Raw genomic sequence first — 288358 nt, forward strand, 5'->3', positions numbered from 1 at the left:
TTAAAACCCATTCACACACACATTCACACACTGGTGATGGCAGCTACATTGTAGCCACAGCCACCCTGGGGCGCACTGACAGAGGCGAGGCTGCCGGACACTGGCGCCACCGGGCCCTCTGACCACCACCAGTAGGCAACGGGTGAAGTGTCTTGCCCAAGAACACAACGACCGAGACTGTCCAAGTCGGGGCTCGAACCAGCAACCTTCCGATTACAAGGCGAACTCCCAACTCTTGAGCCACGATCGCCCCCCGCATAATTCAATTATTATTATTTTATTTTTATTTCTACAGTCGTCACTTCTTTTGCTCAATTTATGTCATGTATTCACATTCATGAATGTAAGCATGTCTTCATTGCGTGTATGTTGTGTATTCACATTAATATTGAGTGTAAGCTGGTCTTTGTTGCCTCGATGTGTTTTTCTAATCAGATTTAATTCCTGCATCTTTGCGCTGAACTGTGGATTCAAACTGTCTCACTTCTGATTCTCTCCAAAAATAATTTCACATGTGACAATTTCTACATGTGTGTTTTCTATTTTTCTATTCATTTATGTATTATTAGTTTATTTATTTATTTATCTCTCTCTCTTTTCCTTTTTTTTCTTTACCTTTCTGTTGTGATGCTCTGGATGTTTCTAAACCCACAAATTCAGCTTCAATGTTCAACCCAATTTTCCTATGCTGTCACTTTAACACGTCCAGCCTTCACCTCTCACCGGTCCTCGTCCCCTCCTCTCTCAACTTCCTGTGTGGCCTCCCAAATCAAACACAGGCCCAAATCAGCTGTTTCTTCTTCTCTCTTCATTCTCTCTTCCTCTTTTCAGTCTTTTCTTGGCGCTTAACTCCCAGCATGGCAAATATGAGACTCAGACAGTCCCATCCAGTGGTTTCATACAGTCATGTCACTGGTACACTTTCCAGCTTGTAATTCAGAGTGCATGTTTCCATCAACATACACGCTGCTGGACGCTTCAGTGTTTTAGGTCAGTTTCACTGTCTTTTTGCCTGCTGTTAATTCTTCAAGTCCACGGTGTTGTTCTGTCTGTCTTCTCTCTTCATCAGGAGATTAACTGCCCTTTAAGCTTCTTCTCAGGATAAGGACAGGATGAGAGGTGAAGCTGTGAAATTTTAAACCAAAGCCTGTTTTCGTCCCAATTCTGTTAATCTATCATTGTTCTGCTGTATTCTTCCAGGAGGTTGAGCAAGTCCATGGGCACCTGTATTAACACACTAAGACATTTATTTAATATCATTTTCATTTCTATTACTTAGCACTTTCATTGTCTAATTCCTCTGTTTTCATTTTGAAACGTCTCTCACAAGCTCACAAGCTATATTCAGACTTCCTGCTTCACTTCCTGCCAGACACACACACACACACACACACACACACACACACACACACACACACACACACACTCTTCACTTTAATGGATTTTCATCCGTTTCTACAGCCTAATCGAGCTCTTATTTTATGTTCACACTCTATATACCCTCTGTAACTCTACTAATTTTAATATAAAAAGAATGCACCCTCAGCACACACACACAAACACATATAATAAGCTCTTTCCATTTGCAAACATTAACCAAACGACATCCATCAAAATCCTCAGCGTGGTTAGCAGAATTCTTGCACACTTGTACAATACACAATAATCAGACAACCCAAGTACACACAGACACAAACACCATGATCCCTACGGGGGTTTTCTGGCGCCCAATGCCCGGGTCCAACCCTTATGCCCCCTTCTACTGATACCAGACCTTCTTACATAATTTCGACAAATTTAAAAGCCTCTAAGCCCAGGTCCAACCTTGCTGGTCAATCAACCCGCTTCGGGAACGCCGTCACCGATAATGGTCAAATTTCTAGGCCCTATATTAATTTAAAAGTGCTCCCCGCAGCTTTACCGGAAACTCCACTTAACCAGCGTCTCAGTATTTAACTGGTGCCTGAAGCTTTACTTAAAGCTTTACCTGTCACCCGCATTGAAATGGTCACGCCTGAGCCAAGCTCTTTGCTCAAACAGCGTAGGAAAGAAGTGTTCCTCGACCACTTGGTTATTAACGGGAGTTCGAATCCCCGCGGGAACCACCCGAGCTAACTGGACGTCGCCAGGCCTGACTGCGCGTTGACGATCAGGAGTCGTTGCCACACGCTGAACACTGCGCTCCTAGGAGTCCAACCCCAGTCCTAGATCAATTTAAATACATTTAGAAGCACCACTGTGGACTGTAATTGCCAGTTTATTTATCTGATGCTCGGGTACAACCCTATAATCAATTTGGGAATTAAATCCCTTAACCGAATGTCCTAATCTAATCTCTTTTCTTGGCTGATGTAACACAATTGACACACATAACACATCAACTTTAAGCACACGTCACATCAACTTTAAAATTCACCCCAGCATTAACAACAATAAGCTTTCATCAAATATTCCCCAGTCTTTACTTTTTATTTATCACAAATTACCCAAAATCACCATGGACATTTCACCCGAAATCTACTTAACAGATTTTATAATTTACTTTAATTTCACCACTACTGAGCCAATTTAATGGTGAAGATCATCAGCTCGGGGAACAGATAATTTAGAATTAATCCAATGTGCACAATTGGCTTTTTTCTTTGAACAGGCTGTGCCTACCTTTAAATCTTTTTAGACCAGTCTCCTGTTCACCTCATATCAGATCCCACCATAAGACGAATTTGTCCTCTCAGCCGCAAAAGAATCCAGGTCACGGCACCAATTATTAAATTCTGTTATTTTGAATTCTTTTGGCGACAGAGAAAGACTTCTAACTCAGAGTGGTCAAAGCTCAAAAAATGATTTTATTTTTACATTTCCGGAAACGGAGAACTGCAGCCACGAGCACGTACCCCAGTACTAAAAGCATTGCCAGGCAAAATACGCGTACATAGTTCTGCTATAGGTCACACACAGACACACACAGTTTCCATCAAAACAACTCCTTCTGGTCTGACTAATGTGTGTGTGTGTTACTTAGTTCTGCTTTTTCTGTCTGGTTTCCTGTATTTTATTAATATGCCTCTGCAGCTCTGCACTAAACTTCCTATTTTTTAACCTCCCCTTACTAAAGCCTCTGTTGCTAGGCGACCTGTCACCCTCTGACCTAGTTTTTTCTCAAATCTGGGCTTGGTTTATAAAGGCCTATCTTATTAAAATACATAAAACAATCTAATCAGAAAATAAGCACTAAGAATATATATTTATCTTGTAACATTGTTTAAGTTAATGAACAATTGTGTTGAAAACTGAGATTACAAAATCAATCAAGATAATTATAATGATGGTTTTTGCTGTAATTAACAGTCATGCGGAAATGTGGCAACCACAGAACTTTAGAGGCCTTTTGTTCAGTTATGTGTGGACTGTTTCTTTAGTCTCATACACAAATTGTTCTCAGTGTCTATGAGACTGATGAAATATCCATGTGTGCTGAAAGAGACTGTGCTGGTCTGACCCCCTCAACCTAGGTATTGTGGGTAATGAAAGAGCAGATAGGTTGGCTAAAGCAGCTGTTAAAAAAGTAGACATAGATGTGCAGATACCATTGTTGAAATCTGAGGGAAAAGAATAGTTTGGACACAAAGTAAGAATTTCTGGAGAATGGCATGGGATAATGGAACAAAAGGGAGACATGGGGTACAAAACACAATAGAAGTTAAGAGGAGTAGTGGGTTAAATAGGCAGCAGGAGAATACAAACAGGTCATTGCTTTTGTCATGTAATCAATATATTCTTAGTGTTTATTTTCTGATCATATTTTTTTATGTACTTTAATAATGAAGGTTTGCAAAGCAAGGCCACTTTTGACTCATAAACTAAGTGCTCACCCAGACTGAAAAACAGGAAGTTAGTGTAGAGCTATACAAGCATATTAATAAATACAGGAAGCCAGACAGAAAAGAGGAACTTGTACCATATAAGGAGTTGTCAAAACTGTGTGATGTGTAAAGTACCAAAATAACACCTATATGAGACACATTTTTAGATTCTAATGTTAGAGATCCTGCAACTGCCGTTGGGCTGTGCAAGGCTCTCTCTTCCAGAGGATGATTGAATAAAAAGAATTATAAATGTTTTGACCACTATGAGTCAGGTTTTCTCTGTTCTATCATGGGGATCAAAGAATCGGCTTTTAATATCTGGTGTTTCCCGCCCGGTTCCCTTTGCAACAGAGAGAACAAATGTGGCCGAAGGTTGGATCTGATATGAGGCGAACAGGAGACCGGTCTAAAAAGATTTAAAAGTAGGCACAAACCTGTTCAAAGAAAAAGCAAATTTGTGCATATTGGATGAATTCTAAATTATCTGTTCGCTGAGTTGACGATCTTAACTATTAAATTGGCTCAGTAGTGGTAGAACTAAATTCTTTAGAATAAAGTAAAGGTTTGAAGTAATGATAATGAAACTTTGAGAATGACAGAACTGAGTTAAAGGTAATATGGTATTTCATGGTAAAAGCAAAAAAGAAACAATGTGTGTTTAAGAGAATATAGGACAATAGGGAATTGGTCATTGGTTTGTCCCTATTGAGTATAAAGCCGGGCTTGGACATCAATAAAATTGCTTGTGTGGTTTTGTGTGGTGTTTTCAAAGAGATTAAATTGTTTAGAACGGGGCGGGGATCCCAAAGAAGTGCATTTGCTCAGAAGGTTACGCTTCAACTCTGTGCCCGGACGCGGGTCAGAATCCTCCGGGGGAGGGTTAGTTCGGTCAGCCACCGCGAAAACTGGGGGCATTCGTTAATAGCCAGTGGTCACAGGACCCTTTCTTTTCGTCCGGGATGATTTAATGCACTTGTTTGACTGAGAGAAACCGGGTTTCAGGCGTGGAACCTCGACTTATACCTATGGGTAAAGTTTGGGTTGGTTGACGCTTTTAAATTGACTTAGAGTTTTAGAAATCGGGCCACAGTCCGGGACTGATACTGGCAAATTGGTCATAAAGAAGGTCAGACCCTAGTGGTGGACGCTTCATAAAGTAGGTCAGACTCTGGTGAAAGACGCTGCCGTAGAGCGCGTCAGATTCCAAGTGGACGCTGCTAAAATTTGTCAAAATTGAGTAGGATTTTGTGTTGAGTATGTCAGGGATCCCTGTGTTTGTTCTTATGATTATAAGACGTCTTTGTAATATTAAAATAAACATTTTTACATTTAAAGACTTTGCAATTTAACAGTGATTTAAGGCTGGAAGGATGCTGGGAGTGTGTGTTGAAATGAAAATATGCATGTTGTGAAATCCTTTTAATCATTGGTGATTCTATGAATATATTGCTGTGAACATCACTGAATTTGTGGGTTTTTAGACGCTGGCTTATTTATATTAGAACATAATAAATAAAGTTTGGGTTTCTTTAAGTGAATTTTGATGAACTGATTTATATTTTGGTCTATAGTGGATGAATTTTGCATACTGCAGATATTGTGTCGGGCCTAAACCCTGAGGCATTGAAGACAAATATCTCTATTTAAATAGCAAGTATAGGCAAGACTTTCAGTAATAAATGCTGGTGTGACTTATTTTTTGCTTTTGGTGTGTAATGTGAGAATTGATTAGAGGTTTTAATTGTTTTTCTTTCAGTTTGAGGTCGTATACGCACTTAACAGGGTGCGGTCTACTTCCTCTTTCTGAGTCTAAACAGCATGTTTGATGAAAATAGTTTATCACAATTGTGTGATTCTAAGTGTGTGAACGTTGTGGGTACTGCATCTGAGTGATTCTGTGTGATTTGTACTAAATAATAAATAAGTAATAATAACACTACTGGGGTGAAGATCGTGGGTTCATAGCAGAGTGCGTGAAAAAAGGAAGTCTGAGAGAAGAGAGTGTGTGTCTGGTAGGAAGTGAACAAAGTTCACTGAAGTTCTAATCCCCATAACATATTGATAGATTAATAAACAAAACGTGTCTGGTATTAAGATTTTTGGGGTTGTTGTTTTAGTGATGGGTTGATTCTGTCGGTTAGGTTTGGGTTGTTTTCTTATTCTAATAGAGGGAGTTTTATTAAACATGGACATGGTTAGAACTGGGCCCTTTAACATTGTAACAGTGCACTTAAGAGAAAACCTGTCAGGTGATGATGTTTTGTGCTCTGATGAGCTAATAATCAGCTCTCTTTTTCTCATTTTTGTTCTAAGCAGGCCTGAAAGATTGAATTAACAGCGCTGTAAAACATTTTGGGAGAACAAATATAAGGTGAGCTTTTCCAGATTACAACTGGCTGAGGAAAAGCTGACCTGTGGGGACCTGATCAGGTTGTAAGTCCCTGTCTAAAATGATTTCAGCGAGTCAATCCAGTCCAAGAGCATAAAGAACTCTTTTCCTAAAAAACAAAAAACAAAACAAAATAAAACAAATGAATGAGCTCATGTTGCTGAGGGTGGAGAATCTGATTATTTGTGCAGGAGTCTCCACTATCAGCAATATCTGGTGTGAATGTGTGTGACTGGACTGACGATGTGGACTAAAGGTTGGACTGACTGGACACTGAGATAAAGACTGGACCAAGGGTAGGATGAATAAATGCTGACAAACAATTCACCATGCTGGCAAGAGAAAGGGGATGCTTTGCTTTGCTTTGCTTTGCTGTGCTGTGCTGTGCTTTGCTTTTGCCATGAGCAGGAGGAGCGCAAGACTTAATTCTGGGGCTGCTGATTTTGGGTTGCTGATGTTTGCTTTGAGAAAATTCTGTTTTATTGACTGGGTGTAGATTATGGTAGTACATTATATAGTGGGGGAAATACCAAATGCTAAAGGGGAGAAAATGTTGGATGTTACTCATGTTACTATTAACAAAAGCAGGCCACTGTAGAAGTCAATTAAATTTGATAGAGGAAAATAATTACAACCAAAGTAATATTTATGAGTCAAATAGGGGATCGCTAGACTTTTCATATAAAAATGCAGTTATAGAATAACAAAGACTTGTCCAAGTGACCAAGGTTTTTTCCCTTTTAAACAGTAAATTTTTAAAAGAGCTGCTACTGGAGGGAGACAGGAGCAAAGTAACGAAAGCATATATATTTTGGGTAAGTCTGATAAAGTAAAATAAAATGTACCATTACATTAAGAGGAGCAGGAAACAAACGGGAGACCAGTCCTGACGGTGGATTACACTAGGACTGAGGACCTGATTGAGCGTGCCACCGGCTTCAGTGACAGTAACCTCTGGCTGGACTGGGTGGCTCAAAATGCTAAAGAACAACATGTATCTGATTGTGTTGCCTGTGCTTCAGCTAGACCACGTTTGTTCACGGAGCCCGCACCACTGTATCCAGAGGACAAGTGGGGCTATGACTGCATGTTACGGATGACTAGAGAAGCGGTGAGCACTGGCAACTGCACTATCTTGTCCAGCTCATTTCCCCTAATTCACAAGCAAACACAAGTAGGACCATTCATGCCCAAACAAAACAACTACACATGCTTTAAATTCTCAATGGATACGGTAAAGTACAAGTTGGGAGAGATTGACCCAAGTCGGTGCTCTGTCACACTCACAGGGAGAACCACAAACAAAGTAAGCCAAACGAACACTTTAATTGGACCATGGGCAAGAAGTGGGCTCTATTATTATTGTGGACGTAACACCCTTTTGGTTCGTGCCCATATGGGAAGTGAAGGGACGTGCGCAATGGTGCGACTCGGAGCTCCACTCATGCTAATCGGGAACAAAGTAAAAGCCATATGACAACGCAACACACGCACATTGGCGGCCAGATGTAAGAGACACATTTTGGCAAAGAGAGGGACACAGGGGATACATGCTTATGACCCTAGAATGAACTCGCCTACCTGGATTGACTCAATAGGAGTGCCCAGGGGAGTTCCAGATGAGTATAAACTAGTGGACCAACTAGCTTCAGGATTTGAAAGTATGTTCATATGGATAACTCCAAATAAGAATGTTGATCACATAAACTATGTCCATTATAATGTGCTGAGCCTCTCTAACCTGGCCAGAGATGCCATGGAGGGGTTCACAGAACAGTTGGGTCCGACCTCACTGATGGGAGTGCAAAATCGAATGGCCCTAGACATGTTGTTGGCGTGAAAGAAAGGGGGCGTGTGGTGCCATGTTTGGAGCAGTGTGTTGTACCTTTATCCCCAACAACACTGCTCCAGATGGCTCAGTAACCCGAGCTCTGGAGGGGCTGAAAACTCTGTCTAAAACCATGCATGAGCACTCGGGAATTGACAATCCGCTGGACAGCTGGATGACCTCAGTGTTAGGGAAATGGAAGGGGTTTTTCATGTCTGCAATGTTTTCTACTCCCGCTTTTTAGCGATACTGGTCACCTGCGGTTGTTGTCTCATTCCTTGTGCAACAGGACTGCTGGAAAAGGTAATATGAAAAGGTAATCACGCACCAGGGTGAGTTATAACAATGACAAACCCTGGTTTGCACTGAAGCACCGCAGCAATTTCCTAATGTTGTAAACCTGCTCAACATTTGGCAATAAACCCTTTCTGATTCTGATAACGAGGGCAGTGGACCCCGGAACGGTCGTTCCAGTGGCCATGATGCCATTGATGGACTTAGAAGCGGCCGAATGGGCCGAGGAGTGACACAACACGAAGTGTGGTGACCTTTCTTTTTGAAAGGTCAAGAGAGGGAATGTGGGAATAAAGAAAATACTTTACTGCTACAATATAGCCTTCATCATTAACACTGCATTAAAATGTTTATTAAAGCTACTGGCATTAGACTAAAACTTTTATTAAAGGTGCAGCTATAATCATTGTATACACACATTGCATATTGTGATCATGAAAGAGTTGATGCTCAGTCTATTAAAGGTCTTAAGCTTCGTTGGGCGCGATGTCCCGATGATCTATTGTGTAAGTGACTTGGGGCAGCAGAAGGTTAAACCGCATACACTCTTACAAACACAAATGATTTAAACATAGGCCAGGCCGAGGGCCTGGAATTCATTTAGCTTCTAACTGCATTTGAGCTGCCTAGTAACAAGTGCCAGAAGAAGAGTCAAGAAATTGTAAGTCCCCAGGAATCATCTGGAAGGTGAAACAAATTGCCATGTATGGAAGAATGTGACAGAAAGAGGAACGTCTCTGTCTGTTTTTATGCTGATAGGGTGATGGTGTATATCTGACCCTGGGTGTGTTTAATAAAATTAAAAGTGTTGCTCACACACATAAAGAACATAGAGATTAAGTAAATTAAGATTAAGTAAAGATTAAGTAAAGTTAATATAAAGGATAGAGCCCAGAACATGATATTTTGAACCAACTTTGAATAATTAAGGGAACAATAGATGCACACAGTAGATTATTGAGGTGTAGCAGAGAGAGGCGTTTTGTTTTCTATCCTTTACAGGAGAAGATTTCAGGACCACAGCGACCACATTGGTGGCGAGAATCCTGGAAGCCTGAGACCGAACGGAACCAACCAGAGAAAGGGGAAAAGAAGCACAGAGCACAGAGAACCATAGTTCCAGAAAATGTGTTGTTTAGGAAATTAAAAGCTTGTTAGACACAGGTTAAATGTGAGCATAAAAGTAATGAAGAGTAATGAGAGGGACTTTAGGAATAGTTGCAGGATTTCTATGTTATGTAAATTGCCCAAACACAGTATTCAGGCCGGATATGCTCTACCCGTTAAAGGGGGCAAAAAAAACAGGACTAAGTTTTGAAGATGAAACGGGTTAACTCTATAGAGGATGTTTCCAAAGATTGACAAAATAATCTAGGACCTTTTACCAGAAAAAGCTGATTGTATCTGTTTGGAGTTTACAGTGAGCACTGAGGGAAGTCAGAAGTGGGTTTAAATTGGGATTCTGGGTGAAAAAAGGGGGTGTAGGAAGTAGATTAAGGACATTTCACAGGTGCTGTGTTAGAGCTTGATTTATTTGCTGTGGATAGAAGTAATTATGCCAAAATAATAATGAAACATTGAAAACATACAACCCGTTGAGGGGACAGATAGGGTTGGGCAATTGAATGGTTTCATTTTGTTTAGCATAATCTCTTTTGTTATATTTTAGCCTTTTAACATGCACGTAAACTTAATGGGATAAATCAGGAATTATGTCGTGTTTCTTAGGAAACACGAAAAGGGAAGAACTGTCATGTAATTAATATATTCTTAGTGCTTATTTTCTGATTATATTGTTTTATGTACTTTAATAATGAAGGTTTGTAAAGCAAGGCCACTTTTGACTCACAAACTAAGTGCTCAGCCAGACTGAAAAACAGGAAGTTAGTGCAGAAATATACAAGCATATTAATAAATACAGGAAGCCAGACAGAAAAGAGGAACTTGTACCATATAAGGAGTTGTTGAAACTGTGTGATGTGTAAAGTACCAAAATAACACCTATATGAGACACATTTTTAGATTCTAATGTTAGAGATCCTGCAACTGCCGAGACCTCTTCCCTCTGACCCCTCCCCAAACCCTCAAACCCTCCTACCCACCTGTTGATGTTTACATGATCAAAATAACTTGAACACAAACACAAACAAACAAAGAGGAAGACCGCACTGGAAGGAAAAAACTACAAGTCCCAGCATCCTCTGTTTTTAGGGAGCAGCAGTGAAAGTGAAAGTATTGAGCCTCCGTTCAGAGCAGCAGGAGGAGGAAGGTGGAGGTGAGGCAGGTGAGTGTTTACATGAATATGTTTCTTCTTATGCCATAAAATAATTCCACGCTGTTCGTGTCTGTGGGTGAAATGTGAGGCCGGTCGGCTCCTCTGAGCGCTGGTTTCCTGTAAGTAGAGAGGAAGTGAGTTTAGCTGAGCCTCCGTTTAGTGTGAGAGAGCAGGAGAGTGAGAGCTGTGCTGAGGCAGGGTGAGTGTTAACATCGCTCTGACATTACTGTGTCTCTGTGGCGGGAACAACAGGCTCCGTCAGTGGAGGCAAAAATAATCAGACTTTGGTTTTTCAAAGGAAACAACTTTATGTCGGAAGTTCCCGCACGCTCATTGGATAACGATGTGTCATTCTCAAGTTATTAGCCAATGAGCGTGCGGATTCACAGAAAGACCCGCCTTTATCACGGGACTTTAAAAACAACAATGGCGACAGAATCTCTGTGAGTGGAGTTTTTTTTTTTTTTTTTTAACTTTATTGAAATTACAAAATGAACAGCCAGTCATTCCAGTTCAGCCTGAATAGTAGACATACAAGGGAAACAAAAGTAACAATATACAGTACAATGAAACAAGAAGGACAAATAAAGGAAAAAAAAAAAGAAAAAAAAAAAGGGGGGGGGGTGTGACAGACTTCATAATTTAGTACTTGTGACAGCTCATTTGTTAAACATTTCTGAATGAATTTCAATCAGTGATAAACCTTTCTTGTTAGAAGTTAAATTAAGAGAGTTTAAATAATATTCAATTTCAATCAAAAACAAATTAAACGATGGGGTTGAGTTTTGAAATTTACATTTATGTATGTATGTATGGAATGTATGGAATTTCCCTAATAAGATATAAAGATTGACAATGGCACAATTTTTTTTGTCTTTAGTTTCAAAATAAGTGATAATGTTCTTCCCTTTAATTTTGATTTCGTATGTTGTCTTGCACAGTATATAATTTTCAAGCTCTCTCCAAAATGTAGCACTATATGAACAGTCATAAAACAAATGAGTAACACTTTCAAGTTCAGTTTTACAAAAGGTACATTTTCTATCAATGTCACAGAATCTTGAAATGTACATGTTGGATGGATATATGTTATGTAATATTTTCAAATGTAATTCTCTAACTTTGTTTGTAATACAAAATCTAAAAGGAACAAGCCACGCTTTATCCCAGTTGATATTATCAAAAATAGCATTCCAAAAAAACTTCCCTCTTGGAGTTATTTTCTTCGCATTATACAAAAATTCTCTAATATGTTTATTGGTGCATTTCTTGCTTAAGAAATCAATACCATTTATATAAAGAGTGTTAACGGATGCATGTGGTGTGTTCTGTTTTTTGTAGCTTTTCATCAACTCAGTCAGTCCACTGGGAATGGACTTTACTACAGAGCTAAAATCTTTAAATTTGGTAGGGAATATTTTTTCTGTAATAAAGTCATTGTAACTAAGTAGCTGGCCTTCAGAGTCAAATAAGTCTTTTAAATAGATTATATTTTTATCAATCCAATTTTGCAAATATAGTGATTTGTTCCTCTTAGTAATACATTCGTTATTCCAGATAATAGATCTATGTGGAGAAAAGTTATGTGAATAACATAATTTCCAAGCCAACAATGCCTGTTGATGAAATGCAGACATTTTAACTGGTAACTTTGATATACTGTAACTACAAGACAATAGGAAGTGTAATCCTCCAAGATTTCTAAAAATGTTATGTGGAATGAAATGCCATAATGATCCAGGAGATTTTAAGCATTCTTTTAGCCATTTCACCTTAAATATATAGTTCAGGTCCATGAAGTCCAGAAGGCCAAAACCACCTTTATCTTTAGGTCCACAAAGCAATGATTTTTTTAGATGATGGTGCTTATTCTTCCATACAAAGTTAACAAATAAGTTATTAACATTTTTACATGTGGAATCATACACATTAAGGGAAAGGGCTGGATACACAAATCTGGAAACACCTTCAGCTTTAGTCAAAAGGATTCTACCAAAAATTGATAGGTCTCTTTGGAGCCATAAGTTCAGAATAGTTTTAGTTTTTTCCATCCTGGGAGAAAAGTTGAGTTGTTGACGCTCCGTTTCATTCTTACAGATATGAATACCAAGGTATCTAACACAGTCTTTGACAGGAATATTGTATAAGGATTTGACATTTGATTGGTACAAACATAAAATTTCACATTTAGATTTATTTAGTTTTAATCCAGAGGCAATTGAGAAATCATTTATTAATGAAATAGCATTTTCAATCTGATCTTTGTTTTTTAAGAATAAAACGGTGTCATCTGCTAGTTGAGTCACTCTGATTTCTTTACCAAAAATAGATAAACCTTTAATTACTGGGCTATTTAAAATGTGTAATGAAAGTAGTTCAGCTAAAATCAAAAATAAAAAGGGTGAAATTGGGCAACCTTGGCAAACAGATCTCATGACTGGAAATCTTTTAGTAGTATTTGGATATAGTATAACACAACTGTCAATATTTTTATAAAACATTTCGATAGTTGACACAAAGTTTGGACCAAAACCAAAGGTTTTGAGTGCTTTAAATAAGAAATAATGTTCTACTGTATCGAAAGCTTTATAAAAATCAAGAAACACAATAAGGGAATCATCATCTATATTGTCAGAGTAGTCTAATAGGTCAAAAATAAGCCTTATGTTTGAACTGATATGGCGGTTGGTCATAAATCCAGTTTGTGTTTCAGCTATGATCTCATCTAGATTTTTCTTTAATCTTTTGGCATAGACCAATGAGATAATCTTATAATCTATGTTCAAAAGTGTGATAGGTCTCCAATTTTCTATAACAAGAAGATCTTTATCAGGTTTAGGAATTAAAGTTATAATACCCTGTTTCATGCTTGTGGACATTTCTTTTCCATCAAGGCATTCCTTAAACAATTCTAATAAAGGATCAACATCAACATCCCATATCCCAGAACTGTAAATAAAATTCCACTGACGAACCATCATTGCCTGGAGATTTGCCCTTTTTCATTGATCGAATTGCCTCTGAAATTTTTGATTTTGTTATGGGACGTTCACAATTAGTTTTAAAGTTTTCCGAGATAGTTGGTGCAAAATTTTTAACAGACTCGATAAATCTATCACAATCATTGATATTACAATTTGATTTGTATATATCTTTGTAGAATGAACCAACATGTTTTGAGATATCTAAATAATTAGTGGTTATGTTATTATCAATCTTAAGAGCAGATATATTGTTTCTTCTTTGGTTTCGTTTCTCAAGAGCAAAAAAGTAACTAGAATTTCTTTCACCTAGTTCTAGCCATTTTGCTTTGGACCTTATAAAAGCCCCTTTAGCCATGTGAATATATGCATTATCTATTTCTTCCTTTAGTCTTTTCAATTTAATTTCTTCATCATCTGATAGAGCATCTTTCTTCATTAATATGTTTAATTCATTCATAATACTGATTTCTTTAGTGTCATTTCTTTTTTTTAATTTCTTTGCTTCGCCTTATTGCCGCTTCCCTTACCTTGAATTTGAAAAATTCCCATTTTAGTGTGTGATTCATATTGGTATCCCCGAATATCTGTTCTGCTGTTTTTTCCACTATACTACAAAATGTATCATCATTCAATAAATTATTATTTAGCTTCCAAAAACCACGTAGTTTACTTTGACTTTGTTTATTGCCAACTAAGTGAATTGTGATTAATTTGTGATCGGTTAATGGAGCAAAATCATGAGAAGATTCTGAAACAAAATGTAAACACGAAGAAGATATTAACCACAAATCGATTCTGGATTGTAGAGATCTATTTGCATTGCTCCAGGTAAACTCTTTTGTATCAGAGTTGAAGAATCTCCATACATCTATAACTGCAAGTTGTTCACAGAAAAATGCAGTGCTTTTAAATTTTGAGTGTTGAGATGTTCTTATTGGTACTCTTTCTATAAGATCGTCTGGAGCATCATTATAATCTCCTCCAAGAATCATGTGGGCTCCTTTATATTTTGATATTAAAAAATCAAGTTTCTCAGACAATTGTATGCACATAGATTTGGCCTGAGTTGTGTTATTATGACTGTATAAATTACAGACTATAAAGAAGGTGTTGTCCAATTTGAAAACCAGAATAATCCATCTGCCTTCATCTGAGGACAATGATTCAATAATATTACCTTTAAAGTTGTTACGGAGAATGGCTACGCCTGCCGAATGTTGAGAGGCGTGGCAAAAATAACACTGATCACCCCACTGTGCTTTCCAGAATTTTACATCATTATCACTCGAATGAGTTTCTTGTAGAAAAATCAAAACAGCATTTTTCCGTCTACAGAAAATGAAAATTGACTTTCTTTTGGTACTGTCACGAATACCTCTCTCCGTGAGTGGAGTTCAGGGTGACCTTATGAAACTGTGACGTTTGAGCCACTTCCTGTTCTCAGTCCCAGCGTCCTGATCACCGAGGTTTCTGTTGCTCTGATATCTGATATTGATTATATTGGTAAACAGGCTGTAGCATAAACATCAAACACAGCTGAAGCAGTTTTTCAATGGTTGGCTTCAAATGATCAGTCGGTTTGAAAAGTAAAAACAATTTAAAAATAGGTGAAGCTGATGCAGGGTGAGTGTTAACACCAGGACTTTAGAGGGAAGAAGAGTCACAGCTCAACATGTTGTTGACGGGTTGTTGTTCAATCTGGGGAAGACATCTGAATCATTGCAGGGGGAATGGCTTTCACAACTTTAATGAATTTACTCTGAGTACATGATATGCCATAATTATCTATGAATTTGTTATATGTTAACACATTTCCGTCATTGTCTAAAAGGTGTAAAACCGTCCAAATGCCATGATCCATCCAATCCTTATAAAAGATGGATTTTCTTTTATCGTATACATCTGTTGTTCCAAATCGAATTTGTATGTGGAGAAAAAATATGCTTGTATATCATTTTCCAGTACTGGAGAACCTGTTTGTGAAAATTGGATAATTTAATTTGGATATTTCAAAGTCGCACTTTATAAGAAATTCAATGCCACCCAGCTTCTTGAAAATTACTTTGGGGAAATAAAACCAAAATACCGTTTGAATTATTTATGAAAGATTGCAACCATTTGAGTTTGAGGGAACCATCATTGTTTCAAAATCAATCGCATTCAAACCTCCTTCTTCAAATGACTTCACTATATCTTTCTTCCTAACATAATGTTGCTCGTTTCTCCAAATGTAATTGAAATTAATTCGATTTATATTATTGATTAGACTATTGGAAACATATAACCATTGTGATGGATAAATCAATCGAGAGATACCTTCTGTTTTAGTAAGCAAGACACGTCCAAAGATGGAGAGGTGTCTTTGTAGCCAGCTGTTTAAAATCTTTTTAGATTTCTGGGTAATATGCTCAAAATTTAGATTTTCTCTATTATTTGTGTTCTTTGACATTATAATACCCAAATATTTAATGTCAGTTTTAATAGCTATGTTAAGAGAGCTACTAGGTCACAATCATGAATAGTTAATAATTCACATTTTTACTTTAGTGCGAACAACTCATATGAATTTCAAAGCTGTTCTAACAGCTTTGTCCATTTTCAGTTTGTTTAAGGCTTGATCTCAGTCATCCAGTGATATATCAGAATCACACATTTCTCTGAATACAGAATCGATTTTTGGAATATAAGATTCAATCTGATCAAAACAAGTTAATGAATCAGTGATTAAATATTTCGAGGAGTATAAATTTGAGTAAAATTTATGTTTTTCTTCCGCTATAGTCTTATAATTTGTGCATTCCTCCCCGTTTACGATTAATGTATTAATAGATTTCTTTTCTTGCCTCCATTTCTCCAAATTGTAGAAATATGAAGGACTTTTTCACCTTCTTCTATCCATTTTGCACGAGCTCTAATGTAAGCTCCATGAGCCTTTTTCTTGTATAGATCATCTAATTGAGCCTGTAAAGACAACAGGGATTTCTTATCAGCCTCTGACATAAAATGTCTATTACAATAGTTATTTATATTGACAAGTAATTTACTTTAAAATTCCTTCTGTTGTCTGCTTTTCATTTTACTAAACATAATTGAAAATTCTTTAACTTTAAATTAAAAAAAAAATCCCATCTATGTATGTAATTGCCAATTGTTACATTGTTGTACATTTTATGGAAGAGCTCTTTAACATTCTTAACATACCCATCATCATTTAACAGATCTGCATTAAATTAAATGCATTAAATATATGAACTGAATGTTTCTTTCAGGCTGTAAAAACCTTATTTATCCTCCATTACAGTCCTGCATTCAGAGCATTACTTCTGTTATATTAGTACATGTATTTTATTCTGATGAACACATGAAACTCTGAGCTGGATTGAATCCATTGAACGTACGTACGACTCTGGATACTGTAGCTCCTGTGAAAACTAAGGCCTCAAATCAGAAGTACCTGACTCCGTGGTATAATTCTCAAACACGTACCCTAAAGCAGATGACTCGTAATCTGGAGAGGAAATGGCGTGTCACAAATCTAGAGGATCATCATTTAGCCTGGAGAAATAGTTTGCTGCTTTATAAGAAAGCCCTCCGCAAAGCCAGAACATCTTACTACTCATCACTGATTGAAGAAAATAAGAACAACCCCAGGTTTCTCTTCAGCACTGTAGCCAGGCTGACAAAAAGTCAGAGCTCTTTTGCGCCAACCATCCATTTAACGTTAACTAGTAATGACTTCATGAACTTCTTCACAAATAAAATTTTTATCATTAGAGAAAAAATTACCAATAATCATCCCACAGATGTAATATTATCTACAGTTACTCTTAGTACCATTGATGTTAAGTTAGACTCTTTTTCTCCAATTGATCTTTCTGAGTTAACTTCAATAATTACTTCCTCCAAACCATCAACGTGTCTTTTAGACCCCATTCCTACAAAACTGCTCAAAGAAGTCCTGCCATTAATTAATTCTTCGATCTTAAATATGATCAACCTATCTCTAATAATCGGCTATGTACCACAGGCCTTCAAGCTGGCTGTAGTTAAACCTTTACTCAAAAAGCCATCTCTAGACCCAGCAGTCTTAGCTAATTATAGGCCAATCTCCAACCTTCCTTTCATATCAAAAGTCCTTGAAAGAGTAGTTGTCAAACAGCTAACAGATCATCTGCAGAGGAATGGTTTATTTGAAGAGTTTCAGTCAGGTTTCAGAGCTCAGCACAGCACAGAAACAGCTTTAGTGAAGGTTACAAATGATCTTCTTATGGCCTCTGACAGTGGACTCATCTCTGTGCTTGTCCTGCTAGACCTCAGTGTAGCGTTCAATACTGTTGACCATAATATCCTATTAGAGCAATTAGAACATGCTGTAGGTGTTACAGGTACTGCGCTGCAGTGGTTTGTATCATATCTATCTAATAGACTCCAATTTGTGCATGTAAATGGAGAGTCCTCTTCACATACTGAGATTAATTATGGAGTTCCACAGGGTTCAGTGCTAGGACCAATTCTGTTTACATTATACATGCTTCCCTTAGGCAGTATCATTAGAAGACATAGCATACATTTTCACTGCTAAGCAGATGACACCCAGCTCTATCTGACCATGAAGCCAGATAACACACACCAATTAGTTAAACTGCAGGAATGTCTTAAAGACATAAAGACCTGGATGGCCGCTAACTTTCTGCTTCTTAATTCAGATAAAACTGAGGTTATTGTACTCGGCCCTGAAAATCTTAGAAATATGGTATCTAATCAGATTCTTACTCTGGATGGCATTACCTTGGCCTCCAGTAACGTGGTGAGGAACCTTGGAGTCATTTTTGACCAGGACATGTCCTTCAACGCACATATTAAACAAATATGTAAGACTGCTTTCTTCCATTTGCGCAACATCTCTAAAATTAGAAATATCCTGTCTCAGAGTGACGCTGAAAAACTAGTTCATGTATTTATTACTTCCAGGCTGGACTACTGTAATTCATTATTATCAGGATGTCCAAAAAACTCCCCGAAAAGCCTTCAGCTAATCCAAAATGCTGCAGCTAGAGTCCTGACAGGGACTAGAAAGAGAGAGCATATTTCTCCTGTTTTGGCTTCCCTTCATTGGCTTCCTGTTAAATCCAGAATTGAATTCAAAATCCTGCTCCTCACATACAAGGTCTTAAATAATCAGGCCCCATCTTATCTTAATGACCTTGTAGTACCATATCACCCTATTAGAGCGCTCCGCTCTTGCTCTGCAGGCCTACTTGTTGTTCCTAGAGTATTTAAAAGTAGAATGGGAGGGAGAGCCTTCAGTTTTCAGGCCCCTCTTCTGTGGAACCAGCTTCCAGTTTGGATTCGGGAGACAGACACTATCTCTACTTTTAAGATTAGGCTTAAAACTTTCCTTTTTGCTAAAGCATATAGTTAGGGCTGGACCAGGTGACCCTGAATCCTCCCTTAGTTATGCTGCAATAGATGTAGTCTGCCGGGGGATTCCCATGATGCATTGAGTTTTTCCTTTCCAGTCACCTTTCTCACTCACTATGTATTAATAGACCTCTCTGCATTGACTCATATCTGTTATTAACCTCTGTCTCTCTTCCACAGCATGTCTTTATCCTGTCTTCCTTCTCTCACCCCAACCGGTCGCAGCAGATGGCCGCCCCGCCCTGAGCCTGGTTCTGCCGGAGGTTTCTTCCTGTTAAAAGGGAGTTTTTCCTTCCCACTGTCGCCAAAGTGCTGCTCATAGGGGGTCATATGATTGTTGGGTTTTTCTCTGTATCTATGAAGCGCCTTGAGGCGACTTTTGTTGTGATTTGGCGCTATATAAATAAAATTGAATTGAATTGAATTGAATTGAATCAGAGTCCAGGACTCAGACTAAACACACTGAATGTGTCCTGAGCTCGGCCGCTGTTCCACAGTAACTGCTGTCAGAGTCACTGTTACTGAGTTAGCTTAGCTAGCAGAGCAGCTAGCAGTTAGAGTATGAACTCTGTAAGCAGTCAGCTCGGTCCTGGATATGGTTACTGACATAAAGCTGCTCTCTGCAGCCATGTTTGACCTGCTGCTTTGTAGGACTACAGTAATGGAGGATTTGGAGGCTGAACTCGGCTCTGTGACACTTTTTGTAGTGAACTGATGAAAGCTGCGTCTCAGATGGATGTTAGTCCAACACATCAGACACGACCTCTGCAGCTCTCAGTTGATGTGCACATGAATGATTTGTGTTTCCTCTGCAGGTGAAGGTAGAAAGTGTGTGTGAGCTGATGTGGATTGAGCAGCATGGATCAGTGTGAGGACAGAGAGGAGGGAGTCCCTCCCTCTAAAAGCACTCTGTGTGGGGAACATGAGAGCCAGACCAAAGCTCAGAGGTGAGATGACCATCTCTAACTGTCCATGACTCTTCTCCATGTCACAGCTCAGCACTCACATCACTGCTCCATCATTATTCACACTCATACCTCTGTGTGTGTTGTTTTAAAGCCCAGAGCTGTGGAGCGTACCAGGCTCAGCTGGACATAACCCTGAAACTAATCCAGAACCTGGACCTGAACCCAGCTGTGTTTCCTTAAAGAGCAACGACTCGAAGGAAATTGCTGTAAACTTTAACAAAAGACTGTTATGTGACAAAGAGTAAGTACATTATTTTTATGAGATTGTTCATCATGTCTTTAATTTAATATTTCCAGTTTTTCCTTCCTGTCTCATGAAGCTGTTACATTTATTGTTTTTCTTTTAGGATCAATAAGAGGCCAGAATCTCCTGGACCCGAACCCAGCTGTGTTTCCTTAAAGAGCAACGACTCGAAGGTTTTAGGTCTAAACTTTAAAGGCTGTTCTTCTGCTGCTGAGAGGTAATGTGTGTCTAGATGTTGTTCCTGACTCTGTATTTTTGAATAAATCCTCATGTTTAATATCAGCTCAGCTCTTTTTCACACATTTCTATGTTGGTATGTGAAGCGGTGTGTGTTGGAGTGTTTCCACAAACACAGCAGTCAGAGTGGAAAGAGTGGATGTTGTAGGAGGTGTTTGTGTAGTGAAGAGGCTGAGTGTCTGTAGGACTCCAGCTGCTCCAGCAGGTGTCTCCTTTGTGCTTTGCTTCAAACACAGTGTAGGGAGGAGCTTCCACTCAGGTGTTTCAGGTGTTGCTGGACGGAGGAGGACAAATAGTTTTTCCCTTCAGTGACACTTCAGCAGCTCAATGTTCTGGGAGATGTTTGTCTTTATGAAGGTTTATGGATTCTTGTTCTTACTTTGGTTAAACTGAGCAATACATTTTCCATCTAACATTTAAAGTAAATTTCCAGGTGAATAAAAGATCTGCAGCTGCAGCCTCTGTGATGTTTCACAGTCTGAAAGTAACAAATTCAACCAGAGTTCAAACAAAGGCTTAATATACGTGTGTGTTTGATATAATGCCAACAAGTACAAACAGGTGTTCTTACAGGTCTTAATCACAGAGGTCTGATAAGTCTGGTGACTTTCACACTCAGCAATTTTGCTGCCTTTTATTTTATATTGGCCTTTTTAAAGCCCTTCAAAGTCTCCCACATTCATACAGAGCTTTTAACACCAAACTCCTTTACAGTCCTTCTCCTCTCACACACGATCACACGACTGATTTGTCTGCAGCAGCTGTGTTACTGCTAGTATTTTATTATGTGTGTAATCTCCTCATACTGTTCCTGTGGTTTAGTTTGACTTCCTTCTGCAAACTCAGCTGCTCTGTTGCTGATACACGTCTCCATGAATATGATTGATCAGATGCTGCCAACACCATGTGTTTCATGTGAGCGCTCAGCTGAAACCCTGGGTTGACTTATCGAGTTAATAACAAGCTTCACGTGACTGTGAATGCTAAAGTGAATCCAGATAAAGGAAAGAGACCCTGCTAATGTTGGACTCACTTCTTAGTGTGGATCCCAGGAGGAAGTTCAACATAGCCATTCTTTGTGCTAGCTCGACCAAACCTGAGACCACAGTGCAGGATAATGATTATCATCTGTCTCTGTCAAGGACATTTAAAATCCACAAATAACAAACATAATTATATTTGATCATTAAAAATCTCTTTTCACTTAAAAAAGCATGAGCACACTGGTGGATTACAGAAACATGAAAACTCGTTAATAGTAAAGTTAATTTAGGCGTAAACAAAGAGGCAAACATACTGAAGTAGAAGGACTGATGTTTGTGTTAAAATACCCTCTTAAAGCTTAAATACTGATTCAGCTTCTTTACTCAAGTAAAGGTAAAAGAGTACAGGCTCTGAAATGTACTCACAGTATTAAAGTAAAAGCTCCATCTTTGAAGGAAATTTCTGCCAGTTTTTGTGCAAAGTTACCTGAATTTCTACCTCCAACATTAATATGAGAAAATTATCTGAACTTTTATTCTAATAAATTTAATCAGCTTGAACATTTTGTAGCACAAAAGTAGAAAAAAGCTCCGTTTGCTGTTGCCTGCATTGTAGATGGGCGGCTTTGCCTCAACACCTAAACAGGAAAATGAGTTTAGTCAAGTATTAAAGTGGGATTGAAGAGGTCAGGAAACCAGAGATCAGGTGTTGTGGTGCAGCATGGTCACAGGAATCATTTAGAAATGGGTCGAAATATTTTCTCTTCTAGATTTTTTGCACAGTCTGATGTGCTGCTGCTCTGAGGTTTACTGCTCTCTGTGTGCTTAGAAAACTGTGAGGTACAAGTAGATTTGACACAAGTTATAATGGCTGATTTCCATATAACGGTGGAATACAGGGACTTAATCGTTAAGTAAGAAGAAAGTTTGAAGCCTAATCTTGAAAGTAGAGATCGTGTCTGTCTCCTGAATCCAAACTGGAAGCTGGTTCCACAGAAGAGGGGCCTGAAAACTGAAGGCTCTGCCTCCCATTCTACTTTTAAATACTCTAGGAACAACAAGTAGGCCTGCAGTGTGAGAGCGAAGTGCTCTAATAGGGTGATATGGTACTACAAGGTCATTAAGATAAGATGGGGCCTGATTATTTAAGACCTTGAATGTGAGGAGCAGGATTTTGAATTCTGGATTTAACAGGAAGCCAATGAAGGGAAGCCAAAACAGGAGAAATCTGCTCTCTCTTTCTAGTCCCTGTCAGCACTCTTGCTGCAGCATTTTGGATCAGCTGAAGGCTTTTCAGGGAGTTTGTTGGACATCCTGATAATAATGAATTACAGTCGTCCAGCCTGGAAGTAATAAATGCATGAACTAGTTTTTCAGCGTCACTCTGAGACAGGATATTTCTAACTTTAGAGATGTTGCACAAATGGAAGAAAGCAGTCTTACATATTTGTTTAATATGTGCGTTGAAGGACATGTCCTGGTCAAAAATGACTCCAAGGTTCCTCACCACGTTACTGGAGGCCAAGGTAATGCCATCCAGAGTAAGAATCTGATTAGATACCATATTTCTAAGATTTTCAGGGCCGAGTACAATAACCTCAGTTTGATCTGAACTAAGAAGCAGAAAGTTAGCGGCCATCCAGGTCTTTATGTCTTTAAGACATTCCTGCAGTGTGTGTTATCTGGCTTCATGGACAGATAGAGCTGGGTGTGCTATGTCTTCTGATGATGCTGCCTTGGTGATTTCAACATCCATGTCTGCTGTGACACTAAACTTCTGGTCAAGGACTTTTTAAATATTATTGACTCTTTTAACTTGACCCAGTGGGTTACTGGTCCCACTCATGAAAAAGGTCACACACTAGACTTGGAGCTTTCCCACGGGCTGGATGTGTGCGTCACTGAAATATCTGAGTTGTGCATCTCCGATCATCTTCCTGTGTTGTTCACAGAGATGGGCAGTACGCGTTACTGTAATCTGATTACTTTTTTCAAGTAACAAGTAAAGTAAGGGATTACTATTGCAAAAACGGTAATTAGATTACCGTTACTTTCCCATAGGAACGCTGCGTTACTGCGTTACTAAAAGCGTTTTTTTTCTGCGAGAATGTCTCACGACAGTGACGTAAGCGAGTGCGCCGTTAGTGACAACAGCTGTGTGCAGATCAACAGTGGATCATATATCGAGTGCGGGAGAGAGTATGAGCGTGCAGTGTTTAAAGCGTGGAAGTACTGACCTTACTTTGAGTTTGATTCCATAAAAAGTGACAAAAACATTAGTGTCCGTTGTGCGTGGGAAGAAAACTTTTTACAGCGAAAAAAACCCTAAACTTCCGAGCAAGCACCAAGTGCGCAACGACGTGATGGGAAACTCACAGAGAAACTCGCGGATTCTTCCACTGACCGCGGCACACCTGCACCAGGGTAAACCTCCGCCTACCCCACTCCTGCTTTACTGGTGAAAATAGAGCAACAGGACCGCTGAGTCTTTGACTTTATTTATTTTCTGCTGTGTTTTACTTGCATCTATTTGAAAGAGTGAGTGTAAACACAACAAATATTTTATTTTATGTGCTGGAATGTGTAGAAAATAGGTTTAAATGTTAAACTAATTTATTCAAGTCAGAGAATGTTGCATATAATTAAATTTTTGCTTGATGCATAAAGTTAAAAGATTAAAACTAATAAAACAAGTTTTAAAAGGAGACTTTTCCATTTGATTACATTTTGTATGATGGATTATGTAGAAAAAGTAGAATTGGGCTGAAAGATCTATCGCTTTATCACCTATTCAGGTTGTAAATTGTCTTTTTAAAATGTAACTAAGTAACTAAGTAATTAATTACTTTTGAAAATAAGTAATCAGTAAAGTAATGGGATTACTTTTTGGGGGAAGTAATCAGTAATTAGTTACTGATTACTTTTTTCATGTAACTTGACCAACACTGGTTGTTCACTCTAACTATGCGCTGCTCGGTAGATAAGCCGTGTGCCTCAAAAAGCGAGTGCTTAACCCTTTACAGCCGATCGGAGCGGGCACGCTCTGTTTTGCGTAACTATTTTTAAATCCCAGTAGCAGTGCAACCACGTAAGCTAGCGCAAAAATTTTTTTTGCATATGAAACCGGAGGAGTTGTACTTACATCTTATGCCATCAGCTTGTCCTAGGTCACAGTTTCCTTCCACATAAAGCTTTGCAAAAACTGCATAAAAAGCGCTTGCAGGAACAAAAACATAATATTCCAGAAACACGCTTTACTGATCCAATCATCTGTTCATAACACTTCCTACGTTGGAATAGACGTCAGCGCGAACTTTTGCATTTCCGCCATTACCTGCCCAAAACCGGAAGTTACGTCATTTTCGCGGAAATGTAGTCTTTTTTACTATCAGGGCCTCAGCTCGTCTTTTTAAAAGTTATCTTTGACTTTATGACTTTCTGTGTCTTTTCTGGGATGCTTAGGACTCATATTGCACTGCTGGAAATAGTTTATTTTGATGCATATGCTGCATTTTTGCAAATTTGCAGTATAATATTTATTTTCGTTTTTCCTGCAGTGTATAAAAATTGGTGTATGTCAAAAATAAAACTATGAAGACACTCAAAATAAATTTCCTGTGGTGGGAAACTATTTTGTGCAACTTTTTTGTATTTACAGTTTTGAAGGATAAGCCTCTTAAATTTCTCTAACTACAAATATATGTTAAAAAAGCAAAAACGATTTTCAATTTTTTTGTAGTTTATTGCACTTTTTTGCAATTTATGTGATTACTATGCACTTAATGAATACATATCATTAAAATCTGGGCTATAATGGTTGTATTGATGTATAGCAACTTGAAATGCTCCCAAAAATGGCTCCACAGCAGGTAAAAATATAATATAAGCTCTGGTGGACTTGGTTCTATGGTAGGTCTTAAAGGGTTAATGCTCTAACAGCGCCGCTTTTTCTGCTGCCTTTATGGACTCTGGAATAATGAACTCCAGCTGTTAAAGTGTTGAGGACCTTTCGGACTTTCTTCATTCTACCTGCACTGATATTTTGGACTCTATTGCTCCGTTCAGGACTCTGTGCGCTCAGCATTCATCAGACCTGTGGTTGAATGAACATAGACGTGACTGTAGATGCGCTGAAAGGAGATGGAAAAAGGACAGATTGTATGTTTCTCTACAGATTTTAAGGACTTTCTGTCTTTCTGCTCACCAAGAAGCTGTAAAACCTGCAGACACAGTTTGTTTTAAACTTAGTGTCAGTAAACAGTCACAGGCCTCAGGTACTTTTTAATGTCCTCAATCGCTTTCTTCGTTGACGTGATAATGTCGGAGTCATTTCTTCACCAAGTATTTGTGATGATTTTTTAGCATTTTTAACAACAAGCTTCTATCTATTAGGGCTCTTGTCTCGCCGACTGCTGCCTCAGATCCGAGTCTTTCTCCTGTGTGCTCAGCTGTCTTAGAGCTGTTTGATCCCGTCTCCCTTAATGACTTGACTGCAGTAGTTTGTAACCTAAGATCATCACACTGCCCCTCTGATTGTCTCCCCCCATCTACTCTTTCATTGATTGTCAGGTTGGAGATCGGCCTATAATTAGCTAAGACAGCTGGGTCTAGGGATGCTTTTTAATAAAGGTTTAACTACAGCCAGCTAAGGATGGGTACCGTTTAGAAAACCTGCTAAATCAGAATCAGTTGCTGATGATGGCTTTTTTCTTTTACATTAATCACGTATAATCTTAACTCAAAGTGAACATAGACTTGATTGAAGTAACACAGATCAGCCAATTCAAAATGCTAATTCAATCAACTCTGAGTTTATGGCTAGACTCAGTTTGTTGGCCCTGCACCTTAAAACTATTCCCTGTTTGTCCCTCATGTTTTTTGGATATTGTTTTCACATCTTATGTCACGGCTAGCGGGGCGAGCCATGTTGAATTTAATAAAGGACCCAAGATGCCGACACTGCTGTGAAGTGAGTGAGCTTTATTGAAACGGTGAAGTGCAGTGGAGATGGCCTGTGCAGAAGCTAAGATAACCTCTACTGAAAAAACTAAAAAACTAACCTGAAACCTTAAACGGAGACACGGGGAGACAACACAGACGAACCAGCAACAAGCAGGAGAAAACAAAGGGCTGATATACACAAAAGAGCCATCAAGGAATGAGAAAAGGGAGACACAGCAGGATTCATTGGACATAACCAGACAAGGGGAAGCAAAAGTAGACACACTAACATAGGACATGGCACTGTCAAAAATAAAACAGGAAGTGAACACAGAGACACAATACTAACACAGTACAGAGGGAACACAGAAACCAAAACCTCAGAACTAGAAAATCTTAATCAGAATGAAATTGTAACAAAAGACAATAACAATCAAAACAAAACTACTGAGTCCACAGACTCGGGACATACATCGGCTCAAACTGTGGTCATAAATCTTTTGTACTTGTAAATCAGACTGTGTAGTTGTGAACTGAGTTTTGTAACATTGTAAAACAAAATATCTGAAAAGTTTATGTTTTTGCGTTCATTGATTTGTGTTTGTAAAAATGTAAAAAATATAATAAATGTAAGAAACATTAGAACTACTTTTGCTGACACAAAGGTTGGCAAGCACTGCAAGTTGGCACTTTAAACCAGTCACTGATATAAGAATACACAGCAAATCCAGCATGTCCAAATTAACACTGTCGGATTTGATTTCAACACTATTAAAGTGTCTATATGGGTCCACACCAGAGAGTGTTAATTTAACTCTTTTTGGAGAGTTGGTACGTTAACTCTGATTTAGTGTTAAACACCAAATCTGTCTGGAGTTGATAATTTAACACTTGGTGTTAAGAGTTTATATATTAACTCTCAAAGAGTATTTTAGTTTAACTACGTAAGAGTTATCTTGTAATTAATTCTAAAAAGCAGGAATTTTACTGTTCTGAACTTCTAGAAATTTCTTTTGGAAATAAACATTTACTAAAAAGACGCAATGGTTTTTGAAAAACATTTATTCTGAACTGTGCACCACAATTTCAAAACATTTTCTGAAAGATGTAACAGTGTACATGTTCTCACTTTCATTAGAATTGTGTTTATCAAAAGGTCTGACATAGGTGAGCTGGTAAATGCAAATAACAGCATTCTCAACACTTATTTCTTCAATACAATATGCATGTCCTTCATTCATCCCTTTGTGGAACTGCAACGCACTTCTGCTCTCCCCCATATTCCATCTTCACAAGCATATCCTGTGCGGAGATTGAATAAAAATTAGTTGACACTAATTAATGGCACAAATAATCCAGTAAACAATTGCAGCACAGTAAAAAAAAGGAATCCTCTTTGAGCCATTACTTGTGTAAAGTATTTTCCCAAAAGACAAGGACACAGGCAACAGGTAATACTGAACTAAATGTAAAACCTCAACCTTTTTCATTTTTACCTAAACCGTGTGCACAAAACTCTGGAGGGATCTAAATGCTAACGTAGAATCCAGTCAGGACGTCTGCTACTGCTGTTTGCTCGGTTTTTTTTATGGGCGATCGTTTTCAGGCTTCAAGTAGCACCATTATACCAACATTTCACATTCTACACATTGTTTTAGGTGTATTTGACCAAAAGTTTGACTGAAAATTCACATGCAAGCTTTTTTCAAGGCTGTGGTATTTGCCCGCAAACAATACCTTTCAGCTAGCTAAAACAGAATGTTATGCTATCACCGAGCAACATGGCTAATGCCTTTCACACAGCTTTGTCTCAACTCCAAAGAGCCACAGAAGTAAAAGCTCATGATAATAATTGAAACAACCTTCGAAAAAATGACTTACCAAGCATGGCAAACAACTCAAATATGTGGAGCAAAATGTTCCGAAACGGCTTCACTTCGGCTTCGATTGGAGCCGTGCTGGGGGCGGAGTCTGTGAATTAACTCTGTTGGTGTCATAGCCCCTGTAGGAGTTCAGAGTTAAGAGGTCAAGAGTTAATGTCTCCATTGTAACACCTCCAGATTTGACATAGAAACACTCATTTTTAACACTCGATTTTAACTACTATCATTTTACTCCTCAGAGTTACATTAAAAGAATGTGACTCTGCTTAGAGTAAAATTAACTCTACTTTTGCAAGAAGACTATTAACACCAAAACATTTAACACTTTTGAATTTGCTGTGTAGAATTAGAATTCAACTTTATTGTCATTGCACATGCACAGGTACAGGGCAACGAAATGCAGTTTGCATCCATCCAGAAGTGCTTAGTGATATAGATATATTACAGTATATATTAGCAATAATGTACATATGTAAGTATATTACAGAAATGGGTTTATTATGTTATAATGTACATGGTATGAAGTATGTTGTGAATATTCTATAACTATAGTTATGTACAGGCTGTAGTGAGTACAAGCTATGTACAGGATATGAACAGGATATAAGTATGAAAAACTATACAGAATATGAAATAACTTTACAGAAATCTGAGATATACAGCTATACAGAAATGGGAACTATGCTAGTTGTAAACAGTTGTAGGGTTAAAAATTATCGTATGTACAGAATGATTATTTACACAGAGCTATACAGTAGTGCAGTTAAGATAAGTGAGGGTGTGGATAATTTCTACAGAGGCTATATAAAGTGCGAGTGGTTGTGAGCATATAAAGAGAGCACCTTGTTCCAGGGCATCTGAGCATGGAGGGAAAGCTTTATGCAGGAGATGGTAAGAGCTGTTGGGACTAAAGAAACTGAGCAGAAAACTACAGACATCTGGAAACCGAGTTGTTAATTCTCAGTGGGATCAGCAGGACTAGCAAAGCTTCACCATGACAGTCATCTGATTGACTGAACCCATCCAAACATCACTTCATGGACCTTTAGCTTGTGTCTGTGTGTGGACAGACATAACATGAGCTAATTCTACATTATTCCTCCACAGAGTGGACCAGCAGAGAGCAGAGGTTTCCACTGGTCAGTCTGCACAGCAACATCAAACACACCTGGACTCTGTGGTCATGGTTTGTAGTACTACGTTTACATTTGTTCTTTTCAGTCACCTCTATGCTGCACTTTGTGGACCAGAGGATTGTCAGTGTGTCCAACATACATCAGAGTTTGGGCTCCATGATTTCAGTCAGATTGGGGTGACTGTAGCTCAGGAGGTGAGCAGGTCAGCTACTAGTCAGAAGGTTTGTGAATCAAACCCTGGCTGGCAAATGTACTGGGTAACGTACTAAACCCAAGCTGCCCTCTGATGCATCCATCAGAGTATGAAAGAAAGTATTTAAGCATAGAACAATGTGCTTGGTTGAATGAGGCATGTTGTATAAAATGCTTTGTGTGCACAGAGTATCAAAGAGAGCTATATAAGAACCAGTCCATTTACCACTGGGTAATTCATACAGTCTTCTTTTCCAGCGGCTGGAGGACAACATCACCATGTTTGTCAAGAACGAGCTGAAGAAGATCCAGAAGCTTCTGAGTCCAGAACACCCAGAAACTTTAAAGAGCCAGATGGAGGATGAGGAGATGTTTGAAGGTGAGGATGAAGATGAAAGAAAGAGCTGCAGAGAAGCATTTCTGAAGATCACACTCCATTTCTTGAGGAGACTTAAGCAGCATGAGATGGCTGACCATCTGCAGAGCAGTAAGAGAATTTCTCTAAAGACTGAATATTGATCTTTCCTAATAGCTCAAGAAATGGACCAATAGACATTCATCCTTTCAGGGTACTGAAAGGCTATGATATTTATTGTATAATAGTTTTTTTCTGAATTTCTTACCTTCAGAAATAATTGCTTCACTCCGTAAACGAGAACTTAAAGCCCAACTGAAGAAGAAGTTCCAGTGTGTGTTTGAGGGCATCGCTAAAGCAGGAAGCCCAACCCTCCTGAATCAGATCTACACAGAGCTCTACATCACAGAGGGAGGGACTGCAGAGGTCAATGAGGAACATGAGGTCAGACAGATTGAAACAGCATCCAGGAAACCAGACAGACCAGAAACAACAATCAGACAAGAAGACATCTTTAAAGCCTCACCTTTAAGAGACGAACCAATCAGAACAGTGCTGACAAAGGGAGTGGCTGGCATTGGGAAAACAGTCTTAACACAGAAATACAGCCTGGACTGGGCTGAAGACAAAGCCAACCAGGACATCCAGTTCATATTTCCATTCACTTTCAGAGAGCTGAATGTGCTGAAAGAGGAAAAGTTCAGCTTGGTGGAACTTGTTCATCACTTCTTTAATCAAGCTAACGAATCAGGAATCTGCAGGCTTGAAGACGTCCAGGTTGTGTTCATACTTGATGGTCTGGATGAGTGTCGACTTAATTTGGACTTCAAGAAAACTAAAATCCTGACTGAAACCAGAAAGTCCACCTCATTGGATGAGCTGCTGACGAACCTCATCAGAGGGAACCTGCTCCCTTCTGCTCGCCTTTGGATAACAACACGACCTGCAGCAGCCAATCAGATCCCTCCTCAGTGTGTCGACATGGTGACAGAGGTCAGAGGGTTCACTGACCCACAGAAGGAGGAGTACTTCAGGAAGAGATTCAGAGATGAGGAGCAGGCCAGCAGGATCATCTCCCACATCAAGAAAGCTCGAAGCCTCCACATCATGTGTCACATCCCAGTCTTCTGCTGGATCACTGCTACAGTTCAGCAGGATGTGCTGGAAACCAGAGAGGGAGGACAGCTGCCCAAGACCCTGACTGAGATGTACATCCACTTCCTGGTGGTTCAGGCCAAAGTCAAGAGTATCAAATATGATGGAGGAGCTGAGACAGATCCATACTGGAGTCCAGAGAGCAGGAAGATGATTGAGTCTCTGGGAAAACTGGCTTTTGATCAGCTGCAGAAAGGAAACCTGATCTTCTATGAACCAGACCTGACAGAGTGTGGCATCGATATCAGAGCAGCCTCAGTGTACTCAGGAGTGTTCACACAGATCTTTAAAGAGGAGAAACAACTGTACCAGAACAAGGTGTTCTGCTTTGTTCATCTCAGTGTTCAGGAGTTTCTGGCTGCTCTTCATGTCCACCTGACCTTCATCAACTCTGGACTCAATCTGCTGGAAGAGCAACAAACAAGCTCTCAGACAGAGAAATACTTCTACCAGTGTGCTGTGGACAAGGCCTTACAGAGCCCCAATGGACACCTGGACTTGTTCCTTCGTTTTCTCTTGGGTCTGAAGACTAATCAAACTCGTTTGCAAGGCCTGATGACACAAACAGGAAGTAGCTCACAGACCAATCAAAAAGCAGTTCAGTACATCAAGGAGAAGCTCAGTGAGAATCTGTCTGCAGAGAAAAGCATCAATCTGTTTCACTGTCTGAATGAACTGAATGATCGTTCTCTGCTGGAGGAGATCCAACAGTCCCTGAGATCAGGACGTCTCTCCACAGATAAACTGTCTCCTGCTCAGTGGTCAGCTCTGGTCTTCATCTTACTGTCATCAGAAAAAGATCTGGATGTGTTTGACCTGCAGAAATACTCTGCTTCAGAGGAGGCTCTTCTGAGGCTGCTGCCAGTGGTCAAAGCCTCTAAAAAAGTTCTGTAAGTTATAAAGTTTTTATTATTTAATTTGGTTGGTATGTTATGGAAAAACACACTGCCATCACCTTCTGTTTTGTTTTTGTCAAAATCACTGTAATATAATCACTGTACCTTTATATACACGTGACTTGTATTAATGCTGCTGCCCTCTTGTGGCTAAAGTGTAATTATGTTATTGTTATTAGGGAGGATTTGAGAGTAACATGCCAAGTGAGTCAGCACCTTCGCTTTAGCTTAAAAAAATCCAACTTCTTATGTAATCAGTTATAGTTGCATGTATTCATTATCATAATTTAACCTTTAATATTGATGTCTTAAATTTAGTTTGAGTAAACTAGCAATAACTGAAGCAAAAACTCGGGTGTGGGAGGAGTTCGGAGAGGCCATGGAAAAAGACTTTCGGACTGCCTCGAAGAGATTCTGGCAAACCGTCAGGCGTCTCAGGAGGGGAAAGCGGTGCTCTACCTGCACTGTGTATAGTGCTGGCGGAGCGCTGCTGACGTCGACTGAGAAAATTGTCGGGCGGTGGAAGGAATACTTCGAGGACCTCCTTAATCCCACTGACACGTCTTCCGAGGAGGAAGCAGAGTCTGGGGATGAGGGGAATGACCCGCCAATTTCCGGGGGCGAGGTCACTGAGGCAGTTAAACAACTCCTTGGCGGCAGAGCCCCTGGTGTTGATGAGGTCCGCCCCGAGTTCCTGAAGGCTCTGGACGTTGTAGGGCTGTCCTGGTTGACACGCCTCTGCAATGTTGCGTGGAGATCAGGGGCAGTACCTGTGGACTGGCAGACCGGGGTGGTGGTCCCCATCTTTAAGAAGGGGGACCGGAGGGTGTGTTCCAACTACAGGGGGATCACACTCCTCAGCCTCCCTGGGAAAGTCTATGCCAGGGTGCTGGAAAGGAGAGTTCGTCCGCTAGTCGAACCTCGGATACAGGAGGAACAATGCGGTTTTCGTCCTGGTCGCGGAACACTGGACCAGCTCTTTATCCTCTCGATGATACTTGAGGGTGCATGGGAGTTTGCCCAACCAGTCTACATGTGTTTTGTGGACTTGGAGAAGGCATTCGACCGTGTCCCTCGGGGTGTCCTGTGGGAGGTGTTGCGGGAGTGTGGGGTGTCTGGCCCATTGCTACGGGCCATTCGATCCCTATACAACCGTTGCAAGAGCTTGGTTCGCATTGCCGGCAATAAGTCGGACTCGTTCCCGGTGGGTGATGGGCTCCGCCAGGGCTGCCCTTTGTCTCCGGTTCTGTTCATAATTTTTATGGACAGGATTTCTAGGCGCAGCCAAGTGGCAGAGGGCTTTCGCTTTGGTGGCCTCAGAATCTCATCTCTGATTTTTGCAGATGATGTGGTTCTGTTGGCTTCATCGGGTGAGGGCCTCCAGCTCGCACTGGAACGGTTCGCAGCCGAGTGTGAAGCAGCGGGAATGAGGATCAGCACCTCCAAATCTGAGGCCATGGTTCTCAGCCGGAAAAGGGTGGAGTGCCCACTCCGGGTCGGGGATGAGTTCCTGCCCCAAGTGGAGGAGTTCAAGTATCTCGGGGTCTTGTTCACGAGTGATGGGAGAAGGGAGCCGGAGATCGACAGACGGATTGGGGCTGCAGCTGCAGTAATGCGGACGCTGCACCGGTCAGTCGTGGTGAAGAGGGAGCTGAGTGTAAAAGCGAAGCTCTCAATTTACCAGTCGATCTACGTCCCTACCCTCACCTATGGCCACGAGCTGTGGGTAGTGACCGAAAGAACGAGATCGCGGATACAAGCGGCGGAAATGAGCTTCCTCCGAATGGTGGCTGGCCTCTCCCTTAGAGATGGGGTGAGAAGTTCGGCCATCCGGGAGGGGCTCAGAGTAGAGCAGCTGCTGCTCCACATCGAAAGGAGCCAGCTGAGGTGGTTCGGGCATCTGACAAGGATGCCCCCTGGGCGCCTCCTGGGCGAGGTGTTCCAGGCATGTCCCACCGGGAGGAGGCCCCGGGGCAGACCCAGGACACGCTGGAGAGATTATATCTCTCGGCTGGCCTGGGAACGCCTTGGTATTCCCCCGGACAAGCTGGAGGAGGTGGCTGGGGAGAGGGAGGTCTGGGCCTCTTTGCTTAGGCTGCTGCCCCCGCGACCAGGCCTCGGATAAAGCGGATGAAGATGGATGGATGGATGGATGGTAAACTAGCAATAATTTTATGGTTGTATTAAATAAATACATCATTAATGAATCATTTATTTCAGTAATTAATTAAAAAAATATATTGATAATTAATTATCAGTTAATTTCATTTAAAATAATTCATTATTTATTTATGTACAATTCAAATTAGTTAATTACATATTGAATCAATTATTGGTTTGTTTTCTATTTTAATTATTTTACTGACACATTTAATGAATTATTTAACGATGTATTTATTTAATTCACGTTGCTACTCCTGGCCCTGCATCGCTGTTCATAAATACATTTTATTTGTCAGCTTCACCCATCAAAGTCAGGGGGCGGGGTTAATGCTGATCAAGTCAAAACCATTGCTTTGGTCTGGTGGGCGTTCTTTTAGTGGGCTTTTCTCAATACTAAGTAGGCCTACAAACAGTGTTGGGAAGGTTACTTTTAAAATGTATTCCATTACAGAATACAGAATACATGCAACAAAATGTATTCTGTAACGTATTCCGTTACGTTACTCAATGACAGTAACGTATTCTGAATACTTTGGATTACCTAATATATTATCATGCTTTTTACAACAACGTGAATGTACTATTGCTGTGTGATTTATTACTATTACTGAAGGTCCGCGACTCCGAAATGTAGTAAAGGGACCTCTGACTAATACGGCGGGGTCCCTGTCGGCTCGTAGCCGAAAAATAGCTTTACTTTGTTGTGTGGGTCAACTTTTCTTGCGAGAGACAGAGAGAGGCGTTGAAAGGCTGCTCCAACGGAACTTATTGTTTTCGGAGGAAAACACGAACACGGTGTACAGTCGAGTCTTAATAGCTTACTTACAACTGGGCTCGTCAGGCACTCTTCTTGGCTGCAGTGGTTATTATTATATTTACATGCTTCCAGCTCCCGTTTTTCCTCGATGACAGCTTGTACCTTTCCACTCCCCTTTTTCTCCCTCCTCGCGCTCACAGACCCATAGCGTGTATGGCAGTCCATTCTCCCTGCAACACGGACTACACTGCCCATGATGCTACATTCTTTAGAGCTATGCTTGTAGCATTCTGCCTGTTAGCTTAGCACAACAACAACAACAACGAAAAGGCGCTCTCTCACCCAGGAAACACACAGTCGCAGAGAGAGAGAGAGCGTCGCCCTGTAACCATGGCAAACGTAACGCTGCCGCCTGGAACAACAGAACGTAGCTGTCAAACAAAACCCAAACAGTCCTGACCCGCGACAAAATGAAACAGGAAAGTACCGCAGTGTAATCCATTTATTTCAACAAAGTAACTGTATTCTGAATACCACCTTTTTAAACGGTAACTGTAACGGAATACAGTTACTCATATTTTGTATTTTAAATACGTAACGGCGGTACATGTATTCCGTTACTCCCCAACACTGCCTACAAACCAGGGTTTGGACATGTGTGGACCCAAACTATACTTAAACTTTACCCTTTTTTGTGTGTCACCAAATACACTTTTAATATTTTCTAGACAAGAATGTAGTGCCATAATCTTTAACCTTTTTTGGCTCCAAACAGAAGTGACAGACTTGAGCAGGGTTCATTTAAAGGCTGACAGAAGTGGAGTGGTGACGGGGAGATGTTTGACAGGACAGTGTTTCAGCCTCCACAGGTTCATGTTGTGCTCCATCAGTCAGTGAAGATGAAGTCAGTGCTGATGAGGCTGTAGAGTGTGTGAGGGATGTGAATGAGGATGATGAAGATCTGATGATAGCAGATAAAAACAGGCTGCAGAGACTTTGAGCCATACAGGGCACACAGTGTGTGTACAGAACAGCTGAAATCATTATGGAGGCCTCACTGGGATATGGAAGCATCACAGTACAGCTTCAGTGAAGCATTAAAGTCTCTGATATGAGATGAGAAATGAAGCAGCCAGAGCTTTTTCATGAGTGGAAATCCACTGTGACTGTGAGCTGCTGCTACAGCCTTCAGATTAGCCAGCAGCTCATCCTGCTCAACATTTCCTCACCAACTTTAATGAAAGTGTGATGTTTTCAGCTGGAGTGATGGTCAGGGTGGCCTCCCTCTCCTCTTCTTCTCCTCTTCCTCTTTCATTTGTAAAGCCACTTCTGCTGCTTTCATTCATTTGGAAGTCCTGTAGCTGAGTTTGGGAGAGACTAACAGCCTCGGCAGCAGAGGGGAGAAAGGCTGTAACACCACCACTTTACTCTGTTCTTTTTTCTTTTTGTTTTTTTTTTTGTTTTTTTTTTTGTTTTTTTTTTGTTTTTGTAATGTTTTTTTTTTGTTTTTTTTTTGTTTTTTTGTTTTTTTTTTTGTTGTTTTTTTGACATCAGAAACAGCAGCATGTGACATCACGTGATGGCGGAGCTTCAGTTCATCCTTTGTCATCTTTTTTTTTTTTTTTTTTTTTAAATAGGAGAGGGGGAAAGAATGAAAGAAAGAGGGGGAGAGAAAGAAAGAAAACCAAAGGGGAGAAGAGACGGTGAGAAGGGGGGGAAGAGAGAAAAACAAACAAACAAAAAAAAGAAAAAAAAAACAAACAAACTCCTGGGTCACCTGTATGGAGAAAAAAACAAACAAACAAACAAACAGAGGAGACAGCAAACAACAAAGAGCAACATAATAATAGGAAAAAAAAAAAAAAAAGCACCATCACAATAAACTAGCTATTCATAGATATCAATAGTTACTAAATAATAGACGATATTGTTCAGCACGCAAGATAGACAGCGCACAGTGTGCTTTGAGGTAGAAAGAAGAAAGCTTTAGTCCGCGTCTGTGAATACCCATGTGTACACCTGTGTGCATACCTGTGTGGATCAGCATGCTTGCATTCCAAAGGTTTCTCCATGTAATGATCTGTTAGGGAGTGTGGGGAGCCACAGCCCCGTCCTTTATGGTATCAAGCGGGTATGGAGGAGATCAAAACTCCAGACATCCAGAGGCCCCCAGAACACAAGAGACCAAGGAAGACCCACAGAGGGGCAGCTGCGCCACTGTCCCAGTAAGAGCTAAGGAGAGTCCCAGATGAGGGCTCATTCAGCAGCCGCGGAGCAGAAGCCAGGGGGAGTTGCAGTGATGCGCCCGTGGGCTCCGCCGGCAGCCAGCTGTGCCTGAGTGACCGAGCCCCAGGCCGAGAGGCCGGGGGCACCCCACCTCCGAAATGGCCCGAGCGACCCCCAATAAGCGGCCGCCAAGGAGTGAGCCGGTGTGTACCCGGACGCCCACCCCCAGATACAAAGAACCACCAACGCACCGACACCTGAGGGAGTCCGCCACCGGCAGGGGAAGTGGTGGTGGGTGGAGATAGGCCTCCAAACCTTGGAAGGCCCGAGATGTCCCCGGAGAGGTGGCGTCTGATACCCAAGCTGACATATAGATACAAACATACAGGCACACACAGACACAAACATCCATTCCCACCCTCATGCTCTCATATGCACTTACACCACACTCAACCGACGTGGGGACAGACATAAAGAGACACTGTATACACAATCACACTCCCCAAGCGTACTCTACAAACCGGGTCTAGGTACCCCTGCCCCTGGAGGGGGGAACTGCACCCAGACCCAGGTGGTGTTACCCTTTTCCCTGCGGTGGGGAGAGGCAGACCGCCCCGACTCCACAGCAGCAGGGAGGCCCCACACCCCAGACCGCAGCCGGACGGCCAACTCCTCCTAGCCCCCCCGCTCCAGCAGGCCGCAGAGAACGGGGGTGAGAGAAGACTCCAAACCTCCCTCCACCCGCTCATAGTAGTGTTGACGCATGTGTGTTCTAAGGTGCAATTAAAACCCAGGAGGGCATGGAGCTACCTGCCAGAGAGCAGCAGGTAAGCGCATAGTCCCTCCTGTTAGCCCTCAATGTCTACATGTATTTAAAATTGAGAGGTGGGCAACGATGCCAGGGGTGATGTGTACACCCTGATGGCGACTTGGACTCCGTGTATTGTGCCCACCCCCAAGATCCTATATGTATGTGTAGTGAGGGTGTGAGTAATGTGAATGTCTAAGTTGTGGGATAAAATTGAGGCAGAGGCAGCCAGAAGGGGACAGAGGGGGGGGGGGGGGGTAGCCTCCTCTGCATCCTGGTGACATACCCCTACTCCAAGGCCCTGCATGTGTGGGTGGTTGTGGTGGAGCGGGAGGAGGGAGGCAGCTGGAGATGGGGAGGGAAGGAAGGGAGGGGCAGTGACCCCTCCCTGGGGCCAGCTCCCCCGCTGACCCCAGTAGGCACTCCCACACTCCGCGACCCACCAGGGAAAAGGGGGCCCAGGCCCATCCAGACCGGGGCCCAGCGCGGCAGCGCCCCCCGGCCCCACAGAGCCCGGGACATTCCACCCAACCCCACCACAGAGAAAACTACACCCACCACACCATCCACTCGTCTTCCAGACTACATGAGACAATAGACGCCCAGGCTGAGATCTTCCTCCACCTCTCCTGTATCTCCCCCTCCTGCAAAGAGTTCCTGAGGGGAGGAAAGCTCCTGCAAGGTGTAACAATCTCCCCCACCGGTTGAAGAGCCCCACAGGCGACTCGACACACCGGCGGCACCCTGCGCCAGGGATGGGCTCCCATGCACCCACCCGCCCACAACCCCGGCAACACATAAACCAGGACCCACGGCCCCGAGGCCCAGCCAGGGCCCCGGCCCAGAGATGGAGCGCCCCCAGACCCTCACGCCCATCCCGGACCCACCCAGCGGCAGACAGGCTACCAGGTCAGTAACCCACGTCCATCATCACAGACCCTCCCCTAGCCCCGCTGCACGCAGCCACGAGGAAATGGTCAAAAAAGAGCCCCCAACCGGACATGACCGCTACCCCGGGTTGAGCCCCCCAAGGAAGATGCCTCCGGGAAACCCCCCGACGCCCTAAGCCTGTCCCTGCCCCCACACCAATCACAACATTGAAAGCGGGACCAAACTATGACCCCCCACCCCCACTAGGTGATGGAGCCGATCAAAGGAGCCCAGAGCAATTGATCTGATGTGGTGGCCGAGGCTGTATCAAAACTAATGTAATCTAATAGATAATTTCTATATTGGTTAGAATTAAGATTGTTTTTATTTTTCCAGTTCATGAGGACAGTTTTCTTGGCTATGCATAGGGCAGTGAAAACCATATGGGCTATATTCTTTTCTGAAGTGACATTATCTAAGCTGCCCAACAAACACACTAAGGAGGAAGTTGGAATGTTACATTTCAGACACTTTGATAAGTCTTCACATATCTCGTGCCAAAACTTCTGCACTGGTGGACAGAACCAAAGAGCGTGGATGTAATTGTCTAGTGTATTGCCTTGACAGTGTGAGCAGTTGTTGGAAGAAGCCCATCTTGAACATCCGATGACCTGTATAGTGCACTCTATGTAGTATTTTGTATTGTATTAATTGCAGACTGGGATTTTTAATCAATTTAAAAGTTTTTAAGCATACCTGAGACCAGAAGTTTGGGTCTAAACTGACTGATAAATCTGCTTCCCACTTTGCAATAGGAAGGGATATTGATTCATCTAATTTAGAAAGTGTTCTATATATTTTAGATAATAATTTGGGGGATTTAAGAGTAAGGAAATGTGCCGCACTTGGTGGTGTTTGTAATTCAACTTGACTGAGGTTAAATTTCTTTTTTATAATGGATTTAATTTGTTGATATTCTAAAAAATTTTTCTTGTTGATCCCATATTGTGCAACTAGTCTGTCAAATGGGATCAATTCTGTTCCCTCCAATATATGTTCTAAGTATTTAATTCCTTTACAACTCCATTCTGGGAAGTTCATCATATTATTGTTTTGTAATATGTCAGGGTTATTCCAGATAGGAGTACGTTTGCATGGGATTAGTGAAGACTCAGTTATTTTTAGAAACTCCCACCATGCTGTCAGAGAGGAGCTGATGTTGATACTTTTAAAGCATTCATGTCTTTTGATGTTTGAGCTAATAAATGGTAGGTCTGAAATCTCTAGATCCTTGCATAGTGCCTGTTCAACATCTAGCCAGGGCTCATCTAGGAAGGTATGTTTTGACCATTCTGAGATGAACTGAAGCCTGTTGGCTAAAAAGTATTGGTGAAAATTAGGCAGATCTAATCCTCCTCTATCCTTGGTTCTTTGTAGCGTTTTTAAGCTGATACGCGGGGGTTTATCTTTCCAAAGGAATTTGGAAAGATAAAGGAATTTACTCTGTTCTACCTGTCACATCATTTTATCAGGAAACAAATGTGCTCATGTTTTTACTATGTTTGTCTTGAAGATGTAAGAAGATCAGATAGTGCTTTTTATTATTGTGTTGGTTTGTTTGCTGTCTCTTGGATGGAGCCCAGCTGTGCATGGCCCCTGGGCCTGTGGTCAGAGTGTGTGCTGGATAATCCGGCCCAGGATGAGGCCAAAATGACATGGGATGAAATGTCTGTCACATAATTGAGCTTAGTTTAGTTTCATTTCTGCAAAATTTAAAAACAACCAGAACTTTGTTCTGTCTTTTCTATGTTATACTGTAGACTTTCTTTGATACTGTGTCCAAAAGGAGCAGCTTTTACTTTGAAGGGGAGGCATCTCTGTTTCCTCTTCAGGTTGGATGATGGAAGCAAATGAGTGTGTGATGTTCTTTCAGTGTTGCACTTTGTAGACGCTCCCTGAGCACTGGTCTCACAGCCAGCTGCACATAGTGTTGTTAGTCCAGGTCAGAAGATGACTTGTTGGAATGAAAATGAGCTTGTAGTTTGTCTGCTTTAATAATGTGACTGGAAAAAGGTGTTGGACTTCAAATATGTCCATTTCTTTCACACTTCACCTTTAAAAGTGAAGCCTTGTGGTTCCTGGAAGGAAAAACACGACTTTTTCAAGTCTTTGTCCTGTTTTTATGAGAAATGTACGACTTTAATGTGAAACATTCAGAGTTTTTTCTCTTGTTGTGTTTGTTTGAAGCTGCTTCCTGTTGGCTTCAGCTGTTTGGAGTTTCCATTTTCTAAACTTCTACATTCTGAACCTTCTTCAGCTCTGAACAGATGATGAAACACTGAATGATTTCAAGCTCACACTTTGTCTAATAAACTTACATCTTTCATTCTTTACACAGATTGGAGAACTGTGGTTTGTCAGAGATCAGCTGTGATTATCTGGCAGCAGCACTGAAGTCCAACCCCTCCCATCTGAGACAGCTGGACCTGAGCTACAACAACAAGCTGCAGGATTCAGGAGTGAAGCATCTGTGTGGTTTCCTGGAGAGTCCAGGATGTGGACTTGAAACTCTGAGGTCAGTCAGCATGTTTTAGTTGTGCTGAGATGAATATGATGTGAAAGTTGTGCTGACACTAAACTGCAGACATCTGGCTGATATTATACTGATCCACACTGAGGATCTTCATGGTAAAGTCTGTTTTCTTTTTCTCTGGTTTAGTCCATTGACTGCAGCAGAACAATGTTCACATTTCAAACTGTGAGACTAAACGTATGGCCCGCGGCCCACACGCGGCCTGCCCACCTTTCCTGATTCAGAGAGAGGGGACCCTGATTAACTGTTTAGTGTTCTTCCTCACAGTTCTAAGCATCAGACACAACAATGAATAATCCACAGCTGACTGTCTTTAGCAGGTCAAAGGTCACGGCACAAAGCAGACAGTGGGAAATATTATAATTCTGATCATTTATCAGCACATATCCATATGTATAAAAACAAAGCTGACACTGTGAGACTTGATCAGAGGTGTGATCATCACAGCAGAGGCCTTTGTGTCAAAGTCACTGAGGATCAAACAGAAACACATGAAGCAGATTTTCCTGTTCTGGCTTTTTATAGCAGATAACCTTCAAAATATTCTGCAGTCCATCAAAAACTGAAGCAAACCATGAATCAACATGTGAACATGAGCTGATGCTGCTGAAGTGAAGCAAAGTTACAGAGGTTTGATTACAGACACAGCTGAGAGTTTGTAATCTGTCATCATTTTAAAAGGTTTAAATTTCTTCAGTATTGAACAGCAGAAATGAGGCTTTGTTTTCGGAGGCCGACAGCAGTGAACACAACAGCAGACTGGTGCGTAATAAGCAGTGAATAATGCAGGAAACAGATTTTTGAAGGGAAACTGTTCTTGAAGTACACTGAGAGAGAGAGAGCTGTGCAGGAAGTAAACGTCAAAGTCATAGAGAATTCATGACGATGTTCATCAAACGTAAAGCATAGTTTGGATCTTCTTCTGCTGCTGGTTCACTCAGTTTTGGTTGGAGACAGATGAAACCTGCAGCTTCAGGATTTGTGAGCTGTCCACTTTCAGCCCCGACGGCGTGTCCGTGTACGTGCCGTCGAGTGAACGATCCACGCTCTGTGTTTCCATCTTTGTGTGTTTAGCTGCTCTCATTTACTGTTTTATCTGTTTGCTTGTTGTTGAAATACTTTTGGGAGCGTTAACCTGAGATTCTGGCAAAATACATTTATATTAAAAATTGATTCAGGATTGAATGAATCAACATCGCTTTATTCAAATTAAAACCATTTAAATAGGAAAATCCATTTTTTTACACCCGCCTCTAATGCTGGGTAATGTCAGCTGGTCCATGTGCAGCTGGCTGTGAGGCTCAGGGAGCGTCTACAAAGTGCAACATTGAAAGAACATCATCCATAAATATTGAGTAATAACTGGACTCTCATACAGCAAGACTCAAATGCCTTTAAACATCAGCTTATCCTGCTGATCCAAGTCCAACACTGAGTTTGTAAAAACATGTTTGTCAATCATTTTGTTTGGTTTCTGAGGAAAATGATTCAATAACTTGCTGCTAATACACAACATTTCATCATATTTCCTCATAACCCTCTTTTGTCTGACCATTTGATCCCATTTGAATTTGCAATAAAGGATCCACAGAGTTTGGTGACAATAATGACAGTAGATGTTTGTGTGAAAGTGCTGGAAGCAAATGAGTGTGTGATGTTCTTTCAGTGTTGCACTTTGTAGACGCTCCCTGAGCACTGGTCTCACAGCCAGCTGCACATAGAGACCAGTGTTGTTAGTCCAGGTCAGAAGATGATGTGGAGCAGGGAAATTATTTTACTGCTATTGCTAAATAATTATTATCATTACCATTGCATTAATAATATAATCTGGAGTTTATATTGCGTTTAGAGGTTGAACAGTGTGTGTCTTTCAGAAAGGCTAAAAGTCACAGGCTGACAGGAAACAAGGCTTCCAGAGAAATTGCAGAAGTGAAAGCAGGAAGTTATTTTGAGCAGCAGGCTAAGACGAGGCTTTAACAATGTAACAGATAGCTTTAAGATGGCCTTAAGATGTTTATGATGATGTTAACTTTGTATTTCAGATCCAGTTATAACTATTTTGTACACATTGCATATCTGTGCTTATTTGAGTTGATGTTCAGGTTCTTTAAAGGTTTGAAGCTTCACTGACGCGACTGTTCAGCTGATACATGTTGAGGGAAAACTAGAACATAGAAGGAAATGGCAATACAGGCTTACAAAACACTTATATCAGGTCATTTTATATTAAGCTTTTAGTAGAGGTTCTTGGTTAAAACATTTATTTAGTAGAAGACATACACATAGTCTCAGTTAGGTTGTAACACATAAGGATGAGCCTCTGTTCTGGTAAAAGGTCAGAAGTGCAACAGGTGAATTGAGAAAGAGCATTTGAGGACAAGAGACAGTCAGTGAGAGGTGACACAGAGAGCATGTGAGGTCAACACACACACACACATGAGTTAGAATTATTTATAGGAAAGAGGAACCGTTCCTTGTCATCTCGGCAAGAAAGAGGAACAAGACGAGAATTGAAAGGTAGACAGGAAGGGCCAGCCATGAAAATAGAAAAGGATGTTCTTTCAAATTGGGTGAAACAGGGTGCAATTGTGGTTAGCACACAGACACAGACACACACTCAGTTAGAGAGAATCATTTATAGGGGAAAGTTTAATTATGTTTTGCTGGGGTTGCAAAAAGCAGTTTGTCGCCGAACTGCTGCTGAGGTGTCAAGATGACAAGCGAGCATCCGGCAGTGACAGGATGCACCTGTTATGAAGATGGAAGACGATGCTCTTTTAAAAACTGTATTAAAAGGTCTTTGTGGTTTTGATCTGACGTATGTCTATATCCTGTCTGTGACGTATGAAGGGGCGTCAGTAAATTCAAGCCCTGATGCTATAAAAATCTGTGTATGTGTTGATTAAGTCGAAGATCACTTGCTGTCTGCGTACAGAGTGACTTCCCACGCGTGAATTAAAATCAATTGTTTGACCAAGAGCTTCTGGACCAATGGTTGTTTGTACTCTCCTTCCTCAATTTTTGAACCTTAACAATGACTTGTTGGAATGAAAATGAGCTTGTAGTTTGTCTGCTTTAATAATGTGACTGGAAAAAGGTGTTGGACTTCAAATATGTCCATTTCTTTCACACTTCACCTTTAAAAGTGAAGCCTTGTGGTTCCTGGAAGGAAAAACACGACTTTTTCAAGTCTTTGTCCTGTTTTTATGAGAAATGTACGACTTTAATGTGAAACATTCAGAGTTTTTTCTCTTGTTGTGTTTGTTTGAAGCTGCTTCCTGTTGGCTTCAGCTGTTTGGAGTTTCCATTTTCTAAACTTCTACATTCTGAACCTTCTTCAGCTCTGAACAGATGATGAAACACTGAATGATTTCAAGCTCACACTTTGTCTAATAAACTTACATCTTTCATTCTTTATACAGATTGAGGGGCTGTGTTTTGTCAGAGATCAGCTGTGATTATCTGGCAGCAGCACTGAAGTCCAACCCCTCCCATCTGAGAGAGCTGGACCTGAGAGGAAACAACAAGCTGCAGGATTCAGGAGTGAAGCATCTGTGTGGTTTCCTGGAGAGTCCAGGATGTGGACTTGAAACTCTGGGGTCAGTCAGCATGTTTTAGTTGTGCTGAGATGAATATGATGTGAAAGTTGTGCTGACACTAAACTGCAGATATCAGGCTGATATTATACTGATCCACACTGAGGATCTTCATGGTGAAGTCTGTTTTCTTCTTCTCTGGTTTAGTCCATTGACTGCAGCAGAACAATGTTCACATTTCAAACAGTGAGACTCAACGTATGGCCCGCGGCCCACACGCGGCCTGCCCACCTTTCCTGATTCAGAGAGAGGGGACCCTGATTAACTGTGTAGTGTTCTTCCTCACAGTTCTAAGTATCAGACACAACAATGAATAATCCACAGCTGACTGTCTTTAGCAGGTCAAAGGTCACAGCACACAGCAGACAGTGGGAAATATTATAATTCTGATCATTTATCAGCACATATCCATATGTATAAAAACAAAGCTGACACTGTGAGACTTGATCAGAGGTGTGATCATCACAGCAGAGGCCTTTGTGTCAAAGTCACTGAGGATCAAACAGAAACACATGAAGCAGATTTTCCTGTTCTGGCTTTTTATAGCAGATAACCTTCAAAATATTCTGCAGTCCATCAAAAACTGAAGCAAACCATGAATCAACATGTGAACATGAGCTGATGCTGCTGAAGTGAAGCAAAGTTACAGAGGTTTGATTACAGACACAGCTGAGAGTTTGTAATCTGTCATCATTTTAAAAGGTTTAAATTTCTTCAGTATTGAACAGCAGAAATGAGGCTTTGTTTTCGGAGGCCGACAGCAGTGAACACAACAGCAGACTGGTGCGTAATAAGCAGTGAATAATGCAGGAAACAGATTTTTGAAGGTAAACTGTTCTTGAAGTACACTGAGAGAGAGAGAGCTGTGCAGGAAGTAAACGTCAAAGTCAGAGAGAATTCATGACGATGTTCATCAAACGTAAAGCGTAGTTTGGATCTTCTTCTGCTGCTGGTTCAGTCAGTTTTGGTTGGAGACAGATGAAACCTGCAGCTTCAGGATCTGTGAGCTGTCCACTTTCAGCCCCGACGGCGTGTCCGTGTACGTGCCGTCGAGTGAACGATCCACGCTCTGTGTTTCCTTCTTTGTGTGTTTAGCTGCTCTCATTTACTGTTTTATCTGTTTGCTTGTTGTTGAAATACTTTTGGGAGCTTTAACCTGAGATTCTGGCAAAATACATTTATATTAAAAATCGATTCAGGATTGAATGAATCAACATCGCTTTATTCAAATTAAAACCATTTAATGAGGAAAATCCATTTTTTTACACCCGCCTCTAATGCTGGGTAATGTCAGCTGGTCCATGTGCAGCTGGCTGTGAGGCTCAGGGAGCGTCTACAAAGTGCAACACTGAAAGAACATCATCCATAAATATTAAGTAATAACTGGACTCTCATACAGCGAGACTCAAATGCCTTTAAACATCAGCTTATCCTGTTGATCCAAGTCCAACACTGAGTTTGTAAAAACATGTTTGTCAATCATTTTGTTTGGTTTCTGAGGAAAATGATTCAATAACTTGCTGCTAATACACAACATTTCATCATATTTCCTCATAACCCTCTTTTGTCTGAACATTTGATCCCATTTGAATTTGCAATAAAGGATCCACAAAGTTTGGTGACAATAATGACAGTAGATGTTTGTGTGAAAGTGCTGGAAGCAAATGAGTGTGTGATGTTCTTTCAGTGTTGCACTTTGTAGACGCTCCCTGAGCACTGGTCTCACAGCCAGCTGCACATAGAGACCAGTGTTGTTAGTCCAGGTCAGAAGACGACTTGTTGGAATGAAAATGAGCTTGTAGTTTGTCTGCTTTAATAATGTGACTGGAAAAAGGTGTTGGACTTCAAATATGTCCATTTCTTTCACACTTCACCTTTAAAAGTGAAGCTTTGTGGTTCCTGGAAGGAAAAACACGACTTTTTCAAGTCTTTGTCCTGTTTTTATGATAAATGTACGACTTTAATGTGAAACATTCAGAGTTTTTTCTCTTGTTGTGTTTGTTTGAAGCTGCTTCCTGTTGGCTTCAGCTGTTTGGAGTTTCCATTTTCTAAACTTCTACATTCTGAACCTTCTTCAGCTCTGAACAGATGATGAAACACTGAATGATTTCAAGCTCACACTTTGTCTAATAAACTTACATCTTTCATTCTTTATACAGATTGTGGAGCTGTGGTTTGTCAGAGATCAGCTGTGATTATCTGGCAGCAGCACTGAAGTCCAACCCCTCCCATCTGAGACAGCTGGACCTGAGCTACAACAACAAGCTGCAGGATTCAGGAGTGAAGCATCTGTGTGGTTTCCTGGAGAGTCCAGGATGTGGACTTGAAACTCTGAGGTCAGTCAGCATGTTTTAGTTGTGCTGAGATGAATATGATGTGAAAGTTGTGCTGACACTAAACTGCAGACATCAGGCTGATATTATACTGATCCACACTGAGGATCTTCATGGTAAAGTCTGTTTTCTTCTTCTCTGGTTTTTGTCCATTGACTGCAGCAGAACAATGTTCACATTTCAAACAGTGAGACTCAACGTATGGCCCGCGGCCCACACGCGGCCTGCCCACCTTTCCTGATTCAGAGAGAGGGGACCCTGATTAACTGTGTAGTGTTCTTCCCCACAGTTCTAAGTATCAGACACAACAATGAATAATCCACAGCTGACTGTCTTTAGCAGGTCAAAGGTCACGGCACACAGCAGACAGTGGGAAATATTATAATTCTGATCATTTATCAGCACATATCCATATGTATAAAAACAAAGCTGACACTGTGAGACTTGATCAGAGGTGTGATCATCACAGCAGAGGCCTTTGTGTCAAAGTCACTGAGGATCAAACAGAAACACATGAAGCAGATTTTCCTGTTCTGGCTTTTTATAGCAGATAGCCTTCAAAATATTCTGCAGTCCATCAAAAACTGAAGCAAACCATGAATCAACATGTGAACATGAGCTGATGCTGCTGAAGGGAAGCAAAGTTACAGAGGTTTGATTACAGACACAGCTGAGAGTTTGTAATCTGTCATCATTTTAAAAGGTTTAAATTTCTTCAGTATTGAACAGCAGAAATGAGGCTTTGTTTTCGGAGGCCGACAGCAGTGAACACAACAGCAGACTGGTGCGTAATAAGCAGTGAATAATGCAGGAAACAGATTTTTGAAGGGAAACTGTTCTTGAAGTACACTGAGAGAGAGAGAGCTGTGCAGGAAGTAAACGTCAAAGTCAGAGAGAATTCATGATGATGTTCATCAAACGTAAAGCGTAGTTTGGATCTTCTTCTGCTGCTGGTTCAGTCAGTTTTGGTTGGAGACAGATGAAACCTGCAGCTTCAGGATTTGTGAGCTGTCCACTTTCAGCCCCGACGGCGTGTCCGTGTACGTGCCGTCGAGTGAACGATCCACGCTCTGTGTTTCCATCTTTGTGTGTTTAGCTGCTCTCATTTACTGTTTTATCTGTTTGCTTGTTGTTGAAATACTTTTGGGAGCTTTAACCTGAGATTCTGGCAAAATACATTTATATTAAAAATTGATTCAGGATTGAATGAATCAACATCGCTTTATTCAAATTAAAACCATTTAAATAGGAAAATCCATTTTTTTACACCCGCCTCTAATGCTGGGTAATGTCAGCTGGTCCATGTGCAGCTGGCTGTGAGGCTCAGGGAGCGTCTACAAAGTGCAACACTGAAAGAACATCATCCATAAATATTGAGTAATAACTGGACTCTCATACAGCGAGACTCAAATGCCTTTAAACATCAGCTTATCCTGCTGATCCAAGTCCAACACTGAGTTTGTAAAAACATGTTTGTCAATCATTTTGTTTGGTTTCTGAGGAAAATGATTCAATAACTTGCTGCTAATACACAACATTTCATCATATTTCCTCATAACCCTCTTTTGTCTGACCATTTGATCCCATTTGAATTTGCAATAAAGGATCCACAGAGTTTGGTGACAATAATGAGTGTGGGAGCCAAGTTAAGATAGTTCATATGTTTTAGTATTTATATTTCGCTGTTGTTAAGCTTGTTTGTGTAATTAATAATTGTAGGAAATAGATGCATGTTTATGGTGGAACTAGGTTACGTAGTACCATGAATACATGTGCCTTAAAGACTCGTGTTTATAGGGCTTTGGAGTTGACGTCACGCCGCAATGCATTGTGGGAGCGCAGCACCATTTTCGGGGTCTACGAATCAAAACAAACACACTGTGTTGGAACGACGACTGCAAGAAAGATGCTTGAAAGCAGCTCAAAAGAGAGTGAACTGTATAGAGACCGATTGCGTCCAGAGGCGAAGCAGCGGTACTTGCAGAAAATAGCGTGCATTGGAAATGTGGACCCGTATGAAATACGGCCGTGGAGTAGAAACCCCGAACACCTAGCGCTACTGACGTAGCCTGATATATTTTCATACCTTGTCTGTGGAGTCAGCGCGTACAAATCGTCATTCAAACAAAGGTAAGTCAGCTCGAGTACTGCGTGTGAAATGCGTTTGATTTCCCTGCAAACATTCACATTAGTGCAACATAAATTCATTCATGAGGGGAAATTACAGTGAGAACATGTGGAGGCTGTTAGGTGGATAACATGGTGAGTTCAGTGCATTGATGTGACATTGTCCTGAAGGATTTAGTTATTCTTTATGGTTAAAGAAATTGCACTAATTAATTCACATTTATTATAAATAATCCTAATTACACATCTTGCTTCCATGTTTGTATCCTGTGTCACTAAAAATACATTTTATTTTAGTTTTATACATTGATTAATGACCTGCAGAATCTCCTTATCATATTAAGTGATTCATAATTGTCACTTTATGCTTTCTCCATCTCTAAAGTGATGACATCCTTGCATTACATGCTTTAGGTTCATTTTCTGCAGGCAGGTTTCTGACAGAACAGGCAGATTTACACTATAACATGCAGCGTTCTATAGATGGACACATAAAGAAATGAAAAATTACATGCATGTGCTAACTTTCTAAACACTTTGTTACATTTATGATAAAGTAGATCAAACATATTTACATCGGCCTTGGCTCATAGTTCTTGTCTTTAAATGAACTTTGTCTGTGTGTGTTTCAGGTGCTGCACTTTCAAAGACTGAATGAACCAGCATTGCAGCCATGGGTCACTGTGAGCATCACAGGGAAGGTTGAAGTCGCCCACTGCAGCTGCATGGCCGGAGTCGCAGAGACCTGCAGCCATGTCGCTGCTCTTCTGTTTAAAGTAGAAGCAGCAGTGTTGATCTGTGGCACAAGGACTGTTACAGATGAACCTGCATACTGGGTTTTGCTGGGTAATGTGACCAAGATACAGCCAGAGGTTGTCATAAGATGGACTTCTCTTTAGCTGCCCAAAAAAAGGCTCTTGATCAAAACATAAACAGACCATCTGTAGTGACAGGTAAAAGGAGCCGTCCTCAAAAAAGAAAAATCCCACCTGCTACTGTGGAGGAGTTGTCACTGCTATAATGCCATAATGTTTTTTCTAGGGGTCTAGATTTATGCCTGTAGTGCACTGCTGTGTAAATAATTTGCATTTACTGAATATGTACTGACTGAGTCCCACTGTTCAAATGTTGAATAAAGAAGCAAACTAAATTTTGCCTCTTTTTTTATTTTATTAAAATCACCTTATAGAACATCACATCAGTTACAGTGTAAAATCCATGTCATTTATAGTTTACAAATGACAAAATGTTTACACCAAATCATGAGTGTTTACATGATATCACCCACTACTAACATTACTTTATTTACTGTATCTTTTGAAAAAATAACAGCACAAGACTTAAGAACATTTAACAGGAGCAGGTTTAATTCTTCCCTGGTTTTATTATCACACTGTTCACCAAACGCAGCAAACCTTCACCATCTTATCCAGGAGGGTCACCTCTTCACTCTCACATGGAAGAAGTAATCTGATTGGCATGGTGGTATGTTTGAAGCAGGTCCCTTGTGTAGCGCTGGAACTCAGTCACGATGTTTCATCCATTCCATCGGCTGGTTTGCTGCAATAATGCCAAATAATTAGCAACTCTATAAATAGAAGGTAGTTCTGCAAAATCACTCAGTAGGATGTTTGTTCTAGTTTGCTATGAGCTCAGAGCGCATCGAAAATGAAACTAATAGGCTATAAAGAGAGATATGAACATATTTAGAACTTACTGTAATGAAAATGTCTGGAGCACCAACAGATATTTGGAGATGGAAGAGAACTGGATATCAGCTTGTCTCACAGCTGCTATCCAGGCTGGACGCCTTCGTTTGGTAACATTGATACACGAGCTGCCTCATGTTGCTTCCAGGTTGGGAAAGAATGAAAAGATAAACCATTTTCAAGCTTATTCTCTTGCTGGTCATGCGATCCAACATTGCAGCCGACCACACAGCAAATATGAACCATGGCTGTTGTGTGTGCCTTCGCTCCCTTTTCACTTGCGCTAGACCCCCAAAATGGCGGATCGGGCCAAAATCCTTTCCACGCCCACCCCCGTGACATCACGCTCCAAAGCCCTATAGTAAAATCCGGGCATCACGGATGTATGCAAATTAGTGCATGCGGTGCGGGAGGGGGGAGAGAGAGAGAGAAAGAGTTAACACGGCATAAGATATACGGGGCAGCAGGGTAGAACAGAGCCACACGGTTTTCCTACCGTAGTAGGTTATTTTGTTGAGGATAAGTTAAACCTGACCACTCCTGTAAGATGCAAAAACCGTGGAATAAAGTTTTTGTTACATCTTTTCACATCGGAGTCCCGTGGAGTTCTTTTTCCTCTTCAAACTGACGTACGCGAGTGAATCACGGGAAAACTGGTCTCACGGCTTACACATTTTGTAGGAAAACCCGCTCGTTGTGGAGTAATTGACGCGACTAAAGAAGGAAAAAACCCAAGCTGCTGCAGCGACAACAAATGTGAGTAAGTGGAGCTAATTCACGAGGAATAAAGTGCTGAGTCATGGTGGATGCTGAGCTGTGTGGTAGCCAACCTGCATGATTTTTGGATGATAAAATAAGGATTTTGTATTTGCTATTCGGGAAATTAATAGCATGAACAACGAAGAAGAAGTCACAGTAGCAGAATTGGAAGCTAGGGCGGTGAAAATCACACCTAAAGCTATGGAGGAAAGGCTGCAACGTGCTATTAATTTACGGAAGGCTAAGCTAGCCAAATTAACAGGCACAGTGAAACAAGTGCGCCAGCTGATGGAAAATGAATGTGATACCAGCCCTAACACAAGTAACACAGTTAATGAAGGATTTTAATGAGCGGTTTGGAGAGTTTTGTGGTTTAAACACAAATGTTAAAGAGGTGCTCCAGCAAACGCCGGAGGAGGATTTAACTAAAGACCAGGAAAATTGGTTTGAACCTAAGGCTGATTCCTTTAAGGCTTTTGCTGAGACAGCTTCGGCTTGGATTGACAAGATGGCCATGCGCGCTGTGGAGGCTGAAAAATGCAATGAAGATGTGGATCCATCTGATAGCATATCTAATTCATCTGTCTCAAAACGCAGTGATAAGGCATTGTCAGAACGCGGCTCCTGCACTTCGTCATCGGTGTCGTCCACACGCATGAAGGCAGAGGTGGAGTGAGCTACCTTATTGATTAAGGCATCGTCTTTAAGACAGAAACGCTTGCTGGAGGAAAGGGAGGCTAAGCTCCAAGCTGAAAAGGAGGAGCTAGAAATACAAACAGCTCTTGCAGCAAATGAGGCAAAGATCAAGATCTTATCTGAATACGAAAGTCGTGCATCCAAGGCATCCAGTCGCGTATCCACTCGGGATGGAATGAACTCCTACGTGGCATCGCATAAGGTTGGAGATTTATTTACTTCACAGCAGTCAAATAGCCCATCCCCCACACGAGAAAGACAAGCGCAGAAGAAGAACATTCTCCAAAACGCACAGCAAACACACACTGTTACCTCCCAGCCATCGCAGACACCAAGTGCTCTACAAGATGTGGTCGAAGTGCTAACTAAGCAACAGAAGTTAGCTACGTTGTCCCGCAGAACATTTCTGTGTTTAAAGGGGACCCATTAGAGTATCGGCTGTTCATGCGAGCTTTTGAACATGGTGTGGAGGACAGAACAGAGAGCGACAAGGATCGATTGTACTACATGGAACAATACACAAGTGGGCAACCACGAGAATTGATACAGAGTTGTCTTCATATGGAACCTACACATGGATATCAATCGGCTAAGAGACTGTTGGAGGAGCACTTTGGAAATGCCTACAAGATATCAGTGGCATACATTCACAAGGCTCTTAACTGGCCAACCATCAAGTCAGATGATGGAGAGGCTCTGCATGCTTTCGGCCTCTATCTTACTGGATGTCATGATGCAATGATGGATGTGGAGTACATGGAGGAGTTGGATAGCACGGCCAACATGCGTGCTATCGTTTCCAAGCTTCCGTACAAGCTGAGAGAAAGGTGGAGAACATATGCTTGTGGGGTCTTAGACAAGGCAAAACGCAGAGTCACGTTTGCAGATCTGGCGGAGTTTGTCAGTAAGCAGGCCAAAGAAGTTTTGCATCCATTGTTCGTGATATAAAAGACAGCACCTTAAAGGTCCAAGTTAGAGGGTTAGAGGGCAAGTGGATGAGAGGTTGCAAAGGAGAAGTGGAAACAGAAAAGGATTCACTACAGCTGCAACTATCACCACTACACAGGACGTACCCTCTAAAGAAAGGAACAAGGTCAGCGGGAAGCAGGTGTGTGCATTTTCCAAACCCTGTCTTTTCTGTCGTTGTGAAGAGCACACCAGCGGCTCAGCTGGCTGGAGTGTTCACACACATCTTCAACCTTTCCCTCTCTCTGTCTGTAGTCCCAGCCTGCTTCAAAATGGCCACCATCGTCCCTGTACCCAAATCCTCCACCATCTCCTCATTGAACGACTGGCGACCTGTAGCCCTGACCCCCATCGTGAGCAAATGCTTCGAGAAACTGGTCAGGGACTTCATCCGCTCTGCACTACCCGACTCACTGGACCCTCTACAGTTCGCATACCGCCACAACAGGTCCACTGATGATGCCATAGCCCTGACACTACATACTGCCCTGTCACACCTGGAGAAGAGAGACACGTATGTGAGAATGCTGTTTGTAGATTACAGCTCAGCATTCAATACCATTGTTCCCTCGAAGCTGGACAGGAAACTGCAGGATCTAGGACTGAGCAGCTCCCTCTGCAGCTGGATCCTTAGCTTCCTGTCTGACAGACGCCAAGTGGTCAGACTGGGCAGCATCACCTCATCCCCCATCACACTGAACACTGGTGCTCCACAGGGGTGTGTACTGAGCCCTCTCCTATACTCACTCTACACCTACGACTGCACAGCCACTAACAACTCCAACATCATTGTGAAGTTTGCGGACGACACTACAGTGGTGGGTCTTATCACCAACGGTGATGAGACGGCTTACAGGGAGGAGGTCAGCGCCCTGACCCACTGGTGTAAAGACAACCATCTCACCCTCAACGTTGCAAAGACAAAGGAGTTGATAGTGGACTTCCGGAGGTGCAGAGAAGTGCACACCCCCATCACCATCAACGGCGCTTCCGGTTCCTTGGTGTACATCTGGCTGAGGATCTTACGTGGTCAGTACACACAAACAAAACAGTGAAGAAGGCGCAGCAGCGCCTCTTCTTTCTCAGGAGACTGAAAAGATTCGGCATGAGCCCCCGCATCCTCAGGACCTTCTATCACTGTGCCATTGAGAGCATCCTCACTGGATGCATCACCACCTGGTATGGCAACAGCACCGCCTACAACTGCAAAGCTCTCCAGCGAGTAGTGCGGTGCTCTGAACGGATAATTGGAGGTGAGCTTCCCTCCCTCCAAGACATCTACAGGAAGCAGTGCCTGAGGAAAGCGGGGAGGATCATCAAGGACTCCAGTCACCCCAGCCATAAACTGTTCAGACTACTTCCATCAGGAAGGAGGTTCTGCAGGATCCGGTCCCGTACCAGCAGACTGAGAGACAGCTTCTTCCATCAGGCCATCAGACTGCTGAACACGTCATAGACACCTCACCTTCACTACTGGAACTTCAACATTATGCACTACATACCGTACAGTAATGCCACTGTTTTGCACATGTCTCAACTCTGTATATTTTATATATTTATTATTGTTTACTCTATTTAATTTGTAAAATATGTGTACACACACACACACACACACACACACACACACACACACAGGAAAATATTTAGTATACACATCCAGAAATGCATATACTATTATATATTGTACATATATTTATTAGTTTCAGATGTAGCCATTCTTGTATTTTGCTTGTTTACATTATTGTATTTTGCACACCTCTGTTGCTTGTGAAGCTCGCACACAAGAATTTCACTCACATGTGCTGTACCAATGTACCTGCACATGTGATGTGACAATAAAAAGTGATTTGATTTGATTTGATTTGACCATGTGTCAGTGGTAGACATTGTTTAAAACACAAGTAAGAGAAATGAGACAACTGCAGACCAACTCAGAGAGTAATTAGAAAACGTGCGCACGGGTGAATGTCTCTCTGAGAAGACACCACACCGAGCACAGGCTCGCTGCTTTATTTATAAGGCAAAAATGGGTTACATAGTACTTCCTCTTTTAACAGATGTTGACGAGAGGTTAAGCATTAAATCAACTTATCTGATCTTTCACACACTGGGATTAAAAATACAGAAGTATATCATGCTTTATCTGACATCACAGACATTATAGGAAAGAATGCATCATTATATCATGCTGTCAAAACATCTCAAACATTTCAGACACTTAAGTAAGGAATGCATTATGTTCTCTTTAACAATAAACTTGGTTAGCTGATTCTTCAACAATAGGCTTGGTTATGTGAAAATATATGAACACACTAAATATAAGGCACACTTGGTTATATTGTATTATAGAGATTTGGTTATAGTGTATAATGTAGAAAATCTCTTAACATTTCCCTCCTGTTGTTAATATATTTCACATGTTTAATATCAATGCATAGTCACTTGTTAAATCACATTTTCAACTTGCATATCATTCAGTGAAGTATCTAAACATCAGCTCTGTTAAGATTAAGATTATCATAGACATTCTCTTCTCTGGTCTCTCTAGTTAGCATATCATACTGGCGAAAGGGATCCTCCATATCTCTCTGGATCAAAACAAAATTTCCTAAAGTACGATTAAACATACTCATCACCATGCGTCTCAGACAAGGGATAATACAAGCAGCAAAAATGCAAAATAGGAACATCACAGTACATAGGGCCAACAGGCCTTTAATCAGCAAAGATTTCCAGGAGCCGCTCAGCAACCAGTCCCACCAGCCATGCTCATCGGTTACGTAGTCCTGTTGCTGAGCGTCTCTTAGTTGTCTCAGAACATTCAAAGCATTTGTCATGTTTAATGAGTGTATGTTGTCAGGTATGTAAGTACAACATGTCTTGTTGAACAGTACGCAAAGACCTCCTTTCTCTGCAAGAATAAGGTCCAAAGCTACTCGGTGTTGCATGACAGTGATGCGGATTGCATCAATTTCTTCATTCTGTGATTTGTCAATGCGGGTGGAAGCGTTCAAAAACAGTCCAAAGCGATAGTCTAAAGTCTCAATTCGTAGTGCGTGTTTTCCTACTCCGGTCCAGGGAAACAGAGAGTGCATTACCTTGTCGGCGGTACTCCAGAGTTTGAATTCCTCTGGCACGTCTGTTCCAAGGATTGAATCATGAGGCTTGATTTCTATATGACGCCTAACTCTGGTCTTGTTGTACACAGATATCTTAAAAGTGTGATCTGAAATGAAGATAGGTGCACAGCATCCTGACCAGTTGGGTGGCAACATAAAGTACGCACGCTGTCCGCACAGCCATGCCATACCTTGTACCCAATAGGTGCCATTTACCTGTTGATTTAGGTTGACTGTCCCATACCCTACTCCTCCATAGGTTGTGTTGCAGTTGTCGGTATGGCCCAGAGGGTGGCGTCCTTGCACTGACGCTTGGTAGAAGCACAGAGGATGCCATGTCTCTGTATGGGTCATAAAAACAGGGAAAGGGACAGAAGCATTTCTGTTTTTTACTGTCATATCTACCCAGAATTTGTCGTCACAGATTCCATCCTTCTTCAGGCCTTTTGCACCTGGGAGTGAAGCTTTCTTGCCAATTGTAAAGTGTTGTTTTCCAATGCTGGCGAAACTTGCTGCACATTCACTTTGCAAGTGACTGTCCATTTTGCGACCATATATGGTGGGGTAGACTGAAGTTGAAGGCATGTGAGAACAGACATAACATTCTTTCTCATCTATGGTGTTGTGTAGGTATCGGTACCAGGCATTGTTCATCCAAGGGTGAATGTGATCTTGGGTCATCTCAGTTAGATGGGAGTTGTCATGGGTCCACCTCTTGAGACGGGGAATAATTGGTGTTATTCTGCGGGCTCTTCCAGGTATCAGCCAGAGGAGCATCACCCCTAAGATGACACCGGCCACCAGACAGATCAGGCGGCACATGAACCGTTTCCGTTGAAAGTGACAAGCACTTAAGCATAGCAGCTTTGGGGCTGGGGCTGGTGGCTCTTCTTCTTCTAGATTCATCATGCTGGCTCTCTGCATTCTAGGCGTCCCCGGTGTTGTCGTTGGTTCCTCTCTTTGGTGGGATGGGTCACTCTTTATTATGTGTTTGTTCTTCAGGGCGACCAGGCACACCTGAGCTCCAAGTGAGGAGACCACTGGCGAGAAGGTAAAGGGCGGGGTATACCCAATCAGCCCTTCCCTTCACCAGGGGATCACTTGAGAGTCGGGGGAACCGGCGTCTTATTGTGGTGCAAACACTTTCTTCACGTGACTTTGATGGATCCAAGAAGGTCTTTCAGCGATTTTACAAGCTGTTGGTGTAGTCAGCAGCACCTGATGGGGACCCTCCCACCTCGGAGCACTCCAGTTTTTCCGCTGGAGGACTTTAATCAGAATCCAATCACCGGGGTTCAACCTGCAAGAGACTGGAGATAGATCACTCGGCAGTTGATTGTTTAAAATCACTTCTTTATTTTCAAACAGTTTTGTCATCCATTCTGCCATTGTTGTTTCTGCAATAGATTTATTAATTGGCTCGCTCGTTATGGGAAGAGGGAAGTGTCTGCCATGTACAACTTCAAATGGCGTTAGACCACCTGCTCCTTGAGTTATTCTCATCCATAACTTTACTAAGCTTAGACATTCAGGCCATGGTTTTTTAGTTTCTTCCATACATTTTCTCAATCTTTGTTTAATTGTGCCGTTAGTTCTCTCGACTAATCCTGCACTTTGTGGATGATAAGAACAATGATGTTTTATGCTGAAGCCTAAAGCTTCAGAAACTTTACTTATCACTTCATTTACAAAATGTGTGCCATTGTCTGATCTTATCAGAGACGGAATGCCATATGTTGGAATGAAATGGTTGCACAAACATTTTGCTACTGAAATTGCATCTGCTTTTTTCACTGGGTATATTTCTGGCCACTTGGAAAATACATCTATTATCACAAGTGCATACTTGGAGGATTGAGATTCATTTAGTTCTATAAAATCCATGTGGATAGTATGGAATGGGTGTGGCGGTTTAGGGAACCGGCCTCGCTTTGGTCGTAAATTACCTTGAGCATTGTGTTTTTGGCAAATCATGCATGTTCTAATAAACTCTTTTGCTGAACTTTCAAAATTTTTTGTATAGAACTGTTTATTGAGTATAGAAACCATCCCACCCGTTGACACATGCGTTCTGCCGTGTGTCACTAATGCAGCAGTTTTATGCAAATTTTTTGGAAGGACTGGTTTGCCATTACACATCATGAGATTATCTTTTAATTCTGCTCCATCTTTCAACCAAGATTTTTGTTCACTCAGCGATGCTGTTTTCTGTGCATCTGCTAGTATTTCTAATGGTATTAAATCTATGGTTTCTGTTGTTAAAACATCAATATGTTTTTCTGCAGCTGCTTTGGCTGCTTTGTCAGCAAAGTTATTTCCTCTTGTTATTTCTGTGTCATCCTTTTGATGAGCTGCACATTTGCATAGTGCTAATTCTTTTGGCAACGTTATTACTTCTAATAGCTTTTTTAGAAGGTTTGCATGTTGAACTGGGTTGCCTGAGGACGTTGTCATTCCTCTGTTATGCCATATTTTTGCGAAATGATGAACTGCTGAATAGACATATTGGCTGTCTGTGTGGATATTGACACTTTGACCTTTGTACAGTGTACATGCTCTGATGACTGCGGTCAATTCTGCGCTTTGAGCAGAGTTTGAGGAACTGAGAGCTTTCGCCTCTACCACTGCATCAACAGTTGTGACCGCGTAACCCACACAATTTCTACCGTAAATATCTTTTGACGCTGAGCCGTCCACAAAAACATTACCGAAACTGCTCTGGGGGGAACTGTGTATATCATTGCGAGGCTTTGTGTCTTCCTCTAATTTTTTAATGCAACAATGTTGTTCTCCATCCAGAGGGGTCGGCAAAAGTGTGCTTGGGTTTAGCTGGCCACACTTCTCTATTGTTATGTGTGATTGTGAAAGTAAAATCCCCACATAAGAAAGTTGTCTGGCATGTGTGAGGAAAGAGAGATTTGCTTGGAGTAAAATAGAGGTCACAGCATGTGGGACTTTAATGATCAACTTATGTCCCAAAACAATGTCTGCACATTTTTTAACTGCCTCTGCTGCTGCTGCGCACGCCTGAACACAGGTAGGTAATCCAGCAGCTACAGAGTCAAGTTTGCATGAGTAGAAAGCTAATGGACGTTGTTTTTCTCCAAAAGCTTGAGTTAACACTGCTTTCATGTACCCTCCTGCACCATCAACATGGAGAATAAACTGTCTTTCATAGTCAGGTAAAGCTAAGACGGTACATGTCTGCAATGCTATTTTTAAATCAACAAAAGCTTTTTCTGCTTCTGGGGTCCATTGTATTTTGTCTTTTAATGCTAGGTCTTTACCATAAATGAGGTTCTGTAGTGGCTGGGCCAGCAGTGCATACTCTGGAATCCAGCATCTACAGAAATTGCACAGACCTAAATAACTCATCATTTGTTGTTTAGTAATTGGCTTTGGAGCATTTTGTATAGCTACTTTTCTGCTGTCTAACAGCTGTCTGCCTTGTCCTGTTAGTTTGTGGCCAAGGTATGTCACTTCCTGGCTCCACAACTGCAATTTATGCTGTGATACCTTATGGCCTTGCTCTGCGAGATGTTGCAAAACTGTCAGTGTGTTTGTTTTGCACTCATCCTGTGTATGGCCTGTAATCAATATATCATCTACATACAGCAAGAATTGCCCTGGAGCAGGGAGGGAGCAAGATGACATTGATTTTCTCAAAGCCTCTGCATAAAGAGTGGGGCTATTCTGGAATCCTTGAGGCAACCTTGTATAAGTATACTTTTGATTGTTAAAGGTGAATCCGAATAGCTTCTGTGAGTCAGGGTGTAGAGGCACAGAGAAGAAAGCATTGGACAAGTCTATTACAGAGAACCACTGTTCTTTCGGTGTTACCTGATTTAAAATTGTGTGTGGATTTGCAACCACCGGAGGTATTTGCTCTGTTACCTCGTTTATTGCTCTTAGATCATGAACTAGGCGATATTTTCCTGTATTAGCCTTTTTTACTGGAAAAATTGGTGTATTACACGTGGCTTCATTAGTTTTCACGAGAATACCTGCTTTTTGCATATCTGCTATGACTGGTCCAATTCCTTCTCTCGCCTCTGCACTCAAAGGATATTGTGGTTTCACAGGCCTATATGTGGTTGTAGTTTTCACCACTACTGGATCTGCTTCTTTTATTAGGCCTACATCTGTGGGTCCTTGAGACCATAATGTTTGTGGTAGCTTTTCTAGTTCAGGATGTGTTTCAACTGTTAACACTTGTCATTCGTCTTGCTCTGTTGTGGCTAAATGTGTAGCCGGTGTGGCTGTCACCGGCCAACACAGCGTGAGTCTCATGCACCCTGTTCTACGGCCTTTTTGCCAGCCCTCACACTCTGTTTTGTCATATCTGTCCATTTCTACATTTCTCAGCACTGTGCCTAACTCAGACCAAGGCGTTTGGTCGTTGCATGCAACAGATACATGAGGGTTCAACATTTTATTTATGCGTTGCACTGCATCTGTCTGTAACACTGAGCATACTGCGTTGCCACTCTGTGTTACATACAGGTGTTGTAGGACTAGTTTTTGTGGTCCTAGTCTGTGCACTTGCTGATCATAAATTTTGTCTGGGCCTGGGACATGTTTATACCACAGGGTGTTGTGGTATGCTGCTGGGTCCTGCCTCTGTGAGTGTTCAGGTAAGTACACATTAGCCTTGGCTTCCAGAGGTTCAAGTTTTGGTAAATCTAAGGTCCAGTAATAATTTGGCTCACCTGAACCTTCACAAACAAAAATGTCTTCAGTTTGGCTCTGACTTTCAGAGAGTAGGAGTCTGGCTTGCATGCCACTTTCTCCAGGGATAACTCCTATTTTTAATTTTGCTAAAGCATCTCTTCCTAACAAATTTAGTGGACAAGATGGGTCATAGATGCACTGATTTTTGCAGCCACGACCACTTTCTCTATGTGACATAAAGAGGGGAACGGTTAGCTGTTGCAATGTCACATGTCCTGAAGCTGATTTCACAATTAAAGTGTCTTTTGAGAAAGTTACATTTGGGACTTCTACTGTTAAGACAGATCTACACGCTCCTGTGTCACAAAGAAATTTTACTGGGACACCATTCACGTGTACTGTAACTGTTGGCTTTGCTTCTGACCCTAGCAGTAGTTGTTCAATATTGTAAACTTCCCCTTCACTTGTTTCACTTCCTTCCTCTCGTGCTAGTCATTCATCACGGCGTCTGCGCCTGTCATCATCACTTTCTTGTTCCTGGCTTACACTTCTACAGTCTCGAGCAAAGTGCCCGTATTTACCACAGTTATAACATTGTATATCTCTTTTGTCTCTTCTTTGTCCTACTTTCTGCTTTCCCTTACGTGGCTTAAAACCTGCTGTGTGTTTTTGTTGTCCTGAGAAAGCTATGAAGCCTGTCTCTGGGTCAATCATGAAAACTCCTTCTGTTTTTTCTTTCTGTTTATGCACTTTAACTGCATGCTCAGCATATTGCAGGGCGTCAGGCAGAGTGCCTGTGTTTTGTGTCACCCAGTGTTTGTCTACGTGTGTTTTTATTTTGGGCATTAGGCCATTCAGGAAGGCATTTTTTAATTGTTGTTGAAAAGCAGACTGTGGATTTGGATCGTGATTCAGTCCTGAATTTTGCCCGAAAACAGGACGTAAGCGATCCAGATAGTCTGATGCTGTCTCTCCTTCCTTTTGTTTGCACTCTCCTATTTTTCCATAATCTGGCCTTGGGGCTAAATTGATTTCTATTCTGCCGTACAAGTCATTCATTTGTTGATCTAACTGAAGAGTGTCTGGTCCTAGTACATCACCGTTTTGGTCGTTTCCTGTGTAGGCTCCTCTGACTCTAGGAAAACGTAAACCTAATAAATCTTGAAGAACTTGTTGCATCTCATGACCATTCAAACCCCACCCTCTACGAATCAACTCTACTGCATGTCGCCACTGTTGAAAGCCTTCATTAAGGGGTGGGACATCTTTTAGCACATTCTCTCTGTCCTTATGGGACCAGGGTCTGAATGCGTATATCAGAGGTTCTCCATCTATTGGTATGATTCCTTGGGCGTCTACAGGCCCACTGGGTTGCCCATACCTAGGATTTGATAAGGCAACCATTGGAAACTGACCTACAGTTCCTTCTTTTTTGTAGTGATTATGTTTAGTCATAAGATTAAGCTGATGTTTTGCCTCAGCATAGGGATCTGGAGCAAAAGGGTTGTGAGGAGAGATTACAGGAAGCGGTGACGCAGGAGTTGGTGCAGCTGCTGCTGCTGCTGCTGTGTGTGTGGGCTGAGAGGAAGGTGCATAAGGAGGGGGGTTTTTTTCCTCTCCTGCAGCTCTCTGTTTATCTTTATTTTCTTGTTTTTGGGCACGTTTAGCACTGCGTTTATCATTTTCTGCTTCCCATGCTTTGAAAAGTCGCCATTCTGCTACACGTTTTGCTTTTTTCTTTTGACTTTTTTCCTCAAATAGTTCTTTTTGCAAAGCAGCTTTTAAAGCAGTTATTGACTCTTGATTGCATTTGCCTTGCCAGGCTGGACAATAAATTTTATGTGGATTTCTCCACCTATTTGCACTGACTTTTCCTGCATTTTGACAGTTTCTTTCAAGCTTTTCTTCATCTGCTGTTAATTTTACTTTAGTTTTAGAATTACCCATTTTGAACTAATTACGTCAGAACTGTGACACCTTCTTTGGCATGCAAAAGTGAGAATGGGTTTTCAATAACAGCCTTCTACTCACTTGCTATTCGAGTGAGCGGTTATTGATTTTACGTGATGACGCACAACCCTTTTTCCACTTTAACCAATACGTGAGTGTACACAGGAAAACAGTTTGAGAAGTGGTTCGACCGCTTATTGGGTCGTAAAAACAACTCACTCCTCTATTTCAACACAAACAAAGCGCGTTTTTATAATTTTTATTGAGATTTTCCATAGGCCTATTTCATGTAACCTTCAACCTGTTCCGTTGCAGCCACTCCTGGAGTGACCGGAACTCGTTCCGTTACAGCTGCTACCCAGAGCAACCGGAACTTTTAATAGCGATTTCTAGAATATCGCTCTTGCCTGTTGTCTCCTTAAGTCCCTCTCTGGACTATGAGATCTGTCGGCGCTCACCAGGCTTACACTATTTTAAAGGAAAATCTCAATATCAACGTATTTTAACGCTTGATGGAATGCAGTGTTTCATATTCACCTTACTGTGGCGCTGCGTTTTTGGATCCGGTGCCCATCGGTTCCTGCAGCCGTGAAGGCCGGACGCTGACCGGAGATCGAATTCACGTCTCCGGGTTTTTCTTTTGCTGTGCACAGACTCTTTTCCAGCGCAGGCGTCACGACGTCAGGATCCGATGAAGACCGCTGTGGAAAACTAGACGTTAAAAATAACAGTCAGTTCTCCGGCTACGAAGGACCAATTAAATGTCAGTGGTAGACATTGTTTAAAACACAAGTAAGAGAAATGAGACAACTGCAGACCAACTCAGAGAGTAATTAGAAAACGTGCGCACGGGTGAATGTCTCTCTGAGAAGACACCACACCGAGCACAGGCTCGCTGCTTTATTTATAAGGCAAAAATGGGTTACATAGTACTTCCTCTTTTAACAGATGTTGACGAGAGGTTAAGCATTAAATCAACTTATCTGATCTTTCACACACTGGGATTAAAAATACAGAAGTATATCATGCTTTATCTGACATCACAGACATTATAGGAAAGAATGCATCATTATATCATGCTGTCAAAACATCTCAAACATTTCAGACACTTAAGTAAGGAATGCATTATGTTCTCTTTAACAATAAACTTGGTTAGCTGATTCTTCAACAATAGGCTTGGTTATGTGAAAATATATGAACACACTAAATATAAGGCACACTTGGTTATATTGTATTATAGAGATTTGGTTATAGTGTATAATGTAGAAAATCTCTTAACACCATGGAACAGTGCAAGAGGATGAAGAAGTCACTTCATAAGGAAAAGATTGACTTCATGCGAACTAAAGGACTATGCTTCAGCTGTCTTAAGCAGGGACATATGAGTGGTTCGTGCCAAGAAAAGGCAAGTTGTCAGGTTTGTGCACAACCGCACCCCACAGTGTTACACATGAAGACTAAGCCCAGTGCTACAAGCAACAGGGTAGCTTCTGAAGTGGAATCATTAGAAAGAGAAGACCAAACAGAGTCAATCGTGAATGGATTTGTTGAAATGGAAGCACCTGCTCATGCTGCAGGGAAAACAGAGCACATTTTGGCAATAGTTCCAGTACAAGTGAAACCTAAAAGAGAACAAAAGGTGACACACACTTATGCTTTTCTGGACCCTGGCAGTACTGCCTGCTTTTGTACTGAAGAGTTATTGCATGAGCTTAACTTGTCTGGCAGGAAGACAAACATTTTGCTGAAAACAATGGGAGAGGAAAAGGTCGTCGGTAGCCACATTGTGTCTGGGTTGGAAATAAGCAGCTTAGACAGCAATGACTTCTTTGAGTTGCCAGAAATGTACAGTCACAGTGACATTCCTGCTTCTGCCGACAATGCTCCTTCTCAAGACTACGTGAACAGGTGGACCTACCTTCAGCAGGTGTCTATACCTAGGATTGAAGCAAAGATTGGACTGCTAATCGGGGCTAATGCACCTAAAGCTGTTGAACCTTGGCAAGTTATAGCCAGCGAGAATGGTGGTCCATATGCTGTGAAGACAAGGCTCGGTTGGACCATCAGCGAACCCCTCCAAGGAAGCAGTTCACAAAGGGCGACATGCGGACTGATTCAGATTGCAGCAAACCGAATATCAGTTAGCAAACTGGATGAACTCTGGGACCAGCAGTTTAAAAGTGACTTCCCTGAGCGTGAAAGAAACGAGAAACAAGAAATGTCAAGAGAGGATTTGCAGTTTCTGGAGATAGCAACAGAGTCAACTACTATTGTGGACGGACATTACAGCATCGCTCTGCCATTGCGGAGTTTACCATCCCAAGAAACACAAGCTTCAAGTGGTCTTTGACTGTGGAGCATCGTACAAAGGCACCACCTTAAATGATCAGCTGTTACAAGGACCGAATCTTACCAGTACCCTTCTGGGGGTAATTATCCGGTTCAGACAAGAAGAAGTGGTCAGCATGGCAGATGTGGAAGCAATGTTCCACCAAGTAAAGGTGCATGATGAGGATTCTGACCTTCTTTGGTTCCTGTGGTGGACATCTGGTGACATTACTCAGAATATGGTGGAGTACAAGATGGTGGTTCACATTTTTGGTGCAACTTCGTCACCAAGCTGCGCCAGCTTTGCTCTGCGTAAATGTGCTGAAGACAACAGAGATCCAGCCAACAGCCAAGCGGTTGACACAGTCCTGCACAACTTCTATGTGGATGACTGTTTGAAGGCTGTGAGCTCAGAAGAGGAAGCCATACAGTTATACCACACTCTTAGAGCTGTATGTCAGAGGGGTGGATTCAGGCTCACAAAATGGATAAGCAATAGCAGAGCAGTTCTGTCTGCTATTCCAGAAGAAGAAAGGGCATCGCAGGTTAAAGATCTCGATCTGGATCAGGACACACTTCCCATTGAGAGAGCGCTGGGAGTCTAATGGTGTATTCAATCTGACAGCTTCAGGTTCAAAATTGTAATGCCAGACAAGGCACCCACTCGGAGGAACCTCCTGTCCAGTGTGAGTTCTGTCTACGACCCACTGGGTATCTTGTCACCAGTCACGCTTCAAGCAAAGAAGATTCTGCAAGAGCTTTGCAGGAGAAAGATTGGCTGGGATGTCATCATACCTGCAGACCTAGCTCACAAGTGGCTCAAGTGGAAGACCCAGCTCCGCCAGCTAGGGAACATAAGCGTTCCAAGATGTTTTAAACCTGTGGGCTTTGAAGAGTCAGTATACAATCAGCTGCAACACTTTGCTGATGCCAGTGAAGAGGGCTATGGTACAGTAAGCTACTTGCTACAGAGGAACAGCCGTAACGAAGTCCACTGCGCATTCATGTTGGGAAAGGCAAGAGTGGCCCCACTTAAGCCCATTACAGTTCCCCGCATGGAACTTACCGCAGCAACCATGGCAGCACGCATAGACAGGGTTCTGACATCTGAATTGCAGCTTCCGCTCCAACCATCTGTATTTTGGTCAGATAGTACCACGGTACTCAAGTATATCAGCAATCAAACAAGTAGATTCCGTACCTTTGTTGCTAACCGTGTGGATGCCATCTTGAAATGCTCTAGTCCAGAGCAATGGAGGTATATCAACACCTCACTGAATCCTGCCGACTTTGCATCAAGGGGGCTCCGAGCAGAGAGCTTCATGCAATCCCACACATGGTTACAGGGGCCGGACTTTCTCACCAAACCCATGGAAGAGTGGCCAGAAAAGGTGCACCCAGTTGAAGGCTTGACTACAGATGACCCAGAGGTAAAGGGTAACCTGGTGTGTGCTAGTACAATCAAGGAATGTGAAGATGTAGTGCTGGAGTTCCTGCACTACTTCTCATCCTGGTTTAAACTTAAAAGGGCAGTGGCATGGATGCTTAAAGTCAAGAGCATTCTGCTGCAATTGTGTCGCAAAAGGAAGGAGTTGTGTGCTGTTAAAACACAACCTGAAGTCGAGAGGGATATGGAAGGTTTCAAGGACAGCCTGTTTCAAGGGGACACCAACAAGCTAACGGTAGAGAACCTTGCGAAGGCTGAAGAAGCAATCATTCGCTACTGTCAGAGGAAGACATTTCCTAAGGAGATCAGCGCACTTTCTAAAGGTCAGGGGGTGAAGAGGACTAGTAGTCTTTTCAAACTGAGTCCAGTACTTGAACAAGGCATCCTTAGGGTAGGGCGACTCAGCAGAGCAGCACTACCCGAGGAGGCTAAGCGGCCAGCAATCCTGAGCAAGGATCTTCACGTCACGAAGCTTATCCTCAGAGAAATACATGAGAACTAGGCTCATAGTGGGCGCAATCATGTTATCTCCAAGTTGAGAACAAAGTTTTGGGTACCCGGTGCCAACTCTGCAGTACGAAAAATACTCGCTAGGTGTATTGCCTGTCGGCGTGAGCATGGAGTTGCAGGACAGCAGCAAATGGCCGACTTACCCCGAGACAGAGTTCTGCCAGATGACCCTCCATTTATTAACTGCGGAGTGGACTACTTTGGTCCGTTTGAGATCAAACATGGTCGAAGTACGGTGAAGAGGTATGGAGTCATTTTCACCTGCCTAACTACTCATGCAATACACTTGGAGATGGCAGCCTCACTGGACACAGATTCCTTCATCTATGCTCTCCGTCGCTTCATAGCCAGACGAGGCCAGATAAAGACCCTTCGTTCTGACAATGGAACTAACGTCATTGGTGCAGAGCGTGAACTTAAAAGAGCCATTGCTGAATGGAATGTGTCCAAAATTGAATACCACCTAAAACAACAAGGCATTAAGTGGACGTTCAACCCTCCCTCAGGACCCCATCATGGAGGGGTCTGGGAGAGATTGATCAAGTCAGTGAAGAAAATCCTAAACGTTACCTTGAGGCTGCAGACACTGGATGAAGAGGGCCTGCATACACTTCTGTGTGAGGCGGAGGCCGTTATTAACAGTTGGCCAATAACCAAAGCGTCCAGTGATCCAAATGATCTGGAAGTACTCACTCCCAATCACCTGTTGCTGCTCAGGAACAAACCATCTCTTCCTCCCGGACTGTTCGACAGGCTAGATCTCTACGCAAGAAGAAGATGGAAGCAAGTGCAATACATGTCGGAAATATTCTGGAAACGATGGGCAAGGGAATATTTGCCGCAACTTCAAGAGAGGCAAAGGTGGACCCGTCCATCTCGCAACTCTTGGATTACAGGGAAAGTAATCCATACTATCTCAGACAAGGCTGGAATGGTGCAGCAGGTTAGGATCAAAACCAAGACGAGTGTACTGGACAGGCCCATTACGAAGATTTGCCTTCTGCAGGAATCGGACTGAAGTAATCAACTGCAGAGACTGAAGTTTGTGTACTTTGGCTCCACAAGTGTAATTTGGTAATTGTGTAATAGAGTCACAATTAGGGGCCGGTATGTGGGAGCCAAGTTAAGATAGTTCATATGTTTTAGTATTTATATTTCGCTGTTGTTAAGCTTGTTTGTGTAATTAATAATTTTAGGAAATAGATGCATGTTTATGGTGGAACTAGGTTGTGTAGTACCATGAATACATGTGCCTTAAAGACTCGTGTTTATAGTAAAATCCGGGCATCACGGATGTATGCAAATTAGTGCATGCGGTGCGGGAGGGGGGAGAGAGAGAAGAAGAGTTAACACGGCATAAGATATTCGGGGCAGCAGGGTAGAACAGAGCCACACGGTTTTCCTACCGTAGTAGGTTATTTTGTTGAGGATAAGTTAAACCTGACCACTCCTGTAAGATGCAAAAACCGTGGAATAAAGTTTTTGTTACATCTTTTCACATCGGAGTCCCGTGGAGTTCTTTTTCCTCTTCAAACTGACGTACGTGAGTGAATCGCGGAAAAACTGGTCTCACGGCTTACACAATGACAGTAGATGTTTGTGTGAAAGTGCTGGAAGCAAATGAGTGTGTGATGTTCTTTCAGTGTTGCACTTTGTAGACGGTCCCTGAGCACTGGTCTCACAGCCAGCTGCACATAGAGACCAGTGTTGTTAGTCCAGGTCAGAAGATGACTTGTTGGAATGAAAATGAGCTTGTAGTTTGTCTGCTTTAATAATGTGACTGGAAAAAGGTGTTGGACTTCAAATATGTCCATTTCTTTCACACTTCACCTTTAAAAGTGAAGCCATTGTGGTTCCTGGAAGGAAAAACATGACTTTTTCAAGTCTTTGTCCTGTTTTTATGAGAAATGTATGACTTTAATGTGAAACATTCAGAGTTTTTTCTCTTGTTGTGTTTGTTTGAAGCTGCTTCCTGTTGGCTTCAGCTGTTTGGAGTTTCCATTTTCTAAACTTCTACATTCTGAACCTTCTTCAGCTCTGAACAGATGATGAAACGCTGAATGATTTCAAGCTCACACTTTGTCTAATAAACTTACATCTTTCATTCTTTATACAGATTGAGGAGCTGTGGTTTGTCAGAGATCAGCTGTGATTATCTGGAAGCAGCACTGAAGTCCAACCCCTCCCATCTGAGACAGCTGGACCTGAGCTACAACAACAACCTGCAGGATTCAGGAGTGAAGTATCTGTGTGGTTTCCTGGAGAGCCCAGGATGTGGACTTGAAACTCTGAGGTCAGTCAGCATGTTTTAGTTGTGCTGAGATGAATATGATGTGAAAGTTGTGCTGACACTAAACTGCAGACATCAGGCTGATATTATACTGATCCACACTGAGGATCTTCATGGTAAAGTCTGTTTTCTTCCTCTCTGGTTTAGTCCATTGACTGCAGCAGAACAATGTTCACAATTCAAACAGTGAGACTCAACATATGGCCCGCGGCCCACACGCGGTATCAGACACAACAATGAATAATCCACAGCTGACTGTCTTTAGCAGGTCAAAGGTCACAGCACACAGCAGACAGTGGGAAATATTATAATTCTGATCATTTATCAGCACATATCCATATGTATAAAAACAAAGCTGACACTCTGAGACTTGATCAGAGGTGTGATCATCACAGCAGAGGCCTTTGTGTCAAAGTCACTGAGGATCAAACAGAAACACATGAAGCAGATTTTCCTGTTCTGGCTTTTTATAGCAGATAACCTTCAAAATATTCTGCAGTCCATCAAAAACTGAAGCAAACCATGAATCAACATGTGAACATGAGCTGATGCTGCTGAAGGGAAGCAAAGTTACAGAGGTTTGATTACAGACACAGCTGAGAGTTTGTACTCTGTCATCCTTTTAAAAGGTTTAAATTTCTTCAGTATTGAACAGCAGAAATGAGGCTTTGTTTTCGGAGGCCGACAGCAGTGAACACAACAGCAGACTGGTGCGTAATAAGCAGTGAATAATGCAGGAAACAGATTTTTGAAGGTAAACTGTTCTTGAAGTACACTGAGAGAGAGAGAGCTGTGCAGGAAGTAAACGTCAAAGTCAGAGAGAATTCATGACGATGTTCATCAAACGTAAAGCGTAGTTTGGATCTTCTTCTGCTGCTGGTTCAGTCAGTTTTGGTTGGAGACAGATGAAACCTGCAGCTTCAGGATCTGTGAGCTGTCCACTTTCAGCCCCGACGGCGTGTCCGTGTACGTGCCGTCGAGTGAACGATCCACGCTCTGTGTTTCCATCTTTGTGTGTTTAGCTGCTCTCATTTACTGTTTTATCTGTTTGCTTGTTGTTGAAATACTTTTGGGAGCTTTAACCTGAGATTCTGGCAAAATACATTTATATTAAAAATCGATTAGGATTGAATGAATCAACATCGCTTTATTCAAATTAAAACCATTTAAATAGGAAAATCCATTTTTTTACACCCGCCTCTAATGCTGGGTAATGTCAGCTGGTCCATGTGCAGCTGGCTGTGAGGCTCAGGGAGCGTCTACAAAGTGCAACACTGAAAGAACATCATCCATAAATATTGAGTAATAACTGGACTCTCATACAGCGAGACTCAAATGCCTTTAAACATCAGCTTATCCTGCTGATCCAAGTCCAACAATGAGTTTGTAAAAACATGTTTGTCAATCATTTTGTTTGGTTTCTGAGGAAAATGATTCAATAACTTGCTGCTAATACACAACATTTCATCATATTTCCTCATAACCCTCTTTTGTCTGACCATTTGATCCCATTTGAATTTGCAATAAAGGATCCAGAGTTTGGTGACAATAATGACAGTAGATGTTTGTGTGAAAGTGCTAGAAGCAAATGAGTGTGTGATGTTCTTTCAGTGTTGCACTTTGTAGACGCTCCCTGAGCACTGGTCTCACAGCCAGCTGCACATAGAGACCAGTGTTGTTAGTCCAGGTCAGAAGATGACTTGTTGGAATGAAAATGAGCTTGTAGTTTGTCTGCTTTAATAATGTGACTGGAAAAAGGTGTTGGACTTCAAATATGTCCATTTCTTTCACACTTCACCTTTAAAAGTGAAGCCTTGTGGTTCCTGGAAGGAAAAACATGACTTTTTCAAGTCTTTGTCCTGTTTTTTTGAGAAATGTACGACTTTAATGTGAAACATTCAGAGTTTTTTCTCTTGTTGTGTTTGTTTGAAGCTGCTTCCTGTTGGCTTCAGCTGTTTGGAGTTTCCATTTTCTAAACTTCTACATTCTGAACCTTCTTCAGCTCTGAACAGATGATGAAACGCTGAATGATTTCAAGCTCACACTTTGTCTAATAAACTTACATCTTTCATTCTTTATACAGATTGAGGGGCTGTGGTTTGTCAGAGATCAGCTGTGATTATCTGGCAGCAGCGCTGAAGTCCAACCCCTCCCATCTGAGAGAGCTGGACCTGAGTAATGACTACTGGTCTTCAACTAACAAAAACAACCTGCAGAATTCAGGAGTGAAGCATCTGTGTGGTTTCCTGGAGAGTCCAGGATGTGGACTTGAAACTCTGAGGTCAGTCAGCATGTTTTAGTTGTGCTGAGATGACTATGATGTGAAAGTTGTGCTGACACTAAACTGCAGACATCAGACTGATATTATACTGATCCACACTGAGGATCTTCATGGTAAAGTCTGTTTTCTTCTTCTCTGGTTTAGTCCATTGACTGCAGCAGAACAATGTTCACATTTCAAACCTTCAAAGAAGAAGAAAAATCCTCCACTGGATAATTCACTGTGAAACTCTCAAACTCTTCATTCCACCTTAAAGTCTGTCTGACACTGAAATCCAAAGCAAAATGTGCGTTTGCTTTACAGACAGCAGTCCAACACAAACATACACACATCATCAAAATTCTGTATATTTTTGTATATTTTATTTTATTATTTTTACTATTTAATTTGTAAAAATGTGTATACACACACACACACACACACACACACACACACACACACACACACACACACACACGTAGGAAAACATTTAGTATACACATCCAGAAATGCATACACTATTATATATTGTACATATATTTATTAGTTTCAGGTTGGCCATTCTTGTATTTTGCTCGTTTGTGTTGTTGTGTTTTGTCACATCTCTGTTGCTTGTGAAGCTCGCACACAAGAATTTCACTCACATGTACTGTACCAATGTACCTGCACATGTGATGTGACAATAAAAGTGATTTGATTTGATTTGATTTGAAAACAAAGTCCAACATCCAAATCTCCTCCACTGCCAGCATGAATGATGGGAAAGAGAAGGAGGAACACTCTGACATTCAGGGTTAGAATGAGTTTCATGAAGCAGACTGTGAAGATCAAAGCTGCATTAGAAAGCTTACATGAATGAATGAGTGGACAGAAGTGGACAGAGATCATCTGAAGCACTTCAAAGGCTTTAAATCAGCACATTTCTCTTTATTCTTTATCAACTCTGTTAGTTTCTCTCAGTTTTCTGTGGAATGAAGCTAACAGCAGGCTAATAAGATGCTGACCAATAGGTTTCTATTAAAGGTTGTAATTTGTATATGAAAAAGTGCTTTGGCTCAGCAGGGATCAGCTTACAGGTAGAATACAGCTGCTGGATGGGATTAGCATGTCATAGCTATCTACCAAACTGCTAACTGGGGGATTTCACGCCATCTATGGATCATTTTTGCTAACTGTTTATTCAGCTTAGGCTCACAGCGCTGCAGCCTGTGCCCTAGCTGTCATAGGGCAAGAGGCGTGGTCCACCTGCACAGGTGAGCAGTCCATCACAGGGCCAACAGAGAGAGACAGAGAAGCACTCTCTCACATCCACACCTACAGCCAATTTAGAAGCACCAATGAACCTAAGCAGCATTTCATTGGACTGTGGGAGAACATCCAACCTCCACAGAAAGGCCAACAAGCTTCTACCTACAACCTTCTTGCTTTAAGGCACTAGTGCTAACCACTTTTCCCCATTTCAGCCCAAATCCTGCATCTTCCTGTTTCTGACTCCGGGCCAGCTCCACTAACACTTTCTCATCAGACACTGCCACCTAGTGGAGGAAGTCTTAGTTCCATTTGAAGCTTCAGATGACAGTTAGTTCCTTTACAAAGAGGTGGAGGTGGTGGGGCCACAGCACCATCATCACTGAGTGCTATAGGACACTTAACCTTTGTTTCCATATGCTGGGAACTTCCTGTTGTTCCAAGGAGGACTGGAAAATGTGTGAAAATCTCCCAGTCAGTTCCTCACAGCAAACTTCAATCATTTCCCTCCCACAGCATCAGGACCAGGGCTTTTTCTCTCTTTGGTCCCACTAAGAGATTTCCACACAAACACCTCATCAGTGGGACTCACAGAGCTACCAGCCCTTTGCTAAAATCACAAAGCTCTTCATTGAAATCAATGATATCAAAGCTGGAATCAAATGAGTCCAAGTCTTCTGCTGATTCAGCATCACATTCATCTTTGCTCCTTGTTCTGCATCCCCAACATGGACTTCATTCCTTTCCAAGCCAGCCTTGAGTGTCCTTTATTCAGTTCATCCTCTGCTTTACTTTTACACCTGATTTTAGCTGCTTTATCTCTCTTTCAACAAGTTTCTGTGCCTCAATCTTTTTCTTCTCTCCCTCATAACAAGACAGCTTCTTCTGCCTGAGAACATGTTGGAGTGATTTACTAATCCAGGGCTGCTTATTGGGGAAAATAGTTCCTGTTTTCAAAGTAATCCCCATTTTCCCCAGAAAGAAATCTCAGTAGAAATCGATGATCTAAGTGAGAACATGAGCCTTTAAAACATCCCAGTGGGTGCAGTCAAAGCAGTCCCTCAGTCCCAGTATAGAGTCTTTGCTCCAGACTGGAACAACTGTGTGCCCAGTTTGAGCTCTCTTCAGTCCTGTGACCTGACAGACCCAGAGGGGCCATCACATCACATTTAGAAGCTCCCCTGATGGAGCCACAACACATGTCCAATACTTAGTCTGTCTTGTTGGACCAACTGGAAGAAATGATTCAAGGACTTAGTCACAGAACAGAGATTCAAATCTCCAAAATCCAACTGGCTGCATCAGGACATATAGTCTGAAACTCTGCACAGTTTCCTGTTTGAAGCTGCTTCCTGTTGGCTTCAGCTGTTTGGAGTTTCCATTTTCTAAACTTCTACATTCTGAACCTTCTTCAGCTCTGAACAGATGATGAAACACTGAATGATTTCAAGCTCACACTTTGTCTAATAAACTTACATCTTTCATTCTTTATACAGATTGAGGGACTGTGGTTTGTCAGAGATCAGCTGTGATTATCTGGCAGCAGCACTGAAGTCCAACCCCTCCCACCTGAGAGAGCTGGAGCTGAGAGGAAACAACCTGAAGGATCCAGATGTGAAGCAGCTGTCTGATCTTCAGCAGAGTCCAGACTACAGACTGGAGACTCTGCTGTAAGTAGAGTGATGGAGTGAGTGGGTGGTGCTGTCAGCAGTATTGTACTAAACACAGTCAGTATGAAACAAAGATCCAGTGTTTCCTGTAAAGCTGCAGCTTCTCAGTGAAGCTGTGAGAGGAGAATGGTGACAGGCTTCAGGATTGGACACAAACACTTCCTGTTTCTGACCTTTATGGTCACCATAGTAACGGCTGACACGCTCTGATCAAACGCTGTCAACAGCCAATCAGCTCTCTGAACAAAGCAGCACGCAGACCAATGACTGCATTCATTTCCAAGTTTAAAGCAGTGAAGAACACAGTCTGTAGGTGAGGAAGAATTTAGTGAGAGCAGATGTTTGGATGGAATTCCTCCAGTTAACAGCTGGAACCGTCCATCTGGATTGTTGGGCTTGTTGTTGGGGTTCCTACAGAGCTCAGAGTGGACACACCAAGGTTCTTCAAATGAATGAAAGTCCAAACTCAAACTAGGAGTGAAAAACATTTTCAGCAACTTCAATAAAAATCCAAATATTAGAAAAAGTGAAGCAACAATGAGTCCTAGTTAGGGACAGTAGACAGTAGGGCTGCCACAAACGATTATTTTGATAATCGACTAGTCACCGATTATTTTTGTGATTAGTCGACTAATCAGATCATCATCCATTGGACGTAAAACTACAGCTTATTGCACCAGCAGCATCTGCTCTTATATAACTATCATTAGCTTACAGCTTTAAGTGTTTAAGGTATGTGCTAACTAAAAATAAAGAAAGACAAGATGATAGTTTATTAAATTTGAATGAAATTTGTAGATTGTTTCGGTGAAGTTTAATAAACTCCTTGCTATCTAAAATATAACAGGACACCGGAGTATATTCTCCAGCATCTCACACTTCTGATAATCAGCTGTCTGCTTGACGTTTATTCAGCTGTGTAAAAACTATAACTTTAATCTCAGCCAAACCGATTTACTCAGGAACAAATAAAATACAAAAAAAGCCAAACAATAACATTTTAAGTTATCTAAGTGACTTATATATATTTAACCTGAGTAGCGAAAGACAACGGTGGGTTTGAAAACGATTAGCTGGGAGTCTGGTGTTCTCACGGCTCTAGTGGGCCTTGCCCCCGGCTCGCTATCGAGCTAGCAGGAAACAGACGTCTCCGAAAACGTCGGAGCGCTTTTGAAAATATGTGGTGTCTTGATAAACTGAGCAGATATTTGAGGTTTCCACAGCTACATTCTCGCCTGAAAATATGTTAAACGTTTATTTTGTGACCCAGAAAGAATAATAAGAGTAATATTAAAACTAAGTAGCTGCCGCCATTGTTGGAAACTGAGCTGGGCTGCGCTATGAATTCTGGGACAGAGCTACTTCTTCTTCGGGGTTTAACGGCAGCTGGCATCCTTGTACATGCAGTGCTGCCATCTTCTGTTTCAGTCCGTTATTACACTCTTAAATCCTGCTACTTATTCCTGCGTCTTTTGTGATCTTACAAAGCTTCAAACGACGCGTCGACTATTAAATCAGTCGTCGACGATTTTGACAATCGATGTAATCGTGACTAGTCGACTAATCGTGGCAGCCCTAGTCCTAGTACAGTCCCAGCACTGAAGTCCCTGCTGCTCTTTATACCGGATGTGCTGCATCACTGACTGACAGCTGATGAAGAGTCTCTGGAAACACTCGTTTATCTCCTCTGCTCTTCCTTCTTCTCTCTGCAGGTGGAACTGATGATGGTAAACAGGACGGTGTGTGTGCTGAGAGAGGAGGAGCTGTGTCCTGATGATCCAGAGAGGTTGAAGCAGCAGCAGCTTGTGTGTAGAGACGCTCTGACTGGGCCATGTTACTGGGAGGTGGAGAGGAGAGCTTCATCCAGCAGTGACTGACAGAGGAATGAGAAGAAGTGCAGATGACTGTCAGTGCTGCAGAGTGAACTGCTCTGAGAACAGCTCCACTGTCAGACACAATGTAGAGTCCAGCATCATCCCTGTGTGTCCCTCTGGATCTGACAGAGGATCATCAGTGTATCTGGACTGCTCTGCTGCTGCTCTGTCCTTCTACAGTCTCTGCACAGTCTCTGTCTGACTCTGGCTTCAGACCCTCCTGGATCAAACTCACCTGGAAAGACTTTCAAACATCACTCAATAGATTTGAATACAGAATATATTTGATATATACTGTAGATGTACTGTAGAGTTGCAGTTTGTCACTTGTAAATACAGTCTGTGAGCAGCTGTGAGCTGAAAGATCTTTCTAGAAACACGAAATGTTTTCACTCTTCTGTTGCTTTTTCATATATTTCCACAACATTAATATTGATCCCACCTGTCTCACCTGTTTCATGCTTTTATACATAATAACAGGACACGTGTGATCTGAGCGCTGCTGTGGTTGCTGTGCTGCACGTCTTCATTTAGATAACAGAGACATCTAGTGGTTCAGAGGGAGAACTGCAGGAGGTGGAGCTGTGTTTTAGCATGGAAAACTTTTTATCTTTTAGGCGCAGATACAAATATGACAAGTATCAGTGTAAGATACAAAAGGTCACATCAGTCAGCAGAGGGAACAGTGATCACACAGCAATGTAAGAATAGAAACATAACAGTGAATCTGGACATGTATACAGATGGAAGCAAACAAACAGGATGTAACACTACATTAAAGCCACAAATGGGAAGAAAACAAAGCCAAAGGAAAATATATTTGATCTCAGGAATCCAAATCAGATGCTTTAGAGCAGGGGTCGGCAACCCTGGGCACGTGTGTCACAGCTGGCAAGCGAAGGGTTAACTGATGGCACGACCATAGCTGGACTGGCCATCGGGCATACTGGTGGTAATTTTTTATGATTATTTGTTTTTGTAACAGTATAAACAATGGAAGGTGGTGGATATGCCGGATGCTGGTCGATGTGTAAAAATAAGTCAGTTGTTTGGTGGTGGCTATGGCGCTCGGAGCTTCCACAGAGGCAGCAGGTGGATGAGGGAAAGGGGAGGCAGGAGGAGCAGAGACCCGAGGCGGCCGCCGGTCCGAGTGTCAGGTGAACTTAACTTCAGGTAAGAAGTTATGACCTGCAGTCTGTCTGGGTCAGCTATAAACCAAGTTTAGGTGGAGTTTGTTTTCCTTGTGCTGACTTTTTACAGTCAGTTACAATAACTCGTACTGCTACTAGCTAGCATGATGGAGTTTCTATACAGCTGGGTGGTGCTATGATGTTACTGATAGTGAACTTTACAGTGGCTTACAAAAGTATTCGGCCCCTTGAACTTCCCACATTTTGTCACATTACAGCCACAAACATGATTCAATGTTATTGGAATTCCACATGAAAGACCAACACAAAGTGGTGAACACGTGAGAAGTGGAACAAAAATCATACATGATTCCAAACATTTTTTACAAATAAATGACTGCAAAGTGGGGTGTGCGTAATTATTCTGTCATGGAAAAACACACTGCCATCAACTTCTGTTTTGTTTTTGTCAAAATCACTGTAATATAATCACTGTACCTTTATATGCATGTGACTTGTATTAATGCTGCTGCCCTCTTGTGGCTAAAGTGTAATTATGTTATTGTTATTAGGGAAAACATTTGAGAGTAACATGAAAAATGAGTCAGCACTTTGGCTTTAGCTTAAGAAATCCTCATTTTTATGTCATCAGTTATAGTTGCATGTATTCATTATCACAATTTAACCTTTAATATTGATGTCTTAAATTTATTTTGAGTAAACTTGCAATAATTTTATGGTTGTATTAAATGAATGAATGAATGAATGAATTAACTATTTCAGTAATTAATTTAAAAAATGTACATAATCAATTAAAGAAAGATATTAATAATAAATTATCCATTAATTTCATTTAAAATGTTTCATTATTTGTTTATATACACTTCAAATGAGTTAATTACATATTTTATGTAATTGTATGTAAAGTGTTTGTCCTTTTTTGTTCCTCAGGTACAGTACGTGATATAAAGGGCAGGCGGTCAACACTGGGGAACGACAAGAAGCAGACGTACTTCCAAGAGGGAGCTGCAGTGAGGACACAGCAGGTCACTGAGGTCAGAGGTCAGAATCTGAAACAGCTCAGGTTTATATTTTAGGGGTTATAAAAAAATCAAAATGTATTTATAAAGAAACCTTTAAATAATAGTCATAATTATGATTATTATAAGAAATATCAAACATTTAAGTGGATTTTCTGTTACACATATTCTGTTAGCCCTGCGATAAACTGGCAGCCTGTCTTTGTCCTGTATCAGCTGGGATAGGCTTCATCCTCCCGCAACCTTTGTAGCTTTAGATTTGTAGCTTAAGGATGCAGGAGGAAGAACAAACAAAGAGGATGCAGGAGGAAGCAGAGATGAAGAGGAGGATGTAGGAGGAAGCAGAGACGAAGAGGAGGATGCAGGAGGAAGCAGAGATGGAGAGGAGGATGCAGGAGGAAGCAGAGATGAAGAGGAGGATGTAGGAGGAAGCAGAGATGAAGAGGAGGATGTAGGAGGAAGCAGAGACGAAGAGGAGGATGCAGGAGGAAGAACAGACGAAGAGGAGGATGCAGGAGGAAGCAGAGATGAAGAGGATGCAGGAGGAAGCAGAGATGAAGAGTGATAGGTTTGTAGCTTGAACCCATCCGCTGGAACGTTGAAGACAATATAATTACACTGCAAAGCAAGACACAAAGTAGGCAAAGTTCTTCATGGTTCTCGTGCACGGGAGAGTACCGGACAAACACCGTTCCTTCGCTTGACCCCAGTTGCTCTCTCGGTTCTCCGGTTACACTGCCCTTTTATTGAGGCTACATGAATATGCATAGGTTCAAAAGCTGGGTTAACATATGACGTCTACATACAAACAAAGAGTACCTTGCCTGTGTATGTGTGTGCGTGTGTGGTGGGTGTGTGTGTGTGTGTGATGGATGTGTGTGTGTGTGTGTGTCTGTGTGTGTGCTGATCAAAGGGTCATATACATGAAAGCACCAAGGCAAACATCCTGACCACCCTAGATAACACTGTGAGGAAGTCCTGCAGTTCATCTAAACAAAAAGCACTTAGACTAAAACAGACGTAGCTACGTTAATCCTACCATAAAACAATAAGACAAGGTACGAGCTCTCTCGTGCCCCCAGTGTGCTCTCTAATACACACAAAGTTTGCAAACTATTAAGGATCAAAACCTCTACCAATCTACAACTAATTACAAAACTCTAAGCATATATAAGTAGATATTTCTAAGCATAAATGACAATCAACAATACAAACTCTAACAATAGGCTTCATCCTCCCGCAACCCTGAATTGGATACATGAATTGTATTGAATTGTATTCCAATTATGTAATCTGATCATTTGCAAACTCAAGGTATCTAATCAAAATGTAAGTAATAATTATAAAATGGGAAAGCAGAAATAAGTGTGACATGAATGTCAATGTGTGAGCTGACATAGAGGACAGCTACATGCAGTCTGAAAAACCTTTGTTGTCAAGTTTGCAGGTCTATCAGCACGAGACATTCTTACATAGAAGAGACGTTAAAGTCTCTAACTCAGTGAAGCATTATTGGTCCCGTCTGTTTGGATAAATATAGTAAGTTGATATTTGTCCATTTATTGACACATTTTCTTAAGTGCTTATCCAGCTCAGGATCACAGTGGAGCTGCAGCTGGATATGTTCACTAAATAAACCTTAAAAAAGTTAACAATAAACCTGCATCTCTGTTCGTTGTTGTCCACAGGATGAGAAAATCAAGCTGGAAGACTGTGGAACATGTTAATAAATGTTAGTGTGTTTATCCCTGTGTCTTTCACAGGAGGCGCTGGAAGGTTTCCCTAATAGTTCCTGGTGAATCAAAGCAGAACCATAAAGGTTGCTGGACTGCATGATGGCCTTACCCCTGAGCCGTCATCCTGTTAAAGGAGGAACCAGTTAGAAGCTGTTTTCAAAGTAGCTGAGCAGATTTCATCTCAAGTAAGCAATTAACTGTTTGTTCGTCTGTTCTGCCACTTAACTCATTCACTGCCATTGACGGCTATAGACGTCAATTGAAAGCATACGTTTGAAAATGGCTGGCAGTGAATGAGTTAAAGAGCATTTAAGGACGTCTTTCGAGTGTCCAGTTGAATTACAGTGGGGCAAAAAAGTATTTAGTCAGCCACCGATTGTGCAAGTTCCCCCACCTAAAATGATGACAGAGGTCAGTAATTTGCACCAGAGGTACACTTCAACTGTGAGAGACAGAATGTGAAAAAAAAATCCATGAATTCTCATGGTAGGATTTGTAAAGAATTTATTCGTAAATCAGGGTGGAAATTAAGTATTTGGTCAATAACAAAAATACAACTCAATACTTTGTAACATAACCTTTGTTGGCAATAACAGAGGTCAAACGTTTACTATAGGTCTTTACCAGGTTTGCACACACAGTAGCTGGTATTTTGGCCCATTCCTCCATGCAGATCTTCTCGAGAGCAGTGATGTTTTGGGACTGTCGCCGAGCAACACGGACTTTCAACTCCCGCCACAGATTTTCTATGGGGTTGAGGTCTGGAGACTGGCTAGGCCACTCCAGGACTTTCAAATGCTTCTTACGGAGCCACTCCTTTGTTGCCCGGGCGGTGTGTTTTGGATCATTGTCATGTTGGAAGACCCAGCCTCGTTTCATCTTCAAAGTTCTCACTGATGGAAGGAGGTTTTGGCTCAAAATCTCACGATACATGGCCCCATTCATTCTGTCCTTAACACGGATCAGTCGTCCTGTCCCCTTGGCAGAAAAACAGCCCCATAGCATGATGTTTCCACCCCCATGCTTCACAGTAGGTATGGTGTTCTTGGGATGCAACTCAGTATTCTTCGTCCTCCAAACACAACGAGTTGAGTTTATACCAAAAAGTTCTACTTTGGTTTCATCTGACCACATGACATTCTCCCAATCCTCTGCTGTATCATCCATGTGCTCTCTGGCAAACTTCAGATGGGCCTGGACATGCACTGGCTTCAGCAGCGGAACACGTCTGGCACTGCGGGATTTGATTCCCTGCCGTTGTAGTGTGTTACTGATGGTGACCTTTGTTACTTTGGTCCCAGCTCTCTGCAGGTCATTCACCAGGTCCCCCCGTGTGGTTCTGGGATCTTTGCTTACCGTTCTCATGATCATTTTGACCCCACGGGATGATATCTTGCGTGGAGCCCCAGATCGTGGGAGATTATCTGTGGTCTTGTGTGTCTTCCATTTTCTGATGATTGCTCCCACAGTTGATTTTGTCACACCAAGCTGCTTGCCTATTGTAGATTCACTCTTCCCAGTCTGGTGCAGGTCTACAATACTTTTCCTGGTGTCCTTCAAAAGCTCTTTGGTCTTGGCCATGGTGGAGTTTGGAGTCTGACTGTTTGAGGCTGTGGACAGGTGTCTTTTATACAGATGATGAGTTCAAATTGGTGCCATTCATACAGGTAACGAGTGGGGGACAGAAAAGCGTCTTACAGAAGACGTTACAGGTCTGTGAGAGCCAGAGATTTTCCATGTTTGAGGTGACCAAATACTTATTTTCCATCCTGATTTACGAATAAATTCTTTACAAATCCTACCATGTGAATTCATGGATTTTTTTTTTTTCACATTCTGTCTCTCACAGTTGAAGTGTACCTCTGGTGCAAATTACTGACCTCTGTGATCTATAGAACGGAGGTCACAATACACGACTGCTGAATTCATTCAACCTTATAACAAAATGTCTGAAACTTATCCAAGACTACAAGCTGCAGTATACCTCGCATATCCAAGTGTGAGCTTTTGCATGCATGACGGAGAGAAAAGGACGCATTGACAAGAGGTTCCTCAGCTCAGGGCACTGCTGAGCCACGCTGGTTAAATATGGGAAATATTTACAGGCCACATCGGAGCAAAGGAACATAATATGTCCTGGGACGCTAGCTGCCAACTTCCTCTGGAGAAAAAGGGGCTAAGCAAAGATCTCCCCTTGAAACATGTTCAATGCAGCTAGGAGGACTAACAGCAAACAAACAGCTATTTCCATGCCCTCTTCATCCAACTTCCCAGTGGACTTTTTGGTCGACTCCTTTGCTGCGGTCCAAGATGAAGATCCACACAACCCTTTCCCTGGGACCTACACACTCAAAGACATGATGTGATTACGCCCTATCAGGGACAAACTTTTTAACAGTAATGCAAAAGAATTAGCTGAATTAGCTTTAAGTCACGTTCACACAACACCTCATAAAAACCATGTTTTTATTTTTTTAAATACACATGGTGACAAAATTAAGTATGCATTAAGATAAAGTCAAGTAAATAGTATTACGACAACACCAAGAGAAAAACAAAATAAATATCCACCCATCCAAATATGTATCCACACACACACACGTATGTGTATATGGTTATGGCGTTAACGTCATTTTAACAAGATTAACGCTGACAGCACTGATATATATTTGTATCTTACATCATTTGTGTGTCTCTGGATGTATTTCACAAACTCAGCAACTTCCTCATCTTTCTTAATGAAGACACCTTCAAAGTTCCCCTGCTCTGAAGTGCTGAACGAACACAGTGACAGTTGTTTGAAAAGAAACATCAAAATGCAATTTTTGTACAAATCCATATTTGATTTATGTCCACAATGCATAACGTACCTTGCATTTGATTGAAAGCGATAAAGCTTGCAGTTTCCATCAACTGACACGGCGAGCATGTCTGGAGTGCAGGCAGGGCAGCTAAAGCATGGCTCCTTGCACATCCTGTCCACCTCACACTTTACAGCACTCCACTCCAAGAAACTTTTACTGAAGGCATCAGCTGATATTCGGCCAGTCTTTTAAGTAGAGGACAAACAACAGAATATTCAAGGACAGTCATCATAAACATTGATTTGCACAATTTCCTTAAACTTGACAAATTTAGAAACTCACCCTTCCAAAATGGGCTGTTCTTTCATCCAGCACTTTGACAAACGCCTTAAGTGACATCCCTGGTGCAGCTTCTTAATGTCATAGAAAGACTGAAAGACACCCATTGAAAACAGGGTGCAGAAATTTAAGGTGCCAGGCCAATATCCACCACCCTGGAAGTCCTTAACTGAGGGGGACCACATTAGGTCACAGCTGGTGCAGCTCACCACTGGCAGTGCAAGGTTATAACGGCCTTTAGGAAGGATAAGGAGAAATCCAGTCATGGCTCAACAAAGACATTCATTTGTTTCATGTTGTGAAGATTTCATGTTGTTTTCAAAATCAAAAATCATCAAAAACCCAGAGGACTGAAAAAAGAAAAAAAAATGGTAGGTTGTCTCTGTGTGAGAGACGTTGGCATTATACTCGATATTTTTTAAAAATGCAATGCGTGGATTTCTTTTACAGACAACATCTGCCATATTGTGGACCGCTCAGAGTCCCCCCCTCCAGCACTGCTAATCCAGACCCCACCGACTCTGCCCCCTCTCCAGGATGCTCACAGGACTCTGCAGGATCACACCCGTCTGAGGAAACGGAAATCAACGTTAAACTCGCAACCTTCCACCTGCTGTCGATGGCACTGAATGAGTATGTGCAGGAGATATGTTATGGATGCCAATCTGGTCACCCCAGCCAGTTACAACACAGTTGCCTGTTTGAGCTGCCTGTGTTTTTCTTCGAGACCTACTATGATGAGGTGATGGAAAAGCTCCGGACGCCCCTACTAAACTACTGGTCTGGGAGACACAAGATTTAATGTACATCTGTTATAAAAACCTTACTGTGCACTACACAGAAAATTAAATAAAAACCTATGCTAACACTTTTTTCTGGTCATTTGTATTTGGTCAAAGTGATTATGGAAAACACGCTGAGAAAAATATATCACAACCCTGCACACCTAGGGGGTTTAGGAAGTGTAAAGAAGCTCCGTATCGCTGTCAGTGAGGCAACAGGCTTAAAGCCGTCATTACCTGACGTGGAGCGTTTTTAAAAGGAGATGACACATATACTCTTCATAAACCTGCAAGGATAGAGGATACAGAAATGCAAGGATACAGAAATAGAGTTTTGGTTAACGGGATTGACAAACAGTTTCAAGCTGATTTGGTTGACATGCGTGAATATTCTGCAGATAATGATAATGTTAGGTACTTATTGACATGCATAGATGTGTTTTCTAATGTTATTGAGGAAAACATCTTATTTTACTGTCACTATATATCGTTCATAAAGCACCGTCATTATTTCATTATTACTTCATTAGTCCGCATCAGCTTATCATCAATATTATCATGTATCACGTATCATTTAGTAAATCTGCTACAATAGAATTCTAGATACAATACTCTATCAGTTAGTAAAGCACCAGTTTAGCTGGGGGTCCAGTCAGGCCGCAGTAAAGTCATATGAGGACACTCAACTTTGGTTGGCCTGAACTCACAATATCACACAACTACACATTCTACACACTATTGGTTATGTTCCCAGAATACAGAGGAGTAGAAACATCTGGAACATGTTGTTGTTCTTAGCCATAGAAGGACATAGAAGGGAGAACTGACTGATACTTATCATGTGACTTGATGTCATCATTGCAATAAAAACCTTGTGAAGAGACTGTTCGGGGGAGATCGGCTCGAAAAGGCTTGTGACGCTCATCTTCCCCATATGTACATATGTATAATAAAATCACTATTTTGACATCTACTGAGGGACCATGCAGTCGTTTGTCTCTTCCTCAAATTCGAACCTTGACATTTTGGTGCCGAAACACCGGTTTGAGGAGGGACTAATGGAGCTCGGCTGACGGTCTAGTGGTGTCAGACGGACGGCCGGGAGGTCCACTGATTGATGGGCGCCGAAATATGAGAGGTAAGCACCGCCTGTTGATGGATCTCCAAAGGTGCTGAATTGGAAATCAAGATAATTAAATGTTCACTCAGTGGAGCTTCTGTTCTGTCCGGGGTGATTTTGGGGTAATTAGGGTTAAAAGCAGGGAATATTGGACTGATTAAGTGTCTTGCTGTTTATTTTGGGGAGTGAACTGTTGAGTTAAGAGGTTATGTTATGTGTTTAAGTCAATACGGTTTAAAAGGTTTAAAGGTTTAAATGTGGGGTGGTTGGATGCCAGCCGATCACCCGGTAGTGTAGGGAATCTGGTTTAATTGAGCAGAAAAACGCGGTTTTGGGCATCAGATAATTAATAGTTGAGGGTGGAGACCTCACTTTGATGCTTATAATATTTTAAGTAAACTAGATAAGGACGGGGGCGTGGCCCCTAAGGGCGCAGTTGCTCAGCGTGTGGCGGCGACTCCTGATTGTGGACGCATAATTAGGCTTAAAGCCAGGGTGGTCCCCTGGGGACTTTGGGCACCCCTTAAAAACTAAAGTGAACAAGGGGTTCACTTTCCTTACTGCGCTATTTTTGGCTGACAGGGTCGAGGACCCGGCTGTAACCTCTTAAACGTTGGGGACTTTTGAACTTTAAGTAAAGCCAAAAGTGTGATCTGGGATATTTCACACGGCTGGTGGAGTTCCTAGTCTCCTGACGGGAAGCAGTTATAAATTACTAGGACTTAGGAATCTGATCGTTTTCAAGGCGGCGTACTTGAAACGCTTAATTGATCAGTAAGGGCGCGGCCCTGGGCTATAGATGCTTTTAAATCAGTCTAAAGTTTAGGAACACCAGCAGAGAAATAGAGAGGATAAGCTGGTCTGGCATGTGGTGTTTTTCTTACGTTTATACGGGCCCGTCTATGTAAATAGAATGTAAATTACCTGTGTGTAAATAAGTGTAAATCAGTTGAAAAGGGTTCTGAGTGTTGTGAAAAAAGGAAAAACTCTTTTCTGCTCTCTCTGAGAAGGGATTTTGTGTGTGTATGTGTGCTGGAGGGATAAAAAAAAAAAAAGAAAGAAGAGTAGAGAAACTCCTCTCTGTGTTGGAGGAAGAAAAAGGTGGGGGCCTGTGAGAGTGTGTGTGTGACAGGAAGTGTGCATGCCTATAGAAGGGAAGAGTTAAGTTCTAGGCAGATAGGAAAAAAAAAGGAAAAGTGTGTCTCTCGCTCTGTCTCAAGCAGTTGCAAGGAGGGGGGCTTCTAACCCCGCGGTGTGTGTATGAGGAGAGAAGGAGAGAGAGGGGGGCAGCGTGCGTCCATATAATATTGAAGAAAGTGCAGAAGCTGTTTTTTCTGTTTCTTTAAGGTTGAATGGGCATGAAGCGAATGGAGGTTTTAAGAAAAGAAATGAAAATCATATTAATGCTATGTTTTAGTGTGTTAATACAGGTTACAGATGAATAAAGGTGGACTTCTCTCAACCTGGAATTTTGAGTACGGCGCCAAAACCAGTAGAGTAACAGAATTGGGAGAAAATAGGCCAGAGTTTGGCTTAAAAAGTTTTACAGTGTCATGGTTCGAATTTGAGGAAGAGACAAACGACTGCATGGTCTCTCAGTAGATGTCAAAATAGTGATTTTATTATACATATGTACATATGGGGAAGATGAGCGTCACAAGTCTTCACGAGCAAATCTCCCCCAGAACAACCCTATCACAAGGCTTTTATTGCAATGATGACGTCAAATCACATGATAAGTACAACAGTCAGTTCTCCCTTCTATGTCCTTGTATGGCTAAGAACAACAACATGTTCCAGATGTTTCTACTCCTCTGTATTCTGGGAACATAACCAAGTGTGTATCTAAGTGTGCAGTTTTGTGATATTGTGAGTTCAGGCCAACCAAAGTTGAGTGTCCTCATATGACTTACTGCGGCCTGACTGGACCCCTAGTTAAACTGGTGCTTTACTAACTGATAGAGTATTGTATCTAGAATTCTATGGTAGCAGATTTACTAAATGATAAGTGATACATGATAATATTGATGATAAGCTGATGCAGACTAATGAAGTAATAATGAAATAATGACAGTGCTTTATGAATGATATATAGTGACAGTAAAATAAGATGTTTTCTAATAACAGCTTGACCTCCCACTTGTCCCCATCCTGAGAAGAAGCTCAAAGGACAATTAATCTCCTGATGAAGACCAATAGAACATCGTGAACTTGAGAAGAATTTACAAGCAGCCAAAAGCAGTGCAACTGAACTGTTAAGCCTGAAACCAAAAAAACAAACTGACATGTACTCTGAGTTACAGGCTGGACAGTTGAACGGTGGGAAAGCACTGGACACTGATTGTCAGATTCGCCATACTTGGAGTAATCGTGAAAGAGACGATTGAAAGCATCAACAGAGAAGAAGAAACCACGTGATGGACAATGCACGGTGGACTGCTGGTAAGAACAGTGTGATATGACACTGAATGTGATATTTTGCCAGGCTGGGACTTAATCCAGAAGGAAGATACTGAAGAGAAACGGAGAAGAAACGGACTGTGTGCTGGTGAATTCAGGACAATAAATGGACACTGAGAGAAGAGGACGGGAACCTGTGTGAGGTGAAGCTTGACTGTAAGAATACGGGGTATAATTAGATTGAGACGAGAGCCTGAACTCATAATGGTGTTTAGAGATGTCCACCAGAAAACTAATAGAGGTAAACAAAAGAAGATAAAATAAAGAAAGAAAATAACTGACCGTTACATGAGTGAATGGAAAACACACATACACAAAGTGTTACAGGTGAAATTATGTTCTTATAAGGAATCAGAAGTGAGATAGTTTTGAATTAAGAAATCAGTGAAACGATGCATGAATTCACTCTGACTATAACATATAGAGGCAATGAAGAAAGCAGCTTACACGCACTGAACATTAACAAAAATACATAGGTACAGCAATGAAGACCTGCTTACACTTATATACATGACATAAGCTGGTATTTCTGACCAGAGAGAGGGAACCTGGTAGTTTAAGTGCTCATGATAGTAATAAATGTCTCAGTTGTGTTTTTTCAGGTGGATAATAAACAGACCTGGATCAATTCTCCACGTGCAGCGGTTGGAAGAAAAACCTATAGGTTAACTTGACTGGATATGATAAGGCAAGTGTCTGGTTGAATTGTTCACAGCGCCATGTCTCCATAAACCTGACAAGTGGGCCCTAATTTGTGGCTGAGGATGAGGAATGCTGTTAATAAGGTGGGAACTTAAAATTTGGGTTAGCAAATTTGGGGTAAGAAAACTGACGGCTTAAGTGGAGAAGATGTGCAAGAGTCTGACACACTGCAAAAGCAACATATGCAAATTCACATACACAAGCAGAAAATGCATTAACCTAACTTGGTTAAGAACACAAACATACGCAATAAAACACAGCTTGCTGTTTGTATGAGTGATAGAATGGGGTGAATGTTTAATGAAAACATTTGAGTATGTTGAATCTAGGCATGTTAAAGTGCATAAGGGGGTGATTGTTGTGTGCAAATTGTGTGGTTTTAACTAGACTTTCGGTGGATTGAGGAGGTGGAATTATGTGGTGACAATACTTGTGTCTTTAAGGGGTTTGAGGTTGTAGTGGTGATGGGCTGATTTTGTCAGCTAGGGTGGAATTGTTTTTGTTTTTTGTTTTTAATAGAGGGAGTTGTAGGACACATGGTCATGTTTGAAAGGGGCCCATTATTTTTGTAACAGTGCACTCAAAGAAAACCTGTCAGGTGATTTTGTTTTGTGTTCTCATGAGCTAATAATCAGCTCTCTTTTTCTCATTTTTGTTCTAAGCAGGCCTGCAACAGTGAATAACAGCACAAATTCTCGGGAAGAGCAAATATAAGGTGGGCTTTCCAGATTACAACTGGCTGAGGAGAAAGCTACCTGTGGGGATCTGATTAGGTCGTAAGTCCCTGTCTAAAGGATTGTTGCGATTCAATCCAGTCCAAAACCTAAGGAACTATTTTCCTATGGAAAATAAAAATGAAGGAGCTCAGTTTGAATAAATCTGGACAAACAATTTGCTTTTACTAGGGAAAGTTTCTGTTTTATTGAGTGGGGTTATATTATGGGATTATAGTATATTGTTGGGAGAATGCCAAATGCTAAAGGGGGTAGGTGTCAAAATAAAGGAAATGTGCCAAATGCTAAAGGGGGAAAATTAGTGAGGGTTGAAGAAGGAGAATAGGTTTGATTTCTTTTTTGATTTTTAGAAGTAGTAGCAATATTGTAGGCGTACACATACAGTTATTACATAGATTTATTTTTGGGATGAAGGGGAGAGCTTAAAAATAGAGATGATTTTTATACATATTGCATTTTGTGCCTTTAAAGGAGTTGTGGCTCAATTCGTCTCTTGAGGGTCACGAGCCTTTGGCTAGCGCTATGATTGGCCAATCTACTGTGAGGAGGATATGAGTCATTGTAGGATTGCACGCGCTTACAGACACAGAGTCCAGAAACACACATGAGAGCAGTGATTCCAGGCAAAAGGCCTCAAATTCGTTTAGCTTTTAACTGAACTTAAAGACGGACCGAAGAGGAAGGAGAGCATAGATTTTGGTTGAGTCTGATAAACTAGAATTAGAATGTATTGTTACATTAAAAGGAGCCAAATGAAATAAAAAGAGTTATATCAAAACAGGTTATGAAATTTAGGCAGGAGCAATTGCTTATATGCTTCGACTCAATTGATTAAAGTGGAAATGGGGTTTTGTTTCCTTTGCAGTAGATCTCGGGACCACAAGAGAGGGTCAGAGCGAGGACACAATCTATGGCGCTAAATAATAAAACATCATCACCATTGCATTAATAATATAATTGACAGCACAGATATAATTTAATTCGGAGGTTTAAACAGGGTGTGTTTTTCAGAAAGACTAAGGTGCATTCTTTTACTAAGCTCTTAGTAAGGGTTCTTGATGAAAACATTTATTCAGCCTCTGGTCTGGTAAAAAGGTCAGAAGGGCAACGGGTGAATTGATTGGGAGACCATTTGAGGACGACACATGCAATGGAGTAATGAAAGTCAGTAGGATTAGCTCATTAGGATCAAACACAATTTTAAGTAGGTAATACTGTTACCATCATCATGTCTGGTTTATTGAGGGAGTGGGTGGAGAACTGATACATAGATGACTGAGTTAGTATTGTTTTGGGGAACGTGATAGCAGGAGTAAATAGGATCCTGCAGCCAGAGTCTAAATGACTGAAATTAAATGAGGGAAACTAGGAGAGTTTTGTTTTGTTTTATTTTGGGGTTTCTGAACTATGGGGAAGGTTTTACCATGGCACCAAGTTTTAGAGTTGGTATTTTTCACCTATAAGAGAAAGAATATTCAGTAACAAGTCCTAAGACCCAGGCTTCTTTTTGTTTACTTTTGGTTTTTGATTTATATTTTGAACAGTGCACTGATTTTTGTTTGTGAATCTTTTCTTTAAGCAGATCTGCATATCGGAAATTACAGGCGTTACAAGTCGGCAAGAAAAAGTGTTGTAAGTGGTTTTCTCCACATCCGATCTCAACTTTTTGTTTTTCTTTTTGAAATGAGCTCATTTTGCTGAGGGCGGAAATCTAAATGCGGCGATGGTTTCCACTATCAGCAAAGAAAGAATGGATGAATGAATGAATGGATGAAAGACTGGAAATAAAACAAACGGACTGACTGGTAAAAGATGACAAGACTTGACCATGACTCAAGGTTAACCACTTCCACCTAGATAGGATAAAAGGGTGGAATAATTTATGTGTTTCTTTCTACAGGAGCAGGAAGAGGACAGCGACATCTGAGGTTGCATGGCAATTTAACTTTAAATGTTACTTTCTGTGTATGTGAAAGTGTGTGTACACACCTGCGCAGCGTTAACACTTTTTTTTCTCTTTTAAGTTGACAAGTGGTTGATGTTTGCCAATAATGTTTTCCTACTACAGGATTTCTGGGCTTATGTGTGAAGAAACGGTGTCTATGGGTTATGATTTGGTAAGGCGATTAAACGGCGGGAGACACATCCTGTCTTGAAAACAGTGTGATTCTTTTTACAGGAAATCTTTTATTGCATCTCTGGTATGTAGATGGCTGACCGCGGTCAATGTGCTGCTAATGTTTGCTTTGCTTTTGTTAAGAATGCGTGAGGAGGGTGAAGTAGAAAACAGACAAGTGACATGAAAACAAAAGAATAATAATAAAACAAGTAATAATAACAAATAACAGGTTTGGGGACAGTTTGTCGTAGAGCTCACTAACTGGCCATTAGGGGGCTCTGAGTGATAAACCAGTGGAGTAGCATTGCCCCAGTGTGAATAAAACAAATTGCGGCAATAATAGTGATTTAATGATCGGAGAAAACCTCAACATGATACTTGTCTGTTGTGCTGAATCTTTTATTACTCTTATGATTTACAGGTGGTTGTAAATAAGCTGTTTGATTGAACAGATTTGCTTTGTAGGTGGACTGGGAGTTAAAGGAGGTTAACAGGTGACTGCTGACTAATGTTTTTACACAGGGTTACTGGTTGGCGGGAGAGTGTTTTAGAGAGGATGTGTAATGTTCTTGTGCAGTTTGCAGTAGGGAGATTGCAAATACAACTAGAACTATTAACGGAGACTAATTAAAACTAACCTGAAACTGAGGAGGTTCTATATAAGGAAGAATTAAAACAGATATAAAATGCATCCGATCTTTAATTGCAGGTGTGACCATGAAGATTTTTGGTACATATTCATACAGCGTACAGCTTCATAAGGCAAAATGCTATATCAGGGGTCTATGATTTCGTTTGTGTTTTAATGATTTAGGTATGGCAAAATTAAAGGTTTTAGACAATTTAGGGAACCAGTGAGAAGCGTAATTAGATGATCAGAAACTGAGTACTAGACTTAAACTTAAGTTAGAATTAAGAATGCCCAATTGGTTTGAGGTCTGTGGTTCACTTTTATACACACATAGGCATAGCATAGGATTGGAATAAACAAAGTCAACATTAGGTTAGGAGAGCCAGCGAGGGAGATGTGTTGGCTTTCTGTCTCTTGCAGAGAGAGGAACAGACACCAGACGAGGTCACAGATAGGCGAGGATCCTTCGCAGCAGAGATAGACACAGTGACGGCCGAGACACCAACTGGGTCCAAGGGTCATGGCGTTTGGGCTCCGGGTAGTCACCTCAAAAGGATGGATCCCATAAACACAGCAATAACCATGAAGGGGTGGCGGAAATCCAGGAACACCAGACCAATGAGGTTCGAGAGGCTCTGGGGCTAAAGGGGGACACGTTCCGGTTTCTTTTTCTGGAGGATACATAGGACCTGAGGATACACAGATCGTTGTTCGAGACCGGGGCAGAATAATCCCCTGATCTGTGCCACGACTGAAGGGTTGTCTAACCCCTGAGGTTGAAGAATGAAGAGGAACGTCGCGCCAAGCAGCATTTGATTAATTCATTCCAGGCTCCTAATAGGCTAGGGCTCTAGACTGAAGTAATTGATAGTTTAAAGGAATCGTGATCGTTTTGTACGTTAATTGCATATTTTATACTCATAACTTGTTACTCTTATCACGAAGTTTAAAGTAAAAGTAAAAGAGCCTGGGAACAGGGATCATGAAACTGTGGGGAAAATTAGAAACTAATGAGGATGTTGGGGTTGATAAGTGCTGTAACGTGTCGGTTGAAGTTGTGCTGGGTAAGCCAGCACAAAAGGGGGAGTGTTATTGAGGAAAACATCTTATTTTACTGTCACTGTATATCATTCATAAAGCACCGTCATTATTTCATTATTACTTCATTAGTCCGCATCAGCTTATCATCAATATTATCATGTATCACTTATCATTTAGTAAATCTGCTACAATAGAATTCTAGATACAATACTCTATCAGTTAGTAAAGCACCAGTTTAGCTGGGGGTCCAGTCAGGCCGCAGTAAAGTCATATGAGGACACTCAACTTTGGTTGGCCTGAACTCACAATATCACACAACTACACATTCTACACACTATTGGTTATGTTCCCAGAATACAGAGGAGTAGAAACATCTGGAACATGTTGTTGTTCTTAGCCATAGAAGGACACAGAAGGGAGAACTGACTGATACTTATCATGTGACTTGACGTCATCATTGCAATAAAAACCTTGTGAAGAGACTGTTCGGGGGAGATCGGCTCGAAAAGGCTTGTGACGCTCATCTTCCCCATATGTACATATGTATAATAAAATCACTATTTTGACATCTACTGAGGGACCATGCAGTCGTTTGTCTCTTCCTCAAATTCGAACCTTGACACTAAGTATGCATGGGTTAGGTGCCTTGAAACCAAGACAGGACAGGCTGTTGCTGAGGCTTTTGGTGATATTCTGAGAGAGGGCCGTGTGCCTGAAAAGCTCCAAACAGATTTAGGGAAGGACTTTTATAATAAACATTTTAAAAAACTAATGGAGCAGCATAACATCACACATTTTTCAACCTTTAGTGAAATGAAATCATGTGTGGTAGAGCGTTTTAACCGCACCTTAAAGGGGAAAATGTGGAAATACTTAACATCAGTTAACTCGCCAAGATATGTTAATGTGATCCAAGATCTTGTACAGTCCTATGACCTGTCTTATCACAGCTCTATCAAAATGACCCCCACCGAGGTGTGCAAAGATAATGAGAAAGCAGTCTTTAACACCCTGTACAAAATGAAACCCCAAAAACCGGTGACTTTTAAATTTAATGTGGGCGATACAGAGAGAATATCTAAACTACGAGGCATATTCTGAAAGGGTTACCATCAGACCTACACAGACGAGTACTTTACCATAAAGGAGCGTTTAGGAAGAGACCCTCCCGTATACAAACTAGAGGATCTCACAGGAGCTGCAGTGAAAGGTGTATTTTATGAACCTGAGATACAGCAGGTGACTATTGACAAAAACAAAAGGTTTAAAATAGAGAAAATACTTGGCAGAAAAAAAGAGGACCGAAAAAAGTTAGCGCTGGTCAAATGGCTCGGTTGGCCTTCTCATTTGAATTCATGGATCCCTGAAAAAGACATCGTTGAAGTGTGATTAACAGAGACGCCGCAGCTCTGCATACTTTCATTCTGCACTAGACAAAGACTGAGGAAGGAAGGAAGGAATGGATAAAATGAACAACAACAACGCAGGATTTTATGTGAGCCTCTTCTCGAATGCTTCAGCACATGTTTATCCAGGCAATAAGAAATCTAATTTTAGGACAAAGCTAGCAAAACCTATTGTTTTAAATGAACCGTATGAGGTCGGTGTTATAGAATTTCAATACCCAAGACTATGGTTGTCTTTTCCACAATCAGATTCGCGAGTGGAAATTTATGATCCAGTCAAAGATGGAGCATTGTCCATAACCGTGATTGAGCTGTCTGTGGGGCATTATGCATCTGTGGCGCAGATAATAAAACATTAAAACATAACACCGACATTAAAACACAATACAGTGAAGTTAGTAACTATGTTAGTGTTATGGGCCCTAGGGGCACAGTTCTCACATTTAGAGGGAGACTGGCAGGAATCTTAGGATTCAAATCAGAAGACCCGTTTGTACTTCATTATAAAAACACATACGCACCACATCCTGCAGACATATACGGCAGAAAATAGAACATTTTTATTTATGCAGATATCGTTGATTACCAGCTTGTGGGTGACGCCCATGCGCGGCTATTAAGAGCAATAAATATAACAGACGATGACTGTCGGGTAGCCATTCTTCAATTTGACAGCCCACACTACACACCGGTCTCCAAATCCTTAATCCATGACATAGAAATTGATTTGATAGACGACCAAAATCAACACATACCCTTTTTATACGGGAAGGTGTTTGTCAAGCTCCACTTCCGACCCATAAGACACCATTTTTAAAAAATAAGGATGTCTGTCTACAACACAGATGAAGCAAAATATGTAAGATGTTATTTAAATCAGGCTGGTGGCGAATTGAATGGTTATATTGGGACCAGCACGCAATGTGGCGCAGGTCTGGGAGGTTTGTTCCGCAGCCTGTTTAGAATTGCTGTACTGTTGTTTAAAAAAGGAGTCAGCATAGTCAAACCCCACCTAAAAACAGCAGCATCAGGCATAGTGTCTGATGTGATATCCAACATAACCAAGCCAACATCTACTAAACAGGATGGCAACGGCTTGTATGTGTATACACCCAAACCTTCTAAGACCCCTCCCACTGCACACATGCGTGATACACCGCTGCCTAAAAAGCGTAAAATGACAAAACCTGCCAGGAAAGCCACCAAACGGAGACAACCACGCGGAGTGAAAAGACCCAGAACCAGTCGTTCAAAAACTACAGCATGTGACATCTTCTAAATGGCTCTGTTACACAACCAATCAGGAGAATGTCTAAAAACAGAGCTCGATCTTTTTACTGTCCCATACACACAAACGTCCATAGAGAAAACGACCTTTATTGAAATTCCACCAGTTTCTGCAATCACAGACGGAGGTCCAATCGAGTTTAAATCTCATCGTCCGGAGAGGATTACCTGGATCTAAACGATTCCTATATCTACACACGAGTAAGAATCACAGATGCTGACGGCACAAACTTAGGCAGGGATGCAAACGTGGGACTTGTTAATTATCCAGGTTGCACCTTATTTAGTCAGGTAGATGTAAATTTGGGGGATCGCTTGATGAGCCAATCATCCAACACGTATCCATACAGAGGCATAATAGAATGTCTTATCAATTATAATAAGGAGACTTTAGACACACAGTTCAGCAGCGCTTTATTCTGTACAGACACAGCCTCACACATGAATGATACATGTATAGAAGGGGAGAGCCAGGGTCTGGTGACCAGAGGTACTTATACAGCGAATAGCAGTATTGTTGAATTGATTGCTCCAGCACACGCAGACCTGTTTTTTCTAGAAAAATTATTACTTAATGGAATCGATCTGTCGCTGAAATTTGTGCGCTCTAAAGACGAATTTGCTCTCATGACTGGAGCTAACACCGCGTATCAAGTTAAAATCGTCTCTGCCAGCTTATTTGTGAAAAGAATCAGTGTCTCACCAAGTGTCAGGCTGGCACACGGCAAGGCGCTGCATCATGCAAATGCAAAATATGCTGTAGACAGAGTTTCTTTAAAGACCTTCTCCACACCTGCTGGGGCAAGAATATCAACTAATGACAACTTATTTATGGGCAGGTTGCCTAAATTTGTCATCATCGCCTTCGTGGATAACGAAGCTTATCCTGGTTCTTTTACATGTAATCCATTTCATTTTAAAACTGTGATATAGAATTCATGTGTTTATGCGCTGATGGACAGTCGTATCCGGCCAAACAATTCCAGCCAAATTTTCAGAGAAAACACTACACCAGAGAATTTTATCAGCTGATACAAACCACTGGAAGACATTTATAGGATAGACCATTGGCCATAACACGTGAGGACTTTGGCTACACATTATTCTGTTTCAATCTGGAAGCTGATGAAGGACATTCAGGGAATGTATCATTAGTTAAAACAGGGAACGTGAGGCTGGAAACCCGTTTCAGAAATCCGCTACCCCGAACAACGAACCTGGTGTGTTACTCTGTATCTGATTCAGTCATCCAAATATCTAATATGAGACAAGTGCTGCTGGACGACTACTAAACATTCAAAATGAATACAATAGAACTAACCAGCATTGTTAAAAGGATTAGTAACAGGGCTCATCTTCTAGGCGTCTTAGCATGTGACCAGCTGCCAACAAAGCCCATCAGATATCCATGCATGGGCATTGTGAATACAGATCCATCAGACTTACCTGGGAAGCACTGGTTGGCGTTCTATATCACAAAGACAAGCAAGGGTACTTTTTTGACAGCTTCGGTAACTCACCTGATACGTTTTCACCCGAGATAAAAGTTTTTCTTTTAAAAAACACCGCTCGGATATTGTATTCTGGGAGACAGGTTCAGAAGGACTTTTCGGTAACCTGCGGACAACACTGTGTGTTTTTTCTATATCATGTCCAAAAAGGAGCGTCTTATTCAAGACTAATTAATATGTACAGTGATAACCTTGTTTGTTATGGAACGCCAGGACTGCCATAATGAATTAATTAAATACACCATTAAATAATTAATTAAATGTGTCAATAATTAATTAAAATTGGAATTAATTAATTAAATAAATAGTTATGACACATGTAATTAATTAATTATTGACACATTTAATTAATTATTTATGTATTTCACATTTTAATTAATTATTGACACATTTAATTAAATATTGACACGTTTAATTAATTATTTAATGATATATTTATTTATTTCATTTTGGCAGTCCTGGCGCCTGGCTCTCATCTTGAAATAATTTTATCTGTCAGCCTCACCCATCAAACTCAGGGGGCGGGGTTAACGCTGATCGAGTCAAAACCATTGCTTTGGCCTGGTGGCCATTGTTTCTAGCACACAACAACCGACATGTGGAAGCTAACAGAACTGAACTTTGAAAAACCCTGTTTGTGTGTCACCAAATACCGTTTTAATGTTTTTTTAGCCGAGAATGTAGTGGTTTAATCTTCATATGTCTGGTCGGTTTGTCAAGATACAGCCTCTTTGCAAAAGTGCTTCGATGATTTCGGAGATGTCTGCCCAGTCTCACGGCAAAGCGTGGGACAGACCCGCTCGCCTCGCAAGCATCCCACCGACAAAGCGCAGGCCCCGGTACACAGCTGTAGTAACCCCCGCTGACTGAGGTTATATTTATCGGTGTTTTATTTCCTGATGTTCTTATGTGTCCTACGTGTTTCAGTCGCCAATTCTGAATTATAACTAACATTAAAAACATGTTTAAGGAGGAGAGAGAGCAAATAAACCTGTTTGACATCTGATCTTTGGGTTTTTGTTCAGTAATCAGCGTGACCTGTGTATAAACGCATAAAAGAGATAACATTGGTGTTTCCGTCATGTACTGCTGGCTTTAACTGTACAAAGGTTGTTTGACATTATGAAACACATACAGACTTCATGATGTTCGGCTGATATTTTTATTGTGAATATTAATCATGCTGACCTCGCTCTGTACACCACGCAGCGAGGTCAGCATATCCACGATATCCACGATATCCTCAGCTCCATGAGTTAACACAGAGTTTCCCAGCTGACTATCTAACTTCCAACTATTCCAGAGACGTGAAAATATACAGCATAAAGAAAAGTGTAAGAGACTCAGCAGCAGATTAGAATAACAGTTATACATTTAATAAATCACCAAATGAATCCAAGAAATGAGCAAACCTGAGTTTGTATTCCCTCAGCTGCAGACTCGCTGCTGTTTAAATGTTTGAAAAGGAAGATTAGATATAAACAAACGTCAAACATAGACTCAGTCTGCCTTCACATTTGATATGAGGCCAGCACGTATAGTGGCTGTGTCCTGTTTTAAGATCATACATGTAAAATTGTTGTCTGACCTCTGTCGATCCAGCCGCTCAGAGTCCGTGGTTACCATGGTTACTGCATAAGCAGCTATAATGTTAACAGCTGGCACTGAGGAAACCTACCGGCAGCATGGGTGTTTATGTTTTTCATTGCAAAAGAACCGTCTGAATGGTTAACTGAAGTTAACTTGGATAAATTATAGTTAAGGAGTATCACAGATAACGCCTACGTGAGCTGTGCGACTGTTCACCACTACACTGAAATCAGCAGGCTATTACTGAAATACACGTGCTATATCATAAACTATGATATAAATAGGGAGGTCCTATTAACATGTTTAGTTTTAAAGGACACCTTCCTGCCTTTAGTCTCCTTCATGAGCAGTATTAGTTTTCTAACATCCAGAAGTCTGCACGATGTGTTTCATAGTTTGTAACAAGCCTTTGACAGGTAAACATAACATGACCGAAAAAGCAAAAAAAAAATTAAAAAAAAGAGAGAGAGAGTGTTGACATAAGAAGAGAAAATGCTCTCAATTATGGAGACAGGCAAATGGTTCATTTATGTTTGATGTGTGTTTATTCCTCCCTAAATATCGTCGGTGAAGTTTGCCATGCACGTCAGATTTTCCTGCGCATTTTTATACCTCTGCCAACAGAGAGAGAGAAAAAATCACATTCTAACAGACAGCTGGTGCTTAGAATACAGTTGAATAACTATTAAAAAACAGATGATATAATATTTCTGTCCAGGTTGCAGACTTCATGATGAACATGCTGTTGCAAACCCTGCTCCTCTCGGTGGAAATGCGCCTTCTCTTTCCTCTTTGTATAAAAACATTTTAAAAGTCAGTTTAATCTCAAAATTCACTGTTAAATCCAAAACACACCAGATAAAGAAAAGCGAATAGTTCAGTCTAACACATGTGCCAGTGAACCATTAAACGTCTGTGAAACTATGCAGTTATGAAACGTAACTTTAACCTCAGCCAAACCGATTTGCTCAGTTGTAAATAAAACAGTGAAGTAAACGTGACCCGACAGACAGAACCTGAGTGAATGAAGTCCAGCGTTTAACCACTGAGAGCTAAAACTCAGCTGAGGTTTCAAAGCTGTGTGCCGGTGATTGGACATCAGCCGCTGATGAAGCTGGTTCGCCTATAAAGTGCTCTGTAAGGAAACAAGCTCCAGCAGCTCTGCGCTCGGGGCAAACACTATATTTACTTACCTTGTGCAGAAAAATGCGCTGACATTGCTTTATATCGAGCACCGGCTGCCCAGTTAAACTGTGACTATCACCAGGTAACGTAGGCGTGTTTCTTGAATTAGCAGCAGGTGTTAAACAGCTGACAGGTGAGGAGGAGGATGCATGCAGGTAAACTGAGGGTCTGTTGAGCTGATCGCTGGTTTCGTGAGAAAAATGTCAGCTCATTCTTTATGTTACAGAAGCACAGAGACACAAGACCAGGCGGAAAGAGACGATCGTTCGGTGAAAATGAGAATCTGCGAATGCAACATGTGGAACACGGAGAGTGGAATATGTAAACAAACCGGTTAACTAACCCCCTGGGTGCACTCTGCATGCTAACTGTTAGCAGAGCTAGTGAAATCTCTGAAAACATCTGAGCACTTTTGCAAACATGTTCTATGTTGACAACCTGACCAGACATACGGCGCGACATTCGCGGCTAAAACACTGTTAAAAGTGTAGCTGGTGACAGAAAAACGGGGTATTTTAAAACTACACCACCACCATTGCTGCCTGTGATTTGATCTGCATTCTGCGATACCTGGCTGCCCCAAGACTACACAAGCAATCGATTATCTAGGATCGACCTGTTTTGACTTACTTTGCACGGCAACCAATTAAATGTTAGAGAAGCTGCATGGGCAGCGTTAACCCCGCCCCCTGAGTTTGATGGGTGAGGCTGACAGATAAAATTATTTCAAGATGAGAGCCAGGCACCAGGACTGCCAAAATGAAATAAATAAATATATCATTAAATAATTAATTAAATGTGTCAATAATTAATTAAATGTGTCAATAATTAATTAAAATGTGAAATACATAAATAATTAATTAAATGTGTCAATAATTAATTAATTACACGTGTCATAACTATTTACTTAATTAATTAATTCCAATTTTAGTGGGAACAGTTCAAAGTTATTTACTGATTGAAACAAGCTGAATGTTTCTGTGCACGATGAAGAAGATCAGCAGCAGGAGCTCAGCTGATCAATGAATTGACATCTATCAGTCGTTTCATGAGATGAAGTCATCAGCAGACATTTGTTCTAACTGTGTGATAAATGTCAGAACGTCAGGGCTCTGTGACATGACTGTCTGAGAGGCGGAGTTAAACTGTGGCAGGTAAGCATGTGGAGGAGGAGCAACAACATGACGCTGGAACATCATCATTGCATTATACAGTTTCCTCTCTAACTGGACGCAGCTGTGAACAAGAACAGCTGTGGAACCAGGGTCCTGAGTGGCATCTATGGATGAATGCAGGTCAGTGTGTTGCTGGTGGAGGTGATGAATCACAGGGTCCATCTCACGTTGGAGTCACAGCTTCTCTTCAGCTGCTCTGCTCTTCAAATGTAAGGAATCGACGGCTCTCCTTTTCAGCTCTGTTGGAATATCACCTTCTTCTGTCTGAGAAATGTTAATGAAACAAACCTGACAAAACACAAACAGCAGCAGTAACAGTAAATTGCACTTATACATTCACTGAAAACCCACATTTGAACTGTACCTACTTGTTCATCGAGGCATGAGCCCAAGGGCAAGGAGACTTCACAGACATGTTGAAATTGTGATGTGAAGACGGTGGACTGTGGTGGCCACTGCAGACTGTTGGACTCTGTTACAATCTTCTTCAGTCTCTGTTACAGACGTGGATTTGATTGGACAGCTTTATAGTGACTCCCTGTCTGTCTCAAACAAAGCATTTACATTCAAAAAGACATTTACATAAAACACCAACAACACATGATATTATTTATTATATATTATAATCATTTATTCATATTTATTTTTCAATGAAGATGACAACCAACTGGAGCTTGAATCATTGAATTTACACCAAGCACTTCAGATATATTTGAAGATTTCTACATTTTATGAATAGTGACAAAAAATCTTTGTGTTGTCAATAGAGACAAATTAAAGCAAACTTTGCTTGATGACAATAAGCTCAGTTAAATCAGTACAATAAGTGTGGAGCCCTTCCCTGAGAACGTGTCTGCGTAGGTTCTCAGTCATCCAGGTCATGGTAGTCGAAAGAAGCAACCACAACCTCCCTGCAGAACATTTTGCAAAGTGAAATTTGTTTATTGTCCCATCAACAGTTTACCTGCAGAATGGGTACAAATATCTTTTCTGTGAGGAAGTGACGCAGAAAATACAATGTTTCCCTCTGTGACAATGAAAAAGTGCTTGAGATTGAGTAGAGCGATCCTTCTTCCTTGCTTCATTTCTTGCTTGCAGTCTCTCAGCGTTGACTGGAAAATCAAATCAGACTCACACCATCTGCTTGTAATGTGGGCGTGTCTGTCAGTAGTTTGAAGAGCACTCTCTGGCCTAAACACAATAGGAAGATCAGCACCGCCCCAAAACAAACATTTCCAGATTAGATGAATGGCACCGTAATTGGAAATGGTAACATTAACACGTTAACTTCCTGTGTTTGGTCTGCAGTGGGTGACTCGTGATTCAGGGATCTACATTTAAAAACGCACATGTAAAACTGACAGCAAGGTTTTCCCATCATATAGTCGACATAACTAAGCACAACTGTTAACCTTTATGTTTGCTAACATTTGAACTCTTACGATTGGAATATCAACAAAACGCTAAATATAGTTTAATTCAATCCTACCTGAGCTGGTTGAATTGAACCAGTTTCAAATTCAAGTTCAAATTGTATTTATCACACACACAAAACCATACACAGTATGACATGAGGTGAAATGCTTGTAGCTGTGCAATGCCCGACCAGTTTCATGACATACTTCCTCTTCCATCTGGGAACAGAATCTAAAGACAGGAAGTAGCCACTGTCAGCTTCCTGAGTACACAATAAGAAACAAATTAGGCAAAATCAACAAACCTTTGGGTCTCGTTTTCAAAAGTGCATGTTTGTCAGCTTCTGTCTCTCTTTCCATCCACTGTTGGATGTCTTGTTCTGAAATAGTCACTTGGACAAACATAGAAGAGAAAAGATTCACTTGCGACTACAAGCATACGTTCCATTAAAGTCGGGTTTCTCGGGGACTCTTTCAGGATGGCAGAAATCTCCTCCTCAGCAGACTTGTGACCTTCTCCTCTTTGTCCCATCTCTGAAGGAGCTGCACTTCTATCAGTAGGAACTGTCAGCTCTCTCAGTTTGAATGTAAATGAGTCATTTTAACTACTAATACAGAAACATGTGTACCTAGATCCGATGACTTCCTCCTCCCATAATGCAATAATGCATCAGTCAGAATTTTCAGTCGATCTGATGGAGTCATCTCTTTGTGACTCCTGCAGATCTTCTGAGGAAGGAGCAGAACCTCTCCATGCCTTCTCCATCGTTCAGCCCAAACCCAGGAAGCCGTCGTGTGCTCTAAAAGATTTCTGATTAACACATATTTACTGTATACTGTACAAGAGTTTATCAAAGTATGGACTGAATAGTGTGTGCATGTGCTTAGGATGACATGTGTGTCAGTTTGTGTACATTGACCAATAAATCATAGCTGGCACTGCAGTTTATGTCCATAAACATGGACAGCCAGGGAAATACCTCGAGGTGTTCCTCCTCCATTTGTCTGATAAACACCAAACAGTGTTTTATAAACAGGAAATGTTGTTCTTGTGTCATATAGTAAAAGAAAATACTCACATGTATATGTGAGGACGGCACACACACGGTGTCGTATATGAAATTCAGCTTGATGTTCTTGTCCTGGTATCTTTTCACCAGCTCACTGATGACATACGTTGGATCTGCTCGCCTGTTTAAAAAAAAGATCATCTCAATGGTTTCGCAAGCTGCATCCAGTTCAAGGTGTCAAAATAGTGATCTTTATTACATACTTCCAAAAGAAGCATGGGAAGACAAAACATACAGCACACAAAGCAAACAACAATCTTCTTCGGGCGGAAGCCCCCTCTTTCCTTTATATTATCCTGATGACGTCACACAGTTAGATCTTACTGGAAATGATATCAACTCTCCTCACTGACCAAGATTACCTTATATAGACATCAGAATAAGACTTTTAGAGAAAAACAAGTGTGTTCTTATGTGTATTTTGTGAAGCTGTGAGTCCTTAGACGACAGGATGTCCTAACACGACCCCTTCTTATTAATACATGTGTATGTGAACGTGCGTCTTACATAAAGTGTTGTGCAAGTTACTTTTGGGCCTGCCTACGTGCAGAACTGAACATAGAACTAAAGCAGGGTCCAGCAGGACCCACAGGCTTCTAAGTGGTTACAGAACTGTGAAACAGCTTTAAACAAATATCGAGTATAATACAGAACAACAATGGACTGATTAAAGTACTGATAATCTGTGTAGATTAATAATCTAGTCAGAGTAACCTATATGTGGTTCAAACATTATTCTGTCAACTGGTTCAACAATGGTAAATGATTAATCAATGATGGTTATGATTATAAACTTTCATCAGAAGAGTACAAAATAAAATATCTCTTTTCCACACTCCTCCTCTTTGGCCATCGGCCAACCTTTACCCAATATTGTGTCACTCCTCCGTCCAGGCGGCCTCCCTCAAGGGCATCATATACCCCGGACCAGCTGAAGCAGCTGAACCAGAGTCTAGAGCTCTGCTCACCAGTCTTACCAATACCCGCCTTACCAGAGGAATGAGACAACATCCGATCATCAATATACCTAGAAAAACTACAAGAGAAAACATGGCAGACATAAACACTCCACGCCATTGCCCAAAAGTCGAAGTGATCCAGTCTCCCAGCCCCGTATCCACGCCAGATTGCTCATGCATCTCCCACCTGAACCAACCGCCCGCTCGAAGCGCGTGGATCGACCTCGGCGTCTGGGCAATTCACCTGTCTGCCAAAAAATAAACAAACATATTATAACACTTATCACTGCCAACACCCCCGTTAATTTCCAATTTTCCCACAACTTCATGGTCAAAGTTCCCAGGCTCTTTTTACTTTTACTTTAAACTTTGTGATAAAAATATAAGGTTATAAGAATGAGAGTATAAACTTCTGAGTATAAAAATATGTGGTTAACATACAAAACTATTACGATTCCTTTGAACTATCAAATTTTCAGACTAGAGCCCTAGCCTATTAGGAGCCTGGAATCAATTACTGCTTGGCGTGTGTCGCTCCTCTTCTTTCTTCACCTCACCCTAGGTTAGACTACTAGGGAGGATCGTGGCACAGGGGGAGAGGATTATTCTGCCTCTATGTTCCCCCCTGTGTTTGTTGGGGTGGAGCTTAGCTCCAGCAAGCTCTCGTCCGCGACTGCACACTGAGACCAATGAAACCAGGTCTCTCCTTTTCCCTTCAAACGGACTGCACTGGTGGTACGGGCAATTACTTCGAATGGTCCGGTCCACCTCGGGTCTCGCCACTTCCGCTTAATGACCTTCAGCCACACCGCCTTGGCGTCGGGGACGGATTGGTCCTCTGCTTTCACCCCCTCTCCAACCTGTTGTGTGAAACTAGACACAAGAGCTTTTAATTCTTTCCAACATTCAATATGTTTTCTGTTACTCTTTATACTTTCTTCCGCCGGGACTGTTGTCCAAGGACCTGGAAACTGTCGTCCTGTCAACAGCTCATATGGTGTGAAACCTGTGGATTGGTTAACACAACATCTTATTATCATCAATGCAATGGGCAGGGCTGCCACCCAATTTAGCCCCGTCTGAGCAGAAATTTTAGCAATCTTATTCTTCAGGTTTAGGTTCATTCTTTCTACCTTTCCCTGCGACTGAGGATGATACACAGTGCCAAATCTATGTTGCAATCCCAGCTTCTGCTCTACCTCTGCCAAATCTGTATTTTTGAAATGAGTACCATTGTCTGACCTAATTCTCTTAGGAAAACCATGCCGGGGGATGTAATGATTGATTAAACACTTAATCACACTTTTTGCATCCTCCCTCTTTGTTGGCCAGGCTTCAGGCCATCCTGTCAAAGCATCCACACTTACCAGTAGATATCGAACTCCTCCTGGTCCCACATCGATCATGTCAGTGAAATCAATGACAATCTCTTCCCCTGGTCTTTCTGGAATGGGGAACTTACCTGCCTCCGGTTTAATTACTGGCTTTGGATTGTGCCTCCCACAGATCAGACACGTCCTGGCTTTCTCCTTAATCATATCCCTCAAAAAGGGATGCCACCAATGGCACAGATGTCTTCCCATCTGGGCCACACCTACATGACCAAGCCCATGCGCTTCGGCAATCTTCTGTTTTGCCAGTTTGGCCGTCAACACTGGTCGTCCGTCAGGTCCTCGCCAGAGACCTCCTTCTGCCCAGGCTCCTCGACTCTTCCAGATCCCCTTCTCTTCTGGGGCCGCCTCCTCTTGAGCCTTCCTGGCCTCCTCTAACATGTTAACCCCTTGTTCTTCTTCCACGGTTATTTGCACCATCTGTCGTAGTGCTTTGTAGCCTGCTGCCTCTTTCGCCGCTCGATCGGCTTCCTGATTTCCTCTGGCCACCATGCCTGTCCCCGAGGAGTGACCTTTACATTTTATGATACTCACCTCCTCTGGATCTCCCAAGGCCTGCTCAAGTTCCTCCATTTCCTTTTTGTGGCAGATTGGTGCATTCTCAGCTGTCCTGAATCCTGCTCTTCTCCATTGGGCCAGTTCCACATGCGCTGCTCCAAAGGCATAAGCTGAGTCCGTGTAAATGTTGACTCTTCTTACTTTTGCAAGTCTTAGTGCTCGACTTAGAGCAATTACTTCTGCTCTTTGGGCTGACTGTTGCCCTTCAAGTCTTCCAGCCTCCTTCACTTCAAATTCGGCCTCTCTTCTGCAAACTACCGCGTAGCCTGCTTTCAATCCTTCCTCATCTCTGTAGCAGCATCCATCTGTGAACCAATCTTCAGCTCCTGTCAGAGGTTCTGCTTTCAAGTCTTCTCTTATCTTCTCTTCAACTTCAGCTCTCTTTGTGCAATCGTGGGGTTCTCCTGCTCCTCCCATTAAATCTGCCATGTTAATCCCTTCATGTGTGAAGGTCAAGTTGGGAGCCTCTAAAACTTTACAGACTCTCTGCTGTGTAAGTGGTGTCATGGTGAAGGCTTGTGAGTTAACATATGCCACCACACCATGAGTGGTCAGCACCTTCAACGGATGGTCCCTGACTACATGTGCTGTCTTTTGTATAATCTTTGACACCCCAATGGCATGCTGAGTGCATCCCGGATGCCTTGTCTCTAATGGATTCAGTCTGATGCTGACGTACATCAGTACATCTCTCCCTCCTCCTTTTTTCTGAAACAACACCCCATTAACTATCCCGTGTGTTTCTGAAACATCAAGATAGAAGGGTTCATCATAATTAGGAATGGCAAGATCAGCCGACCTTGACAAGTCCTGTTTCAATGCGATAAACGCCGACTCAGTGGCGGATGTCCATGGCAGCTCAGCCTTTAAGTTTCGGACACCTACCGTTTTCACCAAATCCCTCAAAAGGGCTGTTTTTCCTGCATAATTTGGAATGAAGTGACGGCTGTATCCTGTTAACCCTAAGAATGAGAGCAACTCCTTAACCGTACGCGGTTTTGGATGTGTCAAAATCTGATCACGATGGGTGTTTAGCAAACCCACTGATTTGTGAGCAATGACTCGGCCCAGAAATGTCACTTCTGATCGGACCAACTGTAACTTGTCTTTACTGACTTTGAACCCGCACTCCGCGAGTCTCTTCAGTATGGTAAATGAAGCTGCCGTGCATGCCGAAGCAGACGGAGCTGCAATGAGCAAATCATCAACATATTGCACCAATGAACATCCCTCTGGGAGATGGCATGGCGATAAAGCTTCTTTCAACACTTGGTTGAAAATGCCAGGGGAGAGTGCAAAGCCTTGTGGCAACCGTGTGTATCTGTATTGTTGCCCCCTATATGTGAATGAAAAAACGTCCCTCAGAGACTCATGTAACGGGAGACAGAAAAACGCATTCGCTAGATCAATACATGTAAACCACTTCTGGTCTGGTGTTAATGCCGTCAGTGCTGTGTATGGATTTGGGACAGGTGCTGTGTCAGTACGCAAAATGGCATTAATGGCTCTTAAGTCATGTGCCATTCTGTACTTTCCTGTCCCATGCTTCTCCACTGGCAAAATAGGAGTGTTCCAGTAGGAATGAGAGGGCTCAAGCACCCCTACTTGCAATAGCCCTTCAATTGTTTCTGCAATTCCCTCCTCAGCTTCCCTTTTTTGCCTATACTGCGGTTTCCAAATTGGCATTTGCGACTTCAGCTGGAACACAACAGGCGAGCAAGTTGCCAAGCCCACATCCGTAGGCCCTGAGGACCACAAGGTGTCAGGAAGAGTCGCAAGTGCGGCAACTGCATCCGCATGGTCTATTCTTTCTCTTCCATGGATTCTTGAGATTTGTTGATGCTCCAAAATCACAGTGTCCTCTGATTGACAAGTGATACGGTAAATTTTGCATTTTGGCGAGTACCAAACATCTGGAATCTGAGTAGCTTGCCAGCCAGGTTCCTCAAGGGCTCTCTTGACCATTGTTCCCAGCTCTTTCGCCTGATGACCCTCATGGACCGCCAATGTAATGTGGGGCACTGAATCAGGTCCCATTTTGAACCAAGGCCGTTGCTCATCGGTTAATTTTACTGCTGCAGCGACGCCTTCAGGACCAACATAGATGTTTTGAGAGCACACAGTCCAGGTCTGACCCTCAAGGTCAGACTGGAACAGGTCCCTATAAATTTCCTCCTCGTTCCTATCATAGAAGAGTGTCACGTGGAATGGATCGCGGGGGGGAGAATAGACTGCCAAGGCCATAATCCAAGGTTTCCACAACTGATATTGTCTCAGAATGTCTTCTTCCACCAACCGACCCCAGTATATATCCGCTGTAGATGGTTCACAGTCCTGCAGCAAATACTGGTTCTTTGAAGAAGTCCCCAGGCAAAGGAATTCTTTTCCTCCTGGAAGTGTCACAGTTAGTCCATCTGCTGAACACATGATAGTGGCCCCCCGTTTAATGAGCAGATCCCTGCCCATCAAGTTCACAGGCACATGGGGAGATACCACATAGCTGTGCTTCAATGTCTGTTTTCCCAGCACCGTCAGGGCTGGATTGGTTGTTGGCAGAGTCATCGGTACCCCAGAGAAGCCCACAACACTGACCACGTGATTGGAAAACGTGGCACTGCTTGGTTTGTGTCTCAGTGTTGAGTAAGTTGCTCCAGTGTCTACAAGAAAGGTCATTTCAGTACCTTCCACAGTCATCGGCAACAGAGGTTCCGCCATATCTCTGCCGCCGGATCTCTGCGGGTCCCGTCAGTACAGCTCCTCCTCTCCGCCCCAATAGGCCAGAGGATACTGAGCCGCTGGCGCCATGCCTGGGTTTGGAGCTTGATGCCCCCTTGTCTGGACTGCCCTGCCTCGCGGAGTTCTTTGTCCCTGGGGTGGTGGTTGATAACTTGTTTCTGATGGCCATGGCGTAGGACAATTACGAGCCCAATGTCCTCGTCCTCCACACCTTCTGCATACATTTGGGTCCAGCATAGGTCCCCCCAGACCACGACCCCTTGGTCCACCTCCCCTTTGAGATCCACCACGCCCCCTCCACGGCCTAGTAACCCCCCAATTCCCTGCGGGTCTTCCTGGCCTTGATCCATTGGCGGGCCACCGGTCATCAGGGTACAGAACCGGATCCAAATCTGGCCAATCTGGCCCTGGGTCGCCCTGTAGCTGTGCCACCAGCATCTTTTTAGCTCCATCTTTGTTTTCCTTTCTCTTTTCATTTAGTTTGTCTCTCGCCTCAGCCAATTTCAATTTTACTAAGTGCCCTTGCGCCTCCTCCAGCTCCTGTTTTTTCCTGCTCGCCTCGTCTCTTTCCAGCTCAAGTCGATGTATTATATGCCTCTCCCATTTTGCTGAATCCGCCACCGCAAAGTCTGGATTCTTCTGTAGATCTGCTCTCACTCGTTCTGGCAGACCGGCTAAAACCGCACATCGGAACCACGCCCTCGGTTCTCCATCCTGCCCAGGATGCTCTCCAGTTTGGAGAATCCACTGTTCTTTGGCATGTTCTATAAATTCTCTAGGGGAATGTTCTGGGCTCCAAGAAATCCTAGGGATAGTGCCAGTATTATGGGTTGGATACTTCTCACGTACTGCATCAGAGAGAGCATTTCGCACCCTTGCATAGGGGACATCATTTGGTTGGCATGCAGTTCTTGCTATCTCTTCCACATCTGCGAGGCCTCCACCTCTGAAGGTCCTCCCACCGATAGCTCTAAAATCACCCAAGGCCATCTCCTCTCCTTCTGTTAGACTCGCTAGTCTTCTCAACCAAGCCGCTCCTCCCTCCGTGATCGGAGGCAGCTGCTTCACCAGAGCCTCAAGATCTCTGATATTATAGGGGTGGTAGACTGGTTCACCCCGTGGACCCGTCAATAAAGGCATTGTGAGTGACAATTCCTCCTCTGTGCCACCCTGCCCTTCTCCGGTTTGCAATGCAACACTCTGCTTTCGATTCCTTTCAAAAATTGACGGTCTTTTATCCCTTGCTTCATCCCGAACCCTCCCAGAACGAAGCGTAGTCCTTGGTGGGGTTCCCTGAAAATTTGGGGCGAGTCCTCCCCATTCCAGGTTCGACACTTCTCTAGACTTTCGCGCTTTACTTACAGAGGCCGCCAAGTCCTTTTCCAATGCATCCAGCGTTTGTGCTACGCTTTGTGGTGATGCCACTCCTTCTTCCTCCAGTTTTTTCAACATCCGTTCCAACTTTATCACAGCGTCCCGGTTGTCAGTTTCTTTCCCAAAAACGTGGCCTTGCCACAGTTCTTTCTCAGGATTGTCCTCCGTTGACCTCTGACTGGTTTTATGGGTCACCTTTGATGGTGCCCTCTGATGCTGCAGTGTAGGTGAATCTTCCTCTGAAGTCCAGACCTCCTGGGATGGATTTTCCTGGCTGGGCTGTTGCGATGTCACCTGACCGGTGCTTGTAGACGCCACAGGTTGAGCATCTTCTGTAGCTCTATCTGGGCTAAAAAGAGAGGGAGGGATCAAGATCAACCCCCCTGTAGTGATTCCTTGTGATGTCCCTGCAACTGGGTGGGGCTGACTTACCTCTGCTGCAGCTGCTGCTGATTGAGGCTGCATCGCTTTCTGTGCAGGCACCGCTGATCGAGACTGCACTACTCCTGTGTGTGCCTCCACTGTGGCCGGAGCGGATGTCGATGGTGTGGGATTCTCCTGTAAATTGACAATTCCACCGGTCACTTTCCTTATTTTTCCTTCCGGCCCCCACATGTTGCCACCCTCCAAAGTCACCACTGGACAGATATAAGGAGGAGGTGGGGCAGTCAGGAAGTCCTTCAGGCTGGGATATAATGTCCCCCCAGTTTCAGCTTCCTTTGATGAGAGTGGTTTGGTGTCTTTCACTTCCTCTTGCATCCAATGAGAAACACCTTGGGAGACAATCATAAGCTTGCAATACTTACTTTGTTTTTCCATCATACGTTTCTTTTCGGCCTTTAATTTTCTCCCCTGAAGATGCCCCACGGGTTCCTCATCAAGCTCTTTAATCCTCTTCTCACATTTCTCACCTTCCAGTTTAAAGATGGAATGTAGAGGAATTCTGTCCTCCAACGTCTTCTGTTGATTTTCACATAATTCCTTCACTTCTTTTTCTAAATCTTGACACTGACGAGCAATCTCTTTTGAAGAAGTCCCTTCAGTCATTTTAATTGCTTTCTTCAATTGCTGTAATTGCTCCTTCAGTGGTTTGTATTTCTTTCCCCCACCAGGGGTCGCCTTTTCCTCTTCAGCCATTTTGTTTTTCGACCTCACTTACCTTACCAAAATGGCGACTCCTAGGCTCCTCCTCTTGGGGTAGCCTTAGTACACTTCCGTTTCGGCAGTCAGACTCCCACCAGCTGGTCTAAGCTTAACTTCCGTTAAGCAGCTCCAGCCGGGGAAAGACCTGCCCACAAACACACACACACACACTCTAATCCTCCTTTACAAGAGAAACCTCACAAACCTCTGCAACAGCTTTAAGCACGCAAAGCCAGCGAAAATTCAATCACACATTCACTCCTTAACCACTACAAAGTTTTACACACCAAAGTAAGCCACTCAATCTACCATGCACGCCGTTTCTCTCCCTATAGCGAGAGAATCAACCACTCTATAAAAACTTTATATAAGCAACATCAAAATAAAGCACAAATTTCTGCCTCTCTCCAGGCCAAGAAGGAAATGTAACCCAACTAGAAAATCTCCCAGCAATCACACAAAGTACTCAATTTTCACCAATATCCTTAGCAGTGTCCTCCTATTTCACAGGAGATTTTCACGAGAGATCATTACACATTAGCTCCTATCAAACCATACTAACTTTAGGGAACACACTCTCACAAGATTGCAAGGTTTAATTTATTTAATATACTGAAATCTTTTAATCACACTTCTGAAACACACATTCACCTTAACCCAAACTAAACTAAAAAGGGTAGAATGGAGAAATAGAGAGATGAGGCCACACACACACCGCCCCTCCTTCTCCTAAGAAGAGATACACACACACACAGTCTGCACGCTCGGCTCGGCCCCCACCTTTTCCTTCTCCTCACAGAGAAGCGCGTGCCCGCGGCTTGGGAGAAAAAGAAAAGAGATTCCCTGCACTGGCTCACACAGCTTTATACAGTCTATATAATGCAATCTACACTTTATTTACACACGGGCCCGTATAAACGTAAGAAAAACACCACATGCCAGACCAGCTTATCCTCTCTATTTCTCTGCTGGTGTTCCTAACCTTTTTGACTAATTTAAAAGCCTCTATAGCCCAGGCCGCGCCTTTCTGATCAATTACACGTTTCAAGTACGCCGCCTTGAAAACGGCCTCATTAACTAAGTTCTAATTAATTTAAAAAACTGCACCCCGCCAGGTAAAAAACAAGGATCTCCACCAGCTGCGTGAAAGGCTATGAATATCCCAGCTCACGCTTTTGGCTATACTTAAAGGTCCCAGTCCCCAACGTTAAGAGGTGACAGCTGGGTCCGCGACCCTATCGGCCAAAAATAGCGCAGTAAGAAAGTAGTCTCCGTCGACCACTTTGGTTTGTTTGGGGCGCCCGAAACCCCTGGCAACCAACCAAGCAAATAGCCTAACCATGCGTCCACGGTCAGGAGTCACCTGCCACAGCGCTGAGCAAATGCGCCCTTAGGGGCCACGCCCCAGTCCTAATCAAGTTTAGTTAAAATATTATAAGCATCAAAGTGAGGCCTCCACCCTCAACTATTAATTATGTGACGCCCAAACCGCGTTTACTGCTCAATTAAACCAAATATCCTACGCTACCTCAGTTGATCTGGCTGGCACCCAGTCAACTGTACATCACTTTAAACCCTTTAAACTGTATTGACTTAAACACATAACATAACCTCTTAACTCAACAGTTCACTCGCAGAATAAACAGCAAGACACTTAATCAACAATCACTATGGACAAACACCAGAAGTCTATACTGAGTGAATATTAATTAAATTTAGTTGTAACTTCCAATATAGCGCCTTTGGATAAAACAACAGGTGGCACTCACCTTTCTTATTTCGCCTGGCGTCACTCAGATAGCTGCTGGTCTTTGCCCTCTTGGCACCTTCAAACCTGAAGCCAGCCGCACTGTCTTCTTCTCCTCCCCACCGGGTTCTCGGCACCAAAAATTGTCGTGGTTCGTTCGTTTTGGATCAGAGAAGAAACGCAGGCTGCATCCAGTTCAAGGTGTCAAAATAGTGATCTTTATTACATACTTCCAAAAGAAGCACGGGAAGACAAAACATACAGCAAACACAGCAACAATCTTCTTCGGGCGGAAGCCCCATCCTTCTTTTATATTATCCTGGTGACGTCACACAGTCAGACCTTACTGGAAATGATAACAGTTTGGGCCTGTTCAGAGAGTTTACCTAATATGGACATCAGGATAAGACTTTTAGAGAAAAACAAGTGTGTTCTTATGTGTATTTTGTGAAGCTGTGAGTCCTTAGACGACAGGATGTCCTAACACGACCCCTTCTTATTAATACATGTGTATGTGAACGTGCGTCTTACATAAAGTGTTGTGCAAGTTACTTTTGGGCCTGCCTACGTGCAGAACTGAACATAGAACTAAAGCAGGGTCCAGCAGGACCCACAGGCTTCTAAGTGGTTACAGAACTGTGAAACAGCTTTAAACAAATATCGAGTATAATACAGAACAACAATGGACTGATTAAAGTACTGATAATCTGTGTAGATTAATAATCTAGTCAGAGTAACCTATATGTGGTTCAAACATTATTCTGTCAACTGGTTCAACAATGGTAAATGATTAATCAATGATGGTTATGATTATAAACTTTCATCAGAAGAGTACAAAATAAAATATCTCTTTTCCACAAAGGGTTCATCATAATTAGGAATGGCAAGATCAGCCGACCTTGACAAGTCCTGTTTCAATGCGATAAACGCCGACTCAGTGGCTGATGTCCATGGCAGCTCAGCCTTTAAGTTTCGGACACCTACCGTTTTCACCAAATCCCTCAAAAGGGCTGTTTTTCCTGCATAATTTGGAATGAAGTGACGGCTGTATCCTGTCAACCCCAAGAATGAGAGCAACTCCTTAACCGTACGCGGTTTTGGATGTGTCAAAATCTGATCACGATGGGTGTTTAGCAAACCCACTGATTTGTGAGCAATGACTCGGCCCAGAAATGTTACTTCTGATCGGACCAACTGCAACTTTTCTTTATTGACTTTGAACCCGCACTCCGCGAGTCTCTTCAGTATGGTGAGTGAGGCTGCCGTACATGCCGACGCCGACGGAGCCGCAATGAGCAAATCATCAACATATTGCACCAGTGAACACCCCTCCGGTAGGTGGCATGGCGTTAGAGCTTCTTTCAACACTTGGTTGAAAATGCCAGGGGAGAGTGCAAAGCCTTGTGGCAACCGTGTGTATCTGTATTGTTGCCTCCTATATGTGAATGAAAAAACGTCCCTCAGAGACTCATATAACGGGAGACAGAAAAACGCATTCGCTAGATCAATACATGTAAACCACTTCTGGTCTGGTGTCAATGCCGTCAGTGCTGTGTATGGATTTGGGACAGGTACTGTGTCAGTACGCAAAATGGCATTAATGGCTCTTAAGTCATGTGCCATTCTGTACTTTCCTGTCCCGTGCTTCTCTACTGGCAAAATAGGAGTGTTCCAGTAGGAATGAGAGGGCTCAAGCACCCCTACCTGCAATAGCCCTTCAATAGTTTCTGCAATTCCTTCCTCAGCTTCCCTTTTTTGCCTATACTGCGGTTTCCAAATTGGCATTTGCGACTTCAGCTGGAACAAAACAGGCGAACAAGTTGCCAGGCCCACATCCGTAGGCCCTGACGACCACAAGGTGTCAGGAAGAGTCGCAAGTGCGGCAACTGCATCCGCATGGTCTATTCTTTCTCTTCCATGGATTCTTGAGATTTGTTGATGCTCCAAAATCACAGTGTCCTCTGATTGACAAGTGATACGGTAAATTTTGCATTTTGGCGAGTACCAAACATCTGGAATCTGAGTAGCTTGCCAGCCAGGTTCCTCAAGGGCTCTCTTGACCATTGTTCCCAGCTCTTTCGCCTGATGACCCTCATGGACCGCCAATGTAATGTGGGGCACTGAATCAGGTCCCATTTTGAACCAAGGCCGTTGCTCATCGGTTAATTTTACTGCTGCAGCGACGCCTTCAGGACCAACATAGATGTTTTGAGAGCACACAGTCCAGGTCTGACCCTCAAGGTCAGACTGGAACAGGTCCCTATAAATTTCCTCCTCGTTCCTATCATAGAAGAGTGTCACGTGGAATGGATCGCGGGGGGGAGAATAGACTGCCAAGGCCATAATCCAAGGTTTCCACAACTGATATTGTCTCAGAATGTCTTCTTCCACCAACCGACCCCAGTATATATCCGCTGTAGATGGTTCACAGTCCTGCAGCAAATACTGGTTCTTTGAAGAAGTCCCCAGGCAAAGGAATTCTTTTCCTCCTGGAAGTGTCACAGTTAGTCCATCTGCTGAACACATGATAGTGGCCCCCCGTTTAATGAGCAGATCCCTGCCCATCAAGTTCACAGGCACATGGGGAGATACCACATAGCTGTGCTTCAATGTCTGTTTTCCCAGCACCGTCAGGGCTGGATTGGTTGTTGGCAGAGTCATCGGTACCCCAGAGAAGCCCACAACACTGACCACGTGATTGGAAAACGTGGCACTGCTTGGTTTGTGTCTCAGTGTTGAGTAAGTTGCTCCAGTGTCTACAAGAAAGGTCATTTCAGTACCTTCCACAGTCATCGGCAACAGAGGTTCCGCCATATCTCTGCCGCCGGATCTCTGCGGGTCCCGTCAGTACAGCTCCTCCTCTCCGCCCCAATAGGCCAGAGGATACTGAGCCGCTGGCGCCATGCCTGGGTTTGGAGCTTGATGCCCCCTTGTCTGGACTGCCCTGCCTCGCGGAGTTCTTTGTCCCTGGGGTGGTGGTTGATAACTTGTTTCTGATGGCCATGGCGTAGGACAATTACGAGCCCAATGTCCTCGTCCTCCACACCTTCTGCATACATTTGGGTCCAGCATAGGTCCCCCCAGACCACGACCCCTTGGTCCACCTCCCCTTTGAGATCCACCACGCCCCCTCCACGGCCTAGTAACCCCCCAATTCCCTGCGGGTCTTCCTGGCCTTGATCCATTGGCGGGCCACCGGTCATCAGGGTACAGAACCGGATCCAAATCTGGCCAATCTGGCCCTGGGTCGCCCTGTAGCTGTGCCACCAGCATCTTTTTAGCTCCATCTTTGTTTTCCTTTCTCTTTTCAGTTACTTTTTCTCTTGCCTCAGCCAATTTCAATTTTACTAAGTGCCCTTGCGCCTCCTCCAGCTCCTGTTTTTTCCTGCTCGCCTCGTCTCTTTCCAGCTCAAGTCGATGTATTATATGCCTCTCCCATTTTACTGAATCCGCCACCGCAAAGTCTGGATTCTTCTGTAGATCTGCTCTCACTCGTTCTGGCAGACCTGCTAAAACCGCACATCGGAACCACGCCCTCGGTTCTCCATCCTGCCCAGGATGCTCTCCAGTTTGGAGAATCCACTGTTCTTTGGCATGTTCTATAAATTCTCTAGGGGAATGTTCTGGGCTCCAAGCAATCCTAGGGATAGTGCCAGTATTATGGGTTGGATACTTCTCACGCACTGCATCAGAGAGAGCATTTCGCACCCTTGCATAGGGGACATCATTTGGTTGGCATGCAGTTCTTGCTATCTCTTCCACATCTGCGAGGCCTCCACCTCTGAAGGTCCTCCCACCGATAGCTCTAAAATCACCCAAGGCCATCTCCTCTCCTTCTGTTAGACTCGCTAGTCTTCTCAACCAAGCCGCTCCTCCCTCCGTGATCGGGGGCAGCTGCTTCACCAGAGCCTCAAGATCTCTGATATTATAGGGGTGGTAGACTGGCTCACCCCGTGGACCCGTCAATAAAGGCATTGCGAGTGGCAATTCCTCCTCTGTGTCACCCTGCCCTTCTCCGGTTTGCAATGCAACATTCTGCTTTCGATTCCTTTCAAAAATTGACGGTCTTTTATCCCTTGCTTCATCCAGAACCCTCCCAGAACGAAGCGTCGTCCTTGGTGGGATTCCCTGAAAGTTTGGGGCGAGTCCTCCCCATTCCAGATTCGACACTTCTCTAGACTTTCGCGCTTTACTTACAGAGGCCGCCAAGTCCTTTTCCAATGCATTCAGCGTTTGTGCTACGCTTTGTGGTGATGCCACGCCTTCTTCCTCCAGTTTTTTCAACATCCGTTCCAACTTCATCACAGCGTCCCGGTTGTCAGATACTTTCCCAACGACGTGGCCCTGCCACTGTTCTTTCACACCGTTGTCAACCGTCGGCTTCTGACTGGTTTTTTGACTCACCTTTGATGGCCCCTTCTGGTACGTCAGTGAAGGTGAATCTTCCTCTGAGGTCCAGGCCTCCTGGGATGACTTTCCCTGGGTGGGCTGTTGTGGTGTCACCTGACCGGTACTTGTGGAAGCCACAGGTTGAGCTTCTCCTGCAGCTCCATCTGGGCTAAAAATAGAGGGAGGGATCAAGATCACCCCCCGTGTAGCACTTCCTTGTGATGTCCCAGCAGTTGGGTGGGGCTGACCTACCTGTGATCCAGCTGCTGATTGAGACGGGCCCACTCTCGTGTCCGCCTCCTCTGTGCCCCGAGCAGATGTCGATGGTGCAGGATTATCCTGTACGTCCAGAAGTCCTCTTTTAACAGTTCCTGTTTTTCCTCCCGGCCCCCAGAGGGTGCCTCCCTCCAAAGTCACCACTGGACAGATGTAAGGAGGAGGTGGGGCAGTCAGGAATTCCTTCAGGCTGGGATATAATGTCCCCCCAGCCTCCGCTTCCTTTGATGAGACTGGTTTGGTGTCTTTCACTTCCTCTTGCATCCAGTGAGAAACGCCTTGAGAAACAATCATAAGCTAGCAATACTTATTCTGTTTTTCAATCATGCGTTTCTTTTCGGCCTTTAATTTTCTCCCCTGAAGATGCCCCACGGGTTCCTCATCAAGCTCTTTAATCCTCTTCTCACATTTCTCACCTTCCAGTTTAAAGATGGAATGTAGAGGAATTCTGTCCTCCAACGTCTTCTGTTGATTGTCACATAATTCCTTCACTTCTTTTTCCAAATCTTGGCATTGACGGGCAATTTCCTTTGAAGTCCCGTCTTCAGTAATCTTAATTGCCTTCTTCAATTGCTGTATTTGCTCCTTCAGAGGCTTGTATTTCTTTCCCCCAGCAGGGGTCGCCTTTTCCTCTTCAGCCATTTTGTTTTTTCGACCTCACTTACCTTACCAAAATGGCCGCTCCTATGCTCCTCCTTTTGGGGTAGCCTTAGTACACTTCCCTTTCGGCAGTCAGACTCCCACCAGCTGGCCTAAGCTTAACTTCCGTTAAGCAGCTCCAGCCGGGGAAAGACCTGCCCACAAACACACACACACACACTCTAATCCTCCTTTACAAGAGAAACCTCACAAACCTCTGCAACAGCTTTAAGCACGCAAAGCCAGCGAAAATTCAATCACACATTCACTCCTTAACCACTACAAAGTTTTACACACCAAAGTAAGCCACTCAATCTACCCTGCACGCCGTTTCTCTCCCTATAGCGAGAGAATCAACCACTCTTTAAAAAACTTTATATAAGCAACGTCAAAATAAAGCACAAATTTCTGCCTCTCTCCAGGCCAAGAAGGAAAGGTAACCCAACTAGAAAATCTCCCAGCAATCACACAAAGTACTCAATGTTCACCAATATCCTTAGCAGTGTCCTCCTATTTTACAGGAGTTATACACGAGAGATCATTACACATTAGATCCTATCAAACCACACTCACTTTAGAGAACACACTCTCACAAGATTGCAAGGTTTAATTTATTTAATATACTAAAATCTTTTAATCACACTTCTGAAACACACATTCACCTTAACCCAAACGAAACTAAAAAACGTAGAAATGGAGAAATAGGGAGAGGAAACACAGCCAGCGGCCACACACACACAGCCCCTCCTTCTCCTAAGAAGAAATACACACACACACAGCCTGAGCGCTCGGCTCGGCCCCCACCTTTTCCTTCTCCTCACAGAGAAGCGCGTGCCCGCGGCTTGAGAGAAAAGAAAAAGAGTTTTCCTGCACTGGCTCTGGAATCACACAGCTTTATACAGTCTATATAATGCAATCTACACTTTATTTACACACAAGGGTAATTTACATTCTATTTACACACGGGCCCGTATAAACGTAAGAAAAACACCACATGCCAGACCAGCTTATTTTCTCTATTTCTCTGCTGGTGTACCTAAACTTTTGACTAATTTAAAAGCCTCTATAGCCCAGGCCGCGCCTTTCTGATCAATTACACGTTTCAAGTACGCCGCCTTGAAAACGGCCTCATTACTAAGTTCTAGTACTTTAAAACTGCTTCCCCGCCCGGACACCCGGATCTCCACCAGCGGCGTGAAATATCCCAGATCACGCTTTTGGCTTTACTTAAAGTTCACAAGCTCCTGACGTTTAAATAGGAGGCAGCCGGTCCGCGACTCTACCTGCCAATTAATGCAGTATAAGACACTCACTCCTAGAATGCCTGGCCATTAAGGGCGTCCCAAGTGCCCCCGGTAGGCCAACCGAGCTTAAACATAACAACGCGTCCGTTGCATGTGGCGTCTGCCAAAACGCTGAACAGCCTGCATTCTTAGGGGCCACGCCCGCCCCAGTCCTAATTAAATTTACTTATTTTAGAAGCCTCACTGTGGGTACCCTGCCCTCCAGTTTAATTACCTGAAACCCAAGACCGCGTCTCTGCTTAATCAATTAAATCAAATACCCTACACTACCTCAGTTGATCTGGCTGGCACCCAGTCAACTGTACATTTAAACCTTTAAACCTTTTAAACCGTATTGACTTAAACACATAACATAACCTCTTAACTCAACAGTTCACTTCAAATAAACAGCAAGACACTTAATCAACAATCACTATGGACAAACACCAGAAGTCTATACTGAGTGAATATTAATTAAATTTAGTTTTAACTTCCAATATAGCGCCTTTGGATAAAACAACAGGTGGCACTACTCACCTTTCTTATTTCGCCTGGCGTCACTCAGATAGCTGCTGGTCTTTGTCCCCTTGGCACCTCCAAGCAAGAAGCCAGCCGCAATATCTTCTCCTCCCCACCGGGTTTCTCGGCACCAAAAATTGTTGTGGTTCGTTCGGTTTGGATCAGAGAAGAAACGCAAGCTGCATCCAGTTCAAGGTGTCAAAATAGTGATCTTTATTACATACTTCCAAAAGAAGCATGGGAAGACAAAACATACAGCACACAAAGCAAACAACAATCTTCTTCGGGCGGAAGCCCCCTCTTTCCTTTATATTATCCTGATGACGTCACACAGTTAGATCTTACTGGAAATGATATCAACTCTCCTCACTGACCAAGATTACCTTATATAGACATCAGAATAAGACTTTTAGAGAAAAACAAGTGTGTTCTTATGTGTATTTTGTGAGGGTGTGTGTCCTTAGAAGAGAGGATGTCCTAACACGACCTCTTCTTATTAATACATGTGTATGTGAACGTGCGTCTTACATAAGGCCTTGTGCATGTTACTTTTGGGTCTGACTAAGTGCAGAACTGAATGTAGACGTTCAAGGTCCAACAGGATTCTCCTGTTCAGATGGTGATACAATGCTGTGCAGCCCATTTAAGACTGATTAGAAGATGATGATGAGCATACACCAATATTCACTCAGATTAACATAGATATACTTCAGAGATTATGCTGTCATCAGATTCAACAATGATAAATGATTAATCAATGATGGTTATGATTATAAACTGTCATCATAAGAATACAAAATAAAATATCTCTTTTCCACACTGGTTTTGTGACTGAAGTAAATTTCTAGCTTTAAAGTTGCTACAATCCTAATTACAAAAGGAAATAGTAGTCCTCAATCAGCCATAATAACTTTAACATGACAGAAATTATCTTTAAAATAAAATAAAAAATAGGTGTGTGTGTGTGTGTGTGGGGGGGGGGGGGGGGGGGCACTCAACATCTGCAAATTCAAAAACATCTGTTTCCATCACAAATACTTCAAATGTTGTCTCTTACATAACCAATCCATTTAAAACTATGACTTATTTAGGAGAACACCTCACTAGTGATGGAGCAGTGACATGAAATTTGCTTCAACATTTCCTCAGCTCAGCTGGTTTGGAGCTATCAGGATGAGACAGCAGATATTCCTCTACATCTTTGTCTCTTACAAACATGATGTTTCCATGAAAGCGCTCAATAATACTTCTTCTTTTTCTTCCAAGACCAAAGTCGGCATCCATGCTCACAATCATTGTGCCATCAGTGTGAAACCAAACATCAACACTGGTTCATCCATTTCTGTCATTGATGGAACCAAATCTTATGACAGGATTATTAACTTGGTTGGTAGATCATTAGATAGCACCTCACAGACTGATCACCAACCCACTCCAGTGCACATAAGAGTAGAAAATATGATCTAGTGTCAACATTTACGGACTTTTTAGCCTGAAACATTTTTATATAGAGAAATGTGTCAAATGCTGTTAAACTGTAGGAACTGCATTGTGTTGCACTGAGGAATGACACTCTAGTGTCCTCAGTTGTTGGTGAAATACTGAGATATGAACCTGCTCGTTTGAAGCTTTAGGAGTAAAGAATTATTGTCAATGTATGAAGACAACAATGATTTTTTTGGATTAGCTACAGAAACATGAATTTATATCAATCGATGATACAGCAGCATAACAGAATGACTCATTTCTGATGTCGTTACGATATCAGGTTGGAAAATGTTGAACCTAAAGTATTAAATGACCTCCAGAAAAGTAAGACAGTGAGTCATCCCACAATTGTTTTTATGAACCTCCTGAGACCCACTGCCCTCATATGGTGATGATGGTAGCTCCACCTTCATCCTCCTCTTGCCAATATTTCCACTAACCCTCTGTGCACAATCTGTCTCAGCCTCTCAGACTTTCAAACCTGAGCTGTGCCTGCCATGTACTCATTGCTAAACCTTTTCATTTTGTCCAGTCCAAGCATTTAGAAATAAATAAACACAAAAACACCATTCAAAGATAATTTTTACTTTTTCTTCTCATCAGGTACGACCAATCTGAAATATCTTTTGGAGAAATGAACATTATATCCTAAACTTGACCTCATGCCCATCAGGTTAATGCAGTCATTACATGGACATGTTTCATTTTAAAATGAGATCAGAATAGTTTGGCATTAAGTCATAAATCTGTAAGAACAAACCTGTGTTCACAAACATGTTTATCTCTCTTGTGTTTACTGTGCGGGTCTGTGATCCTCTGGTAAATGTAGCTGTAAATGTTGTTTTCCAATATAGACGAGTACTGCTGCGTTCATACACCGATGTTCTCCATGTTCTTTGCAAATAATGCAAATGCTTGTGGATGGTGCTGAGGATTTATATGACATCTTTCAGTGAATCCCACAAGCTGAGTTCTTCTCTCTTTGCCTAACTGCTTGCTGTCTCTGAACCAAAAGAGCTCCAAGTCACATTATCCATGTTCTCAAGTGCAAGTGCTGATCCATGTTCTCAGCCAGTGGTGTGACTGGTGTGGGGACAGGTGAACCAGTCTGACTGAAGCTGGGAGGTGAGGACTTCATTCATTCAATAACAGCCCCTCTCGCTCAGTTTTTTCATTCGCTCTTGCTCAGATCTCTGCGAACCTGCTCGCAGTGTGTCGCTCAGTGTGGTTTATCATCTTCATCTTAACTTCCTGCTTCTATCATGGTTAAAGCTGATGAATCCTCTGGACATCAAACACTGATGGTGTTATTGGAGCTGAGTGAAGTTTGATGGATTTATTATCCACGCTGTGACACATGGCAGCTGTCAGAGCAGAACACATGAAGTCAGCAGGTGTGTTTAAATTCAGCCTCTGCTTCCTCTGGAGGTCCATGACATCACAGTGTGGCCGCAAAGGGCGTCCAGAATCCTAGCCTCCCACAAACGTGTCCACCTTCTCCCTGGATTTGAAGCACAGGTGGGCCCACCCTATCCCAAGATGCATTGCAGCGTGGTGGAACATATATTTTGGGTCCAGAGATGGAGCAGCGCTCTCTCTCTAAGTCTTTGAGGCTGTTTTCTGTTTGAGTCTGGCTTCAGTCTAATTTAGCAGCTGTGACATCAGAGATTGTAGGGGAGGAACAGCCACACCCACAGGTGAGTTTCCCACCCAGAAACACAGTGTGAACATCACCTCTGTCTGCGATGTGTTGGTCACAAGCTTTGTTCTGGGCTTTTAAGTGGAGGGTGGAGCTTGTGAGTGATGGAAGCTGAGAGCGGTGTTTGCACATGCTCAGTGTGACAGGATGTTGGCTGCTGTGTTTGCACATGCTCAGTGTGACAGGATGTTGGCTGATGTGTTTGCACATGCTCAGTGTGACGGGATGTTGGCTGCTGTGTTTGCACATGCTCAGTGTGACAGGATGTTGGCTGCTGTGTTTGCACATGCTCAGTGTGACAGGATGTTGGCTGATGTGTTTGCACATGCTCAGTGTGACAGGATGTTGGCTGATGTGTTTGCACATGCTCAGTGTGACAGGATGTTGGCTGCTGTGTTTGCACATGCTCAGTGTGACAGGATGTTGGCTGATGTGTTTGCACATGCTCAGTGTGACAGGATGTTGGCTGATGAGTTTGCACATGCTCAGTGTGACAGGATGTTGGCTGATGTGTTTGCACATGCTCAGTGTGACAGGATGTTGGCTGCTGTGTTTGCACATGCTCAGTGTGACAGGATGTTGGCTGATGAGTTTGCACATGCTCAGTGTGACAGGATGTTGGCTGCTGTGAAAGCTGAATGCTCTCTGGTTAGAAGTGATGTCACACATTAGGATAACTGTGCTCGCTCTCTGTCAGAGTACCAGGGCCTCGCTTTGACCACATGACTCTCAGTACACAGCATGATGTGTGCGCTGTAAACAGGAAGCAGAGGAGCAGGACTGAGGTAAACCTCTGAGGGATCAAACTGAGACTGAGCTCCAGATGTTTCCACATGTTTCTGCTCTGTGTGTGTTTGATGATTATTTCAGGTATAGATGATGGAATATGACCAGTCTGATGTCAGCCTGCTTCTCTGACAGCGCCTCACCTCTCTGTGCTGCCCCCTGCTGGCTCTGATCATTACTGACTGAGTCCTTGCTGCCACTTTATTAGGTACAGCTTGCTAACACAGGCTCAGACCTGCTTTGCCTTTACAGATACCTTAAACCTTCATGGCTCAGATTCAGCGAGGTGCTGGAAACATCCCTCAGAGTCATGTGATCAGTGACGCCTGCTTCAGCACTGACAGATAGAAAAGTACATCCACATAAACAGGAAATATAATAATAATAATCAAATGCTGATTCTCAGCTTTTCAGCCCTTTGTCTGGATGTTAATCCAGCAGAGTGTGTTTGTGATGACAGTAAATAAATGTTAGACTTACAGCTCCTGTTTTACTGCATTAAGGTGATCAGATGACTTCAGCGCTTTGACATGGATGGTAGTGAAAGCAGGAAATGACAAATGTAGCACAGCAGCAGTGTTTAACACGTCTGAGCTGGAAACAGAAACTCTGGTATGAACATCATTCATAGAACAGCTTCCAGCTTCTTTTGCTCGGCTACATTTTGGATGGATTGGCATTTAAAGATGAGACTAAAATGGTTAGGGTCAGGAGGTCAAAGGTCAGAGCTTCAGTGGGTCTGAGGGCGGCCTCACGCTGGAGAAGGATGAAGAAGTCTGACCTGAGCCAGTGTTTGACATGAACACATCAGCACTGCTGTCAGTGAGCCTAACGACAGCCGTTAGCATCATTTCAGTGTTTCAGTCATAAAAACACTTCCTGTCACTGTGGTGGTTACAGTGACATCATGCAGTTTGTGCTTTGACCTCCAGAGGGCGACAAATCAGCACAGACAGAGAGCTCCATTCAAACTTTGCTGCCAAAAGTAATAATTCTTCAAATATAATCATCAGTGTTTGAGCAGTTATGATATCAGGGACAATCTAGACAAGTGTGACAATACTGAACATGTCACATGACACACCTTAAACATCATGTGATCCACTCTCAGTCTGCACTTTCATTCATGACTTCAACAGGTTGAAATGAGATTTGAAGAAACCTTCAGTGAAATTAAGCTTTCATCACAGGATTCATGTGAGCAGCAGATGAACTTTGTACCAACAACATCTTCAATAACAGAGTCTGAATGAAGCTCAGGTGTTGATGCTGCTCACTGATTGGACGCTTGGTTTCAGCTCTGCTCTCAGTCTTTACTGCACAGGTGAAGGTAGAAAGTGTGACTGGATCTATAGACTGGAAACAGAGAAACATGCTGAACATTTGAAGCTTTGCAGCAGAAATGTTCATGTTACAAATACAGCAGAGCTGATCTGGGATCAGTGTGTTCACACCTGCAGCTACAACAAGGTTTCATGTCTCCACACGTCAGCATGTGAACTTTACTCTGACTCAGTCTGAGCAGTCATATTTTTAAAGTTAACACATCAGCACACACAGAGCGGAGCCCCTCCCACCTGTGCTGAGTTGCAGGTGGAGTCCCGCCTCCTTCCAGGAAGCAGCTCACCTGTGTGTCCGTGTTTAGTGTCCAGGGGCCCGTTCTTCGTACCGCGCTAAGTGAGTTAGCTGGATGAGATTGTTGACGATTTCGCGTGATCCTGGATCGTTCGGTTCCCCGAAGCCCATCCGGGACTTGCTGTCATAGCAACAGAGCCGTAAGCGTAAACCTGCTGGGGAGCAGGTTTACTTTATGTAAACAGGATTAGATCGCGGCCACGCAGTTATGTCCGCGTCATTCATACGAAAGCAACAGCGATATTCCACCACTGTTTCACCATAAATAAATAACATCAATGTAACTAAAGATAATGCAGCACTTGATCCTTTTATTGATTTCACACAGATACATACAGGTCATTCCCTAAAAAAGGGAAATGTACTATTAACATTCTATTACATGTATGTGATTATTACAGATGTAATTCATATTTCAGAGTAGTAATTGTAAATTACTTCGTGTAATCAAGATGAGAGACCACGGCTATAAAAGCGAAGGTGGATTTGGGAAGTCTGTCGCAGTCATATCCTGTCCGTTTACGCGAGCAACCCATTGCGGAAGGTGCAAGATTGATAAGGATAGTCCTCAGAATTCAGTGTATATTGCGGGACAGACAGGATCCTTTAGCTCAGCGCGACAGTGTGCTCATAGAGAGATATCGATTTTCCCGTGAGGGTATTATTCACTTAACCAACTTGTTGACGAGGGGGTGCAGGACCACCACCTGTCTTTTTTTTTGCTCTGCCCTTTTCTTGGTTGCTGTTATGAACAAACAAACAGAGTATTCCAGGGTCTCTTTCCAAGAGACGACAAGCAATATAAGTGATAAATATTACCATTCTGTAGAATATTCTTATATTTCACTTTTACTTGTTCCCATGTTCTAGTGGGTCCTGTTGTGGCTCTAATGTGAAAGGGGATATAATATAACATATTATAATATAATATAATGTAATATAATATTGGATAATATGGTGTGATATGATAAATCTACCCTACCGCCTACTGGTGTTGGCCAGAGGGGCCGATGGCGCAATATGGCAGCCTGGCTTCTGTCAGTCTGCCCCAGGGCAGCTGTGGCTACAACCGTAGCTGCCTCCACCAGTGTGTGAATGTGAGAGTGAATGAATAGTGGCATTGTAAAGCGCTTTGGGTGCCTTGAAAAGCGCTATATAAATCCACTCCATTATTATTGTTATTATTATTATTATTAAATTACTTACGAGTTTGATTTGTCAGCAACTTTCTGCCAGCCCTCTCTCCTTGCTTTTGCAGCCTTTGCAGTGTTCCCTTGCGTTTTAATTAAACTCTGAAACTCCTGAAATCCCTCACTCAAGAGTTCTTGCTCTGCTGCCGAAAAATACCGAGCGCGCTCCTTCGACATTTTCGCCGACCAATCAAAGGGTTGCCGATCAATGTTTCTACTATCGATGCGTAGCCCCTGTTGGGCCACCCAGTGATCTCACATTACTTCATCCAGCTATACTAATCGTCAACAACAGGTGTGTTCGGGGAACCGGAATAGCGAGCTCAGAGTTAGCGCGATGATTTGGTCTTGGATGTTTCATTTGATCTTGGATGTAGTAAGCGACGTACGAAGCACAGGGCCCAGGTGTGGAGTGCAGTTTGTTGTTGGTGTGTGAAGAAACTGTAAGTTTGCTTTGTTTCCTCCTTTAACAGTTTGTCTTTAGGAACTTTACTGTTTGTTCAGCTCACATTTGATTTCTTCACACAACAAACTGTGTGTTTGTATTTCCGGTCTCTCCATTAAAGTCAGTGTGTAATGTTTCCTGGCTAACATCAGCTGTGTGCAGCTTAGTTCAGCACAAATCTGCCGCTCCATAGTTCACGGTAACGGACTCACAGCTGGACCAACGAGGCCGAGTGTGTCCGCCACTCTGAGCTACGTTCCTGTTTTGTGTACTTGTAGTTTGTACTGTGTCCCAATTAAGAGAGCGCACGCTTGAAGTACGCGCACTACGCGTACTACGTACGGTGTGTACTATAATTACGAGAAGTGCGGAAGTGAGAGGTTTGTGAAATGGGACGGTCTAGCCTTCGTCGCGCTGCTCAGGTTGCCTAGCAACCATGATACTAACAGCGAGAAACGTTTCATACAGCTTTGTTTGACAGAAATGAAGGAGAAAAATGTTTTGTTGCTCAGCCATTTTTTTCATGATATCACTTTGATTAGTTGAGTATCTGAGGCTGAGACCACAGGACTGTAAAACATGATTGTTGGGCTTCATTTCTGTACTGAACAGTCATTTTAAGATTAGCTAGTAAATAACAATTAGCTAATGTTGATCATGAGACTAAAGTCATCTCACTGTGGTAATGTAAATATAATATGGCCAATATTATATTTATTGTCAGATTATTATGATATATATATATTACAGCAGTGAGCTTGAACTCTGTGTCAAAGATTCAAGTAGCAGTTATTTATATTTCCTATCACCTTAAATCTTCAATCAAAGACAAGTATCTTTGACTGTGTATATATTGATGTATTATATATAAGAAACAAATGTTGTTCTTTCAGTATGTTGGCATTACTAAATTTGGCTCAGTGCTTACATATATGTGTAAAAAGAAAATGTGCGAGCTGTGATAACTGTGTCTGATAGAATGAAGAGTAGACTGATATATGAAATATTCCTTTATTGGGTGAGAAAATCAGACCATGTCATAACTGCTTTCAGTCATACAGAATAGATATCAGAGCCTTAAACAGGCTGACTTCTGCTAAATGGGTTAAACTGTGCAGAAAGTCTACAAACACATAACATCCTTATAGAATATGATGTAACACTATAGATCAACTTAGCTCAGAATATATAAAGCATATAAACAGTTACAGCAATATGATGCAATAAACACAGCAGCTACTGATCCAAAATACTCAAAGCTTCATAGAACTGAAACCAACATTTATTTTTAGCTCCATTCTGCTGCTGATACAGACTTTAGGTTTCTGAACATTAAACTTGTTGCTGCCTTTCATAGTGTGTAACTTGAAGGCCTGAGTACTTTCTCCCACATTGAAAACACTGGGATGATCACATTATTTGAACATTACCTAATAAGACTGATTCAGAACAGACAGTTAGTTATTCTAAACTTTCCTAGCAGTCCTTCACAAACAGGGAACAGTCTGTCTATTCTCTCCATCTGTCAGCTGCTGCTGGCTCTTCCTCCTCCTCTTCCTCACACACTGCTGAGTTTGTCCTGGTGGATCATCAGGGCTGCAAAGCCTCACAGATGATGTGCAGCAGTGGCTCCCTCAGTCTGTCCTCACTCTGGACACTTGCAGGTGTCACACATGGAAATCAAATGTGTGATAAGCTGCAGGATTCAAACACAAGTGTAACTTATAAACACATGTTCATACTTTTATTCCACAATCAGAGAGAAAGAAACAGAGAGAGAGTGCAGGACAGACAGACAGGTGACAGTCTCAGGTGTACACACTGCTACACAACGGCACCAGAGAAGGAGGATTTAGTGTTTGTGTTATTACGAGTGTAAACAAGAAGAGTTCCCAGATGGTGCAGTGGACACATGTGTGACTGCTGTGATTAAAGCATCTTTCTTTCAGCTTAACGAGTGAACCGTCAGCTCGTTCAAACACACGTTAAAGTCCGTTTGGCTCGACACCACCGAACAGAGGCAGCAATATAACATAGCTAACATTAACAGTGCAGTGAATCCTGCTTGTGCTGTGATATTCAGGACTGCAAACCGAGCAGCATCACTGACTTTCAGCCTGTTGTGTTTGTGGATATATGACTGACTTTAATTATTCATAAAATCATCACATTCTCTGTAAGATTAAGGTCGACTATACATATATATATTTTGAAGTAGAGGCTTTAAAACCAAGTAAACGCTGAAAGTACAAACATCACTAATGTCACATAACTTTGCCGACATGTGGCCAACAATAATGTTTTAATGTTCTTCATTATTAAACATTTGCACATAAATAAGTGGCATAAAATTCAGTACTTACTTTTGAAGGTTTACTCTTTGGCCGCTCCGCTTCTGCCATCTGCCGTATAGGGCTTTGGAGTTGATGTCACACCGCAGTGCATTGTGGGATTGCTGCACCATGTCAGAAGGCCACAAATCAAAACAAACACACTGTGTTGGAAGCAGGACTGTCAGAACCATGCTTAAAATCAGCGCAAAAGACAAAGGGCTGTATCGCAACCGATTGCGCCAAGACGCCAAAAGACGGTACTTGGACAAAATAGCGTGCATCGGTAATGTGGACCCGTATGAAATAAGGCAGCGGAGCGGAAACCCAGACAGCCTACTGCCGTTGTCCTATCCCGATATTTTCGTGTACCTTGTCTGTGGAGTCAGCGCATACACGACGAATCATTTTCGGAATTATAAATTCCTGGAGGCGCACATCTAATTCACAAACGGTTGGGTACAAGATTTGGCCGTTTTTAAGCCTCCACATTGTGAGTACGTTGACCATATGACCAAGATACAGCTTGAGGTTGCACATAACATTGACTTCTCCTCAGCAGCTGCCCCAAAAATTGCTCTAGATGAACGATTAACGATTGATGCAAGCTGTGCGTTGCCATGTAAATAGTTTGCATTTCACGTGTATGTACTTGCTAAGTACATGTGAACAGATCTTGAATAAAAAAAAATTAACATACTTTTCTGTTTTATTGAAACCACTTTACAGAAAGTACAATTATTTACAATGAACTGTACATGCAACACAGCAGTTTTATGAATATTCAACAAGAGCAAGTTTCATTTGGCCCTGGTTTGACAACCACACTGGGGCACATATTCACCAAAACACAGCACACCTTAACAACCTTATCAAGCAGTGTTGTGCGCCGGTCCGAGTTTGACACAGGTATGTCGTCGTGCCCCATGTGCAGCGTTGGAGCCCAGTCTGGATTTGTTACATCCATTTCATATGCTGGTTTGAGTGCAATAATGCCAAATAATAAGCCTCTCCGTCAACATGACGTGGTTCTGCAACATCACACATTAGGATACTTTATCTAATTATCTTCATTCAAAATAACACTAAAAGCTTATTAAGAGAGATATGAATTTATTTAGAACTCACCAGAAAGAAAATGCTGCGAGCAAACCAACAAAAAATTGGGGATGGCAGAAAACTCGATATCCACTCGTCTGACCTCTGCAAACCAAGCTTGACGTATTCGTTTAGAATGTTGTTCACACCTGTTGAACTGACTGAAACTTCTAGTCACAGTAAATCAGTGTGTGTCAGTGAATGCATCGTGTGTGCTTCGTGGCTCCATCGATTGGACTGATAGTAGAGCAGCTGATGGCAGCTTCGTTTGCCTCACACTGCTGTCTGACTGCATTCAGCTGACACTGAGATGAAGCAGGAAAGAAGCAGCTGATATTTGGACAGCACACATGATGGAAAGGAGGATTTCAGTTGATGTGCACATGAATGATTTGTGTTTCCTCTGCAGGTGAAGGTAGAAAGTGTGTGTGAGCTGATGTGAATTGAGCAGCATGGATCAATGTGAGGACAGAGAGGAGGGAGTCCCTCCCTCTAAAAGCACTCTGTGTGGGGAACATGAGAGCCAGACCAAAGCTCAGAGGTGAGATGACCATCTCTAACTGTCCATGACTCTTCTCCATGTCACAGCTCAGCACTCACATCACTGCTCCATCATTATTCACAGGAACCAGCCTGGACCTGAACCTGATTCAGACTCTGATTCAGATTCCAGCTCTGTGTCCTTCAAGAGTTGCCGGTCTAGAACTTCCCCCATTGATTTTAAAGTCTCTGCTGCAGAGAGGTGAGCTGTTAGTAACAAGAACTCTCTGATTTAAAGGATTTTGATGTTTCCTGGTTTCTAAAATGCATCTCTGTAGCAGAGCGGTGTCTCCAAGGACACACAGGCTCAGCTGTAACTGTCAGTTTATCTGGTTTTAAGACACATTTGGACTCAATTGGCTGTTTTTAACTATGTATTTTAATCAGAGGTGTAAATCTAGAGCTCACACATCTGGATCCTAAACTATGATAGAAACAGCTGCTAGCAGTGGGTAGTTTGACTTTGATACGCTGCTCTAGAAAGCAAACAAAGGTTTGTGCAGCTCCTCTGTTCAGCTGCAATCTTTTCTAAATGGACACAATGTTCTTGAGAGGTTTCAGTCTGCTTTTAAAACTCTTCATAGCACAGAAACTGCACTTTTAAAAGTTCTTAATGATCTTTTATTAGCCACTGACTCAGGTGACTCAGCTGTGCTTCTGCTTTTAGATCTGACCGCTGCCTTCGATACTGTTGACCACAGCATTTTAATCTCACGGTTGGAGCATTGTGGCGTAAAGGGCACCCGATTAGAGTGGTTCAGGTCATACCTGTCTGACAGGACCTTCTCTGTGAGCTTTGGCGATTTTATCTCTTCCTCAGCTCCCCTTACTTGTGGTGTTGCCCAGGGATCTATACTGGGGCCAATATTGTTCTCCATTTATATGCTGCCTTTAGGTCTAATTTTTAGAAAATACAACATTTGTTTTCATTCATATGCCGATGATACTCAAATCTATCTTCAATTGAAGGGAAACAGTCCTGCCTCACTAGAACCCTTACTTCAGTGTCTCGGTGAAGTTAAATCCTGGATGGCCTCTAATTTCCTTAACTTTAATGAGAACAAAACCGAAGTGATAATTTTTGGACCAAGCGGCAATCCCAACACTTCTAATTTTAACCTGCACAGTTAAAATTTTGTCAAATCACATGCCAAAAATTTGGGGGTTATACTTGACAGCAATTTCACCTTTGAAAAACAAATTAGCTCAGTTGTACAGCGGTCTTTCTTCAAACTGAGGCTTTTATCTAAGGTGAGATCATTTTTATCTTTTAAAAACTTTGAACAAGCGATTCATGCTTTTATCATATCCCAGCTGGACTATTGTAACTCCTTATATGCTGGAGTCAGCCAGACCTGCCTGGCAAGGCTGCAGTTGGTCCAGAATGCTGCAGCTCGTCTTCTGACACGTACTAAAAGATGTGAACACATTTCCCCGGTACTTGCCTCCCTTCATTGGCTCCCTGTCCGCTTCAGAATTAATTCTAAAATTTTATTGTTGACTTACAAAGCCCTGAATGGACAGGCTCCCGGGTATTTGTCTGACCTCTTGCAGACTTATACCCCCCTTAGATCTCTTAGATCAAGTGATCTTTTGCTTTTAGCCGTACCAAGGTCGAGGCTGGTTCATAGAGGTGATCGAGCATTTGCAGTCGTAGCGCCTAAGCTGTGGAATAATTTACCCCTACACATCAGACAGGCTCCCACTGTCAATCTTTTTAAATCTTATCTTAAAACACATTTTTATTTACTGGCTTTTAATACAGCATGAGAGTTGTTTGTTAATTTATATTTGGTGTTTGCTTTTAATACTCTAAGTTGTTTTATTGTGTATGTTGTGTTCTTGTACAGCACTTTGGTCAACGCTCCTGTTGTAATTAAATGTGCTATATAAATAATTAAACTATTAAACTCTTCAGAAAAGTGTTCAGAGAGCAGCTGCTGTATTAGACAAAGGCTCGTCGTGTGAGCCCAGATGTGTGTAACAGCTGGATGAAGGAGAACCATCACAGTCGCGTCTCCATCCCGCCTTTATTAATGAACTTCCTGTTGCTTGCAGATGACAGGAACACAAAGTGTTTGTGCCACGTGATGCTGCAGGATTTGTTAACGTGTCCATGATGGTAACATCTCCTCGTCTAACTGCAAACACATGAGCGCTCCTAACGGCAGCTATCACAGCCACACAGGCAGACTGTGTCTCACTGTTGCATTCAGGGACATTTGTTTTCCTGTAAAAAGCTGAACTCTAATCTAAGAGGACTGTTACTGACAGGAAACAGCTGCATTATCTGCAGTCTGTGTGACCACAGCTGCTTCAATCACTTTATCAGAGAATTGATCATTGAATAAAACATGTTGTGTCTGCAGAGGTCAGAGGTCACAGTCTGCAGGATCCAGCTGTCCGTCTGTGAGGAGTGATGGTCCAAAGGTTATCCTCCAGAGTTCAGTGCTGCACCTGGACCAACGAGGTCAGAGAACTGTGATGACTCCTTTACATGTTTGTGTTTTCCTGGATAAATATGACCAAAGATTCATTAAAAAGGTAAAAATATTAGACTTTGTCCTGTAGCGCTGTGTGGCAGGCAGGATTGGACCCAAACACAACAGGATGAAGTCAAAGAGGCAGCTTTATTTCAGCTGTGAACATGCAAACAGCAGAAATAAGGAAACATAACTGTAGGTTTGCAGTGAATGAAGCCTCAGCTCGACGCTCCACTTTGTCCCTCTTTTCCTTCTCCAAACAGCCACATCAGGAGTCTCTGATGGAGTTTTAAAATATTTAATTACAAATGTCCAAAGATGGGTTCAGGATACCTGAATCCACAGTTATTAAAGCTAAAATAGTTCGCAGGGTTTGGACTTTGTTAGGTGATGAGAGAACATCAAAGTGTTTTTTTATCTTCAAACAGTATTTTTATCACTTCAGTTGCTCTCACAGCCCTGTTTGTTATTTTACCAGAGCTCTTATGTTTCACTCAGTGCTCCCACCAAACACCTTGGAGGACACATTAGTGTGATTTAGATTTCATTGGTGTAAACACCAGTCACACAAGCTAACCCATGGAGGCAGCAGCAGGCTTTATGTTTGGTAAAGTCTGTTGGCTTAAACTAAGAAAGTTTAGTTTGTTAGCACAAAGAGCTGTCAGCTAAAGCCCCGAATGCACTTTGAATACAGACGAACTGAGAAAAACACTTTAAATACAGCAAACAGTCAAACTGACAACATCTTGTTCTGCTGATCATCCACAGCAGTACGTTTAGCATTCATGCTAGCAGCAGGCTACGACTGTCCACAAGGCTTAATATATGTGTGTGTTTGATATAATGCCAACAAGTACAAATAGGTGTTCTTACAGGTCTTAATCACAGAGGTCTGATAAGTCTGGTGACTTTCACACTCAGCAATTTTGCTGCCTTTTATTTTATATTGGCCTTTTTAAAGCCCTTCAAAGTCTCCCACATTCATACAGAGCTTTTAACACCAAACTCCTTTACAGTCCTTCTCCTCTCACACACGATCACACGACTGATTTGTCTGCAGCAGCTGTGTTAGTGCTAGTATTTTATTATGTGTGTAATCTCCTCATATTGTTCCTGTGGTTTAGTTTGACTTCCTTCTGCAAACTCAGCTGCTCTGTTGCTGATACACGTCTCCATGAATATGATTGATCAGATGCTGCCAACACCATGTGTTTCATGTGAGCGCGCAGCTGAAACCCTGGGTTGACTTATCGAGTTAATAACAAGCTTCACGTGACTGTGAATGCTAAAGTGAATCCAGATAAAGGAAAGAGAGCCTGCTAATGTTGGACTCACTTCTTAGTGTAGATCCCAGGAGGAAGTTCAACATAGCCATTCTTTGTGCTAGCTCGACCAAACCTGAGACCACAGTGCAGGATAATGATTATCATCTGTCTCTGTCAAGGACATTTAAAATCCACAAATAACAAAAATAATTATATTTGATCATTAAAATATGTTTTCAAATAAAAAAGCATGAGCACACTGGTGGATTACAGAAACATGAAAACTCGTTAACAGTAAAGTTAATTTAGGCATAAACAAAGTGTCAAACATACTGAAGTAGAAGGACTGATGTTTGTGTTAAAATACCCTCTTAAAGCTGAAATACTGATTCAGCTTTCTCCAAAAGTTGATTCTGTTCATCTGGACGTAGCGTTTAGTGGGAGAAACATTTCGTCTCTCATCCTTCAGTGTCAGCTGACTGCAGGATTCAATCTTGTAAACAGTACATTTGCATAATGACTGAAACCAGCCCACTGAAGGAACAAAGGGCTGTGAGGTCAGTTCCTTAATCTTAATTATGCAATTCTCATGACCACTGATCAATAACCATGAGTCCCATTCACAGAGAGATGGGGAATGGCTGCAATCACAGCATTGTAAGATGGTGACAGATGTACCCTTAGGCCCCCTCCTCGATTCAGAGATGGTCTTTCCCTTTTCATGTAAATGGCATCCTTGACTCCGCCCTCAAACCAGCGTTCCTCCCTGTCCAGGATGTTACATCCTCATCATTGAAAGAGTGTCCACTGGCCTGTAGGTGTAAATAGACTGCAGAGTCCTGGCCTGACGAGGTGGCTCTTCTGTGTTGTAGCCAGAGGTTGTTTGGTTTCCCCGATGTATAAATCCTGCCAATCGTCCTGCACTTAACAGCGTACACTATGTGACTCTGTTTGTGTCGGGGGACCCGATCCTTGGGGTGGACCAGTTTTTGGCGCAGCGTGTTTTGGGGTTTAAAAGCCACAGAGACCCAGTGTTTAGAAAAAATGCGTCTCAGCTGCTCCGATACTCCTGACACGTACGGGATAGCTACAGGTTTTCTCTTAGGCAGCGGTTGTCCTTCTCTCCTAAATCGACTGGAGCTTTCTTTAGGAGCCTTTCCAGCTTTGACAAAAGTCCAGCTGGGACACATTTATGTACGTCCAGATGAACAGAATCCACTTTTGGAGATTTACTTTCCTGGATGATTGAGAATGCATCAAGACGTTCCTCCTAAAGTGTTATTCAGTGTTGTGACAGTCAGCTGCTGCTGGGATGGGCTGTGGCAAAGAGAACAGAGAAAATCAAAATCAGAGTTTTTCTCTGAATTAAAAGCAAGGAAACAACAATATATTCTACATGGTGAAACTGATGGTTTCTGGTGTTTGGGTCTGTTTTTCTGTATTCATGCAGATAAAGTGTAAACTCAGATGAATTATACCATCAAATGTTAAAGGAAAATATCAGGATGAGTGTCTGTGAGCTGAGAAGGACGTGAAGCGAGCAGTTTATCCCAGAGCTGAAGCTGCTCTGTGTGCAGAGATGAGCTCAGATTCCTGCTGTGATTGATCAACAGTCACAGAAATGTAGACTTGTAGTTATTACTGCAGTATGGTCACAGCAGATACTGATAAACATGTATTATGAGGATGGATGATCAAGTTTCTCACTCTCTCCTTTAAATCTCAGTTTTTTTCTTCTTCTTCACAGTTTATCTGTTAATTTATTAATGAATAACACTGAAAGAGTTTCTGTTATATTTCCCCTTGAACATCAGCTTATTAGGGCGGCATTAGGAAATAGCCCCCCTCCAAAGAATGAATTAATGAATGACGATAATAATAAAATGATTAAAAAGCAGAGCTCAGAGTGGTAGAATGGTCAAACATGGATCCACGGGTGGTTCAACTGCATTTGGTGACGTGACTAAAGCAAATCTTTCAAATAATCCCACCATCAACGGGATGTTGTCTCCTTTACTACGGTTACTTTACTTGGTCACTGTGTGAATTTCTTTGAAATGAACCAAATTCTTTTATTTGTTGGTTGTTGCATATTTAACCTCTACAGTCAGGAAAGGAGGAGATGAGGCCTCAACAATGTTGGGTTGTAGCTGTGGTTCAGGTTAGAGTGAGTGTCCATGGAATAAATGTAAGTCAGTGAACTGGAAACATGACTGTGTTCAAACTTTATTTTCCTTTTTATAATGAGTCTAATCAAAGGTGGACAGAAGTATCTCCACTTTGACTTTTCTGTGTCACCATCAGAGCTTCTGCACAGTGTGGAGAAAGATCCAGAAGCAGAGCTGGACTGCAGACAGCCAGTCAGAGCAGCTGTGTACAAAGTAAGACTGAACATCTGTCTGCTGATGGACTCATTTCTGAAAACTGGACTTCTTGTGTTGTTCAGACATTGAAGAGTTTTCTTTCTCTTTAGTCTCATTGTTTTTCTTTCTTTCAGCAGATGTTGGTCTGCAGGAGGTTTTAGATGAACATAAGATCAGTCTGAGGAGGAGATGTGAACGTGTGACTGAAGGAAGTGATGAAACAGGAAGTAGAACCCTCCTCAACAGGATCTACACTGAGCTCTACATCACAGAGGGACAGAGTGAAGAGGTTCATACCCAACATGAGGTGAGGCAGCTGGAGACAGCTTCCAAGATGGACGCCCTCCATGACGCTCCAATCAGGTGCCAGGACATCTTTAAAGCCTTACCTGACCAACAGAGACCCATCAGAGTGGTTCTGACCAACGGTGTGGCTGGTGTTGGAAAAACCTTCTCAGTGCAGAAGTTCACTCTGGACTGGGCAGAGGGCTTGGAGAACCAACATGTCAGTGTGGTGGTTCTGCTTTCATTCAGGGAGCTGAACCTGATCAGAGATGAGCAGTACAGTCTTCTGGAGCTGCTCCATGTTTTCCATCCAACATTACAGAAGGTCACAGCAGAGAAGCTGGCTGTCTCTCAGCTTTTGTTCATCTTTGACGGCCTGGTTGAAAGCAGACTTTCATTGCATTTCACCAACAGGAAGCTGCTGTCTGATGTCACACAGAAGTCATCAGTCAGCCAGCTGCTGACAAACCTCATCCAGGGGAATCTGCTTCCCTCGGCTCTCGTCTGGATAACTTCCCGACCCGCAGCAGCCAATCAGATCCCTCCTACATGTGTTGACAGGCTAACAGAAGTACGAGGCTTCACTGACGCCCAGAAGGAGGAGTACTTCAGGAGGAGATTCAGTGATGAAGAGCTGTCCAGCAGAATCATCTCCCACATGAAGACATCCAGGAGCCTCCACATCATGTGTAGTATCCCAGTCTTCTGCTGGATCACTGCTACAGTTCTGGAGCACATGTTGACTACAGAGCAGAGAGGAGAGCTGCCCAAGACCCTGACTGACATGTACTCACACTTCCTGCTGGTTCAGACAAAGAGGAAGAAGAACAAGTACCATGAGGGACGTGAGACAAGTCCACAGGAGCTGACGGAGGCTGACAGGGAAGTTCTTCTGAAGCTGGGGAGGCTGGCGTTTGAACATCTGGAGAAAGGAAACATCATGTTCTACCAAGAAGACCTGGAGCAGTGTGGTCTGGATGTGACAGAGGCCTCGGTGTACTCAGGAGTTTGTACAGAGATCTTCAAAAGAGAGTGTGTGATCTTCCAGAAACCAGTCTACTGCTTTGTTCATCTGAGCATTCAAGAGTTTCTGGCTGCAGTCTACATGTTCCACTGTCACACCAACAGGAAGACAAAGGTGCTGAAGAACTTCTTGGGAAAAAAATACGAGTTCTCTCTGGATGATTTCCTTAAACGAGCCATGGAGAAATCCCTCCAGAGTAAAAATGGCCACCTGGACCTGTTTGTTCGCTTCCTTCATGGCCTCTGTCTGGAGTCCAACCAGAGACTCTTAGTAGGTCTGCTGGGTCAGACAGAGATCAGTCCAGAAACCATCCAGAGAGTCATCAACAACCTGAAGGAGATGAACAGTTATGAAATCTCTCCTGACAGAAGCATCAACATCTTCCACTGTCTGATGGAGATGAACGACCTCTCAGTACATCAGGAGATCCAAGAGTTCCTGAAGTCAGAGAACAGATCAGAGAAGGAACTCTCTGAGATCCAGTGCTCAGCTCTGGCCTTCATGCTGCAGATGTCAGAGGAGGTTCTGGATGAGTTGGACCTGCTGAAGTACAAAACATCAGAGCGGGGACGACAGAGACTGATTCCAGCTGTGAGGAACTGCAGAAAGGCTGGGTGAGTCCAGATGTGATCATTAACATCATTGATCAGTGTAGGTTAGTAGTTTAATGTTGAAAATAAAATCAGATTGTAACCACAAAGTGTTTGTGTCCGTACGCTGCAACCTTCCACACCATTCCTTTATTGTACAGACTCAGCAGCAGCTCCATGGATCCCAAATCCAAGAGTGGAGAACAGATTTGAAGTGTGTCACATCCATGCAGTCACAGCTGTTTCCACCATGTTTCCACTGATATTAATCCTGTTCAATGACACGTTTCATATCAGTGAATATGTTCTTTAGGACTTCCACTGACATGTTTAAGTGTCCTGCTGGAAATCACTCAAATCATCCATGAAATCCATGAAAAATCCTTTTAGTGTTTCTAACTTCACCCTCTGTCCTCTCTCTCTCTCCATCCTCCTCACTGCTTCTTTCACTGATAATCACACAAACATCGTATTCAGCTACAAAACAACACAATAATATCATCTGATGATCATTATTATAAGAGCAGGATCCATATTTGATATCAGAGTAACACACTGCTTGGTTATGTGCAGTCATCATCAGTGACTGTGGGTCAAACAGAAGCTCTCTGATTGGTTGCTGACCTTGGTCACCTGTCCACTCTCACCTGTTTGTGTTTGCTCTCTCTTTGCTGTCTCCATCCTCTCTCTCCTTTCTCTCCCTCTCTGTCTTTGTACGTCACTCAGGTCCAATGGAAACAGTGACATTTACAAACCAATCAAAGACAAACTGATCCATGTCAGGTTATAACAATATTCAAAGTGAATACAGGCTGCTGCTGGACACAGACAGGTAACATCATTTTGACTTGCTGTCACCTGGATCTGGACTCATAAACACTGAAGCCCTGAACAGGAATACACATCATTTTCTGCCAACTAGCGACACACCAGCAGATAATGGCTCAGAAAGCTCAAATGAGCCAATCATTTCTGTGTTTAGTTCCCCTGAAATCAGATCTGATATCAGCAGCTCTGAGTTCATTCATCATTATTGTCCAGTGATGAGATTTCTGCTCCGTTTGGTAACAGTCAGCAGGTTTTTCCTGCGTGTGGACGTGAACAGTCGTACCTAACAGCAGGTAGCAAACAGAGATCATCTTTCCAGCTGGAACTCTTCACTGAGCTGAACTCATTCAAAATGTTCTGGAGTCAAAACAGGAAACAGTCCAAATGTGTGTCTTCACTCTGACTCTGGATCAGATCTCAGTAACAGACTGTGGACATTATGGAAGCCTAAATGTGACACCATCTTCCTCCTTCATCTGCAGATTAAAGCCAAACAAAGATTCTCATTAAAAGTCTGCAGGTCTGAGAGAGACTCAATCGTTGTGTCATGTCAAACACAGTAAGAGGAGCTGAAGCACAGATGTGAAGAGCACATTCATCAGATGACTGTGTTGTCTTTGTATAGCTTTGAATAATTACACAGCATCCACTTGTGTTTCGCGACCGTCTGCTCCAAACATTTTTATTATATCATTCACAAGTCAGTCTTCTTTTATAGAGGCATTCATGAGCCCTCTCAAATACAGTGCCCCCTTCTGGCAAAACCCCATTAGCACATGAACACCCACACATCACCACATCCCCTTTTCTCTGACAACATAGGTCCCACGAACCAACATATACACATATTAGCATTACAACAATATGTCTTTTTTTTTTTTTTTTTTTTTTTACACCATCAGAATATAAGATAAAAAAACAAATCCAGTCGTAGCTTTACAGATTAAGCCTAACTGGTCTTTGGACCTTATGCTCTGACCTCCTCAATACCGGTTCTGAAACAACTGCACTCTTTTCCTCATGTCCATCCAATGATTTCAAACCAGACACTGTCTCTGCATGTGACACATCAACCTTTTCATCTTCCTCACCATATTGTTCCTCCTGAAATGTCTCTTTAGTCTTCAGCAAGTTACGACGGTTCCTTCTGAACACATGACCGTCTTCAGTTCTTACGCCATATGATCTCGGACCTGCTTCCTGAAGAACAATGGCTTTCCTGCTCCATGCATTCTGATCTTGAATTCTCACTACATCATCCTGTGCAAGCAACCCAAGTGCTCTCTTTCCCTTGTCGTATTGCAATTTTTGTTTCCATTTCAGATGCTCTAGTTTTTTTGTCATTCTGTCACTCTGCTTGCTTTCTGCATAGCAGGACAACGTTGTTTGTAGCCTACGATTCATCAGCAATTCTGCAGGGGATAACCCACAGTCAAGAGGAGCAGTCCTGTAGCTCAGCAGAGCTAAATAAGGATCTGATCGACTATCTGTAGCCTTCTTCAGAAGCTGCTTGATGATATGCACTCCTTTTTCAGCCTTGCCATTCGCCTGTGGATGTTGAGGACTTGATGTGTCATGTTTAAAGCCGTATTCTCTTGCGAAATTCTGCCATTCTCTGCAATTATAGCAAGGACCATTGTCACTAATGACAGTTTCAGGTATTCCATGCCTGGAAAAGATAGACTTCACATGTGTGATCACATTATTAGCAGTTGTACTTGTAAGCAGAGCAATCTCAGGAAAGTTAGAGTAATAATCTATCACCAACAGATAGTCTCTCCCATTAAAATGAAATAAATCTGTTCCGACTTTCCTCCAAGGCGCTGTAGGAAGTTCAGGAATCATCATGGGTTCTCTTGCCTGTCTGCTCTGAAACTTGTTACATGTTTCACACCTTCCGACCATGGTCTCAATGTCTTTATTAATGCCAGGCCAGTACACTGTGTCTCTAGCCCGCCTTTTACACTTTTCTATTCCCAGATGTCCCTCATGTATTCTTTGAAGTATCAGTTGTCTCAGACTATGTGGTATCACAATCCTATTGCCTCTCAACAGCAGACTATTTACCACATTGAGCTCCGATCTAACATGATAATACTTTGAACAAGACCCTTTGGGCCAGTCTCCTTGGATATTTTCCATCACCATTTGCAGCTCCCTGTCTGCAGCTATCTCCTCGCATATTTGTTTTATCTTTGCGTCAGACACTGGCAGAGACTCCACTATCATATTAACATGATCGTCTACGTCTTTCTCAGTGGAGCTTGCGTGACACACCTCTGATGCTCACGACAGTGCATCCGCTAAAGTTAAATGCTTCCCTGGTGTGTATATCAAGTCAAAGCTGTATCTTTGCAATTTCATCATGAGACGTTGAATCCTCGGCGACATCTCGTTCAGATTTTTCTTAATGATTGACACCAAAGGACGATGATCTGTCTCAACTGTAAAGGTAGGAAGACCATAAACATAACAGTGAAAAATATCAAGTCCATATGCCAGTCCGAGACATTCTTTCTCAATCTGAGCATATCTAGCTTCAGACTTAGTCATGGATCTAGAAGCATAAGCAACTGGTTTCCAGCTCCCTTCTTCAGCCTGAAGTAAAACAGCTCCAAGCCCATCCTTTGAGGCATCTGTCGAGATTTTCAGACTCTTAGTTGGATCATAATAGGCAAGCACCGGGCGCGTTGTCAGTGTGGTTTTCAAATCATTCCATTCTTGTTGACCATTGTTGTTGACCCTCGCTGACCATTCAAATTCCATGGAATCACGAAGTGCTGATGTTCGCACTGACAAGTTAGGTATGAATTTTCCTACAAAGTTTATCATTCCCATCACTCTGAGCACACCTCTTTTATCTGTCGGGCGTGGCATTGTTGCGATGGCTTTTACTTTTCTTTCATCTGGCTCAATACCTCCAGCAGAGAATTTGTCTCCCAGAAATGTTATTTCCTTCACACCAAAATGACACTTGTCACGATTTAGCTTTAATCCATTCTCCCTCATCCGCTGCAGCACCTTCACCAGTCTTTCATTATGTTCTTGTAGGGTGGAGCCCCATATACAGTGGGGCAAAAAAGTATTTAGTCAGCCACCGATTGTGCAAGTTCCCCCACCTAAAATGATGACAGAGGTCAGTAATTTGCACCAGAGGTACACTTCAACTGTGAGAGACAGAATGTGAAAAAAAAATCCATGAATTCACATGGTAGGATTTGTAAAGAATTTATTCGTAAATTAGGGTGGAAAATAAGTATTTGGTCACCTCAAACATGGAAAATCTCTGGCTCTCACAGACCTGTAACGTCTTCTGTAAGACGCTTTTCTGTCCCCCACTCATTACCTGTATGAATGGCACCTGTTTGAACTCATCATCTGTATAAAAGACACCTGTCCACAGCCTCAAACAGTCAGACTCCAAACTCCGCCATGGCCAAGACCAAAGAGCTTTCGAAGGACACCAGGAAAAGTATTGTAGACCTGCACCAGACTGGGAAGAGTGAATCTACAATAGGCAAGCAGCTTGGTGTGAAAAAATCAACTGTGGGAGCAATCATCAGAAAATGGAAGACATACAAGACCACTGATAATCTCCCACGATCTGGGGCTCCACGCAAGATCTCATCCCGTGGGGTCAAAATGATCATGAGAACGGTGAGCAAAGATCCCAGAACCACACGGGGGGACCTGGTGAATGACCTGCAGAGAGCTGGGACCAAAGTAACAAAGGTCACCATCAGTAACACACTACAACGGCAGGGAATCAAATCCCGCAGTGCCAGACGTGTTCCGCTGCTGAAGCCAGTGCATGTCCAGGCCCGTCTGAAGTTTGCCAGAGAGCACATGGATGATACAGCAGAGGATTGGGAGAATGTCATGTGGTCAGATGAAACCAAAGTAGAACTTTTTGGTATAAACTCAACTCGTCGTGTTTGGAGGACGAAGAATACTGAGTTGCATCCCAAGAACACCATACCTACTGTGAAGCATGGGGGTGGAAACATCATGCTATGGGGCTGTTTTTCTGCCAAGGGGACAGGACGACTGATCCGTGTTAAGGACAGAATGAATGGGGCCATGTATCGTGAGATTTTGAGCCAAAACCTCCTTCCATCAGTGAGAACTTTGAAGATGAAACGAGGCTGGGTCTTCCAACATGACAATGATCCAAAAAACACCGCCCGGGCAACAAAGGAGTGGCTCCGTAAGAAGCATTTGAAAGTCCTGGAGTGGCCTAGCCAGTCTCCAGACCTCAACCCCATAGAAAATCTGTGGCGGGAGTTGAAAGTCCGTGTTGCTCGGCGACAGCCCCAAAACATCACTGCTCTCGAGAAGATCTGCATGGAGGAATGGGCCAAAATACCAGCTACTGTGTGTGCAAACCTGGTAAAGACCTATAGTAAACGTTTGAACTCTGTTATTGCCAACAAAGGTTATGTTACAAAGTATTGAGTTGTATTTTTGTTATTGACCAAATACTTATTTTCCACCCTGATTTGCGATTAAATTCTTTACAAATCCTACCATGTGAATTCATGGATTTTTTTTTCACATTCTGTCTCTCACAGTTGAAGTGTACCTCTGGTGCAAATTACTGACCTCTGTCATCATTTTAGGTGGGAGAACTTGCACAATCGGTGGCTGACTAAATACTTTTTTGCCCCACTGTAACCACATCATCAACATAACAGCGAACCCCTTGTAAACCCTCTAACATGTTGTCCATGGCACGATGAAAAATCTCAGATGATGAGATTATGCCAAATGGCATTCTGAGGAATCTATACCTGCCAAAAGGTGTATTGAAAGTACAGTATTTTGAACTTGTCTCATCCAGCTTTATTTGCCAAAAACCCTGTGCTGCATCTAGCTTTGAAAAGTATTTGGCGCCCGCCATTTCCCTTGCAATCTCTTCACGCTTTGGTATCTGGTAGTGCTCACGTTTTATGGCTTGATTTAAATCGCCAGGGTCCATGCATATTCTCAAATCATTGTTTTTATTCCTTTTATCCACACACACCATTGAGTTTACCCACGCAGTCGGCTCTTCCACTTTTGTAATGACCTGCAACTGTAACATCCTGTTAAGTTCTTTCTTCAAACGGTCCTTCAGTGGAGCTGGGACCCTACGTGGTGCATGGAGCACTGGCTTTGCATCCTCTTTCAGCTGGATACTGTAATTGCATGGTAGACATCCCAAACCTTTGAAGACATCCTCATAATGCTGTACAATGGAGTCAACTGCTCCTCGCTGTCCACTTTCTATTTCTGGACAGCTGATGTGGTACACTCTTTCTACTAGGTTCAATCTTTTGGATGTCACGCCACCCAGCAGTGATTCACGACCTTCTGGAACAACATTAAACAACACATCATAATCTTTATGTTTTATTGTCACTTTAAGCCTGCATTGACCACTGTTCTCAATATGCTTTCCATTGTAGTCTTTTAGAGGTACTCTTTTCTTTATTATTTTGGGCTTTGGTTTCATAGCATGGATCTCTGTCATGCTGATTAGGTTTGCCTGCGCACCCGTATCGATCCTTAGCGCCACCAAAGTTCCTTGTATTGGGAGTGAAACAATCCACGTGTCGTCATAATCTGAGCATCGCCCACTGTCCTCTGTTTCGTTATGCTCACTTTTCACATCCTCAAGTGACACCATGCCCACAAAGAAAGTTTCGCATAAGTCAGTCTCTTCAACTACATGCACTGATTTGGGTTTGACTTTCGACAGACATTGTTTGGCAAAATGATTTTTTCCATCGCATTTCAAACATCTTTTGCCATAAGCTGGACACTGTCTAAGTTCATGTCTGCTACCACATCGCTTACAGGAGTACACTGTATCCTCTTTGCTGGGCTTCTGCGACATATTCTTCCTCATTGTCTTTTTAACCACAGCTATTCTTGCACCATCATGTACTGCAGCAACGCTCATCTCATTAAATGTCTTTGCATGCTGCAGGGCTAACTCACTCGCATGACACAGTCTTTCTGCCTCATCCATCTCTGAGCAGCCGTTCTCTAGTCCGTTTATCATGGATCCCATACACAATTTGATCACGAACCATAGAATCTTTCAGCGCTCCAAAATCACACGACTGTGCCTTTAGCTTCAAATCAGTCACAAAGCAATCAAAAGTCTCTTCTGGTTGCTGCATCCGAGATTGGAAAACATACCTTTCATATACTGTGTTCTTCTGTGGTGAACAGTGTGCATCAAACTTTTCAATCACTCTGTCATACGTACTCCTGTCACCAACTTCCTCAAACTCAAACGTGTTGAAGACTTCAATGGCCTGAGGACCAGCTACCGTGAGCAGCAATGCAATCTTCCTGGCATCGGGTTTAGAGTCCAGTCCCATGGCAGCCATGTACAGCTCAAACTGCTGCTTAAAACACCGCCAGTTGCTGTCCACATTCCCCACCAGTTTCAGTCCATCCGGAGGCTTCAAACTTTCCATCTCAAAAAGAACTTTGAGCTGCTATTGCTTCCGCTCTCCCACTTTTACGCCTGGTACCATGTGTTGTCTTCGTATAGCTTTGAATAATTACACAGCATCCACTTGTGTTTCACGACCGTCTGCTCCAAACATTTTTATTATATCATTCACAAGTCAGTCTTCTTTTATAGAGGCATTCATGAGCCCTCTCAAATACAGCGCCCCCTACTGGCAAAACCCCATTAGCACATGAACACCCACACATCACCACAATGACCTCACTCTGTTTTGTCTTCATATACATTCAGTCTGTGTTTATAATGCAGATTTTCTGCTTTTATAATAACACATTTTATATTTTATATCATCACAGACTGACTCGGTGTCGACTCTCAGAGACTCACTGTGAAGTTGTGGCCTCAGCTCTGAAGTCCAACCCCTCCCATCTGACAGAGCTGGACATGAGTTGGAACAAACTGCAGGATTCAGGTGTGAAGCTTCTGTGTGCTGGACTGGAGAGTCCAAACTGTCGACTGGAGACTCTGAGGTGAGTTCACTGACTGCGGCTGTTGTTGTTTTTCTATATTTCAGGTCTTTGATTGATGTTTGAAACTTTCTTTAGATCCTCAATGTTCAGGATGTTTCTGAAGACAAATGTGAAGAAGTTTGAGTGCTTTCAGAAATGTTGTCTTTCCAAATGACTGAACAACAGTTTTTCCTTTTGGCTCCAAACAGAAGTGACAGACTTGAGCAGGGTTCATTTAAAGGCTGACAGAAGTGGAGTGGTGACGGGGAGATGTTTGACAGGACAGTGTTTCAGCCTCCACAGGTTCATGTTGTGCTCCATCAGTCAGTGAAGATGAAGTCAGTGCTGATGAGGCTGTAGAGTGTGTGAGGGATGTGAATGAGGATGATGAAGATCTGATGATAGCAGATAAAAACAGGCTGCAGAGACTTTGAGCCATACAGGGCACACAGTGTGTGTACAGAACAGCTGAAATCATTATGGAGGCCTCACTGGGATATGGAAGCATCACAGTACAGCTTCAGTGAAGCATTAAAGTCTCTGATATGAGATGAGAAATGAAGCAGCCAGAGCTTTTTCATGAGTGGAAATCCACTGTGACTGTGAGCTGCTGCTACAGCCTCCAGATTAGCCAGCAGCTCATCCTGCTCAACATTTTCTCACCAACTTTAATGAAAGTGTGATGTTTTCAGCTGGAGTGATGGTCAGGGTGGCCTCCCTCTCCTCTTCTTCTCCTCTTCCTCTTTCATTTGTAAAGCCACTTCTGCTGCTTTCATTCATTTGGAAGTCCTGTAGCTGAGTTTGGGAGAGACTAACAGCCTCGGCAGCAGAGGGGAGAAAGGCTGTAACACCACCACTTTACTCTGTTCTACCTGTCACATCATTTTATCAGGAAACAAATATGCTCATGTTTTTACTATGTTTGTCTTGAAGATGTAAGAAGATCACATGGTGCTTTTTATTATTGTGTTGGTTTGTTTCCTGTCTCTTGGATGGAGCCCAGCTGTGTGTGGCCCCTGGGCCTGTGGTCAGAGTGTGTGCTGGATAATCCGGCCCAGGATGAGGCCAAACTGACATGGGATGAAATGTCTGTCACATAATTGAGCTTAGTGTAGTTTCATTTCTGCACAATTTAAAAACAACCAAAACTTTGTTCTGTCTTTTCTATGTTATACTGTAGACTTTCTTTGATACTGTGTCCAAAAGGAGCAGCTTTTACTTTGAAGGGGAGGCGTCTCTGTTTCCTCTTCAGGTTAGATGATGGAAGCAAATGAGTGTGTGATGTTCTTTCAGTGTTGCACTTTGTAGACGCTCCCTGAGCACTGGTCTCACAGCCAGCTGCACATAGAGACCAGTGTTGTTAGTCCAGGTCAGAAGATGACTTGTTGGAATGAAAATGAGCTTGTAGTTTGTCTGCTTTAATAATGTGACTGGAAAAAGGTGTTGGACTTCAAATATGTCCATTTCTTTCACACTTCACCTTTAAAAGTGAAGCCTTGTGGTTCCTGGAAGGAAAAACACGACTTTTTCAAGTCTTTGTCCTGTTTTTATGAGAAATGTACGACTTTAATGTGAAACATTCAGAGTTTTTTATCTTGTTGTGTTTGTTTGAAGCTGTTTCCTGTTGGCTTCAGCTGTTTGGAGTTTCCATTTTCTAAACTTCTACATTCTGAACCTTCTTCAGCTCTGAACAGATGATGAAACACTGAATGATTTCAAGCTCACACTTTGTCTAATAAACTTACATCTTTCATTCTTTATACAGATTGAGGGGCTGTGGTTTGTCAAAGATCAGCTGTGATTATCTGGCAGCAGCACTGAAGTCCATCCCCTCCCATCTGAAACAGCTGGACCTGAGTAATGACTCCTGGTGGTCTTCAACTAACAAGAACAACCTGCAGGATCCAGGAGTGAAGCATCTGTGTGGTTTCCTGGAGAGTCCAGGATGTGGACTTGAAACTCTGAGGTCAGTCAGTATGTTTTAGTTGTGCTGAGATGAATATGATGTGAAAGTTGTGCTGACACTAAACTGCAGACATCAGGCTGATATTATACTGATCCACACTGAGGATCTTCATGGTAAAGTCTGTTTTCTTCTTCTCTGGTTTAGTCCATTGACTGCAGCAGAACAATGTTCACATTTCAAACCTTCAAAGAAGAAGAAAAATCCTCCACTGGATAATTCACTGTGAAACTCTCAAACTCTTCATTCCACCTTAAAGTCTGTCTGACACTGAAATCCAAAGCAAAATGTGTGTTTGCTTTACAGACAGCAGTCCAACACAAACATACACACATCATCCGAAACACAGTCCAACATCCAAATCTCCTCCACTGCCAGCATGAATGATGGGAAAGAGAAGGAGGAACACTCTGACATTCAGGGTTAGAATGAGTTTCATGAAGCAGACTGTGAAGATCAAAGCTGCATTAGAAAGCTTACATGAATGAATGAGTGGACAGAAGTGGACAGAGATCATCTGAAGCACTTCAAAGGCTTTAAATCAGCACATTTCTCTTTATTCTTTATCAACTCTGTTAGTTTCTCTCAGTTTTCTGTGGAATGAAGCTAACAGCAGGCTAATAAGATGCTGACCAATAGGTTTCTATTAAAGGTTGTAATTTGTATATGAAAAAGTGCTTTGGCTCAGCAGGGATCAGCTTACAGGTAGAATACAGCTGCTGGATGGGATTAGCATGTCATAGCTATCTACCAAACTGCTAACTGGGGGATTTCAGGCCATCTATGGATCATTTTTGCTAACTGTTTATTCAGCTTAGGCTCACAGGGCTGCAGCCTGTGCCCTAGCTGTCATAGGGCAAGAGGCGTGGTCCACCTGCACAGGTGAGCAGTCCATCACAGGGCCAACAGAGAGACACAGAGAAGCACTCTCTCACATCCACACCTACAGCCAATTTAGAAGCACCAATGAACCTAAGCAGCATTTCATTGGACTGTGGGAGAACATCCAACCTCCACAGAAAGGCCAACAAGCTTCAACCTACAACCTTCTTGCTTTAAGGCACTAGTGCGAACCACTTTTCCCCATTTCAGCCCAAATCCTGCATCTTCCCGTTTCTGACTCCAGGCCAGCTCCACTAACACTTTCTCATCAGACACTGCCACCTAGTGGAGGAAGTCTTAGTTCCATTTGAAGCTTCAGATTACAGTTAGTTCCTTTACAAAGAGGTGGAGGTGGTGGGGCCACAGCACCATCATCACTGAGTGCCATAGGACACTTAACCTTTGTTTCCATATGTTGGGAACTTCCTGTTGTTCCAAGGAGGACTGGAAAATGTGTGAAAATCTCCCAGTCAGTTCCTCACAGCACACTTCAATCATTTCCCTCCCACAGCATCAGGACCAGGGCTTTTTCTCTCTTTGCTCCCACTAAGAGATTTCCACACAAACACCTCATCAGTGGGACTCTCAGAGCTACCAGCCCTTTGCTACAATCACAAAGCTCTTCATTGAAATCAATGATATCAAAGCTGGAATCAAATGAGTCCAAGTCTTCTGCTGATTCAGCATCACATTCATCTTTGCTCCTTGTCCTGCATCCCCACCATGGACTTCATTCCTTTCCAAGCCAGCCTTGAGTGTCCTTTATTCAGCTCATCCTCTGCTTTACTTTTACACCTGATTTTAGCTGCTTTATCTCTCTTTCAACAAGTTTCTGTGCCTCAATCTTTTTCTTCTCTCCCTCATAACAAGACAGCTTCTTCTGCCTGAGAACATGTTGGAGTGATTTACTAATCCAGGGCTGCTTATTGGGGAAAATACTTCCTGTTTCCAAAGTAATCCCCATTTTTCCCAGAAAGAAATGTAAGTAGAAATCGATGATCTAAGTGAGAACATGAGCCTTTAAAAAGTCCCAGTGGGTGCAGTCAAAGCAGTCCCTCAGTCCCAGTATAGAGTCTTTGGTCCAGACTGGAACAACTGTGTGCCCAGTTTGAGCTCTCTTCAGTCCTGTGACCTGACAGACCCAGAGGGGCCATCACATCACATTTAGAAGCTCCCCTAATGGAGCCACAACACATGTCCAATACTTAGTCTGTCTTGTTGGACCAACTGGAAGAAATGATTCAAGGACTTAGTCACAGAACAGAGATTCAAATCTCCAAAATCCAACTGGCTGCATCAGGACATATAGTCTGAAACTCTGCACAGTTTCCTGTTTGAAGCTGCTTCCTGTTGGCTTCAGCTGTTTGGAGTTTCCATTTTCTAAACTTCTACATTCTGAACCTTCTTCAGCTCTGAACAGATGATGAAACACTGAATGATTTCAAGCTCACACTTTGTCTAATAAACTTACATCTTTCATTCTTTATACAGATTGAGGAGCTGTGGTTTGTCAAAGATCAGCTGTGATTATCTGGCAGCAGCACTGAAGTCCAACCCCTCCCATCTGAGACAGCTGGAGCTGAGAGGAAACAACCTGAAGGATCCAGATGTGAAGCATCTGTCTGATCTTCAGCAGAGTCCAGACTACAGACTGGAGACTCTGGAGTAAGTAGAGTGATGGAGTGAGTGGGTGGTGCTGTCAGCAGTATTGTACTAAACACAGTCAGTATGAAACAAAGATCCAGTGTTTCCTGTTAAGCTGCAGCTTCTCAGTGAAGCTGTGAGAGGAGAATGATGACAGGCTTCAGGATTGGACACAAACACTTCCTGTTTCTGAGCTTTATGGTCACCATAGTAATGGCTGACACGCTCTGATTAAACGCGGTCAACAGCCAATCAGCTCTCTGAACAAAGCAGCACGCAGACCAATGACTGCATTCATTTCCAAGTTTAAAGCAGTGAAGAACACAGTCTGTAGGTGAGGAAGAATTTAGTGAGAGCAGATGTTTGGATGGAATTCCTCCAGTTAACAGCTGGAACCGTCCATCTGGATTGTTGGGCTTGTTGTTGGGGTTCCTACAGAGCTCAGAGTGGACACACCAAGGTTCTTCTAATGAATGAAAGTCCAAACTCAAACTAGGAGGGAAAAACATTTTCATCAACTTCAATAAAAAGTTAGAAAAAGTGAAGCAACAATGAGTCCTAGTACAGTCCCAGCACTGACGTCCCTGCTGCTCTTTATACTGGATGTGCTGCATCACTGACTGACAGCTGATGAAGAGTCTCTGGAAACACTCGTTTATCTGCTCTGCTCTTCCTTCTTCTCTCTGCAGGTGGAGCCGATGGTAAACAGGACGGTGTGTGTGCTGAGAGAGGAGGAGCTGTGTCCTGATGATCCAGAGAGGTTGAAGCAGCAGCAGCTTGTGTGTAGAGACGCTCTGACTGGGCCATGTTACTGGGAGGTGGAGAGGAGAGCTTCATCCAGCAGTGACTGACAGAGGAATGAGAAGAAGTGCAGATGACTGTCAGTGCTGCAGAGTGAACTGCTCTGAGAACAGCTCCACTGTCAGACACAATGTAGAGTCCAGCATCATCCCTGTGTGTCCCTCTGGATCTGACAGAGGATCATCAGTGTATCTGAACTGCTCTGCTGCTGCTCTGTCCTTCTACAGTCTCTGCACAGTCTCTGTCTGACTCTGGCTTCAGACCCTCCTGGATCAAACTCACCTGGAAAGACTTTCAAATTCAAATTTTATTTGTCACACACACAACCATACCCAGTATGACATGAGGTGAAATGCTTGAAGCTGTGCAATGCCCGACCATTAAATGACAGTGGTTTTACAGTATTTACAATTTACAGGTTGTCACGTTTTGTATTGTTGATCATCATTTATGCTTAGAAATATCTACTTATATATGCTTAAAGTTTTATAATTAGTTTTAGATTGGTAGAGGTTTGATCCTTAATAGTCTGCAAAGGCTTGGTGTGCATTCCAGAGTGTTCTGGCATTCACACCTACATCCTGGGAGCATGGGAGAGGTCGTACCTTGTCTTACTGTTTTATGGTAGGATAAACGTATCTATATCTGTTTTAGTCTAAGTGCCTTTTGTTTAGATGAACTAAAGGGTCACCTGGGCCCTATTTCAGGAAGCCGGTTGAGAAAACTCAGAGTGAAAAACCATACGCAGGGTTGAGTAACCCCGAACTGTCCAACTCGGAATATTCGGTTTCAGAAAGGCTTATAACAAGTAGTTCAATCAACGCGGAGTTGCTTTAACCCCAAGTTAAGCACGCGCACGAGGATACATAAAGCCCTGATAAGCGGAGCACAGATTAAGCGAGTCACCATGGAGACGGAGGGAAAGAAGGCGCGGTCAATGTATTTTACAGCGCTTGAGGCCGACATTCTGATGGCAGCATATGCCCATAACATGCAAATTTTGCAGAAAAAAAGTAACACAGCCTCAGCTGCAAAAAAAAGGGAGCATGCATGGCAAAACATAGCCGACAGAGTCAATGCGTGAGTGTTAATATAAACATTGATCTAGGGATCTCCACCCATTTAACACGTTATTTATTATATTTCATTTTTTATTTTATACATTTTATTTTGTGATGTGATGTGAGCGCAGGTGCAACCCAATAGGCCCCAAACGTTCCTGGCAGCAAGTAAAAATGAAATATAAAAATATAGTCCAAACAGGTAAGGTGTAATTGTATTACGAGCCATAGTGCTTGGTCTGTTTGTCCCATGTAAATCAACTGCAGTTAGAGGCTACATTAATTTCCTTTCTGTAAGCACTTATTGAAATTATCTGAGCACATTACAAGTACATATTTGCTTACTCTGTATGCTCAAATGTGACCTGTTATAGCCAACAGAAAAAAAGCGGAGGCCCGAAAAACAGGTGGGGGTCCTCCACCACCACCACTCACAGAGCCTGGCCCCTTGGCTTCCACATTTGTGATAATGTTGGCGGCATCATATATGATCTTCACAGTGCAGAGAACACAAATTAGCATCCATTACTATAATGGAATAATTTGTTAGTTTGAAATGCTACAGGGAACTATGTACCTGCACATTAATGCTGTGGAAAGACTTCCTGTTCACATAGTCTCCTTCATTTACTGAAGGAGCAATGATTGGAATGTGAGTGCCATCTGTACAGCCAATCACGCCTGGGAACCGTGAAAATAAATGTAAAATTTAAGTAGTAGTTCAAGTATCACCACATCATGAATTAAGTTTTGTTCATCCTGCTACCTGCAATTTTGTGGCATCCCTCTTTGATGAATCTTGTGGGTCTATGACCGGGGAACACCACAGACGAGTACAGGAGACGTTTCAGTGCAACTGTAACATTCCTGACTGCCCGACAGACGGTAGCCTTGGAAACGTGCTCAGCGTCACCAATATTATACAGAAAGCTCCCGTTTGCAAAAAACCGAAGTGCAATACAAATAATATGTACAGAACTGAGAGAATGTCCACGATGTGTCACATGAGCAATATTAGGCCTGAGGATGTGTCAATGGAAAATTGTATTTAGTAATCAGTATAATCTTTTAGTGATATACGTTTGTATATGGTAGAATACTGCATGTAGTTATTTGTATTAGGAAATATTCAACCATGTATACTTAGAGGCATATAATTAATTGTGTGTGATCTCAAGCAGGCTGCAGGCTTGGCGTGCACCCCAGGAATGCACCCCCACGTCCTGGGAGCACAAGAGAGCTTGTACCTGGTTTTATTGTTTTATGGTAGGATTAACGTAGCTATGTCTGTTTTAGTCTAAGTGTTTTAACTGCTTGACTTCCTCACCGTGTTATCTAGGGTGAGGCTACCCTCTTCCTGACCAAGGATGTTTTCCCTTTGTGCTTTCATGTATATGACCCTTTGATCAGACACACACACACACACACACACACACACACACACACACACACACACACACACACACACTGAAGTATAAAATAAAGACCGGGGCAGTGCTCAGCGCGAGTCTCTGAGACTGCCCTTGCTAGCAAGAACTTCTGTGTGTTTCTGAGTCTTTACTGAAGAAGTGTTTTAGAATATATTCCTTAACATTTATTTGGTCCTTCGTAGCCGGATCAGAAAATATCAGAACTGTTATCTGTGACTCTGTTCCAGGATCCAGCACTGATTCCTGACGCCGTGGGGAGCCGGCACCGACGTCTCTTAGACGAGGAGAGAGTCCCAGAGCGTGAATTCGAGTCTGGGCCGGTGACCAGGTCCACGGCGCTGGGATTCAGTCTGGTGATCCGAACCACCAGTGAGACGTCGGAGTGTGAGAAACACTATTTTGGTATATAAGACGGCCGCAAAAGTTTAAAGAAATGTGATAAAAAAAATTTAAAAAAAGGTTTAAGTTCACCAAAAGGAACTGTGTTTTGACCAGTTTTAGAGGTAGCTGAAATTATCTCATGACAAATTAGCGCGCAAATGTTTATGTGTGTGTATGTGTCTTGAAGTAAGTTGATTTTACAGCACAATACGCTGCTGAACTACTTCCACTTTTGTTTTTTTTGTTTTTTTGCTGAGGCTCAAGTACTGGTGACAATAAAGGAGAACGGTTGAGTTTCATCTCATAAAACTGATACTGCTTCACCGTTAGGGCACCGTCACATCTCAGAATCAGTGAGATGTGACTTTCTCACCTGACTGCACGGACACGAGCTGAAAGCCGACAGCTCGCTGATTCTGATGTTTCGGCGGCTCCGCGCTTTGTGTTTACGCCCTTTTTGCGCTGATTCTGAAGCTGCAGGTTTGATCTCTCTCCAAACAATATTGAGTAAACCAGCAGCAAAAGAAGCTCCAAACTACGCTTCACATAAACATCGTCATGAATTCCCTCTGATTGTTTTGTTGCCACCAGGATAAAATGACACTTCATGCACAGCTCTCTCTCTCTCTCTCTCTCTCTCTCTCTCTCTCTCTGTGTACTTCAAGAACAGTTTCCTGTTTTCTGCATTATTTGCTTGCTTGTTACGCACAAGTCTACCGTTCTTACAGCCTGTCGGCCGCTGTTTTTTTTTTCTTTTACTTACTTCCAAAAACAAAGCCTCATTTCTGCCGTTCAATATTGAACAAATTTAAACTTTTTAAAATGATGCAAAATTGCAAAATGCTCAGCTGTGTCTGTAATCAAACCTCTGTAACTTTGCTCTGCTTCACGTCAGCAGCATCAGGTAATGTTCATATGTTCATTAATGGTTTTCTTTTGTTTTTGATGTACTGCAGAATATTTGTATAAAATCCCAGGCCAGGAAAACCTTCATGTTTTTCTGTTTGATCCTCAGCTACTTTGACACAAAGGCCTCTGCTGTGATGCTCACAGCTTTGATAAAGTCTGGCAAGTGTCAGATTTCTTTTTATAGATATAAAAATATAGAAATGTACTGATGCATGACCCTAACACTGGGACCAGGATAAGCGGTTGCATGAAGCTGGTTTTCAGCTGGTTACCAGCTGACAATCTTATTATTTAATTAATTTAATTGAGTTATTAAATTTTTCTACTATTTCCCCTGAAATGAAGGGATTGTGTTAAACATGCTTTAGTTCCTCACATTTTTCTGCATCTCTTTGTTCAACCCCCTGAATTAAAGCTGAAAGTCTACACTTCAAACACATCTGAGTTGTCTCCTCTATTTCTCCTCTCCTGTACTCACTCTACACCTACGACTGCACAGCCACTAACAACTCCAACATCATTGTGAAGTTTGCGGACGACACTACAGTGGTGGGTCTTATCACCAACGGTGATGAGACGGCTTACAGGGAGGAGGTCAGCGCCCTGACCCACTGGTGTCAAGACAACCATCTCACCCTCAACGTCGCAAAGACAAAGGAGTTGATAGTGGACTTCCGGAGGTGCAGAGAAGTACACACCCCCATCACCATCAACGGCGCTGCTGTGGAGAGAGTGAGCAGCTTCCGGTTCCTTGGAGTACATCTGGCTGAGGATCTTACGTGGTCAGTACACACAAACAAAACAGTGAAGAAGGCGCAGCAGCGCCTCTTCTTTCTCAGGAGACTGAAAAGATTCGGCATGAGCCCCCGCATCCTCAGGACCTTCTATCACTGTGCCATTGAAAGCATCCTCACTGGATGCATCACCACCTGGTATGGCAACAGCACCGCCTACAACTGCAAAGCTCTCCAGCGAGTAGTGCGGTGCTCTGAACGGATAATTGGAGGTGAGCTTCCCTCCCTCCAAGACATCTACAGGAAGCGGTGCCTGAGGAAAGCGGGGAGGATCATCAAGGACTCCAGTCACCCCAGCCATAAACTGTTCAGACTGCTTCCATCAGGAAGGAGGTTCTGCAGCATCCGGTCCCGTACCAGCAGACTGAGAGACAGCTTCTTCCACCAGGCCATCAGACTGCTGAACACTTCATAGACACCTCAGCTTCACTACGGGAACTGCAACACTATGCACTCCACACACTGTATATAAATGCCACTTGTTTTGCACATATTCAACTCTGTATATTTTTATTTTTATATATTTTATTTATTATTTTTTTACTATTTAATTTGTAAAATGTGTATACACACACACACACACACACACACACACGTAGGATAATATTTAGTATACACATCCAGAAATGCATACACTATTATATATTGTACATATATTTATTAGTTTCAGATGTAGCCATTCTTATATTTGCTGGTTTGTGTTGTTGTGTTTGCACATCTCTGTTGCTTGTGGGGCTCGCACACAAGAATTTCACTCGCATGTGCTGTGCCAGTGTGCCTGCACATGTGATGTGACAATAAAAGTGATTTGATTTGATTTGATGCAACCATCAAAACAATATTTGTCCACTAGTCTATGTATCACTTTCATCTTACTAGTGACTTGGACAAGATGACAAACAGAATCTCATGCTTCATGAGTCAAATGTTGTCGTGTTGAACAGATTCATGTACTGATCGTCTCCAGAATGTTAGAAGAGCTTCAATGAATCATTAGAAACAACTTACAGCTGCACAGTTGTGTCAAACCAATCTTTGTGTCATTGTGGGATTTTTGTGTTTCTACATGTGACACACGTCTAAAACATGCACACAATTTGAACACAAAACAGGGACATTTGTTACCACAGCCAGCTGCTGAGAGCCATTTACTTGTAGTCCTGTGTCTATATATATGTACCATTAGATGTTATTGGAATGAAATGATTGTCAGCTTTGATAGTTTCATGTATGTATGATGGTGAAAAAGCCGTCGGCCTCTGGAAGGAAACAGACAACATTTCAGAGGCTGCAGCAGATTTCTTTGATTTGGGGCCTTTTTCAGCTTTATTGGACAGAGCAGTGAAGATAAGTGACAGCAAAGCAGAGGGAGAGAGAAAGGGGGCGTGGCCCGGGTCAGAATCAAAGCCAGGCCAGCTGCTCTCCACCTCGTGGCACATGGTCACCTGCTCATCCTAGTGAGCTCCACCAGCAGCCCTTTCACACACTTTACACTGTCAAACACTGTGTGTGGACCTCAGCTAACAACAGGCTACATTTAAGTCTGGACTACATGCTTTTATATTGAGGAGATTTTTCACTGTTTTTATTCCATCAGCAGCTCAACATCATGAGCAGCTTTGACATAAAGACATCAAACTCAAGCTGACTTTAAACTACTTTTAATACAGGGGCTCAAAAACAACAACATCTTTATTATATATCAGAACAGAAAGTCATTTCATCTCAAATGGAAACAGCTTTATTTGGAATAACCAGCACTATCAACTGGTTTGGGATCTCCACCAGTTTCATGTCTTACAGCTTATCCAACAAAGTTCCTGTAAAATCAGCATGTTTGTCTTTATTGGTTTGATAGTGATTGATTATTCAGTCCCAATCTGCTGTCATCTAAAGAACAAAATGATGTTTCTATGAGTCACAAAGCTCCAGATGTTGTCGGCTTCACAAAGAAAACAAAGAACTTAAACACAAAGTGTTTGGAGCCAAAATGTTCCCAAGCTGCTCTTTTTGAAATGGCAGAGGTACAGTGGTGTCTAACAGCACACTGTGGAAGGCAAACATGTTATTGTTGGATGAAACTTCATGAATCCTTTGTAGATTTGAGCTGTTGGAGCCTTTCTTTTCTCTTCGGGTGTACAGATGCTGAGGAGGCAGGTGAAGCAGGTGGAGCTGTTGTGATGCTGGCAGAGGGTGTGTCTTAGTAACTCTGTGAGGCAGAACTGGATCCAACATTGTGGATGTGTTGATGTTGGAGCCATTAAGAGTCTCTGGCCACACTGTAGGATTTCCCTTTGATCCACTGTGGGGGCATTTTGGAGTCTGTCAGTGAAACTCTTCATGTTTGTGTTTGACTCCAGTTTATAGAAACAGAGAAATGTGTCATGCTTTTGTTCGGCCTCCACAAATACACACATTTGTTCATTGGTTGGACTTTTTGTAAGGAGACACATTGAAAACCATGTTAATAAGATCTTGTTGTTTCCTGTGGATCCGACACAGAGAGTGGACTTCAGACAGAAAGCGTGGAAGAGATTTTAGAGGCCGTGTGTGGCAACAGGAAGTTTCTGTGTGTTTGCTGATCTTACATGTGGAAAACAACACGTGATGTTTGTGGAGTTCTACAATGATTGCAGCTGCCGTCATAGGCAACTCTCGCATTTAAGTTCATTTTATTAGATAGTTAAGTTTGAAACAATAAGTAGTTGAAACAGGGGCGATTCTAGGATCAGAGCTTTGGGGGTGCTGAGCACCAGGAGAGCTGCCCAGCCAGACAAGATAAACTTTACTTGTCACAATGAGACTTCTTCCCTGTCTCTGCCAGTCCCTGCATCCCTAAATGCCTCCAGTTGTCCCGAGTTCTCTCTGACTGTCTCCTTGGTGCATTTAAACCCCTGTTCCTCCCTGTCCTCATCGTCTGTTGTCTTCGTCTCCGTTATCAGTCATCATAATTTTACCATCTCTGTGCAAGTCTGCAAATTTCTTTATTAAATCATAAGATTCTTAAATTCATCAAGTCTCTCTGTGCCTGGGTCCTCGTCACAAAACATGACATCACTCACTCAAAAAAATGAATGAGGGGGATTGTTCAGTGTATATTAATTATTTATTTTCTTAAAATATTACTTAAAATATATGTTTTTGTTAAGTTAACATATGTTTTTCTAATCAAGTCTACGTAATTGTGTCTATTATTCAACGTACATAATACTAATGTGTTACTTGATGGCATAACATTTAAGTTAAGTCAATTAGGATCTATATACTTTGTATATCCACAAGGTGGCAGTAATGCAAAAACAGTTGTAATAAAACCGCAAAGAACAAGAAGGTTTCACGGCTTGGGCCTGCTCATGCGCAAGACTTCAAATTTAACTTGAAAACGTTGTTTTGGCGCCAAGCTGCTGTTTCTTTGAGAGGTAAGACCATTTTTTTCTTTGACTATGTTGTGTAGTATCTATATGTCGAGCATGGTTATATTTTGCGTTTGTCTTACAAGACATGTTATATCGTTTGCGTGCGCTTGTTCTACATTATTTTTACTGGGTCCTGGACATGTTTTTTTGTTTTATTAAGGGATTAGCTACAGGGGTTCATGGGGTTATTTTTTCAAGGGGTTATTTTTTCATTTGCTTTCTTGGGATTCCTTTACTGTAATCCTAGAGTCGTAAATATCGAATAGGATAGCAAGGATAGCATAAAGTGACATTTAAAATCCAAAAAGTCAAGGGCGAAAGCCACTGTGACACCATTGTTATGCTCTATCAGTAATCTGTATTATGTAAAAATGGTCTGTAAATACAGCATGTTTCCTAGCGGAGTTATACATATCAACATAGTTATAAATTACAGTTTGTTAAATCACACACTTAATTTTTTAAATAAAATTATTCACGACATATAAGTGGACAGACAATGGAGGTCGACAGACCTGGTGATAATTGCTTCTATAGAAAGTTAGCACATGGCAGTGTCAATCTCTTGCTTTTCTTCTGAGTAGTATTTTATTTAGTTGAAATTCAAACAATAATTTGCTTCTTGAAATTAAGTAATGAATTTCTTGTTTTACTTTATAAATCTCAGATCCTGCCTTTACCTGCTCCCTCCTATACTGATGTGGTGTATGTGGTACTGCTGAGCTTGTATGTGGTATGTGAACTTTTAAAAACAAAACTGTTTTATAAGTTAAGTTTTCTTTAGTGACCCATCCCATGCCCCTGTTATTTCTTCTCCAGATCTGAACCACTGTAAAGGTTGCAGTTCAAGGGCCTGAGGTATGAAATTTTTTTCAGATCAGCTGTGATCAATATTTTTTGGAACTTGATAAATAACAATAAAAGCTGTAATGGCTCCATTAGTATTTTGTGTAAATGTTTGTGTTAAAATTATAGCTTTAATGAGGTCTTTCTACTTTAGTTTTAGTTATAAACTGTGTATATGTGTACATATAGTATGTATATTTACAGTACAGTATGTTGTGTTTGTTGATATGTTTTCAGGTGGAAGCAGAGTATGTGAGGGTTACTACTGCTCCACTTGTTCCAAGGCTTTTTACACAACTTGACCAATACACCAGTGACCAGCTCATAAAAGTCTTCAAGAAAAAAGGAGGCGTTGAAGGGAAGAAAATTAGAAAAACTTTGGCCCCTGCCACACAGGTGCGTTATTCTGTTGGTAGCAAAATATTATGGCTAATAAGATCATTTTAAAATTTAAACAGCTAGTGTATGGTAGCTGCAAGTGCACTTACATTTATATTAAGCAAGACAAAGTTTGGTACTCAAAACGTTGGAAAACTTAAATTACCTAAACATATGTAAAATTTGATCCCTCAATTTAGGTTAAACCAGAAGTGAATGTTTTTATGTTATGTTTTGAATGCAAAGAAGATGATGTATTAGTTTGTCTATACCTCCATTATGGACATATATAATGTGGTGGAAACCCTGCCCAACAGGTTAACTATTCATGTCCATGTGATGATTAGTTGGTCTTGTGTTCATGTCTATCTGTGCAGTGGATATGTCATTCATTTTGTGTATAATGTGAGTTTGTGTCATCCTAAAGTATTTCTGTTCTCTCTTCCTGTATCTCTGCCACTCTCTACAGAAGGAAACTATTGAAAAGGGGAGGGAGTGTGTCCTCAGGGCACTACCTTTTTACCTGAATGAAGACCCAAGCATCCTCTTCAAAGAATAATTGGTTGGTAATTTTAGTTTAGTTTTTTATCTGCATTAAACCAAATTTTGAATAACTTATGTTGTTGCATGTTGTAATGTTGTTGTTGTAATTTGCATGGAATCTGTTTAAATGTTTTGGGAAATCTTCTTGTATACCCAAACTATTTATATTTATTGTTGAATCTGTAGTCTAGAATAGTGGCTCACTGGGGTGCATGTTCCTAATATTGTGTTTACTTCATTAAACTGGACGCCATTTTTCTATGTTTTTGTGTCTAAGCTACAGCTGTTCAGAGGGAGCTGGAACAAATTACCCTTGCTATCTTTACCATCGAAAAAGCTGATGCCAGCACTCCTCTAGCCGATGTGGGTATAACCATCTCGGGTGTCCTGCATGACCTGGAAGACCTGGCCTCTGCATGTGCACTCTTAATGGGTGGGACATACGCACTGAATCTCAGTTAACCTCGAGACTGAAAGCTTTCTTTGAAGTACTTCAGAAGCTCTTCCTTCATCTGTATGCCAGCAGACTCTTGACCAAGGTATAGATGCTCAAGAATAAACTGAATGAATAAGCCAACCCTAATTTGGTTGATGAATGTTCTGTCAGATGGACAGAAGTTTTTCGGAGGCTGAATGGGAATAAAATGGTAATTTGTAAATGACAGATAAAGGGAAAATTACATTTAAGAGAAATTTAGAACATTTTGAAAAGTTTGTAAACTACTACAATTTGAGAAATTTTACTCTTGTGGGGGGGGGGGGCTAGTAAGACACAAACAAAAGTATTGCGATTTAAAGGATTTAATTGAGAGATGATACTGCACCATTGTGCTACATTGTGTGCATTGTAAAGGTAATTGCAATACATATTAAGAATAAGGGTAAGTTAGGAATACAGGATGAATGTATATTTTGCAGACTTTTAAAGACGAACAATTGTTTCCATGTTAAAATGTTTACAACTCAAGCTTTTTGCCCAAACACTGATAAAATAAACGTTGACAGTGGCAAGTGTTAAATGGTTACTGCTGTGCTGTTGCAAAAAAACTGAACGCTGACAAGCTGTTTTATTGTTAGACCATAATGTTGGCATGTTTTATTAAAGTTTTATTTGGGGTGGTGATATAATTTTCTTTGGTTGCTAATATCAGTGGACTATTTATTGTTATTATTATTATTATTACATTAATTTTTTAATTGTGGCTGTTGAGGTGGACACTTCACTTTGCATTGTTAAAGGAAAGCACTTCATTGGCGTTGTGTTACTGGACTGACCCTAAGCAATCATTGCAAATAGCTACTTTGCTATTCATTTTAGACACTAAAAGAAAAAACACTCCAGACCTTACTAGCATCACATGTGCATAACTCAAGTGTCATCTTATCTTTTTTTTTTTTTTTTTGCCTGTCCCGTTTGGCTCTTTTGCCATCAGAATTACTGTCTAAAGGCAAAGAAAGATGCCCAATGGATTTACTTTACCAAATTGAGTGTCATCTTATCAATGTGTTATGTGGTCTTCAATGTTTTTTTTTCTTCTATTTCTGGCAGATACAGACATTTAATTTAAAATCTTGATGTTGCATCTGTCTACATACTGTTAATTACTAACCCTAATGAGCTGTTGTGTTTTATTTTGGACTGGGTTTACACAAATGCTCACTGAATGTGTTGGCAATAAAAGAAATTTAAAAAAATAAGTTGGATGTACTTAATTCATTTGTGTGGAACCTGTTGACAAAATAGATTTATGTAAAACTAATTAGTAAAGCACAAGGTGGCTGAAAATATAATATTTGAATTAACATAACTTAAATTTAACATTTTACTGCCACAAATAAGAAATGTGTTGAAGTAACTAATCTAAACTATCTAACCTGTAAATATATCATCTATGTTCATACAACATAACTTGATTTAGTTAGTCTTAAATATGTCTTGTTAATCTTAAGTAGTTTTTTTAAATTAGATGAACTAAAGATTTTTGCTTTAAACTAACATAATGCAATTTCGTGGAACCTGTTGACAAAATAATTTTAATTAAAGTCAACGTTTCATTTTTTTGAGTGCTGTTTTGTACATTTTAACACAATTTAATCCCCACATTTGTGAAAGAAAAGCAAAACACTATTTTTGAAAAGTCTGTAACAAAACCATCAAATCTGATAAAGGTTATTTAAATGCTGCAAAAGAAGAATGGATTAGAATAAAAGAAATACATATCCTAACCTTAATTACTGGGAGAGAATAATGAATGATGCTCACAGTCAGTAAAAAGTAAACTGAGTGCATTTTTTGGACAGAGATCCACTTTTAATGTGTATGTATAATATAATACAGATGCATAAAAAACACTCCTGAAACAGAATAAATTATTACAAATAAATTATTACAAAATATTTAAAAAATATATATAAAAATGGAGGCAACTTTGCCTGTGGTAGAATGTATACAATGTATGAAAAAATCTTTACTGCAGATGCTAATTTTACTAATTTAATAATACTAATTTTGTGTTGTAAGATTTATGAGTTTCATGCTTTCATAGTGGTCCTTAGGAGAGCTTGACATTTTTATCAGGTGGTCCACACTGTAAAAAGTGTGAGAAACACTGATAAGTGTCTGTGTGCTTTTGGAAAACATTTAAAGCTGCAGTACAGAATCTTTGAAACAAGCTTAAAACATTTTTAGAAACAGAGCTTCTGCTTCTCTTTACAGCTCCTCACTCCACCAGGGCTGTTTGGCTCTTTCTGATAGTGTGCAAATGTGGTGCACGTACTGCGGCAGTCATACAGACAACTGGACGGTCCAAAAGTTAGCCGACCTATTACTGGCTGAGGTTTTAGTAGAGTTGTGGCTGAACCACATAAAAATATATAATTAATTTTAATCTCCCCGATCAATGATCATGTTATGTTGGAATGTTGTTAAAGAGGGTCAAAAATGTTTCAACCCAGTTTGGGTTTTTTTCTCCTCAAATGAAGCAAAAAATGTACCAACAAATAATTTAATCTTTATTTTCCAACTTTTACAAGTGAAATCAAACAAGTGTGTTTAACAGTGAAACCAGAGTGGAAGCTGCTCATATAGAGTCCAACCCAGGATAAAAGTAAGTTGTGTAGAGCAGCACCATCAAAGTGTCGGCTCTCTGAACACGGTGCAAGATCGCCATCTGCAGGACAAAACTAGTTTTTCTCGCCCTCCTCGACAACGTCAAGATGACGTCATCGTACAACAAAACATGCAGATCAGGTGACATGACTGTCTGAGAGGCGGAGTTAAACTGTGGCAGGTAAGCATGTGGAGGAGGAGCAACAACTGCAGCATGACGCTGGAACATCATCATTTCATTATACAGTTTCCTCTCTAACTGGATGATGCTGTGAACAAGAACAGCTGTGGAACCATTGGCCATTTGCCATAGTGTAGCTGAGTCAAAACAGCCCAAGTGCTGAGAGGGAAAACATGATGATTTATGTAAAGTCATAACTGGCTGCAGCAGCTGAGCTTTGACCTGTGAGCTGCAGCTTAAGCTTCTTTTATGGTTCAGTGTTTAATGTTTAAACTGTTTATGGCTGCACACACGCTCGCAGTCAGGTTGTATACATATTGAAATATTATATACAGTGTGGCAGCTGACCTTTGACCTTTGACCTGCGAGCTTCAGACTCATTGCTGGTGTGAGGTGTTTAATAATATTGAAGCTTGGAGACACACCCACATCCTCTGATTTGTTCTCAGGGTTGTTCAGTGTGTTGGAGTTGGAGCAGAAACCTGCTGCAGGTTAATTATTGATCAAACAGTATCACACAAGGTGCAGCAGCTGACCTTTGAGCTGTGAGCTTCAGACTCTTTGCTGGTGTGAAGTGTTTAATGTGACTTCAGCCTGCAGACACAGAGGACTGATGAAGCAGAAGATTGTCTCTGTTTCTACACAGACCTGGTCCAGACAGCAGAGCTGCAGAGGGAAGACGTTCATGGGAAGAAGCTGAGTAAGTGCAACGTCCTCTTTGAATCCTGGATCGGGAAGTGAAGCCGGTGAATATTTGGTGTTTAAATAAGGTTTCTGTCTTTGACTCAGTCTGCTGTCACTTTCTTTCAGAGAGAAAAAGAGATTTCAGATTAACTGCATTATATGCTGAGTAACTAAATGCTGCTAGTCTGTGGTGTCACTCCCAGCAGCATCACGTCATTTCTTTACTCTGACCTTTAACTTCAGTTAACTTAGCTAGCAGAGCAGCTAGCAGTTAGAGTATGAACTCTGTGTCAGCAGTCAGCTTGGTCCTGGTGTCACCTGGTTTCATGTTTGCTGATGATCCAGATGTGTCCACATAATTATTTATTTCTGTAAATGTAAAGACTTTACAGATAAACAACAGCAGCCCTCTGGCTGGACTCTAACCTGTGAGTTTCCTGTGACTGAAACCACAAGCTGACATTTTCCTTCTGAAGCAGCTGAATGGATGTTTGAGTTTACCTGCATACATGGTGCAAATAAACCCGCTTTGGATGGTTTGGAGGCGGAGCCCAAAGCAGGACAGGATTCTAATGTGATTGGTCACTTTGATAAGGTGGCTGGAACTCAGGTGGTCGAGCAGGTCACCTGCTAACCAGAAGGTTGGTGGTTTAACCCTTGTATGGTGTTCGGGTCTGTGAGACCCGTTTCCATTTTTTTGCAAAAGAAAAATTTAACAATGAATTATTTTTTCAACCTGAAATTCATTGGCTTTGGCTTATTTTCTGTGAAGAACATAAATCCGAACTAATTTTCAATGACCTCATACTGTACCTTCCCCCACGCATTTACATTACATACAAGGTGTTCGGGTCCACTGGACCCAGGTCTAGTAAAAGTGTTGAAAGTGTTGGTCCTGTGTTCCCACACTCTGTCTTCCTCCTTTCTGGTGCTGCTGATAGTGTTTTCTTCCCCTCCCGCTCTCGCACAAAGTTGCAACATTGTTGAAAATTCAACTACCAACACCGTCTGCTCTGACATTCCCACACATTTTACCCTCTTTCTTGAGGGATCCAAATTTTGTTTTCTCATACCCTGTCACACCTGCTAATTAGGGGCATAATACTATAAATAAGACTTTGCCGGTGTGGTTCTTTATCACAACTGATCAAGATGGCAAAAGATTATCTGCTGCGAGGGCCATCCAATTGATTTTGGAAGAGAGAGGAGCTTCGGATGATGATGTTGACAAAGAGGTTTCAGAATATTTCACATTTCTGAAAATTCAGTCTGACAGTGACTTTGAAGAAGAGGATGAGGTTGAGCACCATTTAGTAACAAAACGAAGACGAGTACCCCATCTGCTGCCAGCTCCAGGACCAGAACAAGCCCACCAGACAGCAAGTGAAGAAATATGGATGTCAATAACTGGTGAAATTGAATGGTCTTCTTGCCCAAGAAATGAGCCACCCTGCAGAGCTGTTACTGTGATAAGCCAGGGCCAACACGGCTGACAGGTACTCATGTGCAGGACATCAAGTCTTCATTTGAGCTTTTCATCCCAGATTCCATCCAGAAAATTATTCTGGATTGCAGTAATCTAGAAGGAAGGTGTGTTTTTGGAGAGAGGTGGAAGGAGATGGACCAAATTCATCTAAGAACCCCAAAGGCCTACTTTGGGGTTCTTATCCTTGCAGGAGTTTTCAGGTCCAAAGGGGAATCCACAGAATCCCTGTGGGATGCAGAAACTGGCAAGAACCTTTCCGTGCATCAATGTCTCTGGAAAACTTCCACAAAATTTCCAGGATTATCCGTTTTGATAACCGAGACGACAGACTAGCTTGACGGCAGAGAGACAAGCTAGCTGCCATCAGGACAGTGTGGGATAAGTGTGTGCACCACCTCCCCCTGTTTTACAAACCTGGGCCTAATGTCCCCATTGATGAGCAGCTGATGCCATTTAGTTGTGAAACATGCTGCTTCACGTGTAAATGTGTTGTGTCTTTCCACTCACTCCACTTGATTATAACTGATTAATTTTTTTATAACATTTTATAAAAAAAAAAACCCAAAAAAACCGAGAAGCACATTAATTCATAAATGTGATCTAACAAAGGTAAAGGGAAAAAATAACCATGTTTGCTGTTCATATGGCTTGTAATTGGGATGACGTAAACATCTGTTGAGTAATTTAACATAAAATTGTTTGATAGTGTTAATTTGGAAAGCCAAAACTCTAGCGGGTCCACCAGACCCATGAACACTGGCTGAGTAACAAAAATATGAACACCACACAAGGGTTAATGCCAGTCTGCATGATGTCCTTGGGTAAGATACTGACCCCATGTTGCTCTCCGATGCAGATGCAGGTTCTGCAGCCTCTGCAGCCTCTGCACTGCTGTGCCATCAGTCTGTTGGACAGTATTTGATAGATTTCAGGGAAAAATGAAGGAACATGAACAACTGGTCAGAAACACTTATACTTTATACATCATGCTTTTCTTATGCAGCATCCACACGTGAATCATGAAACTTTAACATTTAAAGGAGCTCTGTGGCTAAATTATCTGACTCTTGTTTTAATGGTAATAGTCAAAGTGTGATTGGTGAATTGTGAGCAGCAGAAAGGATGAAAGCACTAATGCTGGCACAAGGGGCCACAAGCCAGTGTACTCCAAGTGCCAGCCTGGGTAAATGGGAAGTGTTGCATTAGTAAGGGCCTTCTGAACTAAAGCTTTACCAAATAAAATGTGTGGATCATAATGAATAAGACTGTCTAGCTATTGATGGCTGAAAGAGAAGGAAGAGGAGGAAGGAAGCATGTTAGGAGTAGGGATGGGTATCGTTTAGGTTTTATCCGATACCGGTGCCCAACCGGTACTTTTGAAATGGTGCCTGTGCTTAATTGGTGCTCGAATCAGTGCTTAAAGAATGGAGAACACAAACTTTGTCCTAAAACCTCTCATGTTTAGTTGGTTTTTTTGTAAAAAGACAACAATGTTAGCTTTTTCTGCAGCTATAGGACATATATGGTATCACTCTATCAAACAAGAAGACAGACACATGTAACTACGACAGTGTTTGCTAGTTCACCTTACGTGCATTAATGTAATAACATGGTTAGCCTACTCAACGTAAATTACACACGAACAACATTAAGCTACTCACCCAGAGAAGAACGGCTGCTGCTGCCATCATCATCCGTCATCATTTCTGCTACACTGGCAGGGCTAGGGGCCAGGACTCTCCTCTTCGGGTTCTTGGGGGATGTTGCTAACTCCTGGTCTGATAACAGGCACCACACCAGCAGTAGATGTGCTCAGTGTGAGTGAGGTTTTGCATCAAGCTATCAAATACGGTGCAAACGCTATGCATCGCTGGGTGTTTCATGGTAAATGGACTGATTCTTATATTACGGTTTTCTACTGTCCCGGAGTACTCAAAGCGCTCTATACAACATGTCACATTCACCCAATCACACCCATTCTCACAAGCACTTTATCTACACTCAGTGCTTTCTAAGTACATTCACACTCCGATGGAGGCATTGGAGAGCAAGTTGGGGTTAGTTTGCCCAAGGATATGTGACACACAGACTGGAGGAGCCTGGGATCGAACCATCAACCTTCTGATCAGTTGGTGACCAGCTCTACCCCCTGAGCTACAGCCTCCCTGTTTCATCAGTTACCTCCTTTGACAGTATCACAGTATCACCTTAAAGCACTTGTTGCAGGCTGCTGAGTTTGCATCTTTTGCTGTGAAGTACAGCCAGACTTTGACCACTTCGCCTTGTGCATTTTTAATCTGTAGCTCTGCTCTAAAAGAACATACGTACCTGGGCCCGCCTACTATCCTTGGAAAGGTAAAATGATGGGCTAGAATCCAAAGTGTATGACATCTCAGGGAAAAAAGCACTGAAAAAAGCACTGAAAAAACCACCGAAATGTGCGCTGCTTTTCAGTCTGGTTACTTATGTTTATGTCAGAACCGGTGCCATTATGGCTCCGGATACCGATACCCATCCCTAGTTAGGAGGCAATGGTAGAGAAGGAAAGACAGGAGAGTGGAGGTGATGTATCTAAATGCATCTGAACAAAGCAGAAGTACACACCAAACTCAATGGATAGTCAAATGTAGAATCACAGAACAGAACTGCAGGCTGAGTTTGGATGTTTGTCTTTCACACCTCTCTGTGTCTCACACACACAGTGACGTCAGACACAGTCACACACACTGTTTCATCTGCTTTGTGCACAAATTCATTACTTTCTTCCTTCAATGATCTACATACTACGTGCTGCCCAGTGAATACTTTGCAATGTATTTCATCCCCTTTCAAGGCAGAATTACCCAGTTTATTCCCCATTACAAGACAACAATCAGCCACACTCGCACAGACCACATCTGGCCCGCACTCGCTCACACACGCTTTCACACACAAAATAGGCACCAATGAGAGCTCTATCCTCCTTACATATTGGTGGAGAAACCAAACACTCAACGCCCTCAGCGGAGGAGGAAAAACCTCCTTTCGGTGGAGAAACCATCCTTAACCCTCCCTGAAACTGGCGGGGAAACCAGACCTCCTTATGTATATGTGTGTATGTGCATGTGCTTGAATGCGTGTGTGTGTGTGTGTGTGTGTGTGTGTGTTTGGGGGTGCGTTTGTGTGACCTCCTGCTCACCAAAAGGGTCATAAAAGCAGGAAGCTTATTAACCAAGAAAACAGAACCTTCAGATAGGATGTCCCTGTAATAAAACACTACAGCCTCCCCCACCAACAGACTGGTTGGAGAGGTGGTCAGAGACAAAGGAATGTCTTTGATCCTGCTGCTTGAACTAAGACTTACACATTTAAGTAACACAATGACAACATTTAACAATTTGACTCCAACAGCTGCCAGCTGGAATTGAAATGTAATATAAATGAAGGATTCAAGGTTATTGGGTTTTTGAACGTAGAGATCACATGAACGTATATGAATTGAATGATATGTCTCTTCTATGTTTCTATTATCATATTTTGATGTTGATTGTGATCGGTTTTATTTGTTTCTTCAGTGGTTGTAGTGTTTTAATATTTGGTAATTTTTCCATTTTGTAATTGTGTATAAAGTTTAATTTGAATGAAAGTTATACTCAAATGCTTCAGGGTCTTCAGTCAGTGTGTGATCAGTTTTATACATGGCAATGGTCTTACGTATGCCGGTGTTGGATATGGCTGATAACGGTATGTTAAAATCTGAAACAGCCTTTAAAAACTCTGTCCAGCCAATAGGTCTGACGGTGTGTGTGTGGTTGTGACGGCTTTAATCAGGTCGTAAATGTGTGAACCCGGGATGGTGTGTTTATCAACAACAATTTCACCTTTGTCATTGTAAGAAATCAAGTCTGGCCAACGAGAGAATGAGTTCTGCATTCCTCCTTCTCCTTTTAGGTATGTGTGTCAAAACATTCTCTGCAATAAAATCCTTCAGCATCACCATAAACAGGTTGGGTGTCCGCAGGCTGGGTTTGCACATCCATGTTAAATTGTTCCGGTAGGGATAAAGACAATATATTCTTTTCACGGGCACCTTGTCTCACAAGTGTGAGGAATCTTTGGAGAATATCACCATATTTTTTAGCTTTCTCATACACATCTATGTCTGATTCTTGTAACACTTGAAGCATCTCCTTGTCCAAGTCTTTCTGAGCATGTTGTCTGATGTTGCCTGTGTACTGCTGCAGTTGTTTCAATAAGTCCAGCTGATGTTGGGGCACCAAAAACATCTTTTGCACATGTTCCATTTTCACCTGTTTGCTATCAGACTGGTTATGAAAGGGATTGCAGCCCCTAATAAGGGTAGTAAAAACCCGCCAGATTGGTTGATTGTCTTTATCTTTTCAAAGTTTTGATCTTTTCTTCAGCAATCAGTCTGATAAGAGATTTTTTTTTTTTTAGCTGTTTGTACTTCTGATTTGTCAGTGGAATGTTACCTTGCAATACGTTAAAGGCTATCTCACACAATGCATTGATGAAGTTTGCATTGCTAATAATAACTCTGCGTAGAGCCGGGAGAGACTTGTATATCAACTCCAACAGAGACAGATTCCTCTGCATGCGTGATGACATCCTTTCACCTCTTCACTGTTTTTTGTTTTGGGATATAAACAACCGGACGGTCTGACAGTAAATTTCTTCGGGGTCTTAAATAGTCCGGGGTCTTAGCTTTATAGTCTATTAAAACATACCCGTGTGTTGTGGATGTGGCATCAATAAACGCTTCTATAAAATATTTAGTATTACCAGGAAAGATTTGCCTACCTAAAAGCATGACTTGATATTTATCTCTTGGATTTTTAAACAATATTAGTTGGTGCATTTCAAAAATAAAAATATGAAGACACTCAAAATAAATTTCCTGTGGTGGGAAACTATTTTGTGCAACTTTTTTGTATTTACAGTTTTGGGGGATAAGCCTCTTAAATTTCTCTAACTAGAAATATATGTTAAAAAAACAAAAAAGATTTTCAGTTTTTTGGTAGTTTATTGCACTTTTTTGCAATTTATGTAATTACTATGCACTTAATGCATACATATTAATAAAACTTGGGCTATAATGGTTGAATTGATGCATATCAACTTGAAATGCTCCCAAAAATGTCACCAAAACATGAAAAAATATAATATAAGCTCTGGCGGACTTGGTTCTATGGTCGGTCTTAAAGGGTTAACAAATTGTTCTTGTCTGCATGAAGAAGGGTGTCATCAGCAAGAGATTCGGGTATACCGTTAACAAAGTTTATGTCTCTTATCTTAAGAAGCTGGTCATATAGTGGCTGCCAGCATGAGTATATATACACAATGTTATCAGTGCTGTGTGATATAATTCTGGAAGAATTTTCAATGACGCTTTTAACAAAAAACGTCTTGCCACAGTTACTGGAACCGCTGGCCACCATGCTGAACGGGTGCTGTAACCTGGCGTCAAACCCCTGATCTAATTTAAAATCCATAAGGTAGGGTTGTATAGTCTGGGAGCACACGGCGCTTATTGTAGACAACCTTAAGTTTCTTCACAATGGTTTCATTCTTCAAATGAAGCTTCTTTTTATCACGTCTGATATTATCAGAGATGGCGACTAGGTGTGCGTCTGATGTCTGATTGGCTACAAACTTGTGGACTAAACCTTTCAAGGATTCGTGGGTGACAACTTCTGAGTTTAGTGCGTTCAGTGTTACGCCGTTACACTTGACCTGGGTCTTGCCCAGCGATGTGTGATATGTGTAGCATTTTGGCCCGCCGGAAACAAATTCCACTATGTGATCCTCCACACCCCCCTGCCCTGAAGCTAATTCGCTGGTGAGCTCCCCCAGAAATGGGCCTAGAGGAGGCATCCAGTCGCCAGGGCGTGCCGTGAAAATGATGCTGTCTGTATCACAATACAGCACGCACTGCTGCAAGTTGTCTAACAAATCATACAGCATGAGTCTGGCATGTGCAGCGGTCATGGCCCCCACAAAGACATTAACGTCCTTCATGCGGGATGCTCTACCATCAGAGTGGCGCCATTGCACCATGGCGACGTCGTCAGAGATGAAACAAAACTGCCACACGTCATCCTGGTCGCTAAACATTAGCTGGCTAAACCTGGAAGGGTCTGTGATGAACTCAGATGACGCCATATTCGACCTCATACTGAAACCACCCCATAACGAGTTTAGCAACAACTTGTTACAGTTTCGAACAGCTTTATTTACGGACGGATCTAGCATTATTCCCTCCTTCTCATAATACTCATCTATGTACTTCTGCTGCTCGTCAGGTGTTTTCACATGTTTTGGATACGCCGAGGCCTCCTGTTTAAGTTTTAGAAAGGCTTTCACATAGTCTTTAAACAATGTGTCAGTCTTTTTGGGGAAAGTGCCACACCCCATCAATAGAAACAATCCTGTATCCTTTCTCAACAGCTTTTTCAAGCTCAAATGAGACCCATGTGCCATTCAACACCCGCTCACTGTCACTGTGCCCACATGCTGTGTGCTGCTTCTGGTCTTCAGCGCACAAGCTGCAGAGCGGAAACATCAGTTTGCTGTGGCACCTGTAGGGAAGGACGGGGTGAAAAAGACCTCTTGGCGGCAGTTCTGAGCATTTAACAAAGCCGAAATAATTTTCTAGGCTGTCAAAGTTTCTGTAAATGATTTGAGGGTGTCCTAAAGGATAATCTTTTTTAGATTGCACTGTGGGATAGAGACTGGTGAAGTCATAGTAAAATATTTTTTCATCACATGCAACCTTCTTCTACAGTTTTAGAGCATTTGTGAAAAACCCAACAATCATATGACCCCCTATGAGCAAGCACTTTGGCGACAGTGGGAAGAAAAAACCAGGCTCAGGGAGGGGCGGGGTCATCTGCTGCGACCAGTTGGGGTGAGAAAAGGAAGACAGGATAAAGACATGCTGTGGAAGAGAGACAGAGATTAATAACAGATATGATTCAATGCAGAGAGGTCTATTAATACATAGTGAGTAAGAAAGGTGACTGGAAAGGAAAAACTCAATGCATCATGGGAATCCCCCGGCAGCCTGCGTCTATTGCAGCATAACTAAGGGAGGATTCAGGGTCACCTGGTCCAGCCCTAACTATATGCTTTAGCAAAAAGGAAAGTTTTAAGCCTAATCTTAAAAGTAGAGATAGTGTCTGTCTCCTGAATCCAAACTGGAAGCTGGTTCCACAGAAGAGGGGCCTGAAAACTGAAGGCTCTCCCTCCCATTCTACTTTTGAATACTCTAGGAACAACAAGTAGGCCTGCAGAGCGAGAGCGAAGTGCTCTAATAGGGTGATATGGTACTACAAGGTCATCAAGATAAGATGGGGCCTGATTATTTAAGACCTTGTATGTGAGGAGCAGGGTTTTGAATTCTGGATTTAACAGGAAGCCAATGAAGGGAAGCCAAAACAGGAGAAATACTGTATGCTCTCTCTTTCTAGTCCCTGTCAGGACTCTTGCTGCAGCATTTTGGATCAGCTGAAGGCTTTTCAGGGAGTTTTTTGGACTTCCTGATAATAATGAATTACAGTCGTCCAGCCTGGAAGTAATAAATGCATGAACTAGTTTTTCAGCGTCACTCTGAGACAGGATATTTCTAATTTTAGAGAAGTTGCGCAAATGGAAGAAAGCAGTCTTACATATTTGTTTAATATGTGCATTGAAGGACATGTCCTGGTCAAAAATGACTCCAAGGTTCCTCACAGCGTTACTGGAGGCCAAGGTAATGCCATCCAGAGTAAGAATCTGGTTAGATACCATATTCCTAAGATTTTCAGGGCCGAGTACAATAACCTCAGTTTGATCTGAATTAAGAAGCAGAAAGTTAGCGGCCATCCAGGTCTTTATGTCTTTAAGACATTCCTGCAGTTTAACTAATTGGTGTGTGTTATCTGGCTTCATGGACAGATAGAGCTGGGTGTCATCAGCATAGCAGTGAAAATTTATGCTATGTCTTCTAATAAATTAGAAATAATTAATTAAAATGGGATTATTTCATGTTTTAATTAATTATTGCCACATTTAAATAATTATTTAATGGTGTATTTAATTAATTCATTTTGGCACTGTTGACTCCTTCAGGTCTCACCATAAATTTATTTTATCTGTCAACCTCACCCATCAAACTCAGGGGGTGGGGCTGATCGAGTCAGAACCATTGCTTTGGCCTGGTGGCCATTGTTTTTAGAAGGCGTTACTGCACACCAACAACTGCCATGTGGAAGCTAACAGAACTGAACTTTGAAAAACCCTGTTTGTGTCTCACCAAATACCGTTTTAATATTTTTTTAGCCGAAAATGTAGCGGTTTAATCTTCAGATGTCTGGTCGGGTTGTCAAGATACAGCTTCTTTGCAAAAGTACTTCGATGACTTTGGAGATGTCTGCCCAGCCCAGTCTCACGGCAAAGCGTGGGACAGACCCGCTCGCCTCGCAAGCAATCGAGCTGTTATTACCGACAAAGCGCAACCCCCAGTACACAGCTGTAACAACCCCCGCTGTACACTGACTTCATTTACTGAGGTTATATTTATCGAGTTTTTATTTCCTGATGTTCGTATGTGTCATACGTGTTCCAGTCGCCAATTCTGAATTATAAGTAACATTAAAAACACATTTAAGGAGGAGAGAGAGCAAAAATTTTCGATTAACATCTGATGTTTGGGTTGTAGACTTCTAGTTATTAATGCAGTATGGTCACAGCAGATACTGATAAACATGTATTATGAGGATGGATGATCAAGTTTCTCACTCTCTCCTTTAAATCTCAGTTTTTTCTTCTTCACAGTTTATCTGTTAATTTATTAATGAATAACACTGAAAGAGTTTCTGTTATATTTCCCCTTGAACATCAGCTTATTAGGGTGGCATTAGGAAATAGCCCCCCTCCAAAGAATGAATAAATGAATGATGATAATAATAAAATGTTTCAAAAGCAGAGCTCAGAGTGGTAGAATGGTCAAACATGGATCCACGGGTGGTTCAACTGCATTTGGTGACGTGACTAAAGCAAATCTTTCAAATAATCCCACCATCAACGGGATGTTGTCTCCTTTACTACGGTTACTTTACTTGGTCACCGTGTGAATTTCTTTGAAATGAACCAAATTCTTTTATTTGTTGGTTGTTGCATATTTAACCTCTACAGTCAGGAAAGGAGGAGATGAGGCCTCAACAATGTTGGGTTGTAGCTGTGGTTCAGGTTAGAGTGAGTGTCCATGGAATAAATGTAAGTCAGTGAACTGGAAACATGACTGTGTTCAAACTTTGTTTTCCTTTTTATAATGAGTCTAATCAAAGGTGGACAGAAGTATCTCCACTGTGATTCTGTGTCACCATCAGAGCTTCTTGTTGTAATAGTAATTTTACAATGTATGTTGAAGGGATATTACTGCCCTCTGTTGGTGTGTTTGTGCATTACACTAAATAAAAAGGTGTTCGTTGAAAACATCAGGTTATGGGCCCAGAGGTCGCCAAGGGAAGCTGCTAAAACGTTTTCTTTTGGGAGTCATAAACAGAATTGTGGGATTCACAATGGAAGATAGACTGTTTATTGACAAGCTGAGCGGACCGGAGAATTGGGCAACGTGGAAATTTCAACTGGAGCACCTGTTGAAGGCAAAAGGACTGTGGGGTATGGTACAGGAGACGGAGTAGTTAGCCGCGGATGCTAATGCCCAAGCACGAGCTGAATTTGAACGGAAGAAAGAAAAGGCATTTTCAGTGTTGGTACTGAATGTAAGTACACCCCAATTGTACTTGATAACAAACTGTAAGACCCCAAAAGAAGCATGGGATATGCTAAAAGCACAGTTTGAAAGAGATACTGTTGCTAACAAGCTATTTCTGAAGAAGAAGTACTTCCGGTGTGAAATGAAGGAAGGAGAACATCTCAATGATCATTTAAAAAGGATGAAGGAACTTACTGATCAGCTAGGGGCAATAGGTTCTGTAATTGAAGAGGAAGATCAAATTGTCACCCTTCTAGGTAGTTTGCCACCCAGCTATGCAACTGTTGTTACTGCTTTGGAGACAAAGATGGATAGTCTGACACTACAGTTTGTTCAACAAGCCTTGATAAATGAGGAACAAAAGCGAGTGCTTACTGACAACACCACTGTGTCCAGTAGTGTATCGGCGATGTCATCTCAGATGCATAGAAATGAACAGATTGGATCAAAAACAGTGGGAGCAAACAGCTCCGACTCATGGAGATGTTACAAATGTGGGAAGGAAGGACATATCAAGCGTGATTGTCCAAGCATTAAAAAGAAATACAAGGCCCACAAGGCTAAAAGCGTGGTGTATAAGGACAAAGAGGACTCATATGAGGGAGCTTTTGTTGTAAATGAGTCATGTAAAAGTGATGCACAACAAGAAGAATTGATTCAGGAGCGTCAAAACACATGACATGGAATAAAGAAGCTCTACAAAAATACCAAGAGTTTTCAGAACCACAAACAGTGAAACTTGGTGATGGCAGAGTAGTTGAGGCTTTAGGTCTGGGTAACATAACAATGAAAATGTCATTCAGAGTTAGTGATGGAAAAGATGTCACAATGTATGATGTGCTGTATGTTCCCAAATTATCAATGAACCTTTTCTCAGTGGGACCTGCTGCCAAGAAGGGAAACACAGTGAAGTTCAAAAGGACTCATTGCTACATAAGAGGAAAGAATGGAGCTCTCCATGGAATGGGAACACAAAGATCTGACGGATTGTATCAGCTGGATATTGAGGGAAACTGCACAACTTGTCATGGAGCGTCAACTGCTTCAGTTCCAGCAAGTATGTGGCATCAGCGTCTAGGTCACACTACAGATCTGAAAAAAGTAAAAAACTTGGTGAAAGGAATTAGCCTTACAAATGAAGAGGAGGACATTTTTTGTGAAGCTTGTGTTGAAGGCAAATTATCAAGAAAACCTTGCAAATCAGTGGGAGAAATACGAACAAAACGCAAGTTGCAATTAGTGCATAGTGACGTTTGTGGTCCTTTTCAAACTGAGTCACTAGGAGGAAAAAAGTACTTTGTGACTTTCATTGATGACTACTCCAGATGTTGTAAAGTATATTTCATAAGAGAAAAAACGGAAGTCCTGAGCAAGTTCAAAGAGTTTGAAAGAATCTTCTCAAATGAATGTGGACAGGGAGTAATAAGACTCAGAACTGACAATGGTGGGGAATACACATCTAAAGAGTTTCAAGAATATTTAAAAGCTCAAGGCATCCACCATGAAATGACTGTACCACACACACCACAGCAAAATGGTGTTGCAGAGAGAAAAAACAGAACTCTAGTGGAATCAGCTAGAAGCATGCTATCACATGCAAAGTTGCCAAACACATTCTGGGCAGAAGCTGTTGCTACTGCAGCTTACATACAGAATAGGCTCCCAACATCTGCTTTAAAAAACGAAACACCCTATCAGAGATGGTATGAAAAAAAACCAGACATTAGCCATATGAAAGTATTTGCTTGTGTTGCTTATGCTCATGTTCCAGACACAGAGAGAAAGAAGCTGGACAAAAAGGCAGTGAAAGTTCGTTTCCTGGGATATGCAACCAATGCAAAAGGCTACCGACTGTGGGATGAGGAAAAAGGAAAAATACTGATTCGACGAGATGTGGTCTTCAATGAAACAGAGTTTAAATGCAAACAAAGTGAAAAAGATCTCAGTGTGGGGAATGAGGTGACACTACACACGGGTGAAAGACAAACAAGTACTGAGGAGACTGTCGCCAGTGAGGCTGCAAAAGGAGATCAGCGGATCAGAAGACCTCCAAAGAGATATGGATTTGAGGAGTTTGCTGATGCAGCTACAGTTGATCATTATGTAAACATCTGTTGTGTCACAGAACCAAATACACTAGAAGAGGCTATGTCAAGTCCAAATGCAAAGGAGTGGAAAGAAGCAGCTGATTTGGAATATGAGTCACTGCTAGAAAATGGCACATGGGATTTAGTGGATCTACCAAAGGATCGCAAAGCAGTTGGATCAAAGTGGGTCTTTAAAGTTAAGCATCACAGTGACGGACAAGTGGAAAGATACAAGTGCAGACTTGTTGCCAAAGGCTATTCACAGATTTATGGTGCAGACTATGATGAAACATTCTCTCCAGTTGTACGATTTGGTTCAATTCGTACATTGTTGTCATTTGCTGTGCAAAACAATCTAAATGTGCATCAAATGGATGTTGTGACTGCATTCTTGAATGGACACCTGGAAGAGGAAATCTACATGGAGCAGCCAGAGGGTTACATCAAACCTGGGCAGAAACATCTAGTGTGCAAACTAAACAAGTCAATATATGGACTGAAGCAGTCTCCACGTTGCTGGAGCAAAGCTTTTACAGAGTTCATGAAAAGTATTGGTTTTACACAGAGTACTTCAGATCAGTGTGTATTTGTTAGAACAGGTCAGGAGTTGGAAATATTGGCTGTGTATGTTGATGATCTGATTTTGATTACAGAATCAGCAGAGAGCATGAAGACCTTAAAGGACACTCTGAAGAAACACTACAAAATGAAGGACATGGGTGAGCTATCCTACATTCTGGGCATCTCAGTGGTCCAAGACAAGGACAAAAACCATGTTATGCTTCATCAGAGGCAGTATATTGAAAACATACTACAAAAGTATGGAATGGACAGTGCCAATCCAGTAGCAACTCCAGCTGACACAAATGTCAAATTAAGAAAGAGTGATGATGTCAGTCAACCTGTAAACCAAAGCATGTATCAGTCAATGGTTGGAAGTTTATTGTATGCTGCCATGGCCACACGACCAGATATTGCACAAGCAGTGAGTGTGGTGTCAAGGTTCAATGCAAACCCAAACACTACGCACCTGACAGCTGTGAAAAGAATCCTGAGATATTTGAAAGGAACTCTAAATCTGGGGCTCAAATATCAAAGAACAGAAACAGGAACCTTGGTTGGGTATTCAGATGCTGATTGGGCAGGTGATCAGGACGATCGATGTTCTACAACTGGAAACATCTTTCTACTTGCAGGAGATGCAGTCAGTTGGCTTAGCAAGAAAAAAGCAACAGTTGCACTTTCAACTGCAGAGGCTGAGTATATTGCTTTGAGCCAAGCTGCACAAGAAGGAGTTTGGTTAAGACGACTACTAACTGAGCTTGGAATGGAAACCACAGCAACAGTGATCCTGGAGGACAATCAAGGAGCAATTGCAATCGCAAAAAATCCAGTCGATCATGCAAGAACAAAGCACATAGACATTCGTTACCACTACATTCGTGAATGTGTGCAAAATGGACAAATCCAGCTAAAGTACTGCTGTACAGAAAACATGAAAGCTGACATGTTAACCAAACCGCTGGCTAGACAAAAGTTTGAGTATCTCAGAGGGAAGATTGGACTGTGTTCAGTTTAAAAGGGTTATCATATGCTTAACATGCCTATACTATGCTTATGTTAAGATGGCGAGCATTTAACTGTAATGAAGAATAATAGTTTTGTCTAAGATGGACACAGTACATTTTTTGTGTGAGTTCAAAACAAAAGAGAAAATGTTTATTTTCTAGTAACACCGTGATATAGGTGCATAATGTTTTTTTGAAAGAAATAAGCAATGGGTGTCAAGTAAGTGAACTCCATGGTAAAATTAAGTGGGAGTGTTGTAATAGTAATTTTACAATGTATGTTGAAGGGATATTACTGCCCTCTGTTGGTGTGTTTGTGCATTACACTAAATAAAAAGGTGTTCGTTGAAAACATCACTTCTGCGCAGTGTTTCTGGGGCAGATAACATTGCAGCATTATGGAGACATTATGGAGACAAAAAGAAAAGCGTCTGGATTTCTTTAAGTTAAACTTAAAGAAATCCAGACGCTTTTCTTGGACTGTTGGTTTCAGTGTTGAGTCTCATTCACACACTCCCTCAGACTCTTCACACACACTGATTTGCTGACATAAACACACTCCTGTGTGCTTTCTTGGCTTCGCACACACACTGAGGACCATCTACAGACTGTGAGCTCCGTCTTCTTCGTCTTTGGAGCCGAACTCTGACTCTGACAAAGTTAGGAACAAAACGTTCTCCAGCGTGTGAACTTTCCTCCTAGACTCAGTCTGAGCAGTCAGACCACATATTTCTAAAGCAGCACATGAAGGTGTGGCTCACACACACACACGGGTGAAGGAAACAGCTGCAGTATTAAAAACTGCTTCACTGTCTACAAATATATGAACTGAATGTTTCTTTCAGGCTGTAAAAACCTTATTTATCCTCCATTACAGTCCTGCATTCAGAGCATTACTTCTGTTATATTAGTACATGTATTTTATTCTGATGAACACATGAAACTCTGAGCTGGATTGAATCCATTGAATCAGAGTCCAGGACTCAGACTAAACACACTGAATGTGTCCTGAGCTCGGCCGCTGTTCCACAGTAACTGCTGTCAGAGTCACTGTTACTGAGTTAGCTTAGCTAGCAGAGCAGCTAGCAGTTAGAGTATGAGCTCTGTAAGCAGTCAGCTCGGTCCTGGACGTTGTTACTGACATAAAGCTGCTCTCTGCAGCCATGTTTGACCTGCTGCTTTGTAGGACTACAGTAATGGAGGATTTGGAGGCTGAACTCGGCTCTGTGACACTTTTTGTAGTGAACTGATGAAAGCTGCGTCTCAGATGGATGTTAGTCCAACACATCAGACACGACCTCTGCAGCTCTCAGTTGATGTGCACATGAATGATTTGTGTTTCCTCTGCAGGTGAAGGTAGAAAGTGTGTGTGAGCTGATGTGAATTGAGCAGCATGGATCAGTGTGAGGACAGAGAGGAGGGAGTCCCTCCCTCTAAAAGCACTCTGTGTGGGGAACATGAGAGCCAGACCAAAGCTCAGAGGTGAGATGACCATCTCTAACTGTCCATGACTCTTCTCCATGTCACAGCTCAGCACTCACATCACTGCTCCATCATTATTCACAGGAACCAGCCTGGACCTCCACCCAGCTCTGTGTCCTTACAGAGTGACGCATCTAAAAATGTCATCATTAAGTTTAAAGACTCTGCTGCAGAGAGGTGAGCTGTTAGTAACATGAACTCTCTGATTTAAATGATTTTGATGTTTCCTGGTTTCTAAAATGCATCTCTGTAGCAGAGCAGTGTCTCCAAGGACACACAGGCTCAGCTGTAACTGTCAGTTTATCTGGTTTTAAGACACATTTGGACTCAATTGTGGATCCCCCGAATGAACTTCCTGTTGCTTGCAGATGACAGGAACACAAAGTGTTTGTGCCACGTGATGCTGCAGGATTTGTTAACGTGTCCATGATGGTAACATCTCCTCGTCTAACTGCAAACACATGAGCGCTCCTAACGGCAGCTATCACAGCCACACAGGCAGACTGTGTCTCACTGTTGCATTCAGGGACATTTGTTTTCCTGTAAAAAGCTGAACTCTAATCTAAGAGGACTGTTACTGACAGGAAACAGCTGCATTATCTGCAGTCTGTGTGATCACAGCTGCTTCAATCACTTTATCAGAGAATTGATCATTGAATAAAACATGTTTGTGTCTGCAGAGATCAGAGGTCACAGTCTGCAGGATCCAGCTGTCCATCTGTGAGGAGTGACTGGTCCAAAGATTACCCTCTACACTTCAGTGGTGAACCTGGACCAACGAGGTCAGAGAACTGTGATGACTCCTTTACATGTTTGTGTTTTCCTGGATAAATATGACCAAAGATTCATTAAAAAGATAAAAATCTTAGACTTTGTCCTGTAGCGCTGTGTGGCAGGCAGGATTGGACCCAAACACAACAGGATGAAGTCAAAGAGGCAGCTTTATTTCAGCTGTGAATATGCAAACACCAGAAATAAGAAAACAGGTTTACAGTGAATGAAGCCTCAGCTCGACGCTCCACTTTGTCCCTCTTTTCCTTCTCCAAACAGCCACATCAGGAGTCTCTGATGAAAGACTCATAAATTAAGTTTTGTTCATCCTGATACCTGCAATTTTGTGGCATCCCTCTTTGATAAATCTTGTTGGTCTATGACCGGGGAACACCACAAACGAGTACAGGAGACATTTCAGTGCAACTGTAACATTCCTGACTGCCCGACAGACGGTAGCCTTGGAAACGTGCTCAGCGTCACCAATATTATACAGAAAGCTCCCGTTTGCAAAAAACCGAAGTGCAATACAAATAATATGTAATGAACTGAGAGCATGTCCGCGATGTGTCACATGCGTAATATATGGCCTGAGGATGTTATTCAAATAACTTATAGATTGTGCTGGGAAACGGTAACGTTCGCACAGAAAATCATCAGGAAATGATATAATGTCCAAACGCGCTCTAATCACTCTCTCCCGGCGGAGAGCTCTGCAGAGAATTTGGGCTTCAACATCTACTGGCTCTTCAAGGAAGGGGCACGCCATGTCCGACACTTCCTACTGTCAGGTTTCCGACAAAGGGGCGGAGACAGTCAGGGTTAGTTGAAGTAAACCTGCTAGGGGGCAGGTTAGCTTCACGGAGTGTGTCGTCATAGTGACTCACTGAGGCTTCATCTGAACTCGCTTTGTGAAACCGAAAACCCAGAGTTTTCGTTAACTCAGGGTATACTTACTCAGTTTTTCCACTAAACCGGCTTCCTGAAACAGGGCCCAGGTCCGGGGAAATATTTACTCAAAGTATACACAAAGTTAACCCAGCTGGTGAATTTAGAGAGAGATTTCTTAGCAAAGAACTGAGATCATGAACACAGGAGGGTCAATGTCCCAGCGACAAACTGCTCCATGCCGCAGCGTTAAATGGTTACCGGTAAGCCCAGGTGAATCAGCAACAGGTGGTGTAATCATCATAGCTGGGTGGACCAAGAGCGAGAGGCCATTACAAGCTCCACCCAGGCAGACAAAACCATAGCAGGAGAGAGCAAAACATAAAACCTGAAAAGCCATCATGAGCCAGCCAGAGAGACACAGAGTTTATACTAGAAGAGAAACCTGCTCATCTTCATCATGTTTGTTTAAATAGAGAAAATCAGAAGTCTCTGTGTGTCAGACCACGGCTCTACACGGACACTTCTAAGCTGCTTCAGAGTGAACTGACCCAGATAATCTGCACACAGCGGCTGTAAAACAGTGAAAGTCATAACTGTCTCTCTGATGGAAAGCTTTTATTGTGAAGTCAGGAAGTCTGCAGGAAGTGTTGAGTTTGTATTCATCACTCAGTGTTTAATGAGACAGGCAGACAGGAAGAGCAGCTCATTAGTGTTGTTGACATCAAAGGAACTGTGAGGAACTCCAGTTTGGTCACATCTGGATGTTTTTCACTGACAGTAAATGTTTTAGTGATGAAGAAATGTGTTCACAGAGAGAGGAAGAGGAGTGGTGTTTGTGAGGAGGAGCAGCTGTCCTGCTGTGCTTTGTGTCAGGACGTCCTGAAGGATCCAGTCTCTACCAGCTGTGGACACTGGTTCTGCAGACAGTGCATCTCCTCATACTGGGACCAGTCTGCTTCATCAGGAGACTCCTCCTGTCCCCAGTGTGGAGAAAGATCCAGAAGCAGAGCTGGACTGCAGACAGCCAGTCAGAGCAGCTGTGTACAAAGTAAGACTGAACATCTGTCTGCTGATGGACTCATTTCTGAAAACTGGACTTCTTGTGTTGTTTAGACATTGAAGAGTTTTCTTTCTCTTTAGTCTCATTGTTTTTCTTTCTTTCAGCAGATGTTGGTCTGCAGGAGGTTTTAGATGAACATAAGATCAGTCTGAGGAGGAGATGTGAACGTGTGACTGAAGGAAGTGAAACAGGAAGTAGAACCCTCCTCAACAGGATCTACACTGAGCTCTACATCACAGAGGGACAGAGTGAAGAGGTTCATACCCAACATGAGGTGAGGCAGCTGGAGACAGCTTCCAAGATGGACGCCCTCCATGACGCTCCAATCAGGTGCCAGGACATCTTTAAAGCCTTACCTGACCAACAGAGACCCATCAGAGTGGTTCTGACCAACGGCGTGGCTGGTGTTGGAAAAACCTTCTCAGTGCAGAAGTTCACTCTGGACTGGGCAGAGGGCTTGGAGAACCAACATGTCAGTGTGGTGGTTCTGCTTTCATTCAGGGAGCTGAACCTGATCAGAGATGAGCAGTACAGTCTTCTGGAGCTGCTCCATGTTTTCCATCCGACATTACAGAAGGTCACAGCAGAGAAGCTGGCTGTCTCTCAGCTTTTGTTCATCTTTGACGGCCTGGATGAAAGCAGACTTTCATTGGATTTCACCAACAGGAAGCTGCTGTCTGATGTCACACAGAAGTCATCAGTCAGCCAGCTGCTGACAAACCTCATCCAGGGGAATCTGCTTCCCTCGGCTCTCGTCTGGATAACTTCCCGACCTGCAGCAGCCAATCAGATCCCTCCTACATGTGTTGACAGGCTAACAGAAGTACGAGGCTTCACTGACGCCCAGAAGGAGGAGTACTTCAGGAGGAGATTCAGTGATGAAGAGCTGTCCAGCAGAATCATCTCCCACATGAAGACATCCAGGAGCCTCCACATCATGTGTAGTATCCCAGTCTTCTGCTGGATCACTGCTACAGTTCTGGAGCACATGTTGACTACAGAGCAGAGAGGAGAGCTGCCCAAGACCCTGACTGACATGTACTCACACTTCCTGCTGGTTCAGACAAAGAGGAAGAAGAACAAGTACCATGAGGGACGTGAGACGAGTCCACAGGAGCTGACAGAGGCTGACAGGGAAGTTCTTCTGAAGCTGGGGAGGCTGGCATTTGAACATCTGGAGAAAGGAAACATCATGTTCTACCAAGAAGACCTGGAGCAGTGTGGTCTGGATGTGACAGAGGCCTCGGTGTACTCAGGAGTTTGTACAGAGATCTTCAAAAGAGAGTGTGTGATCTTCCAGAAACCAGTCTACTGCTTTGTTCATCTGAGCGTTCAGGAGTTTCTGGCTGCAGTCTACATGTTCCACTGTCACACCAACAGGAAGACAGAGGTGCTGAAGAACTTCTTTGGGAAAAAATATAAAGAGTCCTCTCTGGATGATTTCCTTAAACGAGTCATGGAGAAATCCCTCCAGAGTAAAAATGGCCACCTGGACCTGTTTGTTCGCTTCCTTCATGGCCTCTGTCTGGAGTCCAACCAGAGACTCTTAGTAGGTCTGCTGGGTCAGAAAGAGATCAGTCCAGGAACCATCCAGAGAGTCATCAACAACCTGAAGGAGATGAACAGTTATGGAATCTCTCCTGACAGATGCATCAACATCTTCCACTGTCTGATGGAGATGAACCACCTCTCATTATTTCAGGAGATCCAAGAGTTCCTGAAGTCAGAGAAGGAACTCTCTGAGATCCAGTGCTCAGCTCTGGCCTTCATGCTGCAGATGTCAGAGGAGGTTCTGGATGAGTTGGACCTGCAGAAGTACAACACATCAGTGCTGGGACGAAAGAGACTGATTCCAGCTGTGAGGAACTGCAGAAAGGCTGGGTGAGTCCAGATGTGATCATTAACATCACTGATCAGTGTAGGTTAGTAGTTTAATTTTGAAAATAAAATCAGATTGTAACCACAAAGTGTTTGTGTCCATACGCTGCAACCTTCCACACCATTCCTTTATTGTACAGACTCAGCAGCAGCTCCATGGATCCCAAATCCAAGAGTGGAGAACAGATTTGAAGTGTGTCACATCCATGCAGTCACAGCTGTTTCCACCATGTTTCCACTGATATTAATCCTGTTCAATGACACGTTTCATATCAGTGAATATGTTCTTTAGGACGTCCACTGACATGTTTAAGTGTCCTGCTGGAAATCACTCAAATCATCCATGAAATCCATGAAAAATCCTTTTATTGTTTCTAACTTCACCCTCTGTCCTCTCTCTCTCTCCATCCTCCTCACTGCTTCTTTCACTGATAATCACACAAACATCGTATTCAGCTACAAAATAACACAATAATATCATCTGATGATCATTATTATGAGAGCAGGATCCATATTTGATATCAGAGTAACACACTGCTTGGTTATGTGCAGTCATCATCAGTAACTGTGGGTCAAACAGAAGCTCTCTGATTGGCTGATGACATTGGTCACCTGTCCACTCTCACCTGTTTGTGTTTGCTCTCTCTTTGCTGTCTCCATCCTCTCTCTCCTTTCTCTCCCTCTCTGTCTTTGTACGTCACTCAGGTCCAATGGAAACAGTGACATTTACAAACCAATCAAAGACAAACTGATCCATGTCAGCTTATAACAATATTCAAAGTGAATACAGGCTGCTGCTGGACACAGACAGGTAACATCATTTTGACTTGCTGTCACCTGGATCTGGACTCATAAACACTGAACCCCTGAACAGGAATACAAATCATTTTCTGCCAACTAGCGACACACCAGCAGATAATGGCTCAGAAAGCTCAAATGAGCCAATCATTTCTGTGTTTAGTTCCCCTGAAATCAGATCTGATATCAGCAGCTCTGAGTTCATTCATCATTATTGTCCAGTGATGAGATTTCTGCTCCGTTTGGTAACAGTCAGCAGGTTTTTCCTGCGTGTGGACGTGAACAGTCGTACCTGACAGCAGGTAGCAAACAGAGATTATCTTTCCAGCTGGAACTCTTCACTGAGCTGAACTCATTCAAAATGTTATGGAGTCAAAGCAGGAAACAGTCCAAATGTGTGTCTTCACTCTGACTCTGGATCAGATCTCAGTGACAGACTGTGGACATTATGGAAGCCTAAATGTGACACCATCTTCCTCCTTCATCTGCAGATTAAAGCCAAACAAAGATTCTCATTAAAAGTCTGCAGGTCTGAGAGAGACTCAATCGTTGTGTCATGTCAAACACAGTAAGAGGAGCTGAAGCACAGATGTGAAGAGCAGATTCATCAGATTATGACCTCACTCTGTTTTGTCTTCATATACATTCAGTCTGTGTTTATAATGCAGATTTTCTGCTTTTATAATAACACATTTTATATTTTCTATCATCACAGACTGACTCACTGTCAACTGTCAGAGACTCACTGTGAAGTTGTGGCCTCAGCTCTGAAGTCCAACCCCTCCCATCTGACAGAACTGGACATGAGTTGGAAACACCTGCAGGATTCAGGGATGAAGCTTCTGTGTGCTGGACTGGAGAGTCCAAACTGTCGACTGGAGACTCTGAGGTAAGTTCACTGACTGCGGCTGTTGTTGTTTTTCTATATTTCAGGTCTTTGTTTGATGTTTGAAACTTTCTTTAGATCCTCAATGTTCAGGATGTTTCTGAAGACAAATGTGAAGAAGTTTGAGTGCTTTCAGAAATGTTGTCTTTCCAAACGACTGAACAACAGTTTTTCCTTTTGGCTCCAAACAGAAGTGACAGACTTGAGCAGGGTTCATTTAAAGGCTGACAGAAGTGGAGTGGTGACGGGGAGATGTTTGACAGGACAGTGTTTCAGCCACCACAGGTTCATGTTGTGCTCCATCAGTCAGTGAAGATGAAGTCAGTGCTGATGAGGCTGTAGAGTGTGTGAGGGATGTGAATGAGGATGATGAAGATCTGATGATAGCAGATAAAAACAGGCTGCAGAGACTTTGAGCCATACAGGGCACACAGTGTGTGTACAGAACAGCTGAAATCATTATGGAGGCCTCACTGGGATATGGAAGCATCACAGTACAGCTTCAGTGAAGCTTTAAAGTCTCTGATATGAGATGAGAAATGAAGCAGCCAGAGCTTTTTCATGAGTGGAAATCCACTGTGGCTGTGAGCTGCTGCTACAGCCTCCAGATTAGCCAGCAGCTCATCCTGCTCAACATTTTCTCACCAACTTTAATGGAAGTGTGATGTTTTCAGCTGGAGTGATGGTCAGGGTGGCCTCCCTCTCCTCTTCTTCTCCTCTTCCTCTTTCATTTGTAAAGCCACTTCTGCTGCTTTCATTCATTTGGAAGTCCTGTAGCTGAGTTTGGGAGAAACTAACAGCCTCGGCAGCAGAGGGGAGAAAGGCTGTAACACCACCACTTTACTCTGTTCTACCTGTCACATCATTTTATCAGGAAACAAATATGCTCATGTTTTTACTATGTTTGTCTTGAAGATGTAAGAAGATCACATGGTGCTTTTTATTATTGTGTTGGTTTGTTTCCTGTCTCTTGGATGGAGCCAGCTGTGCGTGGCCCCTGGGCCTGTGGTCAGAGTGTGTGCTGGATAATCCGGCCCAGGATGAGGCCAAACTGACATGGGACGAAATGTCTGTCACATAATTGTGCTTAGTGTAGTTTCATTTCTGCACAATTTAAACGCAACCAAAACTTTGTTCTGTCTTCTATGTTATACTGTAGACTTTCTTTGATACTGTGTCCAAAAGGAGCAGCTTTTACTTTGAAGGGGAGGCGTCTCTGTTGCCTCTTCAGGTTGGATGATGAAAGCAAATTAGTGTGTGATGTTCTTTCAGTGTTGCACTTTGTAGACGCTCCCTGAGCACTGGTCTCACAGCCAGCTGCACATAGAGACCAGTGTTGTTAGTCCAGGTCAGAAGATGACTTGTTGGAATGAAAATGAGCTTGTAGTTTGTCTGCTTTAATAATGTGACTGGAAAAAGGTGTTGGACTTCAAATATGTCCATTTCTTTCACACTTCACCTTTAAAAGTTAAGCCTTGTGGTTCCTGGAAGGAAAAACACGACTTTTTCAAGTCTTTGTCCTGTTTTTATGATAAATGTACGACTTTAATGTGAAACATTCAGAGTTTTTTCTCTTGTTGTGTTTGTTTGAAGCTGCTTCCTGTTGGCTTCAGCTGTTTGGAGTTTCCATTTTCTAAACTTCTACATTCTGAACCTTCTTCACCTCTCAACAGATGATAAAACACTGAATGATTTCAAGCTCACACTTTGTCTAATAAACTTACAGCATTCTTTATACAGATTGATGGACTGTGGTTTGTCAGAGATCAGCTGTGATTATCTGGCAGCAGCACTGAAGTCCAACCCCTCCCATCTGAGACAGCTGGACCTGAGCTGCAACAACAAGCTGCAGGATTCAGGAGTGAAGCATCTGTGTGGTTTCCTGGAGAGTCCAGGGTGTGGACTTGAAACTCTGAGGTCAGTCAGCATGTTTTAGTTGTGCTGAGATGAATATGATGTGAAAGTTGTGCTGACACTAAACTGCAGACATCAGGCTGATATTATACTGATCCACACTGGGGATCTTCATGGTAAAGTCTGTTTTCTTCTTCTCTGGTTTAGTCCATTGACTGCAGCAGAAAAATGTTCACATTTCAAACCTTCAAAGAAGAAGAAGAAAAATCCTCCACTGGATAATTCACTGTGAAACTCTCAAACTCTTCATTCCACCTTAAACTCTGTCTGACACTGAAATCCAAAGCAAAATGTGTGTTTGCTTTACAGACAGCAGTCCAACACAAACATACACACATCATCCAAAACACAGTCCAACATCCAAATCTCCTCCACTGCCAGCATGAATGATGGGAAAGAGAAGGAGGAACACTCTGACATTCAGGGTTAGAATGAGTTTCATGAAGCAGACTGTGAAGATCAAAGCTGCATTAGAAAGCTTACATGAATGAATGAGTGGAAAGAAGTGGACAGAGATCATCTGAAGCACTTCAAAGGCTTTAAATCAGCACATTTCTCTTTATTCTTTATCAACTCTGTTAGTTTCTCTCAGTTTTCTGTGGAATGAAGCTAACAGCAGGCTAATAAGATGCTGACCAATAGGTTTCTATTAAAGGTTGTAATTTGTATATGAAAAAGTGCTTTGGCTCAGCAGGGATCAGCTTACAGGTAGAATACAGCTGCTGGATGGGATTTGCATGTCATAGCTATCTACCAAACTGCTAACTGGGGGATTTCAGGCCATCTATGGATCATTTTTGCTAACTGTTTATTCAGCTTAGGCTCACAAGGCTGCAGCCTGTGCCCTAGCTGTCATAGGGCAAGAGGTGTGGTCCACCTGCACAGGTGAGCAGTCCATCACAGGGCCAGCAGAGAGAGACAGAGAAGCACTCTCTCACATCCACACCTACAGCCAATTTAGAAGCACCAATGAACCTAAGCAGCATTTCATTGGACTGTGGGAGAACATCCAACCTCCACAGAAAGGCCAACAAGCTTCAACCTACAACCTTCTTGCTTTAAGGCACTAGTGCTAACCACTTTTCCCCATTTCAGCCCAAATCCTGCATCTTCCTGTTTCTGACTCCAGGCCAGCTCCACTAACACTTTCTCATCAGACACTGCCACCTAGTGGAGGAAGTCTTAGTTCCATTTGAAGCTTCAGATTACAGTTAGTTCCTTTACAAAGAGGTGGAGGTGGTGGGGCCACAGCACCATCATCACTGAGTGCCATAGGACACTTAACCTTTGTTTCCATATGCTGGGAACATCCTGTTGTTCCAAGGAGGACTGGAAAATGTGTGAAAATCTCCCAGTCAGTTCCTCACAGCACACTTCAATCATTTCCCTCCCACAGCATCAGGACCAGGGCTTTTTCTCTCTTTGGTCCCACTAAGAGATTTCCACACAAACACCTCATCAGTGGTACTCTCAGAGCTACCAGTCCTTTGCTACAATCACAAAGCTCTTCATTGAAATCAATGATATCAAAGCTGGAATCCAATGAGTCCAAGTCTTCTGCTGATTCAGCATCACATTCATCTTTGCTCCTTGTTCTGCATCCCCACCATGGACTTCATTCCTTTCCAAGCCAGCCTTGAGTGTCCTTTATTCAGCTCATCCTCTGCTTTACTTTTACACCTGATTTTAGCTGCTTTATCTCTCTTTCAACAAGTTTTTGTGCCTCAATCTTTTTCTTCTCTCCCTCATAACAAGACAGCTTCTTCTGCCTGAGAACATGTTGGAGTGATTTACTAATCCAGGGCTGCTTATTGGGGAAAATACTTCCTGTTTTCAAAGTAATCCCCATTTTTCCCAGAAAGAAATGTAAGTAGAAATCGATGATCTATGTGAGAGCATGAGTCTTTAAAACGTCCCAGTGGGTGCAGTCAAAGCAGTCCCTCAGTCCCAGTATAGAGTCTTTGGTCCAGACTGGAACAACTGTGTGCCCAGTTTGAGCTCGCTTCAGTCCTGTGACCTGACAGACCCAGAGGGGCCATCACATCACATTTAGAAGCTCCCCTAATGGAGCCACAACACATGTCCAATACTTAGTCTGTCTTGTTGGACCAACTGGAAGAAATGATTCAAGGACTTAGTCACAGAACAGAGATTCAAATCTCCAAAATCCAACTGGCTGCATCAGGACATATAGTCTGAAACTCTGCACAGTTTCCTGTTTGAAGCTGCTTCCTGTTGGCTTCAGCTGTTTGGAGTTTCCATTTTCTAAACTTCTACATTCTGAACCTTCTTCAGCTCTGAACAGATGATGAAACACTGAATGATTTCAAGCTCACACTTTGTCTAATAAACTTACATCTTTCATTCTTTATACAGATTGAGGCTCTGTGGTTTGTCAAAGATCAGCTGTGATTATCTGGCAGCAGCACTGAAGTCCAACCCCTCCCATCTGAGAGAGCTGGACCTGTACGGAAACAACCTGAAGGATTCAGATGTGAAGCAGCTGTCTGATCTTCAGCAGAGTCCAGACTACAGACTGGAGACTCTGAGGTCAGTAGAGTGATGGAGTGAGTGGGTGGTGCTGTCAGCAGTATTGTACTAAACACAGTCAGTATGAAACAAAGATCCAGTGTTTCCTGTAAAGCTGCAGCTTCTCAGTGAAGCTGTGAGAGGAGAATGGTGACAGGCTTCAGGATTGGACACAAACACTTCCTGTTTCTGACCTTTATGGTCACCATAGTAACAGATGACACACTCGGATCAAACACTGTCAACAGCCAATCAGCTCTCTGAATAAAGCAGCACGCAGACCAATGACTGCATTCATTTCCAAGTTTAAAGCAGTGAAGAACACAGTCTGTAGGTGAGGAAGAATTTAGTGAGAGCAGATGTTTGGATGGAATTCCTCCAGTTAACAGCTGGAACCGTCCATCTGGATTGTTGGGCTTGTTGTTGGGGTTCCTACAGAGCTCAGAGTGGACACACCAAGGTTCTTCTAATGAATGAAAGTCCAAACTCAAACTAGGAGGGAAAAACATTTTCATCAACTTCAATAAAAATCCAAAGATTAGAAAAAGTGAAGCAACAATGAGTCCTAGTACAGTCCCAGCACTGAAGTCCCTGCTGCTCTTTATACTGGACCAAAAAAGTGGACCACATCAGTCCAGCTCTGAGGTCTTTACACTGGCTGCCTGTCCGTCAGAGGATAGAATTTAAAGTTCTAATGCTGGTCTATAAAGCTCTGAATGGTTTAGGACCAAAATACATCAGTGACCTCCTGACCCAGTATGAACCTTCCAGATCCCTCAGGTCATCTGGATCCGGTCTTTTATCAGTTCCCAGAGTCAGAACCAGACACGGAGAAGCTGCATTCAGCTTTAATGCTCCTTATATCTGGAACAAACTCCCAGAAAGCCTCAGATCAGCTGAAACACTCAGTTTATTTAAATCCAGGTTGAAGACTCACCTATTCTCAGCTGCATTTGAATAAAGCACCAAATCCACAATTTTAAGCTTAAATTTCAAAACTTACATTAACTGATTTTATCTGTTTTGATTTTATATACTGTTTTGTTTGTTTGTTTGTTTGTTTGTTAAGTGGGTTTAGATCTCTGGGTAGCTCCCCAGCTGGGTCTAGAGAGTATTTTAAATTCAGGCAATTTAAAATAGAAAGTAGCTCGTCCACAGAAGGACTGGTAGCTCCCCTTACGATAAGGGTTCAAATCGCGCGAACAGGTGTGAATGTGAATGTGTGTGTTTAGTTAGTTTGTTTGTTTGCTTGTTTTAATCAATTTTAAATCATGCTTTTTATTTGTTTTTGTTTCTAATGTCTCTGTAAAGCACTTTGAATCACCTTGTTGTTGAATTCTGCTATACAAAAAAATTTGCCTTGCCTTGCCTTGCCTTGGATGTGCTGCATCACTAACTGACAGCTGATGAAGAGTCTCTGGAAACACTCGTTTATCTCCTCTGCTCTTCCTTCTTCTCTCTGCAGGTGTTGGCGATGATGGTAAACAGGACAGTGTGTGTGCTGAGAGAGGAGGAGCTGTGTCCTGATGATCCAGAGAGGTTGAAGCAGCAGCAGCTTGTGTGTAGAGACGCTCTGACTGGGCCATGTTACTGGGAGGTGGAGAGGAGAGCTTCATCCAGCAGTGACTGACAGAGGAATGAGAAGAAGTGCAGATGACTGTCAGTGCTGCAGAGTGAACTGCTCTGAGAACAGCTCCACTGTCAGACACAATGTAGAGTCCAGCATCATCCCTGTGTGTCCCTCTGGATCTGACAGAGGATCATCAGTGTATCTGGACTGCTCTGCTGCTGCTCTGTCCTTCTACAGTCTCTGCACAGTCTCTGTCTGACTCTGGCTTCAGACCCTCCTGGATCAAACTCACCTGGAAAGACTTTCAAACATCACTCAATAGATTTGAATACAGAATATATTTGATATATACTGTAGATGTACTGTAGAGTTGCAGTTTGTCACTTGTAAATACAGTCTGTGAGCAGCTGTGAGCTGAAAGATCTTTCTAGAAGCACGAAATGTTTTCACTCTTCTGTTGCTTTTTCATATATTTCCACAACATTAATATTGATCCCACCTGTCTCACCTGTTTCATGCTTTTATACATAATAACAGGACACGTGTGATCTGAGCGCTGCTGTGGTTGCTGTGCTGCACGTCTTCATTTAGATAACAGAGGCATCTAGTGGTTCAGAGGGAGAACTGCAGGAGGTGGAGCTGTGTTTTAGCATGGAAAACTTTTTATCTTTTAGGCGCAGATACAAATATGAAAAGTATCAGTGTGAGATACAAAAGGTCACATCAGTCAGCAGAGGGAACAGTGATCACACAGCAATGTAAGAATAGAAACATAACAGTGAATCTGGACATGTATACAGATGGAAGCAAACAAACAGGATGTAACACTACATTAAAGCCACAAATGGGAGGAAAACAAAGCCAAAGGAAAATATATTTGATCTCAGGAATCCAAATCAGATGCTTTAGAGCAGGGGTCGTCAACCCTGGGCACGCGTGTCACAGCTGCCACGTGAAGGGTTAACTGATGGCACGACCATAGCTGGACTGGCCATCGGGCATACTGATGGTGATTTTTCATTTTTATGGGCCGATGATGTTTTTTTATTTTTTTGTAACGGTATAAACGATGGAAGGTGGTGGATTGGCCGGATGCTGGTCGATGTGTAAAAATAAGTCAGTTGTTTGGTGGTGGCTATGGCGGAGCTTCCACAGAGGCAACAGGTGGATGAGGGAAAGGGGAGGCAGGAGGAGCAGAGACCTGAGATGAACTTAACTTCAGGTAAGTTATGACCTGCAGTCTATCTGGGTCAGAAAAAACAAGTTTAGGTGGAGTAATAGTACATTTTTTCCAAATATACTTCAAGGAAAATTTGTCTCCTGAATTTTTTAAATTACACTTTGAGAAGGGTCTTATCTGAAAGTGTTTGAAGAGCACTATTTGTACTGTGCTGTTTGAAAAGCACTATTTAAAATGGAAGTACACACTCTAACGTGATAAGGACTTTACTGGACTTACCTCGATTTTCAAGTAGGGTGCAAGCTATCTGCATTCGCTCCAGCACAACTGCCTCTGTAGTGGTTGACACCTCACTGACCTCTCCAAAATCAAGGTAGTGTTCTGCAAACTGTGAGATTGATCATAATTAGAATGTAAAGTCTTAATTAGGTAAAGGATAGGATAATTATAATCCACAAAGCTTCAGCCTATTCCGTTTTTAGTTACTGTTACTGTACTTCTATGTAAAATGATAGCTTGTGTTGTTGTTGTTGACCGAAATAAATTTCACCTCACTTAAATTCACTTAAAGTCTTAATTATAGCTAACAAGAAATGGAATCATTTGAATACGGGTTACCTTTAACATTAAAACTCCACAACTGCTGGAATCCTGTTGCTTGTTGTGTTGCATAGTCTGTAACTGCCACTCCATGGTGTCTTCATGCCCTCTCATCCTCAGAAAATTCCTAGTTGAACAAAAATGTTTATAATGAAACAAGAAATGTTTTATCTAAGAATAATACCTCAGTATCATGCATACCTCCAGTTGCGCAGAATTTTCCTGTCATAAACACCTTCATTCCCCATGGGGTCGATGAGCAGTATTTTCTGTGCAGAAATGTTGACAATCTGAAGAAAAATTTAATAAATTAAAAAATTACAATAGTTTGTGCCACTGAAAACGTATTTAAAAAAAACACTTTGTGCAAGAAACTGCTTCACAACAAATTACGCAAATTAATAACTATATGAACACATACCACACGAATCCAGTGCGTACCAAAGTTCACAGGGCACAGCCACATGTCTTCAACTGGGAACGTCATCTGTGGGACTGGAAGTGCAGAGTAATTTGGATTTACTTAGGTACCATGCGTCTTAGGGTGTTTTCAAATATAGTCTTCTTTAAAGGAACCGAACTCTTTCCTCAGCAACAGAAAGGAGTCAACTGTTTGGACCACTTCTGAACTTTCAACATACCTTGTTGAGGCATCTGAACTGCCCAGAAAACAACGAGCTTGCAACTACTGAACAGAGCAGGTGTGCAGCATTCTGCACAAGTATACAAAAATGTTAGAGAACAGTAAATACGTTTTTTTTTTTATATCAAATTAGCAGGCAAAGGACATTTCTTACTTTCCTTTCGTCTCTCAATGACACGATGCGGGTATGCATCAATGACCTGTTTTGAAAAATCAGAGTTTATACAACAACAGCAACAATTTTTGAAGTAACTGCTTGAGTGCTGTACACAAAAACATCTAAAGGAATATAATTGCTGATAAAGGTTCTTTCTGCATATACTGAAACTGGATATTATGATGTCACAGATGTCACAACATCTGTGTTGTGGTTGATAACATTTTTTCCTGTTGAAGTGAATGGGTGAAACCTTAGAGTTTTGCAATATAAACCCCCCCAGACCTACCCGCACATTTTAAACTATTAATGGTCTCTGCACTGCAAATGCTTCAGAAGGAGCAGAACCTCGAAATCAGAATCAATAATGATAAGTTCTCTTACCTCATCAGAAACCACCATGACCCCTGCAGTGTTCGAAAAGAGGAATCAAATAACTTTTATGTTCCAACAACTGACTCCAGGCGCCCAGTATCCTTTGCACGCCATAGCCTCTTTACTAAAAGAAAAATATGATAAGTTAGCTCAGGCATGCATGAGATTTTTAGTGGATAAGCTGGGTAAAGGCCGACGGGCCACAACAGGAAAAAAGTCAATACAATAGGCATGCATTTACACGCAGAGAAATAGGAAAGGTACAGCGGGTGGGCAAAATAGAAAATTACTGACAGGCAGATCCATTTCTAGACTTCTACAAGCTCAGTGCACTTTGCATGTTTCTTTATATCCAATATGAGTTGAAGACTGTAAAATGCAAACAAAGTCATGCAACAGTCAATCAAGTTGCAAATGACCAATGGGTCAAAAAGAGTTGTTCACTATGCCACCTTCATTTTCTTTTTTTTTCTTTTTTTCTTTTTCTTTTTTTTTTTTTTGTCCCATTTGGATCTATAGCCATCATAATTGTTGTCTTAAGGCCAAGAAAGATGCCAAGCGGATTTATTTTACTAAGTGGATCATCATGGCCTTGCCATATTGGTCCATTTGATTGACCTTTATTATAATTATGAATTTATTTTATTTTCAGTTGCTACAAACGGGACAGACATGACTGTGGGATAGGACAGGGGGAAAGAATGAAAGAAAGAGAGGGAGAGAAAGAAAGAAAACCAAAGGGGAGAAGAGACGGTGAGAAGGGGGGGAAGAGAGAAAAAAAACAAACTGTTAGGGGTGAACAGTTATCAAACACTCAGGTGAAGAAATGACATTCAGACAGTTCAACAGTTAACGTGCACGGGTGAGAGCTCAACAAGACTCACACCCCTACACTTGTCTTGCATCTTTATTTATACACTTCAGTATAGTGATGTCACATGGCAAAGTAAAGATAAAACAGGAACTTAGCTGCACGCTCTTCACTCGTGAGGGGAGAACATGCAGTTCCTGTAACTTAATCTAACAATAACAGCTTGTTTTCACAACTCATTGAGGTGTTGTGATGTGACTGTTCAGAGAGTTCATGATAGAAAGACGTTTGCATAAGCAGAAATATTAAACACTTATCAGTATATCACTCAGTTGCATTTCTTTCCGGTCTCAAAATATCTAAATGAAGTGTCAACATCAAAATGAACACTTTGTTCTGCAACACTTTGTTCTGCAACACTTTGTTCTGCAACACTTTGTTCTGCAAAACACAAGCATGATGATGAGTACATTTTGATACATTCTTACAGTGTATAAAATATGAACACTTTTATAAGCACAAAATAACTTTTTCCTTAACACAAACAAACAAAAAAAAACGAAACACCTGGGTCACCTGTATGGAGAAAAAAAAAACAAAAGAGAAAGCAAACAACAAAGAGCAACATAATAAGAAAAAAAAAAGCACCATCACAATAAACTAGCTAGCAGTAGATATCAATAGTTACTAAATAATAAACGATATTGTGCAGCACGCAAGATAGACAGCGCACAATGTGCTTTGAGGCAGCAGCCAAGAAAGCTGTAGTCCGCGTCTGTGATTACCCATGTGTACACCTGTGTGCACACCTGTGTGGATCAGCATGCTTGCATTCCAAAGGTTTCTCCATGTAATGATCTGCTAGGGAGTGTGGGGAGCCACAGCCCTGTCCTCTATGGTATGAAGCAGGTATGGAGGAGATCAAAACTCCAGACATCCAGAGGCCCCCAGAACACAAGAGACCAAGGAAGACCCACAGAGGGGCAGCTGCGCCACTGTCCCAGTAAGAACTAAGGAGAGTCCCAGATGAGGGCTCATTCAGCAGCCGCGGAGCAGAAGCCAGGGGGAGTTGCAGTGACGCGCCCGTGAGCTCCGCTGGCAGCCAGCTGTGCCTGAGTGACCGAGCCCCAGGCCGAGAGGCCGGGGGCACCCCACCTCCGAAGTGGCCCGAGCGAGCCCCAATAAGCGGCCGCCAAGGAGTGAGCCGGTGTGTACCCGGACGCCCACCCCCAGATACAAAGAACCACCAACGCACCGACACCTGAGGGAGTCCGCCACCGGCAGGGGAAGTGGTGGTGGGTGGAGATAGGCCTCCAAACCTTGGAGGGCCTGAGATGTCCCCAGAGAGGTGGCGTCTGATACCCAACCTGACATATAGACACAGACATACAGGCGCACACAGACACAAACATCCATTCCCACCCTCATGCTCTCATATGCACTTCACACTCAACCGACGTGGAGACAGACATAAAGAGACGCTGTACACACGATCACACTCCCCAAGCGTACTCTACGAACCGGGTCTAGGTACCCTTGCCCCTGGAGGGGGGAACTGCACCCAGACCCAGGTGGTGTTACCCTTTTCCCTGCGGTGGGGAGAGGCAGACCGCCCCGACTCCGCAGCAGCAGGGAGGCCCCACACCCCAGACCGCAGTCGGACGGCCAGCTCCCCCGCTGACCCCAGTAAGCACCCCCATACTCCACGACCCGCCAGGGAAAGGGGGCCCAGGCCCATCCAGACTGGGGCCCAGCGCAGCAGCGCCCCCCGGCCCCACAGAGCCCGGGACAGTCCACCCAACCCCACCACAGAGAAAACTGCACCCACCCCCCCATCCACTCATCTTCCAGATTACATGAGACTATAGACGCCCAGGCTGAGATCTTCCTCCACCTCTCCTATATCTCCCCCTCCTGCAGAGAGTTCCTGAGGAGCTCCTGCAAGGTGTGACAATCTCCCCCACCAGTTGAAGAGCCCCCCAGGTGGCTCGACACACCGGCGGCACCATGCGCCAGGGATGGGCCCCCATGCACCCACCCACCCACAACCCCGGCAACACACAAACCAGGACCCAAGGCCCGACGCCCTAAGCCTGTCCCTACCCCCACACCAATCACAACATTGAAGGCGGGACCAAACTATGACCCCCCCACCCCCACTAGGTGATGAAGCTGATCAAAGGAGCCCAGAGCAATTGATCTGATGTGGTGGCAGAGGCTGTATCAAGACTAATGTAATATAATAGATAATTTCTATATTGGTTAGAATTAAGATTGTTTTTATTTTTCCAGTTCATGAGGACAGTTTTCTTGGCTATGCATAGGGCAGTGAAAACCATATGGGCTATATTCTTTTCTGAAGTGACATTATCTAAGCTGCCCAACAAACACACCAAGGGGGAAGTTGGAATGTTACATTTCAGACACTTTGATAAGTCTTCACATACCTCGCACCAAAACTTCTGCACTGGTGGACAGAACCAAAGAGCGTGAATGTAATTGTCTGGTGTATTGCTTTGACAGTGTGAGCAGTTGTTGGAAGATGTAAAGCCCATCTTGAACATCCGGTTACCTGTAGGGGAGAGTGAGGTAAGATGAGCCACTTTTTACTCATGTTGCCCTGGATGTGAGAAAAAATGACACAGAAATAGAATGATAACATATTCCTTTATTTCAGGATGTCTCCTTTCAAATGTAATGATCAGAATCTATGTCTGATGACGCTGCCCAAAATAATGACCTATTAAAAAAAAATGCTCCTTTGGCTCAACTTGCCCCAGATTAGGGGTAAATTGAACCTAGTCAGTGGGTAAACTGAGCCATCTTGGGGCAAACTGACCATGTAGTTTTTAAAATGTAAAACTGATCATATTGTGAAAAAAACCATTTTAACAGTTGTAAACCTGTGAGAACAAACCTGGAAACTGGTGGTTTCTAAACAAACCACCAGTTCAAAACCATTTATTCAAAAGAACTATTCAATATTCCAATGATCAAGGTTGCAGGGGAATATGAACTGTTGCTCCCTCCTTGCAGTTCCTCCAGCCTGTTGAGGTTGAGGTAGCTTCTTCAGCACATCCTTGCGTGGGAAAGATGCCTCATCATTTTCCTTGAACACAAACGTGGGTTTCTTACTGCTAGTGATCCCTCGGATTCTTCTGAGAAATCTGGCACTCACTTCGTTGTCTGCAAAGCTGTCAACCAGGCCAATGTAATGGTGGCTCCTGGATTTGGATGCAAATCTTACGATGACAAAGTCACCAACTACCAGGTCTGAGACATCTGGTTCACTTCTTTCATCGCTGGAACTCAGCGTGTCAGAAGTGTACTCAGAAGTGTCTTCAAATGGGATGGGAACATCACTCTCCTCAGAGCTGCTTTCCATTGCAATTTTTGTCTGGGTTTGTTTCCTCTTCCACATTCCTTGCTTTTTGTGGATTATTTCTTTTTTGCCTTTCAGTTTATTTGTCCTTTCTTCATGGGCTCTCTCTCTCAATTGCCTGCTTTTCAGGTGTATCAGTCAGGATTCGTGTCTTCACACGCTTTCGATTTGTTTGTTTCCTGGGCTGCTGACTTTTGGGTAAGGGTAGAATATCAGTGGGAGACACATATCGAGCATGGTTGGGGTCACTTCGTGAACCACATGCATGTACAGGGTCTGGTAAAAATCTGGAACTGCTCTGCAAGCTTCTTGATATGCTCTGCTAGCTCCTTCTCCACCTCCTCAGAGAAGACTCTCTTTGCTGAAGCTGTTCCACTATAGCCAACCGATTTGACCTCCTGTGTGTCCCTCTTTTTAATATATCTCCTGAGTGTTGACCTGTCAATTTGTCTTTCTTTAGCCACTGATCTTATGGACTTTCCTCCCTTGACTTCACTCGCTGCCCTTTCAATCTCCTCCAGGGGTGTTGAGCCCCAGCTGGTCTTCCGTCTGTAGGTCCTTGGCATGATATCTTTTCTATAATAGTTAACATATGACAAATACAACAAAAGGGTTCAGTATACTGAACTAAAATACTATTTAATAAGTCAGAGCCTTAAATAAATTTCAGTGCCTTATGGTGGGGTAGGTTGAACCATTGGATCAATTTACCCCATAGCCTTTGGCTCACTTTGCCCCATAGCCACCATTTTGAAAAAAACGGGCTAGCTTAGCAATTTAGGCTAATCTTTAGAAAACTTCTTCAGATGATATTATATTTTAGAAACCCACCAACATGTATAATATATCATTTTAGACACAGATACGTTTGTTTTAATATTACAGTCAATTTACCTGATATGCAGAAATTTTACTTTGACAAGCAAAAAACATTTTTTTGTGTAATACAGACTTACCCCTTCTCCAATGTGCTCCTCTTTAATATAGCAGGATGGAAATGATGAGTGCTTCCTGGATTTATGGTCACATGACAAAACATGTACACAGTTACCTAGATACAAGGGGTGGTTCAACTTACCCACTGGCTCATCTTACCTCACTCTCCCCTATAGTGCACTCTATGTAGTATTTTGTATTGTATTAATTGCAGACTGGGATTTTTAATCAATTTAAAGGTTTTTAAGCCTGAGACCAGAAGTTTTGGTCTAAACTAACTGATAAATCTGCTTCCCACTTTGCAATAGGAAGGGATATTGATTCATCTAATTTAGAAAGTGTTCTGTATATTTTAGATAATAATTTGGGGGATTTAAGAGTAAGGAAATGTGCCACACTTGGTGGTGTTTGTAATTCAACTTGACTGAGGTTAAATTTCTTTTTTATTATGGATTTAATTTGTTGATATTCTAAAAATCTTTTCTTGTTGATCCCATATTGTGCAACTAGTCTGTCAAATGGGATAAATTCTGTTCCCTCTAATATATGTTCTAAGTATTTAATTCCTTTACAACTCCATTCTGGGAAATTAATCATATTATTGTTTTGTAATATGTCAGGGTTATTCCAGATACAGTGCGGCAAAAAAGTATTTAGTCAGCCACCGATTGTGCAAGTTCCCCCACTTAAAATGATGACAGAGGTCAGTAATTTGCACCAGAGGTACACTTCAACTGTGAGAGACAGAATGTGAAAAATATTAAAACTAAAGGTAGAAACTAATCAATATCCTTCACTCTAAATTGTTTTTTAAATCCCAATAAATGGGTTACAGTATCTACATGAACCCCGTTGTCGAGGAAGCCTCTCACTTACGGCCATACCAGCCTGTTCTCATCTGATCTCTGAAGCTAAGCAGGGGCGGTCCTGCATAGTAGCGTCACCTTCACCTTGCTCCATGTTAGAAACTCCATGATATCGTGTTCCCTGCTCCGGGTAGCACACTGATGCGCATTTATTCAGTATTCTTCGGGGCCGCAGTCGGCAGCCAATAAGAGTTAAAACTCGTTGCACATGAGTGTCAGGTTGACACTGTGCCCGCTGCACGCTACAAGGTTAACAAGTTCCTCACTACTGAGCCCAGACGGACTAGCCGTAGACATTCTCTACATTTACAGAATAAATAACTTCGTGTATTTCCTAAATATTTCGTTGTTGTTGTTTTTTTTGTTTTGCACAAAAGCGAAATGCAATCAGGAGCGTTGTCATGAAGCTTTTCCTCAAGCTGCCTCCACTGAGTGAGCAGCGGCGCCCTCTGCAGTTTGTGTGTGGAAGTGCAAGAGCTTACAGCACCTAGTATTCCCAGGCGGTCTTCCATCCAAGTACTGACCAGGCCCGACCCTGCTTAGCTTCCGAGATCAGACGAGATCGGACGTGTTCAGGGTGGTGCGGCCGTAAGCGAAAGGTCAGCTCAGAAACGGCGTTTTTATACATGCTGTAATGACACATACACGCATACGTTTTTGTTTTCTATATTTAAGTTAAAATGTCCAAACGACAAAAATGTTGGACTTCCAAATCGACCCAACACACTGTGTGCTCTCTGTCACTTTAACACTGTGCTGTAATCAACGAACATGTCTTCTTATCGTGATGTTACTGCGGGAAAAGCATTTTTGGAGCTCAATTTGAAGCTTCACTTAATAACGAAGGTTTGCATGTTGTCGCTGTAACATATGAAGTTTAGCACAATAATATATATCAAACTGTGTAACATTTGCAACCAATAAAAGGTCTTTTTCACAGCTCTTCCATCGCTTACGGCCACACCACCCTGAACACGCCCGATCTCGTCTGATCTCGGAAGCCAAGCTGGGTCGGGCCTGGTCAGTACTTGGATGGGAGACCGCCTGGGAATACCAGGTGCTGTAAGCTTTTGCACTTCCACACACAAACTGCAGAGGGCACTTCTGCTCCTGCTTGTGCTTAGAGGCATGAGAAGTTAACATTTATGGGTGATAAAATCCTTTTTCTATATTTTTAACATGAGAATATCAGTTTTCCATCTTGTGTTCCAGAGTAATCGGACAAAAGACAAACGTAGAACAAGGAAAAAAGAGGCCAAGTGTCTCACCTATAAAACAAAATTACTGTTTTCTGAATAGTCTCACACAGATAAACATTTGCAGGGAATACCTTTTCTTTTAAAACAAACGTCACAGACTGTGTTTTTCTTTACTGATTGTATTTGAGTAGAAACTCAGATTAAAATGGCATCAGTGCTCACAAAATGATTTAACTGTAAAAGTAGGTGTAGTGGATCACTTTGCATAGATCTAGATAAAAGTGCAGTAAGCAAAGACTACAGTGGTCATTGAGCAGCTGTTCCTATAATGTGAATCTGGGATAAAGGCACAGATTATTTGTTTGCCTTTGTTTCCTGGTTCTTTCTTTCTTATCCAAATGGAAAAAGAGAGCATAAAAGTGCTGTTTACAAGCAGCTTATCTATCTCATTGTGCCCACTATCATAAAATTTTGGTTGACTGAGCACTGAGCCATCTACCACTCGAAATTGAACCTGTGTGGGACAACAACAAAGTCCAGTATACTAAGTTTCAGTAATGTGCAGTTTTTTCTGTGGAAGATGTAAATCTAAATAGATGCCCTATTGTATGCATAATATACCACTGAACTTTATAAAACAACTTCTAAAAGCAAATTTCGATTTATTTTAGATTTTCTCAAATCCAAACAGTGCTAAAAGCATACACACAGTCAAATATTTTTCATACGAGGTGTTGAAGGTTCTGCAATGTTCTGTCAGTGCGCCCCAGGGCAGCTGTGGCTACAATGTAGCTTGCCATTACCAGTGTGTGAATGTGTGTGTGAATGTGTGAATGACTGAATGTAGTGTAAAGCTCTTTGGGGTCCTTGGGGACTAAGTAAAGCGCTGTACAAATACAGGCCATTTACTGTGCGTGTGTTTATGCTCATGCCCGAATTCATTCAGCAGCAAATCACATCACCAGTCACTTCAAGGCTGTATGTATTATTGTAAGGTAGACCCTACAATAATACGGCCAGGGTCGAAAAAGGGATGCTTCAGAACCTCCGAGGGTGTTATGCGCTGATTTGCATCCAAGGCCAACATTTCTTTGATTAGCCATACAAATAATGTTTGGCCATTTTGCGGTCCTCGCCTAACCTTCAGCAGTTGTTCGAGGTCATCGAGACGCTTAAGATTTATATATCGAGTTTCCTTGGATCGATAATCTGTCTCGTATTGAAATTGTTGTTGGGTCTTAAATGTCCAGCGCTGTTTGTTGTAGTTATCCTCGATGAAATAGCTGTCAGTGTACAAGCCAGACTCTAGAAGATGATCTGGTAGCTGACCCTGAGTTTCAATTATGAATTTCAAAACATCATAATCGTCTTCCCCAGGATAGAGAGGCACCCCTGTAGCAAGCTCCACAGCTACCAGCCCCAGAGACCACATGTCGATTGCTTTGTCGTATGGAATGCCAAGCATAACCTCAGGTCCACAATAACCAATTGTCCCCACACGGTCACCAGGAATCACTGCAGAAGCAGGACATGCGAGGCCAAAGTCTATGAGTTTGACTTTGACGGGAGACTCACTGCGGTTCACAACCATGATGTTTCCAGGTTTGAGGTCAGCATGCACTATTCCCACAGAACCCAGGTGGAACAGAGCATTTGCGAGCTGATGCAAAATTGGCCTGAGTTCTCTCATTGGGAGACCTCGGTCATTCCGGTCCCCTATGTAGTCTGACAGGCTTTGGTCGAGGAGTTCGAAATTCAAGCAAATGCGCTCTCCATCGAGGAAATAGCCGTTCCATTCGACAATGTTGCACCTGTCTGGATCCAAGCGTCGTAGCTGCTCCAGGATGAAAATTTCCAGTTTTGCCTGGAGCAGAATTTCAGGGTCGCTCTTGTTGACTTTAACAGCAACAGTTTGGTTCTTTTTTGTATCGCGACATTTCATTACAACACCAAAGCTTCCTTCTCCAAGGAAAGCCTCCACCATGTGGTGATCTCCCAAAATGGTCCCTTTAGATATTCCAAGCTCAGCTGAGCCGAAGGATGGGTTGGCTGACATGGTGTAATGTGTCTGTTTGCGCTGTGGATTGGTGAGAAACAAAACTGAACTTGTTTTGGTTTCTCTCGTAAATTGCTCTCAAAACTTCTCGAAAAGGTTTTAGTTGCTGCAGGTCAACGTCCGTTAAGCATAAAGTAAAAGGTGAGCGCTCCTATTTATGGGTTTTGGGATCAAAGCAAAGTTATGACGTCAGAAAGGATCAAAGCAAAGTTACCACGTCACAAGCGATCGAAGGATTCTAATATGTGCGCATGCGCACATATGAGAAGCGAACGAAGGGATTCTAATATGTGCGCATGCGCACACACGTGCTTGCTTGTGTAATATTGTTCACACTAGACTTGACCCTAATCAATTTAATATCAATCAATCAAAGAAAATGTTAGTTTTGGAAAATTTTAAAATGACATAACTGACAGTTAAAAGATTTTTTGTTCATGTATTTGTATTTGTATTGTCTTCGGGTTTGTTTTTTTGCATACCATGTCAAGCTTTTCTGTATATAGTCATGTCATAGATTTCGGAGCAAACAAGAAATTGAATTGGATTTTAATATTGCAGTGCTTGGAGTTCGGATTTGGTGCTTAAAACTTCTTGAAACTGTAACCGTATTTCATTCACCACAAATAACTATCTGATTGAATAGTTTTCTTATCAGATAGAGAAATAAAACGAGTCGCAAAGTCTAAAAGCAACATGAGTGCGCTAATGTGCCTGGAGGCCGTTTTAATGAGTGTTTGCTGGAAAACGAAAAATACAAGAAGGATTTGTACGTTTTCACAACGGGGGAGTTTGCGTAAGTACTAGTAAATAATTTTCTCCAGTGTGTACGTTACACATGTTATTTGTTTAAAATTGGTATTATTATTTTGCTAGCTAGCAAACTCGCGGGATAAAGGATTGAAGTGCACTCAGTGCGATACAATACGGTGGCGCTATTCTAACAGTTAGTTATTGCAGGGTAACTTGTAGAATATGCTGTGAATTGAACCAAGATTACACAGCAGTAGCAGTAATACGAGTTACTTCCCTCAAGTGAAAGCGTTAAACGTTAGCCCGATGCTTAACTAGCCAACGTCAGGCTTTCTGATTGAAGGCTAAAAGCGACGTTGTCACCAAATAAACAGAATATTGATATTTTTGTATATCGCTGCAGCCTTTTTAAGTATTAACCTGGTGTCTTTGGGAACACCTTAGGGGGAAATGACGGTAATATGACTGAACCGTATGGGAACAAAGAATAGGCACTTTTTTGTGCTACCGAAGTTTCCTCGCTTTCATTGAAAATCTGTTTATCATTAAACAGTTGAAACATAATGGCTTCAAGCTCACATTGAGGCCTGTGGGGCACTATCAGCCACTGAGACAGTAGACAAGTGACTATTTCACACTTTAAGGCTGCCTGTTTATTTAAGGGAGATGAACAGTACATTATAACTGTACATAATAATATCAATGATGATAGATTAAATAAATGGGTTTTTGAAAGACGCTTGTGCATTTTTAAAGTCTAAAGTGTTGAATTGATCTGAGTATGTCATCTGTTCAAAGCCTCTCCCAGTCAGTGCTGTTCTCTATGCCTGTCTTACTCTACATGATGTTATTAGCACAAACACTTTAAAGGTGATAATTAGGTCTACAACAATAACACAGACTGCAATGTAGTTAAGCGTCTTACAGTTAGTTTTGAATGAATGAACTTAAAAAACAACACAAGCAAAGATCTGTCTCCTCCTGTTTTTTGTGTCACATAAGAAAGAAGCATCAATATCTGATGAGAAGACTTATTAATTTGGCCTTTCACGTGGTCTTACTCAGGTGATGCGAAGTGAAATATGCATCCTTTTTATGGTAATGTGCTGGAAAATGTTGAAAATGGACATTAAACGTGCTCACAAAGTGCTTGAATTTGACCCTGAAAGGTGTATGAAGCCAGAAAAAGTCACACTTGGAGTAAAAACCTCTCATAGCAAGTTAATCATATTCAATTGATTTGATGCTTTCAGCACAAAATTTAGCCACACAGTCAGGACAGCGTCTGATTTACCTTCATCGGTAAACGTGTTTATGCAGTACATAGTAACAGTGTGGCTGAGTCCTCTGGTTCAAATCAGTTCCAGGACATTTGGAGATGTAAGTCTTAACCTTTCACATGCATCGGGAAGGAAAAAACATTTAATCTGCACAGTACTGCCGAAGTGCAGCGATACATTGTGAAGTGCACATTTCCATTTCTCATACAGTACCGAGCAAAAGTCTTGAACCACCCCCTTATTTTTTCATGTTTTGCCAGGTCAGTCTGTGTTAACGGTGTTATTAACTGCATTCTTCAACTAAAGAAGTGAGAACAAATGATGTGGGCTTTTGTTTTTTTGCAATAGGCTGCAAGTAAATGTGTACAGATACAATTTAAAATTGGTTCTTTGTTAAGTTTTCTGGTCCTTTCCGTGACTTAGGTGTCTGTTTATGTTTGAATGTTTCAGAGATTAGTGTGAAGGGTCTTAACAGACAAAAAGTGGTCAAATACAAGCCCTGGATTAAAAATCAGAAACACTTTAAAAAGCCTGGAGAGCTATTCCTTAATACCACTTTAAAGATTACAGGGAAGTCCGGATCCCTGGAAGCAAATGAGGGATGGCTCAAGACTTTTGCACAGTGCTGTACATGTCATGTTCCCTGTTTTATAGCTCAGCTCAAACTGACACGTTCTCACTAACTGCTTCTCATTTTCTCCACAGTAAACTTTGACCACTTCCAGATACTGCGGGCCATCGGGAAAGGAAGCTTTGGAAAGGTAATGCAGCCTCCATTTTTCACGCCACTTGTATATTGTTTGCCCTTAATTACCCACCACGGTCGTCATCTCTAAAGAATCAGTGCAAGCAAAGCGAAATGTGCTGGGATTACACTTTAGTTCTCGTGTGCTGCTGTTATTTAATAACAGTTATAAATGCAGCTTATGTAATTATTTCTATAAAGTCAGTTAGAGGAGAGCCGGTTTCTATTTCATCTCACTCAATCTAGGTGGGGATTTTGACCCCACGTCTCAATTTAATTACACAGCACATTGAACGTCTGGATGAGACTTCAGTAATGAATTCAGGACTGTGTGTGTGTGTGTGTGTGTGTGTGTGAGATACACAATTGGGGCTGCAGAGATTGGAATAGTTTACCTTCATTTTAAATATCACTGCCCTGTGCACATTGTCGGCTTTAAAATTCAAACTTAAAGAGTTTGTAAGTAAACTGGCTGAGATGAGACAGACGATGCACCGGGTCCTCGTCTGAGTGCTGGCTTTCAGTTGTGCTGTCTCTCTTGCCCAGCCATGCACACACAGACACTGTGCTACACTTACACAGTGAGACAGATGCTCACAGAGACGTCCAGATACATTTTGTCCTTGCTGGAGGTCATCTTGTGTTTTTTGGCCCACTGTGGCCTCACACCGAGCTCCTGCTGTTTTTTGAACACTTTAACAGCACCAGTCTTTAGCTTCCTGTTGAACACACTTACGTGGTCACTCACTTCCTGAGCCCTGGGCAATAAGAGACGTTTTGTGTTTTATAATTTATTGATATGTTTGATCCTTTCTGAGCTGTGTTAATGAAGCAGTCATTAGAGCACCATGTCCGCTAGAATAGTTCTGTAGTTTGATGCTTGAGTCGTTGCAGACTTGTTGAAACTCCCTCACCCGTCAAAGCAGCGTCTTTGTTATTCGAGTCCAGCAGATGGCAGTGTTTCACTGTCTGACGGCTGTCTGAAGCTTCAGCTGGATTATCCGTTTGCTATGTTTGCCATGTTACAGTGGGGAGGAAAAACTCCCTTTTAACAGGAATATCTAGACATGAGTGATTACTGCAGTGGGGCACTATCTGTGCTATCTATAAGAAATGTTAGCAACAATAAAACTCTGAGGATCAGGGCTCCATTTCACTCCAGTGTTCAGTGGCATTTTAAAAGAGTGAATACCGACGCTGAATGTCTTTGTAAAGCAAAAGCACTTTGTTAGCCTTTACAGAGCAAAGCTATGGATCAATGTGCAGTGAAGAAAAATCGAGGTGGCCAGTCTGTCCTTTCCTAACCAATCACAGAGCTCCTTACATTGCACCATGTGGCTAATTTGCATTTTACTGATATTGCTGGGCTGCTGTCAATCATTTTGTCTTTATATTACAACAGAGCATTGACCTTTAACCTGTTTAATTCGTACTGAGTATTTAAAAAAATGTATTGTCATAATAAATTCTGCCTCACTGAAACACCATTTTGCATTAGCCTCTATCACCTGACTTGTCACTGATGATATCACTGCATGAGCAGGCGAGCGGTAGCGGCGGGGGGGGTGTAGGTGAAGCTCGTGAAGAACAAAATTCTGTACGAGCGGATGCAGTGAGTCCAATAACCAGGGGTAACTGGAAATAAGGTGTTGTAGGTTGGCTTCCACAGTGTAAAGAGACGCTTCTCCCTCATGCTCTAACAGCTGGTAAATCAATTTAGAAGCAGAGTCGATAACGGCCTCCTGAAGCTCCCTAGGTGGGGTGACTGCCGCTGGATCCATATCTGGCTGGTCCGTACTGTCACGGCGGGTGAGGAGAGCCGTGTGAAAATAATAAATGAGGATCCAATCGCAGGCAGTAGTGGAGGAGTGAAGGTGGTTTATTGAACACAAAAATAAATATGGACAAACAGCAAATGGAGCACGAACTAAACTAGACTGGAAACAACTAAACTACAGAGCACAAACACACGGGTGCGACATGGTGGATACACAGACAGACCAGCAACTACAATGACAGAGGACACGACTTAAATACACAGAGAAACACAGGGGAATTACACACAGGTGGTGGACACAGCTGGGAATAATCACCAAGACGAGACAGAGGTAAAACTGAACACACTCACATGAGACGCAGACCTTCACAATAAAACAGGAACAAGAAACCATCACACTAAGACGCAGACTCGACATAGAGAGAGAGACAGAAAATGACACATGGAACTAAACTAAACCTGCACAAACATGACAACTCAAAATACTGGGTCAAACTGAGCCAGAACGTGACAGATTTTCTATAATGTTTTGCTTGAGCATGTCCTGCTTTTCTGTAATGTTATTTCTACAGTTTTAGCAGTTCTTCTCGAGGGAAAGAGAAAGATGTAAAAATCTTATACGTTATATATGTTAAATAACGTGTGAAGTGCTCACATGTAATGCAGATGTTAGCTTTGATCTAACCAATAAATCCTGATTGGATGTTGTTAGCGTTAGCACTTGTGTTTGCTTCCCTGCTGTACAACAGCATTACCAAAATACAACTGAAGAAACAAACTCAGTTATGAAAAGTTTGTGTTCAGTTTGCAGTCGCTGAAAATAATTACACCTTTGGGAATGACATGGAAATGCTCCCACACTAAAGATTGGGTTTTGTTTTGGGGATTTTCCATCTTAATTTATCTGTCTTATTTGGCTACATCTACGACACTGCTATGCTCTCTCTTGCCTATGTTTTCGTGGCTGCTGCTATCTGTATTTTAATATATATATATATATATATATATATATATATATATATATGCAATGAAAATTCCCGTCTCGCCCCTCCCGGCAGTCTGTATACTTTAAGCTCGGGTAGTTTTTACACAGGATACGGGAGGATTACTGAGAAGAACCTAAGCAAACACGTGACAAGTTTTCAACAGGAATGAATGACAGTAAAAATGTTACCTCACAGATCGTTTTCATGCCATCAGTAATGAGCTGGTTTCAGCTGGACTGGACACACTCAAATGGCAAAGAAGGTTGTGTAGCCTTTGCAGAGAAGATGAAATGCATTCATGTAAATCAAAATGCATCTTTCAATTGAGGTAGAGGTTTGTCAGAGATATTATTCTCATAATGTACCTTTGTCCCAGCTGATTACCTTCATTAAACAGCAGGTTGCAAAAACCTCTTGTGTACCTCTTTTCAACCACTGGGAGGCGCTACAGCTTCATTCCTTTCACACTAAGGCAGCGGTAGGGAACTCCAGGCCTCGAGGGCCGGTGTCCCTGCAGGTTTTAGACGTTCCCTACCCCTGCACTAAGGCCTTTGAAATCTTCATTAACACTGAGCTTGAAATTTCTATCAGTCGAATGCAAAGGAGTCCTGTGGTTGTAGGACAGAGGTAGGGAACGTTAATCTGCCATCATTTAGATTATATGACAACAACCTTCAAATCTGAAGTCTCAGAAATCTGCTTCATGTACAAGTTCCTCCAATAATCAGGGCTAATATCACCAAATTGTACATAAACAGACTTTTACATGTTAAATATTTCTCAAATATGGGGAAAAAAACAATATAAAATACTATATTATTAACAAAATATCTTAAGATACAGCTACAAATTGCTTGAAACATTTGCAATGAAATATATAAAACAGCTTTATTGTCAGTGAGGACAAAGTTATAGTGATGCTGTGCTGGAGTGTTCAAAAGAAGACAGAGACATGAAGTATAAATATTGTATAATATTAAATATAAGAAAGAACAAAGTTATAAAAACATTAATAATTGAAATCTGCAACAATATTCACATAAAGTGTAAAATACAGAGTTAACTGTTTAATAGGTAAAGTTTAGGTCTTGCAGTCGAACAATGATCCCAAACACAGCAGCAAATCTACAGCAGAATAGCTGAAAAGCAAAGTCCAGACCTCAACCTGGGACATTCAGTGAGCTGTGCTTAAATAAATGCCCACAAAGCTCAAAGAACTGAAGCAACGTTGTAATGAAGAGTGGGCCAACATTCCTCCACAACAATATGAGAGACTGATAAAGTCAAGCAGAAAACAATTACCTCACATTTGTGCTGCTAGAAGTGTTTCTAGTTATTCACAGGACTGTAGTTTGAATTTAAAGAAATGTGAAAGTGCACTGAAATTAACATAAAGTTATTGCAATTTTTAAAAAAAATCAAGAAATCTAAGAGGAATAAACAATGTAAACCACACAATTGTTTTCCTTATATTCTCCACACGGCAATGCACATAACAGACATAAAATATTTGCATTTATCAATAGAAAATATAAAATTTTCCCATAGTCATAGCCAGGCCCGATTACTGCCAAACCTGTGCTGAATCAATCACTTAAACAGGACCTGTCTGACAAAGTAGAGTAGACCAAAAGATCCTCAAAAACTACACATCATGGCGCAATCCAAGGAAATTCAGAAGCAAATAAGAAACAAAGTAATTGAGATCTCTCAGTCTGGAGATGCAACGTCAAGATGAACAGAATCCAGTTTCTGGGATCCTGAAGGAGAATGTCTGGCCATCTGTTCACGACCACAAGCTGAAGTGCACTTGATCCAAAGCACACCAACAAGTCCACCTCTAAGCAGCTTAAGTAAAACAAAATAAAGGCTTTGGAATGGCTTAGCCAAAGTTCATACGTGAATCTGATTGAGGTGCTGTGACCTTGGAAAGGTGGTTCATACTCAAAAACCCTCCAGTGTGGCTGAATTACAACAATTTTGCAAAGATGAGTGGGCAGAAATTCTTCCACCACCTCGTAAAGGACTCATTGCCAGTTATCCCAAACGCTTTATTGCAGATGTTTCTACTCAGGGTGGCCCAACCAGTTATTAGGTTTAGGGGGCAATCACTTTTTCCACACAGGGCCATAATAATGGCCGCCTTAATAATAAATGCCTTGATTTAGGAACTACTTTTAATGTTTACTTGTGCTATTTTGCAAAAAATAAAATCTCTGCAAAAACATCAAAACTGCTGACCATCTGACCTCAATATGAAATTATTAATCTTTTGACAAAAAACATTTAGATTTGTAAAAATAAAGAAACCATAGAGGAACAAACAATGTTGTTTGCTACGTTCTAACATGGCAATCTAAATAACAGTAATGCAAACATATATATTTATCAATAAAAACAGATCGCCTTTTCACTGTTACAAAAGTCAAGTACATCAATGTTTGTTCAGCTTTCATAAATGTAAGTTTATAAGTACATTTTTTGGTAAAGTCCAACTTCTTTTAATACATGCAACACATTTCAGAACATTTGGGACAGAGACAACAAAAGACTGGAAATACTTCGTAAAAATCTGGTGAAACACTTTAAAGCCAGTGGGATTAAATGGGAAACATAAAATTTAATACTAGACAAAGACTGATTGAATCATGAAGCAAAGAATTAATAACTAAATCACAAGTAGAAAATGTTATGCAGATATTATTGGATAGATTTTGGTGTAGAAAAAAAGGACAAGAAATGAAAAATGAAAGTTATCTGGTCTTTTTCTTTAAAGAGTAGCCTACTGCAGAGCAGCAACACTGACAAAGACCATCATCACCAATACTGCAGCTAATACAATGATCCAGGAGGAAACTTGAAAAAGCAGGAAAAATGTGACACTGATCAAAATGAATACATCAATTATTGATCAAAGAGAAAATGCATACTACCACAATGCATTGTTATTGCATCTCAGTTTCTCACCATCACTGATAATCTGACGTCTGCTGGACCTCAGGAATCGTCTCCATCACCTCTCTGTGAGGAGCAGAGAGCACTCGTGCTGCACATCCCACCTGTGTGCTGTGTTTACGTGAACCTGAGAGCACAGCTGTAGTGGTGACAGTGAATGTAGCGTTGGTGTTGGACACACTGACAGTGTTGTACTGTGAGAAGCTGAGGTGTTGTTGTGAGAGTGTTACAGTGGGAGCAGGTCGACCAGTGGCTGAACAGGAAACAACCCACTCTTCAGTAGAGTTTGACTCTCTGACATCAACAACAGGTTCATGCAGCTCTGTGAAGGATCAGGAGATATAAAATAAGGAGTATATTGTTAAAGATACATTCACTTCTAACACATGTAACGCATTAAGGTAAAATTTCTTACCATAAGGATGTGTTACACGATTTATAAACCCCAGTTTGTTAATTATTTGTTCATTATTCATAACTATATACTTAATTTTTTAAAAATTAAGTGTTTTTGGTCAAATGGAATTTCTTTTTGGGTCATTTTAGCCCCTTTTAGCCCTCTGCCAAAATGTTTTAACCTTTCTGTCTCTAACAGTAAAACATCGTTCCTTTATCTTCTGTGTCTGGTGTGTTGGTCAGGATTAGCTAGCTTGGCAAAAAGTTCACATTAAACAATTAAAGTGTGTTACTGTGAGGTGTGTGTTCGTACTATGAGTCACAGCTCGAGTTTTCTTGCGGGTGAAGGTTTTTCACCTCGCTGTCATTCTTGCATAAAAGTGTTTGACCCCTTCAGAAAAAAAAACGAAATTTGGGATTATTTTTTGTTTTGTTCATTGTGTGTATTTGTTTCTACTTTTTACTTTTTCTTTTACTTTGGTCAACCTGTGTTGTTTTTAGACATGGTTATTGATTGATTGATATGTCTTTGATTAAAACACAGCCTACTCCACATCCTCCAAGTTACAGAGAAGAGGAACCATCTGGGGTGAACTTGTGCACTTGGTATTGGCTGTCATGGTCCCTGTGCCTCTCCGGCTCGCTCATGTTGGCCACAGGTTTGTTTTGTTTTCTCTCCTGCTTCCCAGGGTGGAGCTCATTGTGGGCTCTCACCCTTGGCCCACGTATCTGCGGTGATTTCTACACCTGTTGCTGATCAGGCGGCGTCCCCCTTGCCTATTTAACGCTGCGGCACGGAGTATTCGGCACTGGAATGTTGAACCTCCCATGTTCGTGCTCTCAGCTCTCCTAAGACAAACTCTCTCAGTGTTGTGTGCCGTATTGATCTAATTGGACTCTTTGTGTTTAGATCTCCCCGGAACTGGTGGCGGACCCTGACCTGTGATCCCTGTGTGTGTCAACATAAGTGGAAATTGGAGCGAGAGTGGCTGTGGAGAAGCGAGTGTGCGTAAGAAGAGGAGTGGCGGAGTTTGGGCCGAGTGGGGAGCGAGTGTGGATTCCTTCCCCTGGAGCCCTGAAGCCCTGCCCCATTCACTGTATATACACATCACTGTGGTTTCCCTTCTGTGTTAATAAATTGTCAACCCTTTGCTTGCCAGAACGCTGCCTGCGTCTGAATCCATCTGTTCGCCCTGACATTGGATACCTGGAAATCAGTGAAGGGACCATTAATGCTTAAACTTGTACACAGGTTTGAGAGCAACCACCCAAAAGCTTCTGCTAATAAACACTAGTCTGTGTTTGTGATGCAAATGTTTCTGGCTGTGTTCACAAACATTTAGTAAGGTGAGTGAGGAATATTAATACTTATTATTAGATCATTAGCAGACTGTAGAACTTGACTGCACGCCAAGGTGGCAGTTCAGCCATTTGATTCATGTTGCAGCAGCTCATGAGTGAATGAACATCGTGCAATAAAAGTACTTCTAGAAGTACATTTTTGCAAAAACGGACATTGTGGAGGAATGTAGGGAAGACACGAGGGAGCCCAATATTTTACTCAAACGTTAATCGCTGCATCACACAACTGAACATTCAAAGCGCCAAAACCTAACCCTCTCACTTCCCGTTACACTGGGTACGAGTGGAGCTACCTGGTGGTATGTACTTACATTTATTTAAATTTACTTGAGTAGGGTAGAGTCATGCTAATGACCTAATAATTTTATTCAGGTGTGTTGCAGCAGAGATACATTTCAAAGCTTCAGGACGCTGGCTCTCAAGGCCTGGAGTTTGACACCCCTGCTTTACACAAAGATGGGTTAAATCACAGTGCAAAGAATGAATGAATAAATGAAATATAAAAAATAAATAATTATTAAATAGTCTTACACATCAATGTTATTGGTTGACTTTTGAAGTATTTGAATCCTTATTGGGTTCCCTGAGTGACAGAAGGATTAAAACGCTTTAAAATCAGTACTGAAAATATGTGCAGACATTACTAGATAGATTTAGGGTTAGAATCAATAAATCACTATCATGTTAATAAGATAAGACACATTACAAAACGACATACTAGAAAGTGAAAAGGTAACTTTTCTTCAAGCAGCATAGTGGAGCAACAGAAAAAGACAAACCCCAACACCAGCACTGCTGCAGCTATTACAGTGATTGAGGGAAAATCTGTGAAAAAAACAGAAAAACGTGACGCTGACCAACAATAATACATCACTCATGAAGTACTGAAGTCATTGTTATTAGAGCCCAGTCAAATTTACCCAAGTATCATCCGTCTCTAGTCTAGTCTGTGGTATACAGACCACCAACAGATGTTTTTTGGACCTCAGGAATCGTCTCCATCACCTCTCTGTGAGGAGCAGAGAGCACTCGTGCTGCACATCCCACCTGTGTGCTGTGTTTACGTGAACCTGAGAGCACAGCTGTAGTGGTGACAGTGAATGTAGCGTTGGTGTTGGACACACTGACAGTGTTGTACTGTGAGAAGTTGAGGTCTTGTTGTGAGAGTGTTACAGTGGGAGCAGGTCGACCAGTGGCTGAACAGGAAACAACCCACTCTTCAGCAGAGTTTGACTCTCTGACATCAACAACAGGTTCATGCAGCTCTGTGAAGGATCAGGAGATATTGCAAGGAATATGTTGTTGAAAGGAAATCAGTTTCTAGCACATTTAAACACATTAATGCAAAAGTTCTTACCATAGACTTGGAAGCAGGTTCTACCAGTGAAGGAGCCTTCAGGATAAGTGTTAAACAGACAGTGATTGCATCCTTCATCCTGCTCCGTCACATTCCTGATGACTATGGAGCAGTTCTATAGTCCAGTGTATTTAAACTTGACTTTATCGTTAAAGCCATCATTCACTCTCTGACCATAGTACTTGCTGTAGGTGGCAACATTTGTCTCCACATCACGTGAGATTTTCTGCCATGTGACCTGAAGGACGTCTTTAGTGTCCAAGAGCCGACAGCTGAATTCAGCATCTTCTCCCACTGCAGCCAGCACAGTCTGCTGTGTTTGGACCACTGCTGTTAGAGCTGCATGGAGAATAACATGAGTTAGAGATGTGGAACTGAGAGGTATTGATGGGAAGGATTAAACAATAATTCGGGTCATGGAGTAGTCTGTGTTTTAGGCTCAAACAAATTGACATATGGGTACCACTTAAATGTGATGTAGACTATAAATATAAACCTGACACTCATTGTTTCATACTGTATGTTTCAGGGACATTTTCTTTCATCTATAAAAAAAAAGTAAGACAATTCAGTTAGCTACCAACTAAACAAAGAAAGTCAGATAGATGTACAGATCGTGTCTATATTGGTTCTGTTGGTCCATGACCAATTCTGGAGGTCTGTACTGCATTTGAACTTTTTCAACAATTTGGAGGTCCAACCATGATTTAAGCTGGACATCAATATGGCGTTCAACATTAGAACCTTGGACTTGATGTATATTTTTTGGACATCATGTAGATATCTATGACAAGTGCAGGGAATTTAAAGGTTTAATTGAGGTCATATTTTTTATTTACAAAATATCAATATTGGGGTTACAAAACAATCCCTTCAGTGGACCAAAAATGAATTATAAAACCCATCACTTCAACATAACCAATACCAGGACTGGTATTGACTGGTAACTCGTGCTACTGTAGAAATTCCCATTGATTTTCTACATTTTCCCAGAGGCCTCCCCTTCTGTGGATTACTAGTATGTTATTTATTAATTTGTGCCTCAATTATTTCAGATCAGTTATTTCACTGGGGAAGCCCTATATTGCCCACTTCCTAATTTCAGCACTGTTTGATCTTTCTCTTTATCATGTATGTAACTTTGGTTTGTTGAGATTTTGGCATTACTTCTGTCATAAACATTCTCTCTCAGACATAACTGACTAAGATTTCTGTGGTTACCCAGAACATTTTAATAGACTTTTTGTAATCAATCAGGTCTTCAACCCCTTCTTTTAAAAATAGTGTATAAACCGTATGTATGTGTGAAAGACTGTTAATGTTTTGATAAATTGTTTATTTTAGAACAATTGGTGAGTGTGTTTAGCCACTTCACACTACTACACTTTGCTCTAAACTACATTCCTTCTCTGAACAGTATATATGTGAATGGACTGACGGATCTTTTAATTTCAAATGTTAAATAATTGTCAGTAAACTACTTATGACCTGAACTCCGTCTCTGTCTAATGGAAATGAGTGCCTTCTTGTTTTTAACTACATTGGGGTTGTGAAACGTCTTTTACATTGTAGGCCACATACAACCCAATTTTTGTTAATTTACCAACCATACATACATAACACACAAACATGTGGTTTATCTATTGCTTTCATCGTAATATGAATAGGCATGGGGCAACCTTTAACAAAACAGTCTAAAGCTGTTTTCACACAGCTCTCAAAACAGTCTCATTATTCTGAATGATGAACAACTCATGACACAGAAAGTTGATTTTGTTCTGTTTTATTAGGCTGAGTGTTCAGTGGGAGAAACGTTTTGTCACTCATTCAAACAAAATCTAAACTCTTCAGTAATTGTATCTCCCTCTAATTCTGTCTAAAGACAATCTCTTTGTCACTTCAGAGAAAAGTTCTCACATTTTAGGATCAATTTTTAATTATTACGAGTGAAGGTTCTTGTTTTCTTTTTTTTTCTCTTGTCACAATAAATAACTTTAAAAAACAAAAACAACAATACGGAATAAAACTTACCTTTTGAAAAGGCCATAAAAAGAAAAAACAAACACAGAATCCCACAGTCTGACATGGTGCACGTCTCTGTGTCCCCACTGGCTATTGTACCACGTATTGAAACAACGTCGTACAATAGCCAAATTATTGAAAACTCAAATGTCCCCGAAGGAAGGAAGAATCTCCCTTCCTTGTGGGACATTCCAAGGCATGTTAGAATGATCAACTGTACCAAGTAAAGTACAAAAACTTCCCAGTGCAGAGTTTCATCAGTGTTTTAATCAGCAAACTCAATCATTTTTTTCTGCATTTTGAAAATTCAGTAAAGCTGTAGGTGTCAACATTTGTCTCCACATCTTGTAAGATTTTCTGTCATGTGACCTGAAGGATGTATTTAGTCTCCGAGAGCTGACAGCTGAATTCAGCATCTTCTCCCACTGCAGCCAGCACAGTCTGCTGTGCTTGTATCACTGTTGTTAGAGCTGCACAAACAAAATAAGAGGCTTTCATAGTCCGTGTTTTATGTTTCATTTAAAAAAAAAAAAACAACAACTACATAACAGAATTCACTGAGGTACATACTGAACTTACAGGACAGAAACAAAGTACCAATCCTATTGCAGTAGTATATCTCCAGTAACAATACCAGCATTGGTATCAATACTATTGATAACTGCATCAATCTGCCCACATCTAACTCGTGCTATTGTAGAAATTCCCTGTGAACTTATACATTTTCTCAGAAGCCTTCACTCCGCGCATTACTGGTATGTTATTTATTATTTTGTGCTCCAAGTTCAGTTATTTCACTGGGGAAGCCCCGTAATGCCCACTTCTTCATTTCAGTACTGTTTGATCTGTCCCTTTAACATGTATGTAACTTTGGCTTGTTGAGATTTTAGCATTACTTCTGTCACCAACATTTTAATGCTATCTTTACTCTGTTATAATCATCTCTCTATCTCAGGCATAACTGACTGAGATTTCTTTGGAAAAGTTCTCACATTTATGACCTTTTTAGGAGCTTCTTGTTTTGTTTTGTTTTCCTGTCACAATAAATAACTTAAAAAACCAAAAATGACAATATGGAATAAAACTTACAGCCCAATTTTTACTCTTTAAGTGTGCGAGTGTGTGTATGTGTGTGTGTGTGTGTGGGGGTGGGGGGGGGGATATGTTAATGAGAGTGTGGGGAGTGAGTTGGAGGGTGGGGTGGGCTGCTTTTAACTATGTAAAGCACTTTGTGCTACATTTTTTTGTATGAAAAGTGCTTTATAAATAAAGATTGATTGATTGATTGATTGAACATGTAAAACTTGGACATAACTGTCATGGTGGGGTACACCGGTGTTATGATGAAGTGGACCCAAGTGCAGACAGGGAAGGAGGCAGAACTAAGTTTTGAAAAAAAAGGCAAGCTGTTTATTTAGGCTATAAACGTGAATACAAAATGAAAGCATCATGAGCAGTGGCAAAAACTAAACTGAAACCAAACTAGGAAAACTAACTGACTGTGACAAAACTGTGATAACTTTGAATCAACTGTGATAAGACCTGACGGGAGGCAACGCAGACGACCTGACACTGAATAAAGAAAGACAGAGGACTTAAATACAGACAGGAGGTGATCAGGGGAAGTGGAAACACACGGGGGAACAGCTGACTGAAATGAACATAATGATGCCATGGCTAAAGTGAAACTAAACAATGTAGGGACAATGAACAAAAGGAAAGTCACACAATATATACACAGAGGGATGATAAGGGAAGTGGAAACACATGAGGACACAGCAGGGACAAATTAGATGTGATGAGACAGGAGAAAGCAAAACTGAACACACTGAACACAGGACACGAGACTGTCCAAATAAAACAGGATACAAACTAAGAGACACGGCTCGACACACAGGGACCGGGGGCGAAACAGACATGGGAACACTGAATGAATCACAAGGAGGGGAAACATCAACAAAACACAATGATGTGACTATGGCGACTATGGAGGAAGACCAAATACAGACGGGAAATTATTTTTGATAAAAGTAATATTAATTTGACTAATGGACAGGCAGTGATAAACAGCAAACAAACTGCTTAGCTTTACAGTCTTTGTTTTATCATCTGCAACTCCTGCAGTGTGAAACAGTCTTGGTATGTCAAACATAAAAACATTTTAGATACCGCTTCATCAGGTTACATATATATACCGTATTTCTTCATCAGAGAATCTATAATGTATTAAACTAAAAGTGTATACCTGGCTTAAAGAGTATTAACTAAATAAGAACGTGACAACTTTCAGTCATTAATGTAGCAGAGACAGAGTCTGACTAAAGAGACATCACAGTGAGACCTGTTTGATCTGCAGACACAGTCTCTCTCTACTAAGAGTGTGTTTGACTTTAACTTTCACACAAAATGATTCAGCTCCTCTAAACCCTCCAACAAACATTTACAAATGCTTAGAAACATTTTGTGTTTCTAATTACTAATGTTCCCCAGCCCCAGCATTCCCACAAATCTGTTTCCTTTTTTTAAGTTTCACTGTCTGTCTTCTAAACTTCGCTGATGCAGCTGGTCGTCTTTGTGTGAATCTGCGTGTGAAGGTAATTGAATCAGTATGTATTTTTTTCTGATAATATCAGCTGTGTGCAGCTTCGTTCCAGCACAAACCATAGCATTGTTCATGATGACAGATATGAACGAGGTTGACTTGTAACACCGCAGTTATGTGAGCCGTCATTTGTAAGCCTCTTAAACTTTCTTGCACTTTTACACAAAGGTTTATGGTAGTGCTTCTTCTTCTTTGGGGATTTTTGTTCAACAGACTGAAAAAAGCTGTAATATATTTTTGAAATATATTTAAAATGGTATTTAAAGGACTATAGCATATTCTAATTAGATTTATGATACTGTGTTAAGAAGGTAAAATTGTGCATGTGTGTGTTTGTGTGTCTGTCTGAATTTTGCTGGTACTGCACTGATTGATGATCGTTGATGATCCACCTGACTAGTATAAATTACAGTTTTATATAACAGAACAAATTTGATATCTGTAAAAATATTTTTTAAATTCTTGCTTACTAGCTGACACTAAATTTTTAACTGATTTCTCTTCTGGGACGCCCACACTGTGTGCAGTTTCATCTCAGCCCACTGTGTGATTGCACATTAAAGGACATTTCTCCCCAAATTCAATAAGCTCAGTGGATTATTATAACAGCGTATCAACAATTCATTTAAGAAATCCTTCTTAGTTATTGTCATGAAAATCTCAGTGGATTCTTGATTTTGCTCGTCTACTCTACAGCCTGGATAGTTTCATTTCAAACTGCTGCCGTGTTTCTGCCAAATTAAAAAACAGTTCTACTCAAATTCAACAAGGTTCAGTTAATAAACAATGATTAACAAAATATTTTGTTCATATTTCATTATATAATTCTGATCCATCAAAAATATTCCTTCTTAGAATAATCCTTTCTCTTATTGAAGATCGATTTATTTTTCTCATTTTGGTCATTCCTATTAACTCAGCCATTTCCTTAATCAATCCCACACCACCGCCACCCAAAACCTTTGGAACACAGAGCAAGGAAAGCACAAAGTACACAAGAAGACGGGGACAATAAATACACACTGGATAATGAGACGAGAGGCAACGGGTGAGAGACATGATGCAGGACAAAAACTACAATAGTCACAGGAAGCAACAGTTAAAACAATAAAACAGGAAAACATGGAGAACAAGGGTTAAATTACATAGAGGAGAACAGACTGGACAGGGGAACATGAGATAAATGCCGACAAGACTGAGACACTGTGTGATCAGCTGGTGATCAGCTGATGACGGGGCCGGGTTTAAAAGAGAGACGTCACCCACCTGTTCGCCGCTCAGACATCGTTCTCTTCATGTCAGGAGCTCCGAAACCTTGCCGACGTCAGTCGCCGCCTGATTCACCAACAGTGAGTGTTTTTCCTCTCGACTCTTTTTCTCATCCCAGCTCCGCTCGCTCTCCGTCTGTAACGGCAGTTCCGAAGCTCCGCTTCGTGCACTGATCGTTACTAGAATAACTGCGTGTCTGTTCCAACCCACCGCTAGCCTTCACCGCGTTTGGGTCTAGCCAGCACGCCACACGGGCACGCCGAATTACTGTGTGTAATCCGCCCGACCTTGACAGGATGTCTGAGCCGCATATAGACCCAGCGGAATTCGAACGGCTTAAAAGCCGAAGTATTATATCTTCGCGGTGTGGTAGATCGGATGAGCACAAAGATGGAGTCTCTCACCGAAACTGTCCTCCAGCTTTCCTCTTCCGTCACCTCGCTGCAACGTCAGCCAGCGCCGGTGAGCGCTGAACCCCGGATCGGACTACCAGATAAGTGGAACGGAGTAGACGGCCGGCCTGATGGGTTGCTCGCCACCTTAGACATGCTGTTTGAATGTCAACCCACTAAATACGCCACTGCCCGTGCAAAAGTGGCAATGTTAACCTCTCTCTTGTCTGGCCAGGCTCAGGAATGGGCCGCGGCTCTCTACAACAATAAATCTGCAGCGTGTAATGACTATGCCCTGTTTGTGGAGGAGTTAAAAAAGACTTTTGTTCCCCCGAGCAGTGAAGTGGAAGTGGAGTCACAGCTGCTTCATTTACGCCAGGGCAGTCGACCCGTCTGTTACTTTGCCTCCCAATTCCGTACCCTGGCTGCTAAGCTACAATGGGGAGATGCTTCTCTGCGCTCCATCTTTCTGGAGGGACTGGCTAATTACATCCGAGATGAGATGGCCTGCCGTGAGGCCCCAAAGACTTTGGATGAGGCCGTGGACCTTGCCCTGAAGATCGACCAACGAGTAATGTCACGGCCACGCCACACCCCTCGGGCCTTCAAACCCTTCCAGCCTCAGAGGGCCATGCTGCTAGCCCAAGCAGTACTTCCACCGAGGAGCCCATGCAGCTGGGTAGGCTCCTAAAAGAGGAGAAAGCGAGACGCTGGCGTGAGGGCCTCTGCGCCTACTGTGGATCAGCCCAACACCGTCGTCCCCAGTGCCCACTACGTCCGGGAAACGACGACGCCAGGTAGACTGCGGGGGAGTCCCACCTGGCCCTTCACACTCCTCTGAACCCTCGCGTTTTCTGTTACCAGTACTATTTCACCTGAAACACCGACAGTTCTCATCTGAAGCCCTCCTGGACACCGGAGCCGCTGAGAACTTCATCGACCAATAACTAGCATCCCGACTTCGCTTTCCGTTAACCCCTGTTGATCGATTCCTCCCGGTGACCTCAGTAGATGGGTGACCCCTCCAACCCTACCCGATCCAGTTCCAGACCCAGCCGGTTTGCATGTCTATTGGGGATCACCAGGAGGAGATCCGGTTTCTAGTAGTCTCGGCCACGTCCTCTCCTCTCATCCTTGGATACCCCTGGTTCCGTCAACATGACCCCCACGTCTCCTGGTCTTCCTGCCAGATCCTAGATTGGGGTCCCCAGTGTCCACGCCGCTGCCTTCTCTCTCGGACCAGAAAGGACTCCAAGTCAGAAGAGGCCTCTCCCCCAGAGCCCATTGATCTGGATAAGATCCCTCCGCTTACCACGACCTATCTGAGGTCTTCAGTAAGAGGCGAGCCTCTACCCTACCTCCTCATCGCTCCTACGATATGGCCATTGAGCTCCTCCCGGGAGCGGTCCCTCCCCGTGGTCGCCTGTTCTCTCTGTCTCCCGCTGAGAATGAGGCCATGGAGGAGTACGTCGCTGAGGCTCTCCAACAGGGCTTTATTCGCCCTTCTACCTCTCCTGCTGCTGCTGGGTTCTTCTTTGTCAAAAAGAAGGATGGCGGGCTCCGCCCTTGCATAGATTATCGGGGCTTGAACAAAGTCACCATCAAGAACCGCCATCCTCTTCCTCTGCTATCCACCGCACTCGATTCCCTCTCCCAGGCCTGCATCTTCACCAAACTGCACCTGCGCAGCGCCTACAACCTGGTGCGCGTCAGGGAAGGGGACGAATGGAAGACGGCCTTCATCACCCCTAACGGGCACTGGGAGTACCTGGTGATGCCCTTCGGCCTCTGCAACAGCCCTGCTGTCTTCCAACATCTGATCAACGATGTCTTGCGGGATATGCTAGGCCAGTGGGTGTTTGCTTATCTAGACGACATCTTGATCTACTCCCGCACCGAAGTGGACCATGTTCGCCACGTGAGGGCCGTGCTGAGCAGGCTGCTCGAGTAACAGCTGTTCTGCAAACTGGAGAAGTGCGCTTTCCATCAGCGATCCACCACCTTCCTGGGCTTCACCATCTCCTCCGAGGGCCTGACCATGGATCCGCAAAAGGTCCAAGCCGTGACCCAGTGGCCTCAGCCCTCCAGCCTTAAGCAACTACAGAGCTTCCTGGGCTTTGCCAATTTCTATCGGTGCTTTATCCGTAATTTCAGCGCCGTTGTCGCCCCACTGACATCCCTCACCAAACCAGCTAACCTGCCTAAACCCTTCTGCCTCTCCCCAGATGCAAAACAGGCATTCCGAGACCTCATCCACCGGTTCACTACGGCCCCCGTCCTGCTCCACCCTGATCCTGCCAGAGATTTCGTGGTGGAGGTGGATGCCTCCGATGTTGGCGCTGGCGTCGTCCTTTCTCAACACGGCCCGGATGGAAAACTGCACCCATGCTGCTATTTCTCAAGGAAATTCTCTCCCATGCAGCAAAGCTAGGGTGTCGGCGACCGAGAACTCCTGGCCATTAAGTGGGCCTTAGAAGAGTGGCGGCATTGGCTCCTGGGAGCGAAAAACCCCTTTCTGATCTGGACTGACCATCAGAACTTGATCCATATTCGTTCTGCCAAGCAGCTCAACCCAAGGCAGGACCGTTGGACCTTATTCTTTGAGCCTTAAAATTTCCACCTCGCCTACCGCCCTGGTTCCAAGAACGCTAAAGCAGACGCTCTCTCCAGGCAGTTCGCCCAGGACGGCCTCACGTCAGACCCGAGTCCTATCCTACCTTCTCGTTGCTTCGCTGGCCCCCTTAGGTGGCCCCTGGAGGACTCCATCCGGGATGCCCTGACCGCCGAACCGCCTCCGCCTGACACCCCTGCTGGGAGGCTCTATGTACCATCCCGGTGCCGTCAGGAGGCCTTGCTCTGGGCTCACTCCTCCCCGCTCTCTGGTCACCCGGGGCCGGACAGAACCCTCCAACTCCTCCGTCGTGCCTTCTGGTGGCCCTCCATGACTCGGGACGTCCGTGAGTTCGTTTCCGCCTGCGACACCTGTGCTCGGGCCAAGTCTACCTCTCAGCCTCCCGCTGGCGACCTTCGCCCTCTCCCTGTGCCGGGACGTACCTGGTCCCACGTTGGCCTCGACTTCGTTACCGGCCTCCCGTCCGTGGATGGTCTTGACACCATCCTCACCTTTGTAGACCGGTTTTCAAAGGCGGTGCACGTGGTCGCTCTGGCCGGCCTCCCTTCCGCTAAACGGACGGCCGAGCTCTTCTTGGACCATGTCGTCCGGCTTCACGGGTTCCCCAAGGACATAGTCTCGGACAGGGGGCCCCAGTTCACTGCCAGGTTCTGGAAAGCCTTTTGCCGCCTGATCGGTGCGTCTCCCAGCCTCTCGTCCGGCTATCACCCTCAGACTAACGGGCAGGTTGAACGGACCAATCAACAGCTGGGGCGCTTCCTGAGGTGCTTTGTCTCCGCCCAACCGTCACTTTGGCCTCGTTACCTGTTGTGGGCTGAGCTGTCTCATAACCTTCACGTCTCTTCTGCCACCGGTCTCTCGCCCTTTGAGGTCTGCCTTGGTTTTCATCCTCCTATCTTCAGCCATCAGGAGGCGGAGGTCGACGTGCCTGCTGCTGAACGGATGGTCCGTCGCTGTCGTCAGGCCTGGATCAAGGCGTGGGCTGCCATTTCCCGAGCCAACGCTCTGTACACCAAGCAGCATCGTCGCCGCCACCGCCCGGGTCTGCTGGGGGATTGCGTCTGGCTCTCCACGAGGCACCTGCGGCTCCGCACGGAGTCCAAGAAGCTCGCTCCCCGGTTCGTTGGCCAGTACGAGATCACTGCCCGGCTCAACCCCGTGACTTATTGTCTCCGGCTTCCGCCCGCCTTGAAGGTCCATCCGGTTTTTCACGTCTCGCAGCTTAAACGGCACGTTACTTCTCCGCTGGCGCCCCCCTCCCCGGCCCCGCCCCCGCCCAGGTTCGTCGATGGGGGCCCTGTCTACACTGTCCGGCGGATCTTGGACTCTCGTCCCCGGGGTCGCGGGGTCCAGTATTTGGTGGACTGGGCAAGCTACGGTCCGGAGGAGCGCTCCTGGGTGCCGTCCCGCTTCGTCTTCGATCCCTCCCTCATCTCGGTTTTTCGTCGCCGCTGTCCTGGACCGTCGGGTGCCGGTCTTCGGGGGGGGGGGGGGGTCCTGTAAGCCGGTGATCAGCTGGTGATCAGCTGGTGATCAGCTGATGACGGGGCCGGGTTTAAAAGAGAGACGTCACCCACCTGTTCGCCGCTCAGACATCGTTCTCTTCATGTCAGGAGCTCCGAAACCTTGCCGACGTCAGTCGCCGCCTGATTCACCAACAGTGAGTGTTTTTCCTCTCGACTCTTTTTCTCATCCCGGCTCCGCTCGCTCTCCGTCTGTAACGGCAGTTCCGAAGCTCCGCTTCGTGCACTGATCGTTACTAGAATAACTGCGTTTCTGTTCCAACCCACCGCTAGCCTTCACCGCGTTTGGGTCTAGCCAGCACGCCACACGGGCACGCCGAATTACTGTGTGTAATCCGCCTGACCTTGACACACTGATGGGAACAAATCATTAACCAAATGGGGGAAGTAAAACTCAAAGCTAAGTTCACAAGACATGAGACCATAGAAAAAGAGGAAATAATACACAGAGACATACGCAGACATGTAGAAAACAGAAAGGAAAATATAAGTGAATGGGAAACATGACAGATGGGGAAATCAGACAATGACAGACAAACAGAGAGACAAGACAGACAAAGGGACATAACTGAAGTACAGAAAAGGATCACAAAAGCAGATATTTAGTGTTACAAAACCAAGAAGACAAACTACAATATGAAAACAGGGTACATGGGATATAGTAAATCCTAAAGGAAACTATTAACCATCCTTATATACAAAGACCCAAACTAAAACACAAAAGACTCTCAAAAACAAAAAGGCATCACAAAACCCTGAGGAAAAAAACAGCGATCCTCCATCCATTCGCTTCCGCTTATCCTTTTCAGGATCGCGGGGGCGCTGGAGCCTATCCCAGCTGTCATAGGGCGAGAGGCGGGGTGCACCCTGGACAGGTCGCCAATCTGTCGCAGGGCCAACACACAGGGATAGACAACAATTCGCACTCACATTCACTCGCACATTCACACCTAGTGGCAATTTGGATTATCCAACTAAATATCCCCACAAGCTGCATGTCTTTGGATGGTGGGAGGAAGCCGGAGTACCCGGAGAGAACAGCGAACCTAACAAATAATATTGCAGTGGCTGGAGATGAAACTTTGCAGACATGTAGTAAATGGACTGATTCTTATATAGTGCTTTTCTACTCTCCTGGAGTTTTCAAAGTGCTCTATACAACAGGCCTCATTCACACAAGCACTTCTAAACACAAGTGCAAACTAATCATCAGAGGGCAACTTGGGGTTAGTATCTTGCCCAAGGATATTTGGCATGCAGGCTGGGGAAGCCAAGGTTCGAGCCACCAACCTTCCAATCAGCAGCTGATCTGCTCTACCACCTGAGCCACAGCCACCCACCCATCACAAGTGGGTGAGGCTGGTTCTGATATGGTGCTTTTCTACTCTGAGCATTCAAAGTGCTTCATACAAATGACTCATTCAAGGACTTTTCCTGTGCAGAAGAGTTTTCTATCTTGGGGTTAGTATCTCGTATCAAACAACCAACCTTCCAGTTACTTCGTGACCTGCTCTAACTCCTGAGCTACAGACAGAAGAGGAGTTTGTTAAGAATTTTATGACAACTGTCAAAGTTTTTTTTATTGTTTATTAAATTAATCTTATTAAATTTGAGTAGAACGTTCCTTTTATTTTTCTGAAACCTTGCAGCTTTTGGTGGTTAAACTGCAAATATATAGAGAAGGTAACCCAGAGGAAGAATGCACAGAGACTTTAAGGTCAGCTATCAAGAATCATTTTTATGCATTTTGATGCAATGTTATGATATTTGATGTTGAAATTGATTAGAAATGACTAATTTCATTTCTACAGAATTATGCAGTGTGGGTGTCCAAGAAGATGAATTCAGAATTTCATGTCAACTATCATATATGATTTAATACAGAACCTTCATACACCTACCTGAAACCATTTAAATGACATTATTGAGTTCCTTCAAAGTTTCTCCGTTTGAACAGAGTTGTTCTTTAATTTCTCGTGTCTCAAGCAGCAGTTTGAGGTGAAACTATGGATGCATGAAAGAGCAGCTGAGCCAAATGAGAACTGAATTTCAACTATAAAAGAGGATTTTCAGAAATATTTTACATTTTTTGAAGTTATTTTAGATTTGAATGAATCATGAATGAAGAAGCATTACCAGAAAAATTAAGAGGAGAAGACAACTTGAGTGAAAAACAAATGACACTGTGGCTTTATTTCTGTTAACTTCCTGAAAATCATGAGTGTTGTTATGTGTGTGATCAGCAAAAAGGGATAAGAAGCAGCAGTACCGTAAAACTTAGCGTTGAAGCTCAAGCTTGGCAGATAACGGGTGGCAGGCGTGGCTCACACTTGACCACGGTGTTGGAGAAACTCTGAGCTCCGGGTCTTTATAATCACTCTGCGGAGCTCACAGAGACTGCAGGGAGGACAGGAGGACAGAGCAGACTTTGTGGATTATTTTTTATCTTAGATGTAATATAAATTCAACACAGGCCTCTAAGGAAAAGGATCGTGCTACAAACTTTTGTGTCTCTTCCAACAGAAAGCAGAGGAGTGGAGTTACTCAGAGACTGACTGGATTAAACACACCAAAGGTTTATATTCCAGTTGGACCGTATCTCTTACCAAGGTCTGCACTACGTATCAGGATTTGATCTTATTCAGGTAATATCAGGGTTCGTATAGGGGTTTGTTCACAATAGTAACTTATGCAGCCGTTTTTTTCAGTCTCACTGACCAAACTTTTTACAACATGCTGCATTTTTAATAGTAAACTTCTGTTCAGTGCTTTTCCTGTCACACACTCATACATGTGTTTTGTCTGCAGCAGCAGCTGTGTTGTTGTTAGATTGTATTATCTGTTTAATCTCTTCAACATGGTTTTAGTTTTCTTTGTAAAGTCAGCAGCTCTGTCACTTTTCTCTGATTCCTCTTCTGCTCGACACTCAGCTGACACTCAGTTTCATTTCCACATTCATGAAGTAGTTGTCCAAGCGAATCATTGGCTCCATGATTGGTCAGCAAACTGTGTCCAGGCAGACAGGTTGGATAAGAATAACAGATTTATGTTTGATTACGCCCGTTTCCAATTCAGTTCCAGTCATTCCTGGCCCCAGGAGGTTGATGGGGGTGGGAGATGGGGGGCAGTGGGTTGTAGGCACAATGTAGATGAGTGGAGGCTTAATGTACTTAAACTTCCAGTCACAGTGAATCAGTGTGTGTCAGTGAATGCATCATGTGTGCTTCATGGCTCCATCTAGTGGACTGATAGTAGAAGTAGAGCAGCTGATGGCAGCTTCCTGTGCCTCACACTGCTGTCTGACTCCATTCAGCTGATATTTGGACAGCACACATGATGGAAAGGAGGATTTTGGTTTATGTGCACATGAATGATTTGTGTTTCCTCTGCAGGTGAAGGTAGAAAGTGTGTGTGAGCTGATGTGAATTGAGCAGCATGGATCAGTGTGAGGACGGAGAGGAGGGAGTCCCTCCCTCTAAAAGCACTCTGTGTGGGGAACATGAGAGCCAGACCAAAGCTCAGAGGTGAGATGACCATCTCTAACTGTCCATGACTCTTCTCCATGTCACAGCTCAGCACTCACATCACTGCTCCATCATTATTCACACTCATACCTCTGTGTGTGTTGTTTTAAAGCCCAGAGCTGTGGGGCGTACCAGGCTCAGCTGGACATAACTCTGAAACTAATCCAGAACCTGGACCTGAACCCAGCTGTGTTTCCTTAAAGACCAACAGGTCGAAGGATATCAGTGTAAACTTTAACAAAAGACTGTTATGTGACAAAGAGTAAGTACATTATTTTTATGAGATTGTTCATCATGTCTTTAATTTAATATTTCCAGTTTTTCCTTCCTGTCTCATGAAGCTGTTACATTTATTGTTTTTCTTTTAGGATCAATAAGAGGCCAGAATCTCCTGGACCTGAACCCAGCTGTGTTTCCTTAAAGAGCAACGAGTCGAAGGATGCTGTTATAGACTTTAAAGGCTGTTCTTCTGCTGCTGAGAGGTAATGTGTGTCTAGATGTTGTTCCTGACTCTGTATTTTTGAATAAATCCTCATGTTTAATATCAGCTCAGCTCTTTTTCACACACATTTCTATGTTGGTATGTGAAGCGGTGTGTGTTGGAGTGTTTCCACAAACACAGCAGTCAGAGTGGAAAGAGTGGATGTTGTAGGAGGTGTTTGTGTAGTGAAGAGGCTGAGTGTCTGTAGGACTCCAGCTGCTCCAGCAGGTGTCTCCTTTGTGCTTTGCTTCAAACACAGTGTAGGGAGGAGCTTCCACTCAGGTGTTTCAGGTGTTGCTGGATGGAGGAGGACAAATAGTTTTTCCCTTCAGTGACACTTCAGCAGCTCAATGTTCTGGGAGATGTTTGTCTTTATGAAGGTTTATGGATTCTTGTTCTTACTTTGGTTAAACTGAGCAATACATTTTCCATCTAACATTTAAAGTAAATTTCCAGGTGAATAAAAGATCTGCAGCTGCAGCCTCTGTGATGTTTCACAGTCTGAAAGTAACAAATTCAACCAGAGTTCAAACAAAGGCTTAATATACGTGTGTGCTTGATATAATGCCAACAAGTACAAATAGGTGTTCTTACAGGTCTTAATCACAGAGGTCTGATAAGTCTGGTGACTTTCACACTCAGCAATTTTGCTGCCTTTTATTTTATATTGGCCTTTTTAAAGCCCTTCAAAGTCTCCCACATTCATACAGAGCTTTTAACACCAAACTCCTTTACAGTCCTTCTCCTCTCACACACGATCACACGACTGATTTGTCTGCAGCAGCTGTGTTACTGCTAGTATTTTATTATGTGTGTAATCTCCTCATATTGTTCCTGTGGTTTAGTTTGACTTCCTTCTGCAAACTCAGCTGCTCTGTTGCTGATACACGTCTCCATGAATATGATTGATCAGATGCTGCCAACACCATGTGTTTCATGTGAGCGCTCAGCTGAAACCCTGGGTTGACTTATCGAGTTAATAACAAGCTTCACGTGACTGTGAATGCTAAAGTGAATCCAGATAAAGGAAAGAGACCCTGCTAATGTTGGACTCACTTCTTAGTGTAGATCCCAGGAGGAAGTTCAACATAGCCATTCTTTGTGCTAGCTCGACCAAACCTGAGACCACAGTGCAGGATAATGATTATCATCTGTCTCTGTCAAGGACATTTAAAATCCACAAATAACAAACATAATTATATTTGATCATTAAAAATATGTTTTCACTTAAAAAAGCATGAGCACACTGGTGGATTACAGAAACATGAAAACTCGTTAACAGTAAAGTTAATTTAGGCGTAAACAAAGTGTCAAACATACTGAAGTAGAAGGACTGATGTTTGTGTTAACCCTCAAATGGGCTGTACAACATTATATAGGGAGACAAAAACAGAGATTATCGTAGCCATCGCTCTCTCGCATGGACGTGGCAGTCTTGCTGTCTGCTGCGAATCCTCCCCGTACCTCCGTGACCTCGTCTGGTATCTGCTCCCTCCTCTGTAAGAGACAGTAAAGGAAAACACGTCTCTGCCTAGTCTTGAAAATCTAATCTTATCATCCATTGTTCTTCTAGGGCCTCTTCTTCTTGTGGCCTCAGCTAACTGCTAATATTTAAATGGCTAACATTAACATGTGTGCCAGCCAGGTTCACATTTATGATGAACTATGATTAATTAACTGATGTTGAAACTGGAGCTTTACTGACCTCTGAAATTCCACCTAAAGTGTTATTCAGTGTTGTGACAGTCAGCTGCTTCAGCTGCTGCTGGGATGGGCTGTGGCAAAGAGAACAGAGAAAATCAAAATCAGAGTTTTTCTCTGAATTAAAAGCAAGGAAACAACAATATATTCTACATGGTGAAACTGATGGTTTATGGTGTTTGGGTCTGTTTGTCTGTATTTATGCAGATAAAGTGTAAACTCAGATGAATTATACCATCAAATGTTAAAGGAAAATATCAGGATGAGTGTCTGTGAGCTGAGAAGGACGTGAAGCGAGCAGTTTATCCCAGAGCTGAAGCTGCTCTGTGTGCAGAGATGAGCTCAGATTCCTGCTGTGATTGATCAACAGTCACAGAAATGTAGACTTGTAGTTATTACTGCAGTATGGTCACAGCAGATACTGATAAACATGTATTATGAGGATGGATGATCAAGTTTCTCACTCTCTCCTTTAAATCTCAGTTTTTTTCTTCTTCACAGTTTATCTGTTAATTTATTAATGAATAACACTGAAAGAGTTTCTGTTATATTTCCCCTTGAACATCAGCTTATTAGGGCGGCATTAGGAAATAGCCCCCCTCCAAAGAATGAATAAATGAATGATGATAATAATAAAATGATTAAAAAGCAGAGCTCAGAGTGGTAGAATGGTCAAACATGGATCCACGGGTGGTTCAACTGCATTTGGTGACGTGACTAAAGCAAATCTTTCAAATAATCCCACCATCAACGGGATGTTGTCTCCTTTACTACGGTTACTTTACTTGGTCACCGTGTGAATTTCTTTGAAATGAACCAAATTCTTTTATTTGTTGGTTGTTGCATATTTAACCTCTACAGTCAGGAAAGGAGGAGATGAGGCCTCAACAATGTTGGGTTGTAGCTGTGGTTCAGGTTAGAGTGAGTGTCCATGGAATAAATGTAAGTCAGTGAACTGGAAACATGACTGTGTTCAAACTTTGTTTTCCTTTTTATAATGAGTCTAATCAAAGGTGGACAGAAGTATCTCCACTTTGACTTTTCTGTGTCACCATCAGATCTTCTGCACAGTGTGGAGAAAGATCCAGAAGCAGAGCTGGACTGCAGACAGCCAGTCAGAGCAGCTGTGTACAAAGTAAGACTGAACATCTGTCTGCTGATGGACTCATTTCTGAAAACTGGACTTCTTGTGTTGTTCAGACATTGAAGAGTTTTCTTTCTCTTTAGTCTCATTGTTTTTCTTTCTTTCAGCAGATGTTGGTCTGCAGGAGGTTTTAGATGAACATAAGATCAGTCTGAGGAGGAGATGTGAACGTGTGACTGAAGGAAGTGATGAAACAGGAAGTAGAACCCTCCTCAACACCATCTACACTGAGCTCTACATCACAGAGGGACAGAGTGAAGAGGTTCATACCCAACATGAGGTGAGGCAGCTGGAGACAGCTTCCAAGATGGACGCCCTCCATGACGCTCCAATCAGGTGCCAGGACATCTTTAAAGCCTTACCTGACCAACAGAGACCCATCAAAGTGGTTCTGACCAACGGTGTGGCTGGTGTTGGAAAAACCTTCTCAGTGCAGAAGTTCACTCTGGACTGGGCAGAGGGCTTGGAGAACAAACATGTCAGTTTGGTGGTTCTGCTTTCATTCAGGGAGCTGAACCTGATCAGAGATGAGCAGTACAGTCTTCTGGAGCTGCTCCATGTTTTCCATCCAACATTACAGAAGGTCACAGCAGAGAAGCTGGCTGTCTCTCAGCTTTTGTTCATCTTTGACGGCCTGGATGAAAGCAGACTTTCATTGGATTTCACCAACAGGAAGCTGATGTCTGATGTCACACAGAAGTCATCAGTCAGCCAGCTGCTGACAAACCTCATCCAGGGGAATCTGCTTCCCTCGGCTCTCGTCTGGATAACTTCCCGACCCGCAGCAGCCAATCAGATCCCTCCTACATGTGTTGACAGGCTAACAGAAGTACGAGGCTTCACTGACGCCCAGAAGGAGGAGTACTTCAGGAGGAGATTCAGTGATGAAGAGCTGTCCAGCAGAATCATCTCCCACATGAAGACATCCAGGAGCCTCCACATCATGTGTAGTATCCCAGTCTTCTGCTGGATCACTGCTACAGTTCTGGAGCACATGTTGACTACAGAGCAGAGAGGAGAGCTGCCCAAGACCCTGACTGACATGTACTCACACTTCCTGCTGGTTCAGACAAAGAGGAAGAAGAACAAGTACCATGAGGGACATGAGACGAGTCCACAGGAGCTGACGGAGGCTGACAGGAAAGTTCTTCTGAAGCTGGGGAGGCTGGCGTTTGAACATCTGGAGAAAGGAAACATCATGTTCTACCAAGAAGACCTGGAGCAGTGTGGTCTGGATGTGACAGAGGCCTCGGTGTACTCAGGAGTTTGTACAGAGATTTTCAAAAGAGAGTGTGTGATCTTCCAGAAACCAGTCTACTGCTTTGTTCATCTGAGCATTCAGGAGTTTCTGGCTGCTGTCTACATGTTCCACTGTCACACCAACAGGAAGACAGAGGTGCTGAAGAACTTCCTTGAACCAAAATCTTTGACCAAGAGGATTTTCAGTGTTTTTGATAACACAGATCTCCAATCACTTGATGTATTTCTGAGGAGAGCCATGGAGAAATCCCTCCAGAGTAAAAATGGCCACCTGGACCTGTTTGTTCGCTTCCTCCATGGCCTCTGTCTGGAGTCCAACCAGAGACTCTTAGTAGGTCTGCTGGGTCAGACAGAGATCAGTCCAGGAACCATCCAGAGAGTCATCAACAACCTGAAGGAGATGAACAGTGATGAAATCTCTCCTGACAGAAGCATCAACATCTTCCACTGTCTGATGGAGATGAACGACCTCTCAGTACATCAGGAGATCCAAGAGTTCCTGAAGTCAGAGAACAGATCAAAGAAGGAACTCTCTGAGATCCAGTGCTCAGCTCTGGCCTTCATGCTGCAGATGTCAGAGGAGGTTCTGGATGAGTTGGACCTGCAGAAGTACAACACATCAGAGCGGGGACGACAGAGACTGATTCCAGCTGTGAGGAACTGCAGAAAGGCTCGGTGAGTCCAGATGTGATCATTAACATCATTGATCAGTGTAGGTTAGTAGTTTAATGTTGAAAATAAAATCAGATTGTAACCACAAAGTGTTTGTGTCCGTACGCTGCAACCTTCCACACCATTCCTTTATTGTACAGACTCAGCAGCAGCTCCATGGATCCCAAATCCAAGAGTGGAGAACAGATTTGAAGTGTGTCACATCCATGCAGTCACAGCTGTTTCCACCATGTTTCCACTGATATTAATCCTGTTCAATGACACGTTTCATATCAGTGAATATGTTCTTTAGGACGTCCACTGACATGTTTAAGTGTCCTGCTGGAAATCATCAAATCATCCATGAAATCCATGAAAAATCATTTTAGTGTTTCTAACTTCACCCTCTGTCCTCTCTCTCTCTCCATCCTCCTCACTGCTTCTTTCACTGATAATCACACAAACATCGTATTCAGCTACAAAATAACACAATAACATCATCTGATGATCATTATTATAAGAGCAGGTAACACACTGCTTGGTTATGTGCAGTCATCATCAGTGACTGTGGGTCAAACAGAAGCTCTCTGATTGGTTGCTGACCTTGGTCACCTGTCCACTCTCACCTGTTTGTGTTTGCTCTCTCTTTGCTGTCTCCATCCTCTCTCTCCTTTCTCTCCCTCTCTGTCTTTGTACGTCACTCAGGTCCAATGGAAACAGTGACATTTACAAACCAATCAAAGACAAACTGATCCATGTCAGGTTATAACAATATTCAAAGTGAATACAGGCTGCTGCTGGACACAGACAGGTAACATCATTTTGACTTGCTGTCACCTGGATCTGGACTCATAAACACTGAAGCCCTGAACAGGAATACAAATCATTTTCTGCCAACTAGCGACACACCAGCAGATAATGGCTCAGAAAGCTAAAATGAGCCAATCATTTCTGTGTTTAGTTCCCCTGAAATCAGATCTGATATCAGCAGCTCTGAGTTCATTCATCATTATTGTCCAGTGATGAGATTTCTGCTCCGTTTGGTAACAGTCAGCAGGTTTTTCCTGCGTGTGGACGTGAACAGTCGTACCTGACAGCAGGTAGCAAACAGAGATCATCTTTCCAGCTGGAACTCTTCACTGAGCTGAACTCATTCAAAATGATCTGGAGTCAAAACAGGAAACAGTCCAAATGTGTGTCTTCACTCTGACTCTGGATCAGATCTCAGTGACAGACTGTGGACATTATGGAAGCCTAAATGTGACACCATCTTCCTCCTTCATCTGCAGATTAAAGCCAAACAAAGATTCTCATTAAAAGTCTGCAGGTCTGAGAGAGACTCAATCGTTGTGTCATGTCAAACACAGTAAGAGGAGCTGAAGCACAGATGTGAAGAGCAGATTCATCAGATTATGACCTCACTCTGTTTTGTCTTCATATACATTCAGTCTGTGTTTATAATGCAGATTTTCTGTTTTTATAATAACACATTTTATATTTTCTATCATCACAGACTGACTCAGTGTGGACTCTCAGAGTCTCACTGTGAAGTTGTGGCCTCAGCTCTGAAGTCCAACCCCTCCCATCTGACAGAGCTGAACATGAGTAGAAATGATGACCTCAAGGATTCAGGTGTGAAGCTTCTGTGTGCTGGACTGGAGAGTCCAAACTGTCGACTGGAGACTCTGAGGTGAGTTCACTGACTGCAGCTGTTGTTGTTTTTCTATATTTCAGGTCTTTGATTGATGTTTGAAACTTTCTTTAGTTCCTAAATGTTCAGGATGTGTCTGAAGACAAATGTGAAGAAGTTTGAGTGCTTTCAGAAATGTTGTCTTTCCAAACGACTGAACAACAGTTTTTCCTTTTGGCTCCAAACAGAAGTGACAGACTTGAGCAGGGTTCATTTAAAGGCTGACAGAAGTGGAGTGGTGACGGGGAGATGTTTGACAGGACAGTGTTTCAGCCTCCACAGGTTCATGTTGTGCTCCATCAGTCAGTGAAGATGAAGTCAGTGCTGATGAGGCTGTAGAGTTTGTGAGGGATGTGAATGAGGATGATGAAGATCTGATGATAGCAGATAAGAACAGGCTGCAGAGACTTTGAGCCATACAGGGCACACAGTGTGTGTACAGAACAGCTGAAATCATTATGGAGGCCTCACTGGGATATGGAAGCATCACAGTACAGCTTCAGTGAAGCATTAAAGTCTCTGATATGAGATGAGAAATGAAGCAGCCAGAGCTTTTTCATGAGTGAAAATCCACTGTGACTGTGAGCTGCTGCTACAGCCTCCAGATTAGCCAGCAGCTCATCCTGCTCAACATTTCCTCACCAACTTTAATGGAAGTGTGATGTTTTCAGCTGGAGTGATGGTCAGGGTGGCCTCCCTCTCCTCTTCTTCTCCTCTTCCTCTTTCATTTGTAAAGCCACTTCTGCTGCTTTCATTGATTTGGAAGTCCTGTAGCTGAGTTTGGGAGAGACTAACAGCCTCGGCAGCAGAGGGGAGAAAGGCTGTAACACCACCACTTTACTCTGTTCTACCTGTCACATCATTTTATCAGGAAACAAATATGCTCATGTTTTTACTATGTTTGTCTTGAAGATGGTGCTTTTTATTATTGTGTTGGTTTGTTTGCTGTCTCTTGGATGGAGCCCAGCTGTGCGTGGCCCCTGGGCCTGTGGTCAGAGTGTGTGCTGGATAATCCGGCCCAGGATGAGGCCAAACTGACATGGGATGAAATGTCTGTCACATAATTGAGCTTAGTGTAGTTTCATTTCTGCACAATTTAAAAACAACCAAAACTTTGTTCTGTCTTTTCTATGTTATACTGTAGACTTTCTTTGATACTGTGTCCAAAAGGAGCAGCTTTTACTTTGAAGGGGAGGCGTCTCTGTTTCCTCTTCAGGTTGGATGATGGAAGCAAATGAGTGTGTGATGTTCTTTCAGTGTTGCACTTTGTAGACGCTCCCTGAGCACTGGTCTCACAGCCAGCTGCACATAGAGAGCAGTGTTGTTAGTCCAGGTCAGAAGATGACTTGCTGGAATGAAAATGAGCTTGTAGTTTGTCTGCTTTAATAATGTGACTGGAAAAAGGTGTTGGACTTCAAATATGTCCATTTCTTTCACACTTCACCTTTAAAAGTGAAGCCTTGTTGTTCCTGGAAGGAAAAACACGACTTTTTCAAGTCTTTGTCCTGTTTTTATGATAAATGTACGACTTTAATGTGAAACATTCAGAGTTTTTTCTCTTGTTGTGTTTGTTTGAAGCTGCTTCCTGTTGGCTTCAGCTGTTTGGAGTTTCCATTTTCTAAACTTCTACATTCTGAACCTTCTTCAGCTCTGAACAGATGATGAAACACTGAATGATTTCAAGCTCACACTTTGTCTAATAAACTTACATCTTTCATTCTTTATACAGATTGAGGGACTGTGGTTTGTCAGAGATCAGCTGTGATTATCTGGCAGCAGCACTGAAGTCCAACCCCTCCCATCTGAGAGAGCTGGACCTGAGTAATGACTCCTGGTCTTCGACCAACAACAAGCTGCAGGATTCAGGAGTGAAGCATCTGTGTGGTTTTCTGGAGAGTCCAGGATGTGGACTTGAAACTCTGAGGTCAGTCAGCATGTTTTAGTTGTGCTGAGATGAATATGATGTGAAAGTTGTGCTGACACTAAACTGCAGACATCAGGCTGATATTATACTGATCCACACTGAGGATCTTCATGGTAAAGTCTGTTTTCTTCTTCTCTGGTTTAGTCCATTGACTGCAGCAGAACAATGTTCACATTTCAAACCTTCAAAGAAGAAGAAAAATCCTCCACTGGATAATTCACTGTGAAACTCTCCAACTCTTCATTCCACCTTAAAGTCTGTCTGACACTGAAATCAAAAGCAAAATGTGCGTTTGCTTTACAGACAGCAGTCCAACACAAACATACACACATCATCCAAAACACAGTCCAACATCCAAATCTCCTCCACTGCCAGCATGAATGATGGGAAAGAGAAGGAGGAACACTCTGACATTCAGGGTTAGAATGAGTTTCATGAAGCAGACTGTGAAGATCAAAGCTGCATTAGAAAGCTTACATGAATGAATGAGTGGACAGAAGTGGACAGAGATCATCTGAAGCACTTCAAAGGCTTTAAATCAGCACATTTCTCTTTATTCTTTATCAACTCTGTTAGTTTCTCTCAGTTTTCTGTGGAATGAAGCTAACAGCAGGCTAATAAGATGCTGACCAATAGGTTTCTATTAAAGGTTGTAATTTGTATATGAAAAAGTGCTTTGGCTCAGCAGGGATCAGCTTACAGGTAGAATACAGCTGCTGGATGGGATTTGCATGTCATAGCTATCTACCAAACTGCTAACTGGGGGATTTCAGGCCATCTATGGATCATTTTTGCTAACTGTTTATTCAGCTTAGGCTCACAGGGCTGCAGCCTGTGCCCTAGCTGTCATAGGGCAAGTGGCGTGGTCCACCTGCACAGGTGAGCAGTCCATCACAGGGCCAACACAGAGAGACAGAGAAGCACTCTCTCACATCCACACCTACAGCCAATTTAGAAGCACCAATGAACCTAAGCAGCATTTCATTGGACTGTGGGAGAACATCCAACCTCCACAGAAAGGCCAACAAGCTTCAACCTACAACCTTCTTGCTTTAAGGCACTAGTGCTAACCACTTTTCCCCATTTCAGCCCAAATCCTGCATCTTCCTGTTTCTGACTCCAGGCCAGCTCCACTAACACTTTCTCATCAGACATTGCCACCTAGTGGAGGAAGTCTTAGTTCCATTTGAAGCTTCAGATTACAGTTAGTTCCTTTACAAAGAGGTGGAGGTGGTGGGGCCACAGCACCATCATCACTGAGTGCCATAGGACACTTAACCTTTGTTTCCATATGCTGGGAACATCCTGTTGTTCCAAGGAGGACTGGAAAATGTGTGAAAATCTCCCAGTCAGTTCCTCACAGCACACTTCAATCATTTCCCTCCCACAGCATCAGGACCAGGGCTTTTTCTGTCTTTGGTCCCACTAAGAGATTTCCACACAAACACCTCATCAGTGGGACTCTCAGAGCTACCAGCCCTTTGCTACAATCACAAAGCTCTTCATTGAAATCAATGATATCAAAGCTGGAATCAAATGAGTCCAAGTCTTCTGCTGATTCAGCATCACATTCATCTTTGCTCCTTGTTCTGCATCCCCACCATGGACTTCATTCCTTTCCAAGCCAGCCTTGAGTGTCCTTTATTCAGCTCATCCTCTGATTTACTTTTACACCTGATTTTAGCTGCTTTATCTCTCTTTCAACAAGTTTCTGTGCCTCAATCTTTTTCTTCTCTCCCTCATAACAAGACAGCTTCTTCTGCCTGAGAACATGTTGGAGTGATTTACTAATCCAGGGCTGCTTATTGGGGAAAATACTTCCTGTTTCCAAAGTAATCCCCATTTTTCCCAGAAAGAAATGTAAGTAGAAATCGATGATCTAAGTGAGAACATGAGCCTTTAAAAAGTCCCAGTGGGTGCAGTCAAAGCAGTCCCTCAGTCCCAGTATAGAGTCTTTGGTCCAGACTGGAACAACTGTGTGCCCAGTTTGAGCTCTCTTCAGTCCTGTGACCTGACAGACCCAGAGGGGCCATCACATCACATTTAGAAGCTCCCCTAATGGAGCCACAACACATGTCCAATACTTAGTCTGTCTTGTTGGACCAACTGGAAGAAATGATTCAAGGACTTAGTCACAGAACAGAGATTCAAATCTCCAAAATCCAACTGGCTGCATCAGGACATATAGTCTGAAACTCTGCACAGTTTCCTGTTTGAAGCTGCTTCCTGTTGGCTTTAGCTGTTTGGAGTTTCCATTTTCTAAACTTCTACATTCTGAACCTTCTTCAGCTCTGAACAGATGATGAAACACTGAATGATTTCAAGCTCACACTTTGTCTAATAAACTTACATCTTTCATTCTTTATACAGATTGAGGGACTGTGGTTTGTCAAAGATCAGCTGTGATTATCTGGCAGCAGCGCTGAAGTCCAACCCCTCCCATCTGAGACAGCTGATCCTGTTGGGAAACAACCTGAAGTATCCAGATGTGAAGCAGCTGTCTGATCTTCAGCAGAGTCCAGACTACAGACTGGAGACTCTGAGGTCAGTAGAGTGATGGAGTGAGTGGGTGGTGCTGTCAGCAGTATTGTACTAAACACAGTCAGTATGAAACAAAGATCCAGTGTTTCCTGTAAAGCTGCAGCTTCTCAGTGAAGCTGTGAGAGGAGAATGGTGACAGGCTTCAGGATTGGACACAAACACTTCCTGTTTCTGACCTTTATGGTCACCATAGTAACGGCTGACATGCTCTGATCAAACGCTGTCAACAGCCAATCAGCTCTCTGAACAAAGCAGCACGCAGACCAATGACTGCATTCATTTCCAAGTTTAAAGCAGTGAAGAACACAGTCTGTAGGTGAGGAAGAATTTAGTGAGAGCAGATGTTTGGATGGAATTCCTCCAGTTAACATCTGGAACTGTCCATCTGGATTGTTGGGCTTGTTGTTGGGGTTCCTACAGAGCTCAGAGTGGACACACCAAGGTTCTTCTAATGAATGAAAGTCCAAACTCAAACTAGGAGGGAAAAACATTTTCATCAACTTCAATAAAAATCCAAAGATTAGAAAAAGTGAAGCAACAATGAGTCCTAGTACAGTCCCAGCACTGAAGTCCCTGCTGCTCTTTATACTGGATGTGCTGCATCACTGACTGACAGCTGATGAAGAGTCTCTGGAAACACTCGTTTATCTCCTCTGCTCTTCCTTCTTCTCTCTGCAGGTGGAGCCGATGGTAAACAGGACGGTGTGTGTGCTGAGAGAGGAGGAGCTGTGTCCTGATGATCCAGAGAGGTTGAAGCAGCAGCAGCTTGTGTGTAGAGACGCTCTGACTGGGCCATGTTACTGGGAGGTGGAGAGGAGAGCTTCATCCAGCAGTGACTGACAGAGGAATGAGAAGAAGTGCAGATGACTGTCAGTGCTGCAGAGTGAACTGCTCTGAGAACAGCTCCACTGTCAGACACAATGTAGAGTCCAGCATCATCCCTGTGTGTCCCTCTGGATCTGACAGAGGATCATCAGTGTATCTGGACTGCTCTGCTGCTGCTCTGTCCTTCTACAGTCTCTGCACAGTCTCTGTCTGACTCTGGCTTCAGACCCTCCTGGATCAAACTCACCTGGAAAGACTTTCAAACATCACTCAATAGATTTGAATACAGAGTATATTTGATATATACTGTAGATGTACTGTAGAGTTGCAGTTTGTCACTTGTAAATACAGTCTGTGAGCAGCTGTGAGCTGAAAGATCTTTCTAGAGACACGAAATGTTTTCACTCTTCTGTTGCTTTTTCATATATTTCCACAACATTAATATTGATCCCACCTGTCTCACCTGTTTCATGCTTTTATACATAATAACAGGACACGTGTGATCTGAGCGCTGCTGTGGTTGCTGTGCTGCACGTCTTCATTTAGATACAGAGACATCTAGTGGTTCAGAGGGAGAACTGCAGGAGGTGGAGCTGTGTTTTAGCATGGAAAACTTTTTATCTTTTAGGCGCAGATACAAATATGACAAGTATCAGTGTAAGATACAAAAGGTCACATCAGTCAGCAGAGGGAACAGTGATCACACAGCAATGTAAGAATAGAAACAACAGTGAATCTGGACATGTATACAGATGGAAGCAAACAAACAGGATGTAACACTACATTAAAGCCACAAATGGGAAGAAAACAAAGCCAAAAGAAAATATATTTGATCTCAGGAATCCAAATCAGATGCTTTAGAGCAGGGGTCGGCAACCCTGGGCACGCGTGTCACAGCTGCCACGTGAAGGGTTAACTGATGGCACGACCATAGCTGGACTGGCCATCGGGCATACTGATGATGTTTTTTTATTTTCTTGTAACGGTATAAACAATGAAAGATGGCGGATTGGCTGGATGCTGGTCGATGTGTAAAAATAAGTCAGTTGTTTGGTGGTGGCTATGGCGGAGCTTCCACAGAGGCAGCAGGTGGATGAGGGAAAGGGGAGGCAGGAGGAGCAGAGACCCGAGGCGGCCGTGGGTCCGAGTGTCAGGTGAACTGAACTTCAGGTAAGAAGTTATGACCTGCAGTCTGTCTGGGTCAGATATAAACCAAGTTTAGGTGGAGTTTGTTTTCCTTGTGCTGACTTTTTACAGTCAGTTACAATAACTCGTACTGCTACTAGCTAGCATGACGGAGTTTCTATACAGCTGGGTGGTGCTGTGATGTTACTGATAGTGAACTTTACAGTGGCTTGCAAAAGTATTCGGCCCCCTTGAACTTTCCCACATTTTGTCACATTTCAGCCACAAACATGATTCAATGTTATTGGAATTCCACGTGAAAGACCAACACAAAGTGGTGAACACGTGAGAAGTGGAACGAAAATCAGACATGATTCCAAACATTTTTTACAAATAAATAACTGCAAAGTGGGGTGTGCGTAATTATTCTGTCATGGAAAAACACACTGCCATCAACTTCTGTTTTGTTTTGTTAAAATCACTGTAATATAATCACTGTACCTCTATATACATGTGACTTATATTACAGTTTTTTCTGATTGCTTAAGCCCTTTTTTTGCAACTATTGGCTAATTTTGCAAAACTCTTCACACAAATAAGAAAACCTGTCACCCAATCATCAAAACATTGTAGTTCTCTTGCAAAAGCAAACACAGCTAGATTAACTCTTCACACCTTCGTAAAAATGGTGTTTCCGTATCAAACAGTACACACAAGCCATCATCTACTAAGCACACAATGCGCCAACTGCACACTGATGGTATGAATACAGAACACATCTGGCGTTTGCGTTCCCTGTGCACAAGGTAGGCTATGTCAGTCTGAGCTCATACTTCTGTCATAGATCCATAAACATAGAGGGATCCAAACTTCAAGTACTGGGGCCTGTTCTTCGTACCTCGCTAAGTGAGTTAGCTGGATTAGATTGTTGACGATTTCGCGTGATCCTGGATCGTTCGGTTCCCCGAAGCCCATCCGGGACTTGCTGTCATAGCAACAGAGCCGTAAGCGTAAACCTGCTGGGGAGCAGGTTTACTTTATGTAAACAGGATTAGATCGCGGCCACGCAGGTATGCCCGCGTCATTCATACGAAAGCAACAGCGATATTCCACCACTGTTTCACCATAAATAAATAACATCAATGTAACTAAAGACAATGCAGCACCTGATCCATTTATTGATGTCACACAGATAGATACAGGTCATTTCCTAAAAAAGGGAAATGTACTATTAACATTCTATTACATGTATGTGATTATTACAGATGTAATTCATATTTCAGAGTAGCAATTGCAAATTACTTTGTGTAATCAAGATGAGAGACCACGGCTATAAAAGCGAAGGTGGATTTGGGAAGCCTGTCGCAGCCATGTCCTGTCCGTATACGCGACCAACCCATTGCGGAAGGTGCAAGATTGATAAGGAGAGTTTTCAGAATTCAGCGTATATTGCGGGATAGACAGGATCCTTTAGCTCAGCGCGACAGTGTGCTCATAGAGAGATATCGATTTTCCCGTGAGGATATTATTTACTTAACCAACTTGTTGACGAGGGGGTGCAGGACCACCACCTGTCTTTTTTTGCTCTGCCCTTTTCTTGGTTGCTGTTATGAACAAACTAACAGAGTATTACAGGCCAGTATTACCTTGCCAAGAGACGCAAAGCAATCTAAGAGATAAATATTACCATTCTGTAGAATACTCCTGTATTCCACTTTTACTTGTTCCCATGTTCTTGTGGGTCCTGTTGTGGCTCTAATGTGAAAGGGGATATAATATAACATATTATAATATAATATAATGCCATATGATATTGGACAATATAGTGTCATATGATAGATCTACCCTACCGCCTACTGGTGTTGGCCAGAGGGGCCGATGGCGCGATATGGCAGCCTGGCTACAACCGTAGCTGCCTCCACCAGTGTGTGAATGTGAGAGTGAATGAATAGTGGCATTGTAAAGCGCTTTGGGTGCCTTGAAAAGCGCTATATAAATCCACTCCATTATTATTGTTATTATTGAATTACTTACGAGTTTGATTTGTCAGCAACTTTCTGCCAGCCCTCTCTCCTTGCTTTTGCAGCCTTTGCAGTGTTCCCTTGCGTTTTAATTAAACTCTGAAACTCCTGAAATCCCTCACTCAAGAGTTCTTGCTCTGCTGCCGAAAAATACCGAGCCGAGCGCGCTCCGTCGACATTTTCGCCGACCAATCAGAGGGTTGCCGATCAATGTTTCTACTATCGATGCGTAGCCCCTGTTGGGCCACCCAGTGATCTCACATTACTTCATCCAGCTATACTGATCGTCAACAGCAGGTGTGTTCGGGGAACCGGATTAGCGCGCTCAAAGTTAGCGCGATGATTTGGTCTTGGATGTTTCATTTGATCTTGGATGTAGTAAGCGACGTACGAAGCACAGGGCCCCGGTGTTTATTCAAACACATCAAAACAAACACAAGTGTGTATTTCCAAGTATAGGATTATTTGCAATCGCCATAATGACTATATGGGTTACGTGGTCTGCAGTGAACATGCTTCCTCTGCCCCCTCCTCGTCTTCCTCTTGCTCCTCCTTGTCCTTGTCGTCCTCTTCATCCTACTTCTTCACCTCCACGTCCTCTTCCTCGGCCTCCTCTACTTCTCACTCTTTCTGCTCCCTCCATTGTACTCCGCACACACAGCTTACCTGTATTATAGTGCTTAGGCTGATTGCAAAGTGAACGAATTATCTAAGAAAGTTTTCACATGTCAAAGTGTGCCAGACAGTTGGCAAATTAGTGTTAATGATAGCAATACATGTGTATACTTTTGCTAGGAGTGTGTTGGAAATTTGGAAATTGAGTGTTGTGCAGTGAATTGTGCCTACAGTTTTGCAAAGTGTGTGTTACGAAATAGCAAACTGAGTGCAAAGCAGTTTTTGTGCTTTTAGTTTTGCAAACTCAGTGAGTGGTTTTGATATAAGTCTGAATAGTTTTAGGAATTGTGCTACAGGAATCACAGTTTGGGTTTAAGCATTCAGAAAAAACTGTAATGCTGCTGCCCTCTTGTGGCTAAAGTGTAATTATGTTATTGTTATTAGGGAAAACGTTTGAGAGTAACATACCAAATGAGTCAGCACTTTGGCTTTAGCTTAAGAAATCCTCATTTTTATGTCATCAGTTATAGTTGCATGTATTCATTATCATAATTTAACCTTTAATATTGATGTCTTAAATAGATTTTGAGTAAATTAGCAATTTTATGGTATTTTATGGTTGTATTAAATAAAGACATCACTAATGAATTAATTATTTCAATAATTAATTTAAAAATGTACATAATCAATTAAAGAAATATATTAATAATAAATAATCCATTAATTTCATTTAAAATGTTTCATTATTTGTTTATATACAATTATAATTAGTTAATTACATATTTAATCAATTATTGGTTTGTTTTCTATTTTAATTATTTTACTGACACATTAAATGAATTATTTAATGATGTATTTATTTAATTCACGTTGCTACTCCTGGCCCTGCATCGCTGTTCATAAATACATTTTATTTGTCAGCTTCACCCATCAAAGTCAGGGGGCGGGGTTAATGCTGATCAAGTCAAAACCATTGCTTTGGTCTGGTGGGCGTTCTTTTAGTGGGCTTTTCTGTCACGGCCTGCGTGGCAGACTATGATGAGGGGAAGGAGGACCCAAATGCTGGACTCTTTGATGAGGTCAGTGCGTTTATTTACAGTGATGCAAAATAATCCAAACAACAATAAATCCCCAGTGCATTCCCGACTCTGACATGTCCTCTTGCCAGTGTTAGTGTTCTTTGTCTCCACTCCTCAGTGTCTGAGCACCCCGTGCTCGCTGCCCTCTTGCCTCCACACTCCTCCTGGGGAATAACAAAGAGGCAGCCGTCAGCAACGCCACAATGCAGCAGACTAACCTTAACTAACTCGCCAAGAGACTAACGTGAAGTTACGCAATGATCCAGCATCGGAGACAGCTCCACCACACTCCTAAGTAGCTCCTCTGACGAGGCTTGATCAGCTGCAGGTGTGAGTAATTCTCCTCCGCAGGTGTGGTCAGGCTCCTGGCTGACACACACACACCCACACACACACACCTAGATACACAAACATGGAAACAGGAGACAGCAGCACCAAAAACACACATGTCCATAACTTCTTACAGGCCCTGGGTCACCCAGACCCCGGTCCCATGACAATTCCTCAAAACTAAGTAGGCCTACACACCAGGGTTTGGACATGTGTGGACCCAAACTATACTTAAACTTTACCCTTTTTTGTGTCACCAAATACACTTTAATATCTTCTAGACAAGAATGTAGTGGCACAATCTTTAACCTCCTAAGACCCAAACTCCTCCGTGCCATTCATTTTTAGTTTCTCTTTGATATTTGGGCTGATTGGGACCTGATGAATGTAAAAACAAAGAATTACCAGATGTTTTTTTTTTTTACCAAATTTTTGTTTCTGAGAAAAATGAGAGCCACATATGAGGATATTTGTCTAAAATTTCGATAGCACAGTGGCAGTATAACATCCTCGTAAGTGGATATCAGGCCCTTGTAGAGCAAAATGTAGTATTTTGGTCTAAACAACCCAAAATGTGGTGTCCACATATGTGGACGCCAGGTCCTAGGAGGTTAAATATCTGCTCACTTTGTCAAAATGAACCTAATCATCTCTGATGAATTCAGTAACGTCTGCCAGCTCACCTTGCAAGTGGTCGAGCTTATACCGCCGACAACGCGGCACACAACTTGTAAACCCCTGCTGACTATCAGCTCTGGAGTTATTTGTTTATGTTAGTTTCAACTGTTCCTGCAAAAAGTAAGCACGTGTTACTGATAAAAAGTCCAATAGAAGCAAAGTCTAAACTTTGAAAACAAAAAACAGAAACCTGTCTGATTAAGATCTGGGCCCTATTTCAGGAAGCCGGTTTAGTGCAAACTCTGAGTAAGTATACCGTGAGTGAACGAAAACTCTGGGTTTTCGGTTTCACAAAGCGAGTTCAGATGAAGCCTGAGTGAGTGACTATGACGACACACTCCGTGAAGCTAACCTGCCCCCTAGCAGGTTTACTTCAACTAACCCTGACTGTCTCCGCCCCTTTGTCGGAAACTGTAGGAAGTGTCAGACATGGCGTGTCCTTTCCTTGAAGAGCCAGTAGATGTTGAAGCACAAATTCTCCGCAGAGCTCTCCGCCGGGAGAGAGTGATTAGAGCGCGTTTGGACATTTTATCATTTCCTGATGATTTCCTGTGTGAACGTTACCGTTTTTCAGCACAATCTATAATTTATGTGAATAACATCCTCAGGCCTAATATTGCTCATGTGACACATCGCGGACATCCTCTCAGTTCTGTACATATTATTTGTATTGCACTTCGGTTTTTTGCAAACGGGAGCTTTCTGTATAATATTGGTGACGCTGAGCACGTTTCCAAGGCTACCGTCTGTCGGGCAGTCAGGAATGTTACAGTTGCACTGAAACGTCTCCTGTACTCGTTTGTGGTGTTCCCCGGTCATAGACCCACAAGATTTATCAAAGAGGGATGCCACAAAATTGCAGGTATCAGGATGACCAAAACTTAATTTATGATGTGGTGATACTTGAACTACTACTTAAATTTTACATTTATTCTCACGGTTCCCAGGCGTGATTGGCTGTACAGATGGCACTCGCATTCCAATCATTGCTCCTTCAGTAAATGAAGGAGACTATGTGAACAGGAAGTCTTTCCACAGCATTAATGCACAGGTACATAGTTCCCTGTAGCATTTCAAACTAACAAATTATTCCATTATAGTAATGGATGCTAATTTGTGTTCTCTGCACTGTGAAGATCATATGTGATGCTGCCAACATTATCACAAATGTGGAAGCCAAGCGGCCAGGCTCTGTTCATGACTCACAAATTTTTCGTGAATGTACACTGAGCACAAAATTTGGACATGGTGAGTTGAAAATACTTTAAAATATATAAAGACCAATTGCTTCAGGGACATTTGAACTGAAGTGTATCCTTCTGTCTTAGGAGAGTTCACTGGCTACTTGCTTGGTATAGGGGGTATCCATGTTTACCCTATTTGCTTACCCCTTACCCTGACCCTGAACCGGGCCCACAGCAGCGATATAATCTGGCTCATTGCAGGACAAGAGCCAGAGTTGAAATGACTATCGGAATGCTAAAGGCCCGGTTCCAGTGCCTGCAAAGACTCAGGGTCACCCCAGAAAGGGCATGTGACATTATTGTGGCATGTGTGATTCTTCACAACATTGCCACAATTAGAGGAGAACACTGTCCTTCTGAACCAAACATCAGCAGTGATCCAAACCATGAACATCCTGACCCTCCCACGGACATACAAGATGGAAGCGCAGTCAGAGACACCATATGTCACAATCATTTCCTTTGACCCATCACCTCAACATGTTGAAAGACGAAAAAACAGATTTTTTGTTCAACTGGCTTTATTGGTCGCCTGTGTTTCCTGTACACAAAGTATTAAAAGATGTAAACCTCATAAAGTGTCTCTGTTGCTTCCTCCTCTGTAACAGCTGTCAATGTTTCTTCATTATTTTCCTGTAGTAAAGAAATAGACAACATTGCTGTTCTACTGTAAACTCATATAATCTGTGGAGTATTACTCACAACTGCATGTTGGTCTGGCTCAACAGGAGGCTGCACCAGATGCAGTACACCATCACCATCAACTGATAGAATATGAGGTTTATACAGGTCACTTATAACTTACAAGGGACCAAATGGCAATTAACAAACATACCAATCACCTTACACTTCATTGTCATTATGCTCTCAAAGACAACCAAGACTGAGGGAAGGCAAAATCAGTAGGAAAATAACTTCACTACAAAATAATCCATTATGGTAAAGAGTTTATCAAATGAATGAGTAGCACTGCAAAGGTGACTGTGAAGAAAGGATGTATGCACATCATGTATTATTTTGAATTTACCTCTTATGTAGGCACTTGTGTCTTGCGGGGTTATTGACTCAGAGGATGTCCCCACAGAGATGCCTTCGGCCACAGGGCGCCCACGGTTTTGGCTGAGGGCCAACTGCTCAGCCTCTGTGAGTGGTGGTGGTGGAGGACCCCCACCTGTTTTTCAGGCCTCCGCTTTTTTTCTGTTGGCTATAACGGGCCACATTTGAGCATACAGAGTAAGCAAATATGTACTTGTAATGTGCTCAGATAATTTCAATAAGTGCTCACAGAAAGAAAATTAATGTAGCCTCTAACTGCAATTGATTTACATCGGACAAACAGACCAAGCACTATGGCTCATAATACAATTACACCTTACCTGTTTGGACTATATTTTTATATTTCATTTTTACTTGCTGCCAGGCACGTTTGGGGCCTGTTGGGTTGCACCTGCACTCACATCACATCACAAAATAAAATGTATAAAATAACAAATAAAATATAATAAAATAACGTGTTAAATGGGTGGAAATCCCTAGATCAATGTTTAAATTAACACTCACGCATTGACTCTGTCGGCTATGTTTTGCCATGCATGCTCCCTTTCTTTTGCAGCTGAGGCTGTGTTACTTTTTTTCCGCGGAATTTGCGTGTTATCGGCATATGCTGCCATCAGAATTTCGGCCTCAAGCGCTGTAAAATACACTGACCACGCCTTCTTTCCCTCCGTCTCCATGGTGACTCGCTTAATCTGTGCTCCGCTAATCAGGGCTTTATGTATCCTCGTCCGCGCGCTTAACTTGGGGTTAAAGCAACTCCGCGTTGACTGAACTAATTGTTATCAGCCTTTCTGAAACCGAATATTCCGAGTTGGACAGTTCGGGGTTACTCAACCCTGAGTATCGTTTTTCACTCTGGGTTTTCTAAACCGGCTTCCTGAAATAGGGCCCTGATCTTTGGGGGGTTTCAATAAGCAGTGTGACCCGTGTATATGCATCAGGGGTGGTTTTGATTATCGATTTATCGATTAAAATCGATTCTCGCTTGGATAACGTGATATCGATTCATTAAAATCCTGAATCGATTTTTAATATAAATTCATTTTGGCCAAAACGCCAGAATCTCAGGTTAAACCTCCCAAAATTTCAACAACCACCAAACAGCTAAAACAGTAAATGAGAGCAGGAACACGGATTCTGCACAAAGACGTAAACACAAAGCGCGGAGCCGCTGACGCATCAGAATCAGTGAGATGTGACTTTCTCACCTGACTGCACGGACACGAGCTGAAAGCCGACAGCTCGCTGATTCTGATGTTTCGGCGGCTCCGCGCTTTGTGTTTAGGCCCTTTTTGCGCTGATTCTGAAGCTGCAGGTTTGATGTCTCTCCAAACAATATTGAGTAAACCAGCAGCAAAAGAAGCTCCAAACTATGCTTCACATAAACATCGTCATGAATTCCCTCTGATTGTTTTGCTGCCACCAGGATAAAATCACACTTCATGCACAGCTCTCTCTCTCTCTCTCTCTCTCTCTCTCTCTCTGTACTTCAAGAACAGTTTCCTGTTTTCTGCATTATTCGCTTGCTTGTTATGCACAAGTCTACCGTTCTTGCAGCCTGTCGGCAGCTATTTTTTTCTTTTACTTACTTCCGAAAACAAAGCCTCATTTCTGCCATTCAATACTGAACAAATTTAAACTTTTTAAAATGATGCAAAATTGCAAAACTCTCAGCTGTGTCTGTAATCAAACCTCTGTAACTTTGCTCTGCTTCACGTCAGCAGCATCAGGTAATGTTCATATGTTCATTAATGGTTTTCTTTTGTTTTTGATGTACTGCAGAATATTTGTATAAAATCTCAGGCCAGGAAATCCTTCATGTTTTTCTGTTTGATCCTCAGCTACTTTGACACAAAGGCATCTGCTGTGACGCTCACACCTTTGATAAAGTCTCGCAAGTGTCAGATTTCTTTTTATAGATATAAAAATATAGAAATGTACTGATTTATAATATTATAAATATATTAAATAATAATTAATAATTAATAAATATTATAATATTTCTGACTGTCTGAGGCAAAATTTCCCCGATTCAAATTGAATCAAATTGAATCGAATCGATTCTAGACATGAGTGACGATGCCAGCCCTAATATGCATGTTTTAATAAAAGAGATAATGTTGGTGTTTCAGTCATGTAGTAACTGTTAGCTTTAACTGTACAAGGCTTGTTAGACATAATGAAACACATCGTACAGATTTCTGGATGTTAGACTATAATTTTTATTATGATTATTAATCTTCAGTCTAAAAAGTCAGTCGAGTATATCCAGGATATCTTTCTGTTAACTGGATTCACTGACCCTAACACTGGGACCAGGATAAGCGGTCGCATGGAGCTGGTTACCAGCTGGTTACCAGCTGACAATCTTATTATTTAATTAATTTAATTAAGTTATTTAATTTTTCTAATTTTTCCTCTGCATTTCCCCTGAAATGAAGGGATTGTGTTGAACATGCTTTAGTTCCTCACATTTTTCTGCATCTCTTTGTTCAACCCCCTGAATTAAAGCTGAAAGTCTGCACTTCAAACACATCTGAGTTGTTTCATTTAAAATTGATTTTAGTGTATGTACAGAACCAAAATCAGAAATTAAGTTCTCTCTGTCCAGATATTTATGGACCTAACTGTATAATCTATACAGCACGTAAAAAATGCTGTAAATAAAGAAGTCTGTGAAAATGTGGCGCTTCCAGATCAATTTAAACTGAAGTGATATAATCTTCTCCCCACAGTTTGAGTTTGTATTGTCTCAGCTGCAGACAGACTATGATATTAATATTATTAGTTATTAATATTATTAGTTATAAAGGACACCTTCCTGCCTTTAGTCTTATTCATGATGATTATTAGTCGTCTTCTAATGTCCACAAGTCTGTATGATGTGTTTCATAGTTTCTAACAAGCCTTTTAAACTTAAGTTACTGCATTGCTGAAACACCAACATCTGCTTATTGAACAAAACAAAAACAACCAAAAGTCCACACATCTGATTTTATTTTTATTTTAATAGACTTCCAAAGATTATACCAGATAACTGGCCTCAGAATATAATTGAATAAACATGTTTAAAAACGATAACCTAATCCTGTCTTGACAGGCTGAGCTCTTCAGTATCCACCAACAGCATCGTCATGCTGAGTCAGACGTTTCTGCTCCTGGTGGAAATACTCTTCCTCTTTCCACATTGTACCAAATGTTTTTAAATGTTAGTTTCAATTTAAAATTAAAGATTAAAAAAGTGTAACACATGATGCAAATGTAAACAAAAGCCCCTCTGCAGTATCAAGTCTGCATGGCACAGTGACACACTTTAGGTGATCTTCATCCTTGGGAAAAGTGCTGTCAGCTATTTCCCAGTCCCCTGGCGTCTGTGCTGTTCACAGAATCACAATTCCATCGCTGAACTTCCTCTCTGCACCGTCGATTAGAGCTTGGCACGCTCCCTTCATCCTTCTGCTTCTGTTCCAACGCCGCTGAAGTGTTCACTGCTCGTAGACTTAAATTACACCTTTCTTGGCTACTACTTCGAAGCACATCTGTCCTGCGTGCTGCACAACAACATTGAATATTTAGTATTTACTGCTGTTTACACTTAGCTAGATTAATGCGATGGTGTTGTGTTTAGTATGTTGCTTTGTTTTTTTTGTTTTTTTGCTTGTTTTCTATTCTTCTCTCAACAGGTGATCCAGGAGATTCTTATTTTTTTTCTCCCCCCCTTTCTCACTGTCCCTCTCCCCTTCTGTTTTTCCTTTCCTTCCTCTTCCTTTCTCCCTTTCCTATCCCTCACTCATGTCTGTCCCATCTGTAACATCTGAAAATAAAATATAATAAATAATAAAAACAAAGATCGACCAAATGGACCAATATGGCAATGCCACGAAGATCCATTTGGCAAAGTAAATCCATTGGGTATCCTTGTTGGTCTTCAGACAACAATTCTGATGGCTAAAGAACCAAATGGGACAGGCAAAAAAAAAGAAAAAAAAAAAAAAAAAAGAAAAAAAAAAGAAAAAAGCCGTCGGCCTCTGGAAGGAAACAGAAGACATTTCAGAGGCTGCAGCAGATTTCTTTGATTTGGGGCCTTTTTCAGCTTTATTGGACAGAGCAGTGAAGATAAGTGACAGCAAAGCAGAGGGAGAGAGAAAGGGGGCGTGGCCCCGGTCAGAATCAAACCAGGCCAGCTGCTCTCCACCTCGTGGCACATGGTCACCTGCTCATCCTAGTGAGCTCCACCAGCAGCCCTTTCACACACTTTACACTGTCAAACACTGTGTGTGGACCTCAGCTAACAACAGGCTACATTTAAGTCTGGACTACATGCTTTTATATTGAGGAGATTTTTCACTGTTTTTATTCCATCAGCAGCTCAACATCATGAGCAGCTTTGACATAAAGACATCAAACTCAAGCTGACTTTAAACTACTTTTAATACAGGGGCTCAAAAACAACAACATCTTTATTATATATCAGGACAGAAAGTCATTTCATCTCAAATGGAAAACAGCTTTATTTGGAATAATCAGCACTATCAACTGGTTTGGGATCTCCACCAGTTTCATGTCTTTACAGCTTCTCCAACAAAGTTCCTGTAAAATCAGCATGTTTGTCTTTATTGGTTTGATAGTGATTGATTATTCAGTCCCAATCTGCTGTCATCTAAAGAACAAAATGATGTTTCTATGAGTCAAAAAGCTCCAGATGTTGTCGGCTTCACAAAGAAAACAAAGAACTTAAACACAAAGTGTTTGGAGCCAAAATGTTCCCAAGCTGCTCTTTTTGAAATGGCAGAGGTACAGTGGTGTCTAACAGCACACTGTGGAAGGCAAACATGTTATTGTTGGATGAAACTTCATGAATTCTTTGTAGATTTGAGCTGTTGGAGCCTTTCTTTTCTCTTCAGGTGTACAGATGCTGAGGAGGCAGGTGAAGCAGGTGGAGCTGTTGTGATGCTGGCAGAGGGTGTGTCTTAGTAACTCTGTGAGGCAGAACTGGATCCAACATTGTGGATGTGTTGATGTTGGAGCCATTAAGAGTCTCTGGCCACACTGTAGGATTTCCCTTTGATCCACTGTGGGGGCATTTTGGAGTCTGTCAGTGAAACTCTTCATGTTTGTGTTTGACACCAGTTTATAGAAACATAGAAATGTGTCATGCTTTTGTTCGGCCTCCACAAATACACACATTTGTTCATTGGTTGGACTTTTTGTAAGGAGACACATTGAAAACCATGTTAATAAGATCTTGTTGTTTCCTGTGGATCCGACACAGAGAGTGGACTTCAGACAGAAAGCGTGGAAGAGATTTTAGAGGCCGTGTGTGGCAACAGGAAGTTTCTGTATGTTTGCTGATCTTACATGTGGAAAACAACACGTGATGTTTGTGGACTTCTACAATGATTGCAGCTGCCGTCATAGGCAACTCTCGCATTTAAGTTCATTTTATTAGATAGTTAAGTTTGAAACAATAAGTAGTTGAAACAGGGGCGATTCTAGGATCAGAGCTTTGGGGGTGCTGAGCACCAGGAGAGCTGCCCAGCCAGGCAAGATAAACTTTACTTGTCACAATGAGACTTCTTCCCCATCTCTGTCAGTCCCTGCATCCCTAAATGCCTCCAGTTGTCCCGAGTTCTCTCTGACTGTCTCCTTGGTGCATTTAAACCCCTGTTCCTCCCTGTCCTCATCGTCTGTTGTCTTCGTCTCCGTTATCAGTCATCATAATTTTACCATCTCTGTGCAAGTCTGCAAATTTCTTTATTAAATCATAAGATTCTTAAATTCATCAAGTCTCTCTGTGCCTGGGTCCTCGTCACAAAACATGACATCACTGTTTTGTACATTTTAACACAATTTAATCCCAACATTTGTGAAAGAAAAGCAAAACACTATTTTTGAAAAGTCTGTAACAAAACCATCAAATCTGATAAAGGTTATTTAAATGCTGCAAAAGAAGAATGGATTAGAATAAAAGAAATACATATCCTAACCTTAATTACTGGGGGAGAATAATGAATGATGCTCACAGTGAGTAAAAAGTAAACTGAGTGCATTTTTTGGACAGAGATCCACTTTTAATGTGTTTGTATAATATAATACAGATGCATAAAAAAACACTCCCGAAACAGAATAAATTATTACAAATAAATTATTACAAAATATTTAAAAAATATATATAAAAATGGAGGCAACTTTGCCTGTGGTAGAATGTATACAATGTATGAAAAAATCTTTACTGCAGATGCTAATTTTACTAATTTAATAATACTAATTTTGTGCTGTAAGATTTATGAGTTTCATGCTTTCATAGTGGTCCTTAGGAGAGCTTGACATTTTTATCAGGTGGTCCACACTGTAAAAAGTTTGAGAAACACTGATAAGTGTCTGTGTGCTTTTGGAAAACATTTAAAGCTGCAGTACAGAATCTTTGAAACAAGCTTAACACATTTTTAGAAACAGAGCGTCTGCTTCTCTTTACAGCTCCTCACTCCACCAGGGCTGTTTGGTGCTTTCTGATAGTGTGCAAATGTGGTGCACGTACTGCGGCAGTCATACAGACAACTGGACGGTCCAAAAGTTAGCCGACCTATTACTGGCTGAGGTTTTAGTAGAGTTGTGGCTGAACCACATAAAAATATATAATTAATTTTAATCTCCCCGATCAATGATCATGTTATGTTGGAATGCTGTTAAAGAGGCTCAAAAATGTTTCAACCCAGTTTGTTTTGCAGATTCTGTACAGCAGCTTTAATATAGGGAGGACACAACTTCCAGATTGTGAGTAAAATCAGCTTTTTCTTTCTTTGTCAGTTTAACAGTTTGTGTTGTGCCTGTCACTGCTCCCTGTCTGTTTGCTTACCTGCTTCTTCCTGACCTTGTGCTTCTCCTCACGTTCCTCTCTTTCCTCTCTCCCTCTTTGGACTGACAATCATACACAAATAGATTGTATTCAATTAGATGAAAAATTACATTAATATGACAAAAATACTATAGGGCTTTGGAGCGTGATGTCACGGTGGGGGGCGTGGAAAGGATTTTGGCCCGATCTGCCATTTTGGGGGTCTAGCGCAAGTGAAAAGGGAGCGAAGGCACACACAACAGCCATGGTTCGTATTTGCTGTGTGGTCGGCTGCAATGTTCGATCACACGACCGGCAAGAGAATAAGCTTGAAAATGGTTTATCTTTTCATTCTTTCCCAACCTGGAAGCAACATGAGGCAGCTCGTGTATCGATGTTACCAAACGAAGGCGTCCAGCCTGGAGAGCAGCTGTGAGACGAGCTGACGTGCAGTTCTCTTCCATCTCCAAATATCTGTTGGTGCTCCAGACATTTTCATTCCGGTAAGTTCTAAATATGTTCATATCTCTCTTTATAGCCTATTAGTTTTATTTTCTATGCGCTCTGAGCTCATAGCAAATTAGAACAAACATCCTACTGAGTGATTTTGCAGAACTACCTTCTATTTATAGAGTTGCTAATTATTTGGCATTATTGCAGCAAACCAGCCGATGAAATGGATGAAACACATCGTGACTGAGTTCCAGCGCTACACAAGGGACCTGCTTCAAACAAACCACCATGCCAATCAGATTACTACTTCCATGTGAGGGTGAAGAGGTGACCCTTCTGGATAAGATGGTGAAGGTTTGCTGCGTTTTGGTGAACAGTGTGATAATAAAACCAGGGAAGAATGAAACCTGCTCCTGTTAAATATTCTTAAGTCTTGTGCTGTTAAAAGTGCTGTATTTTTTCAAAAGATACAGTAAATAAAGTAATGTTAGTAGTGGGTGATATCATGTAAACACTCATGATTTTGTGTAAACATTTTGTCATTTGTAAACTATAAATGACATGGATTCTACATTGTAACTGATGTGATGCTCTATAAGGTGGTTTTAATAAAAAAAAAAGAGGCAAAAATTAGTTTGTTTCTTTATTCAACTTTTGAACAGTGGGACTCAGTCAGTAGATATTCAGTAAATGCAAATTATTTACACGGCAGTGCACTACAGGCATAAATCTAGACCCCTAGATAAAACATTATGGGTCATTCCCACAACCCACAGCTTTACTGTGTTCCAGCAAAGTATCCAATAGCGGTGACAACTCCTCCACAGTAGCAGGTGGGATTTTTCTGTTTTGAGGACGGCTCCTTTTACCTGTCAATACGGATGGTCTGTTTATGTTTTGATCAAGAGCCTTTTTTTGGGCAGCTGAAGAGGAGAAGTCCATCTTATGGCCAACCTCTGGCTGTATCTTGGTCACATTACCCAGCAAAACCCAGTATGCAGGTTCATCTGTAACAGTCCTTGTGCCACAGATCAACACTGTTGCTTCTACATTAAACAGAAGAGCAGCGACAGGGGTGCAGATCTCTGCGACTCCGGCCATACAGGTGCAGTGGGCGGCTTCAACCTTCCCTGTGATGCTCACAGTGACCCATGGCTGCAATGCTGGTTCATTCAGTCTTAGAGTGCAGGACCTGAAACACACACAGACAAAGTTCATGTAAAGACAAGAACTATGAGCCAAGGCCGACACAAATGTGTTTTATCTACTTTATCATAAATGTAACAAAGTGTTTAGAAAGTTAGCACATACATGTAATTTTTCATTTCTTTATGTGTCCATCTATAGAACGCTGCATGTTATAGTGTAAATCTGCCTGTTCGCTGTCAGAAACCTGCCTGCAGAAAATGAACCTAAAGCATGTAATGCAAGGATGTCATCACTGTAGAGATGGAGAAAGCATAAAGTGACAATTATGAATCACTTAATATGATAAGGAGATTCTGCAGGTCATTAATCAATGTATAAAATTAAAATAAAATGTATTTTTAGTGACACAGGATACAAACATGGAAGCAAGATGTATAATTAGGATTATTTATAATAAATGTGAATTAATTAGTGCAATTTCTTTAACCATAAAGAATAACTAAATCCTTCAGGACAATGTCACATCAATGCACTGAACTCACTATGTTATCCCTCTAACAGCCTCCACATGTTCTCACTGTAATTTCCCCTCATGAATGAATTTATGCTGCACTCATGTGAATGTTTGCAGGGAAATCAAACGCATTTCACACGCAGTACTCGAGCTGACTTACCTTTGTTTGAATGACGACTTGTACGCGCTGACTCCACAGACAAGGTACGAAAATATGTCAGGCTACGTCAGTAGCGCTTGGTCTTCAGGGTTTCTACTCCACGGCCGTATTTCATACGGGTCCACATTTCCAATGCACGCTATTTTCTGCAAGTACCGCTGCTTCGCCTCTGGACGCAATCGGTCTCTATACAGTTCATTCTCTTTTGAGAGGCTCTTAAGCATCTTTCTTGTAGTCGTCGTTCCAACACAGTGTGTTTGTTTTGATTCGTAGACCCCGAAAATGGCGCTGCGCTCCCACAATGCATTGCGGCGTGACGTCAACTCCAAAGCCCTATTAAGATCACTAACAAAAAGTCCTCTCTCAGTGTACTTTCAACCAAAAGGCAAATAACCCAACCACATAAAAGATATAAATACTGAAACACTGATCCAACATTATTCTTGATTGATGGATCATTTGATTTTACACTTTTACCTGAATGTGGCTCCTTTTTTTGGAAAAAACTTCCTTATATCCATTATGAACCTGGCTGTCTCTCTCTACACAAACACACACACACACACACACACGAGGAGTTATAAGGTTAATGGGCATCCAAATCCAAGATGGCGCCGCGTATGGATGCCCTGGTGCTTCAGTGCGTTAAAGCGAGCCGGCGCACTCGTGCGTCTGAGGAGACGCGGACTGCGAACTGCTCTTCCTGGGATCTTCCTTTCCAATGTACGCTCACTCAGGAATAAGATAGACGAGCTGGCCCTGATGAGAAGCATGAACAGAGACTTTGCCTCCTCCTGTGTCTTATGTTTTACGGAGTCGTGGCTCTGTGAGGACATCCCGGACTGCGCGCTCAAGCTGGAGGGCTTTCATCTGCTGCGCGCGGACCGGCAGGCCTCTTTCTCCGGTAAGACCAAAGGTGGAGGTGTCTGCTTCTACATTAATAGTGGCTGGTGCACAGATGTAACAGTGATTGCTCAGCACTGCTCTTCCTCTCTGGAATACCTTTTTATTCACTGCAAACCGTTTTATTCTCCGCGGGAGTTTGCTTCATTCATCCTGGCTGCTGTTTACATCCCGCCAGATGCGGATGCGCAGGCAGCTCAGTGCGCACTCGCGGAGCAGATACTGCACATGGAGCGGACATTCCCGGACTCTCTCATTATTGCTCTTGGGGACTTTAACAAAGCCAATCTGAGCCATGAGCTTCCCAAATACAAGCAGTATATTAAATGCCCGACCAGAGAGGAGAGGACATTAGACCACTGCTACAGCATGATCAGCGGGGCCTATCGCGCGGTGCCCCGCGCTTCACTCGGACTTTCTGACCACGTCATGATCCACCTAATCCCCGCGTACAGACAGAGGCTGAAGCTCTCCAAACCTGTCGTGAGGACCAAAAAACTGTGGAGCAACGAGGCTGTGGAGGAGCTTCGCACGTGTTTGGAGTCTACAGACTGGGACACAATGAAGGCTGCTTCTAACAGCTTGGACGAGTTTACGGACACTGTCACCTCCTATATCCACTTCTGTGAGGACAGCATTGTGCCATCACGCACCAGGGTGAGTTATAACAATGACAAATCCTGGTTTACTCCTAAACTCAAAAAGCTGTGGCTGGAAAAAAGAAAGGCGTTCAGAAGCGGAGACAGGGACTGCTACAGAGAGGCCAAGTACAGGTTCACTAAAGAAGTGGACATTGCTAAACATCAGCACTCTGAGAAGATGCAGCAGCAGATCTCAGAGAATGACTCGGCCTCTGTGTGGAAAGGTTTTAGGAATATCACCAACTACAAGCCTAAAACCCCCCACTCCACTGATGACTTGCTCTTGGCCAACACCCTTAACGACTTTTACTGCCGTTTTGACGAGCCATCAGGCAGCCTTCACACCTCCAACGGCCCCAACAATAGAGACACTTTGGACACATATTCCCCCACCTCTCCCCCCTCCATAGAGCCATCACCACCTTCAAACACTTCACCTACAACACCCCCCTCCTCACCCCACACAAAAGAGGATTTCACACCACCTCCTCCCACCACAACTCTTCATATTCATGAAGCAGGTGTGTGGAAGCAGTTTAAGAGTCTGAATGCTCGAAAAGCTCCCGGCCCAGACGGCGTGTCTCCTGCCACCCTCAGACACTGTACAAACGAGCTGGCCCCAGTGTTTTCTGGCATTTTTAACTCCTCACTGCAGGCATGTCATGTGCCTGCCTGCTTCAAGTCCTCTACCATAATCCCTGTCCCCAAGAAACCTAGGATCACTGGACTAAATGACTACAGACCCGTGGCTCTGACACCTGTGGTCATGAAGTCATTTGAGCGCCTGGTTCTCTCCTATCTCAAGACCCTCACGGCCCCCCTCCTGGACCCCTGCAGTTTGCATACAGAGCCAACAGGTCTGTAGATGACGCCATCAACATGGCCCTACACTTCATCCTGCAGCATCTGGACTCCCCAGGAACCTACGCCAGGATCCTGTTTGTGGACTTCAGCTCTGCCTTCAACACCATCCTCCCAGACCATCTCCAAGGCAAGCTTTCCCAGATGAATGTGCCTGATCCCATCTGCCGGTGGATCACTGACTTCCTGTCGGACAGGAAGCAGCATGTGAGGCTGGGAAAGAATGTCTCCGACTCCCGGACCATCAGCACCGGCTCCCCTCAGGGCTGTGTTCTTTCTCCTCTGCTCTTCTCCCTGTATACCAACTGCTGCACCTCCACCCACCAGTCTGTCAAGCTAATCAAGTTTGCAGATGACACCACCGTTATTGGACTCATCTTGGACGGGGATGAGTCTGCCTACAGGAGGGAGGTTGAACATCTGGTGTCCTGGTGCAGCGTGTTGTGCGCTCTGCTGAGAAGGTGATTGGCTGCAGACTCCCATCTCTGCAGGACCTGTGCACCTCCAGGACACTGGGGCGTGCAGCTCGGATCTCAGCTGACCCTTCTCACCCTGGACACAGTATGTTTGACCTGCCCCCCTCAGGCAGGAGGCTCCGGTCCATTCGCACCAGAACCTCTCGCCATAAGAACAGTTTCTTCCCCTCTGCTGTTGGACACATGAACAATAACCGTATGACTGTTCCCACCACTAACACATGACCCTACGCTGTGTTCACTGCATCATTCCATGTTTGCACTGATCACCACCTGCACTCATGTATATATCTTTCTACGTAGCACTTTTAATTCTTATTCTTATTTTTATTTTTTCATGTCTATTTAAGCGTAATTTATGACAGTATGTTTGCACTGAAGCACCGCAGCAATTTCCTAATGTTGTAAACCTGCTCAACATTTGGCAATAAAACCCTTTCTGATTCTGATCCAGTCAGTTAGCTAGTAAGTATCCATTTCAAACAGGACAGTGGTAACAACAGCAGGCTACGGACAATTTTAAGTTTTAGATTTTAAACGGGCTGTATGCATTTCAATGGGAGCAACAGGACGGTCAAATCTCGCTGATTTTACTACAGAGTAGGACGGATTGTAGGGTAGCAAAATTGTCGGAAAACACATTTTCAACACTGCAGGTTACCTGGTGTAATGTTTTTCAGCTAAAAAGAAACATGGTCTGACTCCTACCTAACTATATAAAGAGTAACTGAAGGTTAAATGTAGCTAATATGTCCTGTTTTAAGCTAGGCACTTACACCTCCGCTCCGCTGCGTCTCAGCCACCATCGCTCTGGCAGAAAGGGCGCTAGAGCCAGAGTAGAGGAGAGGCGAGCTGGAACAAACCATTATGGGAGGGGGGGTATCTATACTTTTGTTGTTAAAATGTTACGTCTCAACCAAATACTGTATGCTCTTTATATTTTTAGTAGTGTGTCACACAAACAGCAAATATTGTCAAAAAAGTAAGAAATCTTTGGGGGTGCTTTGATTCATTTTGGGGGAGCTGAAGCACCCCCAAAATGAATCAAAGCACCCCCAAAAATGGGCTAAAATCGCCCCTGAGTTGAAATATTAAGAAATAAATAGTAATTCATGTTTGTTGATTAGATTTATATGTTTAAATGTGTTATTTGTGCTAATTGTGCAAGTAGATAGGAACCTTTTCTAAAGTTGTGTTGTGGCTAAGAGGGCATTTTTTGGCTGTCACACTCAGCAAGCTAATTAAGAGACGAGCCACGAGGTTTGCACGTGTGCAGAAAGATAAATAAAGAGTGCCTTTTTTTGGACCTCCCCACCACGTAAAAATGAAAGTTTGTTCCCTTTGAGTGAGGCCAATGAGGTAAATGTTTTATTTATTATCGTTGTATGTAAATGCGTGACTGTTGCGTGGTATTCAAGCGCAATAGCCGCAGTGTGAGGTGTAATGTGTACTTTATTGATCATTTTGTTGGAATGTTTCGTTGTATATAATGCTTAAGGACTTTAGTAAGAATATTCATTTAAGTTTTTATTTCCTTTTAGTTCTGACGGCATTGTATCGGCTGTGGTTGGACATCATTACATGTTAAGATGTGGAAGAATCCTCCTGCCCGAAATAAATGTCAGTTTAAACACAAAGAACAAGTTGAGCTTTATTAAGACTCGAGGGGAGTAACAATGATCATTGTTCTGACAGCATTTTGAGTGGGAACAGTTCAAAGTTATTTACTGATTGAAACAAGCTGAATGTTTCTGTGCACGATGAAGAAGATCAGCAGCAGGAGCTCAGCTGATCAATGAATTGACATCTATCAGTCGTTTCATGAGATGAAGTCATCAGCAGACATTTGTTTTAACTGTGTGATGAATGTCAGAACGTCAGGGCTCTGCTTTAGTTACTACTTGATGATCATTGGCTCATTGTTGAATCCAGTGGCCCAGTCTGACCTCTGACCCTTTGCTGCATGTCTTCTGTGTTATCTCCACTTTCATGTCTGATCTTCTGCTGTATCGTCCAAAATAAACATCTGAATCATTTCCAACACTTCAGCAGATCTTTAGTTTGGGCAGTACAGCACAAAATAACACATATTGTACTATACTGCCCACTTCCTGATCTTATTGGATCTGTGTGTGAGGTTGGTGAAGGAAACACATGTTTACTGAGTGAATCGCTGCCATTAGGAACTAGTTTTTCATATCACAGCCTAGAAATCACACAGGACCATTTCTGCAAGTGAAAAAATGTAATTGGAGGAAAATAATTGTATAGTTTGTGCGACTGTTGTTTGTAAATGAAGAATTGTCCCAACTACATGTGCTGCTGACCTTTGACCTTTTCTTTAGGTGCACAGAGGCCAGAGGAGTCTGTGGAAACATCCAGAACTGAGGCAGTGCTACAGATGTCTTCAAATAAAGTGGTGTATTATCCATGGATGCGTTCCATTCCTGTTTAGACCTGCTGGCTGTCAATGGGCTTCATTCCATTTCAGACTGCCGGTGGTCGGCTGGAATCTAAACTCAACATGGCTCCTGTGTTAGAAGAGCCTCTGATTTTAAAATATGCACATTGAATAGTTTCTTTCCAGCACTATGGAGCTACCAGCCCAGTATATGTAGCCCACAGTAGATGGAGTTTTCAAGCTGGACTGACAAACATCAGGACTCATGTGATCCCTACATGTGGACCTTTCACAGATGGATCCAAGTGCAGATTCAACTCTGCATTACATTTGACTTCAGCTGTTACACACTTTCATTTTCTAGCTGTGTCACTTCCTGATTTTTGGATCAGATAGTTTATCCATGTCCACAAATGTTTGGCTGCATATTTTTATCATCTATATTTTCCAGTCTTCATGCAGCCGATATTTCATGTGAACTCCAATCTGCCACCTGCCATCACGTTTTCAGGGTTAGTTCAGTGTTGGAAATGTAGGACAAACAGCAGCACATGTTCTCTAAATGTTTGCAGTCATTTTTAAATGACGCTGATACTACATGAAACATTTTCCACATTTATTGTCTTTGAACAGAGAATAATAAAGCCATCAAACATATACAGGCTTCTGCAAATACAAACTTCTGTGGTGCATTTGATGACCTGCAGAGGAGAACAAGTCGGGCTTTTCAGCCCTAACACAACCTCTTTGTTCTCAATACTACAAAACCTTAAAAGGCTGATATGCAAGTTTGCATGAATCACCAACACAGTTGTGTTTGTTTCTAGTGTAGTTATAAATAAGGTGATCAAATATCTGCTGACTGATTAGATCCAGTATCTATTACAGATGAACTGGACATCACAGCATGTTGTTAATCCGTCATATCAAACTAAACAGTGTTGCTGGTGTAAATATCCTCCAATAAAGTCAGATGGGCTGAGGGCTGCTGTTGCCAGGTAACGATGATGTCACACTGGATCTTCTGATCTTGAGCATCGTAGCGCTCGGAGTCTGATGTTGGCTCATGTGTTGTCATACACCAACATGACGTTCTACTAGTCAAGGCCTCACCTTCACCCACTGATGCTGATCACACAGACCCACTAATAGAACTGTTTTATCAGGTTTATGCAGCATCACCATTAATGTCACATTTAATCAGACCACATTTACATTACAAGCCCACTACAACCATTATCAACATGTTAAATTACATTATACATCTGCAGTGGTTTAAAGCACCACTATTTTAACCTTCATTTCTTCACCTTAACAGTTCATTCCTCAAATGAAGCAAAATATTTGACCCTCAAAACAATGTACCAACAAATAATTTAATATTTATTTTCCAACTTTTACACGTGAAATCAAACAAGTGTATTTAACAGTGAAACCAGAGTGGAAGCTGCTCATATAGAGTCCAACCCAGGCTAAAAGTAAGTTGAGTAGAGCAGCATCATCAAAGTGTCGGCTCTCTGAACACGGTGCAAGATCGCCATCTGCAGGACAAAACTAGTTTTTCTCATCCTCCTCGTCAACGTCAAGATGATGTCATCGTACAACAAAACATGCAGATCAGGTGACATGACTGTCTGAGAGGCGGAGTTAAACTGTGGCAGGTAAGCATGTGGAGGAGGAGCAACAACTGCAGCATGACGCTGGAACATCATCATTGCATTATACAGTTTCCTCTCTAACTGGATGATGCTGTGAACAAGAACAGCTGTGGAACCATTGGCCATTTGCCATAGTGTAGCTGAGTCAAAACAGCCCAAGTGCTGAGAGGGAAAACATGATGATTTATGTAAAGTCATAACTGGCTGCAGCAGCTGAGCTTTGACCTGTGAGCTGCAGCTTAAGCTTCTTTTATGGTTCAGTGTTTAATGTTTAAACTGTTTATGGCTGCACACACGCCCGCAGTCAGGTTGTATACATATTGAAATATTATATACAGTGTGGCAGCTGACCTTTGACCTGCGAGCTTCAGACTCATTGCTGGTGTGAGGTGTTTAATACTATTGAAGCTTGCAGACACACCCACATCCTCTGATTTGTTCTCAGGGTTGTTCAGTGTGTTGGAGTTGGAGCAGAAACCTGCTGCAGGTTAATTATTGATCAAACAATATCACACAAGGTGCAGCAGCTGACCTTTGACCTTTGAGCTTCAGACTCTTTGCTGGTGTGAAGTGTTTAATGTGACTTCAGCCTGCAGACACAGAGGACTGATGAAGCAGAAGATTGTCTCTGTTTCTACACAGACCTGGTCCAGACAGCAGAGCTGCAGAGGGAAGACGTTCATGGGAAGAAGCTGAGTAAGTGCAACGTCCTCTTTGAATCCTGGATCAGGAAGTGAAGCTGGTGAATATTTGGTGTTTAAATAAGGTTTCTGTCTTTGACTCAGTCTGCTGTCACTTTGTTTCAGAGAGAAAAAGAGATTTCAGATTAACTGCATTATATGCTGAGTAACTAAATGCTGCTAGTCTGTGGTGTCACTCCCAGCAGCATCACGTCATTTCTTTACTCTGACCTTTAACATCAGTTAACTTAGCTAGCAGAGCAGCTAGCAGTTAGAGTATGAACTCTGTGTCAGCAGTCAGCTTGGTCCTGGTGGTCACCTGGTTTCATGTTTGCTGATGATCCAGATGTGTCCACATAATTATTAATTTCTGTAAATGTAAAGACTTTACAGATAAACAACAGCAGCCCTCTGGCTGGACTGTAACCTGTGAGTTTCCTGTGACTGAAACCACAAGCTGACATTTTCCTTCTGAAGCAGCTGAATGGATGTTTGAGTTTACCTGCATACATGGTGCAAATAAACCCGCTTTGGATGGTTTGGAGGCGGAGCCCAAAGCAGGACAGGATTCTAATGTGATTGGTCACTTTGATGAGGTGGCTGGAACTCAGGTGGTCGAGCAGGTCACCTGCTAACCAGAAGGTTGGTGGTTTAATGCCAGTCTGCATGATGTCCTTGGATAAGATACTAACCCCATGTTGCTCTCCGATGCAGACGCAGGTTCTGCAGCCTCTGCAGCCTCTGCAGCCTCTGCACTGCTGTGCCATCAGTCTGTTGGACAGTATTTGATAGATTTCAGGGGAAAATGAAGGAACATGAACAACTGGTCAGAAACACTTATACTTTATACATCATGCTTTTCTTATGCAACATCCACACGTGAATCATGAAACTTTAACATTTAAAGGATCGTAGCTCTGTTGCTAAATTATCTGACTCTTGTTTTAATGGTAATAGTCAAAGTGTGATCGGTGAATTGTGAGCAGCAGAAAGGATGAAAGCACCAATGCTGGCACAAGGGGCCACAAGCCAGTGTACTCCAAGTGCCAGCCTGGGTAAATGGGGAGTGTTGCATTAGTAAGGGCCTTCTGAACTAAAGCTTTACCAAATAAAATGCGTGGATCATAATGAATAAGACTGTTATGCTATTGATGGCTGTTCACCTTACATTAATGTAATAACATGGTTAGCCTACTCAATGTAAATTACACACGAACAACATTAAGCTACTCACCCAGAGAAGAACGGCTGCTGCTGCATCATCATCCATCATCATTTCTGCTACACTGGCAGGGCTAGGGGCCAGGACTCTCCTCTTCGGGTTCTTGGGGGATGTTGCTAACTCCGGGTCCAATAACAGGCACCACACCAGCAGTAGATGTGCTCGGTGTAAGGTCTCGCAGCAAGCTATCACATACGGTGCATTTCTCGGCTTTTACAAAATGCTATACGTCGCCGGGTGTTTCATGGTAAATGGACTGATTCTTATATAGCGCTTTTCTACTCTCCCGGAGTACTCAAAGCGTTCTATACAACATGTCACATTCACCCAATCACACCCATTCTCACAAGCACTTTATCTGTACTCAGTGTTTTCTAAGTGCATTCACACTCCGATGGATCCATCAGAGAGCAAGTTGGGGTTAGTATCTTGCCTAAGATACTTGACACACAGGTTGGAGGAGCCTGGGATCGAACCATCAACCTTCCGATCAGTAGGTGACCAGCTCTACCTCCTGCATCTGAACAAAGCAGAAGTACACACCAAACTCAATGGATAGTCAAATGTAGAATCACAGAACAGAACTGCAGGCTGAGTTTGGATGTTTGTCTTTCACACCTCTCTGTGGCTCACACACACAGTGACGTCAGACACAGTCACACACACTGTTCCATCTGCTTTGTGCACAAATTCATTACTTTCTTCCTTCAATGATCTACATACTACGTGCTGCCCAGTGAATACTTTGCAATGTATTCAGTGGGCAGATATTGATTATATTGGTAAACAGGCTGTAGCATAAACATCAGGTCTGTTCTGAAAACTGGCTTTATTTTTTCAAAGTAAGGGAATATCTGTGGTCTGATACCGCGGGCTCATGGGCTAAGGACTTGGATTGACAAGTCAAGCGCAGATGATTGTGTTGTTTCTTATAAAGGCTTGTGTGTGTGTGTGCCTTCCTGTGTGTGTCCTTGTGTCAGTGGAACTGAATCAGTGTGTTAGAGAAAGTGCTCCTCTGCTGTGCCGTCATCGTGTGGATGCTTCTTTTAAAGTTGGAACTCATGTTTTTATGATCTGCTTCATTTCATTGAACCTTTATTTCTAACCATGAAGTCCCTTTGAGGTTACAGCCTCCTGGTTAGGTTTAGGCTGTTATTGTGCTTCAGACTGAAATATGAGGAGTAAGGAGTGGGGCTGGTTAGCCCTCATGACCCTCACCATAACACATACGTCACAGGACAGTGTTTACCACAGAAACTCCATGAAATGATCAATGAGAACTTTAGAAACCCGTCAGTGTGATGCTTCCAGTACAACAGCACCTCTGAGTGTGTGTGTTTGCCTCTCAGACTAACTCCACCCTGACATCAAGAAGATGGAGGAAGAGGATGGAGCAGGATCTGCAGCATCCAGCTGTGTGTCTGTGAGGAGTGACCGGTCCAAAGAAGAACCTCCATTCTTCAGTAATGAACCTGCGGCAAGAATGTAAGAGAGCTGCTGACTCATTTATTCAGTGTAAATAATGATTTTTGATGCAATGGGAGAAGAAAAATGACAAAAACTGTTTTAAAAATAAGGATTAAAATATTACAAACTATGTTTTTGAGTTTCCTGATGTAGCACAAAAATATATGAACATAACTGTATATAGGACAGATATTTTACGGTTCTTTTAGGCAGCACCAAAAAACAAAAAGACTATTTTTAAGCTGTCTGAGGTAGTGAGTCAACATGTCACACTGGGTCAAAGGTCAGGGAGTAAAAGTGTGTTTTAAAGGAGGTTTAGAAGCAGCGAGTGAAGGAGCCTGTCGAGGTAAATCGTTCCATAACTGATCAAATTCAGTTGGTGGACCTCTGTGTGAAATCAAGCATCTGGTTCACAGAGAGGATAACCCTCACATGGGCTGTACAACATTATATAGGGAGACAAAAACAGAGATTATCGTAGCCATCGCTCTCTCGCATGGACGTGGCAGTCTTGCTGTCTGCTGCGAATCCTCCCCGTACCTCCGTGACCTCGTCTGGTATCTGCTCCCTCCTCTGTAAGAGACAGTAAAGGAAAACACGTCTCTGCCTAGTCTTGAAAATCTAATCTTATCATCCATTGTTCTTCTAGGGCCTCTTCTTCTTGTGGCCTCAGCTAACTGCTAATATTTAAATGGCTAACATTAACATGTGTGCCAGCCAGGTTCACATTTATGATGAACTATGATTAATTAACTGATGTTGAAACTGGAGCTTTACTGACCTCTGAAATTCCTCCTAAAGTGTTATTCAGTGTTGTGACAGTCAGCTGCTTCAGCTGCTGCTGGGATGGGCTGTGGCAAAGAGAACAGAGAAAATCCAAATCAGAGTTTTTCTCTGAATTAAAGGGAAACAACAATATATTCTACATGGTGAAACTGATGGTTTATGGTGTTTGGGTCTGTTTTTCTGTATTTATGCAGATAAAGTGTAAACTCAGATGAATTATACCATCAAATGTTAAAGGAAAATATCAGGATGAGTGTCTGTAAGCTGAGAAGGACGTGAAGCGAGCAGTTTATCCCAGAGCTGAAGCTGCTCTGTGTGCAGAGATGAGCTCAGATTCCTGCTGTGATTGATCAACAGTCACAGAAATGTAGACTTGTAGTTATTACTGCAGTATGGTCACAGCAGATACTGATGAACATGTATTATGAGGATGGATGATCAAGTTTCTCACTCTCTCCTTTAAATCTCAGTTTTTTCTTCTTCACAGTTTATCTGTTAATTTATTAATGAATAACACTGAAAGAGTTTCTGTTATGTTTCCCCTTGAACATCAGCTTATTAGGGCGGCATTAGGAAATAGCCCCCCTCCAAAGAATGAATAAATGAATGATGATAATAATAAAATGATTAAAAAGCAGAGCTCAGAGTGGTAGAATGGTCAAACATGGATCCACGGGTGGTTCAACTGCATTTGGTGACGTGACTAAAGCAAATCTTTCAAATAATCCCACCATCAACGGGATGTTGTCTCCTTTACTACGGTTACTTTACTTGGTCACCGTGTGAATTTCTTTGAAATGAATCAAATTCTTTTATTTGTTGGTTGTTGCATATTTAACCTCTACAGTCAGGAAAGGAGGAGATGAGGCCTCAACAATGTTGGGTTGTAGCTGTGGTTCAGGTTAGAGTGAGTGTCCATGGAATAAATGTAAGTCAGTGAACTGGAAACATGACTGTGTTCAAACTTTGTTTTCCTTTTTATAATGAGTCTAATCAAAGGTGGACAGAAGTATCTCCACTTTGACTTTTCTGTGTCACCATCAGAGCTTCTGCACAGTGTGGAGAAAGATCCAGAAGCAGAGCTGGACTGCAGACAGCCAGTCAGAGCAGCTGTGTACAAAGTAAGACTGAACATCTGTCTGCTGATGGACTCATTTCTGAAAACTGGACTTCTTGTGTTGTTCAGAGATTGAAGACTTTTCTTTCTCTTTAGTCTCATTGTTTTTCTTTCTTTCAGCAGATGTTGGTCTGCAGGAGGTTTTAGATGAACATAAGATCAGTCTGAGGAGGAGATGTGAACGTGTGACTGAAGGAAGTGATGAAACAGGAAGTAGAACCCTCCTCAACAGGATCTACACTGAGCTCTACATCACAGAGGGACAGAGTGAAGAGGTTCATACCCAACATGAGGTGAGGCAGCTGGAGACAGCTTCCAAGATGGACGCCCTCCATGACGCTCCAATCAGGTGCCAGGACATCTTTAAAGCCTTACCTGACCAACAGAGACCCATCAGAGTGGTTCTGACCAACGGCGTGGCTGGTGTTGGAAAAACCTTCTCAGTGCAGAAGTTCACTCTGGACTGGGCAGAGGGCTTGGAGAACCAACATGTCAGTGTGCTGGTTCTGCTTTCATTCAGGGAGCTGAACCTGATCAGAGATGAGCAGTACAGTCTTCTGGAGCTGCTCCATGTTTTCCATCCAACATTACAGAAGGTCACAGCAGAGAAGCTGGCTGTCTCTCAGCTTTTGTTCATCTTTGACGGCCTGGATGAAAGCAGACTTTCATTGGATTTCACCAACAGGAAGCTGCTGTCTGATGTCACACAGAAGTCATCAGTCAGCCAGCTGCTGACAAACCTTATCCAGGGGAAGCTGCTTCCCTCGGCTCTCGTCTGGATAACTTCCCGACCCGCAGCAGCCAATCAGATCCCTCCTACATGTGTTGACAGGCTAACAGAAGTACGAGGCTTCACTGACGCCCAGAAGGAGGAGTACTTCAGGAGGAGATTCAGTGATGAAGAGCTGTCCAGCAGAATCATCTCCCACATGAAGACATCCAGGAGCCTCCACATCATGTGTAGTATCCCAGTCTTCTGCTGGATCACTGCTACAGTTCTGGAGCACATGTTGACTACAGAGCAGAGAGGAGAGCTGCCCAAGACCCTGACTGACATGTACTCACACTTCCTGCTGGTTCAGACAAAGAGGAAGAAGAACAAGTACCATGAGGGACGTGAGACGAGTCCACAGGAGCTGACGGAGGCTGATAGGAAAGTTCTTCTGAAGCTGGGGAGGCTGGCGTTTGAACATCTGGAGAAAGGAGACATCATGTTCTACAAAGAAGACCTGGAGCAGTGTGGTCTGGATGTGACAGAGGCCTCGGTGTACTCAGGAGTTTGTACAGAGATCTTCAAAAGAGAGTGTGTGATCTTCCATAAACCAGTCTACTGCTTTGTTCATCTGAGCATTCAGGAGTTTCTGGCTGCTGTCTACATGTTCCACTGTCACACCAACAGGAAGACAGAGGTGGTAGAAGATTTTCTAGGGAATGTCAGAGAAGAATACAAAATCAGATCTTTCTTTGAGAACATGTTCAAGTCTTATAGCTTCACATCACTGGATGTCTTTTTAACTAAAGTCATGTCTAAATCCCTCCAGAGTAAAAATGGCACCTGGACCTGTTTGTTCGCTTCCTTCATGGCCTCTGTCTGGAGTCCAACCAGAGACTCTTAGTAGGTCTGCTGGGTCAGACAGAGATCAGTCCAGAAACCATCCAGAGAGTCATCAACAACCTGAAGAAGATCAACAGTGATGAAATCTCTCCTGACAGAAGCATCAACATCTTCCACTGTCTGATGGAGATGAACCACCTCTCATTATTTCAGGAGATCCAAGAGTTCCTGAAGTCAGAGAACAGATCAGAGAAGAAACTCTCTGAGATCCAGTGCTCAGCTCTGGCCTTCATGCTCCAGATGTCAGAGGAGGTTCTGGATGAGTTGGACCTGCAGAAGTACAACACATCAGTGCGGGGACGACTGAGACTGATTCCAGCTGTGAGGAACTGCAGAAAGGCTGGGTGAGTCCAGATGTGATCATTAACATCATTGATCAGTGTAGGTTAGTAGTTTAATGTTGAAAATAAAATCAGATTGTAACCACAAAGTGTTTGTGTCCGTACGCTGCAACCTTCCACACCATTCCTTTATTGTACAGACTCAGCAGCAGCTCCATGGATCCCAAATCCAAGAGTGGAGAACAGATTTGAAGTGTGTCACATCCATGCAGTCACAGCTGTTTCCACCATGTTTCCACTGATATTAATCCTGTTCAATGACACGTTTCATATCAGTGAATATGTTCTTTAGGACGTCCACTGACATGTTTAAGTGTCCTGCTGGAAATCACTCAAATCATCCATGAAATCCATGAAAAATCCTTTTAGTGTTTCTAACTTCACCCTCTGTCCTCTCTCTCTCTCCATCCTCCTCACTGCTTCTTTCACTGATAATCACACAAACATCGTATTCAGCTACAAAATAACACAATAACATCATCTGATGATCATTATTATAAGAGCAGGATCCATATTTGATATCAGAGTAACACACTGCTTGGTTATGTGCAGTCATCATCAGTGACTGTGGGTCAAACAGAAGCTCTCTGATTGGTTGCTGACCTTGGTCACCTGTCCACTCTCACCTGTTTGTGTTTGCTCTCTCTTTGCTGTCTCCATCCTCTCTCTCCTTTCTCTCCCTCTCTGTCTTTGTACGTCACTCAGGTCCAATGGAAACAGTGACATTTACAAACCAATCAAAGACAAACTGATCCATGTCAGGTTATAACAATATTCAAAGTGAATACAGGCTGCTGCTGGACACAGACAGGTAACATCATTTTGACTTGCTGTCACCTGGATCTGGACTCATAAACACTGAAGCCCTGAACAGGAATACAAATCATTTTCTGCCAACTAGCGACACACCAGCAGATAATGGCTCAGAAAGCTCAAATGAGCCAATCATTTCTGTTTAGTTCCCCTGAAATCAGATCTGATATCAGCAGCTCTGAGTTCATTCATCATTATTGTCCAGTGATGAGATTTCTGCTCCGTTTGGTAACAGTCAGCAGGTTTTTCCTGCGTGTGGACGTGAACAGTCGTACCTGACAGCAGGTAGCAAACAGAGATCATCTTTCCAGCTGGAACTCTTCACTGAGCTGAACTCATTCAAAATGTTCTGGAGTCAAAACAGGAAACAGTCCAAATGTGTGTCTTCACTCTGACTCTGGATCAGATCTCAGTGACAGACTGTGGACATTATGGAAGCCTAAATGTGACACCATCTTCCTCCTTCATCTGCAGATTAAAGCCAAACAAAGATTCTCATTAAAAGTCTGCAGGTCTGAGAGAGACTCAATCGTTGTGTCATGTCAAACACAGTAAGAGGAGCTGAAGCACAGATGTGAAGAGCAGATTCATCACATTATGACCTCACTCTGTTTTGTCTTCATATACATTCAGTCTGTGTTTATAATGCAGATTTTCTGCTTTTATAATAACACATTTTATATTTTCTATCATCACAGACTGACTCAGTGTCGACTCTCAGAGTCTCACTGTGAAGTTGTGGCCTCAGCTCTGAAGTCCAACCCCTCCCATCTGACAGAGCTGGACATGAGTAGAAACTACAACCTGCAGGATTCAGGGATGAAGCTTCTGTGTGCTGGACTGGAGAGTCCAAACTGTCGACTGGAGACTCTGAGGTGAGTTCACTGACTGCAGCTGTTGTTGTTTTTCTATATTTCAGGTCTTTGATTGATGTTTGAAACTTTCTTTATATCCTCAATGTTCAGGATGTTTCTGAAGACAAATGTGAAGAAGTTTGAGTTCTTTCAGAAATGTTGTCTTTCCAAACGACTGAACAACAGTTTTTCCTTTTGGCTCCAAACAGAAGTGACAGACTTGAGCAGGGTTCATTTAAAGGCTGACAGAAGTGGAGTGGTGACGGGGAGATGTTTGACAGGACAGTGTTTCAGCCTCCACAGGTTCATGTTGTGCTCCATCAGTCAGTGAAGATGAAGTCAGTGCTGATGAGGCTGTAGCGTGTGTGAGGGATGTGAATGAGGATGATGAAGATCTGATGATAGCAGATAAAAACAGGCTGCAGAGACTTTGAGCCATACAGGGCACACAGTGTGTGTACAGAACAGCTGAAATCATTATGGAGGCCTCACTGGGATATGGAAGCATCACAGTACAGCTTCAGTGAAGCTTTAAAGTCTCTGATATGAGATGAGAAATGAAGCAGCCAGAGCTTTTTCATGAGTGGAAATCCACTGTGACTGTGAGCTGCTGCTACAGCCTCCAGATTAGCCAGCAGCTCATCCTGCTCAACATTTTCTCACCAACTTTAAGGGAAGTGTGATGTTTTCAGCTGGAGTGATGGTCAGGGTGGCCTCCCTCTCCTCTTCTTCTCCTCTTCCTCTTTCATTTGTAAAGCCACTTCTGCTGCTTTCATTCATTTGGAAGTCCTGTAGCTGAGTTTGGGAGAGACTAACAGCCTCGGCAGCAGGGGGGAGAAAGGCTGTAACACCACCACTTTACTCTGTTCTACCTGTCACATCATTTTATCAGGAAACAAATGTGCTCATGTTTTTACTATGTTTGTCTTGAAGATGTAAGAAGATCACATGGTGCTTTTTATTATTGTGTTGGTTTGTTTCCTGTCTCTTGGATGGAGCCCAGCTGTGCGTGGCCCCTGGGCCTGTGGTCAGAGTGTGTGCTGGATAATCCGGCCCAGGATGAGGCCAAACTGACATGGGATGAAATGTCTGTCACATAATTGAGCTTAGTGTAGTTTCATTTCTGCACAATTTAAAAACAACCAAAACTTTGTTCTGTCTTTTCTATGTTATACTGTAGACTTTCTTTGATACTGTGTCCAAAAGGAGCAGCTTTTACTTTGAAGGGGAGTCGTCTCTGTTTCCTCTTCAGGTTGGATGATGGGAGCAAATGAGTGTGTGATGTTCTTTCAGTGTTGCACTTTGTAGACGCTCCCTGAGCACTGGTCTCACAGCCAGCTGCACATAGAGACCAGTGTTGTTAGTCCAGGTCAGAAGATGACTTGTTGGAATGAAAATGAGCTTGTAGTTTGTCTGCTTTAATAATGTGACTGGAAAAAGGTGTTGGACTTCAAATATGTCCATTTCGTTCACACTTCACCTTTAAAAGTGAAGCCTTGTGGTTCCTGGAAGGAAAACACGACTTTTTTAAGTCTTTGTCCTGTTTTTATGATAAATGTACGACTTTAATGTGAAACGTTCAGAGTTTTTTCTCTTGTTGTGTTTGTTTGAAGCTGCTTCCTGTTGGCTTCAGCTGTTTGGAGTTTCCACTTTCTAAACTTCTACATTCTGAACCTTCTTCAGCTGTGAACAGATGATGAAACACTGAATGATTTCAAGCTCACACTTTGTCTAATAAACTTACATCTTTCATTCTTTATACAGATTGAGGCTCTGTGGTTTGTCAGAGTTCAGCTGTGATTATCTGGCAGCAGCGCTGAAGTCCAACCCCTCCCATCTGAGAGAGCTGGAGCTGAGCTCCAACAACAAGCTGCAGGATTCAGGAGTGAAGCATCTGTGTGGTTTCCTGGAGAGTCCAGGATGTGGACTTGAAACTCTGAGGTCAGTCAGCATGTTTTAGTTGTGCTGAGATGAATATGATGTGAAAGTTGACACTAAACTGCAGACATCAGGCTGATATTATACTGATCCACACTGATGATCTTAATGGTAAAGTCTGTTTTCTTCTTCTCTGGTTTAATCCATTGACTGCAGCAGAACAATGTTCACATTTCAAACCTTCAAAGAAGAAGAAAAATCCTCCACTGGATAATTCACTGTGAAACTCTCAAACTCTTCATTCCACCTTAAAGTCTGTCTGACACTGAAATCCAAAGCAAAATGTGCGTTTGCTTTACAGACAGCAGTCCAACACAAACATACACACATCATCCAAAACACAGTCCAACATCCAAATCTCCTCCACTGCCAGCATGAATGATGGGAAAGAGAAGGAGGAACACTCTGACATTCAGGGTTAGAATGAGTTTCATAAAGCAGACTGTGAAGATCAAAGCTGCATTAGAAAGCTTACATGAATGAATTAGTGGACAGAAGTGGACAGAGATCATCTGAAGCACTTCAAAGGCTTTAAATCAGCACATTTCTCTTTATTCTTTATCAACTCTGTTAGTTTCTCTCAGTTTTCTGAGGAATGACGCTAACAGCAGGCTAATAAGATGCTGACCAATAGGTTTCTATTAAAGGTTGTAATTTGTATATGAAAAAGTGCTTTGGCTCAGCAGGGATCAGCTTACAGGTAGAATACAGCTGCTGGATGGGATTAGCATGTCATAGCTATCTACCAAACTGCTAACTGGGGGATTTCAGGCCATCTATGGATAATTTTTGCTAACTGTTTATTCAGCTTAGGCTCACAGGGCTGCAGCCTGTGCCCTAGCTGTCATAGGGGAAGAGGCGTGGTCCACCTGCACAGGTGAGCAGTCCATCACAGGGCCAACAGAGAGACACAGAGAAGCACTCTCTCACATCCACACCTACAGCCAATTTAGAAGCACCAATGAACCTAAGCAGCATTTCATTGGACTGTGGGAGAACATCCAACCTCCACAGAAAGGCCAACAAGCTTCAACCTACAACCTTCTTGCTTTAAGGCACTAGTGCGAACCACTTTTCCCCATTTCAGCCCAAATCCTGCATCTTCCTGTTTCTGACTCCAGGCCAGCTCCACTAACACTTTCTCATCAGACACTGCCACCTAGTGGAGGAAGTCTTAGTTCCATTTGAAGCTTCAGATTACAGTTAGTTCCTTTACAAAGAGGTGGAGGTGGTGGGGCCACAGCACCATCATCACTGAGTGCCATAGGACACTTAACCTTTGTTTCCATATGCTGGGAACTTCCTGTTGTTCCAAGGTGGACTGGAAAATGTGTGAAAATCTCCCAGTCAGTTCCTCACAGCACACTTCAATCATTTCCCTCCCACAGCATCAGGACCAGGGCTTTTTCTCTCTTTGGTCCCACTAAGAGATTTCCACACAAACACCTCATCAGTGGGACTCTCAGAGCTACCAGCCCTTTGCTACAATCACAAAGCTCTTCATTGAAATCAATGATATCAAAGCTGGAATCAAATGAGTCCAAGTCTTCTGCTGATTCAGCATCACATTCATCTTTGCTCCTTGTTCTGCATCCCCACCATGGACTTCATTCCTTTCCAAGCCAGCCTTGAGTGTCCTTTATTCAGCTCATCCTCTGCTTTACTTTTACACCTGATTTTAGCTGCTTTATCTCTCTTTCAACAAGTTTCTGTGCCTCAATCTTTTTCGTCTCTCCCTCATAACAAGACAGCTTCTTCTGCCTGAGAACATGTTGGAGTAATTTACTCATCCAGGGCTGCTTATTGGGGAAAATACTTCCTGTTTCCAAAGGAATCCCCATTTTTCCCAGAAAGTAATGTAAGTAGAAATTGATGATCTAAGTGAGAACATGAGCCTTTAAAAAGTCCCAGTGGGTGCAGTCAAAGCAGTCCCTCAGTCCCAGTATAGAGTCTTTGGTCCGGACTGGAACAACTGTGTGCCCAGTTTGAGCTCTCTTCAGTCCTGTGACCTGACAGACCCAGAGGGGCCATCACATCACATTTAGAAGCTCCCCTAATGGAGCCACAACACATGTCCAATACTTAGTCTGTCTTGTTGGACCAACTGGAAGAAATGATTCAAGGACTTAGTGACAGAACAGAGATTCAAATCTCCAAAATCCAACTGGCTGCATCAGGACATATAGTCTGAAACTCTGGACAGTTTCCTGTTTGAAGCTGCTTCCTGTTGGCTTCAGCTGTTTGGAGTTTCCATTTTCTAAACTTCTACATTCTGAACCTTCTTCAGCTGTGAACAGATGATGAAACACTGAATGATTTCAAGCTCACACTTTGTCTAATAAACTTACATCTTTCATTCTTTATACAGATTGAGGCTCTGTGGTTTGTCAGAGTTCAGCTGTGATTATCTGGCAGCAGCGCTGAAGTCCAACCCCTCCCATCTGAGAGAGCTGGAGCTGTGGGGAAACAACCTGAAGTATCCAGATCTGAAGCAGCTGTCTGATCTTCAGCAGAGTCCAGACTACAGACTGGAGACTCTGGAGTAAGTAGAGTGATGGAGTGAGTGGGTGATGCTGTCAGCAGTATTGTACTAAACACAGTCAGTATGAAACAAAGATCCAGTGTTTCCTGTAAAGCTGCAGCTTCTCAGTGAAGCTGTGAGAGGAGAATGGTGACAGGCTTCAGGATTGGACACAACCACTTCCTGTTTCTGACCTTTATGGTCACCATAGTAACGGCTGACATGCTCTGATCAAACACTGTTGTTAGATATTTTAGTATTATGGGAGCATGTACTGGGTACTTTTTTTGATGATATTAGACAGAAGATTCTGTGACTCAACAAGGCTCTTTATGTTAACCTCATTTTCTCTTGCTTTGTCAACTCAAGATTTTATGGTGTGAAAGTAGATACTAAGGTTGAAGGGAAAACACCAACAAATCACTCTTTTACTTATCACTCCCTTGCAGAAGATGTTTATGTGAAGACCATCTGGGTTGTGTCAGAACTCACGGATGTAGGAGACCTCTGTATAAGATTTATAGGCCTTGAGAGTGCATCTTACTGCAATTGTAGAACAAAGGATTCCAACTGTCTAGTGTTTAACGGACCTGTCAAAGGTATGTTGAGATACGATTGTAGAAGGCCTCTTTCAGAGCTGGGGGACCTTCCCTATATTTTTTTAACTTGAAACTTTTTGACACACGAACTTTCTGCCTATAAATACCGCTGCACAAAGGAATAAAACTTTGAGTTGATTTTGGGAAAGCAACCTGAACAGTCTCTGTATCATTTTGTTCTCCTAACTGCTCCCGACGTCGTAACTAACCCGCTGACGGCATATCTGAGTGTTACTTGAGAATAATTTTGAATTTTATAGGGTAAAGACAAAACTTTGCTTATAGACGCCCATGCCTCGGGGAAACCCGATTCACGGACCAGATCCGGGACGGAGTTTCTTTCAACTGTCAACAGCCAATCAGCTCTCTCAACAAAGCAGCACGCAGACCAATGTCTGCATTCATTTCCAAGTTTAAAGCAGTGAAGAACACAGTCTGTAGGTGAGGAAGAATTTAGTGAGAGCAGATGTTTGGATGGAATTCCTCCAGTTAACAGCTGGAACCGTCCATCTGGATTGTTGGGCTTGTTGTTGGGGTTCCTACAGAGCTCAGAGTGGACACACCAAGGTTCTTCTAATGAATGAAAGTCCAAACTCAAACTAGGAGGGAAAAAACATTTTCATCAACTTCAATAAAAATCCAAAGATTAGAAAAAGTGAAGCAACAATGAGTCCTAGTACAGTCCCAGCACTGAAGTCCCTGCTGCTCTTTATACTGGATGTGCTGCATCACTGACTGACAGCTGATGAAGAGTCTCTGGAAACACTCGTTTATCTCCTCTGCTCTTCCTTCTTCTCTCTGCAGGTGGAGCTGGTGATGGTAAACAGGACGGTGTGTGCGCTGAGAGAGGAGGAGCTGTGTCCTGATGATCCAGAGAGGTTGAAGCAGCAGCAGCTTGTGTGTAGAGACGCTCTGACTGGGCCATGTTACTGGGAGGTGGAGAGGAGAGCTTCATCCAGCAGTGACTGACAGAGGAATGAGAAGAAGTGCAGATGACTGTCAGTGCTGCAGAGTGAACTGCTCTGAGAACAGCTCCACTGTCAGACACAATGTAGAGTCCAGCATCATCCCTGTGTGTCCCTCTGGATCTGACAGAGGATCATCAGTGTATCTGGACTGCTCTGCTGCTGCTCTGTCCTTCTACAGTCTCTGCACAGTCTCTGTCTGACTCTGGCTTCAGACCCTCCTGGATCAAACTCACCTGGAAAGACTTTCAAACATCACTCAATAGATTTGAATACAGAATATATTTGATATATACTGTAGATGTACTGTAGAGTTGCAGTTTGTCACTTGTAAATACAGTCTGTGAGCAGCTGTGAGCTGAAAGATCTTTCTAGAAACACGAAATGTTTTCACTCTTCTGTTGCTTTTTCATATATTTCCACAACATTAATATTGATCCCACCCGTCTCACCTGTTTCATGCTTTTATACATAATAACAGGACACGTGTGATCTGAGCGCTGCTGTGGTTGCTGTGCTGCACGTCTTCATTTAGATAACAGAGACATCTAGTGGTTCAGAGGGAGAACTGCAGGAGGTGGAGCTGTGTTTTAGCATGGAAAACTTTTTATCTTTTAGGCGCAGATACAAATATGACAAGTATCAGTGTGAGATACAAAAGGTCACATCAGTAAGCAGAGGGAACAGTGATCATACAGCAATGTAAGAATAGAAACATAACAGTGAATCTGGACATGTATACAGATGGAAGCAAACAAACAGGATGTAACACTACATTAAAGCCACAAATGGGAAGAAAACAAAGCCAAAGGAAAATATATTTGATCTCAGGAATCCAAATCAGATGCTTTAGAGCAGGGGTCGGCAACCCTGGGCACGCGTGTCACAGCTGGCAAGCGAAGGGTTGACTGATGGCACGACCATAGCTGGACTGGCCATCGTGATGGTGATTTTTCATTTTTATGGGCTGATGATGTTTTTTTATTTTTTTGTAACGGTATCAACAATGAAAGGTGGCCGATTGGCCGGATGTTGATCGATGTGTAAAAATAAGTCAGTTGTTTGGTGGTGGCTATGGCGGAGCTTCCACAGAGGCAGCAGGTGGATGAGGGAAAGGGGAGGCAGGAGGAGCAGAGACCCGAGGCGGCCGCCGGTCAGAGTGTCAGGTGAACTGAACTTCAGGTAAGAAGTTATGACCTGCAGTCTGTCTGGGTCAGATATAAACCAAGTTTAGGTGGAGTTTATTTTCCTTGTGCTGACCTTTTACAGTCAGTTACAATAACTCGTACTGCTACTAGCTAGCATGACGGAGTTTCTATACAGCTGGGTGGTGCTATGATGTTACTGATAGTGAACTTTACAGTGGCTTACAAAAGTATTCGGCCCCCTTGAACTTTCCCACATTTTGTCACATTTCAGCCACAAACATGAATCAATGTTATTGGAATTCCACGTGAAAGACCAACACAAAGTGGTGAACACGTGAGAAGTGGAACGATAATCATACATGATTCCAAACATTTTTTACAAATAAATAACTGCAAAGTGGGGTGTGCGTAATTATTCTGTCATGGAAAAACACACTGCCATCAACTTCTGTTTTGTTTTTGTCAAAATCACTGTAATATAATCACTGTACCTTTATATACATGTGACTTGTATTAATGCTGCTGCCCTCTTGTGGCTAAAGTGTAATTATGTTATTGTTATTAGGGAAAACATTTGAGAGTAACATGAAAAATGAGTCAGCACTTTGGCTTTAGCTTAAGAAATCCTCATTTTTATGTCATCAGTTATAGTTGCATGTATTCATTATTATAATTTAACCTTTAATATTGATGTCTTACATTTATTTTGAGTAAATTAGCATTTTTATGGTATTTATATGGTTGCATTAAATAAAGACATCACTAATGAATTAATTATTTCAGTAATTAATTTAAAAATGTACATAATCATTTAAAGAAATATATTAATAATGAATTATCCATTAATTTCATTTAAAATGTTTCATTATTTGTTTATATACAATTCTAATTAGTTAATTACATATTTATTCAATTATTGGTTTGTTTTCTATTTTAATTATTTTACTGACACATTTAATTATTTAATGATGTATTTATTTAATTCACGTTGCTACTCCTGGCCCTGCATCGCTGTTCATAAATACATTTTATTTGTCAGCTTCACCCATCAAAGTCAGGGGGCGGGGTTAATGCTGATCAAGTCAAAACCATTGCTTTGGTCTGGCGGGCGTTCTTTTAGTGGGCTTTTCTGTCACGGCCTGCGTGGCAGACTATGATGAGGGGAAGGACGACCCAAATGCTGGACTCTTTGATGAGGTCAGTGCGTTTATTTACAGTGATGCTAAATAATCCAAACAACAATAAATCCCCAGTGCGTTCCCGACTCTGACATGTCCTCTTGCCAGTGTTAGTGTTCTTTGTCTCCGCTCCTCAGTGTCTGAGCACCCCGTGCTCGCTGCCCTCTTGTCTCCACACTCCTCCTGGGGAATAACAAAGAGGCAGCCGTCAGCAACGCCACAATGCAGCAGACTAACCTTAACTAACTCGCCAAGAGACTAACGTGAAGTTACGCAATGATCCAGCATCGGAGACAGCTCCACCACGCTCCTAAGTAGCTCCTCTGACGAGGCTTGATCAGCTGCAGGTGTGAGTAATTCTCCTCCGCAGGTGTGGCCAGGCTCCTGGCTGACACACCCACACACACACCTAGATACACAAACATGGAAACAGGAGACAGCAGCACCAAAAACACACATGTCCATAACTTCTTACAGGCCCTGGGTCACCCAGACCCCGGTCCCATGACAATTCCTCAAAACTAAGTAAGCCTACACACCAGGGTTTGGACATGTGTGGACCCAAACTATACTTAAACTTTACCCTTTTTTGTGTCACCAAATACACTTTAATATCTTCTAGACAAGAATGTAGTGGCATAATCTTTAACCTCCTAAGACCCAAACTCCTCCGTGGCATTCATTTTTAGTTTCTCTTTGATATTTGGGCTGATTGGGACCTGATGAATGTAAAAACAAAGAATTACCAGGTTTATTTTTTTTTTTACCAAATTTTTGTTTCTGAGAAGAATGAGAGCCACATATGAGGATATTTTTCTAAAATGTCGATAGCACACTGGCAGTATAACATCCTCGTAAGTGGATATCAGGCCCTTGTAGAGCAAAAT

General features: G+C 42.4%; 7 protein-coding genes, 4 long non-coding RNA genes, 1 other non-coding gene and 2 pseudogenes across 15 annotated transcripts; 9 read left to right on the forward strand and 5 right to left on the reverse strand.

Annotated features, from left to right (window-relative positions):
* Window positions 1-10604: 10604 nt before the first annotated feature.
* LOC146712483 (protein NLRC3-like) lies at window positions 10605-155614 on the forward strand. Its single transcript, XM_085442986.1, has 9 exons — window positions 10605-10661; window positions 19873-20004; window positions 20117-20266; window positions 20373-20486; window positions 138572-138648; window positions 138765-140553; window positions 148180-148353; window positions 152669-152842; window positions 153511-155614. The coding sequence occupies exons 2-9, from the start codon at window positions 19916-19918 to the stop codon at window positions 153524-153526; spliced, it is 2583 nt and encodes an 860-aa protein (XP_085299112.1). The 5' UTR covers window positions 10605-10661; window positions 19873-19915; the 3' UTR covers window positions 153527-155614.
* Window positions 27475-28366, reverse strand: LOC146712484 (uncharacterized). Its single transcript, XR_014917112.1, has 2 exons — window positions 28312-28366; window positions 27475-27732 (listed from the first exon to the last, which is right to left on the reverse strand). It is a non-coding gene; the product is annotated as an uncharacterized LOC146712484 (long non-coding RNA).
* LOC146712485 (protein NLRC3-like) lies at window positions 29906-41465 on the forward strand. The gene is made up of 3 exons (XM_085443236.1): window positions 29906-30128; window positions 30271-32041; window positions 41270-41465. The coding sequence occupies exons 1-3, from the start codon at window positions 29921-29923 to the stop codon at window positions 41463-41465; spliced, it is 2175 nt and encodes a 724-aa protein (XP_085299362.1). The 5' UTR covers window positions 29906-29920.
* On the forward strand, window positions 45005-77463 carry LOC146712486 (uncharacterized). 2 transcript variants are annotated; one of them, XR_014917094.1, is made up of 4 exons: window positions 45005-45063; window positions 72049-72246; window positions 74970-75143; window positions 76856-77463. It is a non-coding gene; the product is annotated as an uncharacterized LOC146712486 (long non-coding RNA). The 2 variants fall into 2 exon arrangements; XR_014917095.1 differs by lacking the exon at window positions 45005-45063 and adding an exon at window positions 47337-47396.
* Window positions 85305-94235, forward strand: LOC146712487 (uncharacterized). The gene is made up of 2 exons (XR_014917101.1): window positions 85305-87805; window positions 88096-94235. It is a non-coding gene; the product is annotated as an uncharacterized LOC146712487 (long non-coding RNA).
* On the reverse strand, window positions 101571-114287 carry LOC146712488 (uncharacterized). Of its 2 annotated transcripts, none has more exons than XR_014917090.1 (3): window positions 114225-114287; window positions 102178-104415; window positions 101571-102073 (listed from the first exon to the last, which is right to left on the reverse strand). It is a non-coding gene; the product is annotated as an uncharacterized LOC146712488 (long non-coding RNA). The 2 variants fall into 2 exon arrangements; XR_014917089.1 differs by having other exon boundaries at window positions 101571-102097.
* Window positions 132259-135538, forward strand: LOC146712489 (uncharacterized). The gene is made up of 4 exons (XM_085452592.1): window positions 132259-132520; window positions 132605-132721; window positions 134889-134989; window positions 135501-135538. The coding sequence occupies exons 1-4, from the start codon at window positions 132432-132434 to the stop codon at window positions 135536-135538; spliced, it is 345 nt and encodes a 114-aa protein (XP_085308718.1). The 5' UTR covers window positions 132259-132431.
* An 11614-nt stretch (window positions 155615-167228) lies between the features above and the next one.
* Window positions 167229-196534, forward strand: LOC146712490 (protein NLRC3-like). The gene is made up of 10 exons (XM_085442937.1): window positions 167229-167370; window positions 183603-183734; window positions 183819-183911; window positions 184415-184516; window positions 186209-186444; window positions 186561-188337; window positions 189848-190021; window positions 191759-191935; window positions 194309-194482; window positions 195927-196534. Exons 2-10 carry the CDS (start codon window positions 183646-183648, stop codon window positions 195937-195939), a joined length of 2835 nt encoding a protein of 944 aa, XP_085299063.1. The 5' UTR covers window positions 167229-167370; window positions 183603-183645; the 3' UTR covers window positions 195940-196534.
* Window positions 196535-205456: 8922 nt separating this feature from the next.
* Window positions 205457-205575, reverse strand: LOC146712491 (5S ribosomal RNA; annotated as a pseudogene).
* Window positions 205576-205931: 356 nt separating this feature from the next.
* Window positions 205932-206050, forward strand: LOC146712492 (5S ribosomal RNA). The gene has a single exon (XR_014919510.1). It is a non-coding gene; the product is annotated as a 5S ribosomal RNA (ribosomal RNA).
* A 1115-nt stretch (window positions 206051-207165) lies between these two features.
* Window positions 207166-208236, reverse strand: LOC146712493 (homeodomain-interacting protein kinase 2-like). The gene has a single exon (XM_085436558.1). It carries the CDS (start codon window positions 208234-208236, stop codon window positions 207166-207168), a length of 1071 nt encoding a protein of 356 aa, XP_085292684.1.
* Window positions 208237-216516: 8280 nt separating this feature from the next.
* On the reverse strand, window positions 216517-222361 carry LOC146712494 (OX-2 membrane glycoprotein-like; annotated as a pseudogene).
* Window positions 222362-232600: 10239 nt separating this feature from the next.
* Window positions 232601-240742, forward strand: LOC146712495 (protein NLRC3-like). The gene is made up of 7 exons (XM_085442949.1): window positions 232601-232932; window positions 233680-233811; window positions 233924-234073; window positions 234180-234293; window positions 237052-237128; window positions 237245-239072; window positions 240562-240742. The coding sequence occupies exons 2-7, from the start codon at window positions 233723-233725 to the stop codon at window positions 240740-240742; spliced, it is 2439 nt and encodes an 812-aa protein (XP_085299075.1). The 5' UTR covers window positions 232601-232932; window positions 233680-233722.
* A 34427-nt stretch (window positions 240743-275169) lies between these two features.
* Window positions 275170-279138, forward strand: LOC146712496 (protein NLRC3-like). 2 transcript variants are annotated; one of them, XM_085443088.1, is made up of 3 exons: window positions 275170-275503; window positions 275620-277458; window positions 278967-279138. In XM_085443088.1, the coding sequence occupies exon 2, from the start codon at window positions 275820-275822 to the stop codon at window positions 277113-277115; it is 1296 nt and encodes a 431-aa protein (XP_085299214.1). In that variant the 5' UTR covers window positions 275170-275503; window positions 275620-275819; the 3' UTR covers window positions 277116-277458; window positions 278967-279138. The 2 variants fall into 2 exon arrangements, with proteins under 2 accessions (XP_085299214.1, XP_085299224.1); XM_085443098.1 differs by having other exon boundaries at window positions 275623-277458.
* The last annotated feature ends 9220 nt before the right edge of the window (window positions 279139-288358 follow it).

Source organism: Copadichromis virginalis, linkage group LG3, assembly GCF_057382275.1.
Source record: "Copadichromis virginalis isolate Kocher_CV1m ecotype Utaka linkage group LG3, C_Virginalis_male_GT1.1, whole genome shotgun sequence".
NCBI lineage: Eukaryota > Metazoa > Chordata > Actinopteri > Cichliformes > Cichlidae > Copadichromis > Copadichromis virginalis.

Coding starts and splice junctions, on each gene's coding strand:
- LOC146712495 (XM_085442949.1), top strand. CDS start 233,723: ATGGATCAGTGTGAGGACGGAGAGGAGGGAGTCCCTCCCTCTAAAAGC. Junction 233,812..233,923: donor AGCCAGACCAAAGCTCAGAG/GTGAGATGACCA, acceptor GTTGTTTTAAAG/CCCAGAGCTGTGGGGCGTAC. Junction 239,073..240,561: donor AGGAACTGCAGAAAGGCTCG/GTGAGTCCAGAT, acceptor CTATCATCACAG/ACTGACTCAGTGTGGACTCT.
- LOC146712493 (XM_085436558.1), bottom strand. CDS start 208,236: ATGTCAGCCAACCCATCCTTCGGCTCAGCTGAGCTTGGAATATCTAAA.
- LOC146712485 (XM_085443236.1), top strand. CDS start 29,921: ATGTTTGTCAAGAACGAGCTGAAGAAGATCCAGAAGCTTCTGAGTCCA. Junction 30,129..30,270: donor GGCTGACCATCTGCAGAGCA/GTAAGAGAATTT, acceptor TCTTACCTTCAG/AAATAATTGCTTCACTCCGT. Junction 32,042..41,269: donor AAAGCCTCTAAAAAAGTTCT/GTAAGTTATAAA, acceptor TTCTTTACACAG/ATTGGAGAACTGTGGTTTGT.
- LOC146712496 (XM_085443088.1), top strand. CDS start 275,820: ATGGACGCCCTCCATGACGCTCCAATCAGGTGCCAGGACATCTTTAAA.
- LOC146712489 (XM_085452592.1), top strand. CDS start 132,432: ATGGATCAATGTGAGGACAGAGAGGAGGGAGTCCCTCCCTCTAAAAGC. Junction 132,722..134,888: donor AAAGTCTCTGCTGCAGAGAG/GTGAGCTGTTAG, acceptor TTGTGTCTGCAG/AGGTCAGAGGTCACAGTCTG. Junction 134,990..135,500: donor GCTGCACCTGGACCAACGAG/GTCAGAGAACTG, acceptor TGTTTCACTCAG/TGCTCCCACCAAACACCTTG.
- LOC146712483 (XM_085442986.1), top strand. CDS start 19,916: ATGGATCAGTGTGAGGACAGAGAGGAGGGAGTCCCTCCCTCTAAAAGC. Junction 20,487..138,571: donor TGTTCTTCTGCTGCTGAGAG/GTAATGTGTGTC, acceptor TGTCACCATCAG/AGCTTCTGCACAGTGTGGAG. Junction 148,354..152,668: donor TGTCGACTGGAGACTCTGAG/GTGAGTTCACTG, acceptor TTCTTTATACAG/ATTGAGGAGCTGTGGTTTGT.
- LOC146712490 (XM_085442937.1), top strand. CDS start 183,646: ATGGATCAGTGTGAGGACAGAGAGGAGGGAGTCCCTCCCTCTAAAAGC. Junction 186,445..186,560: donor TCAGAGCAGCTGTGTACAAA/GTAAGACTGAAC, acceptor TCTTTCTTTCAG/CAGATGTTGGTCTGCAGGAG. Junction 188,338..189,847: donor AGGAACTGCAGAAAGGCTGG/GTGAGTCCAGAT, acceptor CTATCATCACAG/ACTGACTCACTGTCAACTGT.